We start from the raw sequence: 288358 nt of genomic DNA on the forward strand, positions 1-288358 counted from the left end.
GCTGCTAACCAAAGGGTCAGCAGTTCAAATCCTCCGGGTGCTCCTTGAAAACTCTATGCGGCAGTTCTACTCTGTCCTATAGGGTCGCTATGAGTTGGAATCGACTCAAGGGCACTGGGTTTTTAAATTCTTTTTTAATATATAAAAAATGTTAAAAACACATACACATCGTATGAACCCAGACAGAGCACTCCACCAGATTTATTTTACTCTATAGATGGTAGTTACACATCATTCTTACAATTTAAAATTGTTCTTCGTCTACTTTTATGTTTAAAGGAAAATTGGTAGTCTTTCATTACACTCAGAATAGACTGAAATACTAAAAAGCAAGAATCAATAGGTAGTATTTTGTGACAGGTTTCATTTGGAAAGCAGGAAAAAAGAATCCAAAGTAACTGTAAACATTCATGCCAATAGGATCAGGAGGATGAGCAGATAGATAAAGATACAGCGATGTGCCCATTCATTCCTTAAATCATCCATTCATTAATTTTTCCATTTAACACACCCTTACTGAACAATTTCTGTGGGCAATACATCGCATCAGTCACCGAAGAGGTTTCCTACCAGCTCCCTGTCAGTTACAACAAGTTTTGGACTACTTGTATAATATGAAACTGTTAAGTAATAATGGAAGGGAATATATGATTAGGCTTAAAAAAGAATTGACTAGTGCAGACATCAAGTACTAAGAGAATACCAAGATAGGATCAAAGTGGGTTGCAGTAATGTAACCGAGTTTTCTGGAAGACCGAATTTAAAGCCGTCCATGAATTCAATTTACAACCAACCTACTAAACACCTATTATGAGTGCTGCATGGGACTTGATGTGGTGAAGGATACACAAATGAACAGGATATGGACCCTAACAACAAGAACTTTACAAACTAGAACGGGGGACATTTACTTAATAATACCTAATGATTGTGCTTGCTTTGACTACTAACTTAAAGGTTTGCAGTTTGAACACAGTGTCACCATGGAAAAGGCAGCCAAGAAAACCCTACGATTCTACTCTGTAAGACATGAGGTTGCCATGAGTGAAACTGATTCGAGAGCAACAGGTTTGATTTGAAGTGGTTAAGTGTCTGAAGTAAAATATAAGGGAAGTGAAAAAAAAAAATTTTTTTTTTTCTCTTATCATTGGAGAGCCAATAAAGGAAGAAATGAAAAATAAGGAGGACGAGGAAGAGAAATCAGAACAGGTTTTCATAGAGCTGGTGATAAACCAATGGTAGGGAGAAATGCTTTTAAGGCACAAACAAACCCATGGAAGTGAAAAAGTGCCAGGTAATTAAACCATAGAAGAATTATTAGGACTTAGCCATTACTCATTTACTACACAGTGGAAGAAGAGGGCAGAGAAATGAAAAAGAAATGAGACTAAAAAAATAAGTGACAGAGAAATTCAATAGAGTAATAACTGGAGGCAGTTTGGATGAGGAAATGTATATCAAGTTGTTTTGTCTGTTCCAGTGAAGTAAAAAACAAAGTGGTATGTCAGAGATCAGGGGGAGAGGTCCACAGCTTATATCTGAAAAGAAGAAAGCCCAAGTAGATGTGGATATCAAGGCAATCAGTCTGCAGCATGTCCTCAGCAATTTTATGGAGTCAATTTAGCTCATATGACTACTGGTGACTACTTCTACTCACAACCTTGCTTGCTGAAAGCAAAGAAGGCTTGAAGCACTTACTGAGGAAGATCAAAGACTACAGCCTTCAGTATGGATTGCACCTCAATCTAAAGAAAACAAAAATCCTCATAACTGGACCAATAAGCAACATCATGATAAATGGAGGAAAGATTGAAGTTGTCAAGGATTTCATTTTGCTTAGATCCACAATCAATGCCCATGAAGGCAGCAGTCAGGAAATCAAATGACAGATTGCATTGGGCAAATCTGGTGCAAAGGACCTCTTTAAAGTTTTAAAAAACAAAAATGTCATTTTGAGGACTAAGGTATGCCTGATCCAAGCCATAATATTTTCAATCACCTCATATGCAGGCAAAAGCTGTACGTTGAATAAGGAAGAATGAAGAATTGATGCCTTCGAATTGTGGTGTTGGCAAAGAATATTGAATATACCACGAACTGCCAGAAGAACTAACAAGTCTGTCTTTGAAGAAATACAGCCAGATTGCTCCTTGGAAGCAAGGATGATGAGACTTCATCTCATGTACTTTGGACATGTTCTCAGGAGGGACAAATCCCTGGAGAAGGACACCATGCTTGGTAAAATAGAGGGTCAGTGAAAAAGAGGAAGACCCTTAAGGAGATGGATTGACACAGTGGCTGCAACAACAGGCTCAAACATAACAACGATTGTGAGGCTGGTGCAGGACTGGGCAGTGTATTGCTCTGTTGTATACAGTGTCACTATAGGTTGGAACCAACTTGACAGCACCTAACAACACCACTTCTGCTCTCTAGGGAATGATCCAGGAAATAGGCAAAGGGTGAGTAGGATAATTTTGAGGAACTAGCCAGAACGTATTTGTACATTCTTCAACCCTTCTCTTCCCTCCAGTAGCAGAGATACTTACAGTGGGTGTGAGTTAAAGTTAGGGAGGATGGCATTCTCACTAAAATGAGGATGCCCATTGATTAGGGAGCTGCTTGCATCTGATACATATAGCAGGTAAAAGAAAAAAAAGAAGTGACTACTTAAGGATATATTTTAGTTGCTTTTGGCCTCTTTAAGGAAAGAAACACTGACTATATTTATGTGTACCAAGGCACAACTCCTGATTTATTAGGAGTGTTAAACTCATGGGTAGAGACTAAGCTTTGACAAAATCATTTTTCCAAACTGTCATCTTAGTAACACTAATCAGTAAAGGGAATTTAAAATAGGTTTTTAATATTGTTTCATGACAATGAAAAAGGAAAGGCTAAAGATAACTTTCAAAGTCATATACAGTTAGGCATCATTAATCTACTTTCACGGAGGCAAGCCAAGCAATGACTAGCATCTTCATTCACTGTGTGCTCTGACTTCCAGGATGAATCCCATCTTGATTTATATCCCTAACTATCTCAGCCCCTATCAGATGTCCAAACTTTCCAGATCATTTATCATCATACAGATGCTCATTTCTATAGCATCTCATACTTCCCCATCTTTTCAAAACCTTTCACTGGTCCCCAGGGAACAATACAGCTGTCATCAGAGAGATTCTTATATTCAACTTACTACCTGGTGTCTACTAGACATTTCAAACTCAGCAGGACCAAAGTCTTGATCCACACTGCCACATGAACACACACACAAACTGTTTTGCTATCAAGCCTTCCTTATCTCCTTATCTTCCTTATCTCAGTAAATGACACCCTTAGATATTCAGCTCATTAACCAAAATCTAGGTTTTATCTTATATTCTTTCCTATTCTCATTCCTATAGCAGTTGGTTAGCTAGCTCAATATCCAGATTATATCCTAAAACTAACAATTTCTCACTACTTCCACTGCTACAATCATAGTCTAAGCCTTTCTCTCCTCTTACCTATATCATTGCAATAGCCATTTACCTCTGCCTCCTTTCTTGGTCCCTCAGGTCCATCCTCCACTTAGTAGTCAAAGTGATCTTTCTATAATGTCTGTCAGAATGTCTCACTCCCCTGTGGGCCAACCTCCAGCCCCCCATCTAGAATGAAACCCAAACTCCCTGTTTTACTTTCAAGCCTAGATCTTCACAAAGTAGCCACAATGATCGTTCAAACTGAAACTCCTGTGTCACCTCCTGTACACATGGACCTCACCAGATGGAATACACAGGAATCAAGTTGACGACAACTGAGATGAAGGAAAAGCTCAATATCATCAGTCAGAACAAGGCTAGGCCAACTGGGCAAAATACCACCAACTGCTCTCATGCAAGTTCAAGGTGAAATGGAAGAAAATTAGGACAATTTGACAAGAGCCAAAACACAAAGTAAGACCTTGACTTTTGAGACCATCTCAAGAATAGATTTGATGTGTTGAGCACTAATGACTGAAGACCAGACAAGTTGTGGAATGACATCAAGGACATCACACATGAAGAAAGCAAGAGGTCATTAAGAAGACAGGAAAGAAAGAAAAGACCAAAATGGATGAAACTCTGAAACTTGCTCTTGAAAGTCAAGTAGCTAAAGCGAAAGGAAGAAATGATGAAGTAAGAAAGCTGAATAGAAGATTTCAACATCTTCTTGAGAAGATAAACTATTTTAATGACATGTGCAAAGACCTGGAGATAGAAAACCAAAAGGGAAGAAAACACACAGCATTTTTCGAGTTGAAAGAACTGAAAAAAAAATTCAAGCCTCGAGTTGCAATATTGAAGGATTTTATGGGGAAAATATTAAACGACACAGGAAGCATCAAAAGAAGATGGAAGGAATACACATAATTGGTTGACATTCAACCGTTTCAGGAGGTAGCATATGATCAGGAATCCACTGGACTGAAGGAAAAATTCCAAGCTGCACTGAAGGCATTGGTGAAAAACAAACTTCAGGAATTGCTGGAATACCCACTGAGTTGTTTCAACAAATGGATGCACCACTAGAAGTGCTCACTTGTCTATGCCAAGAAATTTGGAAGACAGCTACCTGGCCAAACTACTGGAAGAGATTCATATTTGTGCCTATTCCAAAGAAAGGTGGTCAAACTGAATCTGGAAATTATCAATGTCCTTAATATCACATGCAAGTAAAATTTTGCTGAAGATCTTTCAAAAGCAGCTGCAGCAGTATATTAACAGGGAACTGCCAGAAATTCAGGCTGGATTCGGAAGAGAATGTGGAACCAGAGATACCATTGCTGTTGTCAGATGGATACTGGCTGAAAGCAGAGAATACCAGAAGGATGTTTACGTGTGTTTTATTGACTATGCAAAGACATTCAGCTGTGTGGATCATAACAAATTATGGATAACATTGTGAAGAATGGGAATTCCAGAACACTTAATTGTGCTTGTGAGGAACCTGTACACAGATCGAGGCAGTCATTCGAACAAAACAAGGGAATGCTGCATGGTTTAAAGTCAAGAAAGGTGTGCGCCAGGATTGTATCCTTTCACCATACTTATTCAATCTGTATGCAGAGCAAATAATCTGAGAAGCATGGACATGGATACGAAGAAGAACATGGCGTTAGGATCGGAGGAAGACTCATTAACAACCTGCGTTATGCAGATGACACAACCTTGGTTGCTGAAAGTGAAGAGGACTTGAAGCACTTACTGATGAAAATCAAAGACCATAGCCTTTAGTAAGGATTACGCCTCAACATAAAGAAAACAAAAAAATCCTCACAAGTGGACCAATAAGCAATATTATGATAAATGGAGAGAAGATCGAAGTTGTCAAGGATTTCATTTTACTTGGATTCACAATCAATGACCATGGAAGCAGTAGTCAAGAAATCAAGAGACACATTGCACTGGGCAACTCTGTTGCAAAAGCGTCTTTAAAGTGTTAAAAAGCAAAGATGTCATCTTGAAGACTAAGGTGTGCCTGACACAAGCCATGGTGTTTTCAGTCACCTCATATGCATGTAAAAGCTGGACAATGAATAAGGAAGGCTAAAAAAGAATTGATGCCTTTGAATTGTGATGTTGGCAAAGAATATTGAATATACCATGGACTGCCAAAAGAATGAACAAATCTGTCTTGGAAGAAGTACAACCAGAATGCTCCTTAGAAGCAAGGATGGCAAGACTACATCTCACATATTTTGGACATATTATCAGGAGGGATCAGTCCCTGGAGAAGGACATCATGCTTGGTAAAGTAGAGGGTCAGAGAAAAAGAGAAAGACCTTCAACAAGATGGACTGATATAGTGGCTGCAACTATGGACTCAAACATAACAACGATTGTGAGAATGGCGTAGGACCGGGCAGTGTTTCATTCTGTTTTACACAAGATGACTATAAGCCAGAACAACAACAACATGTCACCTCCTTAGAGTTCTCAAACGCTCCAGCTAAGGCAGCTCTGGAGTCACTGCCTACCATATTGCCTCATTTTATTCTCTTGCCTTCCTCTGATTGCCTTGTCTTTCCCTGAATATCAGCATCAGGGAAAGTTAATTATGATTTTAGCTCTAACACGAAGATGAAGGCTTGGCCAAGATCACTCTTGAGACCTGACAGGATCACATCTGATTGCCTTTCTCATTCACTAACCTCATTTATTTGGGGAAAGGGTATGTCTAAGTAAATCTCTATTGATGTTATTTTTAAAGGAAAAAAAAAAGAAACTGCATTGCATGAAGTCAACAGGAATACATTTTATTTGTAACAAAAATCTATGAAGATCTAATTACTCACTTGAATTGTGGTAAGCTTGATACAAAAGACTCCAACAGATTTGTTACTAAAGATAAGATTCATAATATATTAAGGTACAAAATCAAAGTTTTTGGCTGAGTTAATTAATTCAACCCATTGCTTTAGGTTCACAGCTCAGAGTCATGTACAATACGCAATTTCGATTTCCTATTAAGCCTTGAGTTAGAGAAGAGGAAACAGATGTGAACAATACGACATAGATATACATAATTTGTATGTTGTCATTTAGGTAATAACTCTGAAATAAGTTCACTGAAATGTTATTACAATGTCCTCTAGGCAGGCTAAAACCACAGAAAAATATTCATTACAGGAGAGAGAATTATAGAGATTGTATTAATGCTGGAAATGCCTCTGGGAGAAAGCATACAGATTCAAAATACCGTAAAGAATTATAAACACATCAAGGAAAATCATACTCTTCAAAACTGGAAATTAGGAAATTTCGTAATTTAACCGACTTGATTAAAGACAAAGAAAAATACTGGAATACAAAACCAGTGTGATTTTAGTGTGAAAGAGTATCTTTTCATTCTTCATTTTCACCAGTACGTTGAAATGTGGTCATTTCATAATCTGTGTATTAGGTGTTTTCACAACAGTAAGATTGTGTTTGTCATTATGACACCGGAGAATACTTCTACACAGACACCAAGGAATGTTTAAATAACAATGTTTGTCTAGAGGTCATGATTGTTCAAATAGGCAAAAAATAAATTCTCCTCAGACATTTGTTATTTTACATAATCCCTCAACTCTTTTGTTGTAAATTAATGCAGTTTACAGAGCATCGACAGTAACATGCTTTTTCTGAATAGAAGTAATCTCCTTGCCTTACTGAATATCCTGAAAACAGATTTAATTCAACCATTCAAAATTTTATACCTCCTTTTACTAATAATTCTCTGCTATCACCAAATATGATAATAATAGTCCCTCACGCGTAACACTTCTGACATTTTCATAAAGTGTTTCTCACAGAAAGAAAGATCTGTTTCCACATTGGTAAAAAATATTTAGATATTCCCGGAGCAATTCATCGTGTAAAATGGGAATTGGTTTCATTTCCCATTTATATTAAGAGTAATCCTCAAAGTGTCTTGCCAATTCACTGTGTTTCATTTTCTCTGTGAATAGTTCATCGAATACTCTCTTCTGCTTTGAAGTAAAGTAGTTTATCCAATCACCCACTGCTCCTGGAAAAATGGGAAATGAATCAGACAAGAACCAATTTAAATATATAGTATTCATAAAAGAAACCTGTCAGATTCATAATAAAATGCGGACATTTGTTATCTTTTGATGCTAAGATTATGAAGGATTATTTTCTTCATTTTCCTATCTGTACTTTCTAATATTTTCTGTAATTATTGTATATTAATTTGTGCAGTTTAAGAAGATATTTCTTAAAAAGAAAGGAAGATTAAAATATATAAATGTCAGGGGTTTTATGTAGCAAACAAAGAAATGTCCGACATGAACTTAATAGAAACACAGGGCAGACAAAGTGAACATAATGACGTTTCAATCATTTCCCTACTTTGTGCACCTCCGTAGCAGAAGCTGTGTTGATAACATAGCACAGGGCTGGGCAATTGATCTCATTTTAAGGAAATTTATTTGACAAAATTGATAATGGAGAACTGAAAACATAAACACCGAGTGACTTGCGTGAAGTCCTCACCTTCAATTTAAGGTGTTTGGGGATTGAAATAGGATCTATACTTCACACAGTCCACCAGCCTCTCTTGATCACAGAAGTCACTCTTCTCAGCCTCAGCCAAAGAGTCAAGCACTCAGGGCTGCCCTTCTTGCCTCCATTATGCACACTGTGCCAAACCCCAACCCTGGATGTTGGTCTTTTCCACTCCTGGCCCCAAGCTTCCTCCCTGTTGGTCTACATGCACTGGGAGCCAGTGATACATCATTTTATCCCTCAATTACAGACTGTCTTATATTGTTCTCTATTATCTTTTCTTTCCAATTAGATCATAAACTCGATCAGGTCAGGGACTATGATATATTGTTGGTGTGTAATCTGCAGCCTCTACTCCAGTGCTGACCATATAGTGAGTGCTCAACAAATACCAGTGGCTTCACTGAATGTCAGACAATGTCATCTACAGCAAAGAAACCTATTACAATGTAAGAATTTTTGTTGTTGTCGACTCTGGTTCCAAAAGTGATATATATATATAAAAAAAAAAAAAAAAAGACTGTTTAAGAAGCAGCAAGGTAGAATTCTCTGTTCTGGCAAAACACAAAGACAATGGAAACAATAGTACCAGAGAGAAAAATCCCAGTCAGGAAATGACATTGCTTCTAAAAGGTGCCAACTGAGACACAAAATCAACTTCATGCAGTTAAACCAACTGATGTGTGGAAGACACTTGGCCCAGCACCTGGCACTTAGAAAAAAGAAAAAAAAAAAAGCAATACTAATATTATTTACCAATATTCACTGGTCCTTCCTGGTTCTCCGTTTTGGCTTCTGGTGTCCAATTCACCTAAACCTCTATTGACTTCCTTCATTTAACCTGACTTTTGTTTGTTTGTCTGGTGCTATGGACTGAGTTTTTGTTCCCCAAAATAGTATTGAATTCTTGGCCTTTGTACTTGTGAATGTGATCCTATTTGGAAATAGAGTTTTCTTTTGTTATATTAATGAGGCCATTACCAGTGTAGAATGGATCCTAAATCTAATCACTTCTGAGTTATAAAAGACCAGCATAGACACAGAGACATAGGCAGGGGAGGACAGATGCCAAGAAATGCCAAGGAACACTAAGGAACTTCTGAGACCACTGACAAAGGACCTTCTAGTGTCCTGAACTGTGAGAAAATAAATTCCTATTCTTTAAAGCCACCCACATGTGGTATATTTTGTTACAGCAGCAGCACTAAGTAACTAAGACAACTGGCTTCTGCAACTTTCTCTTAACATTTTTTTATGAAAAAAAGTCTTTTCAAAAATAATGGAATAGCTGTGTATGTAAGTTACGGAAAATACATATAAGCAAAAGAAAATAAAAATCAAGGAAATACACTTGTCTAACACTGCTAAGAAGTTGGCTGGCATGTATTCATCCAGATGTTGTCCTTTGCAAAAAAACCAAAAACCTATTGCCACCAAGTCAATTCTGAGTCATAGAGTAGAACTGTCCCGTGGGGTTTCCAAGGAGCAGCTGGTGGATTTGAACTGCCAACCTTTTGGTTGCAGTCATAACTTTTAACCAGTATGCCACCAGGCTTTCCATATATGTTTTTGTTGCAAACATATGTGTACATACAAACTACATATTTATTAAAATGCCACAATTTTAACCTGCTTTTTTGGGGTACTTATTACATTTTAATCATTTTCGCGTGTTAATATTTATACACCTACAATAAAAATTGTGGTCGAGTAGAGTAAGAGTGGCTTCAGGTGCTGGTCTGCCATCTGCTAGTGTGTGACGTTGGTCACGTTACTAAGGAGCTGAGTGTTTCAATAAAATGTGGATAACATGAATACCATCCTCAAAAGTTCACTCTCAAGTTTAAAGACGATAAATGAAGGATTATGCCTGTCACATAGTAAGCACTAAATAAGTGCTAGTTATTGTTACTTTATAATTTCCATGACTCTCAAATAAAACCCCGTATGGACATGACTTAATGTATTTAACAGCTTCTGATTAGTGACCCATTGAAGTACACCCTAGGTTTTCATTGTTACAAGCAATATTGCAATATGCATCCTTGTCCATACATCTTTCCACACTCCTGCAACTATCCACGTAACTTAATTTGTATGGGCCCTCAGACTCTGGCACTTAGAGTGGGCTACTCTGGATGGCTGTTTGTCGCGTTGTCTCCGTGGTCACCAAAGTCACTTTCTATAATATTGGCTCTGTCGCTGACTTTACAAGTGAAATCTATGGGAAAGTGAGAATTATGTTGTTGAAACTTAGCTTAAAGACAACTGCAGGAACAGATTCTCCTTTGTAAAGTGAGGGATATCACACTGTGCCAAGGAGTCTAAATGAAAGACTTCAGTGATTGATTTGAAATGATTATTTGCAGAAAATGGATCCCTAACCCCTACCTCATCCAGCCAATGGAAGGAATAAAGTGAATGGGCTCTATGGAGAGCCACCTTTGTGTTCAGTTCTTCGTGTAGTACAGATTTACACACAGGCACTCATGATGACAAGTATCAGTCAGGATGTTTCCACTGTTACCCTCCTGTGCTTAGATAGAGCCAGCACATGGAAAATGCTTATTAGGTAGAATTTAAATACATTAGAATTAATGTTGTTAGCTACGATTATGCTGGTATCATCCTACCTGGGGATATTTGCTAGGGTCACTGGTGAGGCAGATGAGGATAAGAAGTATAAATAACTGATTATCTCGTTAATTGGAATCTCAAAGGGCAGTGGTAAATGATGTCAGCAGTAACACTGAACACCACTAAGCATTAGAACTTCCTCATTCCTCACCGTCCTCTTTACCATGGTCCCGCTCAATTTCTTTCTCGTTCTCACCCCTTTTCTTCCTTTGCCTTCCTTCATGCATTCTTTTCTAAATTCTATCTTCTTTTATCTTCTGTCCTCCACCCCACCTGATCCTTTTTCTGATTCTGCTTCTTTCTCAAACCCCCACCTCATCTTGCTCCTGTCCTCTACTCCCAAAGTCCTTGGAAGTGTGGTTTGGGTTGATGCTCCTCTTCTTTACCTCTCATCTGTTCAAACTCTTCCATCTGGCTTCTACCCCCACAACTTTGGAAACAGTGCTCTCAGAATTCAAATGACAAATGAATTGCTGTGCTTGACCCTGTTTTTTTTTTTTTTTTTTTTCAACTCTGACTGATCTCTTTTCCTGGCTTCTCTTGGATTGTTTTATTCCTATTGATAGACTAATTGTGTCTTTTGAAAAAGATAAGTTGAAGTTTTAACCCCTGGTACTGTGAACATGACCTTGTTTGGAAATAGGGTCTTTGACGATGTTATTAATTAAACTAACATGAGGTCATGTGATGGTAGGCTGGGTCCTAATCCCATCTGAGTGCTGTCCTAAAAGAGAAGAGCTATACAGAAACAGTCAGAATAAAGACGGCCATGTGAACATACATCTATAATCCAAGGAATGCCAAGAAATGCCTGGGGCTACCAGAAGCTGAAAGAGACAGGAAGGAAACTTCCCCTGGAGCTGACAGAAAGTATGGTTTGGCCAACATGTTGATTTGGACTTCTAGACTCCAGAACGGTGAGATAATGCATTTCTGTTCTTTAAAGCCACCCACTTTGTGGAACTTTGTTACAGTACCACTAAAAAACTAAGACACATCCCTTTCTTTACTTGTTGTTGTGTGCCAACTCATAGCAACCCCACGTGACAGAGTAGAACTACCCCATAGGCATTCTTTTTCTTTCTTTTTTTAATATAATTTTATTGTGTTTTTGGTGCAGGTTTACACAGCAGTTTAGGTTCCCATTCAACAATTTCTACACAAGTTGTTCAGTGACATTGGTCACATTCTTCACAATGCATGAACATTCTCATTATTTCCATTTTAGTTGTTCCGTTTCCATTCATCTAGTTTGCCTGCCCCCTTACAGTCTCATTTTTGTTTTAAAGTAATTGTTGACCGTTTGGTCTCATATTGGATACTTTTTTTTTAGTGATGCGTCTATGAAGCTTCTGTGACTTTGCCTTGCTCAAGTTGTGCTGACTTCCCCAATATTGTGTACTGTCTTATCCCACAGGGTTTTCTTGGCTGTAATCTTTACAACAGCAGATTGCCAGGTCTTTCTCCTGTGGCCAGCATATCAGTCAGCAAGCCTTGTGATTTGGCTCCTTTCTTTACTGTTGTTGTTGTGTGCTGTTGAGTGGAGTAGATTCCAACTCATAGTGACCCTATGGGACAGAGTAGAACCGCCGCATAAGGTTTCTCAGGCTAAAACCTTTACGGGAGCAGATCGCCAGATCTTTCTCCTGTGGAGCTGCTGGTTGGGTTAGTAGCCAAGGGCTTAACTGTTGTGCCACCAGGGCTCCTTCTTTCTTTACTAGTCCCTCTAATCCTGAACTATTTTACCTATTTCTACAATCTGCTAATGTCTCCAAAACTGACTTCTCAGCTCAGTTCTACCCAAAAGCAGTTCCACTGCCACTGCCCAAATTACAACCCTTAATATTTCTTTTTTTTATATTTTAATATTAAATTTTTAATATGTTTTTTAATATTTCTTACCTGGGTTGTTACAACTGGGTTATTTACTGGACTTTCTGTCTCTGCTTTCCCTCTGTAATCAGTTCTCATGCTGACATTATAATTTTATAGCACAGAGGCCTGTCCATGGCAAAAAAAAAACGCAAGTGCCTCCTTAAAACAACAAATAAACCAGGAGAAAAAGTTTCCCACCATATCTATCAAAGCTTTTGCTCCCTGGCCCCAGTCTTTCTTTTTTTACAGACACATGTTCCTCATTCTGCCTCACACATCGCCTACCGCTGTAAGCACATGAGACTACCTATCCTTTCTAGAAAATACCACCCAATTTCATGGTGGTTCTGGACTCTTCTTCTTGCTGTTAACTCTTGCTGGAATGTATTTCTTCCCTGACATTTTCCTGATAAAATCCTGCTCGTCCTTCCAGTCCCAGATCCAGTGGGATCGCCTCACCTCTCACTTCCGTTCACACTTCGCTAGAAAACAGCTCTCTGTCCTCTATCCATGCTGCCATTCAAATTCTGCTCACGTTATTAGTATAGTCTTTATCACCTTGTATTACTGTCTAGATTATGACCTTCCAAAGGACAGGCTGTGCCTTATTCAATTTTTCCATCCTAGTTCTTAGAATTAAGTTTATTAATAAATATTTGCTGAATTCTCACCTCCCTCTTAGCCCTGGTTTGGCAAATATAAGGAGATAGAAATGGAAAATGGAAAAATAACCTTTGCAAAGTTAAGACAGTATCAGTTCTCTATGAGTTGGCAAACCTTTGCTTTGTAAGGAATTATATTCAGTTGTACCAAAGAAGCAAAACGAAATGTGAGTTTTCATGTAAGAAATGTGAGTATATACATGCAGATAATTTTGCCTTTACAAGTGATACAAACACATTTTTCCCACAGATATGGATAAAAATTCACATAGGGTTCAAAACAACTCTATATCCAGATGAACCAAAACTCCAAGTAAAACCTGGGGGTTAGTGGGGAAGATTTATTCCTTTCTCTTCATGTTTCTGTGCAGAAAAAATGTCCGTAGATAACACTTCTAGCTTTTCTGCCCAGCTTACTCCTGAAGAGTGACTTATCTGATTAGTGAGTATAGGAGAGTACACTGTCCACAGTTTCCTTCTCTTTCCTGGAGAGATGCATGTACTGCACCATACTTTACACCATGCTCCCCAGTGGGGAAGAGGGCTGCATCTGATTGGCTGGGACTGGAAGGGTATGTTTCTCTAATTCAGGGATGATGTATTAGCAAATGCACTAGGCTATGGACCTAGGGTACATTCTTCAAATAGTTTATCATTTCCATGTGTTTAACTCTTACATCTATCTCTCAGTTGGTTCCTAACTGGACATGGAAATTTCAATATCGAGAAAGAATGCAATTCAGCAATTTCATTTAATAAACAGGCCCTGAAGCATTACAACACAAAAGCATTGTGCAAGATATGGAGCATCTGAAGGTGAGATGAGAGATTAAAAGTAGCACGAAGGAACCACTTGTAAATACAAACCTCAGACAAAGTACCACATCTCTTTATGGCTTACCTTTCCTAAACACCAGGTTCCTATTGGACGTGAGGGCACAGATGGTATGATTTACATCATAGTTTTCTCTGGCTGCATTATTTTTCATTTCACTGAATGATGTTTTCCAAGCAATCTTATTAATTTCACTGTCACTCACATGTATACCAAGGAAAGCAGTTATTTCCTTTATGGTTTTAGAAACATCCTGAGCAACACACAAATAAATAACAAATAGTATAATTTTTATCAAAACTTCAAATTCATTCTTTAAAATCTGCATAGAATTCATTTATTGATTTACTGTTTTAATTTAATGAGATTTAAATTTTGTTTGTTGAAAATTTGAGGACTTACTTTCTTCATTTCTTCATAGAATATTATTAGAACATTTTCATCATTTTTGTGATCTTCCCAGCTTAAAACATGATCAAACCAGGATCCATACACAACTAAAGAAAAATGAATTGTTGAATTAGTATGCAACCCTGAGTTTTTCTCACATTAGTCAAGTATTCAATATCAGGCACACGCATATTAAACTCTGGAGTAAAAGTTTTTTTAAGCATTTAATTTTTTATGATTGTTTCAGTTAAGTATAATACTGTGATGTGAATGAAGCTTGATGGCCACATTTCTTAATAAGGTTACTGATTTTTAAAATTATTTTTAGTAAATAGGAGAAATGGAAGCAGAAATACAGAGCACATGCTTTCTCAATAATTGTGTTCTAATAACTACTTTCATGGCGACCTCACGTGTGCAGAGTAGAGCTGCATTCATGGGGTTCTTAAGGTGGTGACCTTTTGGAAGCACATCTCCAGGCCTTCTTCCAAGGCATCTCTGGATGAGTTCAAATTCAGCCTCTGGTTACCCATGAGTCAGAATCAACTCAATACCAAGTGGTTTGGTTTTCAGTGTTTTGTTTAATAACTACTTTCAATCTTGGGAGAGAAAGGGAAACATGGACGATATACTATTTTATTCTTGTAGAGTGTCATGATTTTCATAAGTATAGGTTCTTACCATAAAAAGTTTATAAACTTCTGCCAAAAAAAAAAAAAAAAAAAAGATTCTGCTACTTGTCTTTCACTTTATCTTAGTTCAAGACTGAAAAGATACATTGTTACGGATTTATCTGTAATTGACATTATCTCTTTGTTGTCGCTGTCATTAAATGACAACCATAAAAAATCTCCAGGGCCAAAAGCAAAATATTATCATGCAAAATAAGCACTATAGCAGTGATAATTAAAAACACAAAGTGAATCACCTTTCCTCTTGTCACCATATGAAGTCAACTAACTTGAAAATATAAAGCATAAAACATAATCATTTAAAGTACTACATATATATCATTCTGTACGTGTCTTATCATACAAAGGCTAAACTCTAGTTAGTGTTCCAATCATAAAAAAGCTACTCTACTAGCAGCTTCCTGAAGAATTCCTGACCATTCACTTATTGAATAAACATTTATTAAGCCATTAATGTCTGCCAAACATTGTGCTTGGCATTTTGAACATTAAAGCTCTGAACATATTGAAATATAATTACCTCCAAACTAACTGCAATTTTTCATGACTTTAGCTTTTGAGGAAACAAAGGACAAGAACTAAGCATAACGTATTTTTAAAATAAGAATTTCACGGACTATAGTGGCGTCATAAAGAGTCAATCCAGTTTTCTACTCCATGGACACCCAGGGTCATATAACAAGAATTGATCCTTAGAAGAACAGCCCTAACACAGTCCTCATTATCAGAAATCTCGCTTTTATTTCAGTGACTTACACAATACCTTATCTTAAACCAAAAAAAACCCAAATCCAGTGCCATCGAGTCAATTCCGACTCATAGCGACCCTATAGGACAGAGCAGAACTGCCCCATAGAGTTTCCAAGGAGCGCCTGCCGGATTCAAACTGCCGACCCTTGGGTTAGCAGCCGAAGCACTTAACCACTACGCCACCAGGGTTTCCATACTTTATCCTAGAATTACCCAAATTACCACATCAGCGAAAAGGGGCTCTTCTTCTGAGAATGGCCAACCTGTTCCCAGGCACAAAAACATGGCAGAAGGGAAACTGATTTTCTCTCATACAAATTTAGAAAGTAAACTAGTCACTAGTGCCCAATACCATGCCCACAGTGGTAACCCACTCCCCTATTTCCCACCAGTAGCCACAGCCCAGTCTTCGTTGGCAGGAGGGAAGCTGATTTTCTCTCACACAAATTTAGAAAGTAAATTAGTCACTAGTGCCCAGTACCATGCCCACAGTGGTAACCCACTCCTCTATTTCCCACCAGTGGCCACAGCCCAGTCTTCATGGATGATGTCACTGCCTAAAGAGGCTATGGAAGCCCTTGGACCGTAGGGAAGCTCCTCCTGTGACGATGAGCCTGGGCAGGCATAGAGACCCAGTGTTAGGCCCTGTGGTTAGGCATAATTGACAATGCCATTATGGTTTTGCAGTAGGAAATTGCATCCCAAAGTGTCTCAACATGGACTTAAGGATGAATTTTTGGAGAATAGCCTGCTCATAATTTAAGAACCATTCTATTATTGACTAATTTATATCCTACCTTATTCCAAAAGAACTTAAACCAGCTAAAAGAATGCAAAGAAACTGGCTACAGTGCCTTCCCTACTAACACAGGAAAGTCTAATGTTTGTAATAGTTTAAGTCTATATCCTAACTGATATATTAGAATATGTCTAGAAAGGTGTTTTTAAACAGGGTTAGAGCGGCTAAGATGCATCAATTGGTCTCAATCCACCTGGATCAAAGGAGAATGAAGAACACCAAGGTCACAAGGCAATTACGAGCCCAAGAGACAGAAAGGACCACATAAACCAGAGACCACATCAGTCTGAGACCAGAAGAACTAGATGGTGCCCAGCTACAACCGATGACTGCCCTGACAGGGAACACAACAGAGAACCCCGAGGGAGCAGGAGAATAGTGGGATGCAGACCCCAAATTCTCATAAAAAGACCAGACTTAATGGTCTGACTGAGACTAGAAGGACCCCAGTAGTCATGGCCCCCAGACCTTCTGTTGGCCCAGGTCAGGAACCATTCCCAAAGCCAACTCTTTAGACAGGGATTGGACTGGACAATGGGTTGGAGAGGGATGCTGGTGAAGAGTGAGCTTCTTGGAGCAGGTAGACACTTAAGATTATGTTGGCATCTCCTGCCTGGAGGGGAGATGAGAGGGTAGAGGGGGGTTAGAAGCTGGTGAAATGGACATGAAAAGAGAGAGTGGAGGAAGGGAGCGGGCTGTCTCATTAGGGGGAGAGCAATTGGGAGTATGTAGCAAGGTGTATATAAGTTTTTGTGTGAGAGACTGACTTGATTTGTAAAGTTTCACTTAAAGCACAATAAAGATTTTTAAAAAAGGGTTAGGATAAAAAACATTCTGGATAATTTTTAAATCAGAATCCTCATAGGTCATTAGTATATCTGTAGTTTTAAAGAAAATGTGGCTTTCAAAATAGAGATTGGAACTCTTCTTTTCATGGGAAATAATTTAATCCATATCCTTCATCAAGTCACAGAACTATCTCACTTCTTGGTTTTAACACCTTTGTATGCCTTTCTTCTGCTATCCAAAAATACCCCTTCTTCGTAGGTACCCTTGAATAGAAGTTGTTCATTCTGGCCCAGTCCATGTGTTTTAGAGTCTAGAGAGTGAGTCAGAAATTTCACTGCTTCCTATAAGCTTCCAGAACTCTCCCTCCTATAGAATGTAGGGTTGTTTGTTTTTTGCTTGATTGTTTTTGTTTTCTTGAGACTTGTGTCCTTTATATATGCCACCCTTTCCTTCCTTGTCTGTCATAAATTGACCTTCTGCTCTCTCCCCTACCATCGCTGAAGTCTCAGTCCTTGCCATCAACTGGAAGGACTTTAATGACTAGCTTCTACAATGCGCTAGTCTGACCACTTTGGTCCTTTCTATCTTCACTTTATTCCCCTTGTGCACCATCTCAACAGTTTTCTTGCCAATACCATCAACTTCCTTGCCTTATTGTTTATTTCAATCACCTAACAAACTCCCAGTAATTGAGTCACAGTTTACCTTCTTTTCTTCCTTCCCCTTGCTGCTGAGTGCTGCTATAGAAATTTACACACTCTGTGTATTTATGCCACTGCAAATTCGTTTTTCCAACCTTAAGGGCCTTCAGCCTGCCTAGCAAACTGACTCATTCTGCTTTAGCACATTCTTTTATTCCACATTTTTTGAAAACAAATCTCTGCCTCTTATATCCAGTTATAATGAGCATCTTCATTTTTAGAAAGCCCTCTGAAGATATGATAATTGTGCAGAAAAGTAAAATCCTGGGATAAAGTAGCCTCAGAAAAAAGGAATACTAATATATGAATGGAGGGGGCAGGCTATGGGAAAAAAGAAAAAATAAGATCTAAAATACTAGTTTCCCAAAGATATTAATCTATCAACACATTTCCAGAACATAACTTATCGTTGCTGTTTAATTTGAAAACCAAAGACATATTTGTATACTCAGTGAAAGGCAAAATATTAATTAGATAATGTTACGTAAATTTGCAGCTATCGGCATCTCTTTATTGTACTGCCTTGTAGCATAACTCACGTCTAGTCTATGGCTTGGAATTGTGTACAGGATATCACAGTGATGCAATTATAAACTAATCTCTCTAGATAAATATCTACTGGCAACATTTCCACCCAAATATGAGGCTCTTTAAAAGTCTATATGTCTAGTGAAATAATAAGTGAGTATATTTTACTATTTCTGTAGTATATTTTAGCCATTACTTAATTGGAAACTCTAGATAATGCTATGAACTAGGTCATTTTTATTTTGTATTAGAAGTCTGGGCCTGAGAATGGTTATGCTGCTTGTTCAAAGACACACAGGGAATAAATTACAGTCAAGACTTGAGCCCAGGTTTTCTGCCTCCATAGCCTGCTCCTTCTATTACATCATGTTGTCATTTGCAATAAAAATAACTCTTCCCTCAAAAAGTCATTGAAGAATGTCCTTGAAACACACTCACATATGCATATACCCCTCCACACACACAGAACTATAACAAAAAGAAAAGCAACTATAAAGGAAAAAAGTAACTATAAAGAGTAAAAACTGAAGCCACTGCTTCTATGTGAATTAGGAAAAAATGCTTAAATACCATACAGTGACTATTTTTGGTGGTGATAGGGTTTGCCCAGGCTGATTACCCACAAATGTACTTACGAGTAAAATATCTTTATAACTAATAGTCTACTAATTTACCTACGAAGGTACCAGAGAATCACCTAACATATTTTTTTCAAATTACACTCCCAGATATCCTGCTACGAGTCCCAGTGATACGGTGGTAGCAAAGGCAGGTGGTCCATGGTGGACAGTTAGCATCTTTGGGTTCTGGCCTAGACTGGCCTTCTTGTGGTTTCATCCATAGGAAAATCATTTCTAGGACAAAAGCAGAACTAGGTCTGCTCTCCCCATGCTAGGCAGGCCATACCTACAATATGCTCTGCCTTCTGAGCACTGCACAGTAACAGAGATATGGCCAAGTTAGAGCTTGTGTGGTGATGGGGGTGGATGACAAGCCACGCTGTGTAATAATGGTAGACGAAAGCCACATATCCTGTCTTGAGGAAAAGCAGGCTCAAGATCTGTTTTTAAAAAATAATTTATGTATTTAATTTAAACTCTGCTTATTCCAAAAATGGAATTGAAGAGAAGGGAGGCATGCTAACTATCTTCAAATATTTAGAAGGCTATCGTGTGGAAGAGGGATTAAGGATCAGGAAGAGAGCTTCCTGCTGGACATGTCATGGCACAGAGGTAAGAGCAAAGATTTTGAAGCTAACACCTGAATTTAAATCTCCACTCTGCACCTTGTTAGCTCTGGGTCTGTGGACAGGTTACTTGGCCTCCTCGAGGTTCTCATTTTCCTCACCTGTAAAATAAGGATAGCATCCACCTCACGGTGTTTTAGCAAGGATGAAATGAGATAATGTTTGCATAGCACTTAGATAAGTGTTTGTATCACATGGCAGGCACACAGTAAACAGTAAGATTTTCTTTTCTTTTTTTTTTTTTTAAATATCTTAGCAGTTCCAAAATGAAATATGTTGCTTTGCAGGGTGTCGAATCTGTCCTTACGGTTAGGAAGCTTAGCCTACATAACTCTTGGGAATGTTGTAAGGATGATTCAAACATCAGGTGGATGTTTTGATCAGATAACCTTTAAGATACTTGCTGTTCCTGAAATTTTATGATTCTTCCATTTTATCACAGAATTTTATGATTCTGCCATTAGTTAAGGAGGAAAATAGAAAGAGGAAGTGAAAAGTGAAACAGTGTGAGTTTAGCACCCTCCTCTATAGAGAATACAGTAAAATAAAGCAAAAACTTGCTGCTGGTGGGTTACCAGTGTCCTCAGTTTAGGGTTACATTTGTTAAGGCCATTTTGCAATTAACAAGTTAAAACCTAACAGTTTGCAAATAAAATAGTGAAATTAGGAATTAAGAACTACTTTAAGCCTAATAAGAGATAGGGTCCTCTGAATACATACGATTTCTAACTCATGTCTCTTCTAAATTCTGCTTTGTATTGGTATATTATTATGGTTTAATGAAAATTTGGGAATTCAGAATAGGATTTGTTTTGTTTTCTCCAGTGCTTCAGACATGGCTGAGTCAGGAAGAAAGGAAAAATTCCCAAGGTCCTGAATGACAGCAGGACCAATGTGTGTGGATAATTTTTTCAGGATAAATTACTTTTTGTTAGTTTCTATAAAACCATGTGTCAAGATGGCTCATTCTATCACAGTTTGTTTATTTGAGGAACTTGGGTTTGTGTGCGTGTGTGTTTTTGTTTTATTTTCCAAGTGGGCACAAGTTATGTTTCAAGTGGCACAGTGGTTAAGAGCTACGGCTGCTAGCCAAAAGGTCAGCTGTTTGAATCCACCAGGCGCTCCTTGGAAATCCTATGGGGCAATTCAACTCTGTCCTATAGGGTCGCTTTGAGTCAGAATCAACTCAACAGCGATGGTTTTTTTTTTTTTAACAGGTGCAGGTTTCAGCCGTACCTTGCTGCACTCCCATCAGTGCATGGTTATCTCAATGAAAAGCCTAATCTTAACATGACAACTTCAACTCTAGGTGAAAAAGAGGCGCTTCATCAGAATTAATCTCCGTCTTGAATGCAGTTCAATAAATAATCGCTAATATGTGCTATCCATAAAAAAAAATATGTGCTACCCATAAGTGATAAAAAAGACTATGAAGAAGCAAAGTGAGGGAACATTTACTTAGAAGAAATAAAAGAACAGATTGCAATGTATTTCTGAAAATAGGCAGTAAGGATCCATTCAAACATTTGGTTTGAAAACTTTCATTTTGAGAGAAAAAGTTTACTGTACATTATGACTAATAAGCACTGGCATATTTACCATCTCCTCTTAGGAACAGCTCTAAAAACTCGGCCCATGTGGCAGTGGGGGGGAGATTTGGGTTATCCCTGTAGTAGTGGTACAAAGAAACAGCCGTGTCTTTTGGATTCCTAACAACATAAATGACCTGTTAAAAACAAAACAGAAGAATTTATTCCTGGATGGAAATAACCCCAATATAAAACATTCCTTAAAAGAAAGCAGCAACTAGCTTTACCTGTGCAAGCCATGATTTTTTTTTTTTTTTTGGCAGCTTCATCTGAATATTAAACAGACTTAGGCCAGTGCGTCTCAGCACTTAATGTACGTAAGAATCACCTGGGGATCTTGCTACACTGTAAATTCTGATTCAGGAGGTCCAGGACGAGGCCTGAAATTCTGCAGTTTTAACAAGGGCCCAGGCGATGCTGATGTTGCCAGTCCATCAACCACACATTTTTTTTTCTTTTTAATTTATATGCTAAATTTGGTCCTATGTTTTAGGAACATACATGGGAAAACCCTATTCATTTGTACACAAGATCATTCTTTTAATATCCATGTATTATAAGGTGTGATTTACATACAGTTTAGGGTTTCTTACAAATTTTCTATTCTTTATCTATTCTTGTTTATGGGAAAAACAATGTTTTGGAATTTCGTTTTTCTATAAATGAATCCCCCAAAGAGCAGGGAATCTAATACCCTCTAATTTAATCACTAAGAGTATAACTCCAATTCAATAAATAATTTTTTTAGTACAAAAAAAAAAAATTTTTTTTTTTTTTAGTATATACCAGGTGGAAACCCTGGTGGCGTAGTGGTTAAGTGCTATGGTTGCTAACCAAAGGTCACAGTTCAGATTCACCAGGTGTTCTCTGGAAACTCTGTGAGGCAGCTGTACTCTGTCCTATAGGATCGCTATGAGTCAGAATTGACTCGTTGGAAGAGTGTTTGGTTTTTGTATACCAGTTGGGGCCCTGATGGCTCCGTGGTTAAGAATTGGCTGCTAACCAACAGGTCAGCAGTTTGAATCCACCAGTCAATCCTTAGAAACATTATGGGTCAGTTCTACTCTGTCTTATAGGGTTGCTACTAGTTGAATCGACTCAAATGCAACAGGTTTTTGGTTTTGGGTGTAACAGGTTGGTTTGAACCCACAAGCCACTTTGTGAGAGAAAGATGTAGCAACCTGCTTCCATAAAGATTACAGCCTTCAGGTAACTACCCTATGGGGAAGTTCTACTCTGTACTATAGGGTCACTATGAGTCAGAATCACTTTGACAGCAATGAATTTTGTGTGTTTTGCTTTTTGTTCTGGTATACCAGGTAGTGCTCAGTGTTCCAGACACAAGGCATATAATGATGCACAAGACAAAAATGGTTCCAGCCCTGCCTCTCAAAACTTACAGTTACGTGAAGGGGTAAGATAATTAAACACATTTTTGATGATGTAGTGTTTGAAAAGTTATAATAGAAGTATAGAGTGCAGTAGGAACATAAGAAACAAAAGTGCTTTAGGCAACTTTTAACACCAGCCTACAGAGTACTGCATTGCTTTTTATAAAGTTCAAAATAAGGATTAATCTTCAAACAAATGACTTTAGTTTATCTCATAAATTATACTTTTCTTGCAGAAAAAATAAAATTGTATAACTGCATTAATATAAAATTCTTCCACCATGAAAATGGCTAAAATATTCATAAAGACAGAGCATGTAATGCTTCCAGAGAGTGGAAAAAGGAAAGTAAAAGAAAAAGTACAAAGCAAATTAGTTAGCTTTATCAATAGTCAGGAAACCCTGGTGGCCTAGTGGTTGAGAGCTACGCCTGCTAACAAAAAGGTCAGCAGTTCAGATTCACCAGGTGCTCCTTGAAAACTCCATGGGGCAGTTCTACTTTGCCCTATATGGTCGCTATGAGTTGGAATCGACTCGATGGCAATGGCTTTTTTTTATCGGTAGTTAGTGATGGGCTAACCCAGATCTCAAGCACAGATTCAGAACATACTGGAGGACGAGAGAAGAGAGGTCAAGACAACATTCCATACAAATACTGTACAACACAACCTGTCACTTTTTTGTGATTTTCTGTAGTGTCACTCTTCAGTGTGAGAACCTGGATGTGATAGGAGAATCTTAAATCATGGTCAACACTGCTTGAGTACCAGATGTTTTATTTGCTTTTTTATCAACACTCAGGGTTGATAAATTTTACTTAGGAAGAAAGTTTTTGCTGAGTCATTTTTAATATATAACTATCTTTCTGCATTGTGTTCATAGTCCAAGTATTGTGTGCGGCCCGCCTAAGCAGCACCTGTTCTCCTTAAATTGAGAGATGTGTGAAGGGCAAGGCCATGCCTCCCTGTTAAAGGAATGACTAGCCGCCTTTAACCTCCTTTACCATCTTTACCTCAAGAAAGAACTGGAGAATCACCCAGCACATCAGGTCTCCTCTAACTCCTTCCTGAGCTGACTCAGAATCCTAGGGCTCAGAGAGCACTATTTTAATAATCTATTGCTTTAACCAAAAAGTGATAAAATGGTAGAATTTTAAGCCTCAGCCATACAGTTGGAGAGAATTTATTTTAATAAAGAGGAGAGGTTTTTAAAACTTCAGAAAATCCCTAGAGCTACATGTAAGTGATTATCTACTGAGAAAGGCAATGTATCCCATTAATGCATGTTTTGTCAACAAAGGTTAAAAAAATGTATTCTAAGAAATCAGAATAAACAGTGGGAAAGATTGGGGGATATGAAGGAAGGTAAGAATAGTACTCTGTGGAAAAAAAAAAAAAATTAACCAAAATCATGAGTTGGAAAGCATAAATTTCATGTCAGAGAGTTTGGAAAAAAAGGAGAAAGAGGATTAGGAAGAAAATATAGGAGGCCAGGTAGAGTTGAGAGCTAGTAGGGAAAGATTGGGGGAGTAATTTAGAGTCTCACAGGCCCTGCTGAGGGCCAGGAAGGCTAGCCCAGCATCTCAGATCTCAGAGCTAAGCCATCGGTAACAACGTTCATCCTCTTGGGAGGCCCGGGACAACCGGAGAGCCTCAGTTCCCATTAAGGATCACACCTTCAAGGTGGTGATTAAGAAGCATCCTAGCCTTTCTGAGCTTCAGTTTCTTTGCTTATAAAAGAAAAAATACCTACCACTTGTGTCTTATTATAACGTATATAAGACACATAACTTAGTCTCTAGTAGCCATTTGTTTTCAGTGTTACTGCATTACCCTGCATAAGGGTCATTGAGTTTACCAGACCCTTTTTCTCTCCCAAATACCTCCCCCAGCCCTGTGTGTGTGTGTGTGTGTGTGTGTGTGTGTGTGTGTGTCTTAGAGACAGTCTGTTTCAAGTGAAAATGCTTGGTTGAGTGAAAGTGTAATCATGTTGTATGCCTTCTACTGTTCTGATAGATTTCCTAGGGATAGAGGCAAAACCCTATGACATTTTGCCTTTGGTTGATACAGTGGTTAAGAGATTGGCAGCTAACCAAAAGGTCAGCAGCTCGAATCCACCAATAGCTCCTTGGAAACTATATGGGGCAGTTCTACTTTGCCCTATAGGGTTGCTTTGAGTGGGAATTGACAGCAACACGTTTGGTTTTTTGGGGCTTTGACTGTGTTCACTTTTATTTGGGCAGAAGAGTAGAAGGTGTGTGTGGAGGCATTGTAGTTATGGACGTACAATTATAGGAAGATCTGCTTTGACAGGTAGGTTTTGTGTTTTTATTTTTAAAATATGGCTGACATTGAAAAGGCTTCATTACTAATTACTTGTAAGTATCGCATGTATCTTGCCTTTGCTTTTTAAATATTCTTTTTTTATTAAAATAAAATTTTAAAATGCTCCTTATAGGAACATTTTGTTCTGGCAAAATACAGACGTCTGTAAAGAAGATAAAATTTCAACCTAACACCATATCAGAGAAAACCACGTGGCATATTGGTATTTTTATACCTAGTCTTCTTTTTTTTTTTTTTAGTGTGTGTGTGTGTGTGTGTATGCAGCCCTGGTGGCACAGTGGTTAAGAGCTTGGCTGCTAACCAAGAGGTTGGCAGTTTGAATCTACCAGGCACTCCTTAGAAACCCTATGGGGCATGGGGCAGTTCTACTCTGTTCTATAGGGTCATTATGAGTCGGAATTGACTCGGTGGCAACAAGTTTGGTTTGGTTTTATGGGGCCCTGGACCAATTGGTGGTGTCATAGTGGTTAAGAACTCAGGCTGCTAACCAAAAGGTCGACAGTTGGAATCAACCAGCCGCTCCTTGGAAACCCTATGGTGCAGTTCTACTCTATCCTATAGGGTCACTATGAGTTGAAACTGACTCAGGGACAATGGGGTGTTTTTTTTTTAAGACATCAATGTTTTAAGTAAAAAGATTAAAACCAGGTCTAAAATAGAACAAAACATTGGCTAGTGTAATTCAGGTTGACATATCAGTATAATGTTTATATTTCTTTCAATGCTAAAAGATTATTAGCAATAATTTTTATGAGCTGGACACTGTGGTAACACCTATACCTACGAGATGGATGCTATTATTCAAATGATAGTATCGAATGAAGAAACCAAGGCTTAGGGAGAATCAGCAACTTTCCAAGCCACGCGGCTTGAACACACCAAAGCAAGTATCCAAGCCCAGCTTGTCTGACTCTAAGCCTCTGCCCTTAACTTACCTTGCACTGTTTTATTTTAATTTTCATTGGTAGCATGTCATAGCTCAAATGTGTTGGAATAACTCTTTGCTTAGACACCATTTTTAGCTCTTCAAACTTTGAAATGTCTCCGAATTCGATAGGAGATGTTAGAGTAAGTCTTGCATTGGGAATGTTCTCAATGACTTCTGCAATCCAGTGAGTACCTTCGACCAAATATAAAATAAAATGTGTTTTAATTAAATGACACTCTTGATGAAAGGGATAAAGAACATTCACATGAGGTTTTGAAAGCAATGAATGCATTGATTTTATTATAATTATTACCTCCTGACACCCATTTAAATCTGTCGAAACATTGCAGACACTAATTCATTTCTAATCCCATTTTAAAGAGTGTGAAGTGATATGAGAACTATACATGCTGTTTCTTGTGTTGAAATACTCTGCTACCACTTACTCCACCCCCTTCTCCTATTCACACAGTTCTTACTGGTCCTTCATGCTCATCAGCTTCCTCTTTTATCAACTGTCTTCTGACTCCCCAACCCCTGGCAGAGTTGCTCATTCACAGTGTACTCAGCACCTACTCTATTAGAAGGAACAGCAGAGTATAACAGTATTATTGCCACTGTTTGTGTTCATGCCTGTCATCCCATTTTTTCTTTGAACATAGAGACTGAATCTTATTTTTGTTTGTGTGCAAATACATAAGGCCTTGCCACTGCTCATCGCTGATGAGTCAATTCCAACTCATAATGACCCTATAGGACAGAGTAGAACTGCCCCATAAGGCTTCCATGGAGTGCCTGCGCAATTTGAACTGCCGACCTTTTGGTTAGCAGCTGTAGGTCTCAACCACTACACCACTGGGGTTTCCAAATACATAACAGATACGTAAAATATTTAAACAATAAACAAATACCATGTTCAAACATCATAAAGGATTCAAGTCAGCTACCATGGAGTCTAAATGGAATACCACTTTATGTTCACATAAAGCAAATGGTGAATATGCTTCAATGTTATAAACTGTTGAGCACAGAAGTAGAAGTTTGGGGGTGGGATATGTTTACCAATGTGAAAGTAATGTCCCCTATAGTTTAAAGCAGGCCTGGTGGCACAATGATTAAGAGCTAGGCTGCTAACCAAAAGGTCGGCAGTTCAACTCTATCAGCCACTCCTTGGAAACCCTATGGGGCAGTTCTACTCTGTCCTATAGGGTTACTCTGAGTCAGAACTGCCTCAACAACAACCGGTTTGGCTTAGTTTTTTGGCTTAGTCTCCCTTTAGCTCATTTTAATTTCAATGAGACACAATATTAAAATATACTCCTATAGAGTTTTATAGTTGAATATAGTTTAAATAGTGTTCTCATTTGCATCATATGTTTTGATATTAAGACTCTTAGATTACAGTGTTAATAAGTATAGGTTGTAAATATTCATAATCATAATAGTCATATTAATGTTCATAATAGTAATGATATTTGTATTATTTTAATAAAACATATTGATGAAATATTTTGATGAAGGAGAGAAAATATAAACTATGCTATTGCAGAGGCCTTCTGGCAGCTGGTGGTTTCACTGGCAAGGGCTGTAATTTATAAGCACCAATATGTACAGTGGAAGCCTTATAGATAGCTATTTATATGTGGTATGCTAGCCACCTGCTGCAAAACCCAGAAAGATATCATAAATTACTTTCTAAAGTAACATGTCAATTAAGGTAAGATATATTTATTCACAGAACAACCTATTGCATTTCACCTTTGCCCTGAGGTATTCTGGGAGCAATCATTTAGTTTCCATTTGCAGAATATTTTCCAAAATAAAAGATATATATATATATATATGGCTTATATTTATGCTTTAAAAGTACCTTGGGAGGTCTGGCCCTACATGAGCCCTGCATCTTTCAATAGGAGGCCCTCTTGTGCCTGACTTACAATCAGATGAGAGGACTACCACACAGACACAGCTCGAAGGGAGCTTAGCTCTGAGGAGCTGGACTCCTGCTAGCAGGTATATGCCCATTCACACATGTCTGCTATCCTGGAAATAGCAACAGAAAGTTGGATCTTATATACCCTGGACACCTCTAAAGGCAATATATAACTAATTTTGATTAAGGAGACCTGGTGGCACAATGGTTAAGCAACTCAGCTGCTAACCAAAAGGTCGGTGGTTGGAGCCCATCAGCAACTCCAAAGGAGAAAAAACCTGGTGATCTTTTTCTATAAAGATTCCCACACCCACTGCCATTGACTCGATTTCAACTCATACCAACCCTATAAGACAGAGTAGAACTGCCCCATAGGGTTTCCAAGGCTGTAAATCGTTAGGAAGCAGACTGCCACATCTTTCTCCCAAGGAGCAACTGGTGGGTTAGAATCACCAACCTTTCAGTTAGCAGCCAAGAGCTTAACCACTGCACCCCTAGGGCTCCTTCCATAAAGACTGCTGCCTTGGAAACTCTTTGGGACAGTTCTACTCTGTTCTACAGGGTCACTAAGAGTCAGAATCAACTGGACAGCACACAACAACAACAAAATTTTGATTATCTACAGAATGACTTAATTCATAATAAAAGTCCCTTCATGAGTGTATACTCATATCTAGAAATAACCTTTAAGTAAAGACCCTTTACCAATCAAAATATTTACGATTCTTATTAGCACTGAAAAAAAAAAAACCCATGTATATATAAATCAATCACTAAGTATAAATCAAATAAGTACTGTTTAGTTATTGTGCTTGGTGCAAAGCATAATGAGAATGCTACAATGTAGTATATGTCATACTTATTGTATACATATATATATATATCAATATTTGTATGTCTTTATCAATAAAATAGAAATAAGACCATAATAAAGCTTTAACTTTTCCAGCTGAATCATCTTAGGCACATTTTCTGGCTCTCCAATATCAAATACTTTCATTAAGATATTTAGGCTGCCTTAATTTCTGTGGAAAAATTCTGACAAATAAATGTTTCATAAAAATGATCATTATACATTACTTCTTATTATTTATATTTCTCTATATAAAAATGCATTAAAACAAACTTTACCAGATTTTGGGTAAGAAACCAGAAATACATCATCTTCTCTTGCATCAAAAGAATCCAGGGAATTAAGAAGTTCTTCTGAAGACATAGTGGAAAACAGAATCCCCTTGAATTTATGAAGAACACCTGAGCGGTTCTGCGATAACATTTTTAACCAAATCAATTAACAAGTATTTACTAAGCACTGATCTACACAAGGCACAGAATAAGTATGCTCCTGAATCTTAACTCTAGCTCAGTGGCAAAAGTTATCGCAGAATTACTGAGATTTCAACTAATGGAACATATTCATACCTTCTGCAATTCTTTACAAGGGTAATTTTTAAACCGCAACTGAGCCAAAGTCTACTGTGAAATGATGTTATCTGAATTTGCTGATAAACAACACATTATGAAATGTTTTCTTCAATTTGAGACTCAGAATACCTGGCATAGAAGAGTATCAAGCTATTAGAATGCAATCATTTATTAAGAGACTAAGATTAATCAAATCCTACGGACTTATTTAATAAGGGAAGGCTTTTAATGGCTATGATGGATTACATCTTTTTGGAAATTGTTGGAAAAATTAGACTTCTTCTTGAGGAAGTAGCTAGTATTACATTTCAGAAAAAGAGAAGGAATGGAGTAAGCAAATAGAAATATAATTTTTTCTATGAATTGGCCAATAAATCTGTGACTAAAATAAACCTTAGAGGAAGTACTTTAGAAAAGATAACACGGGAAGCAGGAAACCCAAGCAAGGTTTGATGTACACAGGAAGTTTTTGGTTGAAGCATGTAAACTCCTGTCTTAGTTATCTTTGGCTTTTGCCACTAATGTGCTGGGTTCAATTAGATATGGCACCAAAGTGCCCAATTACTTTGGAGAACCACAATTGGAACTTTTTTGTTTGCTTGTCGAACAATCTAAAGAAAAATCCACCAACAAGGTAGATATTGTATATATAAAGAAAGGATATATATAGATAGCTAGATAGATATAGACATACACACACATACATATATTCATACATACATTTCTCTCTATCTTACAGATACATATAAGATAGGTCTTATACATATATATAAGATAGAGAGATAGAAATTGATTTTTGAGGAATTGGCTTATGTGATTGTGGGGCTCGCAATCCAAAATCTGTAGGTCAGGCAACAGGCTTGAAATTCTGAGAGTCTCGCATCCCAAAATCTGTAAGTCAGGTGACAAGCTAAAGATTCTTGAGGACTTGTGTCCCAAAACTGATAGGCCAGGTGGTGGGGGAGTGAGAGGAATTTAGTATTTTAATAGAGCACAAAAAAAAAAAAAATAGAAGTTTACTGTTGGAGAAATGACTGAAGTAGAAAGAGATACATGACAGTAGCAGAAATGAAATTTATAATGATCAGATAAATAGGATATCCCAAAGAATCTAAAAACTATTGAATGAATACATAAATTTTAGCAAGTTTGTTAGAGTATAAGACAAATAAATGAAAATAAATTGTACTTCTGTATTCTAGCAACAAACTATTGAAAAATAAAATTGGTAAAATAGTACCACTTAGGACAACATTAAAAAAAAAATTCCATTGAATTCCTAGAAATAAATCTACTATGTGCAAAGCACTGAAAACTATAAAACATTACTGATGATAATTAAAAAAAAAAATTAAAGACGGCCTAAATAAATGAAGAAATATACCATGTCCATGGGTGAGAAGAATCAATATTATTAAAAAGTCAAATCCCCTGTTATAGAGCAATACGATCAATTCAGTTTTGATCAAAGTGCCAACAGGCTAGTGGAATAGCCAGGGAAATACGAAACAAGAACAAAGTTGTAAGATTTAGACTACCAGATTTCAAGATTTACCACAAAGCAACAGTGTAACTTGAACTCAAAGATATACATATAGACCAATGGACCAGAATAAAGAGCACAGAAAAAGACTCAAACATAAATGGTCTCTTGATTCATGACAAAGATGCAATTTAGTAAAGAAAGAATCATCTTTTAGTGAATGGTGCTGGTTCAAGTAGATCCATGGGGGAAAAAAACAAATCCTACTTCACATCACATACAAAGAAAAACTCAAGTTGGGTTATAAATTTTTTTTTTTTTTAATCTCTAGGATAAAACATAGGAGAATATCTTCACGACCTTTGGAAAGGAAAATTCTTCTTAAAATGATACACAAAAGCATTAACCATTAAAGAAAAAAACTACTGAATTTCATTAAATTAAGAGCCTCTGATGATTAAAAGGCATTATTAGAGAGCAAAATGGCAAGGCATGGACTGGGAGAAAATGTTGTAATACATATATCCTACAATGGACTCATTTCCAGACTTCTTGAAGAACTCCTACTGATCAATAAGAAAAAAAAAAAAATCCAACAACAACCACAACAAAGGAGCAGAGGACTTGAATAAGCATTTGAAAAAGTGCTTGACATCATTAGCCCTTAAAAAAACAAAAAAACCAAACCCATTGTGTCCAGACGATTCCAACACACAGCAACCCTACAGGGCAGAGTAGAACTGCCCCATATGGTTTCCACAGAGTGCCTGGTGAATTCAAACTGCTGACATTTTTTTTGGTTAGCAGCTGTAGCTCTTAATCATTATGCCACGAGGGTTTCCTCATTAATCCTTAGGGAAAGACAAATTAAAATTAACACTATAGGGAGATCCACTTCTGGAATGGCAGCTTGAGGAGCTTTGTGGATCTACTCCCTGGTAAAGCAACGCTAACTCGTGGAAATTGTAAAAATAAATAAATAACTACTTAAAGTCTCTAGGAATTGTTCTAAGAGCATACAGAAATTTAAAAAGCATTTTTTCAAGAGAATCTACTTAATCCCAGTAAGAACAGTGAGAGTCTGTTGCATTTGAGTCATGACCTGCTTCCTCCCACCACTACCCCCACCAGTTCAGTGTGGAAGCTGCACTCTGGGAAAGTGCAGCCAAACAGATGGGATTCCTTCTCCCTCTGGCTCCCAGGCAAAGGCTGTGGCACTTCCCTAGTAGGGATAGGTTACTAGTATTCCTTAGTCCCCCAGCTCTGTGTTAAGAGGATAAATTCCAGGCAAGTATATCTAAGAGGTCAAGGGCTCTCTTTTTTCTACCCAGCCCCAACTTATAGGGTTGAGGTTCTCCTCGCAGTGTGACAAGTGAAGAATACTGGGTTGTTGATCACCTTTGGCCCAGCTCATTTGTTAGCCAGCGGTTCAATATCAGGAGAGGCAAAGAAGACTACAGACTACCACTCCTGGCCAAAGTCTTGCTCATAAAACAGGAGTGTCACTCCAAAAGAAACAGACCATTGTCCCTGCCCCTAGCTCTGGAGCAGAGGCCAGAGATTTTGCCAGATGGAGATGCAAGGCATAAGAACAGAGATCTCTGAATCTCTCCCCAAAGGAACTGCCTTTATTTAAAATAGAATAAGGGAAAGTTCAAGGCCAAGGGTGCTTTTAAAAACTATGGAGGTGTTGGTGTTAAGCAATTAAAAGGAGGCTAGTAGCTCCAGGAGAGAAAAAAACTAAACCATAAGCCAGCTAGTTTATCAGAGAGAACAAGGGAAAGAGCTAAGACAAGATCTCTTGGGGTGAGAACAAAATGAAAAGATGGGCCACAAACATTACCTCTGCAAAATATAATTAAATCAGACTATGGAGCAATTGGAAACCCTGGTGGTGTAGTAGTTAATAGCTACAGCTGCTAACCAAAAGATGGCAGTTCAAATTCACCAGGTGCTCCTTAGAAACCCTAAGGGGCAGTTCTACTCTGTCCTTTAGGGTCACTATGAGTGGGAATCGACTTGACAATGATGGGTTTTGTTTTTTTATGAAGGAATTAATGCCCCAGAGCATATCCAAAACAATAGATCAAGAAGATGGTAATTAGTAGAGGGTAATAGCTGGGTGTGATACCAACAGAGGCAGAGAGTTTAACAGAAAGATCAGGAAAAGAGACAGTCAAAGAGCCCTGCTAAAAACACCATCACCCCAGAATGACTGTGCGTAGGCCCAAGGCTATGCCCTCCAAAAAACAACATCAAAGGCTTCACAGTCAGGGGAAATAGACCTTACTAAAATAGTCAAGGCAAATCACTAAGCAAATAAACAAGCAAACAACAACAAGCCCCAGAGAAGGAGTAGGAATATCCAGAGCCACTACAATATATTTTCTAAAATGGCCAATTGTCAACAAAGAATTTTGAGACATGCAAAGAAACAGGAAAGTGTGCTCCACACAGAACAAAATTCAAACAAAAGAATTGCCTGTGAAAGAGCCCCAAAATTGGACTTGACAGTGACTTGAAACCAGACATTATATTCAAAGAATTAAACCATGCCTAAAGCCAAAAAAAAAAAAAAAACCATTGCCATCAAGTTGTTTCTGACTCATAGCGACCCTATAGGACAGAGTGGAATTGCCCTATAGAGTTTCCAAGGAGCACCTGGTGGATTCGAACTGCCTTCCTTTTGGTTAGCAGCCAGACTCTTAAAGGCTATGCCACCAGGGTTTCCAAGCCATGCCTAAAGAAGCAAAAATTCAAAGCCAAACAAAATCCACTATCAAAGAGTCGACTGCAACTCATAGCAACCTATAGGAGAGAGTAGAACTGCCCCACAGGATTTCTGAGGCTATAAATCTTTTTTTTTTTTTAAATTTTTATTTTGCTTTAAGTGAAAGTTTACAAATCAAGTCAGTCTCTCACTCAAAAACTTACATACGCCTTGCTACGTACTCCCAATTGCTCTCCCCCTAATGAGACAGCCCTCCCTCCACTCTCTCTTTTCATGTCCATTTCACCAGCTTCTAACCCCCTCTACCCTCTCATCTCTCCTCCAGGCAGGAGATGTCAACATAGTCTTAAGTGTCCACCTGATCCAAGAAGCTCACTCCTCACCAGCATGCCTCTCCAACCCATCGTCCAGTCCAATCCCTGTCTGAAGAGGTGGCTTTGGGAATGGTTCCTGTCCTGGGCCAACAGACGACATGGGGGCCATGACCACTGGGGTCCCTCTAGTCTCAATCAGACCATTAAGTCTGGTCTTTTCATGAGAATTTGGGGTCTGCATCCCACTGTTCTCCTGGGCCCTCAGGGGTTCTCTGTTGTGTTCCCTGTCAGGGCAGTCATTGGTTGTAACCAGGCATCATCTAGTACTTCTGCTCTCTGGCTGATGTAGTCTCTGGTTTATGTGGTCCTGTCTCATGAGCTCGTAATTACCTTGTGTCCTTGGTGTTCTTCATTCTCCTTTGTTCTAGGTCCGTTGAGACCAATTTATGCATCTTAGATGGCTGCTTGCTAGCGTTTAAGATCCCAGCCACCACTCTTCAAAGTGGGATGCAGAATGTTTTCTTAACAGATTTTATTATGCCACTTGACTTAGATATCCCCTGAAACCATGGTCCCCAAGCCCCCGCCCCTGCTACACTGGCCTTCGAAGCATTCAGTTTATTCCAGAAACTTCTTTGCTTTTGTTTTAGTCCAGTTGTGCTGACCTCACCTGTATTGTGTGATGTCTTTCCCATCACCTAAAGTAGTTCTTAGCTACTAATTAGTGAATGCCCCTCTCTCACCCTCCCTCCCCCCTCTCGTAACCATCAAATAATATTTTCTTCTCTGTTTGGACTATTTCTCCAATTCTTATCATAGTGGTCTTATACAATATTTGCCCTTTTTGCAATTGATGAATTTCACTCAGCATAATGCCTTTCAGATTCCTCCATGTTATGAAATGTTTCACAGATTCATCACTGATCTCTATCAATGTGTTTTATTGCATTGTGTGAATATACCATAATTTATTTATCCATTCATCCATTGATGGGCACCTTGGTTGCTTCCATATTTTTTCTATTGTAAACAGTGCTGCAATGAACATGGGTGTGCATGTATCTATTCATATAAAGGCTCTTATTTCTCTAGGATATATTCAAAGGAGTGGGATTGCTGTATTGTATGCTAGTTCTATTTCTAGCTTTTTAAGGACGCGCCAAATCGATTTCCAAAGTGGTTGTACATTTTACATTCCCACCAGCAGTGTATAAGTGTTCCAATCTCTCCACAGCCTCTCTAGCATTTACTGTTTTGTGTTTTTTGGAGTTAGAGTGAGACGAAATTTCATTGTAGTTTTGATTTGCATTTCTCTAACGGCTAATGATCGTGAGCATTTCCTCATGTATCTGTTAGCTACCTGAATGTCTTCTTTAGTGAAGTGTCTGTTCATATCTTTTGCCCATTTTTTAATTGGGTTATTTGTCTTTTTGCATTTGAGTTTTTGCAGTAACACGTAGATTTTAGAGATCAGACACTGATCAGAAATGTTGTAGCTAAAAACTTTTTCCCAGTCTGTAGGTAATCTTTTTAATCTTTTGGTGAAGTCTTTGGATGAGCATAGGTGTTTGATTTTTAGGAGCTCCCATTTATCTTTTTTTTGTTTTTCATCTGCATTGTTAGTAATGTTTTGTGTACTGTTTATGCCATGGATTAGGGCTCCTAATGTTGTCCCTATTTTTTCTTCCATGATCTTTATTGTTTTAGATTTTATATTTCAGACTTTGATCCATTTTGAGCTTGTTTTTGTGCATGGAGTGAGGTATGGGTCTTGTTTCATTTTTTTGCAGATGGATATCCAGTTACACCAGCACCATTTGTTAAAAAGGCTGTCTTTTACCCATTTAACTGTTTTGGGGCCTTTGTCAAATATCAACTACTCATATGTGGATGGATTGATCCCTGGATTCTGAATTCTGTACCATTGGTCTATGTATCTGTTGTTGTACCAGTACCAGGCTGTTTTGACTACTGTGGCAGTATAATAGGTTCTAAAATCAGGTAGGGTAAGGTTCAAGGCTGTAAATCTTTATGGAAGCAGACTGTGACATCTTTTCTCCACAGAGCTGCTGGTGGTTTCAAACTGCCAAACTTTAATTAGCAGCCAAGCACTTTAACAACTGTGCCACCAGGGTTAAGGAAGATATAATTAGAATGTCTCATTAAATACAGGATACCAACAAAGAGAGATAAATTATAAAAAGAACCAAATGGAAATTCTGGAGTTGAAAAATATAATAGCTGAAATGAAAAACTCACCAGAGAGGCTCAATGATAGATTTGAACTGACTGAAGAACGAATCAGAGTTTGCAACTGGCTCAATAGAGATTATATAATATGAAGAATAGAGAGAGAAAAGAATGAAGAGAAGTGAGCAGAGCCTCAAAGAAATGTAGGACACCATTAAGTGCATCAGCTTACATACAGAAGGAGAGTAAAACAAATAAATAAATAAATAAATAAATGTATATATACATAGTGGAAGAAATAATGGCTGAAAACTTTCCAAATTTGATGAAAACACTAATCTAAACATCCAGGAAGCTCAATGGACTCAAGTAAAATAAAAGAGACCCATAAACAGACACATCATAATAAAAATGCTAAAAGTCAAAGACAAGGGCAAAATCTTGAAAGCACCAAGAGAAAAAGGATTCATCACAAACAAGGGAGGCCCAATAAGATTAATGACTGACTTCTCATCATAAAGAATGGAGGACAGAAGGCAGTGGAACGGCATATTCAAAGTGCTGAAAGATAAAAGCTGTTCATCAAGAATCTTTTTTCCAATAAAACTATATTTATAAAATGAAGGAGAAATAAAGGCATTCCCAGATTAACAGTAACTGAGAAAATTCATAGCCATACTCTTCAAGATAAGCCCCATTCTCCCTTGGGCTAAATAACAGAGTTCCTTGGGGTGATGTCTTTAAGATTCTAGAAGCCGTTTTGTCTAGCAGATTATGTCTAAGAAACATGCTTTAAGACTTTTAACAGCCTTATTGTCCACCTGATAGATCTATGAGGCACACATACCCTTTAATTTCTCTGAGGTATCAACGAGTCTTATTGCCATACCCATGACTTCATCTTTATCCTAACACCATGCTTTGTTGGCAGTACCATGGATTTGATCTTTGCCCTGAGGCCATTTCTTAGTTTGAGAACATTTGACTGGCTAGAAAGGCTGTCATGGACCCTCTCTATTTCCACCAAATTCTAACTAAAAACGGAACAGTTCCTTCTTTAGTTCAACTCTCTCTTCTTCTATTTTATAGGTACTAGAAAAAGTCAGTTACCATTTTCAATATTCTACCTGGAAATTTTAGCAGAGACACGTTTTCATTAAATCCCCTATTTTCCAGGTTAGCTCAGTGACAATCTTGTTAATTGTTCTTCTATACATAATTCGCATCCTGTTTTACCCAGCCTCCAATAACAGCTTCCTTATTGTCTTTCAAGAGATTGTTAACTGTCCCTTGAGGGCTGTCAAGCTTCTGCTTCCTGTCTATTGCCAAAGCCAATGTTACATGTTTTAAGTTTTTAATACAAAAATACCTTGCTTTTATGTTGTTATCTATTTGCTATATAACAAACCACCCCAAAATGCAATTTTAAAGAAACAATTTATTATTTCTCATTTGGAGTATTTCATGGCAATTGAGGATGGATTGATCTGAAGACTTGGCTTATCATCCAACATGGCTCACTCACATAGCTAACAGTTGATGTGAGCTGTTGACTGGGAGCTCATCTGGGCCTGCTTACCAGAAAACTTCTACACATACCCTGCGTGTCTTGTCAGAAAATGATAACTGGGTTCCCAGAAAGAGACTAAGATGGAAATCACAAGGCTTTTGATGATCTAGCCTAGAAAACCACAAAGAATTACTTCCAGTGATTCCATTGGTTACACAGGGCCACCAAGATTCAGTGTAGGAGGAGAAACTCTTAAAAGGAAAGAACACCAGGAAGTGTAGTGGATAAACAAATTGTGGTTTATTCATACGATGAAGTACCACTCAGCAACAAAAAAAGAATGAATTACCAAAACATAGAACATGTGAACCTCACAGACATTATGTTGGGTGAAAAAGCTTATTACAATAGAGTGTCTGCAGTCTGTGTATCAGATATTTATTGCTGCATAACAAACCACCCCAAAACTTAGTGGCTTAGAAGGATAACAACCATATTTTTCTTTGCTCATGATTCTGTGAGTTAGCAACTTGAACAGGGTGTGGGTGTGTTTCTTTTGTTAGTCTCATCCGGAATCAGCCAAAATTTATCAATCATCTGGCCTCTTCACTAGGGGCTGGTTGGTGTAGGGGGATCTCAGCTGGGCTGGCTCATTTCTACTTCATGTAACTTCATCCCTCAGAGAACTAGCCTGCATGTTTTATATGGAACCACTCTATTTCAAGTGGGCAAGAACAAGAACTCCAATGTATCTTAAAGCATAGGCTTGGGAGAGTACAATTTCACTTTCACTGCAATCTAGTGGAAAAGTGCTCAAGGGAGTTTTCTGGAGGTGCTATATATTTTTTCTATCTTGATCCTAGTGTAAAAAAAAAAAAAATGATCCTAGTATAAAAAGTCATTAAGTTGTACAATTAGCAAAACTGTATGCACTTTTCTATATGTAGGTTATACTTCAGTAAAATTGTTTTTAAAGGAAAGGGGAGAGTTTATAAGCCAGTAGGCCAGTTAAGGCACCTTTTCAAAAAGCTTGGATTGAACTGAATAGGAAATGCAAAGGTGTTTCAAGTATATGGCAGTGAAGAAGGAATGTCTAGGATTTGGCAACAGGATGTGGGAAATAAAATAACACATGAAGTTCATGATTGTTTACAGAAAAAATAAACTCAGTAAAGAGGTTGCTGTTCCCTCTCCCATGGTTTTGGTACCAGGGGAAGGTACAGTGGTGGTTTTGAATGCCAGGATAAAGCCCATTCCAGAACAGGAAATTTTAAGAAGCAAGAGTAATAACTGTTAGAAAAATTTCAGATAATAAGGACATTTTAGGGAAGGTTCATAGGCAACACGAGCAATGAAGTCACAAGCAGAGCTAGGTGTAGATGCCTATGCTACATGGTGGTATTAAGTTTTTTTGTTTTAATAGAATAAGTTTAGCTTTCTTTTGTAGAGTTTTCTATTGCAGCAACAGTTGTTCCAAAGCCAGAGCCAGAGTACCCTTCCAACACATTTTTATTGAGCAGTTCCATGGGCCAGATGTGATTCTGGCTACAGAAAATAGGCCTTGACCAAGACTGAAAGGCCTCTGCTTTCGTAAAGAAAGCTCTAATTCCAGGAGACAGATGATATTTAAAATAACAAGAAAGTATCAGGTAGTGATGTACAATACAAAAAACAAAACCACAGAGATACAATACAGAGTAACAGGGGAGCAACTTTAATTCAGGGAAAGCTTCTCTTATGAGGGGCTGCCTCCGTTGTCTACATCCAAGGGATGGTTTTTCTCCTCTAGCTTCTAAACATGGGCTGTTGCATGAGAAAGTGAAAAGAAAATAGCCTTGGGCCAAGGAGTATAGACTTTGAGGAGTTTGCTAAAAGAACTCTGGTACTGTCAAATTGTCCTCGTTGATAGGACACATGCTCAACTAAACACAGATTAGCCATGATTAAAATGCAGTATTGATGAGTGAAGATTTACTTTTTGTTTATTTCATTTTCTCTCACTGAGTGTTATCTAGCCCATGATATAAATTGAGAAAAGCACTTCAGAAATCATTGAGGGAATTTCTGGTCAAGATGGAATAACAGGAACCTGGCTTACTCTCCCACTTGAAACAACCAAAGACATCAGAAAAAACAAAACAAAACAGAAGAAACAATGGTTTTCACGATCTTGAACATCAGGCAGCAATAGCTTATCCTGCCAATACGGTCACACATCTTTCAGAATGGTTAAATTAAAAAGACTGACCATATCAAATTTTGGTGAGGATGTGGAGGAATCGGAGCTCTCCTAACTGCTAGTAGGAATGTAAAATTGTATAAACACTTTGTAAAACTTTTGGTAATTTCTTAAAAAGTTAAATACATATGTGCTAATGATCCAGCCTTCCCACTCTAAGGTATTAACACAAGAGAAATGAAAAAGTATATCCACACAAAGACTTGTCCATGAATATTTATAGCAAGATGATTTGTAATAGCCGAAAACTGGAAACAAGCCAAATGTCCATCTGCAAGTGAATGGATGAACGATTTATGGCTTATCCATACAATAAAATACAATTCACCAATAAAAAGGAATGAACAACTGATACATACAACTACATGAATGAATCTAAAAATTATTACGCTGGATGAAAAAAAGCCAGGCAACAAAGAGTGTGATCTTATTTATAAAAAAATTATAAAAAATGCAAGCTAGTCTATAATGACAGAATGCAGATCAGAGGTTACTTGGGACTGAGGGAAGCAGTGGAGAGAAACAGGAGGGAGGAAAGCAAAGGGGCAGGGGGAAACGGTTGAGTGTTATTGATATGCTCATTGTGTTGATTGTGGTGATGTTTCACAGGTGTATTGCACATTTCACAGGTGTGTTACGTATCACAGGTGTATTACATTTTAAATATGTGCATTATTGTATGTCAATTACACCTCAATTAAGCTGTTAAAATTATTGAGTAAAAATTTAAAATTTTCATAACCTAGCACTCTAAAAAATTACTGCAACACTCTCTGCTATTGAATGTGTGTGTGTGTTCCATACAAGATAGGTCTTGGGCATTGTTACTGTAATTATCTGAGGAATTACTTGCCTTTACAAATTTTTAGAAGTCTTTTTAAATTGGAAATTTGATTAATAATTTTTAATTAATAATGAAAACCTATTGGAAATATCATGTAATTATTTAGTGTCTTTCTTGCAAGAGTGATTTATTTTTTATGTTTCTCCTCCGAGGGGCTGAATATGCCATTATTTTCTCCACCTTCACTGCCTGCCACCTCCTCCCTCTCTGTCCTTTCAGTGACTCATTTCCTGTCAACCATAAAATCTACCTTATCAAAAATGCCAGTTGAATCGCAAGCATTACTGACTTTAAACATCAGGGCTTTATTACCTCGTTTAGATGTGAATTCAGGGACACACTTTATGCAGATGAGGTTCGGCTTTGAAAATTATTCTATACCAGACTGTGAGTGTTTCTTTTAAGTACTAAAGATTAATTGCTTTTCTTCTTTTGAGTCCCACACATGTTTTGGTTCATAGCTGCCAAGGAGCTTAGCTCTGAATAAGATGTATTGTAGGGATTGATTTGGGAGGGCTGATTAGATTGCCTGATCAAGTAGGTCTTTATTGCATCAGCTCAGTTTGTACACCATGCTCATACACAGGTACTCTCAAACGTTGCTAAAAATGGCACTAAGTGATGAGTTATCAAAGACGCAAAGTTTCACTTTTGTCTCATGAACTTTGAAAGAGATACCTATGACTCAGCAAAAAGTTAGGATGATAGGAGGTAAACTCTTTGAAAACATCATTGCTGCAATATGACACTGACAAATCAAGAACCCAAAGAGAAAAGAAAATTTGGTAATTTATAGCACTTTCTTCCCCCTCCCCCCTTATATAATCCTTACAACATTTTATTTTTTAGTATGAATTTATTTGGAAAAGTAAAATTAAACCTTCCCATCAGAGTTATTTTTTTTTTCCTTAACTGAACACTGATCTCAGTAGAAGCCACCATCAACCAATAACCAAATATGCATTATTTATAAGTGCACATGCAATATTCACCAAGACATTTACTGGCAAATTCATTGAGGTCATGAAGCAAGTCCTAATAAATAAAAAGGAATTGGAATCATGCAGAGTATATCCACTATCTGCCCTGGAACTAAATCAGAAATCAATATCAAAGCTAAAGTATGTTTTGGAAATTAAATGTCGCATTCCAAAATAACCCAGAGGTTAAAGAAAAAGTCACAAGGAAATTAGAAAGCAATTTGAATTAAATGAAAATGAAAGTTCAGAATACCAAAATTTGTGGAATGTAGCTAAAGCAGGGTTTAAAGGAAATATTTAGCTTTAAATAATTATATCAGAAAAAAAGGAAGGTTTATAATTAATTATGTAAACTTCTCTCTTATAAACCAAAAAAAGAAAAAGGTAACAGTAAACTAAGTGGAAGGAAGGTAATGATAATTATAAGAGTAGAAATCAATGCAACGGAAAAAATAAAACAAACAAAAATCAAAGCTTTTTTTTTTTTTTTTTTAATTAATTAATACATTTCTAGCTACACTGACCAAGGACAAAAAGAAATAAGACACAAAATACCAATACCAAGAATGAAAGGACATCATGACAGATCCTACAACATTTAAAGGATAAAAAGGAATGCTTGGAAGAAATGTATAAACTCCCTGAAAAACACAAATAGCCTAGTATTTATTAAAGAAATTGGTATTAGCATAACCCTTGTCTTAGTTATCTGTGCTGCTGAAACAGAAATACCATAAGTGGATGGCTGTAACAAACAGAAATTCATTCTCTCACAGTCTAAAAGGCTAGAAGGCTGAATTCAGAGTGCCAGCTCCAGGGGAAGGCTTTGTCTCTCTGTCGGCTCTGGAGGAAGGTCCTTGTCATCAATCTTCCCCTGGGTCTAGGAGTTTCTCAGTGCAGGGCCCCCAAGTCCAAAGGACATGCTCTGCTCCTGGCTCTTCTTTCTTGGTGGTAAGGAGGTCCCTATCCTCTCTACTCAACTCTCTCTTTTTCATCACAAAAGAGATGGACAACCTATAGATTGTGTCCTCCCTCATTAACATAACTGCCTCTAATACTGCCTCATTAACATCATGGTATTGTTTTTGTTAGATGCCATCAAGTTGGTTCTGACTCAGAGTAGAACTGCCTCATAGGGTTTCCAAGGAGCGGCTGGTGGATTTGAACTGCCAACTTTTTGGTTAGCACCAGAGCTCTTGACCACTATGCCACCAGGGCTCCTCATTAACATCACAGAGGTTAGGATTTACAACACACAGGGTGATCATATCAGGTCACAAAATGGTGGACAATCACACAATACTGGGAATCATGGCCTAGCCAAGTTGACACACATTTTTAGGGTACACAATTCAATCTGTAACATTCCACCCTTTGGTCCCCCAAAATTCATGTCTTTGCCACATGTAAAACACTTTCACCTCACTGTATCATGACAGGCACTATATAGACATTTCCATTACAAATGCGAGAAATAGAAGACAAGAAAGGAAGGAATAACAGGCATCAAGCAAGTAAAAAACCCTGCAGAACAATTTACATTAGCTCTCAAGGCTTGAAAATAATCTTCTTCTCTGAGACCATTTAGGCAATGGCCTTTCTCTCCTGACTCTGGGTTTTGGCCATGCTCTCTGGGTTCTAGGTGGAGGTACCTCAGCCCTGGGCTTCAGCTCTGCCTTCCAGGTCCAGTGGGACAGCAACTCTGCTCCCTCAACTTTGGGTGGTCTCATTCTCCTAGTCCAACTGACTGGTGAACCCACCCCCCTCAGCCCCAGCACTTCCTGTTCTTTTGTCCATTGGGCATAGCAGCCCTGCTCCCTCAGCTTTGGGCAGAAGATCTGGTCCTATCCCACTGGCACTTGTCAGTGGTAGTCCCACACTCCAGAACTGAGTTGGTGAAGGTCTGATTCTTTGAAACCTAGGAGGCTATGGCTCCATTCTTTGACACCCACAGACTGTGATTCTACCCTTTGAAACCCCAGAGGTTATGGCCCTATCCTTTGAGACTGAAGAAGCTCAGCTTCCTGTGCTCCTTATCTCTTCAGCTTCTGCTTCCTGATTCCTTGACCTCTTGGCCCCTCAGCCCCTCAGGCCACTTAGGCAGGCCCACCATCTGCCCTCCTTGGGCAAGTGCTCCAAAGCTCTTTAGTTCTACCAGTAAGTGCCCAGAGGCACCCCACTCTGCCAGGAAGCCTCCTGCCTGAAGGTACTCAGCTCTCTTGCTCCATAAGTCAGCTCCCATGCTATCTCATGTCAGTCTCTTAGTTCTGCTGCTGCTGCTCCATGCTGTCTGTGTTGTCTCCAGCATTACAGTTCTCTTCACTTCCTTCTGAGCCCTCACCAGAATTGTCTTTGATGTTCATAATTCCACCAATGGTTTCTTCAAGGCAATCTAGGCTTTCACTATTAGGCCCTTTGAAACTCTTTCAGCCTCTATGCACTCACAGTTTCAAAACCACTTTCATATTTTAGGTATCTGTTAGAGCAGCACCCCACTCTTGGTACTAAATTCTGTCTTAGTTACCTAGTGCTGCTATAACAGAAATACCACAAGTGGATGGCTTTAACAAACAGAAATTAATTCTCTCATAGTCTAGGAGCCTAGAAGTCTGAATTTAGGATGCCAGCTCGAGGGGAAGACTTTTGCTGTCTGTTGGTTATGGGGGAAGGCCCTTGTCATCAACCTTCCCCTGGTCTAGGATTTTCTCAGCACAGAAACACCAGGTCCAAAGGATACACTCTGCTCCCAGCACTTCTTTCGTAGTGGTATGAGGTTTCTCTCCTCCTCAATTCTCTCTTTTATATCTCAAAAGAAATTACACAAGATACAACTTAAACCTTTAGATTGTGTCCTGTGTCATTAACATTACTGCCTCTAATACTGTCTTATTAACATCATAGAGGTTAAGATTTAAAACACATAGGATAATCACCCCCAGTGCATCTGTCAGTTTGTCTTGCTGTGATGCTGGAAACTACACAGCTGGTATTTCAAATACCAGCAGGGTCACTCATGGTGGACAGGCTTCAACTGAGCTTCCAGACTAAGACAGACTAGTCTACTAGTCTACTTCAGGTGGTCTGCTTCTGAAAAAATTAGCCAGTGAAAATCTTATGAATAGCAGCGAAACATTGTCTTATATGGTGCCAGAAGATGAGCCCCTCAGGTTAGAAGACTCTCAAAAGACGACTGGGGAAGAGCTGCCTCCTCAAAGTAGAGACGACCTTAGTGATGTGGATGGAATAAAGCTTTCAAGACCTTCATTTGCTGATGTGGCATGACTCAAAATGAGAAGAAACGGCTGCAAATATCCATTAATAATAGGGATGTGGAATGTATAAAGTATGAACCTATGAGATTGGAAATCATCAAATATGAAATGGAATGCATAAACATCAGTATCCTAGTCAATAACGAGCTGAAATGGACTAGTATTGGCCATTTTGAATTGGACAATGATATGGTCTACTATTGTGGAAATGACAAACTAAAGAGGAGTGGCATTGCAGTCATCATCAAAAAGAACGTTTCAAGCTCTATCCTGAAGTACTACACTGTCACTGATAGGATAATATCCCTATGCTTACAAGGAAGACCAGTTAATAAGATTATTATTTAAAATTGCACACCAACCATTACAGCCAAAGATAAAGAAATTGAAGTTGTTTTTTTTTATAACAACTCTGCACTCTGAAATTGATGAAACATGCAATCAAGATGCATTGATAATTACTGGTGACTGGAATACAAAAGTTGGAAACAAAGACAAAGGAACAGTAGCTGGAAATATGGAAATATGGCCATGGTGATAGAAATGACACCAGGGACTGCAAGACCAATGACTTTTTGCAAGACCAATGACTTCTTCATTGCAAATACCTTTTTTTAACAACATAACAGCAACTATACATGTGGACATTGCCAGATGAAACACACAGGAATCAAATCAACTACATCTGTGGAAAGAGACGATGGAGAAGTTCAATATCATCAGTCAGAACAAGGCCAGGGGCCAACTGCCGAACAGACTGTCAATTGCTCACATGCAAGTTCGAGTTGAAGCTGAAGAAAATTAAAACAAGTCCATAAGAGCCAATGTTTGGCCTTGTGTGTAATCCCGCCTGAATTTAGAGACAATCTCAAAAATAAATTTGGCATATTGAACACTAATGACCAAAGAACAGATGAGTTTTGGAATGATATCAAGGATATCATACATGATGAAAGCAAGAGGTCATTAAAAAGACAGGAAAGAAACAAAAGACCAAAAGGGATGTCAGAAGAGACTCTGCAACATGCTCTTGAACGTAAAGTAGCTAAAGCAAAAGGAAGAAATGATGAAGTAAAAGAGCTGAACAGAGAATTTCAAAGGGGAGCTCAGAAAGACAAAGTAAGCATTATGATGAAATGTGCAAAGACCTGGAGTTTAAAAGAACAAAAGAAAGAAACGTGCTCGGTATTTCTCAAGCTGAAAGAACTACAGAAAAAAAATCAAGCCTTGAGTTGCAATATTGAAAGATTCTATGGGGGAAAATATTAAATGACATGGGAAGCATCAAAGAAGATGGAAAGAATACACGGGGTCACTTTATCAAAAAGAAATGGTCAATGTTCAACCATTTCAGGAGGTAGGATATGATTAAGAACAAATGGTCCTGAATTAAGAAGTCCAAGCTGCACTGAAGGCATTGCTGAAAAACAAGGCTCCAGGAATTGACAGAATACCAATTGAGATGTTTCAACAAATGAATGCAATGGTGGAAGTGCTCACTAGTCTCTGTCAAGAAATTTGGAAGACAGCTGCCTGGCCAACTGACTGGAAGAGATGCATGTTTATGCCCATTCCAGAGAAAGGTGATCCAATAGAATGTGGAATTATCAAACAATATTATTAATACCACACACAAGTATACTTTTGCTGAAGACCACTGAAAAGCTATTGCAGCAGTACATTGACAGGGAACTGCCAGAAATTCAAGCCAGGTTCAGAAGAGGATGTTGAACAAGGGATATCATTGCTGATGTCAAGTGGATCTTGACTGAAAGCAGAGAATATCAGAAGGGTGTTTACCTGTGCTTTATTGACTATGCAAAGGCATTCCACTGTGTGGATTATAACAAATTATCGACAACATTGCAAGGAATGAGAATTCCTGAACACTTAATCAGGAACATGTACATTTAAACCACTGTAGATACTAATACACTCCTCCTATAAAGTCTACAAAGTCTAGTGATGGCAAGGATGTGGACAGATTAGAACTCTCACACTCTGCTGGTGGGAATGTAAAATGGTACAATCATTTTTAAAAGCAGTTTGGTAATTTCTTATAAAGTTAGATACCACTTACCATAGGATCCAAGAATCTCAATTTTATGTATTTACCTAAGAAAAATGAAAACATATGTCCACACAAAGACTTGTTCATGAATGTTCATAGTAGCTTTATTCATAATAGTTAAAAACTGGAAATAATCCAAATGCCTGTCTACAGTAAAATGGATGAATGAATTATGGTATATTCATACCATGCGATACTATTCAGCAACAAGAAAAAAATACATTACTGACAGATGCAACAACATGGGTGAATTCCCAAAGTATGTAGAGTAACAGAAACCAGACAGAAATGTGTACATACCTTATGATTCCATTTATATGAAACGCTGGAAAACACAAATCTGATCAATAGTATCAGAAAGCAGAACATTGGCTGCCTGGGGCCAGGATTAGGGGAAGACTGACTGAAAGGGGGCACAAGGGAACTTTTTAGGGCGATGGACATAGTCTATATCTTTTTAAAAAAAAAAATGTGTATATTTGCCAAAATTCATCTCACTGTGCACTTAAAACACATTATATTGCTTTTGAAATCTACTTTAATGAATCTTTTTTTAACAACTATATCAAGGTATCATTTTTTGCTTATCACATCTGCGGTAAATTCAAAAGCTCAACAACACACTCTGTTGGTGAGGCTGTGAGAAGTGGGCATCCTTACATTACTTTGGGAATGCAAAATGGTTCAAACCCCATGTAGAGGTATCTGATGCCTCTTGATATTCATTTCTGAGAATATGTACTGTACCTGCCCAAAATGCATAATCTGAATCTAATCATGTGGAGACATCAGACAAATCCAAATCGAGGGGCATTAGATTGGTCTGAACTCTTTAAAAATGTCAATATCATTAAAGACAAAGAAAGGCAGAGGAATAGTTCCAGACAAAAGCAGACTAAAAAAAAAAGAGACATAAAAATTAAGTGTAATGTGTGACCCTAAATTGGATCCTGGGACGGGGAAAAAAAAAGTTAAAAAGGACATCAATGGGACAATTGGTAAAATTTCAATATGAAATGTAAATCATTATACCAACATTAAATTTCTGAATTTATTACTGTATTGTGGCTATGTAGGAAAATGTCCTTGTTGTTAGATGATGTATGTGGAAGTTTTTGGGAGTAAAGGATCATGTTTGCAGCTCACCCTCAAATGATTCAGCAATAATGATGACAACAATAGTATATATGAATAAAGAGAAATAAACAAATATAGGGAATATTAATGGTTGTTGACTCTAAGTAAAGGTTATATGGAAATAGTATTTTTTTAACTTTATAAATTTGATTTTTTTAAGTAAAAAATAATGAACCTCCAAATAGCTGTTCTCAAGCACCAAACCTGAGAAGAAGGGGTAGCAAAATGAGAATGCAAGAAATATTTTTGTCTTGGGCTCCTGGAACTGAGTGGACCTCGGATCTTGGGAAAAAAGACTTCAAAATGGATTCATAACTTTGTGTGGTCTGAGAGCGCAGAAAGCAAGACTAGAATATAGCCTGGGTGGCAAGTGGGCAAGAGGGCATATGTGTGGTGGTAAAGCAAATAGGTTAGAGGTTCTGCAGCCCTGCTCCTGCTTGGCCTATTTGCCTTCCTAATTTAGAGATCTATGAATATTCTCCTGCAATTTCTGCAACATGGAAAACGCACACAATAATATTAGCAAGGGGCATTGGTAGCCACGATAATCCCCAGGGAGGGAAAAAGTTCCAGAATTTACAGTAAAGCTGAAGTTAGCATTCTTTAGCCTAGAATGCCACTAGCAAGATTGAGACTACCAAAACCCAAGACCAAACCAGTTGCCGTCAACTTGATTCTAACTTGTGGCAACCCTATACGTTTCAGAGAAGAACTACCCTCCATAGGGTTTTCATGGTTGTGACCTTTCAGACTTTCCAAGGTGCCTCTGGGTATGTGTGAACCACCAAACGTTCAGTTAGGAGCCTGAGCCTTAACCATTTGCTCCACCCAGGGACTCCTGTAATAACCCAAGAAGGAAGATAGAGAAAGCAAATTTATGAAATAAAGAGAATGAGGGAGAGGGGAACTAGAGAAGAGAAGTTAGCAGGGCTTGTGATGTGGAATAAGCCTGTGATGTGGAATAAGGAACCTTGGCTGCTCCTCAAGGACACTTGTAAGAGGACGCTGCTTCTGTTCTTACCCTTCCCACTAACCTCAGTTGCTTACATTTTTTTCCAAGTCAAAGAAATTTGAATTGGTGATCTAGTCAAGAATTCATGACCCCTGTGAACTTTTATAATTCTTTAATCTGGTCTTCCAAAACTTGACTCATGCCTCCCTTTAGTTTAACTTTTACACATTTTTCTCCCTTACAAAATGCAAATCTACTGACTGAGCACAGAACATAGACATCTTTATCCTCCTCACAAAGTCCAGAATAGTGTCTAATAACTCATAGTCAATAAATATTTGTTACAGGAACAAATGTGAAAAAACAACATCAATGAAAACAAAAATCAGGTTATCAATATTTTCATTGGTCCACGTTGTGTGGTAGAGTTCGCTACTGTCCAAAAACAACTGTCAAAAAGGAGTCCAGATTATCAGGAATTTGAACTAGTTTTGAAGGGAATGATCTCCGACTCACTCCTTTAATTCAAGATGCATTTCCCAGGAGATGAGTTATTCACCTGGTAGGTGGTAGATTACAGGAGATTCATCCAATGACCACAGGACCAGTATCCCGTTCCTACTGCCTCCCTCCCCATACACACAAAGATTGGAATCTTCTTGATTTATATCTTGAGACCAATAAACACTGATTATCTTGTGATCTAACTTTTGATTGCATTGTTTATTATGGAAAAGTTTCCAAATATTGAGGCTGATTTTCAAATAAATCACTTGTGCTCTCTCTATATAAAAGAAGTAACAAAGGGCTTGCTTTTTTATATTTTCTGAATTTCAGAAAACTGAGTAATTTGTCTTAATATTATAAATGTTAAGCATGGGCTCAATTTCATCCCATGATATCATGATGTCAAGAATGATATCAACGAACTGACTATATATCCAAAAGAAGTTTTTAAGCAAAAATACAGTCTACGGCTTGTAATTACCCTCCTTTTAGGTTTAGAAAAAAAATCTTGAGTAATTAACGCCTTCAGAGTCTTAATATATGTTTTGGTATGCGTAAATTGAAACAAAGTTGAACAGCAGGACTCAGTAAAATCTAGATTTTTGACTTAATGATAGTTATTGAAACAAGTTTATTCTGTTTTCCTCATACGGTCTGAGAATAAGTTAGGGTAACCCACATTTATACAAGAGTCTTGCTTCCTCCCCCCTCCCCGCCCAAATGATTCAGCTCAACACTGGGCAGATTTTACATTAGGTAACAGAATTTCTTCTCCTAAAATAGCTGTAGCCCAAAAGGAAGTGTTATGTGAGAATGAAGTCAGAGAAATTCATAAGGAGTCTGCACAAACCATTTTGATGAATTTCTGAGGAGGAATGTATCAGAGAGGATGGACCAAGGTCACCTTTCCTGATGTCTCTCCTCTCTGAGAAACGGTCTGACAGATCTGGGCCACTAGACCCTGAGGGAAGTAGGAGTTGGAAGCAATTATCCAAATAATTCAGACAAGAAGGCATGCTTGAGCTTTTCAAAGTCACCCATATGAACCCAAAGGGAGTCTAAATGTTTTGAATTGTGTTAGGAATTTATTTATTAAAGTATCTCTAGGATACACAGACTGATACTGGCTCCTTACAAAAAGGAAATACTTTATCCCTGGGAAAAGTAGGTTCATTTACGTTAATCATATTAAACAAATGCTCAATTTTCATTCTATTTAATTTTGCCCAAAGGAGAGTGCCTTTTACCCACACAAGGTGTGCCAATAGTGTTCTGATGTTCTATTTATAGCATATATAATTCTGTGTTTCTAAAATAATTTCTTCACCAAGCAGCATGAGTTTTCACTGGGTAGAAAAAAAAATCTGTGGTTGATATGGATACAAAATAAAAGAGGAAGAAAAAAGGAAATAGCATTACCTATACACTTCTGGGAAATAAAAAGACTTCAAAAGCTATTTTAAAAAAATCATTTTATTCATAGTGTACATTTCCAAATTTTCTCCAAGTAAGGGAGGTAGAGAAATTGAGACTTACTGAACCTTCTCACTGCCAGCCTTAATTACAATGAACACACCAAAGAAAAAGATATGTTTTTACAGCAAACCTCCTGTTTAGATTCTGTGGAAAGAAACAACTCAGCAGGACCAACAGAGACAGATACTTTATTTTTTCAAGTTACACTATAAAAAAGTTCCAGTTATGTTTTCTCCCCCTTACCTGCCACATTTTACATGAAGCTCCGAAGAAAAAGAAGTGAGGAACATTGAAATCCCCATACCGCCTACCAGTGGGAGTTTGACTTAATTAGGACTAACCAATTCCGTATACACTTCCAAGATGATTTCAGTTTTATATTCTAATCTAAAAGCTTTTCCAACATTAGTACATTCATGGACTGGTAGTCAGGCTACGCTGTATGAGAAATAAGAGTATTTGAAGTTCCCTATTTTCCTCTTTCCTTCAGGCTCTACATATTTGCCCTTGAAAACACATTTTGCACATGTGTGGAATAATACATAAGTTGCAAAAAGAGTTAAAGAAATGAAAGAAAAGATTTTTTTTTTCAAAGCTTTTCAGACCAGCTCTGCTATAAGGTAACTACAGAATTCGAGCAACATTCCAGTCTTTTTAAAGATTCTGCAGGCTTTTCAATGGAGCTATCTTTACCTGTTTACTCCCCTCCCCTGTAGCGTCTCTATGATCTACCCCAGTGGCCATCAATCATTCTAAATGTAAATCCTATACAATATGAGGGGGGAGTCTATAGTAACCTACCAACAAGAAGGACCAAGAGATCGGTGCTTGAGACTGAATGAGAAACAATGGCAGATCGTTTCCTTGCTTCCATGAACACTATGATTCACTCGAGAAACAGTCTTAATCTATGAATCCCCCTGTAACTATCACCTACAGAGTTTCCTCCGAGAAGGTTCTACTATGTCAACAAATGATATTCACATACTGTTATCAGACATCTCCAAGGCCTATGTACTATTATTGTGCATTTATATAAAATAGTCACATTTGCTACATGTATGAGCTCTTGCTGATGATCAAGATACTACTTGGAACAGTCATGGTTACACCTCTTAAGTGACAGGAGTGAATGAAGCAAATACATAAGGAAGTGGGAGTCAAGCCAGAAAAAGTTAAGGCACCCTGTGCCATCAGCCCACCCAGTCAGCAGTCAACTCTTTTCCATAGGCATAAATAATGTAAGGTGTGTGTGTGTGTACTAAAACATAGGGGAGAAAACATGGGTAAGTCTGTTTAAACAATAAATAAAAGCAAAATCAGTTGCCTTTGAGTAGATTCCAACTCATGGGGACCTCATGTGTTACAGAGAATTGCTGCACCCCACCGGATTTTCAAGGCTGTAACCTTTCAAAAGGAGATCACCAGGCCTTTCTTCCAAGGTGCATCTGGGTGGATTCAAACTGCCAAGCTTTTGGTCAGGAGTCGAGTGCTTAACCATTTGCACCACCCAGGGGACTCCTGCTTATGTAAAAAATACTTCTTCTGAAAAATTTGTGGGGCAAGGGGACTAAAGCATTTTTCCTCTAACTATGAAACCCTGGGGATGTAATGGTTAAGTGCTATGGCTGCTCACCAAAACATTGGCAGTTCGAATCTGTCAGGAGCTCCTTGGAAACTCTATGGGGCAGTTCTACTGTTCTATAGGGTCGCTATGAGTTGGAATCGACTGGACAGCAAACAGCAACGGGTTTTTTTTTTTTTTTTTATAGATAGCATATGGTGACCATGTTTCAGAAGGGCAAGTTCAAGGTGACACTTACTACTATTGCTGACTCATCATGGCAGGAGATGTAAATAATAATCTTCTTGCGGAAGTATGTGCCAAAGTGCAGTTGAAAGAGGGATACAGAAATGGAAGCATTTACTTACATAGGTTCAAACACCAAGGAAAGGACGGCCTGGAGAAGGGCAGGAAGGGGAGGAGCCTATAGATGGTCAGGGTGCAAATGGGTAGACAGGTGCCACCCTTCTCTTCTCTAAGTGTTTCACCATCAGGATCTCACATTGCTTACTTGAACATCTCGTTGTTAACCATAATGACTGAATGACAATGTATTTTATTTAAAATTTTTTGGAAAAAAGGTTTCCTTTTTGGACTGCAATTCAAGGACAACAGCCCCTACCCTGTCTCTGATCGGTTACCTACTCTGGTCCCTTCTACCCTTGATCTTTTCTTTTTCTTTGAACCTCTTTTTTTTTTTTAATTACAATTCTCCATGTCCTTTGCTGTGCAAAGAACAGACATATCTGACTCCTGATTTTCTCTGCCCTAGATGAAATCACATCCCTTAGGTGCTTATTGATACTGGGTGAAACATACATTTCAAAAATGACAAGTAGCTGGAGCAAGCCTAACATAGAGGCAGAAAGAGACACGGTCGATATATTTAGACAATATCCTATAAAAGTCCCAGACAGTTCTGCATCATTGATAATATCCCACAGCTTCAACAAGAAAGCAAAACCAGAAAAAGATTTTTGCACACTATGGAGATCAATGGGAACACAGAGGAGGCAGGTCAATAAGCAACCATAAACAAAATATAATTCATCTTTTGTGCTTTAAAAAATTACAGTCATGGGCTTTCAAGGACATTGAGCAAATGCCCATAGGTATGTCACATTAATCATTCCTTAGCTGTTAAAAGAAATCAGAAATGCTGGCACCAGAAACAAGAAAATCAGGAGGGAAACAGAAGCATACATTTTTTTTTTTTCCCTCTTGCAATGAGGAGCAGAGATTGTGTTATGTTTGAATAAGTTTTTCATGTATGCAGTTATGTTCATCTTTCACCTCTAGGATATGAAATGTGTGTAAAAAGGTCAAAAGACAAGCCTAGGTAAAGCAGATAGTATCCATTTTCTTATGATTTATGACAGAAGGTTTACAGTAATTGTAGATTCATATAAGTCTCCTTCCACTGACAACATAGGGATTTTACAGTGTTCAACCTAAATATTGTGGCTTCATATTTAAGAGTTTATAAACAGACGAGCCTGAGTTTCCAAATTCCTTTGGGCTAGTCCCTAGGGCTTTCAAGGAGGGTATACAGGAACTGATGGAATATTTGATGTCTATCTAGCTTCAAGGACTCAGAAAATCCATCTGAATGGCAAAAGAGAAGCTCCACTTTCAGTTATTACTGGCAAGGCCATAACTAGGTTAAGATGACCAGTACTTTGTCACAAGACACCCCAGTTTAGAGAGCACGAGTTTAAACTGTTCTTCTCTTCCCCCACCCCCTAGCGTTTAAGTCAGTGTAAAATTTTAAGCTTCTCAGCAAATTTTCACAACACCTTTCTAGTCACAAGGCTACAAGGTCAACCCCAGAGCCAAGCCAGCTCCTCTGCCAGTAGACAGAGATAGATGGCGCTGGCAAGCCAAGGTCAAGAGCAGAGACCATTCTGATCTTTTACATGCTAAAGGCTTGGTGGTCTGCTCCTTTTCACTTGCCTCATCCTCTCCCCTGCCCTCTTCGCTGTAGATTCAAGTTGCCAAAACTGCCAGTTATATTTATTGCTGATTTGTAGAGGCAATACCTAGGCTTCAGGTGTCTTGGAGTTGTTAACTCATTCAGTTTCCATCCCTGATGTGTTCCCATCTAAATCATACTATCTGAGAGTCAATCTCTACCCTGTGAAGATGGAGAAATAAAAAGCACAGTGTAGCTCTGGATTCTTATTTCCCCACATACTGGTCTTCAAGCTCTGGCAAAAGACCTTATAGCTTTTGGTCTTTGGAACTCTACAAACATCAAGCACATTTTACCTGGTTATGGTGGAAAATAAACATTTCCTAAACATTTCAGGGGAATGGTGACATTTTTTCCCTTAGGTCCCCTCTAACATGGATTAGGCATTTAAAATTTTCAAAAAGTCAATACTCTTAAAAACAAAAATTAAATATAGGTACTTGGCTTTCAAAACAAAAGAAATAGGTGGTTTATATAAGAAAATTATTAAACTACCACAGTTACTGACAAGAAGAAACATTGCTGATATCTTTTTCCTTTCTGTATCATCCATCATCTTCCTAGAAAGGTTTTGCCTAATCTAAGAATATTTTTGGCAAAAAAAAAAACTCCCAGGATTTCTGCAGTCTATTTTACATGTAGATATTTAAGCCACATTGTCCAAATTGCTTCAGGTGCAAGCTATACCTTGCCTAAACAAAGTTTTTAGCCAAGAGAAGGGCATTAAACATCACAAAGCCCAACAGGGCATTGTCTAAATAATCCCTGTTAGGGATCGTTTACTTGCTTCCTTGTTAAAATAACTAAAGTGAACCATACAGAACCAAAACACAGTGACTCCTTTGTGTGAGGTTGCAGCTTACATGCACAATGTTGTGTAAACTTTTAGTAAAATACTCTATATAAGGCTTATGTGTCTAGAAGCCCTCTCCCATGTTAAAAAAAGAAAATCTTTCATGTTAAAAATTACTTTTGTTATGGAATGACATTTCTTCACCCATCTTAATTTTATTGACGCACAATTAAAATTAAACAAAAGTCATCCTTATTCATGGCCCTCAGAGTCAATGCAATTCTCAAATTGGGGTTAATACAAATTAAAAGTCATTTCAGGTTCCTGTTTTCAGTCTCTCCACTCTCTCTCATGCCCGCATGGGACAAGCTAATTTTTGTTACTAAAAATCAATTGAAAAATTAAGACTGATATGAAAGGGTGATGATGTCTTTCCTTGGCAGATATATCAAAAGTGATGAAATATTTTCTTACTGAACGTGTCTACCAAAATCTGAATATTTTCTGAGCTGAACCTTAAGGGTCAGTAATATTAAAATATACTTGACCAAATTTGGCAAAGTAAAAGGCCCAATCCTGAAGTTTCCAATTTCAGATAAAATAATATAATGAAAGCTTACAGTGCAATATCTTAATGGTAACAGAGTATTCCAGAGTACTCTACAAGAAAAAATGCTAGAGAAGTTCTCACTTACAAACACATATATTTCAATAAATATATAGATACAAAACTTCACACTACACATACACACACAGCTCTACGTTAAGATACATCTATGGAGTCCTGGCAGCATGGTGGTTAAGAACTATGGCAGCTAACCAAAAGGCCAGCAGTTTGAACCCACCAAACGCTCCTTGGAAACCCTATGGGGCAGTTTTACTCTGTCCTATAAGGTCGCTATAAGTTGAAATCGACTCGACAGCAACAGGTTTGGTTTTTGCTTTAGTTTTTTTTTTATCTAGCCAATGAAAAGGGCATACGTATGAGTCATCACTATAATGTCAAACTGTAATTACTCTTAAGATAACATTCTCATTAAATTGTAATCTTACAGGAGCATGTATGTGTATCCTTAAGTGAAGACACTGTAGAAGAATCAAAATCTCATTTTGGTATAATTCAGGTTTCTCAACCCCGGCACTACTGACGTTTTAGACTAGGCAACTCTTGGTTGCGAGGTGCTGCATTGTAGGATGTTTAGCAGGATCCCTGGCCTTCACTCACTATATACCAGTAGCACCCCCAGGGTCATGACAATCAAAAATGTCTCCAGACATTACCAATTGTCCCTGGGGTAGGGGAGATGCCACAATCACACCTATTTGTGAAGCATTTGTCTAGTCAAACATTGCTATTGTTGTCAGGTGCCTTCAAGTTGGTTCTGACTCATAGCGACCCTATAGGACAGAGTAGAACTGCCTTATAGGGTTTCCAAGGAGCGGATGGTGGATTTGAACTGCCAACCTTTTGGTTACCACCTGAGCTCTTAAACACTACACCACTAGGGCTGCCAAACATTATTAAAAAAAAAAAAAATTAGTTCTGGTCATTTCTATTTTACCTTTCAGAAGCCTCATAGAATGGTTTTGCACAAATTTATAAACTAACATTGCACAAATCAATTGCATAACTCTATCTCAGGAATTAAAATGTAAAATTTCCTGATATCATTTTCAATAGAATTCTGATGCATGGGCTCTCTGATGCTTATTAACTACATTTTTAACAATTGTAGCAAATAAAACATTAATTTGAATGACATATTTTAATGACTTTTGTACATGCTTTTTGTTAGCCCTTTTATATTTCTGATGGGGCGTAGAGATAAAAGTGCGTTCCCCATTCTAGGTAGCTATTAAACAACACCAGTTCAGAAGAGGAAATATATTCAGGATTGCACATACAGTACTACTTAAAGCTGATTTACATCACACTCTCATTACATTTGCACTACTATGTAAGATCAAAACAGCAAACTAGTACTGTACAGAATCAATATTCTGAAATTCTTATCTTTCTAAGTAGCAATATAATGTGTGTTATGTCAACCAGTCATATTTTAACTGCTAATTGTGGTAATAATTTCACTATTTAATCACATTTAGAAATTGCCTATGCCAACAATGTAGAAATTTTCCAAGGGGGCTTTTTTTAAATCTTGCTATCTTGTAAGTTAACCCACCAAAATATGTCACCTATTTTAACTTTATGGCATGGTAAACAAAAACAAACCCACTGCTGTAGAGTCAGTTCATTCCAATTCATACCGATCCTATAGGACAGAGTAGAATTGACCCATAAAGTTTCCAAGGAGCACCTGGTGGATTTGAACTGCTGACCTTTTGGTTAGCAGCTGCGGCTCTTAACCACTAAGCCACCAGGATTACTATGGTATCCTAAGTTTCTAATATCAAAACTGAAGCAGAATTTTTTGACACAGTTTAATAAAGGTAGTAAGTTCTAATGTCTCCTTTTAGCTTAAGGCATCCAAAGCACAAAAAAGAGAGGTTTCCTTTACATTTCCCTTACATGTAAACACATCCAGTGGCTTGTGAGCACTACAGTTTTCTTGCTGTGTGTCAGATTTGGTATAACAAGCTTTCTAAGTAGCCCTACTTGCTACTAGGGAAGAAACAGCTAATTCACATCCCTTTACTTGTATGAACCCTGCTGTCTGTGACCATGCTCAACACAGGGTCCATTCGTGATATACTTGGGAAGTCAGAATGAGTGAAACAAGTCTGCTCATTCTGGGTAATCACTTTGGGGTAAGATTTGCATCTAATACTGGTATGGATAATATGAGAAACACCCAGGAAGCTGGCTTATCTTATAACAATATGAAGTGGATAATATGTAACAAATTTGTGGCTCTCTAACATTGGTTACACATTTTTGCCATACAAGGCCACATGGATACAGCTGGTATAGTCACACAGGAACGAGTTTTGTTTAACTCTGTGTGTCTGCACGTGTGTCTGTGCATGGTGGTGAGTACACATGCATATGATCTTAGTGTGGCTACACTATGGTAGACACAAAAAAGGATGTGTCACTAAAGAGGCACACTAGCCCTGCAGCAGGGACTGGAAGGAAGGAGGGAACAGGAAAGCTGGTAATAGGGAACCCAGGTTTGGGAAGGAAGAGGGTTGACATGTTGTGGTGTTCTTAACCAATGTCATGGAACAATGTGTGTACTAACTGATGAGAAACTAGTTTGTTCTGTAAACCTTCATCTAAAGTTCAATAAAAAAAAAAAGAAAGAAAAAGGGATGTGTCTTATAGCCTGTCTTCCACCAAGACTAAAATTTACTTCATTGTGCTTTACTTCATCTCTAAACATTGCATTATGAAACAATCATGACAATTTTTAAAAAAATAAAGCACTCGCATTTGTAGTCTTTCTTTTTGTACTAAAATACTAATGACAATGCAAACAGGCTTATGTAATGTGGATCTAAAATTTGAGTTTATGGCCTAAATTTTGAGGAGGAGAGAAAGTGACTCTTTTTATCCAGGCTAACAGAATCAACACAGTCTAAAGTCAGCAATGCTTCACATTGTCTAAGCAGACTTGACAAAAAGGGAGGAAGCAATTCTTATTTCAAATTTTTTCAAACGAGGGGGAACTATACAACCTTGCTTGCTGAAAGTGAAGAGGACTTGAAGCACTTACTGATAAAGATCAAAGACTATAGCCTTTGGTATGGATTACACCTCAACATAAAAAAAAAAAATCCTCATGACTGGACCAACGAGCAACATCATAATAAACAGAAAATACTGAAGCTGTTGAGGATTTCAATTTACTTGGCTCCACAATCAACGCCCAAGGAAGCAGCAGTCGAGTAATCAAATGACATATTGCATTGGACAAATCTGCTGCAAAAGACCTCTTTAAAGTGTTAAAAAGCAAAGATGTCACTTTGAGGACTAAGGTGTATCTGACATAAGCCATGGTATTTTTGATGGTCTCATATGCATGCAAAAGCTAGACAATGAATAAGGAAGACTGAAGAATTGATGCCTTTGAATTATGATGTTGGGGAAGAATATTGAATATACCAGGGACTGCCAGAAGAATGAGCACACCTGTCTTGGAAGAAGTAAAGCCAGAATGCTCCTTATAAGCAAGGATGGTGAGGCTTTGTCTCACTTATTTTGGACACGTTATCAGGAGGGACCAGTCCCTGGAGAAGGACATCATCCTTGGTAAAGCAGAAGGTCAGGGAAAAGGAGGAAGACCCTCAAGGAGATGGATTGACACAGTGGCTGCAACAACGGGCCAAACATAGCAACGATTGTGAGGATGGTGCAGGACTGGGCAGTGTTTTTTCCTGTTGTACATAGGGTCACTATGAGTTGAAGCCAACTCGACAGCACCTAACAATACAACATAATTAACATAGACTTGGTTCAACAAATCACAATTATCAGCTGTAGCATTTGATATTCTTATTACTCAGCAAGGGATTTTTTTTTTTTAATCTACACCAGCACCCACCCACTGCCCCTAAATAGGGCAAAAATAAGTAATAATAATAAAAAAAACCCTCTATGGTTCTAAACCTGTAGGTTTTTTTGTTTGTTGGTTTGTTTTTGTATTAACCCAGTTTGTGTTGGTGATCAGCAACGCTTTTCCCCGGCATTGTCTTTATTCTATCTCAAGTAGCTCCTCAGCCTCAATAACTAGAGGTCCATCTTGTTTTTACACTGTATCTTCTACATTTGAACCGCATAAACATCATCATTTCATTAGCATTTTACAGCTGAAAATCCACAATGTGCTATAAAACATGTCGTGGGACGTTTCTTTTCTTATTTATCCTCTAAGCCAACATCAAAAGTAGAGCTTTCCTTCGGTTTTTGTTATCCTGCTTCTTTTTTTTTTTTTTTGGCTCTCCAAGTGGCCCACGCAAATCCATGAAGGAACTTGACCATTTTCTTTTGGAGTCACATAGAAAACCTAACAAAAATACCCTGGCTCAGTTCCTTCTTCTTCCATAGTTCCTAGGAAGTGGGTTGAAGTGAGGTGTTCTCACATGGATCTAGCTGCATTCTCAGTGCACCGATTTTATGAAGATACCAGAGTTGGAGAAATTCCTCTGGCATGGCATGGAAGCCAGAAAAGGGCAGGACGTTATCGTAATAGTGGTGGCTGATGGGCTGCTCTTGCATATTCACAGAGAAGGGCCAGAAGCCATAGATGGACACTTCTTCACACAGACCCAGGGCTGCACTCACCAAAAAGAGTCCTGTGGACAAGCGCTTGGCATGAATTCCCCTACTCTTCCAGAACTTTCCAATGCTACGCAGAAAGTTGGGGTTAGCAAAAAGCACTGTTTGATTGGCACCAACATCAGACAGTGTATAATAAACCCGGAGGGATGGCTCTGTTCCTGTCTTCATAGAAAAGGCAGGCATGTAGATGTAACTGTGGTTATAGATTTTCATGTTGTCCACAAATGTCTTTCTGGACCAAAGCAGGTTTTGAAACCTATGAAAGAGAAGAAGCTCAATTAAACCCAGATAAACCCACTCTTGTTCCTCCGATGGCCCTGATGGCTCAAATCATCTCAGCAAAAACTGGTAAAACACTTTCCTTGCATTCATAATTCTCCTTGAATTTACCAATTATCTGTCAACGAGTAGCCCAGTTTTCCCCCACCCCAAAGTTTTAAACTCAGGTTAACATTGTTTAAAGTATTTTGTCTGGATTAAAAGTGCACATTGTACAGTTTGTTGTTTTCCAGAATGTATTCCTCTGAAATGTAAAATCGTTTAATACTCATCAATACTCATCACAAAATTGTTGAGTAGAATTTTGATAAAAGCTACGTGTGCAATGTGGTATAAATGGTGGAATAGTTTCCTCATCTGCAAATCAAAGGAACCATTTGTAAAATACATCTTCCATTCAAATTCTATGATTCTATAATATTACATGGAAAAGAAAGACTTGTTACTATTACAAAATGATGTTGCAATTTGCCAGTATAGCTCTCTCCAAAGAATTCTACTTTTCTGTTCTTTCCATTTGGATTATACAGAAAGATAAGATCTCTGGTTCAAATGTAGTCAACTATAATGTATGGAATACCTTCTATGTGCCAGGCATTGAGAGTTAAAAACTAATGACTAATTTTGGACCCAGGAAATTCAAGTCCAATTGTGGAAACAAAATAAATATGAATGTGTACAACTGATATTTGTATAAAATACTATGGAATATAGATAAAAAATTATTAATTCTGCCTTTGGAGGAGGAGTGTCCAGATAGCTGGCCCATCACTGGGGAAACTCAGAATTCTTCTCAGCTCATACAGTGTTGACAGCCAGGTTTACAGTTCCCAAGCAGAATACTAAAACTGACTGGCCCAAGAGAAAAGACCTACAGATAATGACATTTGGGAGCTACCCAAGAGAAAGTCACCTTGCTGCCTTCTTAGCCAACAATGAAGCCTACCTATGGACAGCCCCAGTCCTGCACAGAACTTCCAATCGCTGAACAAGAGAGCCAATATAAGCAGACATTGAAGGAAAGCCTCCAGCTCAAGTGTCAGAGAATAAAACAGAACAAAGAAACTCAGAGGAAACCAAGACCATTCAAGAGGCAGAAGAAAGCCCTTAAAAATCTATAATTATATATAAAAGTTATATAAAAAGACAAAAACAGGCAAATGTAAAGACACCAAAGTTTATTAGTGATCACCAGGGGTGGGAGGGAGGTGAAGATAGGGGGTGGGGTAGAGTTATTGCTTATGGAGCACTGAGTTTTGGTTTACGGTGATGGAAAAATCACATTGATTATGAGAAAGGGATGCACAGCTGATTAATTGATGTCAATAAGTTATACAACTGTAAAAAGTTGAATTGGCAAATGTGTGACAGACATTTACATTAACAACAATAACAACAAAAGAGCGGCAACTGAGGCTGCTTATGTATGACTGAACACCTCATGGGATTTAGTTTCTTGGTTTGGAGGTTTAGGATCATGGTTTCATGGGACAACTCAGTTAACTGGCCTAGTAACATGTTTAGTGCTTCTGTTCTACCTCCTACTTTGTTGTGTTGTACCTGGGGTCTTAAAATCATGCAAAAAGCCATCCAAGATACAACAATTGGTCTCTATCCACCTGAATCAACAGAGGAAGAAGGAGAGTCAAGAATAGGAGGAGGAAATGGAATGTGTGGCTAATCGCCTACATGAACAACTGACTCTTTTGCCATGAGTCCAGAAGAACTAGATGGTACCTGACTACCAGTACTGAACATTTTGATCAAAGATTCTATAGAAGAATCCTGATCAAAAGGGGGAAAATGCAGAATAGAATTACAAATTCTCATAGAATCCAGATTTTCCAGAGCCATTGAGGCTGGATGAACCCTGAAAATATCACCCTGAGATAATCTTTAAACCTTAAACTAAACCAAAAATATCCCCTGCAGTCTTCTTTAAACTTCTTAATTATAAAGAATGTCTCCCTTGAACATTGTGCTGTTTTAAGAACTATCTATATGGAATCAAATTGACGACAGCAGACTCGAGAGATTAGATAGGAAACCTAGGGGGCAGTGAGCTTATATTAACCGGGGAGGAACAACTCAGAAAAGGAGGTCAAGAGTGGTTGTGCAATCTGAAGAATGCAACCAATGTCACTGAATTGAACATGGGGAAATTGTTGATTGGTATATGTTCCGCTATGAATATTCTCAATAACAAAAAATAAAATTAAATTAAAAAAAATCTATAGTTAGTTATTTAGAAATATGAATAGTTATTGCATCCATGAAATAAGACTGTGGTGGTGCCATCGAGTCGAAGACTAGATGCTCTAAAAAGTAAAAGAACACTCAGGTAATAACAAACAGCTGTTGGCAATTTAAGACTATAAGAACAGATGTATTCTGGTAAATGGAAGCTCCAGGAAAACAGCTACAACATAGGCCTAGAAAGCCTACAAACAGCTTCCAGAAAAAGACAGTTTGTAGAAGGATGTCTCATACAAAACAAAACAAACAAACAACAAAAGACGACTGATAGACTAATATGTTTGGCAGTAATGAGCATGGCTTCCAACTGGTTTGTTCCGGTTTGAACCTCTGCTGGGGATTTGCATTTCTAACAAGTTTCCTGCTGAGAATTTGCACTTCTACCCTAGATACACTCAATCAGAATCAACATTTTTAACAAGATCTCCAGGTGATCCTTATGTATAACTTCCTGGGAACTTGTTAGAGATGCAAGTTCTCAGCAGGGTTTTGAACCAGAATGAACGGGTTTGAAGCCCTGGTAGTGACAAGGTGTACAGCTCTAACGGGAGAGATGAATCAGTGACTGCTACACAGAAAGTACTTATTAGCATCAGGGAACAATGAAAACTTGGACAGGTTATAAAAATACTTGTGATATACTCTCTGTCTCAGTCAGGAACGATACGTATATAGACTAAGGTAAGCACTAAATGTTGATTTAATTGTGATATATCTGGATTGAGAAGTCAGGAGAGTGGGGAGGGGGGAGGGGAGATGAAGTAAGGCACACATGAAGCGAGCTAAATCTACATTTTCCAGAGGAGACCAAGACATCCATTGAAGTTTTTAAAATTGTAATTAATGACACTGCTTTAAAATGTAACAAGAAAAAATCAACTAAAGAAGTCAAAATAAATCGATTCTTGGAATATGACTCCGAGGAGTGGTGAGGTGTAAGAAGGGATTGCTGTTTTTCCTTTTAGGCTCTGTCATCTTCTCTGACTTTTTAAATGATGTACATGTATTATTTTGATAAAAATGTGTTGTTGCCCACCGCCACCGAGTCAATTTTGACTCATGCCAACCCCATGTATGCACAGTAGAACCGCTCCATAAGGTTTTCAATGGCTGGTTTTTTCAGAAGTAGATCACCAGGTCTGTCTTCTGGGACACCTCTGGGTGGATTTGATCCACCAACCTCTTGGCCAGTAGTTGAGCACTTAACCATTTATGTCACGCAGGGATTCCTTGATAAAAATAGATTTTAATTTTTTAAATTATAAAAAATTTACATTGCTTAAATGACAATATTATCAATATAATAGTCAAGAAACTTTACACACCTAATAAGATAGTTTCAAAGTATGTATATAACAAAAACTGATAAAACTACCAACAGACATTCACAAATCTAAAATCATAGTGAGCATCTGCAATAAAAAATTCATATTATTTTTAACCATTTAACCATCAATAAGAATTTCTAAAAATGACCACACATTATGTCAAAAAAGAAATACCATTGTATTATAACAATTATCATCATACGGACCACATCATCTGATCAAGAATGTAATAAAATGAGAAATCAACAACATAAAGATACACACAGTGCCAGGAAATTTAAAAAATTAAAAAAAAACATTGCAAGTATGTTTATATGGGAAAATTCATCAACATTTGCAGATAATATAATTATCTATCAAGAATATACATGAGAATGAACTGAAAAATGATTTATTAGAACCAATAGAAAACTTAGACAAGGTCAACTTTACAAAATATGTAGCTTCCCTATACAGCTGAAATATTGCATAAGAAAAATAGAACAGAGATTTCATTTGTAATAGCAACGAAGTCCCCAAATACTTTGAAATAAGCCAACCAATAAATAAGTGACATCTTTATGAAGACAAGATGTCTCCCCAAATAAAATCTGTAGGGTCAATGTAATCCCAATCAAAATACCAATATTATTTCAAAACAAAACTTGATAAGATGATTCTAAAATTCACATGGAAGATAAATCAGTATGCATATTCAAGACAATTTTGGTTAGAAAAAATAACAGAAGGAGATCCTGTCTTATCAAATGTCAAAACAGATTTTAAAGACACAGTAATTAAAACAGTATGGAATATGTTCAGGAACAGATGATGTTTGATAGAAAAGAAGAGAGTCCAGAAATAGATCTATGCATGTTTGAGGATTTGCCATATGATAAAAGTGACATTTCAAATTAGTTAAGTAAAAAATCAACTATTCCTTCAATTGTACTGGGACCACTGGCTAGCCAATAATAGAAATCAGGATAAATTCCTACCTCACACTGTTCAGAAAATTAAGTTCCAGGTAGAAAAAAGATATATTATAAATTTAGATTAGAAGAAAAATTTAGAAAATATCTTTAAGACTTGGGGATATGAAAGGCTTTGTTAAAGAAGGTACTAAAAGCAAAATTCATAAAAGAAAAGTTTGATAAACATAATTTCTTCAAAATCAAAAACTTCTGCAAGACAAAGGATGCTATAATTAAAGTTAAGAAACAAGCAATAAGCAAAAGTTGATATAAATTACTTGCAACATACGTAACAAACGATTAACATCCAGACTACAACACAAATCAATAACAAATGTTCAGACAATACAATTAAAAAATGGACGAATGTATAGAGCTGTTATGTCAGAGATGAGGAAATTCAAAGGGCCAATATCCATATTAAAATATGCCCAATCTCACTACAGCATTAAAGTTAAATTCATTTAACCAATTAAAAAAAACAGTAAGTTTTCCACACATCTGATTTGTAAAAATTAAGGAACTGGATAACCACAAATGTTAAAGTGTGGGAAACAGGTGCACTTCTGTGCTCTGATGGGAGTCTGAGTGGCTCCAGATAGCCTGGGGGTGATTTGGCATTTCGAACATGCACACCTATTGACTCAGCACTTCCAGTTTTCAGCAGGTGCCCTTGATATTTGCAGGGCTCACACTCTCAGTTCTCTTAGGTCTTGCCTCAAACAGCAGCTCCTCAGACAGGCCTTTCCCGACCACCTTCTCTCTCACTACCTACCCTTCCTTTGTTGTATTCCATCATAGAACCTATCACTGTGCAGCATTCATGTCTTTATTGTTTGTGTCTTCTTGAATATCCACAAGGAGAAGGACTTTGTTCACTGTTAAATCCACAACACCAAGAACAGTGCCTGGCACATGGCACCATGTAAATATCCACGAATGTTTGCTGACATGCACACAATTAGAAACAAGCTAAATGTCCATTACTAGCAGAAATGGCCAAACAAATTGTTATGGCTATACTATGGATATGCCACAATTCTTTCATTAACACAGATCCATTTATATTGAAATGGAAATATTTCCAAGACAAAATGTCATGTGAAAAAAAAAGAAGTTGTAGAATTACTACTATAATTTGTATAGCAGATTATCATATGTGTGTGTGAGCGTGCTTGTACGTGTGTGCATCATATAAGGTAAAGGTATATATTTTCTACGGGTACGTGTATGTACGTAAATGTATGGGAGAATGTTGAAAGGTTACATGTTAAGCTGAAAATAATGGTTCCCTCTGGGAAAGCAGTGGGTATAAGTCAAAGGAGACTTCAGCCTTATCTGTAATGTTTTCATTTTTAGAAGGTGGACATATTTATACACTAAAACCTGCAAAATCCAGAACCTGTGAAAGGCAGAAATCTATCAGAGAAGGAAAACTCAAATATTTTCCACTAAAAGGAGTAGTGGAAAAATTGTAGGCACCCTGTCAGAGGTGGAAAACTTGCGAGACCCGAGAAAACAAGGCAGTCCTGTTGAGTTCTGACTCTCACAGTTTTCACTGTACGTTACTTTTGTTAGTAAATATTTACTTTTAAAAAGGTCAGCTTCATTAGTAATCGCATAATTGCAAAGAAAAACAATTGTGAGGCTCAAGTTTACCCTTTCCAATAATAACAATAAATTAGCATTTTGGTGTAGTTGTTTTCAAGTTTTAATACCATTATAATGTTGTTTGTGCAGTATAAAATACATTTACAAAAAGAGTTCGCATAAATATTCAAGTTAATTTCTCTCCTCACCAAATTCCATTTCAAAAGTCCACTCCTTTTACATAGAATATTTGTTCTAATTACTTTCTCTCTAAAAAGTTTTATGTTAACACTTTTTTACTTACTTTCCGTTCAAATGCTTCGGCAGTTTTCCAGTGGGTTAACTCATTTCCTCATATTATTTACTTGCTTTTCTAATGTTTGTGGACAATTTGCCATGTTCAAAGTTGCTCAGTGTCATTTTTGTCACTTTATACAGCTATTTGTTTATCCAGCTGTGGCTTCCTTTCTCTCTGTCAATGAGTGTGTTTATTTTGTGTTGATTTATAGTACTTTCCTCCTTCTCCGTACCTTGTCATCCTATAGGTGTGTCTTTTCCACAGGAAAATATGCTATGAGATTGCAAACAGCACTCCATACCAAGATATTCCATTCATACATAATGCATAAGAAAATGTGCCCTAAGAATGCCAATTTGTAAAATATTTGCACAGTGGAGGTTCCAAACCTAGGCTGGGGAGATCGCTGAAAGAAATTTGGGACAGACCTTTCAGAGATGGATGTATTGGAACTGAGTTTTGAAAAATATGTAGAAGTTAGCTAGGCAAACAGCTGAGGGGGTAAAGCAATTCTTGCTTAACACATTATCTCATTTAATCTTACAGTAACTCTGTGAAGAAGGCATTAACCTTTTTCTGCTTTTAAGCAAACTGAGGACCAGAACAGTTAAGTATTCTAATGAGGCTTCACAGCAGTAATGTCATAGATCCCAGATTCCAGCTCAGCTCAGTGACTCTTGATTTAGTGTTTTTTCGATTTTACTGTGTATCTTTTCTCTGAGGGGACAAAGTGTCCCTCCTGTCTTGCATGAATTCATTCACTTGTTATCTAGGTTCCACCCCTTCCCACCTTCTCCAGGACCTGGTCCACAGTTACCCTTTTTATTGTCTCTATAGTCATCTACTTCCTCTCATTGGCCCTTCCCCCACTTGGGCTCTTGTTCAAATCTCCCTCATTTGAAAACAAACTAACAACAGACAATTTCCTCAAAAGGACATCTTTCTGCAGCTACTTCCCAACCTCTCTCCTTCCCATCACAGCCAAGTTCTGATTTCATGTCACTCACACTCTCTGGGAGATTTCATTCACTCTCATGACTTAAACCAGGACCTATGTAATAAAGTAGAAATGTCATTTTTAACAACAGACACCGGAGCTCCTTGTGGAGAGAAAATTCTCTTTGTTTAAGTGTGCACGGTGCTTTGGATGTTGAAGGTGAAATCCCAAGGAAATGTCCTTGGGGCAGAAACCAACATAAGTGATAACTAAACTCTCTTGTACACATAGTTAACAGGAGCTTGGCGGTGTGGAGAGCCAAAGGATCAGAGAAGGGAGAAAGAAGAACAACAACATCACTGGAGGCTAAATACTAGATGTAAAAACAAGGGGGACATTTTCATTGATCGCATGCTCAAAATATTTTTAAGAACAGAGAGGTCTAATATTCAATTTTTACATTCTTTGCTAAATATTCTGGAGAAATCAAGGAAAATAAGCTTTAGTCTTCTTCTTGGTATTCTGGAAAAATCAGGGAAAAGAAACTTTAATCCATGTTTGCACTGACATAGAGCAGAGAGGGGAGAGTAGCCACAGAAGGTGAAATATGAAGGAGACTGAGCCTTAAAACAGGTCATTGGAATAAACAATGATCGTAAATGTAAGCTGGTAGAAATTTCTCTAATATTGTGGAGAACATTGAACTCTATGCCAGATATTGCATAGTTTCTAAGTCAATTTGAAAAAAAATCTCAAGACTCAGAACAATCTCAAGTCACAACTGAGTTCATACTGATGACTCTATTCCAGCTCTCTAGCATTCCAAAATGACATGACAAACAGCCTAAAGTTAAGAATGTGAACTCTGAAGCCCTAACACCTAGGCTTGAATCTCCTCTCTGATACTTACTGAAAGTATATACTTCAGTTTCCTCATCTGTAAAACAGTGATATTAGTTGTATCTAGCTCACATGAATTAATACTTACAAAGTATTTAAAGCAGTATCTGTCCCATAGCCAATAAATCACTGGCCATTTCCATTTGAGTTCATACACTCCCTCAACAATTATTAATTGAGTACATATTATGTGCCATAATATGCAGTGCTGGAAGTGCTTACTTGTCTAGGCCAAGAAATTTGGAAGACAACTACCTGGCCGACTGACTGGAAGAGATCCATATTTATGCCTAGTCCCAAGGAAGGTGATTGAACCGAATGTGGAAATTATCTAACAATATCATTAATACCACATGCAAGCAAAATTTTGCTGAATATCATTCAAAAGTGGCTGCAGCAATATATCAACGGGGAACTGCCAGAAATTCAGGCTGGATTCAGAAGAGGACATGGAACCAGGGATATCATTGCTGATGTCAGATGAATCCTGGCTGAAAGCAGAGAATACCAGAAGGATGTTTACCTGTGTTTTATTGACTATGCTAAGGCGTTTGACTTTGTGGATCATAACAAATTATGGATAACATTGAGAAGAATGGGAATTCTGGAACACTTAATTGTGCTCATGAGGAATCTGTACATGGATCAAGAAGCAGTTGTTCGAACAGAACAAGTGGGTACTGCATGGTTTAAAGTCAGGAAAGGTGTGTGTCACCGTTGTATCCTTTCACCGTAGCTATTCAATCTGTATGCTGAGCAATTAATCCAAGAAGCTGGACTATATGAAGAAGAACGGGGCATCAGGATTGGAGGAAGACTCGTTAACAACCTGCGTTATGCAGATGACACAACGCTGTTTGCTGAAAGTGAAGAGGACTTGAAGCACTTGCTGATGAAGATCAAAGACCACAGCCTTCAGTATGGATTACATCTCAATATAAAGAAAACAAAAATCCTCACAACTGGACCAATAAACAACATCATGATAAACGGAGAAAAGATTGAGGTTGTGAAGGATTTCATTTTACTTGTATCCCCAGTCAATGCCCATGGAGGCAGCAGTCAAGATATCAAAGACACATTGCATAGGGCAGATCGGTTGCAAAAAACCTCTTTAAAGTATTGAAAAGCAAAGATGTTACCTTGAGAACTAAGGTGTGCCTGACCCAAGCCATGGTGTTTTCAATCGCCTCATACGCATGTGAAAGTTGAACAATGAATAAGGAAGACCGAAGAGGAACTGATGCCTTTGAATTGTGGTGTTGGAGAAGAATATTGAATATACTGTGGACTGCCAAAAGAATGAACAAATCTGTCTTGGAAGAAGTATAACCAGAATGCTCCTTAGAAGCAAGGATGGCAAGACCATATCTCACATACTTTGGGCATACTATCAGGAGGAATCGGTCCCTGGAGAAGGACATCAAGCCTGGTAAAATAGAGGGTCAGCAGAAAAGAGGAAGACTCTGAACAAGATGGACTGACACAGTGGCTGCAACAATGGGCTCAAGCATAGCAACAACTGTGAGGACGGCACAGGACTGGGCAGTGTTTTGTTCTGTGGTACACAGGGTCACTATGAGTCGGAACCAACTCAACGGAACATAACAACAACAACATCATGTGCCAGATATTGTTCTATACCTGAGGGATACAGCTGAGAACAATACACACAGTCTCTGCCCTCAAGGAGCTTTCATTTAAGTGAGAAAAGAGAAACAATGAACCAAAAAATGAACAATATATGGGAAGTGCCATGAAGAAAATAAAATGGAGTAATAGGAAAAGAGGGGGTGCGGTGTGTTGCCATTTTACTTAGGGTGACATTTTGATAGAGGTCTGACAAAAGTGAGAGAGTAAGTCCTGTGGAGATCCACGAGAAGCATCTCAACTTCATAATCTTCCCCCCAAAATCTATTCCAATAACCACATTCCTTTTCTGAATGAATGGTATACCACCCACCAGTGACTCAATCTGGGGTATATGCCTATACTCTTCCCTGTCCCACAGCTTCTATATCCGGTTAGTCACTAAATTCTACTTTTATAGTATCTCTTGAGTTTACCTTCCCATCTCTCTCTACCTATCACTTTTAGGTTGAACCACAATGAAATAGCAATTTTATAGGTCAAAAACGTTTCATATTGATATGTGCTCACCAAACCCATTTTGTTTTCTTCCAGGTTACACCAAAGGACTACTTCCCAGACGCCTTATGCTTAGCTGGAGCCATGTCAGTTCTGGACATAACTGATGCACAGCACCTCTAGGCTTGACCCCTAAAACTTCCCCATAATATTCAGTATTTGATCTACTCTTTCCTCTGTCAGCAACAACAGAATAAAGAGGATAGGGCTGAAGATACTATGGCCCTAGGGGAATGGTGGAATCATTGAATGGAAGAAGTTTCGGTCCATGAATGACAACAGAACACTTCCCCTTTTCCCCTTGTGCACTCTGAAATTGTACGTGAGTGAGAAAGAATCCTTTATTCTACTAAGCCATGCAGATTTGGTATAGTTTGTTACAGTAGTTAGCCCACCTTAACTAATGCATATCCTCAATGCCACAGTTTTATTTCAGGTCACCATGAATCCGCCATGAATCATTATAACAGCATCTAATACGTACTTGTCAATGCTCCCTGTAGTGCAATATATCACTTTTATGCGGCCTTTCTCACCATGGTCTTGTAACTCCCACCCAATTGATCGGGCGGGACTGTGTAAATAAGGTAACTGTGGCCTACCAAAGGGTTTGATCAGTTTTGTCATCCTACTAGTCTTAAAATGAGCCATACCAGAGGTGGGAAGAGGAGGATCTCACCACCACCAAGGAAGAAGAGCCAAGACCACAGCACATCCTTTGGACCCAGGATCCCTGTGCTGAAAAGCTCCTAGAATCAAGAGGCTGACAGAGACAGTGAGACAGAGAGAGAAAGAGAGCTGTAACACTGAAGATGGCAAGAGATGGTGACAGAGAAATGGCAGCAGGAGAGACGAACAGAAGTCGATGGAGTGAGCTTCTCGGCCCACAGAGTGAGAAAGCTGAGTGCCTTTAGGCAGGTGACTTGCTGGAGGAATAGGGTGCCTCCAGGCATTTGGTGGAGCTAGGTATGCTGACCTTGGAGCTAGAGCTGAGCACCTTAGGCTTGAGGCTTACTGGTGGAGTGGGGTGCCTCTGGGCACTTATCAGCAGAGCTAAAAGAGCTTTGTAACACATGCCCGAACAGGGCAGAGACCAAGAGGCTAGAAAGAGGAGTGCCTGTGGGCACGGCTGAGAAGAGGCTGTCCTGATGGAAGAATTGTATCCTGAGCATTCCTGAACCTGAATTGTTACCTGTTACTTCTCTGATAAAACCCATAATCTTGACTATTGTCTGAATTCTGTGTGGCCACTGCAAATGAATTATCTAATCCAGCAGAGAAGTAGAGAGTGCCATGGGAGGGATAGCTGGTGTCAGAATTGGTAGTCAGAATTGGTAATGATGGTGGAGAGAGGAGTCATGTCTAACCTCTGCCTCATAGGAATCAGCCTTGGGATATTGATCTTGATCCTCCTTCCCCCTTGTGAAGTTAGAGGAGGTCAGATGCTGCCATCACACCATTCATACACTCCTCAAGTCCCTGACCCAAAGCCTCATATGACCATGTTACTTCCCATCAAGGGGGAGTTCACCCATGGCTTTTCCTCATCCTCAGATAAATTCTAAGCAATCTGGATATTTGAGGCTTTTGTAATATACTTTCTGCCTATAATCCCTATACATCTCTATCCTCACTTCTTGCCACTGCCCATCAATGCTCTCAACTCTTGTCACATCTAACTTACTTGATGTTCTTCAAATGGGTCATGTTTACTAAGGTGCACCTCACCTAAGCCATGGTGTTTTCAATCGCCTTATATGCGTGCAAAAGCTAGATGATGAATAAGCAAGACCAAAGAAGAATTGATGCCTTTGAATTGTGACGTTTGCAAAGAATATCGAATATACCATGGACTGCCAAAAGAATGAAATTCTGGAAGAAGTACAACCAGAATGCTCCTTAGAAGCAAGGATGGCAACACTGTGTCTCACATACTTTGGACATGTTATCAGGAGAGATCAGTTCCTGGAGAAGGACGTCACGCTTGGTAAAGTAGAAGGTCAGTGAAGAAGAGGAAGACCCTGAACGAGATAGACTGACACAGTGGCTGCAACAGTGGGCTTTAGCCTAACAACTATTGTAAGGATGGCACATGACCAGGCAGTGTTTTGTTCTGTTGTGCATAGGGTTGCTATGAGTCAGATCCAATTCCATGGCACCTAACAATGATAACAACAATGACCCTGTAGGACAGAGTATAACTGCCCCATAGGGTTTCCAAGGCTGTAAATCTTTACAGAAACAGACTGCCACATCATTCTCCCCCAGAGAGGCTGGTGGATTCAAACTACCAACCTTTTGGTCAGCAGCCAAGCACTTAACCACTGCGCCACTAGGGCTCCTTTGGTTTGGTGTCAAAAAAAAAAAAACAAAACCCGAACCTGTTGCTGTTGAGTTGATAGAGACCCTATAGGACAGAGTGGAACTGCCCCATAGGGTTTCCAAGGAACAGCTGGTGGATTCAGCCTGCCGACCTTTTGCTTGGCAGCTGATCTCTTAACTACTGCACCACCAGTAGTGGTGGGCCAGTGTAAGCATCTAACAAATGCTTGTTGAATGAACAAATGCATAAAGGAATGGGTGAATTTCTAAGCATATTTTTATCTTTTTCAAAAAAATGCATTTGCTTAATTCCCAAATATGCTACAGGGAAATAGCACAAAATTTTTCTTCAGGAATACTAAGGGAAGATAAGACATACTTTTGATTGCCTTCACATTTGTCAAGCAGCATTTTCCATCACTGGTTTTTATGCAAACTGTTTCCCTGCCTTAAACCAGAAAATGGGTAATTAGGAATTGAATAGCACCTCAGATACAAATCTCTCATTAGACACTAGTTTCATTTACTTGCAAACAGAATATGGTAATTTCTGACAAACATCAAACTCCCTAAGAACCATACAAATATTTTTAATCTCAGGAACTATTTAGAAAATCTTATTTTTCCAGGATGAATAAAAGTGTGCATGCTCAACCGGACTGGACCAAAAGCAAAGAAGTTTCCTGAATAAACTGAATATTTTGAAGGTCAGCACAGCAAGGGCAGGGGTTTGGGGACTATGGCTTCAGGGGACATCTAAGTCAATTGGCAAAATAAATTCTATTAAGAAAACATTCTGCATCCCGCTTTGAAGTGTGGTGTCTGGGGTCGTAAATGCTAACAAGAAGCCATCTAAGAGGCATCAGTTGATCTCAATCCACCTGGATCAAAGGAGAATGAAGAACACCAAGGTCACAAGGTAATTATGAGCCCAAGAGACAGAAAGGGCCACATGAACTAGAGACTACATCATCCTGAGACCAAAAGAACTAGATGGTGCCCGGCCACAACCGATGACTGCCCTGACAGGGAGCACAGCAGAGAACCCCTGAGGGAGCAGGAGAACAGTGGGATGCAGACCCCAAATTCTCATAAAAAGACCAGACTTAATGGTCTAAGACTTGAAGAATCCCAGCAGTCATGGTCCCCAAACCTTCTGTTGGCCCAGGACAGGAACCATTCCCAAACCCAACTCAGCAGACATGGATTGGACTGGACAATGGGTTGGAGAGGGATGCTGATGAGGAGTGAGCTACTTATATCAGGTGGACACTTGAGACTATGTTGGCATCTCTTGTCTGGAGGGGAGATGGGAGGGTACAGGGGGTTAGAAACTGGCAAAACGGTTATGAAAGGAGAGACTGGAAGGAGGGAGCGGGCTGACTAATTAGGCAGAGAGTTAAGTGGGAGTATGTAGTAAGGTGTATATAAGTTTATATGTGAGAGACTAACTTGATTTGTAAACTTTCACTTAAAGCACAATAAAAATTATTAAAAAAAAAAAGTGTGCATGCTGTTTGACCATAGGTATTCTTCTTTTATGATTTCTCCCTCTTGTAATTCTCAGAATAGCAATTATATTTCCAAGTTTCAATGCAAAATAACAGCTATGATAAGCTTTAAAAACAGATATTAATTTTGAGATGTATAAAATTAAGCTAGGTGTATGCTCATCTATAGACTATCCCCATTTAAGTAAGAAGAAAAAATTGGCAACGTTAGCATAAAGCAATAATCTTGATTTTTTTTAAAAAGTGCACTTTCCGAAGCCCATTGATTTTGACATATTTGTATCTATAAATAATTTCTCAAATTGGACTTCAATGTAGCTTCCAATTATAGACAAGGTAGAATGGGAAGAGTCTATGTTTAATCTCCTCCACAGGCTAGCTGGGCAACCTTGAGCAAGTTACTTTGTCTCTTTGTGCCTCAATTTTCTCATCTGAAAAATGGAGGTAATACAGCACAAAGCTCATAGGGCTGCTGTGAGGACTAGATGAGTTGGTGTATACTGCACTTAAAATAGGACCCGGCACATACCAAGTATTATAATGTTTAGCTTTCATCCTCATCATCGTCATCATTCTTCTTCCCCTCTTTGCAATACCAAGTGATGAGAAACCTATTCTTAAAGAATTCTTAAGAAAGAAATAGTTTATCTCAAGAAGCATGCTTTAAATTGGCAGAGAAACCACTTGCTAAACTAAGCAGTGACAGGGTATGGCAGACACATGTTTATACAGGCATTATCGGAACACCGAAGTGAGAAAAAGGAAGATGTTTATTTGTCGTTTTTCATTACTTTGTGAAGATTTTTCTTTAAATACGACTGAGAATCGAAACCTTCAGTGAATACTCAGAAATAAAAATGGAGGAATAAGTGAAGGGGTCAGTGAAAATGGTGAATTTCTTGTCATTTGTCAGAGATTCATTTAGAGCAGAAAGAGAATGTTAAAGAATCTCTCTTGTATAATCAAAAAGAGAAAAGCTAAGTATAAGGAAAGTTTTATAAGAGAGAGAGAAAAAAAAAATTTGCTGTTGAGTCAATTCCACCTCATAGCCACCCTAGAGGTCACAGTAGAACTGCCCCATAGGGTTCCCAAGAAGCAGCTGGTGAATTTGAACTGCTGACCTTTTGGTTAGCAGCCAAACACTTAACCACTGTGCCACAAGGGCTTCATAAGAGAATAAGGTCCTTCTAAAAAATATCCTAAAATGCACCTTTATTTTATCACACAGAACTTCTCTATGGCCTCCATACTGTAATTTAAAGCAATTAAAGGAACTAGTTGCATTTGCATGAACAGTTTTAATACACAGCAATTTATTCTGGATATCACACTCATTTAATTAATAATGTGTTTATTATTTAATTACAAGTTTTCTACCAATAAAATCTCTGTCATGAATCTAAATTAAGCACAGTTATTTTCATTTTAAAAGCAGCCCTGGTGGCACAGTGGTTAAAACGCTTGGCTGCTAACTGAAAGGTCAGTGGTTTGAACCCACCCGCAGCTGCATGGGAGAATGATGTGGCAGTCTGCTTCCGTAAAGATTACAGCCTTGGAAACCCTATGGGGCAGTTCTACTCTGTCCTATAGGGTCACTATGAGTTGGAATCAACTCAATGGCAATGGGGTAATTTCCATTTTATTGTATTCCCGTAATAACCCAGTGCCGTAATTCCCGTAATAAGATTCTCTAATTCTTTTATTATTCTTCAGTTGGAAAGTTCGAAATAATTTGAATTTGTTTTGTGACATAAACTCAACTCAAGCCAAAAATCTGGGAAGGGTGTGAAGGCAGGGGTTCTTCTCGCCTCGGAATCAGGGGGATGTGTCAGCCGAAACTTAAGAGCCAGGACAAAGTTGAGGGTAAGGGCACTTGATAGCACTGCCGAGTCCTTTTATTAAATCTGAAGAAACAACGAGAGAGGACTTAATGTTCCACCCTGCTCTGCCCTTGGCTGGGTGACTTGGCGGGTTGAATACTGGCTATTACAAGAGAAAAGATACAGATACAGAAAAGATAACTTGGGGAGCCTCCTTGAGGAGAATTTTCTAAGACAAAATCATTATGAATTAATCATTTACAAAATCCAAATCCCTAAAACCACTAGAGAGTGTATTTGATAGTTGTGGAGAAGCAGATGAAACTACTTTGTTAGCACGTGCCAACTGTACCTTGCAAAGACTACTTTTGAAGGCTGCCACAAGACATATCAGGGTGTTTATGATCCATCTGCAAAGAATGCTCATTGCACATGGTAGGTGGTGCCTGTAGCAAGTAGTGAGACAATTGTTTTAAAAACAGAATCAACTCCTAGCCTGGATTTTCACAGGAATTTTCCTAATCCATTTTATGTATGATTGTTTGAGTACTAGAGTGTCATGCCACTCTGCAAACAGGCTCTGCTTCTGAATATCAAGACAGAATGCCAGTTTATGCACAATCACAACATGGCAGGTCTAAAAGTATGACTGAAAAGGTTTGCATGGGAATTAAGCTCTATATAAACTCTACAAAACAATTCTGGAAAAGCTTGGAATTTATATTTAACTAACCTCAAAAGCACTTATTCAGGAACGAAAGAGTCAACTCCAAGACCTGGTTTACGACTCACATGGTGGGACATTTACCATTCAAATACCACAATGAGCAGGTGGGATAGATTTATTTTTAAATAACATTTAATGATTTCTTCCTCTTCATAAAAGTGAAACATAGTAATTGTATAATTATCAAAAAATTAGGAAACAAAGGTAATAACAAAGAAATGTGTTTGGCATATAAAAGATGTGCAATAAACATATGTTGAATGACAGGTAGGTAGGTAGATAGATCATTCAATAGATAGATGGAAGGAAAAATAAAACAATAATCATCCATCAATTCTACCAACCAGTGTTGAACTCTATTAGCATATTGAATCTATCTTTCACTCACACACACAAGCACATACACAATCCTGTACCAGGACTGAAATTTACCATAGTTTTACACATATAACACGGGTGTTATGTTTTTGCAAACCGTGCAACCCCCCCGCCGTGCATTATTCTTATAAGTGGCACTACACCAATATTTTTACATGTTGTTCACTTCAGTTTCAATTTTTTTTCTGCCCAATGGATTAATGACACCAGGATAAAACTGATCTCATGGAAACTTCATATAAGGTAGGTATTTTCTTAAACCAAGTAAAACCAATGGTGAAGTGAATGGGCTTGTGGTGGAAATGAGACTCTGTGTTGAAACCAAAGAGTATGAATGCACAAACAGCTAGAAATTAGTAAGTAAGAAATGATCCTAGGCCTAAAACTATAAGAACAACATGCTATTTATATTTTATTGCTTTCATAAATCTTAAATGCAAACATAATTTTTGATAATCAATGTCTTTGCAATCAACAAATAAAAGTCACCGGAAGAAATTGTGTTTTCATCTTAAAATAGGCCATTCTAGTTTGCTTATTGATTATCATCATCAGTGGTTCTCATTCTCATGAAAAGGCCATTTCTTTCAAGAATTTAGAAATCCAGGTGAAACCCACCTGAAATCTGGGATTCTGCTTCATTTGCCAGAAGCTCTGTTTACTCTGAATTGTGACAGTAGAAACAGCTTGACTTTGCTCCCTTCGAGAAGAAACTTACTCTTCCAAGTTGCTTTCCAACTCAGGCCATTTTTCTTTGGGCCCACTACATGTGCATTTTCACAAATTTATTTTCTCCAGCATCCTTTTCTCCCTTCTCCACTCAGGAATGGATGACTCTCCAACCTCACACTGTCTCACTGCCATTCTGTCGCTTGTTTTTTCCGCCCTCACAATGGTTTTCGGTTTGAATTTGGTAGTGTAGGACTTGCATTTAATTCCTGCCGTGATCCTAAAGGGTTCTAAGATTTAGATTTATAAACTGAAAAAATGTGCACAATATAATCAATAACTGGCTGGTTCTAGTAAAAAAAAAAAGTTCTAGTAAAGAAACTGTAAAATTTAAATGTGAGGTGTACAAGAAGTAAAGGTCTTTTTATATGCTTGCAAGTATGTACCTAAGGTGACTTATGAACACTGATCAAAGACATTGGCGCTTGAATGACAGATAGGCCCATAAAATAAATATCATTTGTGAGTACTGTGCTCCGCTAAATAATCATCTAAATGAAACCAAATGGTAAACATTTCCCCTAGATCAAAGATGAGAAGGTAAGGGGGAACAGGGAAGCTAGGTTAAGGGAAATGAACAACCAGAGTGGAAATGAGAATGCTGATAATAGTGTGAAAAATGTAACCAATGTCACTGAATAATATGTGTAGAAACTGTTAAATGAGAACCTAATTTCCTGTGTAAACTTTCACCAAAAACATAATGAAATATTTTTTTAAAAAAGACTTTGGCACTAATAAGACATAATTAGACAGAAATATGCAGACCTAACATTGCTTAATGGTTTCACTTAAGATAATCTCATAAGGCTTTTGCATTCCATTATTGAGCCAAAAGCTATCATGTATCAGTTTTGCTGTTTACTCCTCCATTTAAAAAGCAGAGTCAGAAGATGACTGTGATAATTACATCAATGCAGACTGAATCGAGATTCCCACTGATACTTGCTAGATGCCATTTACGCAAGCGCAGGCTTTGCTTTGTTTATGCTTCCACGTGGTAGCACGTGATACATGGACAGGCTTCAGTAGATTCAAGGTTCTGACTGATGACTCAAAAGTGAGGGGGATATAATTATCAACTTAAATTAATAGAAACATGCACAGTTTCAATTGTTTATTTTTCGATTACCAGGGTACTACCAAACTTGATCCAGATTTCTTGATCATGGCTTATACACTTATTATACAAATATGATCAAAAGTAACACTTTCAGACTATTGAGTGAGGGTGAATGAGGTCGAAATTCACTTCTAGAAATGAGACGTGTGCAATATATGTATAGGCATGCTAAGCCAGAACTTGTTTATATAATTTTATCATTTCTGCATGTTATATGTGTACGTTATTTACGTGGACATACTACCTGTGAAAAAATATGATATTCTCTTTAACAAAAGATTGTGTGGCCACATCCTTGGTGAATATTTGAGGCCACATGTCCTTAGTTTGTACAACAGAACTTCCCAAATCTTTAAGTTCTATTTTCATTTTGCCCAGCTCATTTTTAAGTTCATCCCTTTCCTCTCCCATTTTACTATAAGCAGCAAGGAGAAACCATGTGGCCCCTTTAAGATCTTGCTTAGAAATCTCATCAAACAGATACCCAAGTTCATCACTTACAAGTTCTACCTTCCACCAACCTTTCGAACATAATTCAGACAAATTCTTTGCCACTGCATAAAAAGCATCGCTCTTCGTCCATTGTCCAATCATACGTTCGTCATTTTCTTTTAAAGCCTCACCAGAAGCACATTTAACATCCACATTTCTAGCAACATTCTGTTCCTGGTGCCATATATATTCTCTAAGATGACAGAGAATTTCTGTATAGCTCTCCTTTCTTCCTTCAGAGCCCTCACCATAATTGCCTTTGATGTCCTTAATTCTACCAATGGTCTCTTCAAGGCAATCTAGGCTTTTACTATTCAAAAAAACTCACTGCCCTTGAGTCAATTCCAACTCATAGTGACCTAACTATTAGGGACCTTAAACTCTTCCAGTCTCAAAACCACTTCCATACTGTAGGTACCTGTTACAGCAGCACCTCACTCCTGATACCGAATTCTGTATTAGTTATCTAGTGCTGCTATACCAGAAACATCCCAAGTGAATGGCTTTAACAAACAGAAATTTATTTTCTCACAGCTTATAAGGTTGAAATCTGAATTCAGAGTGCCAGCTCTAGGGAAAGGCTGTCTCTCTCTGTCAGCTCTAGAGGAAGGTCTTTCACGTCTTCAGCTTCTGCTTCCTGGTTCCTTGGCGATCTCCGTGCGTCTTGGCAACGATCTTGTCAACTCCGCTTCTTAGTTTGCTTGTTTAATCTCTTTTATATTTCAAAAGAGATTCACTCAAAATACACCTGACACTAATTCTGCTTCATTAAAATAACAAAGACAACCCATTCCCAAAAGGGATTATAACCACAGCACAGGGGTTAGCATTTACAACACATATTTACTGGGGACACAATTCAATCCATAACAGGCAATGATACTCAAAATATGGTTCTGGGATCAGCAGCATAACCTGGCAATTTATTAGATCAAGAAAATTATTGGAACTTGCCCCAGACTAACTGAACCAGAAACTTTGAAGGTGGATCCCAGCAATCTGTGTTTTAACAAATGCTCCAGGTGATTCCCATGGACACAAGCTGATATGGAGGTGGAGACCTCGTGACGCTGTGGTTAACAGCTACAGCTGCTAACCAAAAGGCTAGCAATTCAAATCCACCAGTCGCTCTTGGAAACGCTTTGGGGCAGTTCAACTCTGTCCTACAGGTTTACTAGTAATCAGAATTGACTTGCGGGCAATGGGTATAGAGGAATCCCTTCTGAGTTTAATTCGCATGACCTGATTATGATTATTGACTTCCATATCCTTCAAACACTTCTTAATCTCTTGTTTTCTGTGATACCTGAGAAATTCTGATGGGGCAATAGTTTACACTAGGCCTAAGGTGGCCAACTCTGATAACTATACAGAGAAAGCCTGTCATATGTATTCCACAGTTAAACTCTCAGGCCCTGGGGAATCATAAATTGAATTTTAATGGTTAAGTCGGCCTGCTCAAGGACAGTCTGCTCAGCCTGACCTTTTGCCAGCTGCCAGCTAATCCATTTACTTAAAAACTATGTAAACAAGACTTACTGTTCCCAAATGGTCTGTGTGTGTGTGTGTGTTTTTTTTTTTTCTCCCTTTTCTCTTACAATTTATTTATTTATTTTTGTCTTTGTTTCTTGACAAGTTTTTGGCTGTACCTCATGTGAGTAAATCTGAAAGCAGGTAACTAATTAAACATCTCGGAGTTATTCTTTGACACACCACAATCCCCTTTTTCCTCCTACTTGACTGGGTATTTCTTTTTAGTCTCCTGTGCCCATTTATCCTCCTCTGCTCAGTCTGTTAATATTGGAGTTCCCTAGAGCTTAGTACTAGCTCCTCAGCCATCCTCTACCTACACATTTTCTCTAGGTGATATTATTCAGGCCTAATGGCTTTTTTTTTTTTTTTAATGGCTTTAAAAAGAGCTCTGGTGGCACAATGGTTAAGTGCTTGCCTGCTAACCAAAAGGCTGGCCATTCAAACCCACCACCTGCTCCACAGGAGAAAATACCTGGCAATCTGCTCCTGTAAAGATTACAGCCTAGGAAACCCTATGGGGCAGTTCCACACTGTCCTACAGGATCATTATGAGTTGGAATCAACTCAACAGCACACAACAACAACAACAATGGCTTTAAATATTAATTTCTGAGGACTTATAGTTGTCTACTTGAAGTTCAGTATCTTCTCCCCACTATGGCAAACTACAGGATAAAAGGGGTAGGAAGATGGTTTCTGATGTTTATTTTTATTAATTAATTAAGATTGTTTATTTGCTGATGTTGTCATTTTATTTGACAATCACAGTATGGCTCCTCTACATTACTACCAGTATCTGTTTTATAGACTCTTAGTTAACACATCCATAAGCAGGGGTCATATGAGAGGACCATGATAAATAACAGAGTATCGTGGAATGGAGCTCTCCAACTGATGTGTTACAAATGGGTTATGGATGTGGGGAGATATCAGGCCTCAGAGTGGAAGCAGGACTAGGGGTGGTGAAGTTTAAGGCCTAGTCTCCTCTGGCAGACTTCCTCCATGTAAGCAGTACACTGTACAACTATTATCCTTTACTTTGAGTTCCATGAAGTAAAAAAGGATGTGAAGCACTGTTACAAGCAATTAGCTGGTATTATAGATTGAACTCTGTCTCCCAAAAACATGTATCAATTTGGCATGGTCATGATTCCCAGTATTGTGTGGTTATCCTCCATTTTGTGATCTGATGGACTTATCCTATGTGTTGTAAATCCTATCTCTATGATATTACTAAAGGCAGGATTACAGGTAGTTAAGTTAATGAGGCAAGACAGAATCTACAGGATTATGTTCTACCTTGAGTCAATCACTTTTGAGATATAAAAGAGAGAACTGAGCAGAGAGGAGAGGGACCTCATTACCACCAAGAAAGAAGAGATAGGAGCAAAGCATGTCCTTCTCCTAGACCTGGAGAAGACTGATGACAAGGACCTTCCTCCAGAGCTGACAGAGACAGAAAGTCTTCCCCTGGAGCTGGTTCACTGAACTCAGACTTCTAGCCTTCTAAACTTTAAGAGTTAAACTGTATTTGTTAAAGCCATCCACTTGTGGTATTTCTATTATAGAATCACTAGATAGCTAAGACAGACTTTGGTAACAGGAGTAGGGTGCTGCTCTAACAGATACCTAAAATGTGGAAGCAGTTTTGAAACTGTGAAGGGGTAGAGGCTGGAAGAGTTTTAAATTTCCTAATAATAAAAGCCTCGATTGCCTTGAGGAGATTGTTGGTGGAATTATGGACATCAAAGCCAATTCTGGTGAGGACTCAGAAGGAAATGAGGAGAGCTGTTACACTGGAGATGGTACAGATGGTGAAAAGCTGCAGCACAGAAACAGCAGCAGCAAAACCAGGAGACCAGGGCGAGACGGTGCTGGAGCCAACTCACAGAATAAAAGAGCTGAGTGCCTTCTTGCAGGAGGCTTCCTGGTAGAATGGGGTGCCTAAGGGCACTTATCAGTGGAGCTAGGCTTGCTGACCCACAGAGCAAGAGAGTGGAATGCCTTCCAGCCAAAGTTTACTGGCAGAGTGGGGTGCCTCCTGGCACTTACCTCATGGAGCTAAAGAGGTCTGGAACATTTGCCCCAGTGGGGCAGAGGTACGTGGTGAGGCCCAAATGGATGACAGGCCAAGAAACCAGGACACAGAAGCTGAAGAGAAAAGGAGCACACAAAGCAGAGCTGTCTCAGTCTCAAACGGTAGGGCCATGACCCCTGGGGTCTCAAAGTGTGGCACCATGGCCTCTGGGGTTTCAGAGGGTAGGACCACAGCCTTCTAGGTTTCAAAGAGTCAGATCTTCACCAACTCAGTTCTGGAGCGTGAGGCTGCTGTTCACGAGTGCCAGCAGGATGGGGCCAGATATGCTGCCCAAAGCTGAGGGGGCAGATCTGCCACACCCAAACAGCAGAAGAACAGGGCCTACTGGGGCTGAAGGAGTAAGGTCACAATTCCGATGGACTAGGAGAATGGGGCTGCCCAAAAACAAGGGAGCAAAATTACCATTCCAGTGGGCCTGGAAGGTGGAATCCGGGGAGTATGGCCAACACCCAGAGTCTGGAGGCCAGGGCCATTCCTTAAATGGTCTCAGAGATCAGAGGATTATTTTCAGGCCTTGAGAGCTAATGTAATGCATTCTGCTGACTTGCTTAGTGCCTCTTATCCCTTCTTTTCCTACAATTTCTCCCATTTGTAATGGAAAAGTCTAGCTTGTGCCTGTTCCACCACTGTGCTTTGGAAGCAGATAATCTGTATCTGAGGTTTCATAGATGAAGAGGCATTTTGCCCCAGCATGGATTTTGAACTTGGAGTTGATTTAAGACTTTTGGGATGATATGATGCAGTAAATGTGCTTTACATGTGACAAGGGTATGAATTTTGGGCTGCCAAAGGGTGGAATTTTATGATTGAATTGTGTCTCCCAAAAATGTGTGTCAGCTTGGCTAGGCCATGATTGTGTGGTTGTCTTTCATTTTGTGACCTGATGGAAATATCCTATGTGTTGTAAATCCTAACCTCGAAGATATTAATGAGGCAGGATTAGAGGCAGTTATGTTAATGAGGCAGGACACAATCTACAGGGTTAGGTTTTATCTTGAGTCAATCTCTTTTGAGGTATAAAAGAGAGAATTGAGCAGAGAGGAGTGGGACCTCATACCACTAAGAAAGAAGCGCTAGGAGTGGAGCGTGTTCTTTGGGCCCAGGGTCCCCACACTGAAAGCTCATAGACCAGGGGAAGATTGATAACAAGGACCTTCCTCCAGAACCAACAGAGAGAGAAAGTCTTCCCCTGGAACTGGTTCACTGAATTCAGACTTCTAGCCTCTTAGACTGTGGGAGAATAAATTTCTGTTTGTTAAAGCCATCCACTTGTGGTATTTCAGTTACAGTAGCACTATATAGGTAAGACAGCTGGGAACAATGATAGTATGAATAATATCACTATTCAAACACAGAGTCATTTGCTTTAGGGAACAAATCTGACCCCAGCAGAGAATGGATAAGGGGTCAGATTTAACATTTTTTATGACTGAATTCCTTTTATTAGATATTTAAAATTAGATACTAGATATCAATATGATATCTGTATTAGTGTCAGTCTTTTTCAACTTTTATTTGTTAATACGCCTTTACTTGTTAATACTCCTCCTTTTACACACAATTCACATGTAGAAAAGTCTAGCTTATTTTTCCCACTACAACTGCCCTCATCTTCTCTGGCGCTCCCATTCTCACTGATGGTGGAAGAAAGCCTGAAATTTGTCAGTTAAAAGTAATTCAGTGCCTTTCAATGTGAACAGTCTCTTAGGGTAAATATTCAACCTATTTAAAATAGAAAACTCCTTTCAGGCAGTCTTTTCTCCTCTTCTCCTTCCCGTATCCTCACAGCATTGGTGGGTCTTTATGCTGTCTCCCTGTAGTGTGGTTGATCTGGTCTGGTCTTTGGGGTCTAGCACTGGTGTGTGCTGAGGTGTAGCTGGTACCTCTGGTTCCTTTGGACACCAAGCTGACACCCACACAACAGATCATGCCCTCCTCTGTTGTCCCAGTATTTGGTGACTTCCTCTCACCAACTTTGGGCCTCTTCTGCTCCATCAGTACTTTTAGTTTTTTTATATCTTCTTACTGTAAATGTGAGAATGTCCTGATTCCCAAAGTATCACACGCAGGCTCTGGAAAACTGAAGGTATCATCTCAGGCCCATACCTGGGCACCTCCTCAGCTATTTTAATTTACCTCCCAGCCCCAAGGTGGATTCCACCTAGGTTGCCAATCTTCCTGGAGAGGCATGCAGTTCTTCCAGACATCTACCCTGCTCACCAACACTGCTACTACCCTAACTCTCCAATGTATACTATCACCTGGAAAAAAGGAGAGGGAGGGAGAGGAGAGATAGGGAAGAATGAGAAAGGAGATGAAGGAGAGGAGAATATGGGACAAAAAGAGACAAGAGGAAGGGTGGGTGAATAAAAACTATTGCTAATAACAAATGCATAGATAAAATCAGACAATTTAAAAATGTGTGTGATAATAGAGTTTGCGATACGAAGAAAACAAAATCACTCCCCTCTCTATCACTGATTCCATTATTTATCTGCCACATTGAACAAAGATGGAGAGGGAAATAGAAAATAGCAAAGAAGAGGAGGTGAGAAAGTATGTCTCACTTGCTCTCTTCAACCTCAAGGCCTAACTACAAATACACTTGTTTCATCTCACCTCTGAGTCTTCCAAATCATATATTGCAAACAGTGCCAAACAAACCTCAGTAGGCTGCAAAACAGTTGATTCAGTAGCTTAATAAAAACAGAACCTAAGAGTTAATTATGTTACAGTTGTGGAGACCAGAACATCTATTTTCATTTCATGTTGTGATTTAAGGGTTAGTGGATTACATCAGCTTTTAAAGGATACCATTTTCCCTGCTTACACCTCCATTAGATACAGGGCAAACAGCAATTTCTTCCATTTGACTCTGCTCTCCTGCACTGCCTGTACCGAAAACTATTTTGGGTAACAAATTTTATATATTAATTATACATAGCAGTCATTCTCCTACCTCTCTAAAATATGGCTAGTATCACCAACTTTTACCCACTGATCCAAAATGGAAAAGAAAATAACAATGTATGGCATATATTGGAATATTCTTTTTTTAAAAAAAAAAAATTTTTTTTTTCTTTTTAGCACATCCCATATTGCCAATGTGTTAGAATAAGAGACCAATATATTAAGGAAGACTTTGGGAAAAATGTTTGATTCAAAATGAATACCTCATGCTGTCTCACCTGCCTTTACTGATCATTTAGGTGTTAGTATATTTTCTTTCGTGGATCTAGACCTACAAAGAATGCTGAGGGGCTGAGTCCTGAGCCTAGTTTCCAGTACCTAGGAAGCATTCACTTAATGTTTCTGCTAAACTCAGGGGTGGATTAACCAGTAAGCAAGGTATGCACAGGCTTAATTGTGCTCACTTAATCTGTACTGCACAATTTCCCATCAAAAGATGTGGTGAAATTGCACACTACAGATTAGTAAGCAAACACAAATAAGCCCATGTGTACCTTGCTTAATGAGTAATCCATTAAGATTGATTGATGATCTTCTACTCTAGCCAGTATAGTGTCTGATGGCTAGAGTGTCATATGCAGACTTCAGTTCTTCGTTCAGTGATAGAGGAAAAAATGTTCCTCTCATCTTCACTCTAGAAACATGTTCCTGAAGCTTTTATACAGCTCAGCCTGCAAGGAATCATTGTCTTCCCTTGTCACTTCCGGTCCCTGGCCTTTTTGTGAAGCGTGGCTTCCAAGTGGATGAAGAAAGACAAGAACTGATGGAGAGAAGAAAAGGTATGACTCTAGCAAACTAAAAAAAGAGTTCATATGGCTTTGGAATTTTCTGTGTTTTTTTGCCAGTAGATAGAGTGGGGTTGTCATAGTCTTTTCCCATCTTCTTTCCAGCTTTCTGTGCTATTCTGGTTCAGCAGGCTTAGTTTGGTAGTACGACTCGACCCAATCTGCTCCTTGCTGCAGCTAGTGGAAATTCTCAGATTCTAGCATTTGAGTTTCTCTTGTCCTTACTTAATTTTCTTTCTCTCTTTTTTTTTTTGGTTCTTTTGTAGATTTTTATCTATCTATATATGGTGATTTTTAAAAAACATTGTGGTGAAAACATATACAAGAAAACATTTACCAATTTAACAATTTCTACATGTATAATTCAGTGATATTATGTTCTTCATGTTGTACAACTGTTATCAACATCCTTTTCTGAATTGTGGTGATTTAATTTGAAAGTTTGAAATTGAGGATTTTACCAGAATGGTAACATGTTAACCCAGTGACTTGCTGAAGACTCGCTTTATGTTAAAGACTCTGCTAGATACTGGGGATAAGAAGACAGAGTTCTTGTCTTTGGAGAGCTAAGCCCTGTAAGGGACAATAAGGAGAAGTCCCTGTAGTCAGAGGGCACTACATGTGTGCAGAGGTGCTGATGAGCATGGCCTCTGGGAATGGTGAGTGGTATCAAAGTTTGAGGCAAAGGGAGAGAGTGGTAAGGGCTGATAAGCTGAGATTCCATTTAGAATGTAAATGGGAGCCAATAAAGAATTTTCATTTTGGATTTTGGAAGACAAATCTGTTTGTACTAACAAAAAATGCACTGAAGGAAGATGTTAGGACATGATTTGAGTTCTGGCAAGGGATTACTGTGGCCTGAACAGAGGCAATGGCAGTAGAATTAATGAGACAGTAACAGAGTTAACGTATAATGTAAAAGCAATATTGACATGGCTTTGTGGTTGAGTGGATACAGATGATGACAGCAAGTAGGTCCAAGGATGACTTAAAGCAGAACCACTTCCGTGACTAAAGAGGAGGTACTAATAATTACGATGGGGACTTCAGGGACAGGGAAGATTTGAAGGGAAAGATAATTTGCTTTGGTAACATACTGAACGCAAGTTGCCTAGGGGATTTCTAAATGGAGATGGCCAGTATTCACACAGATGTCTGAAACACAAGAAAGAATCAAAACCTGGGATAGATCTGGACTAAGAGGTAGTTGCCACTGAGGGTGAAGGTCATGGATGCACCCCCAGTGGAAGGCAAAAAACAGTGAGGAAAGATGAGAGCTGACTGGCAACACTGGGGGAGCACCAACATTAAGGAAGTAGATAAAGGAAAATCTAACAAAAGAATCCAATAAGTAACAGGAAAGAGAAGTGTGTTGAGACTCAAGAGAGAGGGGAATTTCAAGAAAGCAAAAAGCAACAGTGTTAAGTACCAAGCCAAAAAAAAAAACCTATTGCTGTAGAGTTGATCCTGACTCATAGCCACCCTATAGGACAGAGTAGAGGCTGTAACCTTTATGGAGGCAGACTGCCACATCTTTCTCTCATGGAGTGGCTGCGAGGTTGGAACTGCAGACTTTTTGGTTAGCAGCCAAGTGCTTAACCACTGCGCCAACAGCAGAGTCTGAGTAATATAAGAGCTAATAACCACTAGTTTCAAATTTTTAGGGGTTTAAATCTCCATTATGGATATTTATTTAATAATAAGGATTGTGTTCTAACAAATAATAACTGAAAGCTCTTGGACAATAACACAAATGTATCTACTCAGAAAACTTTTCTATGGAAAGAGAATTTGTGTTATTGAAACTTCTTGCCTTCTGGGCTTTTTAGTGATATACGGTTCCTATCTAGCAAATATTTAAGAAATTCAGCCTCTGTTTCACAAGATTTGTTGGAGTGAGATGTAACCTGAGAAGGAGTCAGCCTTAAAAGAGCCTCTGGTCTTAAAGGCTAGCAACAGACTGAATCCTACCCTCCATGGGACTTTACAACCCAGAAAAGTAGAATCTGTTTCCCATTAGCTCTCCAGAAGCCATCATTAATCTTGTGGTAGCAGAGTCTGCCCTAGGAATGATTAGCCATATAAATGGTGTGATGTAAAGGTTCCTTCCCAATCTTTTGCCTAAAATACCTCCCCAGCCCAAACCCCCAAGATAGCCAAGATGTCTGCAATTCCTATAGTTAGAGAATGATTCTGTTTTGCTAAAGCACTTAGTTTCTTCCAGGTGGCTCCAGTTAAAATGTAAAAACCGAGAGGAGTAAAACATTAACCCATTATCAACCATTAATACTTTAACAAAGATTTGTTTAATGAATGACTTACTGTCACCTTGAGAAGAACACAGTAGGCACTGAGAAGACTTGAGCATTGGGCACGGCTTAGGGGACAAGGCTCTGTGCAATCACGGAATTATATGTCACTGAGAACTGAGAGGATGGATACTAAAATGAGGGCAAGAAGTAACGGAAAGCAGAGTTTCTCAGACTTTCTTTTAGCCCAGGTTCCTCTTCAATAAAGATTAAAATCTCTTGGGTTACTGCCTCTCCAGATTCTGATGTACTTCCCAGGAAGGGAAGGATCACAAATCTTCTGCAAATTCTAAACAACCAAAACCATGTTGCTGAGCTTGACTTTCTGGAGTACGGTTTGTGGAAATAATGTTGTTGTTGTTAGGTGCCATCAAGCCAGTTCCGACTCATAGTGACCCTGTGTACACCAGAACAAAACACTGCCCGGTCCTGCGCCATCCTCACAATCATTGTTATGCTTGAGCCCATTGTTGCAGCCAACTGTGTCAATCCATCTCGTTGTGGGTCTTCCTCTTTTTCGCTAACTTTCTACTTTACCAAGCATGATGTCCTTCTCCAGGGACTGATCCCTCCTGATAACACGTCCAAAGTATGTGAGACGCAGTCTCGCCATCCTTGCTTCTAAGGAACATTCTGGTTGTACCTCTTCCAAGACAGATTTGTTCATTCTCTTAGCAGTCCCTAGTATATTCAATATTCTTCTCCAACACCACAATTCAGAGGCGTAAATTCTTCTTCAGCCTTCCTTATTATCATCCAGCTTTCACATGCATATGAGGTGACTGAAAACACCACGCCTATGTCAGGTGCACCTTAGTCTTCAAGGTGACATCTTTGCTTTTCAACTCTTTAAAGAGGTGTGTTGCTGCAGATTTGCCCAATGCAATGCATCTTTTGATTTCTTGACTGCTGCTTCCATGGGTGTTAATTGTAGATCCAAGTAAAATGAAATCCTTAACAACTTCAATTTTTTCTCTGTTTATCATGATGTTGTTTATTGGTCCAGTTGTGAGGATTTTTGTTTTCTTTATGTTGAGGTGTAATCCATACTGAAGGCTGTGGTCTTTGATCTTCATTAGTAAGTACTTCAAGTCCTCTTCACTTTCATGTAAGTATTTAAATATATAACTATATTATAATACTGTGTGTGCTTTTCCAATGACCCATGTCCTGCTGGAGATCTTGACTTGCTATTCCAACTGCTCCACCAACACTATGCCCAACACTAACACCTTCGTTCCAAGAAAGGGAGAAGCAACAACTTTGATCAAATGAACTAGTATAAGCCTTCCTCCCCACCCCCTGCCACCACCACCCCGAGTTAAAGAGCATCACGGAAAATAATTCCTACAGGCTTAAATAAAAAATCAAAGCAGGAAAATCAGCCCAAGTGGGAAAAAAATGCCTGAGAAGAGTAAGGAAGCATGAAGGTTTAGATGGTCAAGTATATATTAATTCTTCTGTTTTGCAGTAATGCAATAGGGTTTTAAGCTTAGACTATGTTGTTGTGGTTTTGCACAATAAATCATTAGAAGAACTAGAATAAGGACCTCTTATCTGTGTGCTGATTGGTTTAAAAGTATTGGGAAAAACTGCCAGTTGGATTCAGCTATTGCTACAGGAAGAAGCTATCACAAGGGTGATGCTCATAGGAACCAAAAAGAGACAGAAACTCATAGACACCAGGGGGAAGCAGCAAGAACCTTCTTCCTTCTGTCTCTAGTAGACCTTACTGGAGACCCTCACAGGCAGCCATCTGACAAAGGAGAAATGTGATTAGTAGAGTCCTGTTCCAGCATTACAAAACAGAGTGTAGGAAAGTGGATTTGGAGATGAGAGGCAATAACTTAATAAATGGCATAAGTGCTAAAGATGGAAACAGAGAAACTTGTCCGAAGACTATTGCAAACGTTCAGAAAAGACATAATGGTGGCTTGGACCAGGGTGGTAGCAGTAGCAGTGGTGAAAAATGGTCAGAGTGCTTGAAAGTAGGTCCATCATAATTTGGCCATGGATTAATGTGAGGTGTAAGAGAAAGAGATAAAGCAAAGAAGCCTCCAAGGTTCTTTAACTGAACAATTGGGAAAATGGAGTTTCTATTTTCTGAGATGCAATAGATTGCATACCATGCAGGTTTTAGAGGAATTAGAAGGGGGGATTAGGAGTGCCGTACTGGTTACATTTGATATTCCTATTACATATTCAAATGAGGTAGATGAGCTGGCCGTTGAGCATATGAGTCTGGAGATAAAAGTATATACTGGATGCAAATACAAAAGTAGAAGCCATCAGAGTATAAATACTATTTCAAGCCATGAGACTTGAAGAAATACTATAGAGAAAGAAAAGGAGAGGTTAAGAGGATTGATTCCTAGGGAACTCCAATGTTTATAGGTTTAGGAGATGAGAAGAAATCAGCAGCAGACTCAAGGGACACTGGTGAAAAAATGGAATTTGAGTGAAGAAACAAAATTTTAGAAAAGGGAAGGACCAAATGTGTCAAGTGGTACTGATAAAAAAAAACACTGATAGGTCAAGTAAAATAAAAACTAACAATTGACCACTGCATTTAGCAATGTTGTTGTTGTTGTGTGCTGTCGAGCTGATTCCGACTCATAATGACCCTATAGGACATAGGAGAACCGTCTCATAGAGTTTCTAGGCTGAAATCATTATGGGAGTAGATCTCCAGGTCTTTTCTCCCGTGGAGCCTCTGGTAGGTTCAAGCCACCAACCCTCCAGTTAGCTGTTAGGCACACTTAACCATTGCACCAGCAGGGCTCCTTTATTTAGTAATATAGGGTTACGCAAATAATTTAAGAAAATTTTCCAAAACAGAAGGACATGAGCTTACAGATCAAAAAGGATTATTGAGTGCCAGAAAAATGGATGAAAATAGACTAATAACAATGGATATCATTGTGAAATTTCAAACTGCAGAACGCAAAGAGAAGACCGGCTTGGAGTGCAGGTTGTTGTTGTTAGTTGCCATCAAGCTGACTGCCATGTGTGCAGAGTAGAATTGTTCCATAGGATTTTCAAGGCTGTGACCTTTTGGAAGCACATTTCCAGGCCTGTATTCCAAGGCACATTTGGGTGTGTTCGAACCACCAACCTTTCAACTAACAGTCAAGTGCTTAGCTATCCATACCACCCAGAGACTCCTGAAAGGGGTGGGAACAGTAGAAATTCAAAAATCATACAAAAGGTCAGGAATCAGAATGGCTTCAGTTTTCTCAAAAGCAACACTGAAATCTAGAAAATATTGGGAAAACATTTTCAAATGCTAGGTGGTGCAAAAGGTTTACGCTTGACTTCTAACTGAAAGGTTGGTGGTTCAAATCCACCCAGCAGCACTTCGAAAGAAAGGCCTGGAGATCTACTTTGCTAAGATTTATTTAAAAAAAAAAAAAAATCAAACCAGTTGTCATGGAGTCGATTCTGGCTCATGGTGATCCCGTGTGTTTTAGAGTAGAACTGCACCCTACAGGGTTTGCATGGCCGTCATCTTTTGGGGGCAGATCACCAGGCCTTTCTTCCAAGGCACCTCTGGGCACCACTGGGTGGGTTCGAACCACCACCCTTTCAGTTAGTAGCAAGTGTTTAACTATTTGTACCACCCAGGGACTCCTCTGTAAGACTACAGCCATTGAAATCCCTAAGGAGTACAGGTCTACTCTGAAACACATGGGGTCACCATGAGTTGGAACTGACTCCATAGCAATGCGTTTGGTCTGGTTTTGGTTTAATTGAAGGTAATGAAAGCACAAAGGACAGAAATATTCCAATAGTCAAAAAAAAAAAAAAAAAAGTAGCAAGCACAGACTGTGGCTCAGAGGTGTGGTCAATTATAGAGAGAGTGGATGTCAACTCCACAGATGAAGGAGTCCTACACAAGACTATGGCTACAAAGCATATTAGGGAAGTGACTTGAAACAGAAGATAATTAACTGGCCTCATTTGCAACAAAGTAATTTCAAGAATTTAAAGAAGACCTCACAGTCAAAATAGCAGAAGATAATTCGACTGTAAAAATTGATTATAAAAACCAGTAAACCAGTTGCCGTTGATTCAACTCTGACTCATGGTGGACCCCATGTGTGTCAGAGTACAAATGTGTTCCACAGGGTTTTCAATGGCTGATATTTCAGAAGTAGATTGCCAGGCCTTTCTTCCTAGGTGCCTCTGGGTAGACTTGAACCTCCAACCTTTCAGTTAGCAGCCAAGTACATTAACCATTTGCATCCTTCAGGGACTCCATAAAAAGGGGGACAATGATAGAAGCAGAGAACCTGGAAAGGAGTGATCACCTTTATTCAGATAAGAAATGGTTAGGGTTTAAAGTTACCACTACAAGCAATTATTGTTGTGATGGGGTGCTTCTGTTTTAAATGGCTCAAAAAAAAAAACAGGAAATAGGAGATATTGTGAATTACATCTTATTAAAAGATCCCCTGTATCAACTTGTAGCCCTGTGGTCTTTTTTCTACTGGCTGATCATTTTTAAGTAACAGTCTTGTAGCTCACGGTCTCAGGCTGGGTTCTCTAGAGAAGCAAAACCAGTAAAGCATTTATACGCTTATTTATTAAATGTATAGAAAAAGAGATTTATACCAAGGAAATGGCTCATGAGGTTGTAGAGGCTGAAAAGTCCCAAGTCCGTGGGTCAGGCTTCTCCTGATGCACGCAGCCACAGGGGCTGGCAAAGCCAAGATCAGCAGGTCAGAGACCAAGGCTCTTGTTCACAGGCTGTGAAGATCGATGAACCTCAAAAGATTGGCAGGCAAGACCACAGGAAAGCTGCTAGCTCAAGTCCCAAGAACTGGAGATCAGATGAACAGGAGCCAGCTGCAGGATCCAGAAGGAGCAAAAGCCCCAAACCTTGCCAGAATATTCACTTATATTCAATGCAGGCCATATGCCCAAGGAAACTCCCTTTCAACTGATTGGCTACTCACAGCAGATCCCATTATGGAGGTGATCACGTAATATCAAATTCCATTATGGAAGTAATCACACCATCCTACGACTGTCAAGTCACTGAGGATCATGGCCCCGCCAAGTTGACACACAACCTTAACCGTTACACTCACTGTAATGTTATTTAACATTTATTTAGAACATTTTCTTTTGCCCTTTCACATCTTCTGTTATTATCAAAATCTTTGAAATAGTGGTATTACAAAACCTTAAGTCACTCTTTTTTTCTTTTACCTCCCCAGGAGTTTCACCCAATCATCTCTAAATCAATAAATTTCCCTTTCCCTTTTAAACGATAAGCTCATTATTGACCTGTCAGAGTTTTCTCTTCTCCCCTAGTGAGACTGGACAGAGTTGCGGTACCAACTATCAGCTCTGAGTGATATCCTCCCAACTACTTCCCCCTAAAAAGAAAAGAGAACTCGAAGAATTAATAAGCTAAAGGCCAGCTCTGCCACTTACTAGCTGACTGAAGAAAATCCCTTGTCTGTCACAATTTTTCTTCACCACAAAGTAAGAATACTGCTAAGACCTGCCTTTTTCATCCCTCTATGAGTAAGTTCTACAGACCCAATGGCGATGCATTACGTTGTTTTCTTTCTTTTATGTGTCAATCTTCACCCAAACATACATTATTTTATTCTCTATTTTTTTTTATTTCAGAGTAACTGGCAGATATTGTTTATTTAAAAGAAACTAGGATATTTTATAAATCTAAGATGCTAGCATATTGTTTACCAATGACAATGAAAAAAACACCGCTAATCAAACTATGACTTAATATTTTAACAATAGTGGTGTGAATAGTCCTGTGTTAGCCTCTTCTTTCTTTCTGTCTTTAATTTTCATTGTGGTGAAATATATGTAACAAACATGTCAAACATTTTTACCTATACAATTCAGTGGCATTAATTGCATTCACAAGGGGCCCTGGTGGCACAGTGGTTAAAGTGCTTGGCTGCTAACCAAAAGGTCAGTGGTTCAAATCCACCAGCCGCTCCATGGGTAAAAAGCTCTGGTAATCTGCTCCAGTAAAGATTACAGAAACGCTATTGGGCAGTTCTACTCTGTCTTGTATGGCCACTATGGGCCGGAATCAATTCAATAGCACAACAACAACAAATTACATTTGCCACATTGTGCAACCCTCACCACTATCCTTTCTGCCCTAGGCTTGTCTTGCTTTCACATTTCTTTCATCCAGTCTAAGGAACTGAGCGATTTCTCCTGCTTTCCCTTGCATTGTTTATCATGTGATATAGAGACAATCATTTTGCCCCATCTTAGTAACTACTTCTAAAGCAGTTTCAGCTGCTTGTGGATGTGTTCTTCCCTCTTTTTGTTGCTTTACCAAAAAAAAAAAAAAAAAACATAAAATTGCAGTCATTTCTCTGAAAGAATAATTTGCTCAATAATCAAATTTACACCCCACTGCTGTTTCAATGTGTTTCTACATGCAAAGTAGGTATTGAATCTTTTCTGAGATACCTTAAACGACAAAGACTCCATGTGTGTGGTACCAACAGTGCACAGAACTCAATCGAAATGGTAGCATAGGAGCAGCTATGATCTAAACCATCCTTGCAATGTCAAGCAATGACAGCTATGCCTAACTGGTCAATAGAGGCTGTAAAAGGCAGCTCAGTTTCATAAAGGTTAAAATTTGAAAAAGTATGCATCTCGTAATCAATAAAATATGGCAGTTTTTTCTTGTGGACACTCATTCCCTACCCTTCATTAGTACTTGCAATAATGTCTTTCAGTAATATTTTGCCTTCGTCAATAATTTATACTCTGACTGATTTTTAAGATACTTTCCTCCCTCCGTTGTTGCTGTGTGTGTGTTTGTGTGTGTGTGTGCGTGTGCATGTGAGAGAGAGACAGCAGGTGTGTACCATAAAGATCTAGATATGAAAGCAAACAGTATAAACCTAAGTTTAAAATGTATACCATGATTTATAGGTCAAATCAAACAATGAAGTTCTGATTTAAAAAAAAAATCTTCCTATTAAATAAATTAAAGCAATTTAACAATAGAAATTTATAGAGATGTGTTCTGATCATAACTTAAGTTGGAAAGCAAACCTTTATTCAATAAGAATACATGTGATTACTTTTTAAAAAAACGGCTGCTGTCTAGTCAATTCCGACTCACAGTGGCCCTGTAGGACAGAGCATAACCACCCTATAGGGTTTCCAAAGCTGTAAATCTTTATGGAAGCAAACTGCCATATCTTTCTCCTGAGGAGCAGCTGGTGGGTTCAAACCCCTGACCTTTTGGTTTGCAGCTGAGCACTTAACCACTGTGCCACCAGGGCTCCTTTAGCCAATATACAATCAGATACAGTTATGATTAGTTATTTTTGAGACTACATTCTATTTAATCCACGTGGTTCATATTCTCCAATAAAATTAATTGCAAATATACCTTTAATAATCAAGGAATTTTTAGAGACTGTAGAAATGTTCACATGCTGTACATAGTAGTAAATAATTACTCTTATACTTTTTCTTGAGGATAATTATGAAAGTTCATTAATAGCAGAACAACACAAAATCAGTGAAAACATAATCAACTCCATTAAATGGAATTATCACAGATGGAACCCTATGATTTTGCCCCAAGAAGCTCTTGGCACATATGGAGTTTGGTAAGATAATTAGCCACTTTCATACTTTACACTGAAGGTTGCCTCCCACAGTTAAACTGGGGCACGAATGCCTTTGCTGTAACAAAATATCTTTGTGAATTAAGAGGGTGTCTCTACATTCCAAAAAGGGCATGTAGTCAGTAAAAATGCAGCACTTCCCAGAATTTCAGTCTGCAAATTCCTAGAAGGGTTACGATATCAAGGTCCTCTCTGCCCCCTCCAAACCCAGACTCAGTGCCGTGGAGTCGATTCCAACTCATAGTGACTCTATAGCGACCCTATAGGACAGAGTAGAACTGCCCCATAGAGTTTCCAAGGAGTGCCTGGAGGATTCAAACTGCCGACCCTTTGGTTAGCAGCCACAGCACTTAACTACTACGCCACCAGGGTTTCCCTCTGCCCTCTACGAGTCATTGTTGCTCACATTCAGAGCACAAACCATCTTGGCAATCACAGATAACACACAGTTCCTTCACCATGTGCACACACACACACACATCATATATAAAGATACAAGGATATATTAGAAATCTGAAGAGCCAGAGAAGGGGAGAGATATCAAGGGGAAATAATCTTAGGACATAGACTTTCAAAAAAATAATTTATAATTGATTTTAGAAATTTCAGTTCTTTTGTGGCCTAAGGTTCACAAAGATTTCCCTTCTGCTGCTTCACTACCTGTTGGCTCCTCTCTCTTCTTTAGCCCTTCTCTCTTCTTCTGGCTGATCCCAATCATTCCACACTCTCCTATTACTCAGATCCAATCTTGTAACCAACACTCGGGCCCTTAAGCCTCTTCTCCATCCCCAGAAGTTAGCAAAGAAACCATTCTATACAAGCAGAGCACTTTTTAAATAAAACTCTGGTATCAATTGTTAAGTGGCATTGGTGATTCGGTGACAGAATCCTCACCTTCCATGCAGGAGACCTGGGTTCCATTCCCAGACTGTGCACCTCATATGCAGCCACCACCAGTCTGTCAGTAGAGGACTGCATGTTACTACGATGCTGAATGGGTTTCAGCAGAGCTTTCAGACTGAGAAGAATTAGAAAGGAAGGTCTGGTGATCTACTTCTAAAAATCAGCAATGAAACCCTATGGATTCTAAAAGGTCTGATCCCCAACTAATCCTAGGTATGGCACAGGACCAGGCAGTGTTCCATTTCACTGTGCTCAGGGTCATCATGAGTTGGGGAGCCATCTTAATGGCAGTTAACATCAATTGTTAAACTTTTTGCTACCGTGCTACATGTAGAGAGTAGTTAGGTAGCTTATATTAGGTCACACAGCCAATGCTGTCCTACTGGTTTCAAGAAATCTTTCTGCCACATTCTTCCTTCTGCTGAAACTGAAATTCACATTTAACAATCCCAAATAAATATCGTCCTTGGGAATATCATGAACTCCTTTTACGGGCAAAATGGCTGACTGAGTTTTCAAGACTACTGAAAAACTGAGAAACAAACTTTGCTATCTCTACTTTTACCTCATATTACCATGAAATGACTTAGTTTAGGTCAGTGAATTTTAACCTTTTATGAGTAAATGAACTCCTTGGAAAATCTGATGAAAAACGCACAAATAGGAAAATTTTGGATAAATTTCAGAAGGGGTTTAGAGCTCCCCTAAAGCATTTCCATGGGCCTGAAGTTCCGGGGGAAAGCCTGTTAATCGTGAGCTCCTTCATGTTGGAACCATGTCTCATTCAACTTTGTATTCTCTGCCCCAGAGTAGATTTCAGGAAATGTTTGCTGACTAATGCCTTTGCAATGCTGTTCCTGTGAGGCTCCCATTTTAACCTCCCTCTTCCCCATCAACTTCCAGATCCTCAACCTCTAATATGTATCCTTCTCTAAAATTTATTTGCTCAAAACTAATCTATGTAAAGAAGAATCTCTTTTCCAAAATCCACTTTCTCATAATTGTCCTTTTTCCACTCCCCCCTTCCCAAATAAAGTATACCTCCTACATTCCCAAATATTACAGTAGTGCAGGATGTAAAGACCTCCCAGCCACCAAAAAAAAAAAAAAAAAATCCATATACATTAGTCCACAGGGATTGTCCCCTGAGAAAAAGCAAAAAGAGCTTTACAGGAACTAAAAAAGGGGCTGTGCCTTATTTTATCCAGAGGACAAACTCTTGGCAAATCTCCAGACTTGATTTATATGTCAGAAATTATACTTCAGAATGGAGATCATTATATGGAGTTACATCTTAACACTTATTTGAATTGAAAATAAAGTCAGATTTTTTCTGACAGGGTAACTTAAAAAAACTAATTTAGCAAAGAGCACTGGCTTTGCCATGAGGACATGTAGCATCGAAAGAGCTAAATCTGCACTTCTGAGATATGCTACAACATATATTTAAAGCATATCGCAGTATACAATATTATATTATAGGTACTGGCAACAATTTAGCTTTATACCAAAAAAAGGAACAAATGTCAACTTAAAAATTATCCAAGAGATAATGATGAATTTTTAAAATAGGGTATTTGAATAAAAATGTTTGTAGACCAATGGGTTAGAGGTGGTATGTTGGTAAAGCTAATCCAATAAATGGACCCTTACTAGCATCCACCTACAAAACCCAGAAAACAATGAAATGAAGACAATAACAGTGGATTTGAAAATCCAAGTCTCTGTTGCCATATTAGAATAACCTCTCCTCTCCTAGGCCATAAAAAATATAATCAAAAGATAAAGGTGACTACAATGCCCTTTCCAATACCATGTCCCAGACATCCTAACTAATCCTTTTGTCCTAGCTGCTGTCGAGTAGAATGCCCTCTAGACAAACCGTTCTAACAAAGTAAGGCTGTAGCAAAGCTTTTTCTTGCTGATAATTTCTCTTACATATAGCAGTAAATACTGCCTTCTCTAACCTTACTTTCGCTATCATAATTATGTGTGCCTCTCATATATATTTAATTTTCATCAAACCTGCTTTATGATTTTACCAATTTTCTAAGTGTATTTTCTAGTGAAAATTCATAATTCTTTTAACTCTCAATGGAATAGTTTTGAGATCAAGGCTTTGAAGGGCAGTTATGAAAAGTAATGGTACTTAGCATTTCCACACCACTTCTTTGTCCAATGAGCTTAGTTTTAAGTTGCACAAAAGTATAAAATACTGCTGATGTCTTGGTCTTTCACAGCTTTGAAAGAAGACTACAAGATATGAACAAACTACCTAATGGGATAATTTCATAATATAGAAATATGTAATGCCTTCCTACTTTAATTTTATTCCACTTCAGTGTGCCATTACAGTTTAACACCATCATCTATATTTTCATCCCATATATAAATCTTTGCACTTTGTCAGCCACCCTGTTTGCATGTATTGCTAGCCACTTGAAGAAGATGCTAGAATGTACTATTCACTACTAGTGCTTCTTCTGCGAATTGCCTGTTTGTATTTTTTGCTTATTTTTTTCTTTTTTTAATATTTTCTTATTAACTTATAACAACTATTTATATTATGAATATTTAGTCTTTGATACATACGCAGCAAATATTTTCTCCCAGTCTGTCACATCATCTTTGACCTTAATGGGTGGTAGCCACCAAAGATGAAAAAATTGAAGATTTTTACCAACTTCTCCAGTCTAAAATTGATCGAACATGCAATCAGGATGTACTGGTAATTACTGGTGGTTGGAATGTGAAAGTTAGAAACAAAGAAGAAGGATCGGTAGTTGCAAACTACAGCTTTGGTAGAAATGATGCCAGAGATCGCATGATTGAATTTTGCAAGACCGATGGCTTCTTCATTGCAAATATCTTTCTTCACCAACATAAACAGCAACTATACAGTTGGACCTCGCCAGATGGAATATACAGGAATCAAACTGACTACATCTGTGGAAAGAGACCATGGAAAAGCTCAGTATCATCAGTCAGAACAAGGCAGGGGCCAACTGTGGATCAGACCATCAATTACTCAGATGCAAGTTCAAGGTAAAACCGAAGAAAATTAGAATAAGTCCACGAGAGCCAAAGAACACCCTGAATATATCCCACCTGAATTTAGAGAGCATCTCAAGGAGAGATTTGACATGTTGCACACTAATGATGAAAGACCCAGACGAGCTGTGGAATAACATCAAGGACATAATACATGGAGAAAGCAAGAGGTCATTAAAAAGACAGGAGAGGAAGAAAAGACCTAACTGGATGTCAGAAGAAACTCTGAAACTTGCTCTTGAACGTCAAGTAGCTAAAGCAAAAGGAAACAATGATGAAGTAAAAGAGCTGAACAGAAGATCTCAGAGGGTGGCTTGAGGAGAAAAAGTATTATGAAGACATGTGCAAAGACCTGGAGATAGAAAACCAAAAGGGAAACATACTCAGCATTTCTCAAGCTGAAAGAACTGAACAAAAAATTTAAGCCTCAAGTTGCAATACTGAAGGATTCTACGGGGAAAATATTAAACGACACAGGAAACATCAAAAGAAGATTGAAGGAATACACAGAATCACTACACCAAAACTAATTGGTCAATGTTCAACCATTTCAAGATGTAACATATGATCAGGAACCAATGGTACTGAAAGAAAAAGTCCAAGCTGCACTGAGGACATAGGCAAAAAACAAGGCTCAAGGAATTGACAGAATACCAACTGAGATGTTTCAACAAGTGGATGCAGTGCAGGAAGTGCTCACTGGTCTATGCCAAGAAATTTGGAACACAGCTACCTGGCCAACTGACTGGAAAAGATCCATACTTACACATATTCCCAAGAAAGGTGATCCAACTGAATGTGGAAATTATTGAACAATATCATTAATATCACATGCAAGCAAAATTTTGCTGAATATCATTCAAAAGCGGCTGCAGCAGTATATCAACAGGGAACTGCCAGAAATTCAAGCTTGATTTAGAAGAGGACATGGAACCAGGGATATCATCGTTGATGTCAGATGGATCCTGGCTGAAAGTAGAGAATACCAAAAAGATGTTTACCTGTATTTTATTGACTATGCTAACACATTTGATTGTGTGGGTCATAACAGGTTATGAATAACATTGTCAAGAATGGGAATTCCAGAACACTTATTTGTGCTCATGAGGAATCTGTACATGGATCAAGAGGCAGTCGTTCGAACAGAACAAGGGGATGCTGCACGGTTTAAAGTCAGGAAGGGTGTGTGTCAGGGTTGTAACCTTTCACCATACTTATTCAATCTGTGTGCTGAGCAAGTAATCCGAGAAGTTGACCTATATGAAGAAGAATGAGGCATCAGGACTGGAGGAAGACTCGTTAACAACCCGCGTTATAGAGAGGACACAACCTTGCTTGCTGAAAGTGAAGAGGACTTGAAGCACTTACTTATGAACATCAAAGACCACAGCCTTCAGTATGGATTACACCTCAACATTAAGAAAAAAAAAAAATCCTCACAACTGGACCAATAAGCAACATCATGAAAACGGAGAAGGTTGTGAAGGATTTCATTTTACTTCGATCCACAATTAACACCCACGGAAGCAGCAGTCAAGAAATCAAAAGATGCATTGCATTGGGCAAATCGGCTACAAGAGATCTTTTTTTTTTTTTATAATTTTTATTGTGCTTTAAGTGAAAGTTTACAAATCAAGTCAGTCTCTCACACAAAAACCCATATACACCTTGCTACACACTCCCAATTACTCTCCCCCTAATGAGACAGCCTGCTCTCTCCCTCCACTCTCTCTTTTTGTGTCCTTTTCACCAGTTTCTAACCCCCTCCACCCTCTCATCTCCACCAAGCAGGAGATGCCAACATAGTTTCAAGTGTCCACCTGATCCAAACTGCTCGCTCCTCACCAGCATCCCTCTCTAACCCATTGTCCAGTCCAATCCATGTCTGAAGAGTTGGCTTCAGGAATGGTTCCTGTCCTGGGGCAACAGAAGCTCTGGGGGCCATGACCACCGGGGTCCTTCCAGTCTCAGTCAAACCATTAAGTCTGGTCTCATGAGAATTTGGGGCCTGCATCCCACTGCTCTCCTGCTCCCTCAGGGGTTCTCTGTTGTGTTCCCTGTCAGGGCAGTCATAGGTTGTAGCCGGGCACCATCTAGTTCTTCTGGCCTCAGGATGATGTAGTCGCTGGTTCATGTGACCCTTTTTGTCTCTTGGGCTCGTAATCACCTTGTGTCTTTGGTGTTCTTCATTCTCCTTTGATCCAGGTAGGTTGAGACCAATTGATGCATCTTAGATGGCTGCTTGCTAGCGTTTAAGACCCCAGACACCACTCTTCAAAGTGGGATGCAGAATGTTTTCTTAATAGATTTTATTATGCCAATTGACTTAGATGTCCCCTGAAACCATGGTCCCCAGACCCCTGCCCCTGCTATACTGGCCTTTGAAGCATTCAGTTTATTCCAGAAACTTCTTTGCTTTTGGTTTAGTCCAATTGTGCTGACCTCCCCTGTATTGTGTGCTGTCTTTCCCTTCACCTAAAGTAGTTCTTATCTACTATCTAATTAGTGAATACCACTCTTCCACCCTCCCTCCCTCCCCTCTCTCGTAACCACAAAGGAATGTTTTCTTCTCAGTTTAAACTATCTCTCAAGTTCTTATAATAGTGGTTTTATACAATATTTGTCCTTTTGCAACTAATTTCACTCAGCATAATGCCTTCCAGGTTCCTCCATGTTATGAAATGTTTCAAAGATTCCTCACTGTTCTTTATTGATGTGTAATATTCCATTGTGTGAATATACCATAATTTATTTATCCATTCATCCATTGATGGGCACCTTGATTGCTTCCATCTTTTTGCTATTGTAAACAGTGCTGCAATAAACATGGGTGTGCATATATCTGTTTGTGTAAAGGCTTATTTCTCTAGGATATATTCCAAGGAGTGGGATTGCTGAATCATATGGTAGTTCTATTTCTAAATTTTTAAGGAAGCGCCAAATCGATTTCCAAAGTGGTTGTACCATTTGACATTCCCACCAGCAGTGTAGAAATGTTCCAATCTCTCCACAGCCTCTCCAACATTTATTATTTTGTGTTTTTTGGATTAATACCAGCCTTGTTGGAGTGAGATGAAATCTCATTGTAGTTTTGATCTGCATTTCTCTAATGGCTAATGATCATGAACATTTCCTCACATATCTGTTAGCTACCTGAATGTCTTCTTTAGCGAAGTGTCTATTCATATCTTTTGCCCATTTTTAATTCGGTTATTTGGCTTTTTGTAGTTGAGTTTTTGCAGTATCATGTAGATTTTAGAGATCAGGCGCTGATCAGAAATGTCATAGCTAAAAACTTTTTCCCACTCTGTAGGTAGTCTTTTTACTCTTTCGGTGAAGTCTTTGGATGAGCATAAGTGTTTGATTTTTAGGAGCTCCCAGCTATCTAGTTTTTCTTCTACGTCCTTTACAATGTTTTCTATGTTGTTTATGCCATGTATTAGGGCTCCTAACCTTGTCCCTATTTTTTCTTCCATGATTTTTATTGTTTTAGATTTTATATTTAGGTCTTTGACCCATTTTGAGTTAGTTTTTGTGCATGGAGTGAGGTATGGGTTTTGTTTCATTTTTTTGCAGATGGATATCCAGTTATGCCAGCACCATTTGTTAAAAAGACTGCCTTTTCCCCCATTTAACTGTTTTGGGGCCTTTGTCAAAAATCAACTACTCATATGTGAATGGATTTATGTCTGGATTCTCAATTCTGTTCCATTGGTCCATGTATCTGTTTTTGTACCAGTACCAGGCTGTTTTGACTACTGTGGTGGTATAATAGGTTCTAAAATCAGGTAAAGTAAGGCCTCCCACTTTGTTCTTCTTTTCAGTAATGCCTTATTTATCTGGGGCCTCTTTCCCTTCCATATGAAATTGGTGATTTGGTTCTCCATCTCATTAAAGAATTTCCTTGGGATTTGGATCGGAATTGCATTAAATGTATAAATGGCTTTTGGTAGAATAGACATTTTTATAATGTTAAGTCTTCCTATGCATGAACAAGGTATGTTCGTCCACTTATGTAAGTCTCTTTTGGTTTCTTGTAGAAGTGTACTGTAGTTTTTTTGTATAAGTCTTTTTCATCTCTGGTAAGATTTATTCCTAAGTATTTTATCTTCTTGGGGGCTACTGTAAGTGGCATTGATTTGGTGATTTCCTCCTTGATGTTCTTTCTGTTGGTGTAGAGGAATCCAACTGATTTTTGTATGTTTGTCTTGTATCCCGATACTCTGCTGAACTCAATCAGTTTCAGTAGTTTTCTACAGGATTCCTTAGGGTTTTCTGTGTATAAGATCATGTCATCTGCAAACAGAGATACTTTTACTTCTTCCTTGCCAATCTGGATGCCCTTTATTTCTTTATCTAGCCTAAATGCTCTGGCTAGAACTTCCAGCACAATGTTGAATAAGAGTGGTGATAAAGGGCATCCTTGTCTCATTCCTGATCTCAGTGGGAATGTTTTCGGGCTCTCTCCATTTAGGGTGATGTTGGCTGTTGGCTTTGTATAAATGCCCTTTATTATGTTGAGAAATTTTCCTTCTGTTCCTGTTTTGCTGAGAGTTTTTATCATGAATGAGTGTTCAACTTTGTCAAATGCCTTTTCTGCATCAATTGATAAAATCACGTGATTCTTGTCTTTTATTTTTCTGGTGGGTTACATTAATTGTTTTTCTAGTGTTGAACCATCCCTGCATACCTGGGTATGAATCTCACTTGGTCATGGTGAATTATTTTTTGATATGTTGTTGAATTTTATTGGCTAGAATTTTGTTGAGGATTTTTGCATCTACATTCATGAAGGATATAGGTCTATAATTTTCTTTTCTTGTGGTGTCTTTACCTGGTTTTGGTATCAGGGAAGAGATGTCTTTAAAGTGTTAAAAAGCAAAGATGTCACCTTGAGGGCTTAAGCGCACCTGACCCAAGCCATGGTGTTTTCAATTGCCTCATATGCATTTGAAAGCTGGACAATGAATAAGGAAGACTGAAGAAGAATTGACACCTTTGAATTGTGATGTTGGCAAAGAATATCGAATATACCATGGACTACCAAAGGAATGAACAAATCTGTCTTGGAAGATGTACAACCTGAATGCTATTTGGAAGTAAGGATGGTGAGACTGCGTCTTACGTTTTATCAGGAAGGATTGGTCCCTGAAGAAGGACATCATGCTTGGTAAAGAAGAGGGTCAGCGAAAAAGAAGACCCTCAATGAGGTGGACTGACACAGTGGCTGCAACAATGGGCTCAAGCATAGCAACAATTGTGAGAGTGGCACAGGACTGGGCAGTGTTTCATTCTATTGTGCATGGGGTCACTATGAGTCAGAACCAACTGGATGGCACCTAACAACAACAGTCTGTTACATATCTTTCAACTTATGTCCTATCAAAGTTTAGCATACTTTATGCAATAAAATTTGTAAGTCTCTTCCTTTATGGCCTCTTTTTTAAATAACATAAATGCAAATCACATAAAAAATGTGGTATCATTTTTCACCCATTAAGTTGATCAAAATTGAGAAGAGTAAAAGTACATGGTGTTGTTTTAAGTATGGGAAACAGGTAGTCTCATTCCTGGAGAGAGAGTAAATGGTACATTTGATTCCATTTCTAGATATCAATTTTTGGGAATACTTACTTTTGAACTCAAACAAGTAGTACAGTATTGTTTGTAAAGTGACACACTTGTGCTGTTCACTTGGACAGGACTTCCTCAGAAGACAAGTAGCTGAACCCAGAATGTCTTGCTATCTCATTCCTAATTTCTAGGTCCCTCTTTTCACAGAGATGGAGTCATTCTCTAGAATATAGTCCTTGGAGAAAGAGCTGCTAACTTCCTGATGGGGCTTCATCAAATAGAGGCTGACACCCAGCAAGCCTCAGAGCAGCTGCCAACATTTCTGGAATCTATACTACAGCAAGAATTTTCCATCTGTTTTCCCAAATCTGATTAAATATAATGTAATATACTGTAATGTAATATCATATACATTAGATACACATTCAAGAACATCTTGAAAATATTGCTATTTTAATGCATGCATATGCAGTAGATCGGTCAGTTCTTTGTTTTCACTTTTTATATTAATTCAGTCCACAGTTGCCAATCAGTGAGTTGGAACTGATGCCAACAAACTGGAAAGTAGTAGTAATGAGTAAGCAGGATATAGTGTTGCTTCTTAGAGCAAAACAATTGATTCTCATGTTATTTCTACCATGTCTAAGGGCAAGAAACAAAATCTCAGAGGAAGTGTGAAATGCTGTTTGGATTCCTATAATCTTGCCTAGTTTATTTACAATTCCCCCTTTCATCCTTCCTGCCTGTCCAGATGGTTTGCTTCTTTGTTTCCCAAACTGAATTATGTTCACTGCCTTTAAGATGATGAACACTTCACAAGCCCTCCTCTTTAGTTTCTCTCAAACAGAAGTCATAGACTCTTACCTTTGCCGAATTATGCTGGGATTAGCTGTCACAAGGTGACTTTTGGACCCAACATCTTTAGTGTACTCACTTGATAGCGGAGGAAGATTGCATCTACAAAAACAAGAACAAACGTTTTAGAATGATTTCCATGTTCTGTTTTTTTTTTTTAAATCAAGTCAGTAGGAACAGTATTAATTCTAGCTCAGTTCACAAATAACTGCTTTTACCACCCTCCCTTTCAATAGACATTTGATGACTAATTAACCATCAGTATCTGAAGATGCTGTCATAAAACTAACCCTACTTTAGAAGAAAGAAAATGTTAGCTAGAGAGGTTAATGATCTATGAAAGGAAAGAGACAGTAACTAGAGTGTATTTATTCCATTCAGAGTACCTTAGAGGTAGCAGGACAGGGAGTATTAGAATTGAAGCTACAGCTCAGAAGGGTCTGGTACACTAGAGGACACAGGTGTTCTCTGCATGCCCATAAATCTCAAGACACAGAAAGAAATTTTATTTGTTCATGTTTTTCTTTCTTTTCCCAAAATCTAAATTATAATAATATATTCCTACGCTACCACCTAAATCAAGGCAAGTTTCACTTTTGTGTGTATGCCCAGTGTATCGGTTGATTACTGGTGAAGGCATATGATTTGTGATCTAAAGTGTAATGATTTTCCACCACCCCAGTTCAACTAAGGGAAAGAGTACAGCTGATATTTTCCTGGTGATGGAAACAGCCCCCACCCCGTACCCCCTGTACCAATTGCTTTGCCTAGCCATAATGTCTTATGAACATTCACTACAAAAAATATGGCCATCATAAACTCAAGTTCCGTGCCTTTCTGGTTGTGTGACATTAGGCCTCAGCTTCTCCTTTACATAAAATGAGGATAATAACTTTCCCTCTCTTACAGGATGGCTGTAAGTATTAAAAATGACTATCCAAGGCAAAACAAGCAGTCTCTATTCACCTGGAACAATAGAGAAAGAAAGTCAGAAATAGGAGGATATAGAATGTGTGGCTAATTATGTCCATGACAACTGTCTCTTTTGCCATGAAACCCGAAGAACCAGATGGTGTCCAGCTAGTACTATTAGACATTTTGATCAAAGATTCCATAGAAGAATCCTGGTTAAAAGGGGAAAATGAAGAACAGAATTTCAAATTCTCATGGACTACAAAATTACTGGAGTCATAGAGGCTGGATGAACCCCTGAAACTACTGCCCTGAGATAATCTCTAAACCTTAAACCAAGAACATCCCCTAAAGTCTTCTTAAAGCTGAACAATAGTTTAGCTTAAGTAAAAAAGCATTATGCTCTTTTAAGAACTATATGGGATCAAATTGACAACAGCACCTTGAAAGTTTAGATAAGAGTTTATGTTTATGAGTTTATGTTAATGAAGGAGGAACAACTCAGTAAAGAAGAGTGAGAATGTTGGCACAACTTTAAGAATGAAATTAATGTCACTAAATTGTACAAGTAGAAACTGTTGAATTGTTGTATGTTTTGCTGTGTATATTCTCAACAAGAACAAAATTAAGAAATTTTAGAAAAAAAAAATAAGCAATGTATGAAAAGTTCCTACCACAATGCCTATTGTTGTTGTTAGGTGCCATAGTGTCACTTTCAACTCATAGCGACCTTATGTACAAGAGAACGAAACACTGCTTGGTCCTGCACCATCCTCATGATCTTTGTTATGCTTGAGCCCATTGTTACAGTCACTGTGTCAATCCATCTCATTGAGGGTCTTCCTCTTTTCCGTTGACCCTCTAATTTACCAAGCATAAATGTCCTTTTCCAGGGACTGGTTCCTCCTGATTACATGTCCAAAGTAGGTGAGACAAGTCTCGCCATCCTCGCTTCTAAGGAGTATTGTGGCTGTACCTCTTTCAAGACAGATTTGTTCGTTCTTTTGGTAGTTCCTGGTATATTCAATATTCTTTACCAACATCATAATTCAAATGTGTAATTCTTCTTCAGCCTTCCTTATTCATTGCCCAGCTTTCACATGCATATGAGGTGATTAAAAACACCATGGCTTGGGTCAGGCGAACCTTAGTCGTTAAAGTGACATCTTTGCTTTTTAACACTTTAAAGAGTTCTTTTGCAGCAGATTTGCCCAATGCAATGCACCTTTTGATTTCTTGACTGCTGTTTGCATGCATGCTGATTGTGGATTCAAATAAAATGAAATCTTTGACAACTTCAGTGTTTTCTCCGTTTATCGTGATGTTGCTTTTTCATCCAGTTGTGAGGATTTTTGTTTTCTTTAAATTGAGGTGTAATCCACACTGAAGGCTGTGGTCTTTGATCTTCATCAGTAAGTGCTTCAAGTCCTCTTCACTTTCAGCAACAAGGTTGCATCATCTGCATAATGGAGGGTTAATGAGTCTTCCTCCAATCCTGATTCCCCGTTCTTCTTCTTACAGTCCAACTTCTTGGATTAGTTGCTCAGTATACAGATTGAAGAAGTATAGTGAAAGGATACAACACCGATACACACCTTTCCTGACTTTAAACCACGTAGTATCTCCTCGTTCTGTTGAACGACTGCTTCTTGATCTATGTTCAGATTCCTCATGAGCACAATGAAGTGTTTTAGAATTCCCATTCTTTACAATATTATCCATAATTTGTTATGATCCACACAGTCAAATGCCTTTGCATAGTCAAAAAAAAAAAAAAAAACACACAGGTAAATATCTTTCTAGTATTATCTGTTTTCAGCTAGGATCCACCTGACACCAGCAATCATATCCCTGGTTCCACATTCTATTCTGAATCTGGCTTGGAATTTTGGCAGTTCCCTGTCAATGTACTACTGCAATCACTTTTGAATGATCCTCAGCGAAATTTTACTTGCCTGTGATATTAATGATATTGTTCGATAGTTTCCACACTCGGTTGGATCACTTTTCTTGGGAATAGGCATAAATATGGATCTCTTCCAGTCGATTGGTCAAGTAGCTATCTTCCAAATTTCTTGGCACAGACATGTGAGCACTTCCAGCACTGCATCCATTTGTTGAAACATCTGAATTGGTATTCCATCACTGGGCTTGGGCAATTCCAAGAGCCTTGTTTTTCACCAATGTCTTCAGTGTAACTTGAACTTCCTTCAGTACCATTGTTTCTTGATCATATGCTACCTCCTGAAATGGTTGAACACCAATCAATTGTTTTTGGTACAGTGACTCTGGGTATTCTTTCCATTTGTTTTGATGATTCCTGCATCTTTCAGCATTTTGCCCATAGAATCCTTCTCTATTGCAACTAGAGGCTTTAATTTTTTCTTTAGTTCTTTCAGTATGAGAAATACCGAGCATGTTCTTCCCTTTTGGTTTTCTAACTCCAGGCTTTTGCACATTTCATAGAGTCATCCTTTGAAACCTTCTGTTCAGCTCTTTTACTTCATCATTTCTTCAGTTTGCTTTAACTATTCGACATTCAAGAGCAAGTTTCAGTCTCTTCTGACATTTATTTTGTTTTTTTTTTTTTTTTCTTTCTTGTCTATTTAATTATCTCTTGCTTTCTTCATCTATGATGTCCTTGATGTCATTCCACAACTCGTCTGGTCTTTGGTCATTAGTTTTCAGTGTGTCACATCTATCCTTGAGATGGTCTCTAAATTCAGGTGGGATATACTCAAGGTTGTGCAATGCCTAGCAAATAGTAAAAGCCTGAAGAATCACATTCAAAAATCATATAACTAAGTATATACTTATGATTTATAAGAACTACAAATGAATCTGTAATTCCTGTTTTTTATTTCCATTAGGCTTTTTTTTTTTCACTGTGTCTTAATGTCTCCTCTCCACCTGTATCTCTAACTTGACTTCTACCACATCTGGGATCACTGACTTGTTTTTACTTCAGCAAGCCAATGCATTGTTTATTTAGTTAAAGATATCTTACAGGTATTGAGGTCTCTGCTAGTTCCTCAACTACTAAATTTCCCCTACAAATTATTCCCCGTACCCCACTGCCATCGAGTCAATTCCGACTCACAGCAACCCTATAGGACAGAGTAGAACTGCCCCACAGAGTTTCCAAGGAGCTCCTGGTGGATTCAGACTGCTGACATTTTTGGTTAGCAGCCCTAGCTGTTAATCACTACACCACCAGGGTTTCCAAAGTATCCCCAGGGGTTGAATTGTCCATGCACCCGAACAGCTAACTAACTCAAGTTCCCTGATTTTTTCACATATTTACCCTGTGGCTCCTACCGCATCAGGGCATCTGACATAGGAACTCACCGCAGTTATTTTAGAATCTTCCTTTCATTTGTTTTTTTAGTACTAAGACACCAGAAACCCACCAGCCGCTCCACAGAAGAAAGTTGTGACAGTCTATTTCGGTAAAGATTTATAGCCTTGGAAACCCTACGAGCAGTTCTACTCTGTCCTATAGGGCCACTATGAGTCAGAATCGACTTGATGACAGTGGGTGTGGTTTTTTGATTTTATAAGACACCAGTTCTCCTGGCAGCTAAAATTAGTCAGCTAGTCAGTGACTTTTGCTAAATGCCAATCAAGAACACAACATAGTTGACATTGTGGGAAGTTCAGGGAAAGCCCAAGTCGAAGAGCCTGCTCTTCAAGTTTCTACAGTCTAGCAGTCACATCATGTCCCATAGGGGATCCTGGTGAGACAGGGTGCTTATGCATTAACCAGGGCCATCCAACAGGGGCGCTGATTGTGGTCTTGTGACCGAAGTGATCTTTGCAAAGATGAAAAAGTTTCCCGGGATAAAACACATGCTAGAATTTGGACATCTGCTTATTAAAGAAGCTTTTATCTTGATGGCCCTTGGTAACATTTGATAATCAGCCACGTTATGTTAAAACTGGAAATGCCGAATATTGCTAGGTAGTGCTGTCAACCTGTTTTTCCATTATTAAATGAAACAAGTCAGTTTTCATGAGTAAACACCTTGTTTTTCTGTGTGTTCCTTGTGGGCAGATCAGTATCTCATATGTCTGTCTCTCTTCATAACTCCTACAACAGAGCAAAAGCTCAAGAAAAATTTGCAAGCACTGATTGCCATATACTACAACAGAAATGCTTAAAACAACAGGGATAATACTTTACAAATGCATTTCTGGAAACTGACAACATAAAAAAAAAAGTAAATACCTGCCTTAAGTTCTTCTAGGTAAACTTTCTCTTCAAGACCAAATACCTGTGACACTTCCCTGTAGGTCTTTTCTCAGAAAAAGCACACTATAATTTTAGCTCCTCAACTCCTAAACTGATAATTACATGGATTCATGTAAAAGGCACATGTAATGCAGTCGAATTGTTTCTGATAATGTATAATTGTGTAAAATTGTTTGAAACTTTGCGTTATAGCTTGTTGGCACAATTAACAGACATTAATGGTTAAAGCGTCTTAGTAGCTGTGCTCATGATCTTAAAGGAAATGGAAAAACAGAATTTACAAGAAGGGAATATCCTTTGAATTGGGCAGTGAGGTGGGTGTGAAATGGGATTGGTGGAAAGGAATCTAGAAACAGAAAAATCATACATTTAAAATTTTACTTCTATTTGAATATGTAAAGCATGCCCACGAGAATAATTCAAATGGTACCAAAATGACGTTGCCCATACCGTGTCCCTGAGGACCCAGTTCCTCTCCAAGGTGCAACCACTGTTACTTCTTTCATGAGGACTTTTCAGATACATTCTGTTCAACAACATAGCTTTTTAAAGTGTTGCTTTTGGTTAGGGTGCAAACATGAACTTTGAAAAATGTGAAATTGATTTTAAGCATTAAAAAATGTAAGCGTTTAAAAAAGTCTAAACAAAGAAAGTGATGGCATGGTTATAACCTCGTCCTAGATATTTTGGAGTCTAACCTGGCATATCATTGTGTACAGGAAAGGCTCTTTGGGAGTCTCCGCTCTCACTATATCTGGCCATGCACCCTAGGCTCAGGCATACCACCTACTTTCTAATCACAATTACTCACCAAATGTTTAATTTTGAAGATACAAATACTACCTCAGTTTTCTAGAGGTGGCCACAAAATGTGAATAAGCAACCATTTATAAATAAATCCATAAATGTTCAAATAATAACAGTAGTATAAACAACTACTGCTTCCATATTGCAAACCATAAGTAAGGATTTTTTTTAAAAACTCAAATGTGTTATGAAATGGTGCTATTCTTGAAATTAAGTCAAAGGCACACGCATGCATAGCCCTAATTACGATGGTATCTTCTTTGAATTCTTCTCAATCCTCACCTCCGCCATCAGTCTATAAGCATTAAGTTTAATATTGTGCTGGACGCTCTATTCACAGGTACTCATTAATTCCAAACTTGAATATTATCTCAACACCAGATTGTATACAATGCAAACTTAAAACCACACCCATTGCCGTCGAGTCAATTCCAACTCATAGCGACCATATAGGACAGAGCAGAACTGCGCCATAGAGTTTCCAAGGAGCGCCTGGTGGATTCGAACTGCCTTTTGGTTAGCAGCCATAGCACTTAACCACTACACCAAAGGGTTTCCAATGCAAACTTAGTCTTGTTTATTTGCAATAAATATTGTCCCCCTGGATAACCTCCTCAGATGCTTAAGCCTAGTCTTCTACACGTTAGGTTTAAAAATACTTATTTTCCTAAATGTAGAGGAGTCCTGGGGGCACGGTGGTTAAGCACTTGGCTGCTAACCAAAAGGCTGTCTGTTTGAACCCACCAGCCGCTTTGTGGGAGAAAGATGTGGCAGTCTGCTTCTGTAAAGATTTATAGCCTTGGAAATCCTATGGGGCAGTTCCACTCTGTCCTATAGGGTCACTGAGTCTGAATCAACTCGATAGCAGTTGGTTTGTTTTTTTCATTTTCGTAAATGTAGTGACATACATACATGTTGTTGGTAGGTGCTGTTGAGTCAGTTCCGATTCATGGCAAACCTACGTGTTGCAAAACAGAATTGCTCCATAGGGTTTCCAAGGCTGTGACCTTTTTGGAGCAGATCCTGCACCTGTCTTTTCAGGCAACTCTGGGTGGGTTTGAACCATCAGCCTTTTGGTTAGTAGTTGAGCACAAAACTGTTTGTACCACCCAGGGACTTCACACACACACACACACATTCAGAAATAATATAACAATACATTCCTTGTACTGCCTCCTACACTTTATTAAAATCACTTGATAGTTAAATCCCTTAACTTCTCTGAATCTGTAAGTACAGTATTATTCTTCCTTTCTTTCTTACACAGTTTTTAGGAAGAAAAATTAAACTTATGTACAAAAGTAATTTAAACTAAAACACACTAAATGTGTTACAATTATGTAGTGCTCACAGAAAGGCTTGCAGAATTGTCTCCTCCAACCTCCTCATATAGATTAGAAAGCCCTGGCAATCTGCTTCCAAAAGGTCACAGCCTTGAAAACCTTAAGAGGCACAGTTCTACTCTGTAACACTTGGGGTCACCGTGAGTCAGTATCAACTTGATGGCAACTGGCTTTTTGGTTTCTGGTATGGCTTATATGCATCTCCAGCCCTATCTCATACCACCCTCTTCATTGCTCATGACATGTAACAACACTCAGTTTCTTTCCTACATTACAGTGTTGGAAATGGTTGGTCCTCTGCCTGAACTGAAAAGGAGAGAAGGCATAGCCCAGGCATCACTATTCCTCAGAAGTTTCTCCAAATCTCCATCATCTATTTCTGAGTTATCCTTATCATAGCACTAGCATACCTCTAGTTCATAAGTCTACGATGGAATTGGTCAACATTCCATTTCTAGACCCTGCTTAAGGCCTGATACATGGCAAGTACTCAATAAATGGATGCTGTATTGACTTGAATTCAAAAAACTATGTTTTGATTTTCTGTCTTTTCCTATTGTTTGTATATATAACAACAACAAAAAATCAACGGAGAAGAAAACACAGTCCTAAAAAAATCTATGTTAATTCACCTCTGTGAAGAAAAGGTAGGTAAAGAAGATTCTCCACTCAGCCGCAGACTTCATCCAGTGAGAGAGAATGTCTTTCAGGGATCCCAACTCTCAACCTCTGAGAGGTAACCTGGCTCTCCGAAAAATCCATGGCCTCCTGGGAAACCCTTTCAAGTACAGTCTTTACTGTCCCCTACCCAGGAATGGATTAACTATAAGCAAGGTACGCATGGGCTTACTGTGTTTACTTACTAATCTGTAGTGCACGATCTCACATGGATTTCACTTCTGTGGTGAAATTGTGCACTACAGATGAGTAGGTAAACACAAGTAAGCCTGTGCGTACCTTGCTTATTGTGTAATCCGTCCATGCCTCCCCCCACCATTATCTCAGAGATGGTTTAGTGTTCTCTTAGCTAGCTTTGCCACTTCTAGACAATTATTTGTTTGTCCTTAAAAGTGAATACAAAACACAGCCCCCTCCCCCTTTGGTCTGTTTTATGCCCTCTGGGTGCTGTCATCCTGGGGCTTCCTGGCCACTGAGCCTTTTGGCACCTGGTTCATAACCATCCCCATTTCAGAGGACCCCCACAGCCTAGCCTCAAAGTTCCTTCACTTTCTCAGTAACAGATGTCTTTATTTTTTTTTAGCACATCTGATCACCACCCCAGGTAGGCTCAAGCTCTGAAATCGTATGCTCCAGTGGACTATTTTGTGACTTTAGCTTATTATTCCACCTCACCCTCATCTTTACCACACCCCCCCTCCCCAGGCTCTAAATGACCCATCATTTGGTCCCTTCTTTTCTCCATCATACCTCTTGGATTCCGAGGTATGTCACTTCACATATTCTCTTTCCAGAACCTTCTGTGTTGCCATTCCCTATTCTTCTTCCCTCTCACCCAGCTAATCCCAAACTGTATCAATCTAATCATTCGCTGTCTTTTCTTCTACCTGACTGCTAAGCACATCTGTTCCAAATTGCCCATCAGGGCAGGCTGGTGCCACTACAATTTGATGATCTCTAACCCACGCTGGCAGTCCCTGAGTACTGCAAACGGTTCACACACTCAGCCAACAACTGAAAGGCTGGAGGTTCAAGTCCACCCAGAGGCTCATTGGAAGAAAGCCCGGGTGGCCTACTTCCAAAATACCAGCCCTTGGAAACCCTAGGGAGCATAGTTCTACTCTGAGACACATGGGGTTGCCATGAGTTAGAGTTGACGCACCAGCAACTGGTTACCTTGGGCTGGAAATGTCTCAGCGATTCCCTTCCATGCCCCTGCAGGGGTCTTTCCTGTCTGTCACTGAACTGATGTATGCGGTATCAGTCTGCTCAGTCCCCCTATCAAGCTTTGCTGGGAATTTACTCTCCCTTGCAATTCTCCCACTCTTGCAAAGATCACGTCCCTCTTCAAATTATCTTTGCTATGTTCAAATATTTTTGTAAAATATTAAGAAAAGGATGGAGAATGAAATGAATAAATTAAAATTTTATTCACAGGAGTTAGCTTTAATTAAAGAACAATTTAAAGTGTTTTAATTATTCGACTGTATAATCGAAAATAAAATCCAAGTTCTTCCACTTTTCCCTGCTGTCTTTACCCACAGCTGACTGAGTTTCTAACTCTGTCTGAGGAAAACTACCACTGAACCTTTCTTGCCTTTGCACTTTCCTGGGACATGATCTCTGGCTCCCCTTACCCCCCTCCTAAGCTCACTTGTATATGGGCTTGAAGGGAAGCTAAAGAACATGGCACAGCTGATTAATCACAAGTGACTGGTTTTGAAAGGCCCCAGGGCTTAGGGGAGGGGTGGAGAAATGGAGAGAACGCAGAGGCCGCGCTGTGGGTGCTCTCTCTTACCGCATGACAAAATTTGCTTCATCTATTTGACGGCCACAGCCACTCTTCTTCAGAATCCCACCATTTCCCACCACCGCACATTTCTTCAATGGCAGCTGGAATGGGGTTGCCTAGCAACAGAAAACAAGGCGGGTTTTCACTGAAGAGAACACACAACCACTCACAAAATCATTGTTTACAACAGACCCTTTGGAGCAACTTGATTGAAGACTAGGCAGAGTGAAAAGAGAGTATGTGGAAAGAAAGATGCCAAGAAGTTTATAAGGAAAAAAACCACTGTTCCTTTGGAAAAAAAAAAAAAATCACTCTCTGAAATATACTTAAATATAACGATATTTTTTCTGTTCCAAATTGGCCATGCACATAGTAGATGGTGTCTGTTTGCTACAAAAAATAGAAAAATCCAAGCCAAACATAGGATTATTTTTAAAGGCATTAAACTGAGAACAAACTCAAATAAATTCTATCCCCCATTTGAATGTAACTCATTCATTCATACAATCAGCCATTCACACAACAGATGATTCTGAGCGCTTGCTACGCTAAGTGTTGAGGATACAAAGATACAGAGGTCTCAGGTCTCAGGATTCACAATTTGGGATGTGTGCAGAGAGAGGGGTGAGAGAATGTGAACATACATACTTATATAACGAACTCTAATTTTTTTTTTTTTTAATATAACGCTGAAGTTGCTAGAGAAGAGGTATGTCCCAAATGCTATGAGGAATCCCATGGTGGAGGGAAGAGGCATGTCTGCCAAGTAGACTCAGGGAATTTTCCCACTTGAGATGATTCTTAACGGCTGAGTTGGATTTTGCCAGGCAGAGAAAGCAGCATTAACAAAGGCTCAGAAGGGAGACAGCAAACACTGTGTTCATGAGCAAATGAACTCTCTAGGTGGGTCTGTTTAGAACTTAGGAGACACTAAGAGGCAAGTGACTTGTGCCAAGCCAGACAGCATGACTTTCTTTCTCCAAACACTGAACAGGATGGCAAAAAAAAAAAAAATGTTCAGTGTACCTGAGCGTTCCCTGAGATGCTATTTATAGCAACAGGGTATGTGAAAACCCAGCAATGGCCTCTGCAAGTGAAATGCATCATTCAGCCTCTTCTAGCTGGGTCAGCAAGAACCTCCAGGTACAGAATTTTCTGCATGCTGAAACAATGCACAGTGGCTGGAATTTCTAGGGGGAAAGACCTTCCATATATGACCTTATATATATTACATATACATAACTGGTAAAGAAAAATATTATACCCATCTTAAGTAGGCTAGCCTGGATGACACTCGATCAAATAATATGGGTTATAAGAAAAGAATAAGCAGAATTGATACATAAATATATAGTATAAAGGACCCCCCCAGGTGTGAAATAATTAAACCGGGAAAAAAAATTTTTCCAGAAGCCTCTGTCTTCAACGGTAGCCAGGTAGACACTTGACGCAGCACAAGGATAGTATTTCACTTCCTTGATGTCCAGTATGTAACAGGGACAGCTAGGGTTTGAAAATATTGTTAAGAGAGACACAGCATTTAAAGTGTGATATCTAAACATTTGCCAGCAGAAATTTGACAGCTCTCTGCACTAACACAACAGGGACCAGGGGTGTGAAGAGGAGGGTTAGGCATGGAGCAGCATTGGCACACCCAGAACGAAATAAGGTATCTATCTCAATCACTCCTGACAGAAGGGTATGGAATTAACACTAGAAATAGACTGGTTAGATCTATACTTTGTCAGCTGTAGGTTTAAGTATGTATGCTCAATTAGCTGTTCATTCATTCCACAAGTATTTACTAAATGCCTACTATGTGCCAGGCACTGTCCTGGGTGATGGGACACAAGTGAAAACCCCGTTCCCACAGTGCTTACATTCTAGTGGTGGAAACAGGTAATAAACAAAGGTAAATGAGTAAAATGTACAGCGTGTCAGAAGGTAACATAAAGCATCATCATGAGAGGATCAGAAAATGCTGTGGGAGAGGAACTGCAATTTTTAACAGGGTGGTCAGGGCTCAAAGGAGATACTCAAATCCTGAAGGTGATGAGGGAATGGGCCATACAGATACCTGTGGCAACTGCCAGGGCAAAGGCCTTGAGGAGGGAACATGCTTGAGATGTCCAAGAAAGAGGAAGGAGCCCATGTGTCTGGAGACAAGTGAGCAAGGAAGAGGAGAGGAGATTAGGGAGTTAACTGGTGGGGAAGCTGGGGGACAAAATCTGTAGGGCCTTGTGGGTATTGTAAAAATTTTGGTTTTTACTCTAAGAAGCAACACCATGCAGGATTAAGCAGAGGAGTAGCATTAAGACATATTTTGGAAGAATCACTCATTTGGCTATAGGATGTCAAGGGCAGAAAAAGAGGGGCCAGTTAAGAGTCCTCTATAAGAATCCTGGCTGGGGATGCTAGTGGCTTAGACTAGGGTGATAACAGTGGTGATATAAAAGGTAGGCCCGTTCTGGAGATATTTTGGAGGGAACACTGACTGGATTTGCTGATGCAATGGAAGTAGGGTAAGAGAAAAAGAGGGGAATCAAGGACGACATCAAAGATTTTGGCCTTAACAACTGGAGAGATGAGCTTGCCATTAAGTTCACTGGAAGATTAAAGGAGGCGCAGGTTTGGGGGGAAATATAAATATCAATTTTAGATATATCAAGTGTTAAGATGGCATTAGAGATCTAAGTAGCAATGTCATGTAGGCAACTGATTATATGAGGCTGTAGTCAGGGAACTGGTCTGGCCTGAAGATGAAAGTTGGAGTGAGCAGCATGCGGCAGGTTATTTAAGTCATGAGTATAGACAGTGAATGTGTATCGATAGAAGAGACAGGAAGTCCAAGGACTGAATCTTGGGGCACTCCAACAAGAATCAGGGGACTGAGGACAATTCAGTAAACAAGACTAAGAAAAGCGGCCAATGAAATGGAAGAAAAAAACAGCAAAGTGTGGTGTCCTGGGAGCCAAGTAAAAAAATGTGTCTCAAGAAGAAAGATGAAACGGCAAATGTTCTGAGATACACACACACAAACACACACACACAAATATATTTCATTCTGTTGTACATAGGGTCACTATGAGTCAGAACCAACTCGACAGCACTTAACAACTATATATACATATGTATACATATATATATACACACATCCAAAACAAAAAAAAGTTTTGGAATACACATATATATATATACATATATACATACCATAATTAAAAAAAAAAAAAAAGGGAAAAAACTGCATCAAATGCTGCTGATAGATTAAGTCAAGTAACAGCTGAAATTTGCCACGGAAGTTAGCAAGATGGAGGCCACTGGTGACCTTGACAAAGACAGATTTGGTTCAGTAATGAGAACAGAAGACTGATCTGAATTTGGTGAATTCTACATGTATATTTTCATATTTACTGGGTTTACTTGTATATAGTTTATGTGCAAAGTATGGATTCACTCATCTTCCACTAATATTTCGTTGTCTTCATAAAAGCCAATGGAAAACACCCCTGAAGTTTTGTTAAAGAGAGGTTCTTGAACCGGATGGACTGGTAATTCCAAGTTTCCAGGCAAAAATCTGGACTCAGTAGATCTGGGAAGCAGCAGTAACAGCATCACAGACCTGGTTACAAACGCTACCTCCTAACTCCCTGCTTGAGGGATTGTGGGGCAAGCTGTCAAACTTTTTGTCTTTAAAAGGGAGATACTACTATTGTAGAGGATTACATGTGAAATGAGATAATGCATGTGAAGTATCTAGCCAAGCCACTGACATGATGGTCAACTCATCTTCACTCCCTTCATTCATTCCTTTCCTCCTAGCAGTGTTTGCTGATTTTTTAAGTCATGAAATGCCTAGATTTCATGGGGCTCTTGTGGAACACAGTAAAACAGTGATTTATCTGACTCCATCTTAACAACTAGGAATAATTTTATTAGCAGAAAGTTTAAATATTATATTCATGCGTTATAAATTCCAAACACACACTTTCATGCTATTTCTGATTTTTTTTTTCTAATAGCATGGGCTTGCTACTTCATCTTGTCAACTTCTAGCCCTCACATAAGCAATTTCTTTGCGACAAATATTTATGGAATGCCTGAAGCACTGATAATATATCATCGAACAATAATAGCACATCAAAGTTTTACAAAAAATATCTAGAAGGAAAAACTTGATAAAATACTATGAAAAAAAAATTAGCAAATTGAGGTAAAACTACGATTCCTTTATCTTTAGATACAATATCTTTAATTGGCAATGGTCAATGATTTCCAGAATTATGTATGAGTAAAGTGTGGTTTTCTTTTGGGTATACTGAATATAAAAAAATTTAGTCATTCATCTTCCCACGAATATTATAAATTTGGTTTAATTAGTTTTAATTAGCTCTGTGGTACATAGGGTCGCTATGAGTCGGAACCAACTCGATGGCACCTAACAACATGTTTTGACAAGGAAGAAGCAAGGCCATGTTTAGATTATGGCACCGTATCCTTCCTTTTCAAATGTATCTCCTTTCACCATGCAAGAAAATGTCTACTGGATCTGAGGATACAGTATTCCATAGCACTCCTCTTGCCACTCTTAAAAAATACTATTCTAAATGAAAGGGTGGACTAAACAAATTAATTATAGGGATGAGCTTAAAATATTTCTAAACTTCTATTCTGCCACTAACTTATCCTATAGATTTCTGTACAAATGATTTCACCTATCTTTGTTCCACCTGTTAATGACCATCTTTTTAATGGCATGCACCTTGCTTCCTCTCAAAGAAGAAGCCAGGATCAAGCAATAAACCCCAGTAATCAAACAGCTTTTCACAATACGTAGCTCACAACACCACCATTATATTAACCATCTGGATTCAGATTCTGATTTGCCAGGCCCCTCAATCTCTCAGTGCCTCGCTAGAAGTTGGGCATAATAACCATCTCTGATGGTTAATTTTATGTGTCAACTTGGCTAGGCTGTGGTTGCCAGTGGTTTGGCCAAACACTAGTCTAGTTGATGTTCTATAATGTCATCAACTGTAATATAATAAAAAAATCAGTTGAAAAAGGAGTTTCCTTAGGGTACATTCTGCCTTCCAGACTATAAATAGATGTTTTCACAGAACTCACTCTCTGTATTCATTCTGCACTGTTTCCATTGCCTGACCTACAGATCTTGGGATGTACGCCAGTAGGAGACACCAACCTGCCACCTGACCTATGGATTTTGGACTCACCAGCCCTCACAACAGAGTGAGCCAGTCCCATGAAGTAAATCAATCAATCTCTATATAGATAGGTAGGTAGGTAGATAGGTATAGACATAGACAGACAGAAATAAGTTACAAATATATTTGTGTGTGTACCTATATCTACATATATATGTATAACTAGTTCTGTTTCTCTAGAGAACCCTAAGACACCATCTCAACTATCTCCCAGTAGGGTTATGAGAATGAAAACAAGTGAAATGTTGAATGTCATCAGTAAACTCAGAAGTCCTACATTCATTTATTACTACACTACTATATACTAAAATAACTAAATTCCCTGAGGGGGGAGAATCACCATTATATTGCTAAATCACTATAATATGTAACCTAACTTTGTGCAAGATATTTCTATTTTCAAAGATTTATGTAGATTTTGAGCAAAATAATAATTTTTGATCGTTGGTCTTTTGTGAATATATCCACTACTTCTATCCATCAGTGAATTTAAAAATGGACATTTTTGCATGACTCATTGCAGGTATCATAACTTTTTTGTTCACCATTCTGTATCCAGACTAAGCACAGGTTAAGTGTGGAACAATTTGTTCAATAATTTAATTATTTAATTGGGAGATATTTGCAGAGCATCTGATCTGTTCTCAACATTGCCTGACCTAAAGTGCCCAAATGGATATATAATTTAACCTCTGAGCTTAAAGAACAAACATACGCTCCACCACTCTCATATATAATATATAATAAATATAATATAATATATAAATATAGTACATAATAAAGCCAATAAAGCCATTTGAAATCTTGTTTCTTATTGTTAGCTCTTCTACAGTCTGTACCACCTGTGCTCTGATACCTCACTTCCTTTCTTTTCAGCAACTCATTGGTAGGCACATATCACGGGTCAGGTGCTGCTCTGGGTGCTGAGAATGTAATGGTGAACCAAATAGATACATCGCATCCCCAACGGAACTTATAGTCTATCGGGAAATACAGAGTTTACCTAATTCAAATGTGCAGTGTGCTATGAGGTTAACCCAATCCACTGCCGTCGGGTCAATTTCAACTCATAACGACCCTATAAGACAGAGCAGAACTGTCCCATAGGGTTTCCAAGGCATCTTTACAGAAGCAGGCTGCCTCATTTTCTCCCACTGAGTGGCTGGTGGGTTCGAACTGCGAACCTTTTGGTTTGAGCAGCCAAGCACTTTAACCACTTTGCAAACACTGTTCCTTGTTATGAGACTAGGGAAGACCTTTCTGAAATCTGCAGGTTTTAGGCATATGAAAATAGGTGAGGTTTCTGGTCTGTTAGATAATCTTAGTAAGGTTTTAAAAAGGTAAATAAACTTAGGGTCATGTTTTGAGGCTTGAATGAAGGTGCAAGACTTGTTAATGGCTAGAAGACTTTTCTCAGAAACAATCTAGGAGTGCCAACTGTGAAAATACCCCCAAGCTGACAATATGACTTCTGGAAGAATGCTATTAAAGTACCGAAGAATTTAAACCCAGTTTTTTGTGCCTTATATATAAAGAACACCATAATATCCCAGAAGGGCTTTTAGAATTAAGTGAAAGAAGAATCATTTATCAGAAAATCATTTCTAAAGCCCACAATCTCACCTCTTTCCCTCCCACATGGGCAATCCACACAAGACAAAGCCATAAGAGCCAGTGAGCTGAGACCCCTTTCCAATGCAGTCTTAATCGGAGGCGTAAGGAGATCTTGCCATGCCTACTCATCTTCCGTCCAACTGAAATAACTAGATATATTGAATCCACCCCTATGGGCACTACCTCTGTGAGTAACTGGGTTAACCATTATAAATCATGAATTGTTTTAGAGTTTGAGCCTGCCTTGGGGGCAGAAGGCAGGGCAGAATAGTAAGGGGGTGAGAAAAGTCACCTTTAAAACAAGTCAACAATTTAAAAATTAACATTGTGCACTGATGTAAAATCAAAATCTAAGAATGAAAACTGTCCTGTTAAACCACTAAGGAGCAGGACATGAGGTTAGGGGACAGCCTGTAATGTTTCTTACTTCCGGACTGTAATTATAACTCGTTGCTGCGGAAGTCTATTCCTACTCATAGAGACCCTACAGGACAGAGTAAAACTGCTCCTATACTGGTTGCCATCGAGTCAATTCCAACTCATAGCAGCCCTCCCCTACAAAACAAAACAAAAAACAGCTAACCTTAAATCTAGGCTTCTTGGGAGCAACAGGAAACCAAAAGGTTTGGAATTCCAGAAGCAATTCAGTATGATTCTATCAATAACCCATTGCCCTCAAGTCAATTCGGACTGATGGCAACCCCGTGTGTTACAGAGTACAGCTGCTCCATAGGGTTTTCGTGGCCATAATCTATGGAAGCAGACCGCCAGGGTTTTCTTCTGAGGTTCCACTGGTGGCTTTGCACTGTCAACTTTTAGGTTAGTAGTCCAGTGCAAATCATTTGCCACAGCTGATTCTAATAATAGTGGAGCTCTACTAGATATGACTTAAGCCCTGAACAGACAGGAGGAGGCTTTGAGGCTCCAGGATTTATGAGAATTGTGTGATCAATCAAGTAAGCAGACCAGTGCTCAATTAAATATCTTTAATTTCAAGAATTTATCAAAGCAACAAACTTGTATTTTTTAATGTTCTCTTTCTTTTGAAGATGGCAACACAACTCCATTGTTTTTAATTTAATATAAAATATAAGATATACCACATTATTATTGCAATAACTCTTACCATACTAGTTCCTGTTTTGCTGCAGCCTATATTAGTTGACTCGCTGCTATTATAGGAAGAGGGGGCAGGTGTCACAAATATTCCTGAATAAACATTGTTTCATTCTTTCAAAAGATTCGACTGTTCTAGCTAAATGTTGCTGATTTTGTTGTAAATGTATTTTTATGCAGAAACGCTTAGGCAAAAGAGCTGACACTTTTATTTTCACACTTAGCAACACAAAGGAAACTTGCATTTTTTTTTTCTTTCTCTCTCTCTCTACTCCCCTCCATACTCTTTCTCTTTGATAGTAAGGGGGGACAAGTCTTCCCTTTCATGCAGTTTGTGCCACGATTCAGGATACGGATCAATGTCATTGTTAGATGTGCGTCTCAAATCTTATTAGAAAAGCAGAGATTTTGATTTGCAAACCTTCAGAGTGGCCTGAAAGGCTGTCACTATATGCCAGCTGCTATCAGTCACTATGCCAAAACATATGTTTGCCCTTATTGATGAAAATCTCAAGTTCTTTGTCCATAAGAGCAACAACTCACACATCTAATTACACTCCAACCCGTTCATTTCATTGTACCCTCACCACGTATCCACATGGACTCCCACACATAATTATGCTTCACCCACACACATAATTTAATTTTTTGCCCATATGTTAATTATATCCTCAACCCAGGCATCTAAATACACCCCCTGCCACACATCTAATTACATCCCCCCCTTATGAATATAATTACACCATCCAGACACCCATCTAATTATGCCCTCCTCAACATATTTAATTGCACTACCCTGCTTGAGGACCTAGTTACACTCTATCCAGTGCATCAATTAAGCCCCCAACCCTCTAACAATATTTTTCAGTTGCCCGCCTCTTTATCACTATACCCCAGTCACTTTGTTACTTCAACCCAGGGTTGGCAATTTCCCACCAGCAAATTCCTAGTAAGCATGGTATCCAGCTAAACAGACAAAATAATGGTAAAATGGAGCTGAATTAAGAGCAGCTCTGTCCTTACCAATAGGTAAGTTAATGCGTATTTGTTTTTAAGTCATTTATCTAGCCCCTTGGAAGTTTAAATTAAAATTTCAGCTGTTTTATTTTGTGTGTGTAAGCATTTTTATGATTCAAATATCTAGTAGTTAATTCATTTCATAGAAAAATGCTTCTCGTTACAGATATTTAATTATCAAACCATTAAAAAAAATTACCCAAAGCTTTGCCTGGGGATATATATTTATAAGTACTAATTATAGAATATTTGCACATCCCTACCAGTCAAGGAAGCTTAACTGATCTTCAATTCTATGAAACCAAATTTCCAGAAAGCTGCTGCTAAAGTTTGTATTTCTTATTCCGCTAATAAAATTTTGACTTAAAAAATTCTAATTCAGTGTTGTGCTTTCTACACAGGATGCATATCTCTGGAAACTGAATGATGTGAATATTAGATACTGGATATATTAGATTAGATATATTCAATACATTGGATATTATTTCCCGTTAGAAAAGTTAGACTCAAGTCATTATAAAAAAAAAAATATTTAAGCATCCCCAGGGGCATTTTGCATTTTTTACATATGATCTGTTTTCCTGGGTACAATTCCTGGAAGCCAAATAGCGGTTCATATGACTGTTCAGCAGATTTATTAAACATTTTCTAATCAATTCCCAGAAAATTGAAACTTGTTACTGACACTGCTTCTGAGCATGAGTCCTGAATACAAAAATAATGATGAAGGTTGTGCCTCATTTCAAACTGAAAAAACCAAACCCACTGTCGTCGACTCGATTCCGACTCATAGCAACCCTACAGAACAGAGTAGAACTGCCCCATAGGGCTTCCAAGGCTGTAAATCTTGACAAAAGCAGGCTGCCAAATCTTTCTCTTGCAGAGCCACTGGTGGGTTCAAACTGCTGACCTTTTGGTTAGCAGCCAAGCTCTTTGACCACTGTGCCACCAGGGCCACATTTCAAAAGTATTCAAAACTGGTTTTCTGTTTGTTTTTCACGATGGAAAGGAAAGGAAAAATGAATGGCATGCACAACATTTCAAAGGTAATAGCCAGTGTTCTTAGTAGTGGAGCAGAAAACAAAAGCAGCAACAGCCAGAACTGAGCCTGATGCTACTTAAAGACCTTGCATTCGCAGCTCCTTGGTTGGAAGTACAAACACAGACAGTGCATCGTCACATTTGTGAGCCTCCTACCTGCATCCCAATTCTGGCTTTGCCGGTCCCCCTCAGACCACTAGCAAGTCATTTAACCTCAGTGCTGTAGTCTTCTCATTTGTAATAGTGGTACCCACATGATAGCGTTGTTGTGAGGACTGAATAAATTTGACTGGCAATAAAATAGCTGTAAGTTTTATTTTAAATGGACTAATATTTCCTAAACAACCTTGTATTCATTTTTGCTTCTCTCTCTCCTAAAATCTCCTGAACACCTACCTCTACAGAGGCAGTAGTATTCTTCCCTCTTTCTACCCTTGGTGTTAAGTGTCAGGAAATGGTTTATTATTATTAGTTGGCTTCTAGATCTTGTCCATCAATCCGTCCTTCACTCTCATATCCTAGTTATTCTACAACAAAGGTTGATGCAAGTTGCTCTCCTATTAAAAAAATGTACCACACTTCCCCTTGCCCACAGACAGAAATATATGAGGTCTTCACACCTTCATTGTGGCACCAGGGCCCACCAACGCTCCAAACTTCCTGTGCAGTCTTCTTTTCTATCACATCATCTATCCACATAATCAATATTCTCTCCACACCATTTTACTCATCTATGTTTCCCAAAACCTAGTCTGAATTTTTTTGTCTCCCTGCCTTTGTTCAGGCTGCAACAATGCCTTTTCCACCTCCCCTTCTACTTTCCCTATTCCATTATCTACCTACTGAGTTACATTTCTTCCTCAAGATCTGTGAAGTGTCTGCAGGTATTGTGTCCAGTTAGATCCCCAAGAAGAATTAGACCAGAGGCAAATTAGAATTAATTTATTCTCAGTGAGTCATGAGAATTATGTATTAAAGCTGTGCAGGGGGTTGTAAATAAATGTGGACTTAAATCAAATCATCTCATCAATACCTGCAGAGATATTCAAATTTATTATTGCGGCTGTTTTGTATGTTTTGTATTTTTTTCCAAACTAGGCTGCATGCAGAGAAACTCCATTAAAAAAACAAACAAAAAAAAGAGAAGCAGAAAATGTTGTTCAAGATAAGGCGTGGGGGTGCCCCTCCCTGACTTCTTGGCCTCTCCCTTACTTCTAAGAAGTGACACCTAGAATCACCAAGGAAATTGAGGGTGCAGAAAACAACTAATCTAACACAACTCCACTTGTTCAGAAATGAAGAACTACAAATACCAAGTAAATTTCAATTAAGGACATTTGGTAAGTATTTGGTGCCAACCAACCACACATCAGGGACTATACAAGATGTCGGGCAAAACCTGACTCTAGCTCAGTGTTTCTTCCACTAAAACTCAGTGTAAATTAAGACATCCGTTTTCTTTTCAACTATAACGAGTGTGTAATTACTGAAAAATGCACAAACTGCTAAATAGTTAATCCAATTTAACTGATTAGGCACCTGAGCTAGTAAAGCCAGGATCGATTGCCTAATAATCAACAATTATTTGCATTAAAAAAAAAAAAAAAGCAGGCCTAGGATGGATTATTTCATACAAAATCATTTTATTTCATTAAAAAGCAGAGGGTATTCTCTTTAGGATAGCTGGCTCCTGTTACTTCATTTCCCAAGCTTTATAAAAAAGTATGAGTCAGCCTGTCCTGAAAAAAAAAGGAAAAGAAGCTATTTCCATAGCGTCCCTTTCCTGCCAGCATGCCCCCTTAATTATCTCCTAGGACTCCCCCATACAAACCTCAAATCCTTGATTTCTGTAGCCTCTACATTCACTATTCACATGCCTACCTGCGCTTATTTACTCTCCTTGCTTGGGTCATCTTCTTCCCTGTTTTCATAGCACAGCCTCACCACATTAGAATCACCCAGAATTTGATACCAGAAGAGTGCAATGCTGCTCTAACAGATACCTAAAATGTGGAAGCAGTTTTGAAATTGTGAATGGATAGGAGGCTGGAAGGGTTTTAAAGTACCTACTAGTAAAAGCCTAGATTGCCTGAAGAGATTGTTGGTGAAATCGTGCACATCAAAGACAATTCTAGTGAGGACTCAGAAGGAAGTGAGGAGAGCTGTAATGCTGGAGACAGCGTAGATGAAGCAGCAGCAGAGAAACACGGCAGTAGAACCAGGAGACCAGTGCTAGATAGTGCTGAAGCCAACCGATGGAGTAAGAGAGCTGAGTGTCTTTGCAAGGAGGCTTCCTGGTGAAGTGGGATGCCTCTGGGCACTTATCGGTTGAGCTAGGCTTGCTGACCCATGGAGCAAGAGAGCTGAGTACCTTCTGGTGGAAGTTAACCAGTGGAGTGGGGTGCCTCCAGGCACTTATCAGTGGATCTAAAGAGCTTTGGAACACTTGCTCCAGTAGGGCAGACATGGGTAGTAAGCTCCAAGGGGCTGAGAGGCCAAAGAACCAGGAAGTAGAAGCTGAAGAGACAAGAAACATAGGAAGCAGAGCTGCCTTGGCCTCAAAGGGTACAGCCACAACCTCTTGGGGTCTCAAAGTGTCATGGATTGAACTGTGTCCCCCCAAAATATCTGTCAACTTAGCTGGGCCATGTGTCCCAGTATTGTGTGATTGTCCACCATTTTATGTGATTTCCCTATGTGTTGTAAATCCTACCACTATGATGAAATGAGATGGATTAATGGCCATTATATTGATGAGATCTACAGGGTTAGATAGTGTCTTAAGCCAATCTCTTTGAGATATAAAAGAGAGAAGCAAGCAGAGAGACAGGAAGGCCTCATACCACCAAGAAAGCAGCACAGGGAACAGAGCGAGTCCTTTGGACCTGAGTTTCCTGAGCTGAGATCTTCCCAGACCAAGGGAAGACTGATAACGAGGACCTTCCTCCAGAGCCAAAAGAAACAGAAAGTCTTCCCCTGGAGCCTGTGCCCTGAATTCAGACTTCTAGCCTACTGGACTGTGAAAGAATAAATTTCTCTTTATTAAAGCCATCCACTTGAGGTATTTCTGTTATAGCAGCACTAGGTGACTAATACACAAAGTGTGGAGCCCTGGCCTCTGGGGTTCCAAAGGGTGGGGCCACAGCCTACTGGGTTTCAAAGAACCAGATCTTCATCAACTCTGTTCTGGACTGCAGCACTGCCATTCACAAGTGCCAGCGGGACAGACTAGGTCTGCTGCCCAAAGCTGAGTGGGTGGGGCTGCATGCCCAAGGGGCAGATTAATGGGGTCTACCAGGGCCAAGGGAGTAGGGTCGCCACTCAGACTAGGAGAATGGAGCCGCCCAAAGCCAAGAAAGCAGAGTTGCCATTCCAGTGGGCCTGGAAGGCAGAGCTGCAGCCCAGGGCCGAGAGGCCTTCATCCAGAATCGAGACAGTGTGGCCAACACTCAGAGTCTGGAGGGTAGGGCCATTGCCTAAATGGTCTCAGAGAACAGAGGATTATTTTAAGCCTTGAAGCTAATGTAATGTGTTCTCCTGACTTGCTTGGTACTTGTTATCCCTTCTATCCCTCCAATTTCTCCCATTTGTATTGGAAGTATCTAGCTTGTGCCTGTTCCACCATTGTACTTTGGAAGCAGATAACTTCTATGCTGAATTTCACAAATGAAGAATTTTTGGATTTTGGACTTCATGTTGATTTAAGACTTTCAGGATGGTATGATGGGGTGAATGTGTTTTACATGTGGCAAGACATGAACTTTTGTGGGCCAAAGGGTGTAATGTTACAGATTGAATTGTGTCCCCCAAAAATGTATGTCAAATTGGCTAGGCCATGATTCCTTGTATTGTGTGACTGTCCACCATTTTGTCATCTGATGTGATTTTCATATGTTATAAATCCTACCTCTCTGATGTTAATGAGGCAGGATTAGAGGCAGTTATGTTAATAAGGCAGGACTCAACATACAAGATTAGGATGTATCTGAGTCAATCAGTTTTGAGATATAAAAGAGAGAAAAAGCAGAGACAGAGCGAGACCTCCTACAACCAGGAAAGAAATGCTGGGAGCAAGCATGTCCTTTGGACGTGGGGTCCCTACACTGAGAAGCTCCTAGATCAGGAAGATTGAAGATAAGGACCTTCCCCCAGAACTTACGTAGAGAGAAAGCATCACCCTGGAGTTGGCATTCAGACTTCTAGCCTCCTAGGCTGTGCGAGAATAAATTTCTCTTTGTTAAAGGTATCCACTTGTGGTATTTCTGTTACAGCAGCACTATACAACTAAGACAGCCTGGAATGCATGTTTAAAAGGCATATTCTTGGTCCCACTTCAGCCGTTCTGAAATAGAATCTCTGGGTAGAAGTCAGAAATACAAAGTTGCCCTAGATAATGCACAATTCTTGTGCAAAACAAAGTTTATGACCCACCAAATCCTGCCAACTCTCAGATACAACCTAAGGTCTCCTCAGAACATTCCCTGATCAATTTCATCGTCTGGGATCAGCACCCACAATCCTGTCTGCCCCCACAGAAGTACCTATAATACTTACTGTCAGTTTTGCTAACCAGATATTCTCAACACTTAGTATTTGGTACCAATTTGCTAGCTATTGTTTTGTGTATACACCCATCCTCCACAAGTAAATCTCTCAAGGGTATGAACCATGTCTTGTAACTCTTAATGTCTCGGAATCTACCAGGATAGGTTCAGAAAATGTTTTAATCAGTTCGTTGATTTATCCATTCCGAATCCATCTAGAGGAATGTCAGGAATATATCTGAGTCAATGGAACAAATCTGTTAACATTTTCAGACCACTGGTATAAAGGTTAAGAAAATTGTTAAATGGCACACAGCTGATCTAAGAGTCTGGCTCAGGAGTTTCAAACTCAGATGCCTACAGAAGCCTGGTGGGTAATATAAATAAGTGGAAGGAACACAATAGGGAGTGCTGGGAGCTGGTAAACAGAGGGCACATGGCCAAACAAAAAGAATCAGGAACTGCTTACATCCTACCTATGGCCATGGGTTGCAGATATTCTGATTACTTTTTCCAAGTGAGACTAAAAACCCAGATTTTTATGTGAAATCTCCTAGTTTTTAAATATTGGCAATATTGTTCAAACGATTTTTTTCTTTTTTTTTACAGTAAAGGCTGAACAAAATGCATTTGAAGCCCTGATTTGCCTTGGGGTAGCCAGTTTGTGTTTTCTACTCTAGAACCCAGGTAGGGCCCTGGCAAACTTATGTTTATTTAAAGAGTAGGAGGTTAGAGATATGTGTAATCTTAAATTATTCAGCAAGATGTAGGGAAGAACATGTTATAGGGAACTTTTTCCCAAAGAGTGGGAAAGATTCACTTTTTTTTGCCAGGCCCAAATGAAAGGTCCTTTTCTATGGTGGTTAGTGAACATTTTGGTTTCTCTGAGCAACCCAAAGGGTTTTTGAAAAGTCTCCCTAATTTCTGATCAAAATAACATTAAGTAATATTCAGATATTACCCATAGTGATTTCTCAGTCTTCTGCCTCTGAGACTGCTCTTCTAAAACAGTCGTCGTCTGTTTTCTAACCAAAATAGGATCAACTTGTCCATAGCGTTGTAACTTGCTTTTTTTATTTAACAGTACCTTATGGATATCTTTCCATCATTTTTTTTAATGCCAGCATAGTATTCCACTGTGTCAAACCATTGTCATCAAGTGGATTCCGACTCATAGCGACCCTATAAGACAGAGTAGAACTGCCCCATAGGGTTTCCAAGGAACACCTGGTGGATTCAAACGGCCAACCTTTTGATTAACAGCCAAACTCTTACCAGTACGCCACCCAGGGTTTCCATTCCATTGTGTACAGGTTCATAATTTAACCAATCCCTTACTGTTGAATATTCTAGGTTGTTCTTAATTTTTTACTATGATAAACAATACTGCTATAAACATCTTTGAATCGTGGTTGATTCTGGAATGTTGATGGGGTGGGTTAGCCCACATGATTCTTTCCTCTAATATGCACAATAAAATTTGCTAAATTTTATGTGAAGCCCATGAAAGAGGCACTTCAAGACTTCTTTTAACTATATTGCCCTCCCTAACATATTCCACATAAAATCCCTCATGCTGTCCCTGGCCTGACATATGTAATTGTGCACTTGTCCAATGACTTCCCTAAGATAAATACTTAGGCATGGAATTGCTAGTCAGATGATAAGCACGTATTTAAGGCTTTTGGTACACATCGCCAAATAACTCACCAGAAAAATTGTAACAGGTACACTGGTACAAGTGCGCTTGAGAGCACCTATTTCTCAACCTCCTTATCTTGCTACCTTGAAACAATTTGTGTCCTATTAATAAAAGTTAGCAACGGGGTAATATTTATCCATTTCCATAAGAAAAACAGAATGTGAATCTCCTTACATACAGTAAAACCTGTGAAATCCAGAAACTGTGTAAGGCAGAAAAGTAAAACCTGTCAGAAAAGGAAAACTCAAATATTTTCCGCTAAAAGAGAGTGAAAGAAAAGTGGTAAGATCGCACCCTGTCAAAGGCAGAAAACTGGCAAGACCTAGAAAAACGAGGCAGTTCTGTTGAGTTCGGCTTTCACAGGTTTAACTGTACTATTACAGCTGTTTCACACACACCAGGGAAGAGACTTTATTATGTTGTCAACCATTCTATGGTGTATTACTTAATCTGGGAGAAAAGGCAGTGCAGCTTAAATAGTTAAATGCACAAACTTTGGCTTCAGCAGGCCTGAGTTCAAATTCTTGTTGGAATTACAGATTAGAACCAGTTTCCAGCTGTGAGAGCCTGAGTGGGTCACTTAGCATCCCTCAGACTCAGTTTCTACATGTAAAAGCAGGGCTTTGGACCAGTTCATTCCAGTTCAACCCCCGCTAAGAATCTGCATTTCCATCCCAGACATACTGAATCAGAATCTACATTTTAAGAAGATCCCTCAGGTCATTCTTATGGAATCTTGTTAAAATGTAGATTCTGATTCAGTATATCTGAGGTAGAAATGCAAATTCTCAGCAAAAAAAATCACCTGAGATCTTGTTAAAATGTAGATTCTGATTCAGTATACCTGGGATGGAAATGAAAATTCTCAGCAGGGGTTTGAACCAGAATGAACCAGTTCGAAGCCCTGGTAAAACAGAGACGAATAATACCAGTCTATATTTTTATATGTCAGGATTACCAAATAATGAGCGCAAAACATTTAGCATAGAGCCTAGCACATAGGAAATTCTTAACAAACTACAGCCACAGAGCATGTCCTTAAAACCAAATCCAATTATAGAAGTATAGTAACCCATTCTTGAGTGAGTTTTCTGTAACTGATTTGAATATCATGAATATTTTCTATACATTTTAACTAAAATGTCCCATTTTTAAGAAATTCAATTTATTTAAATGAATTTATTGTTTTTAATTTAAAATTAAAATGCTGACTTAAAAATTTGTTCAATATAATTTTTCTTCTAAGTAGATACATTTGAATTAAGAAAATTTTGGGAGTTGTGTTTTCTATTTATTGCTTTATTTGTATATATGCTGGCCATGGAGTCATATGTAGTATATGAAAACATATTTTAAATTTTATTAAAATGTGTCTTTTTTCTGAGTTAGTGGACTCTCATAAAATGGAGGAACTTGAATCAGGCCTGAGGCAATGGAACAGTGTATTCCATCTTGTGACAAGCAGAAGAAGAGGAAGGGGCCCAAAGAAACAAATGTTGAAAGATGAGCAAGAGAACCAGCTGTAAATGTTTGCAAAACACTGCTTACTTCATTGTTCTATCTCTTATGCAAACTGTTCTAATGTTTAATGTTGAAATGAGGTAGTTAAAATGTTTATCAAGAATGCTTGTGCAGCTTGTTCCAGGAAGGATGTATGTTTAAAATAAGATTACTGTTATTAGGAAGGACGGTGATCATGTGCTCACCTTGTGACTGTGGTCACATGTCCCCTCCCCATTTTACCATATAAAAGACCTACCCCTTTTCCACTAAGGTGGGACACTTTGTAATCCTGCTTTGCACTGTGTTCCCCAGCCTGGCTGTTTCTATTCCCTGAATAAATCTCTTCGCTTTCATTTTTAATGGACTATGAGTTTTGTTCAATGCTACATCTCTGGTGTCAGAGAAGTGGGATCCGAAGGTGCCTTGCCAGCATCGACCCCTCCAGAAGTCGAGGACCCAAGCTCAGGTACCAGCAAGAGCCATTTGGGTTCTTTGTCTCCATGAAGTCCTGGGAGTTGCTGCAGGCAAATAACCTCCTGGATTTGACATCTGCTTTTTTTCTTGAATTGATGCTCTCTGATTTTTATTTGGGGATCTGGTATCTATGTATTTGTCTGTCTTTTTGTTCAATGTAAATTTGGATACTCTGGCCAAGACGTTGGTTCATGTTTGTAACTTGATTATTGCCTAGGAATTTCAGAATCTATAAGCTGCAAAAACATGGACATGAGTTCAAGCAAATAAAATCCCTTAGGGCACTCAACCATCAATGGAAATTCTCCTGTGACAGGATAAACTGGTTCAGGAGAAGGGTCAGAAGCATTAGGCTGTCCTCTGGTCTCAAGACAATGCCCCTTTAATATGGCAAACATTGGTATAAGCAAAACACATTGTCCAAACCCTACAGCAATCCCTTTAAGGTATTTGTTTGACTCTGAGAAACCAAAAGTAATGATCGAGTTTGGATTTTGTTGTCACACGTTTGTTCTGTCCGTCAGATAATAGTATGGAGAATGCCAAGTCCAAGAGCAACTCAAGGCCCCCTTCCAGGACCCCTGCCCACTACATGAATAAGCACAATGGTCCTCTGACCTGTACATATTTATCTTGGTGGCATAATATTACTAAGGATAGTTTGAAAAATCAATGGCCACTTTGGGGATCTATTGGTCTTTGTAAACTAGCTTTTCTGTGCTGAAAGCTAGAAGATAAAGGCACCCAGATTAAACAACCTCAATGGGATGCCTTTTTGATTGGTATTTAGAGGTCTACAAAAGACATTAGGACAGCAAAACAGCTTCCCTGCAGGACGCAATTTCGAAGTTAAAGGAGAACAAGGAATTGCAATGTCAGAGCTCTGCCCTTACTTTTTCCGGTCCTCTGCGAGCTACTGTTCCTCTATATCCTTCTTTGCCTTCTTATTCTTCTGAAAACCCTCTGGCTGAGCTCCCTTTTTATCCAAAACAAATATGAACCACCTTTGCCTAACAAGTCATTGCCAGAACGCCTTTTTAAATCCACCCTAGTATGGCTGAAGATACCACTCATATCACTTTCACTCCTTGGACACAGTCCAAACTGCTTAGTATTGTAAAAGATTTTCCAAAACTATGTGAGGACCCCTATAAATCTGCTAAAGAATTTAAGATCCTTGTTTGAGGCTTACCAGCCTGGACTCACTGATTTATACCCACTAGTCCTATGATAATCAGGCAGAGGGAGGTCCCTCTAAATTTGAAAATGAAAGAACTGTTACAAGCCATAAAGAAACAAGTAATGGTAGGCTCACAGGACTGAGAAAATTTAGACTCCCATATAACAGCTTTCTGAGTCCCCAACACTGAGGACACCCAGTACAAAGAGAAAAAAAGTAAAAAGCCTTTCAAGACAGACTTGTATTGAGCAGCCTTGAAGAGACTTTAGAGGTTCCCTCTAGAATGTGCTGATAACTGTCCCTGCCAAGATGACTGAGTAGCAACATAGTTGCAGCTGTAATGGTAAGAAAAAATAGAAAAACTAAATGAGGGGGACTGCTTCTGTGTTACCAGGCAACCAGACTAACCAGTACTGCTTGCACTTGAAATAGTGGAGGTGTGGCTCCACAAATGATTGAGGGATCTGCCAATTTGGCCCAGATCTTCTGATTTTCAGAAAAAAATTAAATTGAGGAAATTAAGGGAAGCAACCTTGCAGACAAGGCAGCTAAAAAAGCTGCTTCTCAGATTACTCTTGCCCCTATGATGAATAAGAAAAAGGTTTCCCAAATTTGTCTATTAATGATTCTAATTTTCATGACTTAAGTTTAAAAAAACTTTCAAAACATCAACAATTAGCTCAAACAGAGGAAACTGGAACATGAGAAGAGGCTAAATGACTTACCAAGAGAATAATAAAAATTAAAAGGAATTTAGTTATTTCTTGTCTTTCAAAATACCTATGCCAACTTAAACATATGTAAACAAATTGAGACTGATTCTTTCTTGATAATGAACACACTGCTCCAGAGATTTTGAAATGACCCCCCCCCCCACCCAAGTGAAAACCTTTTTAAGACAAGAGAAAATTTGAATAGGAATATACACTATTTAGACAAACTTAAACAATAATTATGTTTTGCAGTATATAGGCTTAATTTCCAAGATTTTTAGGTAACTTACTGATATTGAGTTAATAAAAAATAGACACCCATTATAATTGAAGTTTATAGGCTCTTATATTTTATGCCACAGAGAAAGGAAATACATATATATATATATGAGTCTAGTAATAAATGTGTTCATCTTTAACAAGGACAAGAAATTTGAAAGGTTCATTAAAAGAGAATTATTTGATATAGTCAAAGTTATTTGCTGCAGCTGAAAGTTCGCTGGGATAATTTATGAGAATTTTTTTTTTAAAGCTTTAATGTCAAATAACAAAGAATTGGGTTTCTCACTGTTAAGATAAAAATTTCTTTAATTCCTAGGTTGAAGAACTAATTTTATTCTTTACGCAATCTGTCTCAAAGGCAAGAGTTCAACAGAATAAATTCCTGAATTGAAAACTAAGCCACATGGCTTTGAAAGAAGCTAAGATTTTTATTTTTAAGATCAGTAGTTAAATAACTCAAACATTGTTTCTCAATGACCTATGATAAACTTCTGAAAATTTTGAAATTTCACGGAAAACCACCCTCAAAACTAAGCTGAAAGTTTTAGCATGGCCTGAAAAGCAAGAGGGAAAATCAAAAGGGAAGGTAAATAATAATTCTCTTTAAGAGGGAAAAAGAGAATACTTTTGTCTTAAAGTAGAATGTCTGGTTATGCCAGGATATGAAAGATAATAAAAACTAAACTTGATGATATGTAGTAAGTTATAGAAAGCTTGATGGGAAGTGAACTTATTTGCCTTAGTTTATTATACCTGCAAACGATGAATATGAAAATAAACAAAATGTTTTGACAATTCAGAGAGAACTGGAGACAGAAAGACAAAAGTGAGATTTGAAATAAAGGAGGAACTATGTAAGTAGCAGAGGGACTAAGTAGGAAGAAGGTCTATGTAAGTGAAGAAAAGATGAAACATACCTCAAGCACGAGTTAAAAAAGAGAGTTAAATAATTAAAGAGCCATAAAAGTATTAGGATCATAGTCAGAGGGCAATAGAGTGGACTACAAATTTAAGGATAATCAAAAATTTTAAAAATTCAATAATTTATGAAAATCAGGACTCAGATTCTGCCTCAGAAAATGAAGGAAATATCTAAGATATGAAATTAAAGCCTAATGAGGTTAGCCTTGCTACAGCAGGTTCAGATTGTTTCTGACATGAAACTCAGAATGACCATGAGCAGTGTGATTACTAAAGACAACAGTCGTAGAAATGAGAGATAATATAATTAAAGTACTTTTTCAATGCACTGTCCCATTCTGTTACGGCAAAATATGGACATATTTTAAGCTTTCATGTTGGTACTTGCATATTTTAGAGAAACATGTTCATACATTGCAGACTCTAGACTTCAAATTATTCTGTTAGTTGACTCTTTTATATAAAGTTTACACCTTGGCACCTTGGTCAGACAGCAGAAATGAGAAAACATTTTTTCAACATCTCTGTGGCCAGAAGCAGACGACATCTGAAGTAGACAGCTGATCCCAATGTTGCAGATCAAGATGTCATGCATCCTGCTGAAATTTTTGGACTTTGCTTTATAATTGTAGCTATTCTTATTTTATTAGCCTTGCTCCATTACTGTGGCCTCATTCCTTGGTAATTTTCTTCATAATGAAGATCTATTTTTTTTTTTTTTTTTAGGTTCTATGATTTTTCTTTTTGTGACCTCTTCTAAAGTTTGGACTGAAAATGCATTTGTTAAATTAGCTCAATCAGTAGCTAGGGCTGGAAATTTCATTGAATGCTGGATCTGTCATCCCTCCCTACAATCTAGGCATGAGCATTCAGATAGATTAGTCTTTCCTGCATTGAATTATAGTCACATACGTGATGCTATTATTAACCCCAACTTCACCTCTTAACAGGCTATACATATTAGATTATGGCATCCTCATGAGTTCCTGACCTATCCCCTTGTAGCCTGTCTTAATCTAACCTGTGTTTGGTCAACCCTGATGAATGTACCAGCCCCCCTGAATGATGAACTACTTTCATTGGCAAAGCCCAATATTATTCTGAATTAATAGACAATTGCCTCAACAACAATCGAGCTTAATAAATCTGCTCTAAACTCAGGAAACACCTGGATTTTGGAAACTTACTCGTAGTGATTCACTCACTGAAGATTGGTTTGAGAGAGCTAACTAAAGTATTCTCTTTCCTGACAAACAAACTGGAACAGGGATGTTATGCGCCCCATAACAATATGAGTTTTTATGTGGAGGATCACCCTACTTCAGTAAACATCTTGTTGACTCCTGTATCTGGGCTCTATCACGTTTGAATGGATGGGACATATGGGATCAATGCATCTTGGGCACCCTTGGGTCTCATTAAATATATATTCATATAATGCTAGTTTAGACTGTATTATTGAGTTAAAATTTATATTGGTTCATAGAAAACCAAAAAGAGAAATCCTATGGGGCATTCTACTCTGTCCTGTAGGGTCACTATGAATTGGAGTCAACTCGACAGCAGTAGGTTTGGTTTTTTGGTTTAGTCGAAAGGAAGTTAAGAAATTTTTGTAGGGGTTGTAAGCATTTTCTATTCACTGCTTTATTTGTACATGTGCTGGCTATGGAATCATATGTAGTAAATAGAAATACATTTTAAACTTTATTAAGATGTGTCTTTTTTCTGAGTTAGTAGACTCTCATAAAATGGAGGCATTTGAGTCAGTCCTGAGACAACGGAACAGTGCATGCCATCTTGTGACACGCAGAAGCATGGAGGAGGAGGTCCAAGGAAATGAATGTTGAAAGATGAGCAAGAAAACCAGTTTCAGATGTTTGCAAAAAACTTCCTGCTTTGCTGCTCTATCTCTTATACTAACTGTTCTAATGATTAATGTTGAAACTAGTTAAAATGTTTAACAAGAATGCTTGCATAGAGAGGCCATCTAAGATACAACTAGTGGTCTCTTCCTGTCTGGAGTAAAGGAGTGTGAAAACACTCAAAGCCTCAAGGGAGCAATTAGTCGAAAGGACGAACAGACCACATGCACCACAACCTTCACGTCCCCAAGACCAGAATAACTAGATGGTGCCCAGCTACCACTACCAACTGCTCTGACCAGGATCACAGTAGAGGGTCCTGGACAGAGTGGGAGAAAAGTGCAGAACAAAAGAGTCAAATTTATAAAAAAGGATCAAACTTACTGGTCTGACAGAGACTGGAAGAACTCCTGAAACTATGGCCCTAAGACATCCCTCTGACTTGGAACTGCAGCCATTCCCAGAAACTACCTTCCAGCCTATAGTATAAACAATAACACCTGAAAAGAACAAGCTCCGTAGAATAAACAAGTATACAAAACCAAAAAGGCAACATTTGCCCAAAAGTAAAGACAGGAAGGGGTAGGAAAACCAGATGAAACGGAATGGGCAGAAATGGAGAGAGGGCTGACACAGTGTGGGGGTTGCAACTGATGTCATGGAACATTTTGTGTACAATTTGTTGGATAAAAAAATAAACTAAAAAACACACTAAAATATTAAAAAAAAAAGAATGAGAAGTTTGTTCCAGGAAGACTGTATGTTTAAAATAAGATTACTAATGTTAAGAAGGACAGTGATCATGTGCCCAGCTTGTGACTGTGGTCATGTACCCCCCCCCCCATTTTACCATATAAAAGACCTACCCCTTTCCCACGAAATTGGAACACTTTGTAATCCCATATTGCACTGTGTTCCCCAGCCTGGCTTTTTCTATTCCCTGAATAAATCTCTTTGCCTTCACTTTTAACAGATTGTTTTTTGAGTTTTGTTCAATGCTACGATGTTTCCTATTTATTTGGCCATATTCATTTGCATCCACTCATCACTGCCATCCCTTCTTCTTACAATTGAAGCAGTCTTTAACATGAAGCAGAATAGTTCCATGATGTCTGCATATCCCATAGATACTCAGATTTTCTTATTTGCAGTTACCAGTAACATTCTCAAATGAAGCTTTGGTTGTTTTCTAGCAGTGGCTTTGATGGACCATTTGGCTCACATCTCCCTTAACTGACTCAGTGAGAAAAAATTTGCATTGACATGGCAATTTTCAAGAATGATTTCCTTCCAATTGCACTCAACATAATGCCAAGCCCAAAAGAAAGGTTAGCAATAGAACATTCTGCTTTGGCCAATTTAATCCTCAGCACTTCTCAAGCACATTTCATTGGAGAAAACTTGGCAAACAGATGGAACATTAACATATATAAACTCTATACTTGTAAGTGTAACATAATACATAAATTATTTGTCATTTGTTCCGTAAATGCCCAAGCCATGGAAATGGTACCAAAATTGACTTGATGGCAACAGGTTTGGGGGTTTTTTGGTTTATAATGGCTAAAAGTACAAATAATAAAAGTCAGAGATTCTGCCACTTACTGAATGTGTGACCTTGAGACAGTTGCTGAATTTCTCCTAGCCTCAGCTTCCTCATCTTTAAAATGGGGGCATGGGGAGAAAAAAAAGAAACTACCTCCATACAGTTATTAAGAAAACTAAATAAGATGATACTTATAAAAAGTACCAAGTCTGGCACTTAGATATCATTCAGTAAATATTAGCTATTAATCCTTAAAACATGAACGTTCCAATAACCATATTATTCTGGCCTCTCCCTTATTTTATGTAATTTTCCAGTGACCTCTTCCCCACACCTGTCTTTCCTGTCCCTTTATGCTCTGCCCTCCTCCAGTGTTCTTCTTACAGCTTCTCTCAACCATGTGGAAAAGTGAAAGGGAATTTCTATACACCACGATTCTCATGGTTTAATATACCCTATAATATGAAACCTATGTTTCTTCCAGGCACTCTCTTTACAAAGGCATACATAACCTATGGCATTTTATTGCCACTATTTTTATTAATATAATAGTTTAACTTTTTCTCCCAAGTTTTCCTAGCCCTCACTTCATCCACCTCACATTTTATCAGTCCTTACCAGTAACTGTTTACTTCCCTAAACCCAAATCTTCATCTTCTAAATCTGTCCTTGCTTTTATGTGTTCATGATGCAAAAGGTCAGTAATGAAATTATAAAATGCCTTAAGAATTTAATGACTGACTGCACTTTTTAATTTCTGAACTATTATGTTCTTCCTTCTGAATATTGCAGAACATGTAACTACTTCTTTAATAAGGGCCATTTCATTGAAATGTGATCACAACCTGAAAAAGAATCTTAGGGGATTATTTAATTTATGTCTTCTATTAACTTCCAGAAAAGTCACTAAAAGTTTCCAAGTCGAAGGATGATTGCTGTAACTGCTCACATTACACACGCAGTCTGAGACATTTTTCTGTTTGGAGTTCCATGGGGTTAAAAAATTATTACTGTCTCTGGCAAGAGGTTGTTTAGGAGATGTATCAACTGGCTTGTTTCCTAAACATAACAGCTCCACATTGCGACACAGACTAAAAGATGATTTCCTCCAACAATAGAGCCAGGATAACTTGAAAACAAGCTGGGAGGCAGTATGTTAATTTAGAAGATGGTAGTATTATAATGGCTATGATTTGAAAATACAAGTCCCACTCATTCATTTTGTGGGAAAATTGGTGCAGGGATATCTGATGATTAAAAGACTGATGAAAAGAAGGAGAACTACGCTTGGCCTCAACACAGGGGCCTGGCGCCTGGGGGTACCAGCTTGTGGCAGGGAAGGGACCCAAGAGTCACATCTGCTTTTCTGCTCCATCATCGCCGTCTGGCATTTAGCTCTGGCTGCGGAGCAGGCAAAGGCTGACCAAGCTGACATCTCTGACTGTGATTTTAATTCTTCAGCAAGAGCAGCAATATCTCCATTGTGGTGTCTTATAAGATTGATATCATTGTAACACCTGAGACCCTGTGTAGATATATAGCCACGTAAAGGCAACACACAGCCACAGTAACAAAAGGCCCTCACTGTAACCCTGTTTGACTATCTCCACAGTCTTCTAGAGGCTTCATTCTGAGACAGATATTCTGAGGTTTCCCATGCTTACTGCTTCCAACATGGGAATTTTCATCTCCACTCTCTGATGATAAACTCCGAATCTCTAAGTTTTACCAAAGCAGAGGTTGTGGGGTCTCTAAGGATCACAATTTGTGGTTGCATATAGCAAAACCAAGAAGTTCAATTCATTCATTCATTCCACTAAAATTTATTGACTATTATAATTAGGATAAAGCCCAGAGCGCTAACAGCATGACTGTCAACCTTTCCTTCCTTGCTGTTGTCTGCATGGGACTGACCCTGGGCCCTTCCAGCACAGGCAAGACATTATTCCAGCCGAATAAACTGATGACATTTAAGTGCAAAGGTTTTGGAAGAGTAGCCATCATTCTATTGTTTATTCAACACATTTCCATTTACTACCTGCTATACTACGTGCCAATCCCTGTCTAGGTGCTGCCTTCAATGGGTTCACAGTCTAGTGATCAACAGAGACATATATATAAATTAAGAGAAGCAGATTTTTTAATCGCCATGGCAAGGCAGTAGAGAATTGAGAGAGGGAACTGGGAAACTTTTACAGAAACAAAGATGTTTTAGCTGGACCTTGAAGGATAAACAAGAATTCATGAGACAGACAAGTTAAGGAAAGGCATTCCAGGCAGAGAGAAAAGCATGTGCAAAAGTGATTTAAAAAATGAAAAGCACAGCTTGTTTTGAAAGATGCCAGTCACTTGGAAATTATGGAGTATAATGAGGAGCATGGGGAAAGGAGGTGGATGATAGTTGATAAGCTTATGTTAGTTGATATCCTCAAATCTTGAAGGTCTTGTATGCCACCTTACGAAGTCTAAACTTTTTCCTATAGGTGGTAAGCAATAATGGTTAACTCATTCAGGACTGCTCCACTGCAGGCTGTCCAGAAAAGAAAGTGGCCTCAGGTGAAACTCCATGGAAACCAGCTGTGATCTAATGCATAAGGCCCCCAATCCTGGTCAACAGCAATGTTTGGATCCACGCACCCACTTCATGCCATGAAGGGGCTAGCTCTTACCTAACCGTGAGCTGATGTGGTGAATCCCTGTCTAGCTATGTCATACAACCTCAACTGCAAGGCCTGTACCTTAGCCCACAGTCATGGCCACAGGGGGCTTTCCATCACCTACAAATGCTGAGCTGGTACTACTGAAGAAGAAGGACAAAGTGGGAGGCCTCACACTACCTAATTTTGGAATCTATTATGCCTCTACTGTAGTCAAAACAGCCTGGTACTGGTACAACAACAGGTATATGGACCAATGCAGCAGAATTGAGGATCCAGACATAAATTCACCCACCTATTTTTTTTTTTTTTTATGAGCAGCCGATATTTGACAAAGGCCCAAAGTCTGTTAACTGAGGAAAAGACAGTCTCTTTTAACAAATGGTGCTGACATAACTGGATATCCATCTGCAAAAAATGAAACAAGACCCATACCTCAGACCACACACAAAAACTAACTCAAAATGGATCAAAGACCTAAATGTAAAATCTAAAACCATAAAGATCATAGAAGAAAAAATAGGGTCAATGCTAGGAGCCCTAATACGTGGCATAAACAGAACATTACTAACAATGCACAAACACCAGAAGAGAAACCAGACAACAGGGAGCTCCTAAAAATCAAATACTCGTGCTTATCAAAACACTTCATCAATAGAGTAAAAAGACAACCTACAGGCTGGGGAAAAATTTTTGGCTACGACAAACCTGATCAGCATCTAACCTCTAAAATCTACAACATACTGCAAAACCTCAACAACAAAAAGACAAATAACCCAATTAAAAAATGAGCAAAAGATATGAACAGGCACTTCACCAAAGAAGACATCCAGGCAGCTAACAGATACATGAAGAAATGCTCACGATCATTAGCCATTAGAGAAATGCAAATCAAAACTACAATGAGATACCATTTCACTCATCTCATTAAGGCTGGCATTAATCCAAACAACACAAAATAATAAATGTTGGAGAGGTTGTAGAGAGGCTGGAACTCTTATATGTTGCTGGTGGGAATGCAAAGTGTTACAATCACTTTGGAAATCGATTTGGCCCTTCCTTAAAAAGCTAGAAATAGAATTACCATATGATCCAGCAATCCCACTCCTTGGAATGTACCCTAGAGAAATAAGAGCAGCCACACAAATAGATATATGCACACCCATGTTCACTGCAGCACTGTTCACCATAGCAAAAAGATGGAAAGAACCTAGATGCCCATCAACTGACCAATGGATAAACAAAGTATGGTTGTCATGGATTGAATTATGTCTCCCCCCAAAAATATCAACTTGGTTAGGCCATGATTCCCAGTATTCTGTGGTTGTCCTCTATTTTGTGATTGTAATTTTATGTTAAAAGGATTGTAACACCACGCTTACCCAGGTCACATCCCTGATCCAATGTAAAGGGAGCTTCCCAGGGGTGTGGCCTATACCACCTATTATATCTCAAGAGATAAAAAAGAAGGGGAAGCAAGCAGAGCACATCCAGCACATCCTTTGGATCCCAGGTCCCTGCACCTGAGAAGCTCTTCGACCAGGGGAAGATTGAGGACAAGGATCTTCCTCCAGAGCCAAAAAAGAGAGAAAGCCTTCCTCTGGAGCGGACACCCTGAATTTGGACTTGTAATCTACTAGGCTGTGAGAGAATAAATTCTCTTTCTTAAAGCCATCCACTTGTGGCATTTCTGTTATAGCAGTACTAGATAACTAGTATTCACATTGTATATTCACACAAAGGAATACTACAAAACAATAAAGAAAAACGAAGAATCTGCGAAACATCTCATAACACAGATGAATCTAGAAGGCATTACGCTGAGTGAAATTAGTCAGTCGCAAAAGGACAAATATTGTATGACACCACTATTATAAGAACTCAAGAAATGGTTTAAACACAGAAAAAAAAACATTCTTTGGTGGTTATGGGGGTGGGGAGTGAAGGAGCGGGGTAGTCACTAACTAGATAGTAGATAAGAATTATCTTAGGTGAAGGGAAGGACAACACACAATACAGGGGAAACCAGCACAACTGGACTAAACCCAAAGCTAACTACTTTTCTGAATACAACCAAACACTCTGAGGAACTGAGTAGCAGCGGCAAGGGTCTGGGGACCATGGTTTCAGAGGACATCGAGGTCAACTGGCATAACGAAGTTTATTAAGAAAATGTTCTGCATCCCACTTCGGTAAGCGGCGCCTGGGGTCTTAAAAGCTAACAAGTGTCCATCTAAGATGCATCACTTGGTCCCAACCCACCTGGAGCAAAAGGGAATGAAGAACACCAAGGACTCAAGGAAAATATGAGCCCAAGAGACAGAAAGGGCCACATCAGCCTGAGACTGGAAGAACTAGATGGTGCCCAGCTACCACCAAAGACCGCCCTGACAGGGAACACAACAGACAGTCCTTAATGGAGGAGGAGAAAAGTGGGGTGCAGAACTCAAATTCTAATAAAAAGGCCAGACAGTGGTCTGATTGAGACTGGAGGGACCCCGGAAGACACGGCCCCTGGACTTTCTGTTAGCCCAGAACTGAAACCATTACTGAAGCCAACTCTTCAGACAAAGACTAGACTGGGCTCTAAGATGTAAAATAATGCTCTTAAAGACAATGCTTCTTAGATACATGAGACTAATTGGGCAGCTCCTGTCCAGAGGCGAAATAAGAAGGCAAAAAGGGACAAGACCTGGTTGAATGGACATAGGAAATCTGGGGTGGAAAGGAGGAGTGTGCTGTCACATTATAGGGAGAACAACTAGGGTCACATAACAAGGTATGTATATATTTTTGTATGAGAAACTGACTTGAACTGCAAACTTTCACTTAAGGCACAAAAAAGGTAAAAAGGTAAGGTAAAAGAAAAAAAGTGCTGAGCTGGTAAGACATGGCTGAAGACAAGGTTCTGCCATATCACAGAACTATTATATTAAGTGGTGTTCCTGGCTAGCACAGACAGTTAAGCACTCAGATACTAATCAAAAGGCTGGCAGTTCAAATCCACCTAGAGGCACCTTGGAAGAAAGGTCTGGCTATCTATTTCCAAAAGATCACAGCCATTATAAGCCCTATGGAGTGTAATGCTACTCTGCAACACTATGATTCAGAACTATGTAACAACTGGTTTGATTTTTGTATTATATCACAGTTCCTGAATCACAACAGAAGAGGGTCGGTACACCTCTATTTAAAAAAAAAAAAAAAAATCCATTGCCATTGAGTCTATTCCAACTCATAGCAACCCTATGAGACAGCTAAAAACCCCAGTCCAATGTCAGAGTGCCTCTCCTAGAGTCCGACATCTGACTCCACCAATCTCTGTGTTCTGTCGTATAGTGAAAGGGCAACATGGTGTCTTCTAACTGCTATCTGTTCCTCTCTGTGAGTTTTTTCCAGTGAACACTGCTCCAGCAGTCTTGCTGAGTTGCTGCTTGGTCATTTGCCCTTGTTTGCGTGACAGGTGGTGAGGAGTGACTTATGAGAAGTTACACCAACAGATTCACATTTTATAAAGATAATTTTGGCAGCAGGGTGGCAGATGTTGTAGGAAGGCAAGTTCATAGTAGTAAAACTGGTTAGAAAGTTCTTGAATTAGTCCAGAAAACACGATAAAACTTGAACTAATAGTGGCAGTGAGGTAAGAAAAGAGCAGATGGATTTAAGAGATATTTACAAAGCAAAACTGGATTTGGAGAATGTGTAGTATGGAGGACAGATTCTAACATAAGACTCACGGGTCCGGCTCACATGGCTGAGTATATATAGCATCATTAGACAGGAAATAGAAGAAAAAAATCAAGTTGGTTCCAGGAAGTTTAATTGTGAACATGTTAAAGGTGAGAAACCTATGGGACATTCAAGAGAGTACCTGAAGGGAGCAGAGACTGGGTCTGCTTTTTCTCCCCATTATTTGCCAAGCAACTAGCATAGTGCCTCAATAAATAGTGGCTCAGTACTAGTGGCTCAATAAATACTTGATGAATAAATGGTTGAAAGCTTATTTTACATAGAATCATCAAATTTTGGGGAATGCACAGTCTTGCTGACAGCAGGCAATATTCAGTTAGATGACAACTGAATTTCTGATGCATCAGATCCCTACTCTGAATTTAATTTCAGTTATTTTATTTTGCAGACTGTGGATTTGTACTAATTTTTACCACTCATTGCATTTTCCTGAGTCCAAAAATATCACGGCCTTTGGGTTTGAAAAAGCCATCCAATATTCCCGGTCTCATACATCTGGAAGCGGCTGCAAACTGTAATTCCAGTTCTTACTGGCCTTACGTGTATGGTTGTATGGTCAAAGTCTATGTTAAGCTAGAAAAAACAATTAGGAAATTTTTTATAAATTATGACTCCAGAATTAACAACATTTTGTGACTATGCTATCCTCTGAATATAAGATTAGACTGAAAATGCACATAAATCAGGGTAGACCAAACGCTGGGAAGAGGAAAATTTAAACAAAATAATCAGATGACGTATATTTCATGAGGAGCTGTTGGGCAGTGCTTTATTAACAGCAGACCATGTCAGATAAAAAGATTATTAAAGGAATTTAATTTGCATTTACCTTTCCCTCTTACCTTTTTTTCTTTTTTTTTTAGCAGAGTTAAAACTTTGAAAGTTCTGAATCTGCATAGATGAGAAAAAAATCAAGGAAAACCCTCTGCAAAATAGCATTCAGATGATAAAATGTTCTCTTATCCTCAAAAAGCACTTCGTTACATTTAAAGTCAGAAAATCTTGACCCCATAGCCCATCTATCCTAAATTTCTACACTACAATTATCACTCACCTAGTTTTCTGGCAAACTGCTAGGATAATTTCTTCATTTACAATTTGCCCAAATTCTTCCCTTCACTTAATTTCTGCTTCCTTTGTGCTGTCTGCCTCCACAGAGCTAGACATAGGAGAGAGTAAAAACTCACATTTTTGTTTGAAAAGTTCTAGTTTTTATTGGGCCTAATTTTCAGCCCCTGTATACATCCTGAAGCCACATCTGGGACCACTACCACTTCAAACTGAGACCTGGAGCCAGAAAACCAAACCTGTTGCCACTGAGTCAATTCCAACTCAGAGCAACCCTACAGGACAGAGTAGAATTGCTCCATAGAGTTTCCAAGGATTGGCTGGTGGATTCAAACTGCCGGCCTTTTGGTTAGTTGCCTTAGCTTTCAACCACTGCTCCATCAGGACTCTGAGTCCTCAGGCATATGACTTAATCTTGGCCTTTGGGGAATGTTTTGGGGAGTAGTAACCCAATACTGCATTATAAAGAAACGTGCAAAGACTTGGAGTTAGAAAACAGAAAGAGAAGACCATCCTCGGCATCTCTCAAGCTCAAAGAACTGAAGAAAACATTCAAGCCTCGAGTTGAAATTTTGAAGAATTCTATGGGCAAAACATTCAACAACGCAGAAACCATCAAAAGAAAATGCAAGGAATATACATAGTCGCTGTACCAATAAGAATTGGTCGATGTTCACCCATTTCAGGACATAGCATATGATGAAGAACTGGTGGTACTGAAGGAAGAAGTCTAAGCTGCACTGAAGGCACTGGTGAAAAATAAGGCTTCAGGAATTGACAGAATACCAACTGAGATGTTTCAACAAATGGATACAATGCTGGAAGCACTCATTCATCTATACCAAGAAATTTGGAAGTCAGCGACCTGGCCAACTGACTGGAAGAGATTCATATTTGTGTCCATTCCAAAGAAAGGTGATCCAAAAGAATGTGGAAATTATCAAACAGTACCATTAAAATCACATGCAAGTAAAATTTTGCTGAAGAAATTCAAAAACGGTTGCAGCAGTACATTGACAGGGAACTGCCAGAAATTCAAGCTGGATTCACAAGAGGACATGGGACCAGGGATATCATTGCTGATGTCAGATGAATTTTGGTTGAAAGCAGAGAATACCAGAAAAATGTTTACCAGTGTTTTATTGACTATGCAAAGACATTCGACTGTGTAAATCGTAAGAGATTATGGGCAACATTGTGAAGAATGGGAATTCCAGAACACTTAATTGCGCTCATGTGGAACCTGTATATACACCAAGAGGCACAGCCATTTGAACAGAACAAGTGGATACTGCATGGTTTAAAGTCAGGAAAGGTGTGCGTCAGGGTTGTAGCCTTTCACCATACTTATTCAATCTGTATGCTGAGCAAATAATCCAAGAAGCTGGACTATATGAAGAAGAACGTAGCCCCAGGAATGGAGGATGACTCATTAAAGACCTTCAATATGCAGATGACACAAGCTTGCTTGGTGAAAGTGAAGAGGACTTGAAGCACTTACTGATGAAGATCAAAGACTACAGTCTTCAGTTTGGATTACACCTCAACATAAAGAAAACAAAACTCCTCACAATTGGACCAATAAGCAACATCATGATAATGGAGAAAAGATTGAGGTTATCAAGGATTTAATTTTACTTGGATCTGCAATCAATGCTCACAGAAGCAGCAGTCAAAAAATCAAATGACGTATTGCATTGGGCAAATCTGATGCAAAAGACCTTTTTAAAATGTTAAAAGCAGAGATGTCGCCTTGAGGACTAAGGTGCGCCTGACCCAAACCATGGTATTTTCAATCGTTTTTATATGCATGAGAAAGCTGGACAACGAATAAGAAAGACTGAAGAAGAATTGATGCATTTGAATTATGGTGTTGGGGAAGAATACTGAATATGCCATGGACTTTCAGAATAAAGAACAAATCTGTCTTAGAAGAAGTACAGCCAGAATGCTCCTTAGAAGGGAGGATGTCAAGATTTCATCTCATGTACTTTGGACATGTTGCCAAGAAAGACCAGTCCCTGTAGAAGGAAATCATGCTTGGTAAAGTAGAGGGTCAGTGAAAAAGAGGAAAACCTTCAGTGAGATGGATTGACACTGTGGCTGTAACAACAGGCTCGAACATAGCAATGATTGAGGTGATGGCACAGGACCAGGCAATGTTTCATTCTGTTGCACACACAGTCACTATGAGTTGAAACTGACTTGATGGCATCTAACAACAACAACCCAGTGCTGTGGGATTCACCATCAAGTTATACCTGTGTTTTTCTGGCCCTGGCTTTGAGTATAGTTCTGGTAACTTGGCTGCTGTCTTATTTTCAAAACACAATCCCAGGTTGTTCTTCACAATTTTGTTTCCCAACTCACACCCAGTTGCAGTAACTGTGTTGCAGCTCTGCTCTCAAGAACTGTCCTCGGCTTTGACCCCAACCCTGGGGACACCCACCTTGTTTACTTGAGTCTCTGACTTGACAAAATGCTCAATTCAAAGCCTCAAGCAGGCTGAGGCCCTGTCTTTTTCTGGTCAGTACCTCTTGGAAGCTGCTCATTGCCAAAACCTTCCAGCCTAAAGGCTGGGAACTTGGCATCAATTACTGTTTTATCTGGATCTGTAGGTGTACCTCCACCCTCCCTCTTTTTTCATTTCTGAGGTTTTCACACTACTGGCACATAACATTACTGCTTGTTATCTTCAGGATACTGCCAACAGTTACCTATGGTTAGTCTCTAAATACCCCTTTCTGGCTACTGGGTGGACTTCCTTTCAGCACCCACAGCTACATTCACTCCCTTGTCCTTTCCCCACCCAACCCTTGCCCCTTCCTGATGGGGAAGTCTAGCTTTAGAACCAGTTCCTCCATCTACCCAGAGGTCCTGAACCCTACAGATAACATGGTTCTAGCTAGTCAGGCCATGAGTGATGATAAGAATACTGCCCCATCTGGCATGTGATCTAATAATTTACAGGCACCTTAGCAAAAGAAAGATAGTGAATTGATTTGAACAGATATGAAGCTCAGCTGTTAACCAAAAGGTCAGCAGTTTGAACCTACCATCCTACTCCCAGGAGAAAGATATGGCAGTCTGCTTTCATGAAGATTACACCCTTGGAAACCCTATGGAACGTTTCTACCCTGTCCTATAGTGTTACTGTGAGTCGGAATTGACTCGACGGCAATGAGCTTTTTAAACATTAAGAAAACACTCTCTGTACTCACTTGTATCTCTTTATTTCCTGATCACATTAATTAAGCCCGAGAAAATTCAGTGTTGATATGATACCTCTCTCTAAGTTAATCAAATGTAGCTTTATGCATTTAAGAAACCCCTAATAGAGTTAAGAAATGCAAATGAGCACATTAATAGCAGAAATAAAACAGACCTCCTGGTATGCAAACAAATGCTCAAAACTAAACCAAAACGACATGGAAATTCCTTTCTACACCTGGACCTTTGCCAGTAAGTAGAACCAGTGTAATGGAACTAGTTGAAGAAAAAAAGATATACTAGCTTTTTCTGCAGGAAAACACCCTGTCATGTTACCAAACTTAAGAAGAAAATGTTATCTGTAACATTTACACCTTCTGAGAAATGTTATGGTTCCCGTCAGACCTAACTGGTGAGATTTGACTCAGTAGTAATTGGTGTGAGGCATTCTTTTCAATAGTTCCCAGAAAGTTAGAAGCCTGAGCCTAATCAGTCTTTGTACTGAATTTTACACACTGTCAAATCCTTTAGAAAGGTGTATATCATGGCAGTATAGACCATTTCTTACATTTCTTTTTCATTTTGTTCTTAACCATAGACAACCTGTGAACTCTCATTTGAGAAAGGTCTTAATGTTTAATTATCTCCACATTTTTACAACAAGACATCTTATAGTTTATCTTAGGCTACTCTGTTGGGTAACTCCATTGTACTGCCTCACTTATAATCATTTTGGTTTCTTTTGCCTACAAAGAAAACAGATATTTGGAGGTACTGGGATGATCCAGGTCCCTGGTAGCGCAAACAGTCTGCACTCATCTACTAGCCTACTGACTGGCAGTTGAAACCCACTCCACACCGCAGAAAAAAGCCTTGCTTCCATGAAGATTATACCCAAGATAACCCTATGGAGTTATTCTACTCTATAACACATGGGGTCACCGTGAGTCAGAAAAGATGGCAACAAGTTTTTGTTTTTTAAGGGATGATCTACTTGCCTCATCTCTCATTTGCAAAGCAATTGTATGAAGAGTGGATATTAACCCGTTTTTCAGATTCATAATCTTAATTCACTGAAAATTAATAATTCATTTCACATTGCACTTTCAGTTTTTCTTGATTATTGTCCAGTTATAAAGACACAAATATAGAACTGGCAGTGTCTGTAGCACTTTCCATTACTACTTTATATTTCCCTAAATCTCAGACTCAACAGATTTATTTCTGCTCACCATTCGTTGGCCTGGAAAACTGGTTTTCATCCATTTTCTAGTTGCTGGTTTCACCAAAATGCCAAGGAAATGCTTGAAGCCATAAATTCTTAAGCAGAAAACAGTAATAATATTGTTTGCATAATGCATTCATTACAAAGCATTTTCCTACCCATAATCTCATTTAACTTTGTTTCTCATAATACTGAACTATGAAAACCAAGTATTATTAGTCCTGATTTGAAAATTATAAAATTAAGGTTGCAAATGATGATATAACTTGTCTGGGATCATAAATGGCATCAAAGATAGAGCAAGATCTAGAATCCATATTTTTAGACTCCATTTGCCTGTATATTTCTCTAAGCTTGGCATTCAGTCAATAATCATAGGGTAAATTACCAAAATTATTTAATAGTAGTGGTACCATGTTCTGGATTTTCATAATAAAGAAACAGTGCACAAGAAATAATTTTGCTTCTCCCTGAGAACTTGGTTTTGTCTCTTATAAAAATGAAAATAATGTAGCTAGTCTCATATCCCCTTTCAAAGTGGACCACTAGGGAGTTCAAAGCCAAAAACAGGGGAACTACAGTAACTGTATAGGTTCCCAGGACCTGTACAGTCACTTTCTCTTTTAATTTCCAAACAGCTGCAAAATAAATTTTCCATTTCTTCTAAGGGTATTCTTACAAGGGAAGTGAAAAACCTGTAAAACTGTTTTAAAGCGACTGATAAAAAACGTACAACTAATTCACAAGAACCTACCCACCTCCTAAGGTAAAACAATATAAGCTTCGAAATTAGGCAGGCCTTGTTTCTCATCTCGGACCTTGCACCTACCAGTTCTGGAACTTTAAATACGTTATTTAACCCTTGTTTGTCAATAATAACAACCATACAGAGTTAGAGTAAGAATACAGTGAGATAATACTTAAAGAAGTTAAAACAGATACTATACTTTAGCACATGCCTGGAGGTGAAATGCTGAACTTCCCAGCCTCTCTTGCACCTAGACATTGCCAAGTGACTCAGTTCTGACCAAGGAGACAGATGCAGGAGTCTGCCAGTATTTCCTCTTCTGTTCCCTCATTCCTCCTGCTGGGATCAAGGACTGAAACTAAGCGGTTCTTTGGCCATCAGCTAAGGATGGTCAAGCGGTATGTAGTGAAGAATTAACCTTACCAAAGAGGTCTGGCCTTTTCTCTAAACTACTAGAAGGTAATCTCTAGATCCTTGGAATGGCCTGCCAAAAAGGAGCGTGTTTGTTTGCCTGGGGGATTTGAGCACCAGACAGTCTAACAATGTGATTTATGACAGGGAATTTGAGCCATGCCATACCATTTCCAATCTCCAGAGGAACTGGAAAGCGAAGATATTACGTGGACCTGTAGAAGACGCTAGAGACTAAAGACCAAAGGTCAGCCTCACAGGGAGTATGTGATCGAGCCACAGTAAAATTCTGGACACCAAAGGCTCAGGTGGGCTTCCTGGGTTGGCAGTACTCTGAGTATTGTCACACATTAAGGAGGTAACTTAATGTGTGACAATCCACGGGGAGAGGACAGCCAGAAGCTCCACATTTAGGCTCCTTCCAGACCTCATGCTGTGTGTTTCTTCCTTTGTCTGATTTTAATTTTTATCTTTTCACTGTAATATAACTGTAATCATAGGTATAGGGCTTTCCTTAGTTCTGTGAGTCATTCTTGAAAATTACTGACCTTAAGAGCGGCTGTGGGAACCCCTGAATTTGTAGCCAGCTGACCTGAAATGAGAGTTGTCCTGGAAATGCCAGAATTTGTGGCTCGTGTCTGAAGCGAGGACAGTCTTGTAGGAACTGTGCCCTCTGACTGTGCAGTTCGGCTAACCTTACTGAAAGCAGGAAGAAAGGTGCCTGTGTAGTCATCATCCAGCCCTGAGCTGCCCAGCCCTAATTCTTTACTATACCAGTTGCCATCAGGTTGATTCCGACTCATGGCAACCTCATGTATGTCAGAGTGGAACTGTGCTCCACAGAGTTTTCTATGGCTGATTTTTTCGAAAGTAGACTGCCAGATTTTTGCTCTGAGGTGCCTCTGAGTAGACGTGAACTGCCTACCTTTTGGTTAGCAGTTGAGTGTGTTAACTGTTTGCACCACCTGGGGACTCCTTACTAGTTGGGATCAGTAAGCACCTACTTGTTCACACCACTGTATCAGGTTCCTGCTATAAAAGAGACTAACGAGAGATTAACATAAACCTAACAACACAGACTTGGCAAGGATCTGCACCCGCCAGACATTAGTCCCCTTAGTTTCCTTCCAGTTGAAAAGGGATGTGTTTGGGAAAGTGATCACAATAATATTTATAAGAGAAAAGGCAAGCTGCCAAGTGCTGTAGATGATATAGTATGGTTCAAAGTCGATTAGCAGAAAAAAAAATGCTGTGAGACTCCAGGATATCCAGAAGTCCTGAGAATTCTAATAAACACATTATTGAAAAAGAAAAAAAAATTAAGTATTTGCATTTTAACAAGGCCATTTGAGAAGATGGCTTCCAAGTATCTTTCTGGGTTTCTCACAGGCCAAGGGCACTATGAGTCCTGGCCAAGTGGAACAAGACAGGGAGCCTGTGCCAGAGGGAAGGAGCTGAAGGTGGAGTACAGTGATGATGCTTTGTGATTCTTTATATAAAGCCTTGGGTGAATATTCTGGGGGAAAATGATTGGTTGAGGTTTGTGATTTTTATCACATGACTATTCAGCACAATGTAATAGAATGATGTGCTGACCATGTTTTTATTACACCAAAAAGATATAATCTTCAGATCATATCACCACAGTTGTGGTTTCTCACATTCCTGCCACTCCATCGCTCATTTCCAAGCATATTTTAGGTCGGAACAGAGTTTATTCAAAAATACCTACAACCCTGGACCATGAAGACTTGAAAGGGACATTCCTTGGCTAAGCAGGAAGAAGTTGGTCCCAACCTAACAGATGGTGGTATTCTCAAAGTGAGAACACTTACCATCACACTTTCGCCTCTAAAAGACACACACACATAGACACACACATCGCACATCCTCCAACTTGTGTGAGTGTTATGCTATCTTTCATGCCTACTAATATCCAATGAATATATCACCATAGTATGTTTACAGAGCCATTTGGAAATGGCTGCCTCAAAATATCCTGCTTGGTCTCCTACAGTTCAAGCAAGGGCACTGCAATGGTTCAGCCTACGTGGGATATAGAAAGGGAACCCCTTGGCAGACAAGAGTACCAGGAAATAAATATCTACACTGAATGGGAAGCACTGCACTAGGCAGAAAAGTGAGAAACTGTATTTGCCCCTCCAGAGCACATAAGGTGGTGAGGAAATGAGGGATAAGGACTTGTAGATTACTGTAATATGTAGGTACGTAGTTACACACATGTCTGTAACATGAGGCAAAATTAAATGAATATGGCTTAAAAGCTACAGCAAATTGTGGGAGTTCCAAAAAAGCAGCAACTAATTGTGATTAAGGAGAATTAATGAGGCATCACAAAGTACACAGTGTCTCAACAGTACTATCCTGGGTGTCTGCAGCCCTGATCGGAATCTGTTAACATTCCGTAACACACAGATCATCTCCCTTCTTGAATTTCATCTTGGAAAAAATAAAAACAAACAAACAAAAAAAAGTGGGTAAAAGTAGACAAAGGAATAAGAGCAATGATGACGGTTAACATATATTGACGATTTAGGACAAAAGTCTAAAGGTAGAGATGTATAAGCTGAGCTGCAGGATACGGGATTGGTTGGTCGTTATTTTACTACAACTCAGGGAAAGGAGAAGTGCTTGGTTCACACGGGCAACATCAAACCTAGCCTACTCACCTGCCCTCCGACCTAATCTGCACACACTATGTCCTTCCCAAGGAACATGAATTAAGTGGCATTTTAGCTTCCTGGTAACAAACTAGAAACAAAAACCCGAAAAACCAAACCCACTGCCATCAAGTCAACTCCCACTCATAGTGACCCAATAGGACAGAGTAGAACTGCCCCATAGAGTTTCCAAGCAGCGCCTGGCGGATTTGAACTGCCGACCTCTTGGTTAGTAGCCGTAGCACTTAACCACTACGCCAGCAGGGTTTCCAAGCTAGATACATTCATTAGGAAATAAACAATGGAGTGAGGGGAAGAAAATACATCATCCTTTTTGTGATGCAAACTGCTTTTCCAGAATTTCTATGGATTAATTAGCTGTTTCAGAATCTCAGCAGAAAAATACATAAACAGCTTTTTAAAAAAAATCTACTCACTGAATTTGTTCAGTCCTTTGTAAAGACTATGCATACACACGATAATGCAATGACTTCCAGTGCCTGAGAAAAAAAGCATTTTTCTTGATTAGTCAGAATGGTTTCTAGGTCTTGGTACTGGGCACAAACAGGTGCAGAATTCATTTGCATACACTTTGAAGAGAAAAAGTTTCCTACTAGTCTACTGCTGCAACTGACAGATAAGATGTGAGGCTAGTTTATATTTCTTTAATCATCTCTTTTATTCAAATCTATTTTCTAGAACAAAATTAGAAGTTAGTTGGTATGACTGAACTCTCTCATCTAAAAAAAGCCTATTTTGGATCTCTTTTCAGTTTTTTTTCTATCTGATAAGCTGTTAAGGGAGAATGTTTCCTTATCTCTTTACTGCATAGTTGATTGATAATCACTTTTTATATATGGGGTATATCGTAGGTTGGCAGGCTCAACCTCTTTTCCACTCTTTCTAGCTTCCTCCTGAAGGTAGATAGTTAAGAACTACCTCTCCTGGACTTATTTGCAGCAACAGCTCTTGAAGCAAATTAATCCTCACCCAGTAGATGCACTTGAGGGAGATTTGGAAGGAGGAGATGAGGTGGAACCTATCTTCTGCTCCTGTTCTGTGAGAGGTGGTTCTGTCGGAGCAATGGCCGCTGGGGTTTCCTGATTCCTAGACCACAGTTATGACAGTAGGTTCTTGAGCTCAATTAAGAGGAGCTACCTCTTAATTCCCACTTCTCCACCTTTCCAATGATTTTTTTAAGGCCCTAATTCCCTATATGAAATATGTTTTCTGCCAAAAAATACCTAGGATGATTTCTGTTCCTTACCTTAAAAACCCTGAATAATACAATTATATCCTTCATTCCTCGGTCTGAGGATACAACGTATGAACCAGGACAACATTAATACCTAACGTTTACATAATGCTTGGTACTTTACAAAGTATGTTGACATGCATTATCTAATTTAATCCTTACCACAATTCTCTGAGGCAGCTAGGACAGGGGCTGCTCTCTCCGTTTTACAGATGCAAAAGCTGAGTCTCAGGAGAGTTAAGCAACTTCTCTAAGGCCTTTAGTTAGCAAAAGATGAAGACAAATTCAACGCCACATTTTATGACCCTTAGTAATTTTTTTTTTGGAACTAGGAAGCCTCCCAAGGGCAAATGAAAGCGAAAGCACGTGAATGCTGACAATGTATTAAGCCTCCTATTTCCTACTTAACACTCAAAATATTATCATTATACTCGAAAACCATTAAATTACAGTTAAAAAGCTAGGGATGAGTCATCAAATATAGGCTATTTTATAGTGTGTGACTTTGGATCTGGTAGAGCTTATGCCTCAGCTTTCTAGGACCCCTCCTTTAAAGGCTCTTTTGCTCTTAATACAGACATATGAACAGTTCAATTCTACTTTCTATCTCTGACCCTGGATTCTGCTGCAGCATAATGATCTTCCCAAACCCAGAGTGGTTAGAAGGCTTGGGGAGGCCAAGGTTCACTTCTCATTTTTCTCTTTAACAGCAATTTCACCTAAGATTCCCCTCTCTCCCTAACTAGGGCTCCCTGGAATAAAGATTTCCTTTTCTCCTACTCGCTGCCCAGACACATTTTACAATATTTGATTTCAATGCTCAGGAAACCAAGAAGGAAAAACATAAAGTAAGCAAAACTTGATTTAGACCACTTCAAACGTGGTCAGCTTGAATTCTTTCCTCCATATCCCCCACTCCTCCACTTCATAGCAGTAGTCTAATCACGGGGTTAATGTTCAAGAGGGGCAAGAGGCAGACTTCTGACCATATGCTCCCCACTCCCTGAGAGCAACATCAGTCCAAAGGAAACATTCCAACATAGAATATCTTTGAGATCATTTCGCAGTCAGCCTCAAAACACTAGAATTCCACAATTCCCTGACCATTCTTTGCCTCCCTCAGTCTCATATGACTCAAATCAAAAGGGCTAGAAAAACTGTAACTCTATAATATTCTACTTCCACCCTTGCAATTGAAACATCATGTGATTTTCTTCACACAAAAAATGACAGATACAAAGAAAAATGTTTAAAATGAAGATGGAAGAAGATGAAAACAAGTAGTTCAGATTAGTAAGGCAAACTCAATAATCCCTTTCTATGAAAAAAAAAATTTTTTTTTTGAGATATCAAAAAAGATAAGAAATTATACTGAAAGGCACCAAGCTTTATACTAACCTGGGGGAAGAGAGAATAAGTTGAGTTGTCAATGGTGAATGAGTATAAAAACTCCCCATCATACCACATGCTCTTCCCCATGGGGGAATTCATTTTAGTCATAGCAAAGAGATGGGCGGGGTCACAGCAGTCTTCCATTTGTTTCCTAGGAGAGAAAACAGAGAGAGAGAAAAGAACAGCGGGTTAAGTGAGCAAGGGATTCATTCACTTGTCATTCCCACAGAGATGTGCCGCCTTACCTCAGTGCCAGCTCCCTGAACCATCAGCATCTCCAGGGTGATTAGACTACTATTAATTCACTCTGCCAGCCAACACAAGGCATGACTAGAATATTTCATAATAATAAAAAAAAAAGAGTTTAAGAAAATCATATCAGCTCTCAGATGCAGCTGAAATATATCAGAAGGCAAAAATCGTGATTATAATTGCAGAGCTATTGATTGAGTTAAACATTCAGGTCCAGAAAAGCCTTGGATAGTTTATTTGGGAGACTGTTGAGCTACTCAGTTGCATCATAAATGCACTCTTTCACCTGACCTAACAATTAAGTGGTTAAGTTCAGTAAAGAAGGACTTTACATGAGCTGTTTGGAACAGGAAATGCACCGAGTAGCCCCAAAGAAAGTGCACTCCCCAAAACTGAAGACAAGATAAGAGAACAACTACTCTGAAACCCATTTGAAATGAGTGATGTGATTTCAGACACTGGCAAAGCAACACGCATTCTAACTGTTAGATCTTGTGGACCTTTTTGGTTCTCATTTGATCTGACCTCCCAGTTTTTTTTTTGTTTTGTTTTTTTTACCCAGTAGCATCTGATTTGAGAAAAATCTCTCCTTACTCCCTTAATGTCCAAATACCTGTGTTTCCTGGGTCGCCTCATCTTGTAGGCTGGCTCACAGGCTACTAATCCTCTGTTTGCCCCCCAAATGTAAACCCTGCCACTGCTCTACAGGGCAATCTTTATTCCTTTAATAAAAAAATCAGAGCCCCAATGCTCAACTACTAGCCAAAAGGCTGGCAGTTCAAACTCACCTAGAGGTGCCTCTGAAGGTAGGCCTGGAGATCTGCTTCCAAAAGGTCACAGCCTTGAGACCCCTAAGGAGCAGTTCTGCTCTGTACACATAGGGCTGCCATGAGTCAGAATATACTCAACGACAATTAACAGGAACAATTTAAAAATCTGTCAGAAGCCAATTTCATTTACTGGAGCTTTCACAAAAGAAAAGAAGACTAAGAAAAATGGTTGACATAAGCCACTATAAATGGCTCCCACACAGATGCACTGACAACCTCCAAGAGAGCCAGGCAGTCATGCTTTCTCAAACATCTTTACCTACCCACAGCATAGATGCTGGGAGCTGGAAGGTGGCAGTAGAGTGGGAGTAAAATGAAAACAAACCAATTGCTGTCAGGCCGGCTCTAACTCATGGTGACCCATGTGTGTCAGAGTAGTGCTGTGTGCCATAGGGTTTTCAATGGCTGATTTTTTGGAAATTGATCGCCAAGATTATTTTCCAAGACTCCTCTGGGTGGACTTAAACCTTCATCCTTCTGGTTAGCAGCCAAGTTCATCAATCAATTGCACCACCCAGGAACTCAACGGTGGAAGTTTCTGGCTTCAAATCCTGACTCTGCCACTTATTAGCTCTAAGAACTGGGAAAGTTACTGTGCTTCAGAACTGACCTTAGAGACTATTTTATGAGAATTCACTGAGAATGTACAGGTACAACACTTAATAAAAGTTCAATAAATATTAGGTATTGTCATTATTATCATAATGTAGTCAAAACCTTATTGTAGAAATGAATAAACCGAGTTAGTGGGGCTGCAGCTTCAGAGGCCAAGGAGGTCAGGGGCCAGCCCCCTCATCCCTAGGTTGGTGGTGTTCTTCTGCCATCCTGAACTTTCTCTTGTGCTCTTTGATATCTTGGTTGGCCTATCCTTCACAAAGATTTCAATAGAAAGAAGGACAGGGAAGAATGGCTCAGGAAAAATGTCTTCATCTTATTAAAGTGGCAAGAATTAGTGTCACTGCTCTGACAGGGATCACAATAGAGGGTCCCAGACAGAGCTGAAGAAAAATGTAGAACAAAATTCTAACTCAAAAAGAAAGACCAGACTTGCTGGCCTGACAAAGACTGGAGAAGCTCTGAGAGTATGGTCCCTGGACACCCTTTCAGCTCAGTAATGAAGTCACTCCGGAGGTTCACCCTTCAGCCAAAGATTGGACAGGCCCATAATACAAAACAAGACTAAAGGGGCGGAGGCGGAGCCAAGATGGCGGACTAGGCAGACGCTACCTCGGATCCCTCTTAAAACAAAGACACGGAAAAACAAGTGAATCGATCACATACATAACAATCTACGAACCCTGAACAACAAACACAGATTTAGAGACGGAGAACGAACTAATACGGGGAAGCAGCGATTGTTTCCAGAGCCTGGAGCCAGCATACCAGTCAGGTACGGCACAAGCACAGAGACCTGCTCCACCCCCCTGAACTAACCCCGGGAGGGGGACTAGCCGGTTCCACGGGCGGCGTGGGACGCAGCCGTTAGGAGAAGTCCCCGGGAGGCAGTGACTGATCTTGGAGCAGAAAGAGCAGCATCCGAGCCGGGGAACCGTCCCACAGGGATTTGGACTGCACGCAGGTACGCCATAAACACGGAGAGTTGCTCCACCCCCTGAACTAACCCCGGGAAGGTGACCATCCGGGTCGCGCGGGCGGCGTGGGACGCAGCCGGTAGGAGAAGTCCCCGGGAGGCAGCGACTGGTATTGGAGCGGGGAGAACAGCGTTCCAGCCGGGACACTCCGTCGCGGCACAAGCACGGGGAGCTACTCCACCAATCTGAACTAACCCCGGGAGGGGGCCCACCTGGTTCACGGGGGCGGCACGGCCACGCGGCTGGAGGGACGAGAAGTCCCCGGGAGGCAGCGACTGATTTTGGAGTCGAGAGTGCACCGTCCCAGTAGGGGAGCCTTGACGCTGGGCGTGGGGCTGGAAGCGGAGGATCTGACCGTGACTCCAGCGGGCCAGACCCCCCGGGGGCAATCTCCACACAGACAGCACACATAGGCGACGCGCCCGCGGGAATCTCAGATATAATGGTCATTCCAAGCAAGACAAGCAACTCTGGCTATATTCTGAGGTGCTACTCTCCTATCTCTCTGTTCCCTCCCCCACCCTCCCCAGGCGGCTTCATTAACATCTGAATAGCCTGAGCCAGAGGGAGAACTCTGATAGGGATCTGACTGCAGTTTTTTTTAGCGGATTTTCTGGAAAAACTAGTTTCCCAGTGATGGCTCGGAGACAACAATCCATATCAAACCACTTAAAGAAGCAGACCGTGACAGCTTCTCCAACTCCCCAAACAAAAGAATCAAAATCTTTCCCAAATGAAGATACAATTTTGGAATTATCAGATACAGAATATAAAAAACTAATTTACAGAATGCTTAATGATATCACAAATGAAATTAGGATATCTGCAGAAAAAGCCAAGGAACACACTGATAAAACTGTTGAAGAACTCAAAAAGATTATTCAAGAACATACTGGAAAAATTAATAAGTTGCAAGAATCCATAGAGAGACAACATGTAGAAATCCAAAAGATTAACAATAAAATAACAGAATTAGACAACACACTAGGAAGTCAGAGGAGCAGACTCGAGCAATTAGAATGCAGACTGGGACATCTGGAGGACCAGGGAATCAACACCAACATAGCTGAAAAAAAATCAGATAAAAGAATTAAAAAAAATGAAGAAACCCTAAGAATTATGTGGGACTCTATCAAGAAGGATAACCTGCGGGTGATTGGAGTCCCAGAACAGGGAGGGGGGACAGAAAACACAGAGAAAATAGTTGAAGAACTTCTGACAGAAAACTTCCCTGACATCATGAAAGACGAAAGGATATCTATCCAAGATGCTCATCGAACCCCATTTAAGAATGATCCAAAAAGAAAAACACCAAGACATATTATCATCAAACTCACCAAAACCAAAGATAAACAGAAAATTTTAAAAGCAGCCAGGGAGAAAAGAAAGGTTTCCTTCAAGGGAGAATCAATAAGAATATGTTCTGACTACTCAGCAGAAACCATGCAGGCAAGAAGGGAATGGGACGACATATACAGAACACTGAAGGAGAAAAACTGCCAACCAAGGATCATATATCCAGCAAAACTCTCTCTGAAATATGAAGGCGAAATTAAGATATTTACAGACAAACACAAGTTTAGAGAATTTGCAAAAACCAAACCAAAGCTACAAGAAATACTAAAGGATATTGTTTGGTCAGAGAACCAATAATATCAGATATCAGCACAACACAAGGTCACAAAACAGAACGTCCTGATATCAACTCAAATAGGGAAATCACAAAAACAAACAAATTAAGATTAATTAAAAAAAAAAATACACATAACAGGGAATCATGGAAGTCAATAGGTAAAAGATCACAATAATCAAAAAGAGGGACTAAATACAGGAGGCATTGAACTTCCATATGGAGAGTGATACAAGGCGATATAGAACAATACAAGTTAGGTTTTTACTTAGAAAAATAGGGGTATATAATGAGGTAACCACAAAAAGGTATAACAACTCTATAACTCAAGACAAAAACCAAGAAAAACGTAACGACTCAACTAACATAAAGTCAAACACTATGAAAGTGAGGATCTCACAATTTACTAAGAAAAACGCCTCAGCACAAAAAAGTATGTGGAAAAATGAAATTGTCAACAACACACATAAAAAGGCATCAAAATGACAGCACTAAAAACTTATTTATCTATAATTACCCTGAATGTAAATGGACTAAATGCACCAATAAAGAGACAGAGAGTCACAGACTGGATAAAGAAACACGATCCATCTATATGCTGCCTACAAGAGACACACCTTAGACTTAGAGACACAAACAAACTAAAACTCAAAGGATGGAAAAAAGTATATCAAGCAAACAATAAGCAAAAAAGAAGAGGAGTAGCAATATTAATTTCTGACAAAATAGACTTTAGACTTAAATCCACCACAAAGGATAAAGAAGGACACTATATAATGATAAAAGGGACAATTGATCAGGAAGACATAACCATATTAAATATTTACGCACCCAATGACAGGGCTGCAAGATATATAAATCAAATTTTAACAGAACTGAAAAGCGAGATAGATACCTCCACAATTATAGTAGGAGACTTCAACACACCCCTTTCGGAGAAGGACAGGACATCCAGTAAGAAGCTCAACAGAGACACGGAAGATCTAATTACAACAATCAACCAACTTGACCTCATTGACTTATACAGAACTCTCCACCCAACTGCTGCAAAATATACTTTTTTTTCTAGCGCACATGGAACATTCTCTAGAATAGACCACATATTAGGTCATAAAACAAACCTTTGCAGAGTCCAAAACATCGAAATATTACAAAGCATCTTCTCAGACCACAAGGCAATAAAACTAGAGATCAATAACAGAAGAACGAGGGAAAAGAAATCAAATACTTGGAAAATGAACAATACCCTCCTGAAAAAAGACTGGGTTATAGAAGACATCAAGGAGGGAATAAGGAAATTCATAGAAAGCAACGAGAATGAAAATACTTCCTATCAAAACCTCTGGGACACAGCAAAAGCAGTGCTCAGAGGTCAATTTATATCAATAAATGCACACATACAAAAAGAAGAAAGAGCCAAAATCAGAGAACTGTCCCTACAACTTGAACAAATAGAAAGTGAGCAACAAAAGAATCCATCAGGCACCAGAAGAAAACAAATAATAAAAATTAGAGCTGAACTAAATGAATTAGAGAACAGAAAAACAATTGAAAGAATTAACAAAGCCAAAAGCTGGTTCTTTGAAAAAATTAACAAAATTGATAAACCATTGGCTAGACTGACTAAAGAAATACAGGAAAGGAAACAAATAACCCGAATAAGAAATGAGAAGGACCACATCACAACAGAACCAAATGAAATTAAAAGAATCATTTCAGATTATTATGAAAAATTGTACTCTAACAAATTTGAAAACCTAGAAGAAATGGATGAATTCCTTGAAAAACACTACCTACCTAAACTAACACATTCAGAAGCAGAACAACTAAATAGACCCATAACAAAAAAAGAGATTGAAACGGTAATCAAAAAACTCCCAACAAAAAAAAGTCCTGGCCCGGACGGCTTCACTGCAGAGTTCTACCAAATTTTCAGAGAAGAGTTAACACCACTACTACTAAAGGTATTCCAAAGCATAGAAAATGACGGAATACTACCCAACTCATTCTATGAAGCCACCATCTCCCTGATACCAAAACCAGGTAAAGACATTACAAAAAAAGAAAATTATAGACCTATATCCCTCATGAACATTGATGCAAAAATCCTCAACAAAATTCTAGCCAATAGAATCCAACAACACATCAAAAAAATAATTCACCCTGATCAAGTGGGATTTATACCAGGTATGCAAGGCTGGTTTAATATCAGAAAAACCATTAATGTAATCCATCACATAAATAAAACAAAAGACAAAAACCACATGATCTTATCAATTGATGCAGAAAAGGCATTTGACAAAGTCCAACACCCATTTATGATAAAAACTCTTACCAAAATAGGAATTGAAGGAAAATTCCTCAACATAATAAAGGGCATCTATGCAAAGCCAACAGCCAATATCACTCTAAATGGAGAGAACCTGAAAGCATTTCCCTTGAGAACGGGAACCAGACAAGGATGCCCTTTATCACCGCTCTTATTCAACATCGTGTTGGAAGTCTTAGCCAGGGCAATCAGGCTAGACAAAGAAATAAAAGGTATCCGGATTGGCAAGGAAGAAGTAAAGTTATCACTATTTGCAGATGACATGATTATATACACAGAAAACCCTAAGGAATCCTCCAGAAAACTACTGAAACTAATAGAAGAGTTTGGCAGAGTCTCAGGTTATAAAATAAACATACAAAAATCACTTGGATTCCTCTACATCAACAAAAAGAACACCGAAGAGGAAATAACCAAATCAATACCATTCACGGTAGCCCCCAAGAAGATAAGATACTTAGGAATAAATCTTACCAAGGATGTAAAAGACCTATACAAAGAAAACTACAAAGCTCTACTACAAGAAATTCAAAAGGACATACTTAAGTGGAAAAACATACCTTGCTCATGGATAGGAAGACTTAACATAGTAAAAATGTCTATTCTACCAAAAGCCATCTATACATTTAACGCACTTCCGATCCAAATTCCAATGTCATATTTTAAGGGGATAGAGAAACAAATCACCAATTTCATATGGAAGGGAAAGAAGCCTCGGATAAGCAAAGCATTACTGAAAAAGAAGAAGAAAGTGGGAGGCCTCACCTTACCTGACTTCAGAACCTATTATACAGCCACAGTAGTCAAAACAGCCTGGTATTGGTACAACAACAGACACATAGACCAATGGAACAGAATTGAGAACCCAGACATAGATCCATCCACGTATGAGCAGCTGATATTTGACAAAGGACCAGTGTCAATTAACTGGGGAAAAGACAGCCTTTTTAACAAATGGTGCTGGCATAACTGGATATCCATTTGCAAAAAAAAATGAAACAGGACCCATACCTCACACCATGCACAAAAACTAACTCCAAGTGGATCAAAGACCTAAACATAAAGACTAAAACGATAAAGATCATGGAAGAAAAAATTGGGACAACCCTAGGAGCCCTAATACAAGGTATAAACAGAATACAAAACATTACCAAAAATGATGAAGAGAAACCCGATAACTGGGAGCTCCTAAAAATCAAACACCTATGCTCATCTAAAGACTTCACCAAAAGAGTAAAAAGACCACCTACAGATTGGGAAAGAATTTTCAGCTATGACATCTCCGACCAGCGCCTGATCTCTAAAATCTACATGATTCTGTCAAAACTCAACCACAAAAAGACAAACAACCCAATCAAGAAGTGGGCAAAGGATATGAACACACATTTCTCTAAAGAAGATATTCAGGCAGCCAACAGATACATGAGAAAATGCTCTCGATCATTAGCCATTAGAGAAATGCAAATTAAAACTACGATGAGATTCCATCTCACACCAGCAAGGCTGGCATTAATCCAAAAAACACAAAATAATAAATGTTGGAGAGGCTGCGGAGAGATTGGAACTCTCATACACTGCTGGTGGGAATGTAAAATGGTACAACCACTTTGGAAATCTATCTGGCGTTATCTTAAACAGTTAGAAATAGAACTACCATACAACCCAGAAATCCCACTCCTCGGAATACACCCTAGAGAAACAAGAGCCTTCACACAAACAGATATATGCACACCCATGTTTATTGCAGCTCTGTTTACAATAGCAAAAAGTTGGAAGCAACCAAGGTGTCCATCAACGGATGAATGGGTAAATAAATTGTGGTATATTCACACAATGGAATACTACGCATCGATAAAGAACAGTGACGAATCTCTGAAACATTTCATAACATGGAGGAACCTGGAAGGCATTATGCTGAGCAAAATGAGTCAGAGGCAAAAGGACAAATACTGTATAAGACCACTATTATAAGATCTTGAGAAATAGTAAACCTGAGAAGAACACATACTTTTGTGGTTACGAGGGGGGGAGGGAGGGAGGGTGGGAGAGGGTTTTTTTATTGATTAATCAGTAGATAAGAACTGCTTTAGGTGAAGGGAAAGACAACACTCAATACATGGAAGGTCAGCTCAATTGGACTGGACCAAAAGCAAAGAAGTTTCCGGGATAAAATGAATGTTTCAAAGCTCAGCGGAGCAAGCGCGGGGGTCTGGGGAACATGGTTTGCGGGGACTTCTAAGTCAATTGGCAAAATAATTCTATTATGAAATCATTCTGCATCCCACTTTGAAATGTGGCGTCTGGGGTCTTAAATGCTAACAAGCAGCCATCTAAGATGCAGCAATTGGTCTCAACCCACCTGGAGCAAAGGAAAATGAAGAACACCAAGCCCACATGACAACTAAGAGCCCAAGAGACAGAAAGGGCCACATGAACCAGAGACCTACATCATCCTGAGACCAGAAGAACTAGTTGGTGCCCGGCCACAATCGATGACTGCCCTGACAGGGAGCTCAGCAGAGGACCCCTGAGGGAGCAGGAGAGCAGTGGGATGCAGACCCCAAATTCTCATAAGAAGACCAAACTTAATGGTCTGACTGAGACTGGAGGAATCCCGGCGGTCATGCTCTCCAGACCTTCTTTTGACACAGGACAGGAACCATCCCTGAAGACAACTCATCAGACATGAAAGGGACTGGTCAGCGGGTGGGAGAGAGACGCTGATGAAGAGTGAGCTAATTATATCAGGTGTACACTTGAGATTGTGTTGGCAACTCTTGTCTGGAGGGGGGATGGGAGGATAGAGAGAGAGGGAAGCCGGCAAAATTGTCAAGAAAGGAGAGACTGAAAGGGCTGACTCAAGACGGGGAGAGTAAGTGGGAGTAGGGAGTGAGATGTATGTAAACTTATATGTGACAGACTGATTGGATTTGTAAATGTTCACTTGAAGCTTAATAAAAGTTATTATAAAAAAAAAAAAAAAGACTAAAGGGGCACACCAGCCCCTGGGGCAAAGACTAGAAGGCAGGAGGGGACAGGAAAGCTGGTAATAGGGAACCCAAGGTTGAGAAACGGAGAGTGTTGACATGTCATGGGGTTTTTAACCAATGCCATAAAACAATGTGTGTACTGTTTAATTAGAAACTAGTTTGTTCTGTAAAGCTTCATCCGAAGTACAACAAAGAAATTTAAAAAAAAGAATTAGTGTCACTTCTTGCTCCTACACCAGCATCCCATTTCTTATCAGCTGCACCGCTCTTTCCTTTCCTCCTCCACTTTTGTTAATTCTTATCAAAGTTGCACCACCCGAAAGGCTGCTTGATCACCAGAAGTAAAGTTTTATAGGAAACTGTCTACATTTTGTCAAAAGAGCATCCTAGACACTATACTTAATAAACATAAAACAGAACTAGACATAATTTAGAATTATGATGGGTATGATAATTTTTGAGACCCTATCACATATCTCTGGGGACATTGATGGTTCAATGGTAGAATTCTTGCCTAACATTCATGCACAGCCATCACTCACGGGTCAGTGGAGGCTTCTGTATTGCTATATGCTAAACGGGTTTCAGCAGTTTCCAGACTAAGAAGTCAGGAAGAAAGGCCTAGCAATCTATTTCTGAAAATCAGCCAGTGAAAACCCTATGTGTCACAACTGTCCTATCCACAACTGATCATGGGGATGGTGCAGGACTGGTAGCGTTTCATCCCATCGTGCATGGGCTCGCCATGAGTCGGGGGCCAACTCAATGGCAGCTAACAACTAACTAACAACATTACATATCTGGTGATACCATATGCCTTTTAATTCTTACAGCAACCCTAAGAGATATTGTTGTTATTATCTTTACTCCCAATTCACAACTGAGGAAATAGGCCTAGAGTTGTTGCAGGACTTGTCAGGTCACACAGCCAGTGGGTAGCAGAGCAGAATTTGAAACCAGCTCTCCCAGGCTAGCACAGTGGTCAGGCGCTTGGGTGCTAACTGAACGTCAGCAGTTTGAACACATTAGCCGTTCTGCAGGAGAAAGATGTGGCTATCTGCTTCTGTAAAGATTGTTGTTGTTGTTAGGTGCCATAGAATTGGTTCCAATTCAGAGTAATCCTGTGTACAACAGAGCAAAACACTGCCTGGTCCTACACCATTCTTTGTATTATTGTTATACTTCAGCCCACTGTTGCAGCCACTGTGTCAATCCATCTCATTGAGGGTCTTCCTCTTTTTCACTGACCCTTCACTTTACCAGGGATGTCCTTCTCCAGGGACTTGTCCCTCCTGATAACATGTCCAAAGTCTTGCCATCCTCGCTTCTAAGGAGCATTCTGGCTGTACTTCATCTAAGACAGATTTGTTCATTCAAATTATAGCCTTGGAAACCCTATGGGACAGTTCTACTAGAATCAATTCAACGGCACACAACAACAACAGGCTTTGTCTAGATTTTGTCCTGTCTTCGTGCTGCCTGCTCAGAGCCCTTTTGATTCAGCTCTCTTTTGATGCCCTGAAGAGATGTTCTGTAAACACTGACCAAGGGCCTGCAATGCACCAGGTGATTTCATAAGTATTATTTCACTTAATTATCACAGTAACCTGGAGTTGGAGAGGTTTAAGATTCTTTGTGCAGTAACTTATCTAGGGTCACATAGCTAGTGAAGTGGTGGGGCACAGCTTTGCTCCCATCTTCTTACTTCGTGTCTGGTACTTCACTGCTTTCCAGACCATAGCTGTCACCTTCAAACCAAGCTAACCATACCATTCGGTACAAAGTGCTACTGGAAATTCAGAAGAAAAATCTGTCACAGCCATATAATCACACCTTACTTTGTCTAGTATAAGGAGCCTTGGTGGCATAGTAGTTAAGTATCTGGTTGCTAACCAAAAGTTTGGTGGTTTGAACCCACCAGCTGCTCCACAGGAGAAAGATGTGACAGTCTGCTTCCATAAAGATTACTGCCTTGGAAACCCTATGGGGCACTTCTACTCTGTCCTATTGGGTCACTGTGAGTTGGAATCAACTTGACGGCAATAGGTTTGATTTTAGGTTTTTGTCTAGTATCTGGCAGCTTACAAAGCACTTTCACATTTATTTCCTCTCTTCATCCTCAAACAAACATAAGAGGAAAATAGAGTCAGTTACATTTTCTTGAACTTGTAGAGGAGGAAACTGAAGCTCAGGCCTAAAGACTGGCCCAAGTTCATTCAGTTAATAAATGTTTGCTCAATCTCACAACATGGATGAATCTGGAGGGCATTATGCTGAGTGAAATAAGTCAGTCACAAAAGTCCAAATATTGCATGAGACCAGTATGATAAAAACTCATGAAAAGGTTTATAACAAAAAGGAACAATTTCTGATGGTTACAAAGAAGAGGAGAGGCAAGAGGGAAAAATACTAACTGGACAACAGATAAGTGGTAACTTTAGTGAAGAGTAAGACAGCACACAATACTGGAGAAGGCAGCATAACTTGTCCAAGGCAAGGTCATGGAAGCTCCACAGACACATCCAAACTTCCTGAGAGATCAGATTACTGGGCTGAGGGCTGTGGGGACCATGGTCTTGGAGAACATCTAGCTCAACTGGCATAACACAGTTTATAAAGAAAATACTTTACATTCTACTTTGGTGAGTAGCATCTGGGGTCTTAAAAGCTTGTGAGTGGCCATCTAAGATACTCTACTGGTCTCAGCCCATTGGGAGCAAGGAAGAATGAAGAAAACTAAAAACAGAAAGATTAGTCCAAAGGACTAATGGACCACAACTCCCACAGCCTCCACCAGACTGAGTCCAGCACAACTAGATGGTGCCTGGCTACCACCACTGACAGCTCTGACAGGGATCACAATACAGGGTCCCAAACAGAGCTGGAAAAAAATGTAGAACAAAATTCTAACTCACAAAAAAGGACTAGACTTACTAGTCTGGCAGAGACTGGAGAAACCCTGAAAGTATGGCCCCCAGACACACTTACACTGCAGTAATGAAGTCACTCCTGAGGTTCATCCTTCAGCCAAAGATTAGACAGGCCCATAAAACAAAATGAGACTAAAGGGGCATACCAGCCCAGAGGCAAGGATGAGAAGGTGGGAAGGGACAAGAAAGCTGGTAATGGAAAACCTAAGGTCGAGAAGAGGAGAGCGTTAACATGTCATGGGTTTGGTAACCAATGTCACAAAACAATATGTGTATTAATTGTTTAATGAGAAACTAGCTTGCTCTGTAAACCTTCATCTAAAGTATAATAAAAAAAATTAAAAATAAATAAATATTTGATCAATTATTGGGAAAATCTGTATTAGATGATATGCAGTCAAATTCACACATCTTCCTTTGACATTACTGTGTTGAAAGACAATTGTACCATTAGAATGGGAAACCAAATACTATACAGAAACTGGACATTGTCACAGATGTGCAAATATTTTTTAAAAACCAACAGTTACAATAAATTCATAGTAATCATATCACCATTTCAAATTTAGGGATTTTTTTATATTGTAAACTTTCAAATCTTTTCCTCCATCCAGAATGCCTCCCCACTCTCCTTTTGCCATTGTCATCCCTGAAAGCTGGTCAAAGAGAGACCGCAGTGTGAAGGTGTGCACACTCCCTGTACCTGAACCAGGCCCACACTAGCTCATCAGCTATATTGGCAGCAGAAGCAAAAACAACAGTAGTCCTAGTACTACCAATAGTGTAATAGGTGACCAGGATATAAAATTGAATTATAAATTTATAAATTATATAAAATTATAAATTAGACCTGCCTTCCATTTTTTTTTTTTCCAAAAAAATTATCAGAAGGGGCAAACAACAAGCAAATGACTAATTGTGTATGGGGGAGGGCATTACCATGCCACAACGGAAATGTGCATAGGTACTTGTGGCTGCCCAGACAGAGGAGGGCATCCAAGTCAGACCCAGGGCTCTAGGAAGGGTGCCTGCCCTGAGCTTCCAGGCAAGGAGTTGCTGACAGCGAGAGTATGGAGGCAAGTCACTGAAGGCAGACAGGCTGCGGTGAAAGGCAGCAAGACACAATCCTTCATCAGCATTGTTGCTATTGTTAGTTGCCATCGAGTTGATTCTGACTCATGGCAACTCCATGTGTGCAGACTAGAACTGCCCCCCAGGGTTTTCAAGGCTGTGACCTCTCCAAAGCAGATCATCAGGCCTGTCTTCCGAGGTGCTTCTGGGTAGGTTGAAACCACCAACCTTTTGGCTAATAGTTGAGCGCTTTAGCATTGCATCACCCAGGGACTCCTTTCATTGGAATGCACAACACAAATATGAAGATCTGTGATCTCTAAGAAACTGTTTAGAGTTGAATAATAAACTCATCTCCAACCACGCAATAATCTCTCAAACCTTCAAAATGTTCTCTCCTGGAGAAAAAAAACATACATTAGCTTTTAGAATTTTTAGCAAATTTAGTTGCCACCCACTTTCTCATACTTTGCACTGATGCTGCTTATTATCTGCTTCTCTTTTGTGGCAAACAATAGAATGATCAGGATCAAAAAGCAAAATGAAACCCATTTTCATATTCGAGTTTAATTGTGTAGATCATTGAAGTTCAGCCAAGTGTTAGTTGAGTACTGGAATTAAAATGTAAATGCTTTTTATTATTTGAATTCATCCTTCAACAGTCGTCATATCTAAGGACGTTATCATTGTATCATGAGGCTAAATACTTATGAGGCCTGGGAGTCACTTGCTAAAAACTCACGCAGGTTCTCATCCCCTCCTAATGAGGCCATGGAAGCAGGTAAGCCACAGGGGCTTCATCCGCTAGTTATGTCTATAGGTCAGGAAAACTGAACGTGCAAATAAGGGTGAAAAGCAAGCCACTCAATTAATAATATTACGTATCAGATGACTCTTCCAGAGTCTCTTTCAGATGCCGTGTTCGACACTTTGGTTGCCAGACACGAAGAAGATTGGGAGGTTGCCACTCCAATGATGGACATTCTTACACGCCTTCCCAGGAATGATTGAATTTGAGGCAGTCAAGGTGGACAAGAGTTTGACCTCAGTCTCAGTATTTGGCCAAAATCTGCTGTCAAACTTTAGCTTTGGACTCAGCTTTTAGAAAGCTAAATAGTCAAGTAGCCTTATAGCTGACTTAATGCCATTTCTGGCATCCTTGAACATGTATATGCCAAGTGATCTTCTGACCAAGTAAGTCACCTTCATAGCTAAGCAAGGTATCAATGACAGCAACACTAACAGAGAGTGCTATTAGGGTTTGTTATTCACAACTGAATATGCAATTTAAAATTCTGATAAGTAACCTAGAGGTAAATGAAGTGAAAATCTCTATGTGCTTTATATGTTAAAATTCTATCAGTCAGGTCAAGTACAAATGCAGATTTATTATTGCAAAATGAAAATTCTGCAACAATAAATTTATTGTGAATGCTGTGAGTTTTATATACAAAAAAATACGAGGAACTATTGACTAGAGGGGAGAACAAATTGTCTGTTAAAAGGGATATTAAGGGAAACTTGTTTGCTAGATAACTTTAGAAAAAAACGCTGTATCATCTGTCATCGAATTTGAAATAACAATGCAGGAAAGAATAACAGAGTTGTTCTTCAGACAGGGATTGGACTGGACTATAAGATAGAAGATGATACTAGTGAGGAGTGAGCCTCTTGGACCAAGTAGACACATATTTAGGTCTTTAATCCATTTTGAATTAGATTTCGTGTATGGTGTGAGGTAAGGGTCAAGTTTTATTTTTTTACAGATGGACATCCAGTTTTGCCAGAGCCGTTTTTTAAAAAAGACAGAGTTTTCCCCATTTAACGGACTTTGGCCCTTTGTCAAATATCAGGCTGCTGTAGGTAAATGGATTTACATCTGGGTTCTTGGTTCTATTTCGTTGGTCAATATGTTGTTGTTGTACCAGTACCAGGCTGTTTTCACTACTGTAGCTGTATAGTAGGTTCTAAGGTCCGGCAATGCAAGGCCTCCTGCTTTGTTCTTCTTCACTGATGCTTTACTTATCTGGGGTCTCTTTCCTTTCCATACGAAGTTAATGATTAGCTTTTTCATCTCATTAAAGAATGCTGTTGTTATTGGATCAAGATTGCATTGTATTTATAGAATGCTTCAGGTAGAATCGAGATTTTCACAATGTTGAATCTATCTATCCATCAGCATGGTGTGTTTTTCCATTTATGTAGGTCTCTTTTGGTTTCTTGCAGTAGTGTTTTGTAGTTTTCTTTGTTTTTTCTTTTGGTTTCTTGCAGTAGTGTTTTGTAGTTTTCTTTGTATAGGTCTTTTATATCCCTGGTTAGATTTATTCTTAGGTATTTTATTTTTTTAGGGGCTATTATAAATACTATTGCCTTTCCTGATTTCCTTTTCATAGTTCTTTTTATTGATGTGTGGGAATCCAACTGATTTTTGTATGTTTACCTCGTACCTTGCTAGTCTGCTAAACCTTTCTATTAGTTCCAGTAGTTTCCTTGTGAAGTCTTCAGGGTTCTCCATGTAGGGATAGTTTTACTTCTTCCTTACCAATTTGGATGCCCTTTATTTCTTTTTATTGCCTTACTGCTCTAGCTAGAACTCCCAGCACAATGTTAAATAGGAGTGGCAATAAAGGGCATCCTTGTCTTGTTCCCATTCTCAAGGGGAATGTTTTCAGCCTCTCTCCATTAAGAATGATGTTGGCTGTTGGTTTTGTATATATGCCCTTTATTATGTTGAGGAATTTCCCTTCTATTCCTATTTTATTGAGAATTTTTATCAGGAATGGATGTTGGACTTTATCAAATGGCTTTTCTGCATTGATTGAAATGATCATGTGATTCTTTTATTTTAGTTATATTGTGGGTTATACTGACTGATTTTCTAATGTTGAACCATCCTTGCATACCTGGTATGAATCCCACTTGGTTGGGGTGTATTGTTGTTTTTATATGATGCTGAATTTACTGGCTAGAATTTTATTGAGAATTTTTCCATCTATATTTATGAGAGACATTGGTATGTAATTTTTTTTTTTTTTTTTTTTTTTTTTTGTGCTGTCTTTGCCTGGTTTTGATATCAGGGTTATGCTGGCTTCATAGAATGTATTCAGGAGTATCCCTTCCTTTTCAATGTTCCAAAATAGTTTGAGTAGTACTGGTGCAAGCTCTTCTCTAAATGTTTGGTAGAATTCTCCAGTGAAGCTGTCTGAGCTAGGGCTCTTTTTTCCCAGGAGTTTTTTTGTTTGTTTTGTTTTTATTATCTTTCCAGTATCTTCTGTTGTTATGGGTCTGCTCAGATTTTCAACCTCAGTTTGTGTTAGTTTGGGTAGGTGGGGTGTTCCTAGAAATTTGCCAGTTTCCTCTAGGTTTTCAAATTTGTTGGAGTATAGTTTTTCATAGTATTCTGTTATGATCCTTTTTATATCAGTTGGGTCTGTTGTAATGTCCCCCACTTCACTTCTTATTTGAGTTATTTGCATCCTCTCCTGTTTTTCTTTTGCCAATTTGGCCAATGGTTTGTAGATTTTGTTGATCCTTTCAAAGAACCAACTTTTGGTTTTGTGGATTCTTTCTACTACTTTTTCTATTCTCTATTCATCTGTTTCTGCTCTGATCTTTATTATTTCCTTTCTTCCGGTGGCTATGCACTTCCTTTTCTGTTCTCTTTCTATTTGTTCAAGTTGTAGGGCTAACATTTTGATTTTGTCCCTTTCTTCTTTTTTGATGTGTGCATCTATTGTTATAAACTGGCCTCTGAGCATTGCCTTTGCTGTCTTCCAAAGGTCTTAGTATGATGTGTTTTCATTCTAGAAATTTTTTTATTCCATCTTTGATTTCTTCTCTTACCCAGTGGTTTTCAAGCAAGGTGTTATTCAGTTTCCATATTTTTTTTTTTTCCTTGCTCTTCCTGTAATTAATTTCTACTTTTACCGCATTGTGATCAGAGAAGATACTTGGTATTATCTCAGTGTTTTGGATTTTGTAGAGGGTTGTTTTGTGGCCTAAAATGTGGTCTATTCTAGAGAATGTTCCATGTGCGCTGGAAAAAAATGTATACATTGCTGCTGCTGGGTGCAGTGCTCGATATATGTCTATGAGGTTAAGATGGTTGACTGTAACCTTTAGGTCTTCTGTATCTTTGACGGCCACACTGAGTCATGCTGTTTGGCCAGGAACCTCCGCTCCATATCTCTATGTTTTCGCCATTTTCCATCAGTTTCTTCTTTTCTGTGGCTTCCAATTTAATACTTTATCTCTTCATTTAAGGTTCAGGGTCCCGGGATTGATGTCTGTACCTGTTTTACTTTGTTTTTAGGGTCTTTGTTGTAGCGAGATGGCTTAGTGTGTCTGACTGGTCCACCATCTTTGCTCCATCTCCCTATTTAATTCCATTTAGATAATTAGTTCTTCCCCAAAAAAGTCCTAGCTGAGAATTCTTCATATCTTGTTATAAGGATTTAATAGTCAAATGTCAACTTTGCCCCCCAAAAATTTTCATGAGAAAGAAAAACCCTTAAAGCAACATCAGTGAGAATTCATCTTTGATCCAGACATAATAAAGAATTCCTCATATCCCTCTTCCCTGTATTATTTTTCTCCAAGGCACTTAACACTTTGTATGCTATGTATTTTATTTATAGTCTTGTTTAGTGTCTGTCTCCCTAAGTCCCAGAATATAAAGTCGATGAGGACAGGGACTTCTTGGCCTTTGTTTACTGCTTTATTCCTAACTCATGGAATAGGTGTTTAATAAATGCTAACTTAGTGAATAACTAACAAATAGGGAAGGAAGGAGAAAGTGCTAGGGAAACAAGAGAAGCTGTTTGGTCTCACTAATCAAAATTCAAATGTAAGAAGCTAATTCCATAGTAGTTCCTGTCTATAGAGGCTAAAATGTAAACAAATGCTTGTCAAAATAATTGCTATAGAGTGGCAAACATTTTCAGTAGAAGAAGATCCAGAATTTTTGAGATTTGGTAAGCAGTGAATTCAAAGTTCCTTACCCTGGGCACCTAAATATCAGTCCAGTTAAAGGAAGCATCTCTTTAGCATTGCAAACATCCAATATAGGAACCACAGGAGCAGTTCACCAGCTGATAAATTATTTTTTCCTCCACCATAATGTCACACTTTTATAATCTGACTTCTAAAATGTTTGGTAAAGTTTCAGAATCAATCCTGTCTGCCAACTACTCTTTCTATTCTAGTGATTTCTGACTTCAGTCAATTAATGATTTTAACATTTGGCATTTGGCCAAAATGTGTATCTAATGCATTTCCTCTAGACAGCTAAATCAATAGTTCTTATTGTAAGCTGTCCTCAATAGAGTTCCTAAAATTTCTTTTAGACTCTTATATGTTGACTTCTTGGATTAATATCACAGAAACTTAGATTCATTACTAAATATGTGCTCAGGTCCCAGTATCAGATCCCAATATCAGGGAATGCTTTTGAGATGAAGTGAAACATCTATATGCATGTGTGTGTGTGTGTGTGTGTGTGTGTGTGTGCACATGCAATTAGTACATTATATATCCTCCATAAATATTAATTTCATTACCCTATAATTTCATTAATACCCCCCCCAAAAAATTTCATTAATACCCAGGGAACATAAAATTCTGCTTGCTTGGCACAATCCTAGTTTATAGCTGTTTCTCACCATAATTACTAATAATTACCCCTTACATTCTCAAACATGTCCTTGTTTAGATAATAAATTTTCTGTCTGCCCTATTAAGAGTAGAAGCTAAAAAGCTGGCATCCAATAAAAGACAGGCTTTCTTTAAATGAAGACTCTTATAGGCTAGAGAGGGACCAGGGAAAAGTTTCTTATTCTAAATAACTAAATGGCAGATTTCACAGATCAGGGAAGGTCAGCTTTGGGCTGTCTTCATTTATTTATTTATTTTCGTGGCTGTTACTTAAAGAAATATTTGTCTTTAAATCATCAGTTTTGAAGCAAATTTAAATGTCAGGAGTCACTCTTAACTGAGGGCACAGAATCTAGGATAAGAACTGGCAGAAGTCCTCTGAGGTGAATGAGTAGCAGGGCCCTGCCCATGGCAGAAGAGTGGGAGCAAGTGGTGACAGCCCTGTCTCTGGGGTAAGGGCAGAGCCTGCTCTACACAATGTGGTCCCCTATAATTGCTCTCATAAAGGGCTCCTAAAGGAAGCCCCGGTGGTGCAACAGGTGAGAGCTCGGCTGCTAACTCGAAGCTTGGTAGTTCAAACTCACCCAGCAGCTCTGTGGGAGAAAGACCTAGCAATCTGCTCCCATAAAGATTACAGCCAAGAAAACCCTATGGGCAGTTCTGTTCTGTCACATAGGGTCTCTATGAGTCAAAAACGGCAGAAGCACACAACAACAACAACATAATGGCTTAGATAACTGGCCAAAGAGATTCAAAATACACAGTGGGCATAGGGTGTAAATTGGTATTCATCTTGTTTTCTGTAAAAAATCTCTTTCAAAATAAGTGTGTAGCAGAGAAGTACTTTTGCTAGATTATCGCTTAAAATAATGTTTTCTACAGATTCTTTTTTTTCTTACAGATGTAAGAAAAACTCTTCTAAAAGATTAATCTTCTGAATAATTTGCCAGAACTACAAACATAAAGGAAAAACAGTTTTTATTGACTACTTAAGACACCAAGTAATCTTGTATTTAGCTGTATTTTATTCTTCTCATTTAAAATGACTGCATAATAAAGGAAAAGTGTTCCAAAGAAAGGCAGATTAGTGTCGGGTCTAATTTGCATTTCTCTAGAATAGGCAAAGCAAATGGAAAGGAGAAAATTTTGGAGCACAAATATTTCAAGATTGATCTGTTTCCCCCAATACAATGTGCAATGTACTTAACAAATATACATTATTTGAATTACAGAATATAAATTTTTTCAGGAAGGATTTCAATGAACACTTAACATTCAGTCTTCCTACTTACACTTACTGATCTATATAGTTAGAAAGACTACAATACTGTCATTTGACAATGGCCTGTTTGCTTTTTTGGTAACTGGCAGTGACTGGGCTCCTTTGGACAGCACTCATTCATTCGGTTATTCAACAAATATTTATTGCACATTTGCTATGTGTGACCTACTGCCAATCTACTTCTAAAAATTAGCCAGTGAAAACCTCATGGATCACAAGAAAACATAGTCCAAAATAATGCTGGAACATGAGCCCTCTAGGTTGGAAGGCACTCACAACAGCCCAACAATGGACTCAATCATGAAGGTGGCACAGGACCAGACGACATTTAATTCTTTTATTGCTAAAGGTCTCCATGAGTTAGAGCCAACTTGATGGCAAATAACAACAATAACATCTATGTGCCTGGTGCTATTCTAGATATTGGAGAGAGAACAATGAATAAAGCAGATGAAATTAAAAAAAAAAAAAATCCCTTCTCTCTTAAATCTAATGGGAAACCAAACAAAGACAAACAAGAAAAATAAGTTATATGGGTGAGCTGAAGAAGGAAGGGGGTGTAATTTTCAGCAGAGTGGCTAAGGAGGCCCTTACTGGGTACATGGCATTTGAGTAAAGACCAGAAAGAGATGAAGGAGTCAGTCATGTAGATACCTGGGAAAGGATATTTCAGGCAGATCAAATAGCAAATGCAAAAGGCTTAAGGCTGGAGTATCTGGTAGGCTCAAAGCACATCAAGAAGACCAATGTAGCTAGAGCAGCGAGCAGGAGAGGTGAGGAGGCTGTCAGGTAGAGAGGATCATGTAGGGCCTCATATGAATGGCTTTTACTCTGAGATAAATGAGAAGAGCCTGCCCTTACCACCAACTTTCTTGTAACATCATCCACACGCCCTCAGAAATAAATAATCCATCTCCGAAATCACAGAAAGACATTTAATGTGGAGGTAACACACCAAAACAGAAACTTCATAAAATCTCCCTGTGAATGTATGCCTCTCTTTCGGACAGAATCCTGCCATTTCCAGTAACCATCCCTTTCTTCCTCCCCTCTCCCTCCCCCAGAGCCTACAGTACCTCCGTGATATTTCTGTCTTTTTCAGAACAATTTCACTCTATTTGGGTCGCCAATTTTGATTCCTCTCGTAATCATTTAACACCACATTTACTTCTGAGAAAAACTATTATACAAACTTTTTTTTTTTGGAGAATGGAGGGATCAAAAGTCAAAGAAAAATTTTTTTGTCATATGTGTTTTATCTTTATCAATAAAATTATCTCTCTTTTAGTTTATTGAAAGGATCATCCCAAAATGGTTAAATGATTATATATCAAATTTTGCTAGTATGTCTAAAATGGTCTGAAACTTAAAATACGGGCCTGGGGAAATACAACAAACTCACTATTGGAGGCTTGGGTAGGAGCAAAGGGAGGGGGCAAGTGCAATCACTCAGAGAATTGGGCAGTCATCCATGAGAATAGTGGAGAATGAGGTCCAGATCAGAAGCACCAGCCCTTCACACGTAAACCTTCACATTCCCCTGAGATTCAAACTTTGTGCCCAAATGGCAGATGCACCAAATAGCAGGCGCCGACTTACAACTGAGCTGTTTCTCCAATGTGCAACTTTACAGAGCAGAGTGGAGTGTAGCAAATATTTCTTTATTTAGTAAGGTCAATGACCCTCCTAAAGAGCACTGGCCAGACATTAAGTATTAAATGCACGCAGTCTGTTCAGAAACACGCTTCCTTTGTTGTTCTAATAACACCTAGGTCTGAGATTATTTCTGTGAGAGACGGAAAAAGCTAGTGGAAGGCAAAACAAATGAAAAAGAGCAGAAAGAGAAAGCAACAGCATTATAGACTTTCCAAATTATACAGATTTTTCTAAAATAGGGAACAAAACCAACGACCATTAAGACAACCAGGGGAATGGTCAATTTTAGGGGCTGAAGTCCAGGAGTCAATTTCCTTGGCCTCATCCCAGCTTCATGCTGGTTAGATGTACCTGGTAAACTCCAGTAGCACTTGTCCTGAAACCTTTCCAGGCCGTAATTGTTCCTTTCAGGATTTATAGCACACGATTCTGGTATTTCTAAGAGTAATTGCTCCAGTTTTTCAACAGATTCAACATTATTTTTTGTGAAAAATTCTGACTTTTACAATGACCCATTTCCATAAGATGGCATTCTGTATAAGAACACATATCAAGGATTCTCAATTTCCTTAAAAGAATATTAACTTTGTCACCTCCTTACCTAAAACATATGAGTTTGTCTTTACTCAGAACAGAATATCAGCATTTCAGGTTGTAAACAATTTTATTTGACTAGCATCTAGTTCCATTCAAGGCACGCTTGAAGGCACTCTCATCTGGGAGAGACAAAGGGATGTGTTGGCTGACTTTTCTCCTAGGAGCTATTCTTTATATTCTTTTTTCTACATCAAGTCAAATCACAAGCAAGTCAGCTATTTGCATTATATAAAAGTACCTCTATTTACAAGTGTCACAGATGTGAACAAAGCTGTTCTCCAGGTAAAACATGTCAACTCAGCTTATCACCAACATATTGTGAAAACAGTCACAGGCAGGCATTTTCATCTCATCCATCCAGCATCCCTTACCTTGTTGCTATGTTCACTACTTTTGTACTTAATTTTGAATTGTTTTGTGAGTATCATTGACCCCATCATGAAAGAAAAGTGCAGCGGTATTGACAGAGTTGAAAGCAATAGTTAAGGAGAAGCACAGGATTGGGAATGAAAACAAAAGTAGAGATGATTAAAAAAAAAAAAAAACTGAAAGCATTGAGAAAATAAAGGATATTATAATTGTAGATAGAATGAATCATTTGAAAAACAAAGAGTGAATAAAGAAACAGTAATTGGCACAAAAGCAAAGGAAAATAATAGATGAAATGGAAATGCTTTGAGTTTGTGGATAAAGGATAAGCAAAGGCTTAAAACTAGAAACCAGATAAACCTATGAGGAACTCGCTGCTTAGAGATGAACAAGTCTACATCCTACTGGGAGGAGTACAAAAACCTTTCAGTTTATTGATGAAGAATAGGCGTAAGTGCCAAATGCCCTTTAAAAAAAAAAATTAGCCTAAGGATAATTCAGAGTAATTGCAGGGCATTATTAAAACCTTAAAAGAGCAGATGGCTCAAGTACTGGTGATGCAACTGTGTAACAAGCCACGGATGCTTCTTTACGTTGAAGGTCCGCTGAAGCTACACTTCAGAGGGGCTAGAGGCAAATGTTTCTGAAGGACATGCTAAGGTGTCCCTCACAACATCTGAGATGATCCAGGAAAGCGTTACTTATTCTAAATCCTCCCACAGCAGACAATGCTTAATCATTTTGGAAAAAAATGTACCTGGTAAATCAAGGAGCAGAAGAACATGCTTTCAAAGGACAGATTCACGTTCTATTTGGTGAAAGTGTTTTGGAGGATGCAAGATGAAAATGCTCTTGGTAATTTTGGACTTAAAAACAATTTTTGGAAACCTAACCTATGAAAAAGTCAAGAAGTCTCTGAATTAACTACGAGTCGGAATCGACTCAACGGAAACGGGTTTGGTTATCACTTTATTTGTTGTTTTCTGCAGCAATGCTTTCACCAAGTTACATTACAGTGTTCTGCTTTTATTAACAGTCTGCATAATAGTACATCAAGAATGAAGTTCAATTTTCTGTAAAGTTGAAGATAACGTCTATTATGTATCTATGATCTTATTTAACTACACGATAAATTCTTCCTTGAATTCAGCATCAGGAGAGTCGTTTTGGCCCATTAAGTGCTTCTATGGTCTGTATCCTCAGGAAATTAAAAATTAAATCTAGTACAGCTATAAAACTACCTCATTCTCAGTTCCCTGTACTTTTATCCCTCTGCTCTTTATTAATGGTTGCTTTAATTTTTAAAAAAAAATTAATGTACTACATTTAAATATTTTATAAATCCACAATTTTAAAAATCTTCATTTAAAAATTTTTTAAAACTACATATTAGAGAAATGTTGTTGATAGGTACCGTCGAGTCAGTTCTGACTTACAGCAACCCTATACACAACAGAACAAAACACTGCTCAGTCCTGCACCACCCTCATAATCATTGTTATGCTTGAGCCCACTCTTGCAGCCACTGTGTCAATCCATCTCACTGAAGGTCTTCCTCTTTTTTACGGAGCCTCTATTTTACCAAGCATGATGTCCTTCTCCATGGACTGTCCAAAGTATGTGAGACAAAGTCTCACCATCCTCACTTCTAATGAGCATTTTGGCAGTACTTCTTCCAAGACAGATTTGTTCATTCTTCTGGCAGTCCATAGTATGTTCAGTATTCTTCACCAAATCAAAGAAATGGGCAAAACAAAAATCACAGATAATCTGTCCACACAGAGATAACCACAATTAATAGGTTGTTGTGCATGCTTTTTATCCTACATACTAACTCATTTGTTTCTTTTGTCACCAAATATTCAACAAACATTTATTGAGCACCTAGTATGTGTCAGATACTGTTCTAGGAATGGAAGGTACAGCTGCAAACAAAGCTCAGGGCTTGCTCTCTTGAAATGGGAATTTCATCTGTTTCCAGTTTATTGATGCTACAGACAATTCTGTAATACATATCCTCATATTTAGATGTGTGAACACATTCATGATTACATTCCCAGGATAAATTTTTAGAAGTAGACTTCCTGATCAAAAGGTATATATTAATAGGGTTCCTTCTGCTTTAAAAAAAATGTTACATCATCTTGGATATTTTTATTAATTTTCATTTTTGTCAAAGTAAAATATATAGAGTTTAAACTACTATAAAGTAATAGAAACAAGAGTTCCCTCTCATATTCCCTACCCTCATGCCTAGATCCAAAAAGGCAACAGTTTTCATATTTCTAAATTATCATTCTTATAGTGTTATCTTTCATTTTCAATCTTATATATAATCTATTGACTTACTACTGTGGAAGGTGAAGATATTACTTCCTAACCCTACCCTAAACAGACATGCGCAGAACTTCTCTTCATTCCACATTCCCTACAGAAATACATAAAAATTTTCAGTTAAAGCAGTATTATAACAGTATGAGCACCTAGGTATCATTGTATTTCCTTTATTGCAGGCCTTTTTTAAAATTTGCTTTTCCTGGGGTTAGTTGTTGCCTAATGTTTTTCATTTGCTTCATTTATCATGTTGTTGTTGTTAGGTGCCGTCGAGTTGGTTCCGACTCATAGTGACCCTATGCACAACAGAACGAAACACTGCTTGGTCCTGCGCCATCCTTACAATCGTTGTTATGCTTGAGCTCACTGTTGCAGCCACTGTGTCAATCCACCTCGTTGAGGGTCTTCCTCTTTTCCACTGACCCTGTACTCTGCCAAGCATGATGTCCTTCTCCAGGGACTGATCCCTCCTGACAACATGTCCAAAGTATGTAAGACGCAGTCTCGCCATCCTTGCCTCTAAGGAGCATTCTGGTTGTACTTCTTCTAAGACAGATTTGTTCGTTCTTTTGGCAGTCCATGGTATATTCAATATTCTTTGCCAACACCACAACTCAAAGGCGTCAACTCTTCTTCGGTCTTCCTTATTCATTGTCCAGCTTTCAGATGCATATGATGTGATTGAAAACATCATGGCTTGGGTCAGGCACACCTTAGTCTTCAGGGCAACATCTTTGCTCTTCAACACTTTGAAGAGGTCCTTTGCAGCAGATATGCCCAATGCAATGCGATTTTTGATTTCTTGACTGCTGCTTCCATGGCTGTTGATTGTGGATCCAAGTCAAATGAAATCCTTGACAACTTCAGTCTTTTCTCCATTTGTCATGATATTGCTCATTGGTCCAGTTGTGAGGATTTTTGTTAAAAAAAAAAAAAAAATTTTTTTTTTATGTTGAGGTGTAATCCATACTGAAGGCTGTGGTCTTCATTAGTAAGTGCTTCAAGTCCTCTTCACTTTCAGCAAGCAAGGTTGTGTCATCTGCATAACGCAGGTTGTTAATGAGTCTTCCTCCAATCCTGATGCCCTGTTCTTCTTCATATAGTCCAGCTTCTCAGATTATTTGTTCAGCATACAGATTAAATAGGTATGGTGAAAGAATACAACCCTGACGCACGCCTTTCCTGACTTTAAACCAATCAGTATCCCCTTGTTCTGTCCGAACAACTGCCTCTTGATCTATGTAAAGTTTCCTCATGAGCACAATTAAGTGTTCTGGAATTCCCATTCTTTGCAGTGTTATCCATAGTTTGTTATGATCCACACAGTAAAATGCCTTTGCACATTTGTACTCTTCAATAATTCACCTTCTAACCCTACAAAGAAACTAACATTTTTTAATATGGTTAAACACATCAGAGAATCAAATCAACCAAAAGCTTTTTTTTTTTTTTTTCCTTTGGAAATATCTCTCCTGGAGCCTTCTGTCCTCCTGCTCTAATCTGGGATGCTGGCACTCTAGCTTTGGTGAACATCTCTTATTTTGGGAGTTGGCTTCACCTCTTTTCGGTACCGCATTACCCAGTTTCTTTTATCTATGTTTTATCTTTCTTAGTATTCCCCCATTTTGGTGTGGCATATGCTATATTTCCTTCTGGATAAAATGTACAATCAAAGTATGTTTTTTGAGCCTTCGAATGCTGAAAACACTTCCTAGTTTGACTGCATATAAAATTCTAGATTACAAATAATTTTCCTTAGACTTTTAAGACATTACTCCATTGCTTTCTAGCTGCTAGTATTTCTGCTGAGATAGCTGACGTCATCCTTATATCCAATCATTTGATCATAGTCATTTGTCTTCTCTGAAAGTTTTTAAGATCTTAACTTAGAGATTCTGAAATTTCACGAAGATATGCCTTGCACAGGGTTTTTTGCATTCTTTGTGCTGGGCACTTGGTGATCCCTTCCAACCAGGAAATTCAGGTCTTTCCATTCTGGAAACAGCCTTCCATTACTTCCTTAATAATTTTTGCCTTTCCTCTTTTTTATAGTTCTCTTTATGGAACTCCTGTTATTCAAACTTCTCTTCTTTTTCCCATTTTTCACCTCTTTTCTTTTCTACTTTTTGTAGTGATTTCCTAAGCTTTATTTTGAACATCTATCTATTGAAAATTTAATTCTTAATAGCAAAAAAACTCCTTCTATCTTACAAAAATTCTGTCTTCATAGATTTCTATTCTTTGTGAATGCAATATATTTTCTTTGTTAAAATCATAACTATATCACTTATTACATATGTCTGTATTGCCTATTTCTTGTGTGTGTGTTTTCAATTGGTCTGTTTTGGTCCGCGTCTTTCATGTTAGAAGCTTTCAAGAAATATTTAGTGATCCATAGCTGTCCATTTACATTTAGTAACACGGCACTAAATACCGGACTGGAAGCTCTTTATGCTTGGGTGGTAACTACCAACTACTGGGTCCTGTAGGGTCCTTATGAGTCAGAATTGACTCGACAGCAGTGGCTAGTGGTGGGCTTCTTCACAGGGTGCTCCAGTAGGGACCCAGCCACTTCACTGGGGAACCTCCAAATGTCACTGTCCACAGTCTTTCCTCTTAGACTACCAGTAGTCATTTTCTCCAGAGGGGAAAGCTTCAATTTTTTAGTGGGAAGAGAGATTTTAGTCTAATTGCTAATTTTCTGGGAGCAAAGTGAAAAGGGGGACTGAGGTTTCACTTTTCAGTATGCAGCCTTTCACTTAATCCTCCTGTTTTCAGCTGATATATCAAGTCTAGAGTCTTTCTTGTTCATCGTTAGTCTTCTAACAGATGAGCAGGAGGGCAACTCATTGATTCAGTGGGTAAGGGAAGATATGGAACACGTCCAAGCAATTCTTCTGTTTCTAGTATCAGCGGACTGTCAGCTCAAATTCCTGAATCTTTCTGAAATTCTGTAGCATAAACTGGCTTCCTTCTTGTTGGCTTCCCCAGTGCAAGCAATTGTTTAGTATTTCTGTACTCTCCTAGTCAGGTATCATTTGGCCATCTGCTTTTCACCTTTTGGAATTTTATTGACACTTTTTCTGCTATTATCTCCTCTTCCATTCTCTTCATACATACAAATTTATACCTATTTATATTCCTCTCATCATTTTTTTAGCCTTTCAGGGGGATCAGAAAACCAGAAGCCAAGAAGTACTATCCAGTTCAACTTCTTTATCTGTAATTTCCAGTAATGCTTTCTGCTTTTAAAACATATGTGTGTAAAAATTTGCTGAAAAGCTACCAAGAAATTTTTTTTTGATGGTACTTGCTTTGGACAATGGACATAATATATTAGAGGATATAAGCCCACTGCCATTTAGTTGATTCTGACTCATAGTGACCCTATAGAACAGAGTAGAACCACTCCATTGAGTTTCCAAAGAGCAATTGGTGGATTAAAACTGCCGACCTTTTTCGTTAGGAGCTGAACTCTTAACCACTGTACCACCAGGGATCTATCAGGGAACATAGGAATTTTTATTTTTATTTTATATATTTCTATACCATTTTAGTACTGTGAGTTTGTTTTACTTTTTTATTTTAAGTATGAATAATTTTAAGAGTTATTAACCAATGATACTTTTTAATCAATGCTTATTATAGAAAATTTGGAAAAATAGAGAAAAGGATGAAGAAGAAATTAAAAGTGAAAAAATAATACCCAATGCTACTAATGCCTTTCTTCCTGTGCTTCTGATGTTATATTCTCAGGCTTTCTTCTAAGTTGACATACACTTACCAATCAATTACCCTTGCTCTCTAGCATCTTCAAAGTCTCCTTTTTAGCTAGGACCTTAACTTTGCCCATAAAAATATTTGTATCTGTCCTAAGCTAAAGAAAAATGCCTCACCCGAACAGCTAAAGCAATGTTGAAAAAGAAGAACAAAGTACGAGGACTCACACTTCTTTATTTTAAAACCTGCTGTACAGCTATGAAGAAAATAATGAAGTTGTCAAGGATTTCATTTTACTTAGATCCACAATCAATGCCTATGGAAGCAGCAGTCAAGAAATCAAACAACGTATTGCATTGGGCAAATCTGCTGCAAAAGATCTCTTTAAAGTATTGAAAAGGAAAGCTATCACTTTGAGGACTAAAGTGTACCTGATCCAAGCCATGACATTTTCAGTCACATCATATGCACGCAAAAGCGGAACACTGAGTAAGGATGACTGAAGAAGAATTGATGCCTCTGAATTATGGTGCTGGCAAAGAATACTGAATATACCATGGACTGGCAGAAGAACAAACAAGTCTGATTTGGAATAAGTACAGCCAGAGTGCTCCTTGGAAGCGAGGATGGCAAGGCTTGGTCTCACACACTTTGAACGTCTTATTAGGAGGTACCAGTCCCTGGAGATGGGCATCATGCAAAAAAGAGGAAGACTCTTAACAAGATGGATTGACACAGTGACTACAACAAGGGGTCAAACATAGCACTGATTGTAAGGATGATGCAACAAGAAAAAGACAACTCAATCAAGACAGATAAAGGTTCTGTTGTACACACGGCTGCTGTGAGTTGGAACAAACTCAATGGCACCTAACAACAAGAACAACAGCTAATCAAAACAGCCTGGTACTGGTATAACAAAAGACACATAGGCCAACGGAATGGAATTGAGAGTCCATAAATACACCCACATATCTATGGTAAACTTATTTTTGATAACAGTGCTAAGTCCATTTGATGGAGAATGACCGAAAAAAAAAAAATCCACTGCCTTAGAGTCGATTCCAACTCATAGCAACCCCACAGAGTTTCCAAGGCTGTAAAATTCTATGAAAGCAGGCTGCCAAATCTTTTTCCCATGGAGCTGCTAGGGAAAGAATAGTCTCTTAAATAAATGGTGCTGGGAAAGCTGGATTTCTACATGTAGAAAAATGAAACAGGATCCATGCCTCACACCATATAAGAAAACAAATTCAAAATGGATTCAAGACCTAAATGTGAAATCTAAAACCACAAAATTCCCAGAAGAAAAACCAGGGCAACATAGTTAGGCCTACCTTTTAATAATGGATTATCTAATATAATAACAAAAACATAAACAGCAAAAGAAAAAATAAATAAATGGGACCTCATAAAAATAAAAAACTTTTGTTCATCAAAAGACTTTACCAAAAAAGTGAAAAGACAAGCTACCAACTGGGAGAATACCTTTGGAAACCATACATCCAACAAGACCCTAATAACCAAAATATATATAAGACTTAGACAATTTAACAACAAAAAGACAAATAACCCAATCATAAAACAGATAATGGTCGTGAATAGACATTTCACCAAAGAGGGTATTCAAATGACCACCAAACACATGAAAAGATGCTCAGTGTCACAGACCATCAGAGAAATGCAAATCAAAACCACAACGAGATAACATTTCACTCCCACTAGGATGGCTAAGATTAAAAAAAGAAAGAAAGAAAACAATAAATGGTGGAGAGGATGTGGGGAAATTTGAACACTTACCCATTGCTGGTGGGAATGCAATATGGTACAGCAGCCGTGGAAAACAGTGTGGCCTTTCCTCAAAAAACTAAAAATAAAGCTACTGTATGACTCAGCAATTCCACTCCAAGGTATATACCCAAAAGACTTGAAAACAGAGACTTTTACACCAATATTCACTGCAGTACTATTCACAATGGCCAAAAGGTAAAACAATCCAAATGCCCATCAACAGATGAATGGGTAAACAAAATGTGGTACATACATACAATGAAATATTACTCAACCAGTAGGAGAAATGAAGTCTATGGATAGGGCTGGAAGAGACAATGTTGAGTGAAAAGTCAATCACAAAAGGACAAACACTGTATGACCTCACTTATATAAAAAGACAACAAAAGATTAATATACAGAAAACAAAGTTTATTAGTGGTTACCAGGGGCAGGGGGTAGGGGGAAGAGGGGCTTAACGGTGATGAAAATATAGATTTGATTAAGGTAGGGCTGCACAGGCAATTATTTAATTATTGTCAATAAGTTGTACACCTGTAAAAAGTAGAACTAGCAGAAGTTGTGTGATAGACATATTTACAACATTGACCAAAAAAAAAGAGAGCTGCTGAGGCTGAATGTGTACAACCAAAAATCTTACAGAATTTTGTTTCTTGGGTTGGAGGTTCAGGGTCACAGTTTCATGGGACACCCCAGTTAATTGGCCTAATAACATGTTTAGTGCCTCTGTTCTATCTCCTAGTTTGATGTATAGTGCTTGGGGTCTTAAAACTTGGCAAGAGACCATCCAAGGCACAACAATTCATCTCTATTTGCCTGGAATAACTAAGGAAGAAGGAATAGGAGGAGTATATGGAATGTGTGGCTAACTGCCTTCATGAACAACTGCCTCCTTTGCCATGAGACCAGAAGAACTGGATGGCTACACTGAACATTTTGATCAAAGATTCCATAGAATAATCCTTATCAAAAGGGGAAAAATGCAGAAGAGAATTTCAAATTTTCATGGACTCCAGATTTTCTGGAGCCGTGAAGGTTGGATAAACCCCTGAAAACATTGCCCTGAGATAATCTTTAAACCTTAAATCAGAAACATCCCCTGAAGTCTTCTTGAAACCAAACAATAGTTTAGCTTAACTAGTAAAAATATTTGCCTTGAGCATTATGCTCTTTTAAGAACTATCTATATGGGAACAAATTGACAATAGCAACTCGAAAGATTAAATAGGAACCTTAGGGGTCACTGAATTTATGTTAATGGGGAAGGGACAACTCAGAAAAGGAGGATGCGAATGGTTACACAACCCAAAGAATATAAGCAATGTCACTAAATGGTACATGAAGAAACTGCAGAATAGGTGTATGTTTTGCTGTGTATATTTTCAACAACAATGGAATAAATAAAACTATATAAAAAGAAAAGAAAAATGTCTCATATATGCCACTACATCAAGATATAACAAAATCTCTCTGAGGAATTTCACAAACCAAATGTCTCGAAACTCTGCCTCTATTTCCTCATCGCCCTTTCACCTCCTTTCAGCACCTGCCTTTATTGAAACTGTACTCTGGAAGGCGTTTCAATGACATTCGAATACCAAATCAAATCAAATGGCCTTTCCTCATTTCTTATTCATCATGACCACTCTGGAATTTGACACTGTTGACCAACCCCTTACTTCTTATAAGCATTTCCACCCTTAGCAGACAAGAAAGTATATCATCTTGCCTAACCACCTCCTTCTGATTGCTTTTTCTCTCTTTCCTGATAAAACAGCATTTCCTCCTCCTATCACCTAAATATGGTTGTAATCCAAGGCTCAAACTTTGCATCTCAACATTTCTTATTCTACTCAGAATGAAGGGCTGAGTCACAGCCACATTCCTTATTCTCACACCAAGAGAACTTGAGAACTAATAATATCTCCAAGGGAGATAAAGAAAAGAACAGACCTAGAAGGGACCATCAGAAAAGGTCTCTAGTTGGGTGGCAGGGTTGGTCAATGGAAAAAAGAGGACTCATGTGAATAAGAGGAAGGAATTGAGAAAAAGATTCAGTTCTTATTATACATACTACACTATGCAGGTTCTTTCATACATATCCCATTTAGTTCTCAATACAATCCTGTGAGTTAGGTACTTATATTTTTCTTCACAGGAATTAAGTAGTGGGACAAAACCACGCAGCTATGATCCAGGTCATCTGATGAGGAAGGCGCCATCGTGTAATGGAGAGAACAGAGGCTTTGGAGTCACGCAGCTTTCACTCTGCTACTTATTGTTGCAGGCCTTCGGTCAAATCACTTAACTCTCTGAATCTCAGCGTTCTCATTTATTGAAACGAGAACACAATTAGTTGATAAAGGAGTATAAATAAGGTGCATGAAACACCTAGTACATAGCAAGACTCAAAAGAAGTTGTGGTTATTATTATTTTGACCCTATAAATACAGGTTGTTTTTGCAATATCACAAAAGAAAGCCATGGGAGCCAAAGGAAGAAAAAGAGGAGCTGACCAACCTAATGTTTCTTCCAGAGCATACTGCCAAGCTCACACCGAAGCCTGGGCCTCTAATTGGCTGCACAACTTTAGAGACCTCAGCAATCCTCTATCCACAGGGGGCAGATCTGTGAAAAAAGGCAAAGGGCTGGTCTTCTCTCTGTGACTGCACAACAGTCAGTGAAAAAACTAGGGACATCATCTTGTGAGCTGGCAAAGTAACTGACCCAGCAACCTGTACTGCCCAGAAACATATGAGCCCAAAGGGAAGCGTTCACATCACCACTGAATCTTAGGAGAAGCTGTGGCTACACTTTCGGCATAAGTTGTTTTCCTAATTTTTTTAAAGCAAGGAAATGCTTATATATTTGAAAGGAACATTAACAACAAAAGAGGGCAAAACACCATAAGCCTCTATGGATTTAGAAACAGCTGACTAAAAAAATGTGAATCTCCACTCCACTGACGTTATAGCATATGCTACATTTTTTTTTTTTTTTTACCATGGAAATAAATTAAAATGTGATAATCAACATGGTAAACCACAGCTGAGAAGGACTGAAAGAAAAACACAAGCTGACCAGAAGAGCTGAGAAAAGCACTGCAGTCCGTGGAAGTATTTCAGACAGCAGCTGCAGACTGTTCCCAGACGCTCCGATAATGGACAGCATAATTAGTTTTCCTTGACAAAGAAAAATAGAAGAACCAATGAGGTCAAAACTCATAAATTCAATTCAGTGAGTGTTTGTGTTTGTTTGAATAAATCCAATGTTCTTGAAACTGGGAGTCACAAAAGATATAGAAGACACAGGCAAAGAGCATGAGAGGTACCCAAGTATTCACTGACTCATTCATTCATTCATTCATTTATCTACTGAGTATTTATTATGAACTGAGTCTGTGCCAAAAACTATGCACTAAATTTTGGGAATGAAGATGAATAGGATTCAATCTCTGTCCTCAAGAATCTTATGGTCTTAACGACAAGAATAAGAAAACAACCCAGCACAATTTATCAGCACCATGGAAAAGGTTACACAGGTTGGCACAAAGAAGAGATAACTGGAGGGCTGGGGTGTAGAGGAATGGGATGGGGTGGGGTGGGATAGACCAGGCAGAGAGAGACAGAAGATTCTCTAAGGCCAAAAGGTATAGAGTGAGTATTTATTCAGACAAGCAAGAGGCTGGAGGCTTGAAAAACATAAGAGAATTCTTGATGGGGAAACAGCATGTACAAGGGCACAAAGATTCCAAACACCCGGCCACAGGCCAGTGACAGTCCATGACAATTTTTTCAACACTCTGGCAAAATGAGGGAAATATAGGCAATGAGTGAAGTTTTCATATTTGACTTTAATTAGTGCCCTTTATTCTGAGAGTATGTCCTTCCTAATTTTTGATGTTAAAATATAAAGTCTGTAATGAAATGGCCCAAGAAAACCAGACCCAGTGCTGCCGAGTCGATTCCGACTCATAGCGACCCTGTAGGACAGAGTAGAACTGTACCATAGAGTTCCCAAGGAGTGCCTGGTAGATTTGACCTGCTGACCCTTTGGCTAGCAGTTGTAACACTTAGCCACTACACCATCAGGGGATTCCAATGAAATGGCAGTATTTTATAATTTCCTTAATTGCCAAAATACAAAATTATAAATACTGTCCATTTATTTATGTTTATAATTTTCTAATCCATAAAATCCAAAATTTGGGAAACTCCAAGCACAACGCATTAAAAGAGCCACAAGTACCTGGCATGATTAGAAGACAGAGTACACACGCGAAATAAACATACAATAGAGTTTATACAGGAGATTAAATCCAGAAAGTAGGTAGGGATCAGATCATGAAGGGCTTTATACATCTGACTAAGAAGTTTAGTCTCTATCCTCTAGGCAAAGACAAAGGAGCGGAGAGGGCAGTGACTATCTAAAAGGAATTGGAGAGTGTGATGGTGTGAAGTCACTTACTCTCTTTGGCGCCCATTTATAAATTGCTGATGCTGGTAACACCCTACCTACCAAGGCTTATGGGTGCTTAAATCAAAATGAGTTCATGAAATACTCCATAAACTCTAGCATATACTCCAAAAGTATAGAGTTTTCATTAAGATCCTCCCTGTCCTCTAAATAAATACATAAACTAACCAGTTTTTAAATCTCTCCTCTTGGCCCTTTTTCCTGGACCACTTTTGGTCAGGACAGTGAGCCAACAGTGTTAGGACATGAAGTGACAAAAACAAAGGCACTTCTCGAGCTCTACGAGAAAAATGGCAGGTCTTTCCATAGACTTTGATTTTTATTTATGATGGAGGACCACCTATTAACAACCTACTAAGTTAAGGTGGGTAAGTTAATTTTGAAGAGAGGAAAATTTACTATTCAAAAACTAGAATTACCCCATTTCGAGAGTTTACCAAGGATACTAATTCAACACCGGACAAAGACGCCTGGCTGCCGTGCAACATTTGGCAATCTAACAATGCTTCCTTTGTGCCTGAACACATGCACAGTTTTGAAGTTCCCACAATTGTCAGAAAAGACATGTTCTATCAGTGCATCATCAGTGTGGCTGGGAACTGGCTATTATTTTCCAAGGCTGCTGCTCTTGTTTGTAAATATAAATTACTACATTCACTGCTGGATTAACCAAAAGGCAGACTATGTTTGTATTTGGTGTGCCAACAAACTACAAGCACTACAGAAATGATAAAAATAACAAATTTGTTTAAAGTAATTTGATATTTAAAATTCCTAAAAAGCACTGAAGTAGTCATTATGGGAAAATTCAAATTTTTGCTAAACCAAGTCCACCAATATTCTTGTCAATGCTTAAACCCCACTGCCGTCGAGTCGATTACGACTCATAGAGACTCATTGAACAACTCTATAGGGTTTCCAAGGAGTGGCTGGGGGATTCAAACTGCCAACCTTTTGGTTAGCAGCCAAGCTCTTAACCCCTGAGCCACCAGAGCCCCGGTCAATGCTTAGGGCCTCTAAATGTTTTGATAGGATCTTTTGATTAATTAGCAAGAAATTTTAATTTCTTCTGACTTACTGGATTAACCCTATGGTGTGTAGAGATGAGTATCTGCAGTGACGATATTTTAAGCTTCTGATTCTCGAGCAACTTTATTTGACACATGTCTGTAATATTTCCAGTTCAAACATGATAGTTCATGATTAGCAGGCTCCAAAGGCAAGCTGTCCTGAGTTTGAATTGTGACTCTATCACTATGTATGAAACCTTGGGTATCTTCCTTAACCTCTTTAAGCCTTGTTTTTCTCAACTGAAAAATAGAATAAAACAGTACCTGCCACATAGGTTAGTAGAGAAAACTAAATAAGATCATGCATATAAATCCCTTTGCATGGAAACCGTCATGTTTCTCACCAAAAGGTAGTTGTTGCTATTATTTCTGAGTTCATTTTTCACCATAAAGTAAAAAAATAGGTGAGATAGAAGGGCAAGAAAGCCCAGTGCACTAGAGCCACCAAATAAAACACACTTGAGTTCTGCCAAAAGAGAAAGAAGAAAAGCAGAGCAAATGTTGGAGGGGGTTACTTCCACACATAAACCATTAGGGAAAGAAAATGAGATAATATCCAAGGGAGCTTAAAACGAGAAGCAAGAGAATTCCAGCCTGTGCCAAAGTGCTTGGTTAACCACTTTTCCACAAATGTCACCCTATTTCAGTGAACCAAGACAATTAAGCCAGATACCCTGATGTTCAACAACAAAAAAGAATCACTGGAATGTATACTTAATTGTACTAATATAGATGGATTTATTTATAAGCCTAATTTGCTGATTTTTTATAGTGAGTGCTTTAACTTCTCACGCAGGTGCTATTATACCTGGAATATGCTAGGAATGCCCATGGAGCCAAGGGCATGTTTTGCCAGCAGGAAGGTATCCCGGGCCATATGGACTGACCAGTCAATGGTCAGAGACCTGGCACCAGCAGACATGCTCTATTTACACCTTGGTATTTGCTTGTAAGGCAAATTTAGCATTTTCATTGTTTTTAAATATCTATTGAAATTTCTTGTTTGTTTTATTTGCTCCACATATGTGTCTGTATGCTTAGGTATGTTGCAGGGCAAGGAGTGAACTTGTAATAAGTGCTGTGTGGTCCTTGAAGCACTGAGTAGGTTTATCTGAGGAGGGAAAAAGGAAGAGAATAAAGTCAGGGAGGTATCCTCTCCCATCATGTAGACCCCTGGTAGCTCAATCCCACCAAGTACAAAAACTGCCACTGCACAGTGGGCCAGAACAGAGGAACTGACAAAGTAGCTATGTGGAACTGGTCAGCTTCCCATTCGAGGATGCTAGCCCTCGTATTAATTTCTGGTCATCAAACAGCTCTCAAATACAGTTATCTCATATTATCAAAATAGGTTAACAAAGAGAGAAAAGTAAGACACAATCAGTATATCTCCTAAAACAGATCGTTAACCTTCTCTATCGACGCCATCATCGTGACAGCTTTAACTTTCCACTCATCAGAGCATGTACTAGGAGGATCACTTCCAGACAATTCAACACACACCCATGTAACAACTATGGAAATGCATCGAGAATCCTATCTAACAGCTGAAAAAAATTTTTAAAGAACAAAAAGGGAAATGATAACTGGCTCAATTGACAGAGAAACCACTCTTCTAGCCCACATGCCATGACTCGGGACAGGAGTGCCTAATGTCAAAGTTGCCTTTTAGCCTGGTTTTGAACATTAGCACTTGAGACTCAAACCTTATTTATTGTGCGTCCTCTTTCTCTTTCATCTACTCTACCAAATTATTTCCTAAATCTGGAGGTTTCCTTCTGCATCTCTTATATCTGCCCATTCTATGCTATTCTTGTCTGCACTCTAGAAGAGGCTCTCAGCAAGACTGTCTCTTACTCACCCACTGCCTCCATATTTGCCTGTCCCGACACTATTGCCAGATTCATGCTACTAATCACAGTCATTACAGTTGTCAAGGATTTCATTTTACTTGGATCCATAATCAACACCCTGAAAGCAGCAGTCAAGAAATCAAAAGATGGATTGCATTGGGCAAATCTGCTGAAAAGAACTCTTTAAAGTATAAAAGGTAAAGATGTCACCTTGAAGACGAAGGTGTGCCTGACCCAAGCCATGGTGTTTTCAATCACCACTCATATGCACGCAAAAGCTGGATAAGTAAGTAAGTAAGACCAAAGAAGTTAAGTAAGAACTGATACCTTTGAATTGTGGTATTGACGAAGAATACTGAATATACCATGGACTGCCAAAAGAACAAACAAATCTGTCATGGAAGAAGTACAACCGGAATGCTCCTTAGAAATAAGGATGGTGAGGCTACATCTCACATACTTTGGACATATTATCAGGAGGGATCAGTCCCTGGAGAGGGACATCATGCTTGGTAAATAGAGGGTCAGTGAAAAAGAGGAAGATTCTCAACAATAGGGACTGACACAGTGGCTGCTACAATGGGATCAAAATAACAATTGTGAGGATGGTGCAGGAGTCAGCAGTGTTTCCTTCTGTTATACATAGAGTCGCTGTGAGTTGGAACTGACTTGACAGCACCTAACAACAACAACAATCACAGTCATCACATTACTTCTAAACTGAAAAACTTACCATGGCTCTCAAACTCCTATCAAACCTCTTCCTAACTGCCCAAGATATTCTCCCATTTCTTACACTCACACAATTCTGCTCAAATCAACCGTTCAGCACAGATTCTCAACCAAAAACCATTTTCCATGCCCTTTCCTAGGCTCAGAACATGTTCTTATGATTTCTCTGCCAATTCCAATCCCACTCATCCTTCAGGAGTGAGTTTAGCACTTTCCTACTCCCAAGTACTATTACTTCACTCTCTGACTCCCTGGTTACAAGATCCTGAAGGGCAGTGATTATGCCTTAGGCTTTTTTGTATCCCCCCTCAAAGCCGCCATCATAGCAGGAACTCAAAGATGATTTGTTAAATAAAAGAAAATGTGCTAAGCAGAGCTGTAAGTTCTATCACATGAAAGTACTGTAATAAGTTTCTATTTTTATCATTCTTCCTACTCCTTATCTATTCCCATCCCAATCACCTATCACAGAACTATGCTTCACTAGCAAAGGACCTGATCTAGACCAGCCGATCTTTCCCCTAAGATCCATGCAGCATTCCCACTGCTAAGGAAAATGTATTAAAATTAACACAAACCAATTTTTAAAACCCACAGCCTTCTCTTCTGAACAGAACTTCCATTCTGCCTCTTGCTTTCCATTTCCCCACAGATATCTAAACTATTTTCCTCCACTCTTGAGCTCCCTACTAAAGTAATGACATTTCCAGAAACTAGATTGATTTACGCATCTCACAGTGAGTTGCATTTCCTGTCAAACTGACGACCTTATAGTAGCAAAGAGCATGAGGAGAATATTCCGCAAAAGATCTTGAAGTGGTCTTTAAGATGAAGGACTGGTGAACAATCCAGGAAAGACAAGAAACAACAAATTCTGGAGCCACATTCTTCCCCCACCACCCCCCCCTCCAAAAAAAAAATTGTCCTCACAGATAATGCTGTATGGTGGAGACAGCTGCTCTTAAAGTCAGAAGTCCATTGTGCCTTGCTTCCAGTCACCATAATGGCTTATCTAGATGTTTATTACATCAACTGTAGATTTCTACCACAGCCATTGAAAGAGAATGCATTCTCGGATAAGGTTTAGTGATTAGATTTATACTACTCATAAACGATAATCAGAGAGAGTGAGCTCAGAAGCAAGCAACCTTTCAAAATAATTTTAGAAGTCTATAAAACATGGTCAGAGGATTCTGAGTTTGAATTCTGGCTCAGTCACTCACTACCACTCTTGGGCTCACTTTCTTCACACATCAGTAACTTGTCCAAGGTCATGGAGCAAGAAATGGATGAGGGGAAAGATTCAACTGAAGAGAGAACAAGAGAGAGAGATGGGGGGAGGGAGTGAGGAGATATAAAGAAAGAAACCCAATACTGAATTCATTGAAGAAACACTACAAGCATGCCCATTAAAAAAAAAAAAAAAATGTCCATTAAGAAACACAAAACATGAGGACTAAATGTTAGAAAAGTACATTAAAAAATTACCACTATTTATAAAATATGTGCGTATATCTGGAGAACTCAAGAGAGTGAACTGAAAAAAATGCAATATGGTTAGAAATTTAAGTAAGGTGGCTGGCCGTAAATAAAAATTAATAGCTTTCTTAATATATAAACAATAATTATTTAGAAATTATGAGAAACAAAAAGCTACTCAGCATAATAACAGTAGCATAAAATATATAAAATATCTAGAAATATTCTTAATAAGAAATATGCAGAACCTGTGAGAGAAAACTAGAAACGTCTGCTCAGGGAAATAAAATAAGGAACGAATATATGAGGAAACATCTTATTCTTACAGAGAGTGTCCATTTTCCATTAATACATATATTCAATGCAATTCCATAAACACCTCAATAGGAATCTTTTTAACTCAAAAAATAAACCTCGATTTTACCTAAACAAACAGAGAGAATAGCGAAGAAAATTCTGACAAAAAACAGTGACTGACCATATCAGGTATCAACAATTACTTTAAAGCTACAATAACGAAACATTATAGCTATTGGATAATACTAGAGCAAAAAAAAAAAAAAAAACCTATGGGAGAAAATTGAGATTTTAAAAAAGACACACATATTAGGATTATCTAAAAAAAAAAAAATTTTTTTTTTAACAGAGATACAGAGCCCTGGTGGCTCAGTGGTTAAGTGCTATGGCTGCTAACCAAAAGGTCGGCAGTTTGAATCCATCAGCCACTCCTTGGAAACCCTATGGGACAGTTATACTCTGTCCCATAGATCACTATGAGTCTAAATCAACTCAACAGGCAACGGGTTTGGTTTGGTTTTGGGTTTAATACAGATAAGCTCTGCATTAAAATCAGTGAGTGATTCTAGAATATTTAGGGGAAATTTAATCTTTAGCTCACTCTTCACACTAAAATAAATCATTTATAGATTGATCTATAATTTAAATGCAAAAAGTTAAATCATAAAAAAAAAAAAACATGAAATCATTGTCTAGATAGTAGACGCTTCTTATTTTTGGTGATGGGAAAAGATGGGAAAGGTAACATCAAATATGGGTGAAGCATGCACAGCTCGACCAAGGTAAATGATGCCACTAAGCTGTATACAGGCAAAAGGATGTTTTGGTAAATGCTATGTCATATGGCATGGTGGTTAAGTGCTACAGCTGCTAATCAAAAGGTTGGTAGCTCAAATCCACCAGGCACTTCTTGGAAACTCCATGGGGCAGTTCTACTCTGCGCTATAGGGTCGCTATGAATTGGAATCCACTCGACAACCACGGATTTGGTTTGTTTGGTTTTTTTTTTATGTCATATACAATTTTGCAACAACCACCAAAAGATATATGTGTATATATATACGTGTATATATGTGTGTATGAGTATATATACATATATGTCTGGCTGGCTGTTCCTCTCCTGCTTCTCACAGCTGTACAGGTTTTACTTCTGCTGACCGTACAATAGCTTGTATCATTCCATGGCCTCCGTCTCACAAAGGGGAGCTAAGCAAGTGGACTGTGACAGCTAGATAGCTGGGAGGGCAAATCTGCCTAAAGCTAAGCCACTGGGATGAATCAGAGATGTTAGAGGGGTAAAAGAAAGAGAAACCTTCCTCACCCACAGTTTGAGTTCACTGCTTTATTTGCAAGATCTTTGAGGACTGATCTGTATAAACTGCCCTGTTGTTGTTTTTAGGTGCCATCGAGTGGTTCCGACTCATAGCGACCCTATGCACAACAGAATGAAACACTGCCTGGTCCTGCGCCATCCTTACAATCATTGTTATGCTTGAGCTCATTGTTGCAGCCACTGTGTCAATCCACCTTGTTGAGGGTCTTCTTCTTTTCCGCTGACCCTGTACTCTGCCAAACATGATGTCCTCCACGGACTGATTCCTCCTGACAACATGTCCAAAGTATGTAAGACGCAGTCTCGCCATCCTTGCCTCTAAGGAGCATTCTGGCCACACTTCTTCCAAGACAGATTTGTTCATTCTTCTGGCAGTCCATGGTATATTCAATATTCTTTGCCAACACCACAATTCAAAGGCGTCAACTCTTCTTCGGTCTTCCTTATTCATTGTCCAGCTTTCAGATGCATATGATGTGATTGAAAATACCATGGCTTGGGTCAGGCACACCTTAGTCTTCAGGGCGACATCTTTGCTCTTCAACACTTTGAAGAGGTCCTTTGCAGCACATTTGCCCAATGCAATGCATCTTTTGATTTCTCGACTGCTGCTTCCATGGGTGTTGGTTGTGGATCCAAGTCAAATGAAAACCTTGACAACTTCAGTCTTTTCTCCATTTATCATGATATTGCTCATTGGCCCAGTTGTGAGGATTTTTGTTTTCTTTATGTTGAGGTGTAATCCATACTGAAGGCTGTGGTCTTTGATCTTCATTACTAAGTGCTTCAAGTCCTCTTCATTTTCAGCAAGCAAGGTTGTGTCATCTGCATAAAACAGGTTGTTAACGAGTCTTCCTCCAATCCTGATGCCCTGTTCTTCTTCATATAGTCCAGCTTCTTGTATTATTTGTTCAGCATACAGATTAAATAGGTACAGTGAAAGAATACAACCCTGACGCACACCTTTCCTGACTTTAAACCAATCAGTATCCCCTTGTTCTGTCCGAACAACTGCCCCTTGATCTATGTACAGGTTCCCCATGAGCACAATTTAGTGTTCTGGAGCTCCCATTCTTTGCAGTGTTATCCATAGTTTGTCATGATCCACACAGTTGAATGCCTTTGCATAGTCAATAAAACACAGGTAAACATCCTTCTGGTATTCTCTGCTTTCAGCCAGGATCCATCTGACATCAGCGATGATATCCCTGGTTCCACGTCCTCTTCTGAAACCAGCCTGAATTTCTGGCAGTTCCCTGTCGATATACTGCTGCAGCCGCTTTTGAATGATCTTCAGCAAAATTTTGCTTGTGTATGATATTGTTCTATAATTTCCACATTCATTTGGATCACCTTTCTTGGCAATAGGCATAAATACGGATCTCTTCCAGTTAGTTTGCCAGGAAGCTGTCTTCCATATTTCTTGGCATAGACGAGTGAGAACCTCCAGTGCTGCATCTGTTTGTTGAAACATCTCAATTGATATTCCATCAATTCCTGGAGCCTTGTTTTTCGCCAATGTCTTCAGAGCGGCTTGAACTTCTTCCTTCAGTACCATCGGTTCCTGATCATATACCACCTCTTGAAATGGTTGAATATCGACTAATTCTTTTTGGTATAATGACTCTGTGTATTCCTTCCATCTTCTTTTGATGCTTCCTGCATCTTTTAATATTTTCCCCATGGAATCCTTCACTATTGCAACTCGAGGCTTGAATTTTTTCTTCAGTTCTTTCAGCTTGAGAAACACTGAGCATGTTCTTCCCTTTTGGTTTTCCATCTCCAGCTCTTTGCCCATGTGATTATAATACTTTACTTTGTCTTCTCGAGAGGCCCTTTGAAATCTTCTGTTCAGTTCTTTGACTTCATCAATTCTTCCTTTTGCTTTAGCTGCTCAATGCTCAAGAGCAAGTTTCAGAGTCTCCTCTGACATCCATCTTGGTCTTTTCTTTCTTTCCTGTCTTTTCAGTGACCTCTTGCTTTCTTCATGGATGATGTCCTTGATGTCATTCCACAACTCATCTGGTCTTCAGTCACTAGTGTATAAACTGCCCTAGATATTAAAAAAAATAATAATGGAGAAATATAGGAAGTATATTCACAGGCTGAAATTCTACCATTTGAGATTCATTCCTTTATGCTAACACTCACAATGTAAAGGGTATCAGGCTTTGACTTGAAGCCCTGAATGTGAATGTTGGTCTTATTGCAAAAGGGAAGTCCAACATAGTGAGGAAGTCTGTGAGCCCCAGGGTCAGAAAGACCATTTACTAGCTGTGAAACCCCGGGAAAGTTCATTAAGCAATTCATACTTCAGTTTCTCAAACAATAAAATAGGACTATCTTATAGGGCTGCTATGATGATGTTAACATACATAAAGTACTTGAAAGAGTTTTGATACACAGTAAGCATTCATTAAATGTTAGCTCGCAACACCATGTACAATCTAAATGGCCTTGAGCAAGTAATCACTCACAGCCTGTTCCCTTGCCTGTAAAATAAGGATAATAATATCTCCCTCACAGAGTATTTGTGAATATGTAAATATCACTGAGTAAAGTGCTTAAAACAGTGCCTGGCATCTGGCAGACACAAAATAAATAACTATATTACTAAATATATCATTATTATTGTCTGAAAAATGGAGCTGAATTTTTAAATCTAGGGTTATATTGTGCAAAAAAAAGCATCTACAACAGTGCTTGCACATAATTGGTGCTCAATAAACGTTAATTAAATCTGAACTTAATTTTCCATATTGCCTCTATTTTAAAAATCCAAAGAGAGTATTTTGGACTGCTTATGAATTATAGAACTTGAAATCTGAAACACTTGAAGCCATCTTCTTACTTCTTCATGGTTCTTTCCCTTTGTGACAGGACGTTCTAGTGAGATTTTGTGCAGAAATTGTGGTTTATGTGCAAAGCTGGGGCACAGGTACTGCGTGCCACATTCTGAGTTGAGAGAGTCACTGAATGTGTGGCCAGGCCTCAGGGCAGCTTATGGAAGGGTCTGTTTAGCAATCCGCGCCCCGCCCCCCCCCGCCACGACCACACCCTTATTCCTGACCATCATGCAGGGAGAACTGGGAGTGGGAGAAACCTGTGGGGGAGAGGGGATTCTTCCCAACCCTATAAAAAGGAGAGGGCCCAAGAGAGTCAAGATTGAGCTATCTAGCCAGAGACAGATCATTCCCCAGTTTGAGTCTGCTCAGCCAAGCCCCTTGACCAGGAAGAAAAGGAAATGAGAAAGGTATGCCAATAGGAAAATGATTCTGACTGGGGAAGCCACAGGTCTGGACATTCATGGTAAGTCCCTTAAATGAGGAGTGGGGATGGTGAGGCTTGGAAGCCTCGTTTGTGACTGTGCAGACAAACCTTAATCACCTTCTCAAAATGAAACTGAGCTGACTCAGTTGAGCATTTCCATATGCGTAGCATCCCCGGAAACAATGTACAATGACAGGGTTTTGTGACAGTACAAAACTTGATCCAGGAGATCAGTGTAACAACATACAGGTTTTTCCTCTTATCTGGGAATTATGGCAAGACCCAAAACTGAGGCCAACATTTGCTAAGTACTCCATCTTCTAAGTTCTGAAAGCTACCAGTAGTCAGGGACAGCTATCTCTCTAAAAGGGTTGCAGAGAGCTGCCAAACCAGAGAGACAGTCCCATCCCCACCTGCACCACCACCCCGCCATTTCTTCATCAGGGGTGCTGCATTTTTGTGGTGAAGCTGTATCACCTCCCCACCCCCAAGTGGAGGGGAGGCAAGTGCCTTCTCTCCCTGCTGGCAGGGAAGAAGACGGGGGTGAGGGACGCTCCAAAAAAGTCACTTGTGAAGACTGAGAGAACCAGCAATAAAGAGAAATGGGCATTTCATCCTTGGATTGTTTGTGCTCTGTTCCTGTGAGATCTAGAAAGGGAAAGAGAATTGGAGAGAGATGGTGAGGCTGAGAGGGAGTGAGCCTTGAAGATCGCTTTGGTGTGGCAAGGAACAGGGAGCTCCCTGTAGTCGGAGCAGACCTCACAAGAGATAGCTGTGTCTATCGGTACTCCACCTAAGGAGGCCGTCTGCCAGGCAAAGGAACCAGAATTGTTTGCCACTTAGAGGATGTGAACAGCATGTCAGAGTTCACCTGGGAAGCAGCAATCATCAACAGAGAGAGGACTATGAATTCACCATTCACCTCCTCCTTGCCCAACACAGAAGGAGCAGCTTCTAGAAGGGGTGAGGTGGGATAAGGGGCACACATCAGAGAATGACTGTGCATTTCACATTTCTCATTCCAAGCTGTTGGAGCTCCAGGTGGAGCCTGAGCAGGAAGAGGTGGTAGAGAGAAGAGCTTTAACTGCTCTTTAAAATAAACAAAGTTGAGCTAAATACCAGGATGAGACTGTTCCAAGAATCAAAGTGGATGACAACTGATGAAATCTGGCCAAGTTGTTCACAGAGCCATCAGAGGCCATAGGAGGGGTGCAGGGGGCTAAGAGGTAGTTTTGACACAGCACAGTTGGAGCATTTATTAGAAAAAATAAAAATGACTTCATGTTTGTACCCCAAAATGGTGCTCCTCAGTTCACAGCTTACCAAAAAACCAAAACCAAATCCAGTGCCGTCAAGTCGATTCCGACTCATAGCGACCCTATAGGACATAGTAGAACTGCCCCATAGAGTGTCCAAGGAGCCCCTGCTGGATTTGAACTGCTGACCCTTTGGTTAGCAGCCATAGTACTTAACTACTACACCACCAGGGTTTCCATTACAAATTTCCATTTCCCATCCCTACTCTTCCTTTCAAGCTTCCTCTCCTTTTCTTTACTATGGCAGGGTGGTTCCTTGAGATCAGTTGCTTACAAAGTGAGCAATCCCCATCCAAACCAGCCTGCCTCTCTGTCTCTTTGATTCTGCCAGTAATTGGGCTTTGCTTTCCCCAATGGATTCATGTATCTTTTAGCAATGTTTTAAAGTGCTTTCCCTCTGTAACATTTTATGTGCTGCATAACTTAGGAAGAGTCAAAAGCTATTATACCACAAAACTAGATGGATAGGGAGCACAGTTAGGGAAACTTCCTAGATGTATCCAAACTCATGGAGCTGAGTTACCGGGTTTGAAGGCTCAGGGCCACAGTATCAGGAGACATCTAGGTTAACCGGTGTAACATAGCTCATAAAGATAATGTTCTACATCCCAGGTTGCAAGTGGCATCTGGGATCTTAGAAGTTTGTGAGTGGCCATCTAAGATACCCAAATATGGGTCTCTTCTCATCTGAAATAAAGGAGAGTGAAGGAAACCAAGGACTCAAGGAAAAAAATTAGTCTACAGGGCTAGTGGCCCACGAGAACCACAGCATCTTCTAGCCTGAGACCAGAAGAACCACATAGTGCCCAGCTACCACTACAGACTGTTCTGACTAGGTACACAATAGAAGGTCCTGTTAGAATGGGAGAAAAATGTAGAACAAAATTCAAATTCCTAAAAAAGGCCAGACTTAGTGTACTGATAGAGACTAGGGGAACCCTTTGAACCTGGAACTGAAGCTACTCCCGGTGGTCACCTTTAATCAAAATAAGAGATTGGCTTATAAAATAAACCATATCACCCAGGAATACTGTACTCCCTTAAATTAACCAACCATATGAGACCAAACTGTCAACATTTACCCTAAAAAAAAGATGAGAAGCTAAGAAAAACCAGGGAGGCTAGATTAATGGAAACTGAACAAACAGAATGGAAATAATGAGAATATTAACACATTGTGAAAAATGTAATCAATGTCATGGAACAAGTTGTATAAAGATTGTTAAATGGGAACCTAACGTGCTAAGCAAACTTTCACCTAAAACACAATAATAAAAAAAAAAAAACTGGATGGAAGTCTCTGGCCTCAAAATCACAATGAAGGCCAAAACTTGAATGGACCTGAAGGAGAGATTTTTGGCCCTTTCTGGACTGTAGCAAATACAGATATAGACACTGAAGCTCTGAAAGTCATGTTAAGCCTACACTTGAAAGAGAGAGCTTTTAGCAAGTAAGCATAATATCACTGGTCCTTTTATAATGGATACTGTGTGCATATATGTTCTACAAGGAAAAGCCTATGTCCTCTTGGCATCCCACTCCACTCTCGGCACCGAGCATAGTGCCTGGCACACAAAGACACTGGATAGGTATTTTTTGAACAAACCAATGAAGGGATGCATTATGGCTGAATTAGCAGTGAATATTTTATAGTATTAAAAAAAAAAAAAAAAGTTGATGTTGAGCCGATTCCGACTCATAGCTACCCCAGATGACTGGAAACCCTGGTGGCATAGTTGTTAAGAGCTACACCTGCTAACCAAAAGGTCGGCAGTTCAAATTCACCAGGTGCTCCTTAGACACTCTATAGGGCAGTTCTACTCTGTCCTATAGGGTCACTGTGAGTCGAAATAGACTCAACGGTGATGGGGTTTTTATTTATAGTATAGAATCTTAATATTAGAAAGTAAATGAAACCACCCCTAGTAGGTATTTGGATATCTGAGACAATTTAAGGTCTTCATTCATCCAACAAATACTTATTAGATACTTAGCACTAACAAGGGCCTGTGGTTAAGGATCTGAGACAAGACAAAGGAAAACAAGACTCAATTTGTACAAGTCTTTTACAAGTTTGGCCATAGCTTGAGTTTCCTAGGGCTGCTGTGACAAACTAACACAAACTGAGTGGCTTAAAACAACATAAATATATTCTCTCACGGTTCAGGAGGCCAGAAGTCTGAAATCAAAGTGGCAGTAGAGCCATGCTCCCTCTGAGGGCTCTAAGGAAGTATCCTTCCTTGCCTCTTCCTAGTTTCTGGTGGCTTCCAGCAATCCTTGGCTTTCTCCGACTTACGGCTATTACCAGTCCAGTCTCTGCCTCCGCTGTCACATGGCCTTCCACCTTTTGCATCTGTTCTTGTCTCTCTATAGCCTTCTTATAAGGTCACCAGCCATCAGAGTTAGGGCCCAACCTAATGTCACAGGTATTTCAAGTACCAGCGGGATCACCCATGGTGTACAGGTATCTATGACTTCCAGACTAAGACATACTAGGAAGAAATGCCTGGCAATCGTCTGAAAATTAGCAAAGGAAAACATTATGGATCACAACAGAACATTTGCCAACTCACTTGGTCATCAGGCGTAATCAGCTGTTAGAAGAGGACATCATGTTTGGTGAAATAGAGGGCGAATAAGGATGTGGGGAGACCCTTGGTGAGATGGTTTGGCCTAATGGCTGCAATGATGGACTCAAACATGCTGGTGATTGTGAGGATGATGCAGGACAACATTTTATTCTGTTGTACATAAGGTCACCGTGAGTCACAGTCGACTTGAAGGCGGCTAACAACAACTAATCCTCATCTTAATTAATTGTATCTGTATGACCTCATCTTAATTAATTGTATCTGCAAAGAGCCTATTTCCAAATAAGGCCACTTTCCGTGTTTCTGGGCAGACGAGGATTCCGGGGGCAGGGACAGTATTCAACCTATGAGAGTCCTGAAGCACCAAGGCAACAGTGTGTGTGGACACGTCACACAGGTGCAAGGCAGCACAGAGGACAAGTGGTAAAGATGATACAGGCCAATGTCACCATGATCACTAACACTCAACCTCCAAAGACCCAAGACAACACATATCATCATAGGACTGTTGTGTCAATTTATCCCTTCACCCTCCACCCAAGAGAATATAATGTGCTTTAGGATTAAGCCCAACACTTTTAACTTTAGTAAATAGGAAAGCTACTCTTAAGGCTACATAGTTAAAAAACACAATGCTTCTGTTTTCTTTTTCCTTGAAATCTACCTTATAATGACTCAAAGGTTCATTTTCCTTTTTAAATTACTACTTTATTTCATTGCTAAACTCGTTGCTGTTGAGTCCATTCCAACTCATAGCAACTGTATGGGACAGAGTAGAATTGCCCTATAAGGTTGCCAAGGAGCTGCTGATGGATTCCAAATGCCGATCTTTTGATTAGCAGCTGAATGCCTAACCACTGCTGTACCAGGGCTCCATTGCTAAATCCTAGAAAATGATCTAAATGGTCCTATAAAAGCACTGCTTTTTAAATGTGGATGAAACATCTATTTGATGGACAGGGTAATCATGACAGATAAAGACCAATGTCCCACTGCACTAAATGTTATCTCCACGTGCACTAGCTGAGCCTCCACAATGCTTAATGAGGGGAGACTCTGCTAGCGTACAAGTCCAGTTGTATCAGAATCATTCTTAGGTCCTCTTGAAAATCCACCCGAGGAGAAGTCCATTATTTAATGTTAACAAATCATTGCATGCTTGCTACTGATGCAATTGGTTCACTATCCATACCAAACAGAACAGCCCCAAATCTGCCACCAGCCAAAATCAAAGACTTTCATGAACAACCAAAGAAGCCAATTATAAAAATTTGTGTTGGAAAAAAATATTATCAAGAAACTACTTCTAGAAATCTATAGACTAAGGGAGAAAACAGATGAGTGTTTAAGATGTACACACCAGAATGTTCATCACATGGCATTATTTATAAAGGTAAAAAGCTGCAACAACACGAATATCCAATAATAGTGGATTAGTTAAATAAATCGTTATCTATCCAAACAATGGGAAAAACTTATAGCCATTAAAAAGGGATGATATGGATCCACACATATTGTTACTGGAAAAACATTTGAAATGCACTGTCAAATTCATTTTGTTTACTTTATACACATACATACATACACACACACACACACACGCACACACACAGATGCACTGAATAGTTGAATGGTATGGAAAAATATATACCAAAATATTAGCAATGTGTGTCTCTAGATGATTAAATGTCAATGACTTTTACAAACGAAAATATTGTTGTTTTCATAATTTAAATGCCAACTTCAAGAAACTGGAAAGAACTCTTTAGAGAGGCTTTTTGATTTCCTAAGCTCAGATACTGCCAACTATGTGTGAAGACACAGTTAAAGAAAAAAAATCGAACATGTAAATTTGCAGCAGCATGGATATCCTTTTTAAGAAAGTAATTTGTTCCAATATAGTAACATTTACCAAAAAAAAAAAAAAAAACTCCCAATGAATAATTTATTTCCAAAATAAAAATCATAAAGCTATTTTATCACAAGTTTGGAAATTAAAATTATTTAATTATATTAGAAAATGCTAGAGGTACAATGTTGAGTGAATATAAGTCTATAATTAAATAATATACAAAATGCCTACCTTTTAGTAATGCACACCCATAGAGACAAATAGGCAAGAAAGACACAGAGTTCCAATGAATACTGCTTAGTGATGGGATTATAAGTGGTTTTTTTTTCTCCTTTTTATAAGATTTTAAATCTTTCTGCAATAAATATGTTACCCACAAAATCAGATAACACACACTATAAACTTTAAAAATACGCATACTGTGCCATACCTGTTGCCAATGAGTTGATTCCGACTCATAGCAACCCTACAGACAGAGCAGAACTGTCCCATATGGTTTCCGGGGCGTGCCAGGTGGATTTGAACTGCCGACCTCTTGGTTAGCAGTCATAGCTCTTAACCACTATACCACCAGGGTTTCCAAAAATAAGCATGGGGGATATAAAGTCATGTATATATTTGCTTATCAATAACTGAAACAAGCACTTTGCTTTTTAAAAAAAGAAAAAAAAAACTTATTACATTCACTCGGAAATCTCTGGTAGCTCTCTCTGTTACTTAAGCCCTGAATAACAGGGAATGTGTAGCTCTGACTTTGTTTCAGCTTCCTCCTGGCACCTAATTAAAGGAGTGACACAGCTCTTTATAGTCTTGGCTTCTTTCCTCTCACGCAATGCCATAGCAAGGAGACAGTCCAAGGGAAAGGAAAGGGGGGGAAATCAATCGCTTCCAATCAGCATAATTATCCCAAGCAGACAAACTACAGCCTTTGGAACACCATGTTGATCAGTCTCTTACTGATTTAACTAATGACACTAAACTGTAAAATTTATAAAATCCAGGACTGTGTCTTGCATTCACCACAGTATCCCCAGTGACTAACTGGCACGTAACAGGCACTCGGTAAACATAGTTGAATGAGTCAATGAACAGTCCAGGTGCTCTGCTCTCTTCCTTAAAATTCTGCAGGACTCATTACAGCATCCTTAGTGCTAACTCCATGGAGGAAGAGGGTGTGTCATAAGGTCATATTTCACTGTGAGATATTCCTTTTCTGAAGGTATAAGAGAAAAAGGATGTATTCTAGGACAAAGCTTTTCTCCTCATCATAGCTTAATAATCAGCAATTCTTCAGCATTTAATCCTTTCAAACCTTAGCCACTCACAGCTAAGCTTCAGAAAGGCCAAGTAAATTGTTCAAGGCTACAAATAAACCACAGATGACCTGAACCAGGTACTCTGGGACTCCAAAGTCCAGACTCTTCCCAAGTCGGAATGAGTTTCTTGTCATCTCACCCAGCCAGGCGAGGATGGCTACGGATTCTACATCCCAACTCATCCAAATAAGTCCTCTGCCTGCAACAAGGAAGCTGGGAACAGCTTTGAGCCAGCACACCCTGCCCAGATATGCACTGAGTGCCTGGGCTCCTGATATGACATAAGGCCCTGCCTGATCTGGCCTCTGCCTCCCTCTCCAGTCTCTTCTCACTTTCCTCCATGCCTGCTACTCTTGCTCTAGTCACATCAAGTTGCTTTCGTCTGCCACCACCTTCCTCGATCTCTTTCCATGCCATTTCCTCCATTTAAATACAATCCTCTTCCTTCAAACTCTCCTCCTTTTTATCACCCTTCAGGTCTCAGCTTAGACATCACCTTCTTCAGGAAGCCCGCCGTGGTCTCCTAAGTCTGAGTTAAGCTCCATTCCCTTATGCTCTCCTAGCACTTTATGTTCTTGCCTTCCATGCCGGAAACTTGGGTTCCATTCCTGGCTGATGCACCTCATACATAGCCACTGCCCTTCTGTCAGTGGAGGTTTGCATGCTGCTATGAAGCCGAACAGGCTTCCACAAAGCTTCCAGACTAAGATAAACTAGAAAGAAAGGCTTGGTGATCTACTTCTGAAATTAGCCAGTGAAAACCTTATGGATCACTACAATCTAATCCTCAACCGATCTTGGGAATGGCACAGACCGGGTAGCTTCTCCTTGCGTTGTGCATGGGGTTGCCGTAAGTCAGGGGCCAGCTCTAAGGTAACTAACGACAACATCACTGTATTTACATTCTATCGTTGTTGTTTGTCTCTCCCACTGGATTCTAAATTGGGAGAAAGCAGGGATCATGCCTATCTTGCTCAGCTCTGTATCCTCAGCCCCGATGACAGTACCTGGCACATAGAGGGCTCTCAAAAAACAAATATCTACGGAACAAATGAATGGATGTGTGAAGAATTTTAACCGCACCTCATCAATTAACACCATTCTCCAAGGAACCCGAAGATTCCCCTCAGTAAGTGCACAGACCGGAGACCCAGGGCTTGGGTTCTAATCCCTGCTGTACCTCTTACCATAAAACCTTGACCTAGTTACTTGACTTCCTAGTGCCTCCATTTGTAAAATGAAGATAATAGTGGTATCCATCTTGGAAGGTTGTTATGAGGATTAAATGAGCTAATAAAGTGCTTCTAAGAATAGTTTCTAGAACGTAGGAAGTATCATATAAAAAAAAAATCATATAAGCATCTGTTTTTGTTGCTGTTATTAAAATTTTGTTTCCGGTATATTTATTCATCAAGATTCCATTAGACTATAGATCTGATGTTTGAAATAAATGTATTTTGTATTTTTGCCTTTTTTTTTTTTAAACAATAATGCTTTTACTGTTTGTTTCAGGGCATTAAAAGAGCAAAAATAGCCATTTTTTGTTTGGTTAGCATGAAATCCTCACAATTTGATGACCGTTACTAGTAGAGCTGTTGGGAGACAAATCCCATTTTAATTGTTTGTTCCAAGTCTGCCTTCACTGGTACACTGTGTGCCCCATGGAGACAGGCCCATTCTCTTCACCTAGCACCAAAAAACCCATTGCCATTGTGCCAATTCTGATCCAAAGTGACCCTATAGGGCAGAGTAGAACTGCCCCATAGGATTTCCAAGGCTGTAATCTTTATGGAAGCAGACTGCCACATCTTTCTCCCGCAGAGCCACTGGTGGGTTAGAACCACCAACCTCTCTTTGCAACTGAGTGCTTAACCATTGCACCACCAAGGCTCCTTTCACCTAGCACAGTGCTTATCATATAAAGGGCCCTCAATGCATATCAACTGAATTTAAAAAAATGATGAAAGTAACACTGAAAGTTTAAAATGTGAGGCACTGTTCTCAGAGCATTACATTTATTATCTCACTTAACTGTCACCACAAACCTATGAAGTGGATACTCATGTTTACTCAATTTTCAGATGACAAAATAAAGGCATATGAATATAATGTAATTTTCCCAGGGTCACACAGCTACTGATAGAGCCAAGCTCAAATGAAAAGCTGAAAAGTGTAGTCTTTTACTAGAAATCTATTAACTCCAACATGAGAGACTGCATTAACGATACATAGTTAGCATCACTTCCAAGATGATTCACAACTTCAAAAAAAAAAAAAACTGGCCGTACCCTAACATAACACATATAAATTTATTCAGTTGATCCAACTAGTTTCCGAAAACACTCTTCTCCAAAATGAAGACTAATAGGCTCCCAAGCTGCAAAACAAACACCTGAATATTGATTGTACAGGGCAAACCAAAGGACAATAACCAACTCCATTTACGGGGCAGAAGACAAGAGTACAAATGAAGGCCCCACATACCATAGATTTAAATACTGAAAAATTATACATCAAATCAACAAACAGGTACATAAAATATGTTCTAACCTCCTATCCTCCTCCCTGGACAAATATACCTATATAACAACCTGGAATGCCACATGCAAATGTAGAATTCTTCAGGGATTTTGATATCGGAACATGGCAAAACAAAGACAGCCCACCTCATGTGCACATGTGGGGATCCCAGTCCCATATCCAAGCTCCTTCCACAACCTTCCCCTCCCACAAAGCTGTCCCTTGGCCACTCTTTGGGGTGAGGCAACCCACCCTCAGGAAGACAGCTGGGGAAATGCCCCATACAGGCCGACTGTAGAAGTGGGCTTGGGACATTTGGGCAGAGAATTTCAGGATCTGTGGGGGCCCTATAGACACCCTGCCCCATTTGGGGGTGGGGGACTATAGTAGGACCAGGGCGGGGCACAGAACAGGGACACCTGTTGCCAGGCTCTGAGGAGGAGACTGATGAGAGCATTAAACAGCTCTCTCACAGAAGCTTTCAGTAAAGAGTTTCTTACAGTCAACAGCCTAAAATGCACCCCCTTTCCCAACTCTTTCAAAACCAAGTACAGCTCATCTATCAAAGTATAATTCATTCGCTCTTCTTTCAGGAAGCCTTCCCCAACTACATGAGCCCACAGAGACACCTTGCTTCTCTAAGTACTCAAAACGTTTATAGCCTGTAATTTTCTAATTTAGCTCTTAATTGCATGATATTTTCTGGGTGTTTTTAATCCTGTTAACTAAGTTGATTTTGTTTCTTTAGAGCAGTGGTTCTCAACCGGGGCAACTTTGCCCCCCGCCCCCAACGGGACATTTCAATAAATATGGACACATTTTTGGCTGTCGCGTTTAGTACGTAGAGGCCAGAGATGCTACTAAATGTCCCACAATGCACAGGACAGCCCCCAAAACAAAGAATTACCCAGCCCAAAATATCAGTAGAGCTGAGGCTGGAAATTCTACTCTGGGGTGGATAGAGGATATGCACTTACTCCTTGCAGTCCCCTACCCTGCCACGCAGAATGCTGGACACAAGGGAGGCGTTCATTAAATGTTTGTTGATTGACGGGCTCTCTGGTCTCACACTGTTCTAAAACTTCCATTCACTCAGTAACTCAACATTAGCGTTTCAGCTGTAGGAATGCAAAGGCAAAGACAGATAAACCAGTGATTTCAATACAATTTGAGAAATGTACCTGTCACTACCAGCTTATTTTCTTGAGCACCAAAAGGTATTAAACCGTCTTTTTCCTAAACTACCTTTGAAGTGAAATCTACAAGTCACCCACTTAAAAACACCCAACTTATATTCCATACATGGTTGCGCCTACCACTCGCCCCCTCCACTCCCAATACCCTGCTGCTGCCACCAGGGCAGCTGGGAAGACACCTGAAGCTTCTGACATCCTGTGGGTTCAGAAATAGGGAAAGGGAGATGCCCCACAGTGAGTACACAGGAGTTTCAAAACAACTACTTTGGATATGTCCCTCCCAGGCCCATAGGGAACAGTGAGGAACAGTAATGTGCATCTCTGCTGATAGGTGACACACAACTAGTACCCTTGGACACTTGATGTTCATCCATTTCTCATGACCCACACCTTCAACACATTCAGAGATTACGGCCTGGCTTCCACTGACCTCCCAGCCTACCTGTGTACTATTGGCTGCTGTGGGCACAACTTAATAATTTCTTAATACATACATGAAAGGGACACCAGTCACCTCCATGACTCCCTGCCTTGGATTTTACTGCTCTCTCTGCCTGGACTATCCTTCTACCTTAATCTCTTACCACTATCCCTTCTTACCATCCTACAAGGACTACAGCAAATACTACCTCCTCTTTGAAGCCTTCTCTGATTTCCCTCCTTCCAGCATATTAAAGATCATCTTCTCTGAACTTCCCCAGCCCTTTGCTTATGCTTCTATTGTTATAATAACATATATTATACACAGCTATGTGGCAAGCATCATTCTAGATGCTGTCTGTGTTGTATCACGTAATTCTCACTATTCACTTGTAAAACATTATTACAGACCCCATTTTACAAACAGGGAAACTTAAGGCCTAAGAGTTGAACTACCAATGATCACACAGCTAAAAATGATACAGCCAGAATTCCAGCCATGATCTATCTGACAACTCTCAAGTCCATCAGCTTTTCACCTTGCTACATTGTCTCTCTTTTGAGGCCCTATGTCAACTTGTTGTTGTTGTTGTTGTGTGCCATCAAGTCAATGTCAAGTTACTTCATTGTACACGAATTTGTCTCTCCTATGAGATTATTGTTAATTCCTTGCTGGCAGAGACCAGGGTGTGTTCATCTTTGTAAGTGTGGAAAAGGGCATGTTCTACAAGGTTGTTGTGAGGACAAAATGAGATAATACATACAAAGCACTTAGCATAGTGCCAGGCAGATACTAAGCACCTGGTAATTTGTTGTTCTTGTCGCCATGTCAGGTACCAAGAATAACACCTGGCACATAATTTCCGAGCTGAGGTTCATTATTTCTGAGAAACAAAAAACACAAAAAAAACAAACCCACTGCCATTGAGTCAATTCCAACTCATAGCGACCCTATGGAACAGGGTAGAACTGCCACACAGAGCTTCCAAGGAGCACCTGGCGGATTCAAACTACCAACCTCTTGGTTAGGGGCCGCAGCACTTAACCACTACGTCACCAGGGTTTCCCTGAAATCTGATAGGAGAAACCAACACACCTTTAGTTTGATATTTTCCCACACTACCTGACTAGTCAATCAGAAGCAACAAGAGTTAAGGAAGCTTCTAAGACCTTAGGAAACCTTCCTTTTTAATTCAAAAATCTTGCAGCATTGTTACTTTCTCGCTGCCCTCTCCTACAGTGGCTTGCCAAGGTTCCCTTCTGAGAAATCAGTACACAGCAGGTTCTGAGCAGCTACAAAAAGAAGGAAATTGCAAAAGTAAATGAAAGTAAATGGCAAAATAAAATCTCAAATTCTGGTACTTGTAAATACGGTCAGAAGCTTTCTTTTTTTCTGCATACCGTTTAACAATGCTTTACGTCACTGTAGTTTTTGTCAGTGCCACCAAGTAGGAGGAAAGCTCCTTCAGGCCAGGCAATCCGTCTGTCCAGTCCATTGCTATCCCCCAGGGCCTAACACATGCATGGCACATAGCATTACTCATGAAGTATTGGTTGATTGATTGCAAATATATGGATGTATATATACATACATATTTACACTTACATAGGACGTCATTCCATGATTTATGAATAAATGTGCACATATCCCCACACATAAATCCACGTTGTACATTTGTGTACATATATTTATATTTGTACAGAAGGCCCTTCAGGCTAGAGAAACAGAGATCCCTCTCATGCCAGTCATGTCTCCTTAACGTGAGCTTCTGGCTAACATGTCTGATACTTAACAAACATGTATTACTACACGCATACTAACAACCCAGATGTTAAAAAACAACAGTTTTTACTAAATGTGCAGAATGGAAAAAAAAAATTTTTTTTTGACATAACAAACCATGAAACTTTTATTGTCTTTTAAAACTTCTTATTCCTGTTTTTTGACATAAGTACAGATGTGTGTGTAGCAAGGAGGGATCGTTCATGTTTCTCTGCAACTTTAGCAAGTAAGAGGTTCTAAATTCTTATGGGCTGACCAGAATGTCCTTATTTAAATTGTAACATATACAGGAAATTATGATTTATAGCAATCTTAATAACAACCATTTATTGGGTGAAGGAGGTGCCAGATACTTGGCATCAGTTATTGTATTTAAACCTTAAAACAATCCTGCAAGGTAGATGTTATTACCCCTGTTTTAAAAATAAGGGAAGCTAAGACTCAAAGAGGTAAGAGTAACTTTCCAAAGATACTCTGTTGCTTAGATAGAAGCCACACAGTCTAAAATTTCAGCATTCTATTCTGAAGCCCAAACTTCTTTCAGTAGGCAATGGTGCCTCTTGATGCAGTTTTACAGACATTAACTTTGACGTATACATGTTTAGGCGGTGTTTATAGTGTATGTATTTTAGTAAGTAATTCTCTGCACATAGAGACTAGACCAAACGTCAGCCAAAGTGAAGATCACTCTGGGCTACAGACAGCAAAGAGCAAATGTGTCTCAGAAACGATCAGCCCGTGTTTCTAATAACATGAAGCATTTTCCACTTGATTGTGTCCTCCAGAACAAACTCTAGTCTCTAACAGAGTTTCATTATTCTGCCTCCTATACAAAAAAAAAAAAAAAAAAAAAAAGGACTCTTTCATTGCAAACCAATGGGAAGTTCTTGACTCATTTCCTTATATTACTTGAAATGAATGTGCTTTCTGTCTTTAGAGAAAAGAATTGCGGATGCTATGCCTTTTTGGGAGCTTTTGAATTCCATAATCAATGCTGTGAAGGCGAGAAAATTAACCCTTATGTACTTCTAAGGGGAGTGGGGTTATTTTTAAATATAATACTAGTCGTTTAAAAAAAGAAAGAAAGAGAAGATAAGCCATCCCTCCCAGTTTAAAAGAGAATTCAGCTGCCTTCTTCAGAAAGAACTGGCTGTTCTCTCTTTCAGTCTCGTCACTATGAGGGTATGGGGGGTGCGGACCACACCAGGTGATACTGTTAGAGGGAGTGATACCAAATTAACTGTCTATAAAACTTCCATGCTGTGTTTCAGCAGAAATTTATTCGTTTATGAAACTATCACTGTAGTTACAACAAAAAAAATTTCATAAGCCCAGCTTACAGGTATTAATATATCTACAAGGCTAAAATTCTATGCTAATTTACTTGTTGAACCTTCTAATGTGCTCTGGACAGAGCTGTCATTATTATCCGGTTACAATGCTGCTTTGAATCACATGGTTTCGTCCGCGGGAGCTACAAGCACGGTGTTTTCATTGCTGCCAGTGTTTTTATAGTTGCTGGTTTTGCCAAATTTTCTGGTGTTTTAGCTACAATATTGTGGTAAGTAGTATTTGTGAACCTATAGCAATAACTTTTTTTGCGAATGAAGTAGTAACTAAAAGATGGAGAAAAATCAAAAAAGACTTCTGCTCAGTTACTAATACTGTTGTTAACTAATAATATAATTCAATGTAGAAAGATTTTATACAATTTTGCTCTCGTATTCATATAATCTCAGAAATATTACATTTAAGCAATTTACGACTATATTTATCATGTGTTATTCTATGACTAAAATGGATAATAAGCTTACATGTATAACAATTATTGATTGTATAACTCTTTGGTAACTAAATAGAGAAACTGACAGTTTAAAACATAAAGTGAGGAAATGTTATGTTTCCTGATATATGTTTAGACATATAACTTAAATCTTAAATTCACTTTGTTTTTTTAATCTCTTTTAAATTTTCTTTAAAAACATCACTGTCTTGCAAATACATATCTGATTTTAATGACATTTCCAGGGTTTAAGTTTGAATTATGGTTTCAAAAAATACTGACACATTAAAAAGTGAGTTGGCGAAAGGCATTGACTTTGATGAAGTCATTCATAAGTTAGCAGTTTTGAAGGCCAGGAAAGTGAAGTTCTGATTTAGGCAAGCTGTTCACTAAGTGCTGAAATGCTTGTGTATTTGTTCCTGTTTATTTTTATGGTACTATTTATGAATATATTTCCATATGCATGTGTCTACCACTTCTACATTATTTGTGCCATTATTGATTATGCAATCCTAATCCATGAATGTATCTCATGTAACGGCCAAGTTTAACATTAAAATGAACATAATGTCGATGTAGTTCTTAAACTTTTACTTCAAATTCTATTGTTTTCTTACCAAATTTTCACTTTAACCACATGAAACTACATAAATGTAAATACATGTAGGCTGTGGGTATGATACTGTAATTTAAAGATGTAATTTTAATTTTGCTAGTTGTTTATGTCACTACTATGGCCATTATATTCAGTGATACGTGGAATTAAGATTCACGAGAAACATTAGTAAAAAAACCATTACTAAGGATTCTGCTATATGAAGTCCATGGGGGGCGAGGTGGGGTGGGAAGAAGGGGTGATGCTATGAGTTACTGCACTGGGTGACAACAAGCCACTGTCTCTTTGACTATCTTTCCAGGTGCAGGCTTGATAAGGGGAAGGAAGCCATATGTTTAAAAAGTTTTTTTTTTTTTTTAATATATAGATGTTTCTGAACATTTATATTAACAGTGGGGAAGAACATCAAAGTTGGCTCTCACCTGCCCATACACTGCTTGGAAAGAGCCTACCCAGAGCAGAGGAAAGCACTCCCCATCGAGACTACAATCACAGCAAGGTGCAAGGCAGCATCTTTGGCATCAAGGGATGGGGGGGAGGGGCAGCTCCCAGTGATGGAAGTACCAGTCCCCTCAACATGCCAAGGGAAGTAAATAAGAAGGGGAAGCGGATCTGCCCTCCCTCCAATCTAACTGCACAATCTCTGCTGCCAGGCACTTACTTTTAGACACTTAAAGGGAAATTCCCAGAAACGAGGGGAAACTATGACCTCTGAGTGAACCTCAAGAGTTCTCATTTCTAACCCAGTTTTTGCTTTTTGCCTGTTTACTAATTTCAAGACCCTACCTAAAAGCACATCTTCCATTCTCCGGAAGGCGTCTACAGCCTAAGCCAAGGGAAAGAGCTGGGGGCTTTAGGTGTTGAAAATTCCAGCTCCTAAGCTTCAAAGGCGCATGACCTTGGGCAAGTAACTTAAGCTTCCAAAGACTTAGTTTATGGTCGGTAAAAAGGGGATGATATGTTACTGGAAAGTTTTTGAGACTTCAAGAAACAAGAAAACGCATGTTACCCGGCTCCTAGTAGGACGTCGTCGCTAAGTACTGTGTGTATGCTGTGGGTACACTGCGCAAAGCCGCGGGACCCCGGCTGGGTGTCCACTTTGTGATTTCGCTGCCCAAGCCTTGTCCATCACCTCCCTCATTAGTGATTAATGATACTAACCGTTCGCCTAACCTCAGGACGCCTCTTACCTACTTCTAGCTCTTTATGGCTTCAAACGTCTGCAGAGCCCAATAAATGAATTCTCTTTAAGTGCAAAGGACGAAGTTATCCTCCGTGCTCCTTCCTACCGGTTACTGATAAATCGTTAAACACAACTAGAGCTTGGGAAGAAATGCATACAGTCTTTACAAGTGCAAAGCGGAAGTCTCCACATCTCTTGGGGTGAGGAGCGGGTAAGAAAACCTGACTAAAGTCTCCAGGTTGGGGATGGTTGGGAAAGGGAGTAAAACAAGAAGGACTGCGTGGAAGGGACGCCTCCTTGTCCTCGGCTCGCTGGGGAGAAAAGGACGTGAGAGGGGAAAGCCATGGAAAGCAGAGGTACCTGAAGACTCTGGCCGCCGTCTGGTTCCTCCTCCACGCCGTGCCCTGTTGCAGCACCCCCTGCACGATCTCCTTCTCGTTGGGCAGCCGATAGACCGGGAAGATATAGAGCCAACAGAGGACCACAACGCAGAGGGCACTGGCGCCCACGGGCAGCCGGGTCCGCGGGAATTTCCATGCCAATTTTTTTATAGCCATGGCCCCTCTGGACGCGTGTAGCCGCACCCGCCCGCAGGGGCTCATCGCAGACCCGGGATGCCGGGGAGGGGCGAGGGCCAGAGCCTCAGCACACTTGGCAAAGTGGCAACGGAGGGTCTCCCCACCGACGGCCCCCCATGCACACACACCTTCTGCTTTCTTGCTTGCACACGCACTCACGCTTCTCGGTCCCCACGGCCCCAAAGGTCAGCGTAAGGATTTTTAAAACGCAACTTTTTCAAGGATTTCTTTCCAGGCGAAGTGGCCGGGAAGGCAAGTCACGAGCTATGGCCATGGTCGCTTCCCCTGCAGAAGGAGAGCGCTGGAGTCTTGGAAAGCCCGGAGAGTGGCGGCGGCGAGTCGCTCTTGCAGGTTCTGCAGCATCACGGTCGCCCTCAGCGTGGGTCCGGGGAGAGGCTCGGTTCCCTCCCAGACATTTGGCCGCGACGTCCCTTCTGAGAGATGCTCCTTCGCCCTTCCCCGCCTCCCGCGCTGCTGTGCCGCCAGGCACCCCCCAGACGCGCTCTCTGCGCCGCGCCAAGTCCTTGGAAATTTCCACCGCGGCCCGGGACCGCTATCCTACTCCGGGCTTCTCTGCCTCGCCCGCCAAGACCCTCGTTCCCCACCCCTCCCGGAGAATAAAAGAACTCGCTCTCATCAGTTAATTCAGCGGCGCGCCGCAGCCTTCCGCTGCGCCCCGGACTTCGCAGACAAACGCCCGGGGATTGGTGGAAATCAAGGTCTCCCCTTCCCTCCCCCACTAGCAAAATTGCCTCCTTCGACCCGTTTAGATCAGCGACGCTCAGCTAGAGCGCGCACCTCTCTCTCCTGCCCTTGTTCTATAGGGATAGAAGCAAACAATAAAAAATAATACCCCCCACCCGAAAAAAAGATAATAAATGCCTGAGTGTGGCAGAGACTGGCTGATATCCCGACCCTTCCACACGCACCCGGCGTGCCCTGGCTGTCACCCTGTCACCCTCACCCTCGTCTTTCTCTAACTGGTTTATTAACAACCCGCAGTGAGGCGCGAGGAGGTCGGCGGAGATGTATTCCCTCCAGGGCCCCCACCACCATTGGCTGGTCCAATAGCCGCGGCTCCAGGCGACACCCATGTGCGCGCGCGCGCGCGCACACACACACAGGCACACACGGAGGCACAACGACGCGCACATGGACGCACGCGCGCGCACGGGGAGATGCGCGCACACCGGAGTCCTCCGCCCCTCTTCCGCCCTGCAGGGAAAGGCGCTGCTGCAGCCAGATGTTCACGCAGCTGGTGCCCAAGCACACAGACCCCGGGACGCAACAATGCTTTGGAGGCGCGTTCGCCGCCTGCGCCTTTTAGATTAAAGGATCGTTTGTTTTGAGACGCCTTTCGCGCTCTCTTGAACAAGCTTTTAGCAATCCCGACCTTGGAAAGGAGCCACGCGCTTAGACCTGCGGAGCGGAGGGAGCCACTGTTAGCCATTTCTGTTCGCCCCTGCGCCCGACCCATAGTTCGGGTACCTCCTAGTGGTTGCCTATTCTATTTACTTAAAAATTTCGTCAAGCATAAAGAGCGCAAGGACAAAGAAGAAACCCGGTAGCCGTCACCGTGTCAGCTTATTAATCACCAAACCAAAATACAAGGAAAATATAAGGCCCTAACTCCATTTGCTCAGTCGACAAGGCTGCAGCGCCGGGGCAACCTACACTGACTGCTGTATGACCTAGTACTACCCAGCATTTTTCTTCACTGAGAGGTGGACCTCGAGAATTGGTTGGGTAGTTACTCACCAAATACGAAGTAGGACATGAAACAACCACTATGGTCTCATTCTCCCAACACCACTATGTTCTCTTAGGAGAATAACCAACTGCCCTCCACCTGCAGGCATGCCTCAGAAATCTCTACCCTAAGCAGGTAAATAAGTAGAGATAGGGAAAACCCTGAACCCCAAAGTTACATCTCACCGTTGTGGAACCTAATAAAGATTCTTTATAATGAATACCACCTGATGTCCTACAAAGTAACCAGCTAACCCTCTTCTGTTCCTGGGGAGGAAGGGATATATTTTCTGTAGTTGCCAAAACTGTGGATAAATCATCTGCTGCCTTTATCCCTATAATTTAAGTAAAACACAAACCATCCTAGATATCTGTTTCCTTCCCGAACTCCAGAGAATATTATGGATTAAATGACAAATACGTAAACCAGTAAACAAAAATAGGGCTCATTGCACTTATGAAGAGGCTATGTAATGTTTCCCCATTTAGTATTATAAAAATGCTTCAAAGTCTTGCTTTAAGTCAAGAGACTTCTGTAGTGCAATGTGTTTTTCCTTCTGAAAAACTAAGATTATTTTACCCCTGTTGGCTCTTGCCCTATCCTACAATCCAACCTTAAACCCATTGCCGTTGAGTGGACTCAGACTCATAGCGACAACCCAACCTTATTTCCTGCTTTTTCTTCAGTCAGACCATTCCCCTCCCCCTTCCAAGTCACACGGGGCCAATTCTGTGACTGTGTTATGGTCCATGTTCTCCTTGCATGGGGTGCATTTTTTTTCTCCCTCCTATACAAATCAGCTTTTCATTCCAGGCCCAAACCAAGCAGCTAGGAATTTCTTATTCAATGTGTTCCCAGAGTGCCTAAAACAACACACTTCATGTAGTAGGAACTCAATAAGTGTTTGTAGTTTCTGCTCCTATTGCCTTTGACCTGCTCTGAATGCCTGTAGTATTTGCTGGCTTTAACAAATGATTGAACTCTTAGACTTGTTGCATTGTGATGATAGGATTTTTCATATGTAAATTTGTCTCCCTAACTGAGCAGTAAGAGTATCGGGTCTCATTTGTCAAATGAAAGAGCCTGTGCTTTTGATCCAAATTAGGACTCTATGTAGCATGTCCATGTGCCTGGGGAAGAGCAGCAACAATATTTTACATTTTCCTCCAGGTACCAAGTAGGCTTGAAAACATACATACTCAACAAATAAATACTGCTTGATTGTTGCTTCATATTTACTCAGGCTGTTGTTAAGGCAGCATTGTTTAAGGAAAAGGCTGTTGTTAAGGCAGCATTGTTTAAGGAAAAGGCTAAACCCCCAAGTTATAATGCTTTGGATAAAATATTTTACCTGATATTGACCCATTTGTTTATATAATTTTAAGAGGTGGCTTAGGTGTTTATACTTCTGAGTCTGACTACACTTAGAGGACACAGACAGGGTTTGCTAAAAGACTAAAATCACTTTTAAAACTCTGTAAATGTTTATCGGAGTCCTAGTGACACAGTGGTTAAGAGCTCGCCTGCTAACCAAAAGGTTGGGGGTTCGAACCCACCCAGCAGCTCTGCGCAAGACCTGGTAATCTGCTTCTACAAAGGTTCAGCCTAGCAAACCCTATGGGGCACTTCTACTCTGTCACATAGGGTTGCTATGAGTTGTAACAACTCAACAGAGCCCAACAACAATACAAATATCTGTTAGAAAAATACAGAAAATCCAGTAGAACGAGCTCTACCTTTGGTGTTAGACAAACCTGGCTCAAATTCCATCTCTGCCCCTTACTAGCTATGCGATCTTAGTCAGTTACATAAACTCTGAACTTTTTTCCCCATCTTTAAAATAATGACAATATCCACTTTATTGTTATGAAAACATACAACTAACTAAATGATATACATGCAATGCAAGGCTCTGCAATTTTACTAGTGTACCCAATCTTCTTTTAGAAGAGCAATGTGACAGTAGAGGACAGAGTAATTTACCATATTTAGTCTTATCCCACCAAGATAAAAGACAATATGATGACATAAATGCCTCCTCATTAAGTACTGTATTGTCACTACCATTCACCAGCTCATAAAATGTCTTCCAGGCACCGAAGGTTAGTCCCTTAGTGAAAAGCTATTACTTGTCTTGACAATCTACTGACCTGGTAAATGCAATGTGCAAAATTACTTTATGCCATAGGTGAACTTGATGGGGGCTCTTTGTGACACCAGAGAATATAGTGGAAGCCAGTATAAAAGATGGAAACACTACAGAATTAGTGGAGAAGAGGGGGAAAAGGGCACCTCTCAATGAGAAGTACAGAGAGAGCAAGATAAAGAAAGGTGATCACAATGAATGGGACACAAGCAATTTGCAAGCTAGCTTACTCACTAATATGTAACTATCAATAGTTACGCAGAAGTCTCTCATTAAAAGACTAAATAGAATTATCAATGATTTGAGATTAAAAAAAAAAATTCACAAAGGTCATCCTTCCTTTAGCCCCTGCTCAAGGTCTTGTCAGAATGATTTGGAACGAAGAGACAACAGCATAAAAACACAACCTTTTTTACAAGCAGTTACAACACAAAGGCAAACAAGACTACAGACTGAGAAAGCCTACAGATGTAGTTTATCTAAATAGATGCGCATGCTTACCTCCACTCTCATCTGCAACCTGACTAAAGGGACAGTAAAGGGGTAAAAAAGTCATTTAAACTCACAAAAACAAGAGAAAAAGATAGGATGCAAAAGCAGGCAAAACATGTCAAAACAGCTTGCCAGCAGAAAAGCAACTGAACCAGTGACAACTGACTTACCAGACTGGGAAAAGCTCTGGGCCTTCAAGCGTGTGTGTGTGTGTGTGTGTGTGTGTGTGTGTGTGTGTGTGTTGACATGATGGGGGTGAGAGGATGAATAGAAGCCAACAAGAGTCAATCTCAAGCTCTAGAAAGGCTCAGATATTAGAGGCACCTGGCACTTCTGGAGGTGGAGGTGTTGGATGGGGCTGATAATGAGAGATCTGTTCAGAAGTCTTTAAAAGGAGCAGTAAAACCCCTAGATTTTGTCCCCCAGTGTGGCTTAAAACAGGAGACAATCTCTCTAGAGACATTGACCGACACAAAAAAAGACTACTGATTCTGAATGTGAGGGAGGTCTCCAATTAAACAGCCACTTTTTCCCTCCCTAACACCCTATGGTGAAGCTGGATAAGCTCTACTCACACAAACAGAGTTTCCTCGCATCTTTGCATCTTTGTAAAGCCTATGAGTGGAGAAAAAAAGCAAGAGAATATCCTAAAAACCACCTCACTTTCCCCCTAAAAAGCCCATATGCAAAAGAAAAAGAAATCATAATGTCATTACACTTCTCGAAAACAGTATTGGAAACTAGAAGAAAATCTAGCTAGGCCATCAAAGTTTTTTGGAAGAATTATTCCTAATCTGGAATCCTCTACCCAGTCAAAATATGTCTCAAATATGAAGATAGAATAAAGACATTATCAAACATGCAAAATCTTAAAAACTTTACCCCCGCAATCTTTCCAGGAAGATACCAGAGATACCCCATTAAAATAAAAGATTTCTCAAGAAAGAGGAAGATAGGGATTCAGAAAACCAGGGCTTTCATGCAAAAGACAAAGAGGATTGCCAGGGAAACAGCTGTGCCTCAGATCTAAAGAGTAACCAATAACTTCTGGTTTCAGCTCAGACATGTAAAGAGCTTGGAAGTTGTCACTCTCATCCTTACAAGAAAAAAGCTTAACAAATTGAATATCCACAACTTTTCTTGGGCACATCGAGAACTGAGGTCACAGGCCAAACTTCCACCCGGAAATCTGGTGTAACAGGTGAATCCAGAGGACAACAGCCAAGGTCTGCCTACCTGGAGCAGAAGCTGTGGGGCTATAATGTCAACGGAACACTTACGTGGTAGTGTGGGTATAGGTGCAGACTGGGAGATGGAAGGCAATGTGACGGAAGTAGAGGCCGTGGGCATTTGGGCCACTTCCTCCTCGTGTAACTTACTTGTGTCTTTAGGTCCTGCTTGGGCCTGATCTTCCTTTTAATGATAGGGTGCTGCTGTGCACGTCCAACTTTAAGGCTCTGTGGGTCAGACAACACCCAGTCCATGATGGGCAGCTCAGGCCACATGGTGACTTGGTGTCCCATGGTTAAGTGTTCAATCTCTACTAAAGCTCAGTAATAAGCCAAAAGCTGTTTCTTAAAAGGAGAACAGTTGTCTGCAGAGGACGGCAAGGCTTTGCTCCAAAATCCTTAGGGTTTGATTCACTGGTGGCAGCCTGCTAAACTCCAAGCAGCATCCCTATCTGCCACTGATACTTCAGCCCCGTTGGATCAGCTGAATCATATGCCCTAAGTGGCAGAGGGGCTTGCACAGCAGCCTGAACTGTTGCAGAACCTTATCTTGCTCTGGGCCTCGCTCAAAACTAGCAGCTTTTCAAATCACTTGATAAATAGGCTGAAATAGCATACCCAAATGAGGGATACGTTGCCTCCAAAATCCAAAGCAGCCGACCATGCTTTGTGCCTCCATTTCAGTTGTGGGAGGGGCCAGATGCAATAACTTACCCTTCACTTTAGAAGAAATATCTCAACATGTCCCACACCACTGGGCCCCTAGAAATTTCACTTAGATAGAAGGCACCGAATTTTTGTTGAATTTCCTATCCTCTAGCTCACAAATGTTTTACCAATAAATCTAGAGTCGTTGATACTTCTTCCTTGCTAGATCCAATCAGCATAATGTCATCAATGTAATGGACCAGTGTGACGTCTTATAGAAGGGAAAGGTAATCAATGTCCCTTCAGACTAAATTATGGCTTAAAGCTGGAGAGCTGATATACCCCTGATATAGGACAGTGAGAGTGTATTGCTGGCTTGCCAGCTAAGGCAAACTGCTTCTGGATGTTGTTTGAAACAGGTGTGATCATTAAGGCCGTGTGTCAATTTGGCTGGCTGTGATTATCAGTGGTTTGGCAGTTATGTTGTAATTTGGCAGTCATATAATGAAGAAACCTCTTACATGGTGAGATCTGATGTAATGTGACCACCTCCATGATGGGATGTACTGTGATTAGCCAATCAGTTGAAAGGGAGTTTCCTTGGGGGTGTGGACTTCATCCAATATAGGTGGACTTTCTGGCAAGTGTCTTAGGCTTTTGCTCGCTCTGGATCCTGCAGCTGGCTCCTTTTCATCTGACCTCCAGTTCTTGGAACTTGGACTAGCAGCTTACCTGCTGATCTTGGGATTTGTCGGCCTCCACAGTCTGTGACCCAGAGGCCTGTTGTCTGACCAGCCAGTCTTGGGTTCACCAGCCCTTGCAGCTACGTGAGTCAGGAGAAGCCTCCAGCCTAACCCACGGACCTGGAACTTTCCAATCTCTGCAACCCTGTGAGCAATTTCCTTGATATAAATCTTTCTCTCTCTCTCTCTCACTCTCTCTCTCTCTATATATATTTATACATACACATCTTTGCTTTTCAACACAGTATTGAAAAGTGTTGAAAAGCAAAGATGTCACCTTGAAGACTAAGGTGAACCTGAACCAAGCCATGGTATTTTCAATCACATCATATGCATGTGAAAGCTGGGCAATGAATAAAGAAGACCAAAGAATTGATGCCTTTAAATTGTGGTGTTGGCGAAGGATATTGAATATACCATGCACTGCCAAAAGAATAAATCTCTCTTGGAAGAAGTATAACCAGAATGCTCCTTGGAAGCAAGTATGGCGAGACTGCCTCTTACATACTTTGGACATGTTGTCAGAAGGGATGAGTCCCTGGAGAAGGACATCATTCTTGGCAAAGTACAGGGTCAGCGGAAAAGAGGAAGACCCTCAACGAGGTGGATTGACACAGTGGCTGCAACAATGAGCTGAAGCATAACAATGATTGTAAGGATGGCGCAGGACCAGGCAGTGTTTCGTTCTGTTGTGCATAGGGTCACTATGAGTTGAAAGCAACTCAACAGCACCTAACAACAACAACAACATATATATGCATATGCATATATGTGTGTATATATATATATTTATATATACACACACACATATATATAGATAGATACTTCACTAGCTTTGCTTCTCTAGAGAACCCAGCCTAAGACAACAGGTATAGAGAAAACAGCATTAGCCAGATCAATAGCTGCATACCAGGTACCAGGAGATATATTAATTTGCTCGAGCAATGAAACCGCATCTGCAACAGCAGCTGCAATTGGAGTCACCACCTGGATAAGTTTTTCGTAGTCCACTGTCATTCTCCAAGATCCATCTGTTTTTTTTGCACAGGCCAGGTAGGCAAGCTGAATGAGGATGTGGTGAAAATTGCTACCCCGGCATCCTTCAAGTCCTCGATGGTGGCAGTAATCTTTGCAATCCCTCCAGGAATGTGGTATTGCTTTTGGTTTACTATTTTCCTAGGTAGGGGCCATTTTAATGGCTTCCACTTGGCTTTTCCTACCATAATAGCCCATACTCCACTTGTCAGGGATCCAATGTGGGGGTTCTTCCAGTTGCTAAGTATATCTATCCCAATTATGCATTCTGGAACTGGGAAAAATCAGGGACCCACTAGACCCACTGTGAGATGACATTGAGCTAAGATTCCATTAATAACCTGGCTTCCATATGCCCCCACTCTGACTTGTGGGCTCCAGTGGATCTTCCAGACTACGACAGTCTAGGAAGAAGGACCTGGCAATCTACTTCTGAAAAACTGACCAGTGAAAACCTTATAAATAGCAGTGGAACATTATTTGATACAGTGCTATGAGATGAGCCTATCTGGTTGGAAGACACGCAAAATGCTACAGGGGAAAAGTTGCCTCTTCAAAGTAGAGTTGGCCTTAATGACATGGATGGAGTCAAGCTTTCAGGACCTTTACTTACTGATATGGTACGACTCAGAATGAGAAGAAACACCTGCAAACATCCACTAATAATCAGAATGTGGAATGTATGACATATGCATCTAGGAAAATTGGAAGTCATCAGAAATGAAATGGAATGCATAAAGATTGATAACCTAGGCATTAGTGAGCTGAAATGGACTAGTATTGTCCGTTTTGAATCAGATAATCATATGGTCTAGTATGCTGGGAATGACAGGTTGAAGGGGAACAGCATCACATTCATCACCAAAACAAACATTTCAAGATCTATCCTGACGTACAGCATTGTCAGTGATGGGATGATAGCCATATACCTACAAGGAAGAAGAGTTAATACAACTATTCATATTTATGCAAAAATCACTAATGCCAAAGATAAAGAAATTAAAGATTTTTACTAATTTCTGCAGCCTGATATTGATTAAATGTACAATCGAGATGCATTGATATAGACTGGACTACAAGGCATAAAATGATACTGGTGAGAAGTGTGCTTCTTAGCTCAAGTAGGCACATGAGACTATGTGGCCAGCTCCTGTCCAAAGGTGAGATGAGGAGGCAGAGGGGGACAGGAGCTGGTTGAATGGACATGGGAAATACAGGGTGGAGAGGAGGAGTGTGCTGTCACATTGTAGGGTGAGCAGTTAGGGTCACATAAAAATGTGCGTGTAAGTTTTTGTATGAGAAACTGACTTGAATTGTAATCTTTCACTTAAAGCACAATAAAAAAAGAAAAGAAAAAAGATGCATTGATAATTACTGGTGATTGGAATGTGAAAGTTGGAAACAAAGAAAGATCAGTAGTTGGAAAATATCAGCTTGGTGATAGAAATGCCACTGGATATCACATGATAGAACTTTGCAAGACCAGTGACTTCTTCACTGCAAATACCTTTTTTCAACTACATAAACGATGACTATACATGTGGACATTGCCAGATGGAACACACAGAAATCAAATCAACAACATCTGTGGAAAGAGACAATGGAGAAGCTCAATATCATCAGTCAGAACAAGGCCAGAGTCTGGCTTTGGAACAGATGATCAAATTGCTCATTATGCAAGTTCAATTTGAAGCTGAAGAAAATTAGAACAAGTCCATAAAAGATAAAGTACGACCTTGATCATATCCCACCTGAATTTAAAGATCATCTCTAGAATAGATTTGACACATTGAACACTAATGACTGAAGACCAGACAAGTTGTGGGATGACATCAAGGACATCATACATGAAGAAAGGAAAAGGTCATTAAACAGACAAGAAAGAAACAAAAGACCAAAATAGATGTCAGAAGAGACTCTGACTCTTGGACATAGAGTAGCTAAAGCAAATGGAAAAAAATGAAGTAAAATTGCTGAATAGAATATTTCAAAGGGCGGCTCAGAAAGACAAAGTAAAGTATTATAATGCAGTGTGCAAAGACCTGGAGTTAGAAAACCAAAAGGGAAGAACACATTCGGCATTTCTCAAGCTGAAAGAACTGCAGAAAAAATTCAAGCCTTGAGTTTCAATACTGGAAGTCTATGGCAAAATATTGAATGACACAGGAAACATCAGAAGAAGTTGGAAGGAATACACAGTCACTGAACCAAAAAGAACTGGTTGACATTCAACCATTTCAGGAGGTAGCATATGATCAGGAACCAGTGGTATTAAAGGAAGAAATCCAAGCTGCACTGAAGGCATTGATGAAAAACAGTGCTCCAGGAACTGACGGAATACCAATTGAGATACCTATAAATAAGTGTCTAAAATCCATAAACCTAGTCACAACAATCTCACCACCCTTACTCCCAGCCTTATATCTCTATACAAACAATTGTCTTCAACCAACTCTCTGGCTTTTGTGCTCCCGCTTCATTCATGTGAGTCCCTTCATTTGAAACTCTGTCCCACTTTCTCTTCCTGTGGAAGCTTTACCCATCTTCAAAATCTCATCCTTATCGTGAATGTTTATTTTCCCCACAACATTCCATACTATAGCCATTTCTCCCCTTGTGATGTTATGCCGATGTCTATAAACCTCTTTTGGTCATGAATTAAGAATTAATGTCATGGATTGAACGGTGTCCCCAAAAATATGTGTCAACCTGGTTAGGCCATGATTCCCAGTATTGTGTGGTTGTCCTCCATTTTGTAATTGTAATTTTATGTTGAAGAGGATTAGGGTGGAATTGTAACACTCTTACTAAGGTCATATCCCTGATCTAACACAATGAGGGTGTCCCTGGGGTGTGGCCTGCACCACCTTTTATCTTACAAGAGATAAAAGGAAAGGGAAGCAAGCAGAGAGTGAGGACCTCATACCACCAAGAAAGCAGTGCCAGGAGCAGAGTGTATCCTTTGGACCTGGGGTTCCTGCATGGAGAAGTTCCTAGTCCAGGGGAAGACTGATAACAAGAACCATCTTTTAGAGCAGACATAGAAAGACTTCCCCTGGAGCTGATGCCCTCGATTTGGACTTCTAGCCTACTAGACTGTGAGAAAATAAATTTCTCTTTGTTAAAACCATCCACTTGTAGTATTTGTTATAGCAGCACTAGATGACTAAGACACAGGCCATGGCCATTTCTCCCCTTGTGATGTCATGCCAATATCTATAAACCTCTTTCAGTTGTGAATTAAGAACTAATGAAACACAGTTTGAATTTTCATTTTGTTTTCTGATGATTATACACAGTTGCTATTTTTTTATAAGTCAGTACCGACTGGACAGCGATGAGTTTTTTTAATATTAGATTTACATCACTTGCCTTCTCAGGTTTTAAACTACTTAAGCGCAGGCACTGATCAAATACAAATATTTAGTAGCCCCCTTTCAAGAGCCAAGCCAGGTATAAAGATACACTAATGAAAAAGATAGGCTAATAGCGCACTCTACCTACATTCACATCTGGCATTGTCAAAACAGCAAAGTAGACCCTGACACACAAGGCAGGCAGCATGAAGCCCAGTTGCCTTAACAGGCTGTCATCTCGGTTCACAGCAATATATGAAATCAGTTACAGATGCCAAATCCTTAATATATACTGCTGTTCAAAGATAGGCTTCCTTTAAAGGTTACAAAAGAATCAATATGATAAATACAACCAGCATAACACAACCCAAATAACAATTGCAATCCATTTTTATTAAAGCAAGTCATCAAAGGGTAATAATTAATGTTTTTTCTTCAAATCTCCCAAGTAGTCTTTGGGTGAATCTTATAGTACGGCTTCAATTCAGTTCTCCTTTTTGAGAGAAAACAAATCTCAGGGCTTTGACTAACACTGGCCATGAATCAACATCCCATCTGAGAGAAACTGCTAAAAGTAGTATTCTCTTGCTCTAAGATGTTCTCTGGAAAAAAGTGATGCTACTCTTTCCTAGCATCATTACCCAGTTACGTGCTCCATTCTCATTGGCCACAATTTCTACTTGTTTCCATTTATCACCCAGTTTCAGTCTCTAGGAGTGGTAGTCTCTGCCCAACCCCCAGGGCAGGTAGCAGAAAGTCTTACCAGAGTTTCCTCTTTTGTCCATGTCTAGGAAAGAAGTGTTGGGTTAGAAAGATTATGGATGATGGAACTACTTCTACCACTAGGCAGTGAGACAGCATTTCCAGTCAGGCCTAGTTTAGCCATATGAGATGAAGTTGCTATCCAGCTCATTGTTCCTTTAAAAATAAGGTGAGACACGTCCAGAGGAAATAAAAGAGTGTCCTAAGCACTGTCTCCCTCTTTCAGACACACAAGGACATTCCAGAACCAGGATATCTAGATGTAAAAAAATCTTGTGAGATAGGAAGAGTACAGAATTATCGTGATTACATTAAAAGGGAACTGCCAGAAATACAAGTCAGATTCAGAAGACGATGTGGAACAAGGGATATCATTGTTGATATTAGATGGATCCTGGCTGAAAACAGATAATACCAGAAAGATGTTTACCTGTGCTTTATTGACTATGCAAAGGTATTCAACTGTGTGGATCATAACAAATTATGGATAACACTGTGAAGAATGGGAATTACGGAACACTTAATTGTACTCACGAGGAACCTGTACATAGACCAAGAGGCAGTCGTTCGAACAGAATAAGTGAATACTACATGGTTTAAAATCAGGAAAGGAGTGTGTCAGGGTTGTATCCTTTCACCATACTTATTCAATCTGTATGCTGAGCAAATAATCTGAGAAGCTGGGCTATATAAAGAAGAATGCAGCATCAGGATTGGAGGAAGACTCAGTAACAACCTGCAATATGCAGATGACACAACCTTGCTTGCTGAAAGTGAAGAGGGCTTGAAGCACTTATTGATGAATATCAAAGACTACAGCCTTAAGAATGGATTACACCTCAAAATAAGGAAAACAAAAATCCTGGACCAACAAGCAATATCTTGATAAATGGACAAAAGATTGATGTTGTCAAGGATTTCATTTTACTTGGATCCACAGTCAACACCCATGGAAGCAGTAGCCAAAAAATCAAATGATGTATTGCATTGGACAAATCTGCTGCAAAGACTTCTTTAAAGTGTTCAAATGCAAAGACATCATTTTGAGAACCCAAGCCGTGGTATTTTTAATTGCCTCATATGCATGCAAAAGCTGAACAACAAATAAGACTGAAGAAGAATTGATGCCTTTGAATTACGGTGTTGGCAAAGAATATTCAATATACAACAGAACTGCCAGAAGAACAAACAAAGCTGTCTTGGAAGAAGTACAGTCTGAGTGGTCTTTGGAAGCAAGGATGGAGAAACTTTGTGTCAAGTACTTTGGACATATTAGGAGGGACCAATCCCTAAGGAAGGACATAATGCTTGGTAAGGCAGAAGGTCAGCAAAAGAGAGGAAGACCCTCAGCAAGATGGACTGACACAGTGGCTCCCACGGTGGCTCAAGCAGAGCAACAATTGTGAGGATGGTGCAGGACCAGGCAGCGTTTCACTCTCTTGTACACAAGGTCGTTATGAGTTGGAACTGACTCCATGGCACCTAATAACAATAACACGTCAACTCTGACTCCTTTCCCACCTCCATATTCCAGACACGTGTCTGAAGATTTCCGCCCTTTTACTACCCACATATCCAGATGAAAATCCTATTTACCCACATGAGTCCGCCATTCTTTCCTGATCTATCATCCCCCAGGTTTATTAATAGGTGTTTTAATTGGCCACTCCAGTTCTCAACCAAACTGCTACTCTGTGTGTGGTTAAAGACATAAAGCCATGCAATAGTACACTCTTTAGCTCATTTTTGTACATTGACAGCAGTAAGATGCATAACTTGGCCCAGTGAAATATGGTCTTGGGGACTAATTGATGCACAATCTGCTGTTCCATACCTTACATGGTATTTTCAGCCATTGTTTGAGTCACGGAGTAAGTGTAGACCAAAGGAGATTTTATGTCTATTCCAGGCAGGACCCATTTGTAGCTACTAGTCAGGGTCCTGTGCAACCAATTGCCCACTAAATGCTGGGTCTTAAACTCAGGAAATCTTACTCAAAGCCACTTTCAGGTGATTCCTTTCTGCTTGGCATTTTGTACAGTCTTTTGCCTTATTAGCAGCTTCACAAAGAGGCAAAGGAATACATTGTTATTTCTCCCAATATTTTATCACTTGAGCATCTTTACGTGGCTTAGTTCATATAGCTAAGTAGCTACTTTCAGGATCTGGAGGCCAGCTTCTACATTCCAGTCCACTTTCGCACCACCAATTTAGTTTTTCTGGTTGTCACCTACATAAACCAAAAACCAAACCTGTCAATTCAATTCCAACTCATAGTGATCCTATAGGAGTAGAACTTCCCCACAGGGTTTCCAAGGCTGTGATCTTTATGAAGCAGATTGCCACATCTTTCTCCCCATGGGGCACCTGGTGGGTTCTAACTGCTGACCTTCCAGTTATAACGGCCAAGAACTTTAACCACTGCACCACCAGAGATCCTGGCACCTACATAACCAAAACACACCAAAAACCCATTGCCATTAGGTGAACTGTAACTCATAGCGAGCCTATAGGACAGATTACAGCTGCCCCATAGGGTTTCCATGGCAGCTGGTGGATTTGAACTGCTGACGTTTAGTAGCAAACCGTTTAAACCACTGTGCCACCAGGGCTCCAGCACCTACATAACCCAAACCCGTTGCCTTCAAGTGGATTCCAACTCACAGCGACCCTACTTTAATTCACCATTGGAATTCCTACAGAGACTCTCATAATTGCATTCTCCATTTAAAAAAAAAAAAAAAAAGTGTTGCCTGATGATATATCAAGGCCTTAACCCAGATCAGATTCTTCCTGTACTACACACTATTCTATATACTGCCTTCTCTTTCAACTATTGTTGCAAACTTACCCTTGCCTGATTCAAGCAAGGTTTTAAGAGTCATTGGTTGAATGAGGGTAGACTTCAAGATGACATCTCATCCCCAATTTGGGAACTTCCATCATTAAGCCAGGCAACTCACTTTGCTTTAACAAGAAGGGAAACCTATGATCTGAATCACTCAGCACTAGGAGTTGGTAAATTTGCAGTTTCCCTGTCAGTCCTAAGGGCAAGGTGGCAGTATATTTATGGACACGAGGGCCACCGCCAGTGGGGTGCTCCTATATATACCATTCCATTTTATCAATGAACCACTCCATTCTTAGAAGAATGAATCTGATGTTACTCATGGCGCAAAGGAACTTGTGGATCTTAGATTTACTTTTAAATCCCTGACTGGTGAAATTGATCTTCATGAAAGCTCTGTAAGAGCCCCTTAATTGTCTCTCAAAGGAGCCATATCTGGTCTCTGCATTCAGTGACTTTTAATCCAAAATTCCAGTAGTTGCTGCTTGGTTGGGTGGGAGACAGGAGGTAGTGACTTCTGCAAGAGGCGCCAATCTGCATGTATCTAGATAGCAAAAACTTACAAAACTATCAAAACAGTACTGTTTGGGGTTACAGCCCTCTGCAAGTCTCTCACAGCCTGTTTTTATTTAGAAATCCATTCAAATTGAGGTTTTATTTCTTGTCACTTGATGTATTGGGGCTAACAAGATGCCAAGGCTCAGTGCATGCATCCTCCAAACCTTAAATGCCCCACAAACTTTTGTAACTTCTTATTAGCCGGGCCTGCTAAATACATTGGAGCCCTGGTGGTACAGAGGTTAAGAGCTATGGCTGCTAACCAAAAAGTCAGCATGGATTACACCTCCAGTATCCAATAATTCTATCACCCCAAATTCACCAGCTGCTCCTTGGAAACCCTATGGGGCAGTTCTACTCTGTCCTACAGGATCATTATGAGTTGGAATTGACTCAACGACAATGCTTGTTTGTTTGTTTATTAAACACATTATCTTATTCCTCACTTCTGTAGAATGTCTCACATGACCCTCAATCCAAGTTATTCTCAAGTGTTTAACTTATTTGACTGGACCCTGTATTTTAGCCAGACTGATTAACCGTCTTCAACCAGGCATATGTACCATTACCATTCTCAAATCTCCCTGGGCTTCTTCCTTTGAGAAGGAAACTCTCATTCTAAGATTAACGTAATATATCAGTTTGCATTGGACCGTGATGAAGTATAAAACTTACCTCAGCAGGTTGTCAAAATGCACTGGAGAATTCAGCTACTCTAAGGAGAGGATGCTGAATGAGTATCTGTCATCTCCATGAAAAAGGGAATTGTGCCTGACCTCCTTCTCATATTGGGACAGAAGAGAAAGCATTAACCAAGACCACCACAGCACAAAGTCATCATTAGTCTACTGGACTTGCTGAACGGCTTTAACCATGTCTTACAAACCAAAAAAACCAAACCCAATGCCATCGGGTCAATTCTGACTCATAGCGACCCTATAGAACAGAGTAGAACTGCCCCCATAGAGTTTCCAAGGAGTGCCTGGCAGATTCAAACTGCTGACCCTTTGGTTAGCAGCCATGGCACTTAAAAATTAACAGTGAAACTACTTGATTCAGGCCACAAAAGACAACAGTTTTCATGAGTCACTCACTTTTTTCACAGGCCAGAGAGAATGGTTATAAAGTAGGGATTTAGTACCCCGGCTTCTATTTTATTTTTAAATTAAAGATAAAATTTCTTGTTATCCTCCTGGAATTTGGTCCTACTTCATATTCACTATGGAAGAGGGTTTGGGTAATTCTCAAAATATTTATTTAGTGTGACCAATTACAATGAGGCAAAAGGGTAGACTTGACAGCAACCGCAAAGCCCCCCAGTCGCAATCACATTTATTCCAATTATGCGCTCAGGTATAAGTAATGTCACTTCAGGTTTTTGTTCGAGTTTTTCCCCCTTTGCAATCAGTGTTTTCACCATAACCATAGTAAAATTACAACATTACCACACTCCCAAAGACTCAGTTTTGGTCCTCTGATATTTTCCTTCTAATATATAGCAAGTATTACAGTAATTGTTCTCCAGTATCCAATAATTCCATCACCCTCAGTGGGATTCAAGTCAATCATCTTTTCTTTCACCACCTTAACAGATGGAGGAAATTCAGCACCCTGCTCTGACACATTTTTTTTTCCATACCCCTTTAGCATCATCAGATTTAAATTCAGCCAAACAGGGCTAAATAGAATGAATTTGACAAGATCCTTTAGGCAGGGTGGTCACCTATGTTGAAGTAGTTTTTCTTCCATTCAGGAAGCAATAATGTGCAAAGTTGACACATTTTTCTCATCTGTAAGGCACAAATATGTGAGATTTGTTGTTGTTGTTGTTGTTGTTAGGTGCCCTTGAGTCAATTCTAACCCATAGTGACCCTGTGTACCACAGAACGAAACACTGCCTGGTCCCGTGCCATGCTCACAATCATTGTTATGCTGGAGCCCATTGTTGCAGCCACTGTGTCAATCCATCTTGTTGAGGGTCTTCCTCTTTTCTGCTGGCCATGTACTTTACCAAGCATGATGTCCTTCTCCAGGGACTGATCCCTCCTGACAACATTTCCAAAGTATTTAAGATGCAGTCTCACCATCCTTGCTTCTAATGAGCATTCTGGTTGTATTTCTTCCAAGACAGATTTGTTCTGTCATGTGAGATTTATGCAATAGCAATTTGGTCACAACGTCCTATACGATCTCTTCACATAACAAGAGGTTTATATAAGGAGTCCAAGCATAAGGGGCTCCCTATATCACAGTGTCTCTAATTGTTTGAGTGAGAGGCATGTCTTTTGGGGTAGCTTATTGCTGATTATCATATAACCAATTTATTGCTGATTATCATATAACCAATCTAGGGTTGATTCCTTCTTCACAAGGAATATTCTATTTTTCTGAAGGCAAGAGTGTTTGGAAGTTGCTTTTCTCAGCATACAATCGGCATATTTCTATCTTCACCCATTTCAAAAGGAGTGGCACTATTATATTTAAATTATGGGGATTATTTTACGCTGGATATGCAAGCAACTGAAAATCCACAATCTTCTCAAGCAGTTCCTTCCTTGCAGCTAAGTCTACCACATTACGCTCCCTTTGATCATTTAACCCGAGTCAAAGATAGCACACATTCACTGAGAAGTTGCCAGTATTTTTCAGCAATGTGGCCCAAATCTTTGCCATGATATTCTTCAGTTTCCGTGGTCCCCTGTCTGTTAGCTTCTAGTGACTGTATGATTTTTCTAGTAACCAGTGGTCAAAGAAATTTAACATCATGAGCGAAAATGGCCCCACACAGTCTTTGGTTTATAAGTAGCTGCTTTTCTTTTTTTTTGAATACTTGCCTCAATTTTATGTGGTCTCGCTTTTTTTCCCCTCCCCATCCCCCAATTCCCACCAGTGATTTAATTTTCACTAAAGCAGTTTGTTGCAACCAGGAGATTGTATTTCTGGCTATTTACCCATCATTGTATCTCTCCTCAATTCATTTTGCCAATTCTGCATGAGTCAAAGCTTTATTATCTAAACTCCGTTGAGAGAATTTGTCCCTGCCACAGAACTTTTAGTACTTCAAACCTGGGGAGAGTTGGCAACCACCTTGGCTTCAAAGTTTAGTTAGATTTCCATGCTGGCCAAGATGGAGAAAATTCGCTACAGCCTACCTCTCCTACTGGTTACAACTCTGAACAACCATCTGAGAGCTTTGAAAGGCAAACAATAGTAGGCACTGGGTAGAAAAGTCAAAACTTGGAGAATAATCAGTATGGCAGTGAGTTTTCTGGGTTTTTTCCCTTTTATCTCTCAACTTTGACCCATGGGTGGCCCATTGCACAGTAGGCACAAATAACAAAATCGCAAAAACAAAGTATCTTATTTTTTCCTACCACAGGACTGGAAAAACTAGCCCCTGTGAGATGAAGAGTGGAAAGAATCCCCATTTTCTTATTATTTTTTGTCTCCTGGGCCTGACCTAGAAACAGCCTCAGTTGTAGAGCTGTTGCACTGTCATCAGTAAGGGCATGTAAAAGCCTAAGAGAAAAACCCATCTCTCTGGCTGGAGGAACAGGGCAAAGAAAACCCTGTGGTACAAAATAGAGGGGGGAAAAAAATCCCTTGTTTTTCTCTTTCTTTTCTCTCACTGCTTTACCCTGAGGGTAACAGCAATTCACTTCGGATAACTGTGAAGGGGGAGGAGAACAAAAACTCTGAAAGAACCCCACATTTCTGGCTGAAAAAGCAGAAAAATGGATCACTAAGTGCCAGAGAGTTACTGAAAATTCTGCTAAGAGGAGAGCTGGAGAAGGGGATCTACTAATTCTTTGTATGCACTCACCAACATTCACCCTGGGCTGCACAAATTTGAAAAAGACCCCAGGAAGGATAGGAAAGGATCTAAGAACTCAACTACCGTATAAATCACTGCCCAAGTCCCAGACTAAACTGAGTGGTGCATGCATGGACAGAGGTAACCAGCACAGCAAAGGCTGTGAGAACTGCATTGACATTGGTGCCACCACCCACAGAAAGGGAGACAGAACTTGAAGTCTGACCCTAACCAGATGAGTTGTGTGGGTCCTTTTTTTTTTTTTCATTTTACAATAATTATATTTTTAAAAAATGCCTGTAGCTTCTCGACAGTACAGAGAGTTCCCAGGTACCTTTCCCCCAGTAGGTGCATTTTAACAACTCCAGTATAATATACAAGGAAATTGATGTTGGTATAATATGCATTTGCCATTGTATCACTGTTAGATTCCTGTAACCACCACTACAATCAAGTACAGAGCTATTCTATCACCACAAATACCTCCTTTATGCTACCCCTTTCTAGTCTTACCTACTCCCTCCTTACCACTATTCCTAACCTCTCCAACCACTAATCTGTTTTCCACCCCTATAATTTTGTCGTTTTGAGAATGTTGTATTAATGGAATCATACAGTATGTGATTTTTTGTGATTAGCTTTTTTTTACTCAGCATAATGCCCTTGAGATCCGCCCAACTTTTTGTGTGTATCAGCTCACTCCTTTTAATTGCTGAATAGTATTCCGTGATATGAATATACCACTGTTTGTTTAGCCATTCATTAATTGAGGGACACTTGGTTATTTCCAGTTTTTTGCTATTACAAATAAAGCTTCTATAAAGATTCATATGCAGATTTCTTTGGATGTAAATTTTGATTTTTCTGGGATAAATGCCCCCGGTAACAATCACTGGGTTGTATAATAAGGTTATATTTACTTTTTAAAATGACTGTTTAACTATTTTCCAGAGCAGTTATACCATTTTATATTCCCAACGGCAATGTGTAAGAGTTATAGTTTCTCCATATCCTCACCAGCATTTGGTATTTGCACTGTTTTTTATTTTTAGCTGTTCTAAAATAGCTAATCATGGCCTGAATTTGCATTTTCTTAATGGCCAATGAGGCTAAACATCTTTTGCTTGTGTGTGTGCTTTAAGTGAAAGTTTACAATTCAAGTCAGTATTTCATACAAAAACTTATACACACATTGTTATGTGATCCCAGATGCTCTCCCCACAATGTGACAGCACACTTCCTCCCTCCACCCTGTACTTCCCATGTCCAGTCAGCCAGTGTCTGTCCCCCATTGCCCTCTCATCTCACCTCCAGACAGGAGCTGCCCACATCGTCTCATGTGTCTACTTGTGCTAAGAAGTACACTCCTCACCAGTATCATTTTATATAATATAGTCCAGTCTAATCTTTGTTTGAAGAGTTGGCTTCCAGAATGGTTTTAGTTTTGGGCTAACAGAGAGTCCAGGAGCCATGACCTCTGGGGTGCTTCCAGTATTAGTCAGACCATTAAGTCTGGTTTTTTTACTAGAATTTGAGGTCTGCACCCCACTTTTCTCCTGCTCTGTCAGGGACTCTCTGTTGTGTTCCCTGTCACGGCAGTTATTGGTGGTAGCCAGGCACCATCTAGTTTTTCTGGTCTCAGGCTGATGGAGTCTCTGGTTTATGTGGCTCTTTCTTTCCCTTGGGCTCTTATTTTCCTTGTGTCTTTGGTGTTCTTCATTCTCCTTTGCTCCAGGTGGATTGAGACTGATTGATGCATCTTAGATGGCCACTTGCTAGCTTTTAAGACCCCAGACTCCACTCACCACAGTAGGATACAGAATGGAGGCTAAATATCTTTTAATGTGCTTTTCTGCTAATGGTTCTTCACGTTCTTTGCCCATTTTCTAATCGAACTGTTTTTAAGTTTTGAGAGTGCTTTATATATTCTATACACTAGTCCTTCGTCAAATATGCAGTTTGTAAATATCCTGCTCTGTAGCTTGTCTTTTCATCCTCTTAACAGGATCTTTTGCAGAGCAAAAGTTTTTGTTGCTTTCATTTTGATGAAATTTAATCTAGCAACTTTTCTTTTTTATAGATTGTGTTTTTGGTGCCAGGTCTAAGAGCACTTTGTTTTGTCCTAGATTCCAAATATTTTCTATGTCTTTTTTTTTTTTTTAAGTTTTATAGTTTTAAGTTTTTATGTTAAATCCATGATCCATTTTGAGTTAATTTTTGTATAGGGTGTGAGACAGGGGTTAGGACTGGAGTGGAGATTGATTGCAAAGGGATAGCGTGAGTGAAATTTTGGGGGTGATGAAATAATTCTGTCTTGATTGTGGTGATTGTGATTATGTGACTCTGTACATGTATGCTTCACAACTCATGAAACTGTACCCTGAAAAGAATAGATTTTACTCTGTAAAATTAAAAAATAATAATAAAAATAAATTAAAATCTAATCTTGTTGTATCCTCTCTCCATGCACTTTTTACTACCCCAGAGTGTTTTTGCCTTGTGCCTAGCAACAATTCTATTGCTGTGTTAAAAGGGGAAACAATCAGAAGTCTCGTCATATAAAGTTTGATTCTGCATGGGATTATTTGCAGTGAAAAAGTCAGCCTACACAGATCCCTAAGAAGACATAACAACAGCATTAAAAATTTGGAGGTGATAAAATTTTAAAAATTATGGCAATTCTCTCATCCTTGTAAAAACTCAGAGGAAAACCATGGCAGGCTATTTGATAAACTATTAAGAGATGAGGAAACTGACACAAAAAGAATAAATGGAGAAAAAAGAGAAAGTGCAGGGAAGGATGAAAAGAAGAAGTAGAGTTGGAAGAGGTAGACTAGGAAAGGCAAGACAGGATAAAGGGAAACAAATATGATAGAAAAATAGTGGGCATATGAGATTTTTATATCCTTTTTATGCAGAATATATTTCCCATGGTTGTAGATATAAAGCAAAAACAAAGTCAATTGGGCACTAAATGTTACTTATTCTTGGTAAATTGAATTAACTTTCTCACACAATGAAAAAAATTACTAAAATCTCTGTTGGAGTTCTTTTTACTCATGAAAATACTGTCAATTGTTTTCCCTTAGTGCTGCATAAGAAATATCACTGCCTATGTAAGAAAACAATATTGTCTAAATGTTTTCTGATTAGTACCTCTAATGTCAGTTCTCATATCCTTTAAAAGTAGGAAAACTACTTGTCCATATGTTAAATCAAAAACAGCATTGAGATCAATTTATAAGATTACCATAAAGCTATCAATAAACTACGTGATGATTTGACATTCACAACAGCATAATGTGGCATGAGTATCTTCATGCCATAAGGAAATAACATCTTTCGTTAAAATAAGATGCCAAACCTTTTGGATCATATTTTTTAAAATTCCAATGAAAATACATAGAAAGACAAATTGGCAACAGCACTAAAAACTAAAGCTAAGAGAAGATGATATATCAAACTCTGAAAAGAATTTCTACTATATGAATTATCAATTAGGATGAATTAAGAATAGTCTTCAGCTATACACCATATTTTGCTTAGGAGACCTGGTGGTGCAATAATTGCTTGGCTGCTACCTGAAGGTTGGTGGTTTGAACATATCCAGGAGCTCTGCAGGAGAAAGACCCTGGAGATCTACTTGCATAAAGATTACAGTTTAGGAAACCCTATTTTTTTTTTTATGGGACAGTTCTACTCTGTCACATTGAATTGGGAACCTAGAAAGCAGTTCTACTTTTTCACACTGGGTCTCTGTAAGTCGGAATCAACTCAATGGCACCTAACAACAGCAATAACAAGTCATGGCAGAATCTTCTTCTTGTGGGAATTCCCAATGAGCATACTTAGAATGAATATCTTAATTTTTGCCTTCCCAGACTCTGATTCCCCTTCTTCTGGTACTAGCACACTGGAAGCCAACCCTCCTTCAGTCTCTGTCCATGTAACTCAGGTGAAGGTGACTTTACCCTCTTCCACAATTTAACATATGACCTAAGCATGGCCAATCAGAGCACTGTAGCTGCCTTATCAGAGTGACTGGTTCAAGAATGGGCACTTTACAAAACGCAGGTCAATCAGAGCCAATAAGATTCTATTTTAGGACTTTCTTGAAATTGTTGGAAAAGATCTTTTCCTGCTGAACTTAAAAATTTAAATTAGCAGGACATAAAGCAAAAGATGTTGGCCTCTATATTGCTACCACATGGAAAGAGTTGAGAATGAAACCAACATAGAGGAAAGCAGAGCTGAGAGATACACGTAGAGACTTAGTCCTAGCGACTTCATGTAAATCTCTGGTTCTATAGGTATATTTCTGTAGATCTGCCTTTGGACTTTACAATTATTTGAGCCAATAAGTTTATTCTTTTTTATTAGATCATGTAACGGTTAAGGTTGTGTGTCAGCATGGATGGGCCATGATTCTCAGTGGTTTGGCAGTTATGATGTAGTTTGACAATTATGTAATGATGTAACTTGGCAGCTATGTAATGATGTAGTCATACTTCTTTTTGCAATCTAATGTAGTCATCCACCTTTGTGATTTGATGTAAGCAGTTGATTAGTTGAAAAGGGAATTTCCTTGGGGGTGTGGCCTGCATCCAATATTCATAAGGATGTCTGGGCAAAGTTCATTTGCTCCGGATCCTGTATCTGGCTCGTCATCATCTGACCTCCAGTTCTTGAGACTTGACCCAGCAGCCTGCCGTCTAACCTGCCGATCTTTGGTTCAACAGCCCCTGTGGCTATGTGAGTCAGAAGAAGCCTTCGGCCTGACACCTGACCCATGGACTTGGGACTTGCCTGCCTCTACAACTGCATGAGCCATTTCCCTGAGATAAATCTCTTTATCTATCAATCGTTCTGTCTACATTTTACACACACACACACACACATATATATTCATTTCACTGGTTTTGCTTCTCTAGAGAACTCAGTGTAAGACAGACCATTTGGGTTAGGCTTCTGTCAAATGCAATAGGAAGCATTCCAGTTAATAAAACTCATAAACTTCTCTTTCTCTGCCTTTATAATTCAAGTTCCTGCAAAAACAGCAATAAAGAGTGAATGGCCAGGAGATATGATATTGTTGTGTTGTTGTTGTTGTTGTTAGATGCCATCAATTTTGTTCCAAAGAAACACTGCCCAGTCCTGCACCATCCTCACAATCGTTGCTATGTTTGAGATAATCATTGCAGCCACTGGGTTAATCCACCTTCATTGAGGGTCTTCCTCTCTTTTGTTGACCCTCTACTTTACCAAGGATGATGTCCTTCTCCAGGGACTAGTCCCTCCTGATAATATGTCCAAAGTACGTGAAACAAAGTCTTGCCATCCTCACTTCTAAGGAGTTTTCTGGCTGTACTTCTTTCAAGACAGATTTGTTTGTTCTTCTGGCACTCCATGGTGTATTTGTTATTGTTCACCAATGCCATAATTCAAAGGCATCAACTCTTCTTCAGTATTCCTTATTCATTGTCCAGCTTTCTCATGCATATGAGGTGATTGAACATACCATGGCTTGGGTCAGGTGCACCTTAGTCCTCAAAGTGACATCTTTGCTTTTTAACACTTTAAAGAGGTCTGTAGGACAGAGTACAACTGCCTCATAGGGTTTCCAAGGGTGTAATCTTTTTTTTAATCTTTACAGAAGCAGACTGCCACATCTTTCTCCGGTGGAGTGGCTGGTGGGTTTGAACTGGCAACCTTTCAGTTAGCAACCATGCAACCAGAGCTCCTTACTCCAAATCCAGAGTCATTAAAAAAAGAACTCATTCAACTGAAGAAAAAAAGAAGAGCTTCCTCCTTGGGTAGAGGGAGGAGGGGGAGACATGAGCAAAGTCATAAGACAAAACAAACAAGGGGAAACTAATCTCACAGGTAAGGGGTGAATATCCCTAATGAAGGGAGTCCTTAGAAATTGATTTTAAAAATATGTATACCAGTAGACACAATTCACAAAAAAGAAACAAATCACCACTAAATATGTGAAAAGATTGTCAACTAATTAATAGGAAATGCAAATTAAAATACACTTATATACCAATTTTCACTTAGTAGAAAAAATACAGATATTTTATAACACTCTCTAAGCATGGCTGTGGGAGAAAAGGACTGATATACTGCTGGAAAGAGCATTGATTTGTATTAACTTTTGTTATACAAATTTTTTTTTTTGTGGATCCAAGTAAAATTAAATTTTGACAACTTCAACCTTTTCTCCGTTTATTATGATGCTGCTTATTGGTCCAATTATGAGAAATTTTTTTTCCTTATGTTGAGGTATAACCCATACTGAAGGCTGTCATCTTTGATTTCATCAGTAAGTGCTTCAAGTCCCCTTCAATTTCAGCAAGCAAAGTTATGTCATCTGCATATTGCAGGTTGTTAATGAGTCTTCTTTCAATCCTGATGCCCATTCTTCTTCATATAGTGTACTGTCTCGGATTATTTGCTCAGCACACAGATTGGATAAGTATGGTAAAAGGATACACCCCTACGCACACCTTTCCTGACTTTAAACCACATCGTATCCCCTTGTTCTGTTCGAACAACTGCCTCTGGTCTAGGTACAATTTCCTCATAAGCATAATTAAGTTTTCTGGAATTGTCCTTCCTCAAAGTGTAGCCATAATTTGTCATGATCCACACAGTCAAATGCCTTTGAATAGTCAATAAAACATAGGCAAATATCTTTCTGATATTCTCTGCTTTCAGCCAAGACCCATCTGACAGTAGCAATGATATCTCTTGTTCCACATCCTTTTCTGAATCCCGCTTGAATTTCCAGCAGTTCTCTGTCAATGTACTGTTGCAACCGCTTTTGAATTATCTTCAGCAAAATTTTATTTGCATGTGATGTTAATGATATTGTTTGATTTTTTCCACTTTCTGTTGGGTCACCTTTCTTTGGAATGGGCAGGAATACATAAATAGATCTCTTTCAGTCAATTGGCCAAGTAGTTATCTTCCAAATTTCTTGACATAAACAAGTGAGCACCTCCAGAAGTGCATCCATTTGTTCAAACATCTCAACTGGTATTCTGACAATGCTTTTTGCTAATGCCCTCACCTCAGTGCAGCTTGGACTTCTTCCTTCAATACCATCAGGCTTTGATCACATTCTACCTCCCAAAATGGTTGAACATCAACCAATTCTTTTTGGTACAGTGACTCTGTGTATTCTTTCCATCTTTCTTTGATGTTTCCTGCATCATTCAATATTTTGCCCATAGAATTTTTCAATATTGAAACTCGAGACTTGAATTTTTTCTTCAGTTTTTTCAGCTTGAGAAATGCTAAGCATATTCTTCTCTTTTGGTTTTCTGACTCCAGGTTTTTGCATATTTCATTAAAATATTTTACTTTTTCTTCTCAAGCCACTCTTTGAAATCTTCTACTTAGTTCTTTTATTTCATCAGTTCTTCCTTTTGTTTTAGCTGCTTTATGTTCAAGAGTGAGTTTCAGAGTCTATTCTGATGTCCATTTTGGTCTTTTCTTTCTTTCATGTCTTGTAATGACCTTTTGCTTTCTTCATGTATGATGTCCTTGATGTCATCCCAGAGCTCGTCTTGTCTTTGGTCATTAGTTTTCCATGTGTCAAATCTATCCTCAGGATGGTCTCTAAATTCGGGTGGGATATACTCATGGTTATATTTTGCCTCTCATGAACTTGTTTTAATTTTCTTCAGCCTCAACTTGCACTTGCACATGAGCAATTGATGGTCTGTTCCACATTCAGTCCTTGGCCTTATTCTGACTGATACTGAGCTTCACCGTCTCTTTCCACTGGTACAGTTGATTTGATTTCGATGTGTTCCACCTGGCAATGTCCAAGTGTATAGTCGTCATTTATGTTGTTGAAAAAAGGTATTTCCAGTGACAAAGTCATTGGTCTTGCAAAATCCTATCATGTGATTTCAGATGTCATTTCTATTACCAAGGTGATAGTTTCCAACTACCGATCCTTCTTCTTTGTTTCCAGCTTTCACATTCCAATTGCCAGTAATTATCAATGTATCTTGATTGCATATTTGATCAATTTCAGACTTAGGAAATTGGTAAAAATCTTCAATTTCTTCATCTTTGGCATTAGTGGTTGTGTGTAAATTTGAATAATAGTTGTAATAATTGGTCTTCTTTGCAGGCGTATAGATATTATTCTAACACTGACAGTGTTGTACTTCAGAATAGATTTTGAAATGTTCTTTTTGACAATGAATGCAACTTCATTCCTCTTCAATTTGTCATTCCCGGCATAGTAGACCATGTGATTGTCTGATTCAAAATGGTCAACACCAGTCCATTTCAGCTCACTGATGCCTGGGTTATCAATCTTCATGCGTCCCATTTCATTTTTCATGACTCACAATGTTCCTATATTCATACTTCATACATTCAATGTTCCAATTATTAATGGATGTTTTCAGCTGTTTCTTTTCATTTGAGTGGTATCACATCAGCAAATAAAAGTCCCGAAAGCTTGACTCCATATCATTAAGATCAACTCTACATTGAGGTGGCAGCTCTTCCCCACTAGTAATTTGAGTGCCTTCTAACCTGAGAGGCTCATCGTCCAGCTTTATATCAGGCAATGTTCCACTGCTATTCATAAAGTTTTCACTGGCCAATTTTTCCAAAGTAGACTGCTAGATTCTTCTTCCTAATCTGTCTTAGTCTGGAAGCTCTGCTAAACCTGTCCTCTGTGGTTGATCCTGCTGGTATTTGAAATACTGTTGGCATGGTTCCAGTATCACAGGAACACACCAGCCACAGTACAACAAGCTGACAGGCAAACTGTGGGAACATGTAGTAGTTAGTCCCAAAAGTTAGTAGGAAAAGAGACAAAAAGAATATGAAGAACAGTGCATGCAAGATGTATAGGATGTTGTTCATAAACTGAATACTATACTTTTTTGTAACTTAGTCAAAATTTGATGGTCTAAACAGGGACTATCCCATTTTGTAGATATTAAAAAATGACTAAATAATTCAGACCTGCTAATTTCTATAAAAAAAGCTAGTGGTTTTGCACATTAGCCTTATCTTTAAGTTTAAATTTGTGAGCTCAGGAGGCTATTAGCACAAAAGTAAATAATGAGAATACATATAAATTCTTTACCTTACCTATCGACTAATAAGTAGGTTTGGGTGTAATAAGCCCTTATTAATTAGAAGTCAACAGAAAAATATATGTATGTACGTATATGTCGTTAGTTTCCATCCAGTTTGCACCCAACTCATGGCGACCTTGTATATAACAGAATGAAACATTGCCTGGTCCTGTAAAATATTCATGATCATTAGTATGTTTGAATACATTGTTGCAGCCACTGTGTGTTTTGAGCACCTTACAACTAGCAAGGGGGCTCATCAACTAGCAATATGTTGGAAAATATTCTGCTGTGACCCATAGTTTTCACTGGCTAATTTTCAGAAATAGATCACCAGGCCTTTCTTCCTAGTCTGCCTTAGTCTGGAAACTCCACTGAACTCGTCCACTACAACCTTTCTGTTATTTGAAATACGACTGGCATAGCTTCCAGCATCATAGCTACAAAAAAGCCAAACTGTTAGCATGCCAAACAGTTGGGTGATGAGCATGTATGCAGTATATATATCTTCTGGAACACATAGAGGAAGAATATAACTGTGAAAATACTATAAGAAAAAATTAAAAATAGTTGGAAATGGGGAACCCAAGGCTGAGAAGGGGAAAGTGCTAACATGTAGCAGGGCAGGCAACCAATGTCACAAAACAATATGTGTCTTAATTGTCCAATGAGAAACCAGTTTGCTCTGTAAACCTTCACCTAAAGCACAATTTGAAAAAAGAGAAAAAAATCAATAGACATTTATTAAACATCTTCAAAAATTTGAAAGTACACGGCCTCTCTTATGTTTAAAAAAAAAAAACCCTTTGCTGTCGAGTCGATTTCGACTCATAGCCACCCTATAGGACAGAGTAGAACTGCCCCATAGAGCTTCCAAAGAGTGCCTGGCAGATTCAAACTGCTGACCCTTTGGTTAGCAGCCATAGCTCTTAACCACTAGGCCACCAGGGTTTCCTCTCTGATGTAGGGAACTATAAAAGACAACCGGCTTAAGTAAAGACGGGAAGTAAAAGTACCCAGCTGAAAAAGGGCAAGAAGGTAAGTAAACGGAAAATCCAGTAAAAGGGTTCATGTCTTCATTTGTAGGAAAGTAAAAGAATAAGCCATCTCAGTAAATGGTGGAATGATATCGAAAAAATTACTTTACCTATGTCTAATAAAAGCTTATAGGAAACTAGTTGGTAAAATAGGAAACAAGCTCACCTGCTAAGGATGAAGAGGGTTTTGGGTCATGAGAGAAGTTTGAGGAGGGAAGAGAAAGTGTGAAACATTCATCTAGAGGAGTAAAGAAAGAGCAGACTGGGGATATGGAAGATTGCCTGGTAGCATCAGTGCCCACTGTGGGGAGTACATGAGTTATTTGAAAGATGTTGTGAGATTTCCCCACTGTTTTATATTCTGTTTGGTTTGGGTATTTTTTTTTTTTTTCTGTTCATTTATGGATAAGACCTTGCATAAAATTTGTGTACAGCTTGGTTTAATGATGACTTTGGGTCTGCATGTCTTAAAATGCAGGCAGTCTTTCTCTACATAAAACTCACACCCATAATTTTATGCTCTGATATTATGAAATGTTTATGTGAGTCATTGATCCCTAAAATTACACTCTGTTCTCACATTGCTGACATCAACACTTAACACAGAAGATTTATACATACACTTCTTTGGAACTTCTCCCTAAAATTCAGCAGTTCCTGTCCATGTCAGATAACCAGAGAACAGCATATCTGTAAATCTGAGTGCAGTCTATTTTGTGCTACACTTGGTGCCATTCTGGTCTCTCTAATGGCTTCAGTTTTGTGTTGAGAAGCAGGACTGTAAAATTCAAGCAGTGATAGTAGTAGAATCTCTCTAACTTCAGGGGAGATAATGACCAGGATCAGCCCAACGCTGATCCCTAAGAGGTGGGTACCAGTTATACCTCCACTCTCCAACTTTTTTACCGATTTTGACACCAGCCATCCCTCCAAGGCACTCTCTACTTCTTTTTTGGGTTCTATAGTCTGTTGCAATGGTGACAGACCTCACAGACCGTACTTACACTTAAGTGCACTTTATTAAGGAACAGGGTACAACTTGGGATCAGGATCAACAGGCTACAACTCAGGAATCAGGATCAGGAAGCAAGTAGGCAAAGTCTCCCTTCTTCAGTGCAGGACAGCTCTCTCAATTCCTTTCGACCATCATGGCTTGCTCTCCGCCCCCTGAGGACAATCTCTTCTCTACCCCTGAGGACAGGCTCCTCTCAGCCCCTCAGGACAGGCTCCTCCTGGTGTTGCCATCTGTCGCCTCCTGCTCTGTCACTAGGCTCCTTCCAGGCCTGTTGCCACTGGCTCTGCTGCTAGACCCCTTTTGGACCTGTCACTGTCTTCAGTGTTATAGCCCTCAACCCATGTAACAGCTCTTTTTGGAGGTTCCCTGCCTCCTCTGTCTCTCTCTGCTTCTTCTCTCTTCCTTTTGCTTCTTCTGCTGCTTCACTTCCTGCTTCTTTCTGTCTGAAAAGCTCTGTGGGTCAGACTACATAGATACAGATATATATACACAACTCCTTGTCAATTTCAAGGTATGGCCCCTCCCAGTGGGGGGCCACAAACTGACCAATCCCCTCTCTGTAGGCCACAGACACTTCATTTGCATAGTTGGCAAGTAAAAAATTACTTTACCTATGTCTAATAAGAGCTTATAGGAAACTAGTTGGTAAAATAGGAAACAAGCTCACCTGCTAAGGATGAAGAGGGTTCACTTCATTTGTATATTTTGTACTCACTTCATTTGCATGGGTGGATGAACCAATCCCTGCAAGTTGCATACCACCCATACGCCAGGCTACAGCCCAGAACCAGACAAAGTCAAGTTGTTTACAGTTACCAAGGAAATGTTAATCAACCTGGAAAAAAGTAACAAACCCTCTAGGGTAGAAACTAGGGCAAAGGTTAACTCCTCAAGGCTTGCGGGGGGGGGAAAACTCTGAAAATGTTTTTCCAAAGAACCAAGGCAAAAGACCACATAAAGGAATTCATTTCACCACAAGGACATTCTACCCCCAATCAGCAATCCCTAAGTAAGATAAACTTTGTAAAATGTTTCTACTTGGGTTTGACTAGTGGAGGGATTCACCCTGCAACAGCATACATTTAGATTATGGTGTATCTACTGCATTTTTACCCAAATACTGTGTACTTTCTAAGTTTGTTTGCCAACCATGCCCACCCCCCAGGAGGTATTTCCATAGCGTGCTATGCTAATTACAGCAATATATAAAAAAATTGGTACAGCCACGCTTATAAAAATACCTCTGGGGGAGGAGGGCACAGTTGGCAAATAAATGTAGAAGGCATGAGTTATTTGCTTTAAAAATACAGTATATCAATGGTTTTCACATGGAGACTTTGCCTTCCAGGACACATCTAGCAATGTCTGGAGACAATTTTGGTTGTGACATCTGAAGTGTGGATTCTACTGGCATCTAGCGGGTAGAGACCACGGATGCTGCTAAATATCCTACAATGCACAGGACAGCCCCCTTCAACAAGAATTATCTGGTTCAAAATATCAACAGTGCTGAGGTTGAGAAATCCTGATCAATATATTTTCAACATCTACATCCTTAACTGTACCTATTTTTTAATCAAGTGCTTGTTTGGTGTTTCCAGTAGTTTTTGTAGTTTTGGATATTTGGAGTTTTCTCATAAGCAAGCTGGATTTTGGATAAGAAACTAGCAAACTCATTGGAGGCTTATGAAGACATTTTCACTAATATTGATCATTTGGAGTCAATTTCTGACTCAAGCTGCAGAGACCTGGTTTATGTAGCCTGTTAGGTTTGCTTTTTAATGCTGTCAAATCACATCTGATTCTGTAATGTTTTTAAAACACATACGTGTAGGTCACTATCATGTAATGCTTTTACATTGTTATGATGTTTTTTACTGCTTCTAAACACCTATCTATAAGTCACTTATAATGTGAAGTTAGACATAGAACTTTTCTGAACTTAGAAATAGAAACATATGTATTTTTATAATGATCTTTAACCATTAACTATAAGTCAGAAAGTTGTCCTAACCTTGAAAATAAAATAATAGAAGTAAGTGAAGTAGGTCATAAATAGCTTCTTTAAATTGGTCTGTGCACCTGCACTCTGTGATAAGGGAATATAACATTAATCAAATCTCTGTCACTAAGCAATTCCCATAATTTTTAATTAATTAACTCGACCTTGAAACATGTAATAAACAAGAATATAAACATGTCATACAACAATTCCCTAAATGGCAATAAAACATAATTAACAAAACATAAATATGTCACACAACTATGCTTCAACTGGCAATAAAACATACCAATTACAGTCGGACATGACAGCACACAGGGTGTATAAACTTAAGAATTTCCTCTCATTTTTGAAGAAGAAGACAGAAGTAAAAGATCTCTCTGACTCTCTGAAGACTGAGAAGCCTGCTGCGACACTGTTCACCACAACCGACCTCAGACCCTAGCTGCACAGGATCTCCTCTGATTTTGAGGGGCAGTCAAGTCTCCTCCCCAAGACCACGTGTTAAAGGCAAAAGCCTGGAGTCTAAAGATTTAAATTTTAACATTTAAACTAATGTTGTAGTTGTTAATTCTGGTTCTCCAATGTTAAATGAATGCCTTGAGGTCTTATTAGCATGCCTTGCCATGACTACCTTACAATAAACTAAACAAGTTTATGCATGACAAACCGAAGCAACTCTTTATTTATCGTTAAGATAAAATCCTCCAGGACATAGCCACACTGAAGATGGACAGACCTTCCATCTAGGAATGGAAACTTTCACAGTTCTGAGAATTGCCCTCCTGGCCTCCACTAAAACCAAAAAACCAAACCTGTTGCCATCGAGTCAATTCTGACTCATACTGACCCTATAGGACAGAGTAGAACTGCTCCATAGAGTTTCCAAGGAGCACCTGCCTGGTGGATTCAAACTGCCAACATTTTGGTTAGCAGCCATAGGACTTAGCCACTATGCCACCAGGGTTTCCAGGTCTCCACTAGGAAAGTAATAATATTGCTGGAGCACTTATTAAAAAGTAACAATGAAAAGCTAAAATAACAAAAGGAAACTAGCTTTTAAGCATTAGATAACAGCATAATTATACTTCCAAATACTGGATAAATGGTACTTTTTTGCCTGGCACAACAGTAAATTAATAAATTGAATTTACTCTTAAATGAGTCTTTTAGACTCAGGCAATATTGTTCATCTCTGAGAGGCACTGGAGGGTATAAGGCTTATGTCCACCACCCTGGTAAGTGCACAAACAATTTATAATATAAAATAAATCAGAAAACACTCTACTTTTTCTTTAAAACTGAGAAAGTCTAAATGATTAAAACCTAATAATGACCACCTCCAAACAAATAATTAAGTGCCTGGGAATCAAATAAAAAAAAAATAGGGATAATCCTGACAAAACCTAGGCCAAACCCATTGCCATGAGGTCTATTCCGACTCATAGCCACCCCAGGCGATGGAACATTTTTTCAAAGATTTCCATTGCTGGACCAGGGCTGTCCGGGTTTCTGGACCATCGTTTCTATTGAAAACAACTATAAATGCTTAAACGATTTTTATGTTTTTATATTATATTAATGCCACCAAAAAGAAGACAAGATGGTAAGCAATTCTTAGGTCTAAATCTAGTTGAAGGCCAGAACCCAGATAAGGAAACACACCTGTGCAGCTAACTTTGCCCTGAGGACATTTACTGAACCTGAAGAACTTGTGCTTGCATTTTCACTGCCTCAGGGGATGTATGGCCACCACTGGGGAAGTAAGAAGGAGCTAGGCACTCACAGATCTGTGTCTTCCTGAGCATAGAAAGGCTGCATCGCCTAATCCTACCTATGGTTAAGGAGCCCTGGTGGTGCAACGGTTAAGGGCTCAGCTGCTAACCAAAAGGATGGCAGTTCAAATCTACCCAATGGCTCCAGGAGAAAGACATGGCCATCTGCTTTCATAAAGACTACAGCAAGAAAACCCTATGGGGTAATTCTACTCTGTCACATGGGCTCACTATGAGTTGGAATAGACTCAATGGCACCACCACCAACAATAATCTATAGTTAACAACAATCTAGAGTTAGACTGGGGACACATGGCTAGATTGAGTTAATAGAATAGGGCAGAATTTCCAGGCCTGGCCCTTAAAATAATCTAAAAGATGCTTAACTTCCTCTTGACCACACATGCAGCTAAAATTGAGGGAATTCTTGAAAGAGGCCTCAAAGGAAACCAACCTAGAAAAGCCCCTGACCTATGTCTAAATGTGACATGAGCTAAAAAACAGAATTTTTTAGGCCACCAAGATTTTGGCCATGGCAGGTTGTAGCATTATGCTGATAAATTCAGGAGACTAACAAGAGGCCTCCCCCATAAGCTGGGGGACTCCAACAGATTATACCATTATCGTAAAAAAGTGATGCATCCCACTTTTTAGGTCCAAACCTAGGAAGCACATGCAAGGAAGGTCACCTTAGTTGAACAGAAAAGGGGCGTGGTAAGGAAGAAACTGTCCCTAACAAACTGTAAACACAAGTGAGTTTACACATGGATTATCAATCAGATCAAGTTCACATTTCCTGGATTGTCCAAAAAATACTAAAAAAAAAAAAAAAAAAAAAAACATCGGATTGAGAATTTGAAGTTCTCTAAGGCGGTAGTATTCCCTGAAGTCTAGCAAATGCAAATATAAATTCTTTCTAGAGGAATTCATCTTCATCCTAGGCATCAAAAAAACTTCCAAAAATAATTTTCTAGGGAAATTATATGGGTGGATCATGCTGCAAATTTACTGTGGACAGCAGGAAATAAGGCAGCATGAGCAAAAAGTGCAGCTATAACAACTAACAGAAACTGACATGAAAAGTGATGATATATTGGAATTATGAGAAATAGAATTCGATAATTGCCATGCCTAAAAATAAAAGAGTGGTTCAAAAACATCTGCAGTAACCAGAAAATTATAGAGAATGACCAGCAAATATGAAAAGAGTGTAAACAGAACTTTTAGAATTGAAAGATGTAATACTAAATTTCATGAATATAAGTTGCACTTATTTTCTTATTATTATATCCTGGAAATTGGGAAACTGCTTACAATGTATAGCAATATAGATTGGAAATTCACAAAAAGCATAAATTAAACAAAATATCCCTAAATAATCAGTAATTCAAAGAAAAATTACAAGAAAAATTAGAAATTTTTTTTTTTTAGTAAATGGAAAGGATAATTCAAAATGCCCAAATTTGTGGAATGCAACTAAAAAAGTGTTTAGAAATTTCTAGCTGTAAACAGCACATTAAAAAGGAAGAAAGATCTCAAATCAATAACTAACCTTACACCCTCAGAAACTAGAAAAAGAAGAGTAAATGAAACTGAAAACAAGCAGAAGGAAGGAAATAATAAATATCTGGATAGAAATAAATGAATTAAAGAATAGAAAAACAATCGAGAAAATCAATGAAAGCAGAAGTTTATTCTTTGAAAAGATCAACAAATTGGACACACCTTTAGCTAGACCCACGAAGGAAAAAAAAAAGCAAAAACTGAGGATACTATAATCAAGAATGAGAGGACATCACTATTGAACTTAGAGAAATAAAAAGAATTCTATGACCAATTGTATGCCAACAGATTAGACAATCTAAATGAAAGAGAGAAATCTTAGCAAAGCAGAAACTACTAAAAACTGACTCACAAAAAAATAGAAAATCTGAGTAGACCTATAGCAAGTAAAAATATTTATTTAGTCACCAAACACTTCTCACACACAAACACACAAAAGGCAAGTCCAGATGGTTCACCGGTGAATTCTACCAAACAACCAAATGGGAATTAACACCAATCGTTCAAAAACTCTTCTGGAGGCGGGGCCAAGATGGCGGACTAGGTGGACGCTACCGCTGATCCTTCTTGCAACAAAGACTTGGAAAAACAAGTGAATCGATCACATACCTAACAATCTACGAACTCTGAACACCAAACACAGATTTAGAGACGGAGAACGAACAAATACAGGGAGACAGCGATTGTTTTCAGAGCCAGGAGCCAGCGCACCAGGCAGGTGACCTTCAGAGCCCGATTTGGGGCAGAGCCCAGGGGGGCAGACGGCACAGACAAGGGGCCCAGCCCTAGCCCCGAACTCATCCCGGGAGCGAGCCCAGCCGGTTGGCGCGGGCCGCGTGGCGGCGCAGCCGGTGGGAGAAGTCCCCAGGAGGCAGTGACTGGTCTTGGCACGGGGAGAGCAGCGTCCCAGCCGGGGAGCCGCCCCGCCGGGAGTTTGGCGGGAAGCGGGCGGGGCACGAGCATGGGGACCAGCTACATTTCCCTAAATTGACCCCAGGGGGGGCCCACTTGTTCGTGCGGGAGGCGCCCACCCAGTTCGCGAGAGCAGTGCGGCGCGCCGGAGGGAGAAGTCCCTGGGAGGAAGCGACTGGTCTTGGAGCGGGGAGAGCAGCATCCCAGCCGGGGAGCCGTCCCGCCGGGATTTTGGCGGCGCAGGCGGGGCGTGAGCGCGGGGACCACCTACATTTCCCTGAATTGACCCCGGGGGTGGTCCAGTCGTTCGTGCGGGAGGCGCCCACCCAGTTCACGTGAGCGGCATGGTGCGCCGGAGGGAGAGGTCCCTGGGAGGCAGTGGCTGGTCTTGGAGCAGGGAGAGCGGCGTCCCAGCTGGGACGCGCAGTCGCACTCGGTTTGCGGGAGCGGCACGCAACGCGGCTGGAGGGACAGGGAGCCCCCGGAGGCAGCGACTGATTTTGGAGACGGGAGTGCACTGTCCCAGTAGGGGAGCCTTAACCTTGGGGGTGGGGCTGACAATGGAGGATCTGGCCGTGACGCCAGCGGGCCAGACCCCCCGGGGGGTAATCTCCACACACCCAGTACGTATAGGCGACGCGCCCCACGGAAATCTCAGATATAAGAGTCATTCCAAGTAAGACAAAAAACTCTGGCTATATTCTGAGGTGCTACACTCCTAGCTCTCTGACCCCTTCCCCACCCTCCCCAGGCGGCTCCATTAACATCCGAAAAGCCTGAGCCAGAGGGAGAACTCTGATAGGGATCTGACTGCATTTTTTTTTAGCGGATTTTCTGGAAAAACTAGTTTCCCAGTGATGGCTCGGAGACAACAATCCATATCAAACCACTTAAAGAAGCAGACCATGACAGCTTCTCCAACCCCCCAAAACAAAAGAATCAAAATATTTCCCAAGTGAAGATACAATCCTGGAATTATCAGATACAGAATATAAAAAACTAATTTACAGAATGCTTCAAGACATCACAAATGAAATTAGGCTAACTGCAGAAAAAGCCAAGGAACACACTGATAAAACTGTTGAAGAACTCAAAAAGATTATTCAAGAACATAGTGGAAAAATTAATAAGTTGCAAGAATCCATAGACAGACAGCATGTAGAAATCCAAAAGATTAACAATAAAATAACAGAATTAGACAACACACTAGGAAGTCAGAGGAGCAGACTCGAGCAATTAGAATGTAGACTGGGACATCTGGAGGACCAGAGAATCAACACCAACATAGCTGGAAAAAAATCAGATAAAAGAATTAAAAAAAATGAAGAAACCCTAAGAATCATGTGGGACTCTATCAAGAAGGATAACTTGCGAGTGATTGGAGTCCCAGAACAGGGAGGGGGGACAGAAAACACAGAGAAAATAGTTGAAGAAATCCTGACACAAAACTTCCCTGACATCATGAAAGACGAAAGGATATCTATCCAAGAGGCTCATCGAACACCATTTAAGATTGATCCAAAAAGAAAAACACCAAGACATATTGTCATCAAACTCGCCAAAACCAAAGATAAACAGAAAATTTTAAAAGCAGCCAGGGAGAAAAGAAAGGTTTCCTTCAAGGGAGAATCAATAAGAATAAGTTCAGACTACTCAGCAGAAACCATGCAGGCAAGAAGGGAATGGGACGACATATACAGAGCACTGAAGGAGAAAAACTGCCAACCAAGGATCAAATATCCAGCAAAACTCTCTCTGAAATATGAAGGAGAAATTAAGATATTTACAGATAAATACAAGTTTAGAGAATTTGCAAAAACCAAACCAAGGCTACAAGAAATGCTAAAGGAGATTGTTTGGTCAGATGACCAATAATATCAGATACCAGCACAATACAAGGTCACAAAACAGAACGTCCTGATATCAACTCAAATAGGGAAAGCACAAAAACAAACAAATTAAGATTAATTCTAAAAAATAAATAAATAAACAAAATAATACACATAACAGGGAATCATGGAAGTCAATAGGTAAAAGATCACAATAATCAAAAAGAGGGACTAAATATAGGAGACATTGAACTGCCAGATGGAGAGTGATACAAGGCGATATAGAACGATACAAGTTAGGTTTTTACTTAGAAAAATAGGGGTAAATAATAAGGTAACCACAAAAAGGAATATCAATTCCATAACTCAAGAAAAAAGCCAAGAAAAACGTAACGACTCAACTAACATAAAGTTAAACATTATGAAAATGAGGATCTCACAATCTACTAAGAAAAACGTCTCAGCACAAAAAAGTATGTGGAAAAATGAAAAGGCCAACAACACACATGAAAAGGCATCAAAATGACAGCACTAAAAACTTATTTATCTATAATTACGCTGAATGTAAATGGACTAAATGCACCAATAAAGAGACAGAGAGTCACGGACTGGATAAAGAAACACGGTCCATCTATATGCTGCCTACAAGAGACACACCTTAGACTTAGAGACACAAACAAACTAAAACTCAAAGGATGGAAAAAAATATATCAAGCAAACAATAAGCAAAAAAGAAGAGGAGTAGCAATATTAATTTCTGACAAAATAGACTTTAGACTTAAATCCACCACAAAGGATAAAGAAGGACACTATATAATGATAAAAGGGACAATTGATCAGGAAGACATAACCATATTAAATATTTATGCACCCAATGACAGGGCTGCAAGATACATAAATCAAATTTTAACAGAATTGAAAAATGAGATAGACACCTCCACATTTATAGTAGGAGACTTCAACACACCACTTTCGGAGAAGGACAGGACATCCAGTAAGAAGCTCAATAGAGACACGGAAGACCTACTTACAACAATCAACCAACTTGACCTCATTGACTTATACAGAACTCTCCACCCAACTGCTGCAAAATATACTTTTTTTTCTAGCGCACATGGAACATTCTCTAGAATAGACCACATATTAGGGCATAAAACAAATCTTTCCAGAATCCAAAACATCGAAATATTACAAAGCATCTTCTCAGACCACAAGGCAATGAAACTAGAAATCAGTAACAGAAAAACTAGGGAAAAGAAATCAAATACTTGGAAAATGAACAATACCCTCCTGAAAAAAGACTGGGTTATAGAAGACATCAAGGAGGAAATAAGGAAATTCTTAGAAAGCAACGAGAATGAAAATACTTCCTATCAAAACCTCTGGGACACAGCAAAAGCAGTGCTCAGAGGCCAATTTATATCGATAAATGCACACATACAAAAAGAAGAAAGAGCCAAAATCAGAGAACTGTCCCGACAACTTAAACAAATAGAAACTGAGCAACAAAAGAACCCATCAGGCACCAGAAGAAAACAAATAATAAAAATTAGAGCTGAACTAAATGAATTAGAGAACAGAAAAACAATTGAAAGAATTAACAAAGCCAAAAGCTGGTTCTTGGAAAAAATTAACAGAATTGATAAACCATTGGCTAGACTGACTAAAGAAAAACAGGAAAGGAAACAAATAACCCGAATAAGAAACGAGAAGGACCACATCACAACAGAGCCAAATGAAATTAAAAGAATCACTTCAGATTACTACGAAAAATTGTACTCTAACAAATTTGAAAACCTAGAAGAAATGCATGAATTCTTGGAAAAATACTACCTACCTAAACTAACACATTCAGAAGTAGAACAACTAAATAGACCCATAACAAAAAAAGAGATTGAAACGGTAATCAAAAAACTTCCAACAAAAAAAGTCCTGGCCCGGACGGCTTCACTGCAGAGTTCTACCAAACCTTCAGAGAAGACTTAACACCACTACTACTGAAGGTATATCAAAGCATAGAAAAAGACGGAATACTACCCCACTCATTCTATGAAGCTACCATCTCCCTGATACCAAAACCAGGTAAAAACATTACAAAAAAAGAAAATTATAGACCTATATCCCTCATGAACATAGATGCAAAAATCCTCAACAAAATTCTAGCCAATAGAATCCAACAACACATCAAAAAAATAATTCACCCTGGTCAAGTGGGATTTATACCAGATATGCAAGGCTGGTTTAATATCAGAAAAACCATTAATGTAATCCATCACATAAATAAAACAAAAGATAAAAACCACATGATCTTATCAATAGATGCAGAAAAGGCATTTGACAAAGTTCAACACCCACTTATGATAAAAACTCTTACCAAAATAGGAATTGAAGGAAAATTCCTCAACATAATAAAGGGCATCTATGCAAAGCCAACAGCCAATATCACTCTAAATGGAGAGAACCTGAAAGCATTTCCCTTGAGAACGGGAACCAGACAAGGATGCCCTTTATCACCGCTCTTATTCAACATCGTACTTGAAGTCCTAGCCAGAGCAATTAGGCTAGACAAAGAAATAAAAGGTATCCGGATTGGCAAGGAGGAAGTAAAGCTATCACTATTTGCAGATGACATGATCGTATACATGGAAAACCCTAAGGAATCCTCCAGAAATCTACTGAAACTAATAGAAGAGTTTGGCAGAGTCTCAGGTTATAAAATAAACATACAAAAATCACTTGGATTCCTCTACATCAACAAAAAGAACACCGAAGAGGAAATAACCAAATCAATACCATTCACAGTAGCCCCCAAGAAGATAAAATACTTAGGAATAAATCTTACCAAGGATGTAAAAGACCTATACAAAGAAAACTACAAAGCTCTGCTACAAGAAATTCAAAAGGACATACTTAAGTGGAAAAACATACCCTCCTCATGGATAGGAAGACTTAACATAGTAAAAATGTCTATTCTACCAAAAGCCATCTATACATATAACACACTTCCAATCCAAATTCCAATGTCATATTTTAAGGGGATAGAGAAACAAATCACCAATTTCATATGGAAGGGAAAGAACCCCCGGATAAGCAAAGCATTACTGAAAAAGAAGAAGAAAGTGGGAGGCCTCACTCTACCTGATTTCAGAACCTATTATACAGCTACAGTAGTCAAAACAGCCTGGTACTGGTACAACAACAGGCACATAGACCAATGGAACAGAATTGAGAACCCAGATATAAATCCATCCACGTATGAGCAGCTGATATTCGACAAGTTTCACAAGTCATCAGTTATACCAGATGGTGGTGGAAAACATAATAGACAACATAAATCTGCTGGGAAAATAAATACCAACAAATCATCTCAGAAAATAGCATCTACCCACATCCTGATATGGACAGTCACTGGTTTTGCAACAGCAGGCACCGGTCTTCCAAGTTGGTTAGATAGTTATAATTTAAATCATCAAGAAACTCAAAACAAGAAATCCCTATTTTTATAAAATGTTTAAAATTCCAGAACGTTAGATTCTAGGAGGAAAAGAATAAACTAAACTTCAGTATTTGAACAGAATCATAACTCAGCGTGGGTGCAGAGTCAGAGTGCAGCCCTCAGGGGACCCTCATGGAAGTGGAAAATTGATAAAGGAGATGCTTGTTACCATGGTAGGGACATAGAATTTTTGACAAGTTTGCTCTTTTTACTAGATAATGGTGATATTTACCAATAATAGGGTCAAAATTTTGTGTTTAATCTCCCAGTGGGCCAATTTTTTTTTTTTGTTTGTTTTCAGGCTACATAGTGCAGTTTGCCCTTAAACAGGACTAAAAAAAAGGGCCAGTGGCTATGTATGAATCTATCTCTCTTACTGGAAAACTTCTCAAATAGCTTATTCTGCGGGTGGTAGGTCAGTAGAATCATCTTTAAAATCATTATGAACAAGGAAGACAGTTGTGACTCAAATCAGCAGTGCAAACTGTAAATAATCATTACAAGCAATTAACATTTGGTTTTGTTTTTGATATGAAATAAAATATTTTTATATCAAGGTCTCATGTGGGACCTAGTACCAACTTAATTCACACTGCTTCTCACAGAAAACTCTTTTCTTTTGAATTTTCCTAGTTTAGCATTAAAAACATCTCACCATAGTAGATCAGAGAGGAGAAATAAATTCAAATGATCTTGCTAGCTTGCCCTTAATGTTACCAAGACCCATATTGTTAGCTCTTTTCCATAACACTTATCATTACAACATTTTAGGCACTAGACTTTTCCATTATAAATGAAAGACATACTATGTCAGTATTTACGTATTATGTTTAGCCATGACCCATTAACCTTGAAGATCTTTACCAGTGTGTCAGGATTGCTACAAATCAAACTTTTCAAATGTAGGTGTTTAAATTTTAAAAATACCAATGAATCTTATAAAATTGAAACCTTAATACTTGAATTCTAGACAATGCATTAGAGGGAAAAAAAATTACCTTAGAAAGAATGGATACTTTCTTTAGTCTAAAAATTCAGTCCCTGGATGCTTATCACCTGTAGAGAAAATGCAGTCTAAGCAGGAAGAAAAGAAGGAATTATAGCAAGGTTTCTGGGATGAGCAAGAAAGGTTCTGCCTAAGTGAACCCATGCATCAGGCAAGTTAGGTTAACTGCTATAACAACCTGAGACTTCAGTGGCTTTAATGCAGTAAAGATTTATTTCCTGCCCAACTCACCATGGTCCCTGAATATTGCTACAAGTTCTAGCTGAGTATGACAAGAAATGTAAGAGACTGGCCATTCTTTACCAGAACCATTCTCAGGGTTGCACTTGCAGTGAGCAGTCTTGAAAAACGAGGTAATGTCTCCTCCTGAACAATGAGCAACTTGTGTCTGCTTACTACAAAAGTAGTGAATCCCCAAAGTTTAGTGTCTTCTCATAGTGCAGCCCACATTTCTCATGTGACCTGTGTTGTCCCTATGATACTTGGAGGGCAAGGGAAATTGACACAAACAAATATGAAGCTCTGGCTACTACTTTTGCCACGAATAATAAAGCCCTTTGTCTCTGCCCCAGGAGTTTTTTGTCTTCTGCCAGAATCCATAAAACAGTAATAAGCTAACGTGGTATGTTGTGAGTAGGGTAAAATCCCAGACCCCTCATGATTCTTAGGTGGTAGTGGTTGAGGCTCTGCTCTGCATTCAACAACCCAGGCATATTGCATCTAATGGCTCTTCCAGCCTGCAAGTCCTTCCCTGGATCTTCTGCATATCACTGGCAGGCGAAGGAGGGATTGACGTGGACTGCATTGAGTATTCTAGAGGCCAGGTCTAAAAGGGGCACACATCACTTCCATCCATACTCCTTTGGCTAGAATGTGCCATTTGGGCCCATTTAATTACAGAGAAGGCTAAGAAATGTAATCTAACTGTGTGTCCAGGAGAAAAAAGAAACAGGGTGTAGGGAACGTATAGCAATATCTCTGCCACAGTACATGACACTGGAGTGATCATGGAAAATAAAAAACTATTTTTTTGGAACTGGTACTCAGTGGAAGCTAGTTCCTGGACCAAATAAGATTAACAAATGCTTCTGGCATTTGGGTTCTTGTGGAGAAATAAACATTTATACAGTACTCTCAGATGAGAAAAAAATAAGAAAGGAGGTGTAGTGTTCTTTTTTTTTCTGTTGTATTTCTCATCTTGATTTGAGACTCCTATCCTATCCCCATGATGGCTAGCGGTTAGAATGGAATTAGACTTTCCAATTAAACATAACTAGGCTCTTTTAGTTTTCAAAAGTCATTTCGGGTTAGCTAGGGTTAACTGAGAAAATAGCTAAGTCATTCAGAGTGACTCCACTATCAGAAGGAAATGATGTTTGGGTTGGTAGTAAGGAGAAAAGGATCTTAGGATCTGGGAATGGGTCCTGGGCTCTGTGAGGCTATTTCATGTCCTGCCTGGACACTGGACATCCTACTGGCATCTACCACTGAAGATTTTTCTCCTGCCTAATTGGTTCCTTGCCTGGGTTCCTGTTTGTTGACTGCCTTGGCCTTGGTTGGGTGGAGAAGGAGCTAATGCTCTCCTCTGTGGAGAGAATCCACTTGGTCAGCCATTCTAATCTGCCACCTGGAATGCACTCTACTGGTTTTTCAAGTCTCCAAGGAGACTTGAAATCCCAACCTGTGCCCAGGGAAACAAGGAGAAAGCCCCACTTCTTCCATATATCCTCAGTGATGCTTAGCTATCTTTAACACTTCATTCTGAAGGTTTGGCCTGAAGGAGGAAGGTGGAGTCGCAGATCTGATCACGTCTTTATTTTCTTTCCTCTTCTCCATTTACCTCCGGGTATCTTGCATTCCTTCCTAAGAAAATGGCAGCCTCCCTTAAGTCACATTCTGTATTCTCCCACTACACGTGAATTCAGGGACAGATTACCCAATAAGCAAGGTAAGCATGGGCTTCCTTGTGCTTACTTACTAATCTGTAGTCCACATTTTCGCCTGTTTTCACCACATCAAAGATCAAAGACATGGTGAAACCCATGTGAGACTGTGTACTAAACCAAAAAACCAAACCATTGTTGTTGAGTCGATTCCGACTCATAGCGACCCTATAGGACAGAGTAGAACTTCCCAATAGAGTTTCCAAGGAGCACCTCATGGATTTAAACCACCAACTTTTTGGTTAGCAGCTGTAGCACTTAACCACTACGCCACCAGTGTTTCCGAGACTGTATACTAAAAAAAAAAAAAACAGATCAGTAAATAAACACAAGTAAGCATGCCTTGCTTACTGCTTAATCCGCCCCTGCGTGGCCTATAGTAAAAATTGAAGTTCAGACCCCTATTCTTTAAGGAGTTTGGAAATACAGAAATCATATTCTCTCTCAATAAACTTTACCTCTCAAAATCTTGCTTTTATTACGGACCCAAATGCATCAGTGTGGTAAATCATCCATCTGCCCTTCCTCTGAAGCTCTGACCCACCAGTTCGGTAGGCAGAGTGTACAAGGACATCATGATTTAAGGGGAAAGAAAAATACATCACTTTAATATTTTAAAGATGTACCTGTTAAACTCTCACCACTGAAGGAAAACTGCTCTGAATATTGATAATGTTTACTTTCCATCCATGTTCTTCTAGCATCATTTGAAACAAAATTGCCTTGTTGTATTTGGGAGTGTCATAACATTCTTCTCTGGGACAAGGCTAACGCCTTGGATGACATTCAAATACAGTTACCACACAATCCAATAATTACTCTGCCACTTTTTGGCAGATCAGTGCTGAGTAGTATCCATTGTCTCAGAGCCGCACTGGGAATTTTAATGTGGCCATTCTATGTTAAAAAAGAGAGAGAGTGAGATCCCCTGCCTTATTTAAATTGTAACTTATTTTGTCAGTATTACAACTAAAAGGGCAAACTTCCTTGTTTACCAGTACTAATTTTTCAATGGAAACCCTGGTTGCATAGTGGTTAAGTACTATGGCTGCTAACCAAAAAGTTGGCAGTTGGATTCCACCAGGCACGCCTTGGAAATGGGATTTCTGAAGTAAGTCTGCTCCTTGTCCTGGAGGTCTGGCTTTAAAAATCAGGAAAACTAAAAACTGTCCCAAGTAGAATATTAGAAAGTAGTATCTGGTACATAATAAGTGTAAAATAAATGTTAGCTATTTTTGCTGTCATTTGTTCAGGTGGAGGTAAAGAATAACAAAGATGGAGCTGGTATCTTACCTTCTATTAAGACCAGAGCCACAATAGATGATCCTGGTTAGAATGGGAGAAAAATGGATAACAAAATCCAAGTTCTTCAAAATAGCCAGACTAACTGGACCACTGAGACCAGAGGAGAAACGACCACCTGGAGACTGTATTTAAACCTTGAACCAAAGCTATGCTCTGAAGTCACCTTTTAACAGAAATAAGAGTGACAAACAAAATAAAGGTATTACCCATTATACTGGTGCTCTAATAAAAAAAAAAAAAAAAATCTGTAGGAGTCCAAAAAGTCAGCATTTAATCCAAAGCAAAGATAGGAAGATAAGGGGGCCAGGAAACTAGAGTACTGGAAGTGGAACACAATGAGAACGTTGAGAGAATGTAGAAAATGTAATTAATATCATTGATTAAAATATATATATATTTCAGTGTATTTCTTCTGGATTCATCCTTAGGAAAACTACTCATTCACTCTAATCTCTTTAAGACATTCAAGTACCTGTTATGGATTGAATCATGTCACCCAAAAATGTGTGCCATCTTGGCTAGGCCCTCATCCCCAGTATTGTGTAGTTATCCATCACTTTGTGATCTGATGTGATTATCCTGTGAGTAGTAAATCCTAACCTCTATGATGCTAATGAGGCAGAATTACAGGCAGTTACATTAATGAGGCAGGGCTCTTATCTCCAGGGTTAGGTTGCATCTTGAGTCAATCTCTTTTGAGATATAAAAGAAGGATCTAATACCACCAAGAAAGAAGAGTCAGGAGTGGGGCATGTCTTTTGGACCGGGGTCCCTCCCGTAAGAAGCTCTTAGACCAGGGGAAGATTCATGACAGGGACCTTCCCCCCGAGCCTACAGAAAGAGAAAGACTTCTCCTGGAGCTGGCACCCTGAATTTGAACTTCTATCCTCCTAGACGGTGAGTGAATAAATTTGTTTGTTAAAGTCATCCACTTACGGTATTTCTATTACAGCAGCAATAGATAACAAAGACATCCTCTTTTAACTGATTGCATTTTCCTTATAGCTGCTCATCAGTCAGTTGAAGGCAATTATTATATGCTCTTTAGCATTCTCTACTCCACTCTAGATAGTTCTACAACCCTAAACCACATCTCATATATTTTAATAACAGATAGTGGCTTATAAAATTTATACCTTAAGGATACAGTCCACAAAGTTAATGCTTATAATGCTGAATAGATCAGTTCCTGGAGAAGAACATCATGCTTGGTAAAGTAGAGGGCCAGCGAAAAAGAGGAAGACCCTCAACACGATGGATTAGACACAGTGGCTGCAACAGTGGGCTCAAGCATAACAGCAGCTGTGGGCATGGTGCAGGAACAGGAAGTTTTGTTCTATTGTACGTACACAGGGTCGCTATGAGTCAGAACCAACTCAATGGCACCTAACAACAGCAGCAATGCTGAATAAGCCAGGAATTGTATAAATCAAAGGGTTAATAAATAATAAAAACTAAGGAAGTTAATGTCAATCTAACCAGTTTGATCCCTTCCAAAAAAAATACAAAAGAATACATATTTTACATGTCTAAATAACATGAGAGCCCTGGTGGCACAATGGTGAACAGTTCAGCTGCTAATCAAAAGGTTGGCAGTTCGAATCCACCAGCCACTCCTTGGAAACCCTATGGGGCAGTTCTACTCTGTCCTATAGGGTCACTATGAGTTGGAATTAACTTGACAGCAGCGGGTTTTAAAGAACATGAAGCAACTATATTCTAATAAATATTTATTTTCTCATATAAATGAAAGGTAGCTTTTATGTGAAATGTAATGATACCCAATTAGGCAGAATTTTAGAAACTAGCAATTTAAAGTCCCCAACTCCTTTTCTAGGTGAACCCAGATATTCAATTTAGTGCATATTTTTTTTTTTGTTCAAGGAAGAGACTTGAAAGCTCCACCTCTCACTTGTTTCCGTAGTGATGCTGTGTGGCAGTGACAGAAGTAATAAAAAAATAGCAGCATGAAAATGGGTCTCCCAATAGATTGATCAGTTCTTCAGTTCCTCTTCACTTGGCCTTTGGACACATGCCTATGTCCTTTTAGACTAAGTAAACTTTAAGGTTTCTTACAAATTTCAATAGAGAATGTGAGAGAAATACATGAAAGCCTACTAATTTGGCCAAGCGGATGCGTGAGCAATTACTCTGCCTACTATGAGACGTATATCTGTTAGGAAGAATCGGTTCCATAGAAACCAAGAGGAACGAGGCTTTCAAACGGAGGGAAATGATAAACAGTGTTTAGCACTTCTGAGCTCTGAATATGACTGCTTAAATTTTTAACAGTGGCGTGTCTAGGGTATTGCACTGTCCCCGTGTACCTGGTGCCACTAAACAGTTTCTATTAACCCAGTATGACTCTACCTCCTTCCTCAACCAGGGTAACGTGTTCGTTAAAAGATTAACAAGCTTGGCTTGTATTTTTGAGCTGATACTATTGTAAAGTTATCTGAAAGAGGGGTGTCAGATGTTTGGACAGGGGCACAATTTCAGTGCTAGCCATTGGTGCCATTTTCCATAGATACACCCCTGTCCATACCAGGTTAATAGAAACTGCTCAATGATGTCATGTGACCAGGGCAGGTGCAATTCCTGCCATACCTGTTATACCCTAGTTACACCAATAAAAGATGCTTTTTAGTCATGTCTTGAACCTATGATTCAGGGCATCAATCTTGAGAAGCAATTTCAGTGGAAAGATCAGGGTAGAAGTCAGATTTTAGTGGATAGAAAGTGAGGATGTAAGTACTATATACCACTTTATAAAGAAGTTAGTTTGACAAAGGAAGGACTAGTAGCAAAACATAGATATAGAGAAATGTGGGAACAAGTTCATATGTTGAGATCAAGATCAAGAGGAGACAGAAATGTTGAAAATAAAGGAAAGATGGACTAGATGCTGGAGGGAATATTAGGAGGGGATTGTATAGATGCAACCTATAACTCAAGTGCAGGGATTAGCTGTAAACTGGGATCAGTTTACAGCTCTGAAACTTGTTCAGCACCACGGCAACATGCAAGCCTCTGCTGTGCTTTAGGTGCATTGGCCAGGAATCGAACTTGGGTCTCCCAAATGGAAGTTGAGAATTCTACCACTGAACCACCAATGCCCCCATCAAAGATTAAGGCTTGGTAATAAGGCTTTTTGATAGCTGTCCCAATATACTGTTCGATATTTGGCAGGAAACCCAGAACTGGAAAAAAGACTCTAGACTAGACCAGTACCAGTTCCCTTGCTCTGGATCCCTTGGATTGATTAGGGTTTATCAGTAGTTCCTAGGTAAGGAGTGGCCATGAACTTACATCACAACACTCTTTGTATCCATTATGGCTAATTGTCTACCATGACAGGCACATGCAGCTGCTCTTAGCAAATCTGTTTTTGAAATCATTATGAAAATATAACTTAAAAGAAAAAGGTATTATGATGTTTAGAAACTAAGGTTGGATAAATTCTATCCACTGTTCTGTTAAGTTTTTTTTTTTTTACTATATCTCTCTCATCCTTTACTTTCCACCCTAATAAACCAAAAAAAAAAAAAAAAAAAACCATTGCAGTCAAGTCGATTCCAACTCATGGCAACCCTATAGGACAAAGTAGAACTGCCCCATAGAGTTTCCAAGGATCAGCTGATGGATTCAAACTGCCAACCTTTTGGCTGGGAGCCAAGCTCTTAACCACCATGCCACCAGGGCTGCACTCGGATAGTCTAGCCAAATGTGTCTGACCAAATACTGTTGCCTCACACACGACAGGTTCTTGGTCTTTGTGTTTTTGGCTTATGTTATTGCCCCTACTTGCAGTGCTTTGCTACGATTACACACACAAACCTGAACTATTTTCCCCAAACTCATTGCCGTTGAGTCGATTCTGACTCATAGCAACCCTACAGTGTTCCCCAATTCCCACCTGCCCACCTCCAGACATGTGTATTCTATCACTTTTTAAATGCTGTATATTTTTCTCTGAGGCACTAACACATTCTACATTTGATTCTGATAATTTGGGCACTTACTTGTCTCATTCATTTTGTATTTCCAAACTTGCCTAACCCAGTGTCTTGAACACAGTCAATATATGTTTATACAACACGAGTATTTTAGTCCAGTGGTTCTCAACAATTTTGGGTTACAAACCTCTTTAAAAATCTAATTAAAGCTTCTCGGGGCGGGGAGGGGGGGGAAGAAAGCAACTTAAAAGTTCCACTACATTTCCTGATGTTCCCAGATCTTTTTCCCATCACCACCACTTCTCTAACTCTGTGAACTCTTTGCTAAGGATTTCTAACTTACTCAAATCTCCTTATGTTGATAATGAAAAGTTGAAACACTCGGAAGTCAAGCAACTTCTCCTAGGCTAACTGAAAAGGTAAGATGAGAGCTTAAGGTTTACGATTTATGGGCTAGAATTCTTTCTACGTGGATGCTTTAATCTTGACCTGGTGATCTGCTTCTGAAAGGTCACAGCCTTGAAAACTCTATGAAGCAGTTCTACTCTGCACACATCGGGTTGTCATGAGTCAGAATCAACCCAAAGGAAACTAACAACAACATCTGAACCAAAGATTTTGGGAAATCAAGAGGTTAATGACTGCAGGAGTCTACCTGTGCTCTTCAGACGACACCCATTATCAAACATTAATCCAGCTGGTTTTATCTTGTAGTAGGAAGTGAGGTATGACCAGGGACAGATTAAGGCATGTTAGAGCCCTAAACAAGGATAATCTTGTGGTGCTCCCTCCTCTGCTGACTGATACATTCGAATGGGATATGTGAGTTATATGTATAAAGTGTATGGGTTTTTCTTTTGGGGGGGGGGATATATATGTATATACCAAAAAACCCACTGCTGTTGAATTGATTCCAGCTCATAGCGACCCTACAGGACATAGTAGAACTGCCCTGTAAGATTTCCAAGGCTGTGATTTTTACAGAAGCAGACTCCCTTGGAGCTGCTAGTGGGTTCGAACTGCCAAACTTTTGGTTAGCAGGCGAATGCTTTAACCACTGCACCATCAGGACTCCTATATGATACACACACACACACACACACATACATATATATATTTGCCCTGGTAGCTTAGTGGTTAAAAGTCAGCTGTTAACCAAAAGTTAGCAGTTCAAATCCACCCGCCGCTCCTTGGAAACCCTATGGGACAGTTCTACTCTGTCCTATAGGGTGCTATGAGGCGAAACTGACTTGACAGCAATGCATTTATGTGTGCGCATGTGTCTTCGCTATCTTTAAGGTAACTTCTTTATAAATGCAACTATAATATTAGCAATTGAACGCAAAAGTGATGTGCCATTTTAGCAGAATGAAACGAATTGGGTTATAAAATTTTTAGCGGATGTAGAGTACTAAGAGTTTTACTATGTACCACATTTTCTACAAAAAGAATATTCCATATATTCTACAACAAAGAAAATGAGTCAATGAACTTAGTTGCTTCAACAATCAATGTAAAATTCTTTTATGATCTTGAAACACAATGAAATACTTTCACCAATTATGCTTAAACAACTCATACTTCAGTTTTGATGTTTGTTTCATAACAAATGCTATAATTATAAATAAACGATGAAAAGATGTCATAAAAGAAAATTCAATGACCAGAAAACAAATATTATGACAAATTACTATCTTTTACTTTTAGATAAATCTTTCATCTCTAACATGTTATAATTAAAAATATTTCTTTCTATTCTTTGGTCTTACAAAATCTTCAGTGATTTCATCACAAATAAGCTGCCAAACTATATCTACTTCCATACATAATAAGGGTAATGAATTGAGCCTTTCTTGAATTGTATGCTGAGGGTTTTTGAGTCTCCTGAGGGATGAAAATGAGCATTCTATAGTGAAGTTTGTGATCATTAAAGTTAGGAATATGAGCAAACCAATTTCAACATTGGAAAATACGCATTGTATTTTATTTTCTATTATGGAATCATACATGCCTACATGATTAAAATTTCTCTCCTGAATCTGTAAACCTAGTTCTCTTGTAAGGATGAAATTGTCACACTTCTCCATAAAGGTTTATATTTAAGCAGTTGATTTTTTTCTACTCTTAAGTTACTCTATGCACTTTTTGCTGCCTCTACTCACTGATGGGCAGTTCTTAAAACATATTTATATGTTATAAGCCTGCATAAAGTTCTTGAATGCCTTCATGCATTCTTCATCAGGTATATCTACATTGTTTAAGAAGGAAAATCTACTTGAAAGAGCATCATACACCTTCCTCCTTCTTTTTATGCAAGATTCAAGTGTATCAATGATGGTGTAGTATGTGGTTACGTGAAATTGATGTCTGGCATTCAATGATACTTCCGGAGCACTTCCATCATTTATCTGTTTCTTTCGAATGCTTCTGAGATGGTGAACTGCTTGATAATCAGTATTCGGCAGTATTTATTCTGTTGTGTTTTCAAAAGTTTCATGATCTCCTCTTAAGTTATTTAAATATGCTGTTAACGACTGGTAAAGATCTGTGCATGTCTTTAAATTGACTTCTGAATCTTGGAGACCTTGACTCGTCTGATAAAAATGCTGCTATATATTATTCCACATAACCAATGTAAATGCATACCCTAGTGTTTGCATTTTGTTGGCGATGTCTTCAGCTTTTCTTTTGGTATCTCCTTTTTGTGTCTGGTCTTCAGCAGTATTTTCTAAGGCATCTAGAATCTGGGTGTATGATTCCAGGATTGCACTCATTGCTGAAGCATGTGCTTCCCAATGTGTATTAGGAAGACATTTTTAATGCTCAAGTGTTGCCTAAATATGTTTTAAGAACTGCCCATCAGTGAGTAGAGGCAGCAAAAAGTGCGTAGAGTAACTTAAGAGTAGAAAAAAAATCAACTGCTTCCAAACAACAATCTACTGTGCTACAACCTACAAGATTAAGGAATATGCAGCACACTGTATGAAAATGACATATTTATTATATTCTAAAATTTTCTGTTGCATGCCTTTATAATACCCTGACATATGCATAGCAATGCAATAGGACTGGCCGCCAAACTTTAGAAAAATCAGTTTCGCAAACTCCACATAAACAGTGAAGGATTTGCAGCTTCTTCACTGGTATGAGTTTTCAAAATAGTAAATGTGATAAATCGCTCAACAGGTTTTTCATCTTTTGGAGATATGTATCTTAAAACAATGCTTAGCTGATCTATATGGAAAATATCAGGAGAGGAATCTACAAACTGAAATACCAAACTATACTTATTTCACTGAAAATAGTTGATCAAACTTTATTAGTAAGTTTATTAATTCTTCACGTTGTTTTAGACATATATGATGTGTTGACCTTTCCTGTGTTACCATATTTTGAGATGTGTTGTTGTTAGGTGCAGTTGAGCCCGCTCTGACACATAGTGACCCTATGTACAACAGAACAAACCACTACCTGGTCCTGTGCCATCCTCACAATCACTTTTATGATTGAGCCCATTGTTGCAGCCACGGTGTCAATCCATCTTTTCGAGGGTCTTCCTCTTTTTTGACGACCTTGCACTTTACCAAGCATGGTATCTTTCTCCAGGGACTGATCACACCTGATAACATGTCCAAAGTATGTGAGACGAGTCTCTCCATCCTTGCTTCTAAGGTGCATTTTGGTTATACTTATTCCAAGACAGATTTGTTTGCTCTTTTGGCAGTCCATGGTATAGTCAATATTCTCCACCAACACCATAATTCAAAGGCATCAGTTCTTTTTTTGGTCTTCCTTATTCATTGTCCAGCTTTCAAATGCATATAAGGCAATTGAAAACATCATGGCTTGGGTCAGGCATGTCTTAGTCCTCAAGGTGACATCTTTGCTTTTCAACACTTTAAAGAGGTTTTTTGCAGTAGGTTTGTCCAGTGCAACATATCATTTAATTTCTTGACTGCTGCTTCTATCGGCTTTGATTATGGATTCAAGTAAAATGAAATCCTTGACAACATCAGTCTTTTCTCTGTTTATCATGATGTTGCTTATTGGTCCGGTTGTGAGGATTTTTGTTTTCTTTACATTGAGGTGTAATCCATACTGAAGGCTGTAATCTTTGATCTTCATCAGTGTTTCAAGTCCTCGTCACTTTCAGCAAGCAAGGTTGTATCACCTGTATGATGCTGGTTGTTATTGAGTCTTCCTCCAAACCTGATGCCCCATTCTTCTTCATATAGTCCAATTTCTTGGTTTATTTGCTCAGCATACAGATTGAATAAGTGTGGTGAAAGGATACAACCCTGACACACACTTTTTCTGATTTTAAACCACTCAGCATTCCCTTGTTCTGTTTGAACAACTGCCTTTTGATCTATGTACAGATTCCTCTTGAGCACAATTAAGTGTTCTGAAATTCCCATTGTTCACATATTATTCATAATTTCTTATGACCCACACAGTCAAATGTCTTTGCATAGTCAATAAAACACAGGTAAACATCTTTGCGGTATTCTCTGCTTTCAGCCAGGATCCATCTGACATCAGCGATGATATCTCTTGTTCCACATCCTCTTCTGATCTGGTTTGAATTTTGAGATGAGACCTGCTAAAAATGTATCAATCTGAGCAACAATTTCAATTAAACAAAACAAAAAAAAATTCATTTCATGGGGACCCAAACACTTCATTTCTTCCTCAAAAAGATAGTCCACCTTCTGTGAGTGTTATGACAGCAACAACATGTTGCAAAACAGCTTTCCAATACTGGCATTCTTCATTAATTTGTGTTCCCGGTTCATGAGTAAAGCCAAAACCATGTCTTCAGCTTAAATATGACAACATATAATCTCTGTGAATTGAACAGTTTTCATGTTTATCAGTCATATTCAAGGTGCACCAATCGCTAAATCCATCCATAGCAAATCAAGAATTAATGATTTAGGAGTGAATAGTTTGCAAACAAAACAATATAAGAGCTGACTGATGGAGACTACAGTAGCCACGCCCTCTTAGAATTTTCACCATTAGCTTTGCACCCTAGAAATATATTCTAGCTACAAAATCTTGTTTATTTAGCCTCCGCCAGACTGAGTCCAGCACAACTAGATGGTGCCCGGCTTCCACCACTGACTGCTCTGACAGGGATCACAATAGAGGATCCTGGACAGAGCTGGAGAAAAACGTAGAACAAAATTCTAACTCACAAAAAAAGGACCAAACTTACTGGCCTGACAGGAACTGGAGAAACGCCAAGAGTATGCCCCACAGACACCCTTTTAACTCTGTACTGAAGTCTCTCCTGAGGGTCACCTGTCAGCCAAAGATTACACAGGCCCATAAAACGAACAATAACACACAGAGCTCAATCATGTATATGAGACTAAATGGGCATGCCAGTCAAGGGGCAAGGATGAGAAGGCAGGAGGGGACAGGAAAGCTGGACCAATGAAATATGGGGAACCCAAGTTCAAGAAAAAACATCTGAAGAATTAATAAGCTTACTAAGTGATAAAATTCAGTTAACTATTTTCAGTGAAATAAGTATAGCTTGATATTTCAGTTTGTAGATTCCTCTCCTGATATTTTCTGTATAGATCAGCTAAGCATTGTTTTAAGATACATCAAGGGGTTGGAAACCAATGCAACAAAATAATATGCGTGTTAATTGTTTAATAAGAAACTAATTTGCTCTGAAAACCTTCATCTAAAGCAATATATATACACACATATATATGTATGAATCATGATTTTATTCTTATGATGTAAGTTAAATTATAGTTTGTGGTATACAAAGTCTAATTAAAAGGCGGCAAAAAAATATTTTTTTTATTTTTAGTGCAAAAATATCAGAGTATATATTAACTTTGTAAATTTTAATTAATTGCTACAGTGAAATTGGTGTCGAAATTAATAAAGGAAACTTTAAAATCCAAAAAACAAACCTTGTTTGTTTACCGTCCAGGAATTTTCAACACAAGTTTCAAATGTTGCACCGTGATATTGACAATCACTTAGCACTCTTTTGATCTAATAATTTACATCATTAAAAGAAAGCTTATTCCACAAAGCAGGATCTGTATTTCTGTTCTTTATGGTGTCTACAGATGCAACAATTTCAGTTTCTAAAATAGTTTCGCTTTTCATACCATTATTAAGTTGTTTTTTTGTTTGTTTTGTTTTTTTTAACTACAGTAAGGACTGGATGCAGAATTTGAGGCAAATTCTTTTATATTTGTATCACTATTAGTAATTTCAGCACTAGTGGTACTAGTACTATGATTTGTACCCAAGAAACTCGAGTTTTCAGTGGGGAAGTCTTTTCTGATTCATCACATTTTAAAAAGGAAGTTAATTTTGGAATTGTCTTTAAGGATTCACAAATATTTTTCTTTTTATCTTCTTCAAGCTTTCATTTTTGCTTTCCACTTGGTTGTTGCTATTTCATTTTACCTGGATATAAAATTATGCAACTTTTTAAAATTGGTTCTACCCGTAGCAAATAAATTTCAATGGTTGAAATAAATAAAATTTATAAAATAAAATTTCCATTCAAATTTGGACATTAATGCAAAACTTATATTTGAAAATTAGTAAGTAAAAAATTTGATTTGGAACATATAATTTTGTTCTTCAGGTCTGAAATAGTCAAAAGAAATAGTACTTAGAAAGCAGTCAGAAATTTCATTCATCATACGGTGTTTGTTGATGGGCCCTCTGCAGAGCTCCGCAAAGTGCTTTTCATTTTGAAATAATACTTAAAAACTTGCTCACTCACTTTCCGTCTTTTGATGTTTCGTCTTCACAGTTCACTGGACTGCTGCTTATAGCTGATGGGAAAAAGAGCGATCACAAAGACCATGATACAAATATAAGGGTCTGCTCAATCTGAAGAGGAATTTTGGTTTGCTTTTTGTGTGTGTGTGCAGGACCAGATGCATCACGATCACAAGACTATATTGCCCATGGCACATTCTTATGTGGTCGGCAAGAGAGAACTGAATGTGAAATGAAAAGGAAAATATAATTGTTATCGAATACAAAATTGATAATGGTATCAATTTCATTTAGTGCGCTGCCATTTCCCTTTAATTGCAGTGCTCACTTTTTCTTGTGTCCTGTCTGCTTGACATCTATGGGTCTTTGGTTTGGACAAATGGTGTCCCTGTTCTGTTGGTGCCCTAAGCACATCCTTACCTTACTTATTGGGTAATCTGTCCCCTAGTATGGCGACTACTTTTCTCTCAGTTTGTCATATTGTGGTAGCTTGCATGTTGCTACGATGCTGGAAATTATGCCACTGGTATTTCAAATACCAGCAGGGTAACCCATGGTGGACAGGTTTCAGTAGAGCTGCTAGACTAACACAGAACTAGGAGGAAGGACACTGTGATCTACTTCTGAGAAACTGGTCAATGAAAACCTTAGGGATAGCAGTGGAACATTGTCTGATATAGTACTGAAAGATGAGTCTTTCAAGTTGGAAGACACCGAAAATATGATTGGGGAAGAGCTGCCACCTCAAAGTGGATGGAGTCAAGCTTTCAGGACCTTCATTTACACCACATGAGCACGACTCAAAATAAGAAGAAACATCCATTAATAATCAGAACATGGAATGTTCAAGGTATGAATCTAGGAAAATAGGAAGTCACCACAAATGAAATGCAACACATAAAGATCAATATCCTTGGCATTAGTGAGCTGAAATGCACTGGTATTGGCCATTTTGAAACAGACAATCGTATAGTCTACTTTGCTGGGAATAACAAATTGAAGGGGAATGGCTTCACATTCTTTGTCAAAAACAACATTTCAAGATCTGTGCTGAAGTACAACACTGGCACTGATAGGATAATATCCATACACCTACAAGGAAGACCAGTTAATATGACTATTATTCAAATTTACCTACCAACCACTAATGCCAAAAAAGAAGAAATTAAAGATTTTTACCAACTTCTGCAGTCTGAAATTGATAAACATACAGTCAAGATGCATTGATAATTATTGGTTATTGTAATGTGAAAGTTGGAAACAAACGAGAAGGATGAGCAGTTGGAAAACATGGCCTTGGTGATAGAAACAACATCAGAGATCACATGTTAGGATTTTCCAAGACCAACGACTTATTCACGGCAAATACGTTTTTTCAACAACATAAACAGTGACTTTAAACAGTGACTATGCACATGGACCTCACCAGATGGAACACACAGAAATCAAATCAACTGCGTCGGTGGAAAGAGATGGGGGAAAAGTTCAATATCATCAGTCAGAACAAGGCCAGGGGCCAACTGTGGAACAAACCATAAATTGTTCATATGTAAGTTCAAGTTGAAGATGAAGAAAATTAGAACAAGTCCACGAGAGCCAAAGTATTACCTAGAGAATATTCCACCTGAATTTAGAGACCATCTCAAAAATAGATTTGACTCAAGACCAGATGAGTTGTGGAATGACATCAAAGACATCATACATGAAGAAAGCAAGAGGTCATTAAAAAGACAGGAAAGAAAGAAAAGACCAAAATGGATGTCAGAAGAGACTCTGAAACACTCTCTTGAACTTAGGGTAAGTAAAACAGCTGGAAGAAACAATAAAGTAAAAGAGCTGAACGGCAGAATTCAAAGGGTGGCTTGAGAACACAAAGTAATATAATGAAATGTGCAAAGACCTGGAGTTAGAAAATCCAAAGGGAAGAACATGCTCAGCATTTCTCAAGTTGAAAGAACTGAAGAAAATATTCAAGCCTCCAGTTGCAATATTGAAAAATTCAATGGGCAAAATGTTGAATGATGCAGGAAACATCAAAAGAAGATGGAAGGAATACACAATCACCAAGAAATTGGACTAAATGAAGAAGAACACAGCATCAGGATTGGACGAAGGCTCAAAAACAATCTGCATTATGCAGGTGACACAACTTTGCTTGCTGAGAATGAAGAGGACTTGAAGCACTTACTAATGAAGATCAAAGACTACAGCCTTCAGTATGGATTACACCTCAACATAAAGAAAACAAAAATCCTCACAACTGGACCAATGAGCAACATCATGATAAACAGGGAAAAGACTGAAGTTGTCAAGGATTTCATTTTACTTGATTGGATCCACAATCAACACCCATGGAAGCAGCAGTGAAGAAATTAAATGATGTGTTGCATTGGACAAATCTAATGCAAAAGGCCTCTTTAAAGTGTTGAAAAACAAAGATGTCACCTTGAGGGCTAAGATGTGCCTGACCCAATCCATGGTATTTTCAGTTGCCTTACGTGCATCTGAAAGCTGGACAATGAATAACGAAAACTGAAGAAGAATTGATGCATTTGAATTATGGTGTTGTCGAAGAATATTGAATATACCATGGACTGCCAAAAGAACAAATCTGTCTTGGAAGAAGAATAACTAGAATGCTCCTTAGAAGCGAGGATGGCAAGACTTCATCTCACATACTTTGGACATGTTATCAGGAGGGACCAGTCCCTGAAGAATGACATCATGCTTGGTAAAGTAAAGGGCCCGTGAAAAAGAGGAAAACCCTCAACAAATGGACTGACTGCTACAAGGGGCTCAAACATAGCAATGACTGTGAGGTGGCCCAGTACCATGCAGTGTTTCGTTCTGTTGTACATGCGGTTACAATAATCAGAACCAACTTGATGGCACCTAAAAACAACAGGTAAGGCCATTAGTTTCAACATGTTGGGGTGCAGTATCTTGAATTTTTTTTTATCTCAAGTACTGTCCCATTTTCATATCCTCTGGAAGAGTCTTTCAAACGCTGTACACTGGTTTCTCCAGAAATACAAGGACTAAGTCTTAACATTCATATTTGGAGGAACTGACACTTTCAAGTTAACAACCCTTATATGGTGAACTTAAAGACAAAGGTTCCTAATCTTAAAGAAAGCTAACTGTACCATGTTATTCTTTAGCTTGTGGCAAGACTAAATTTGTTAGTCTCTCTTAGCTTAGTATACCATACGAGCCTTGATTCTAACCACCACTTTCTAGGAAATAAGAATCATACTTGCGTTCTTTTCCATGCTTTGATCTAAAGTCTTGGTCTCTTTCTTCTATGCCCTTCAAGTAGTATTCCAAAAATACACCAAACTTGGGTTTTATGGAAATAGGATGTTTTCTGTAGTAGCTTTTATCTTGGCTTTAAAAACATATATTTTAATAAAAATATTGACTTAAATTCATATAGTCATCTAAGTTACTCCTGGCTGAGGAGTTATTTGATCTGATTAGACAGGTTTTCTCTAATTGTTTAGAGGAACTGGAATTTTAGAAAGTCTTCACTTTCTGTATTTCTTTTGTTTTCTTACCAGAGACATTTTTAATCAAAATACTTAGGTTCTCTAGTGTTCTGTGCTGTAGAAATACAAATATTTGTGTCTCTGTGACCCAACGTTAATTATGATTTTAAAAAATACGTTGAATATATTTTGTTGCCTCTTATTTTTTCCCAATTACTTTTTTTTAGCTTTTTTATTGGAGTAAAATATATATATAAAAAACATAAAATTTGCCATTTTAACCATTTTTTAAGTGTACAGTTCAGTGGTATTAATTACATTCACACTTTTGTGCAATTATCAACACTACTTCCAGAACTTTTGCATCACCCTAAACATAAACTATATAACTATTAAGCAATAACTCCCCTAAATCCTCTTCCCCCAGTTCCTGGTAACCACTGCTTTCATCTGGGGCAGTTCTACTTTGTTCTATATATAGGGTTGTTATGAATCAAAATCAACTCGACGGCAACAGGTTGGAAACCTTGGTGGCGTAGTGGTTAAGTGCTATAGCTGCTAATGTTGGAATCCACCAGGCGATCTTTGGAAACTCCGCGGGGAAGTTCTACTCTACCTTATAGGGTCTCTATGAGTCTCTATGAGTCGGAATTGACTTGACAGCAATGGGTTTGGTTTTTGGTTTTTAAAGGAGTTGAATGTTTGGCTTTTTGAGTAATCACCAAACTTTTCCACAGCAACTGCATCAAATTACCTTATCACCAGGAGGTCCAGTTTCTCCACATCCTTGCCAACACTTTTGATAATAGCCATCCTGGTAGGTGTGAAGTACTATATCATTGTGGCTTTAATGTACATTTCCCTGATGACTAATAAAAAAAAAACAAACTGTTGCCGTTGAGTCAATTACACTCATAGCGACCCTACAGGACAGAGCATAACTGCCCCATAGAGTTCCCAAGGAGCGCCTGGTGGATTCAAACTACTAACCTTTTGGTTAGCAGCTATAGTTCTTACCTACCTTGTCACCAGGGTTTCTCTGTCCTACAGGGTCACTATGAGTCAGAATCAACTCGGGCATGGGTTAATGACTAATGACGTTGAACATCTTTTCATGTGCTATTGGCCATCTGTATATATCCTTTGGTAAAATGTCTATTCAAATTCTTTATCCATTTTTAAATTGGGTTGTCTTCTTGTTGTTTAGTTGTACAAGTTCTTTATATATTCAGGATATTAAACCCTTATTACTAGATGTATGATTTTTAAATAATTTCTCCCGTTCTATAGGTTGTCATTTCGCAGTTTTGATAACATTTTTTGATGGATGAAAGTTTTTCATTTTGATAAAGTCCAGTTTATCTATTTTTTCCTTTTTTTGCTTGTGTTTTTAGTATCATATCCAAGAATTCATTGCCAAATTCAAGGTCAGGAAAATTACTCCCATTTTCTTCTAAGAGTTCCATGATTTTAGCTCTCATGTTTAGTTTATTTATTTATTTATTTAATCCAACTTCATTCTTTTGCATGTAGATATTCCGTTGTCCCACCACTATTTGTTGAGGATACTGTTCCATTTCATCTAATTTGCTGGCACAGAATTGTTCATAGTATTCTCTTGTAATCTTTTTTTTTTCCTCTGAGATTGATAGTGATGTCCCCATTTTCATTTGGGATTTTAGTTATTTGTGTCCTCTCTTTCTCTCTCTTTGTTTTTGTTGTGTGTGTGTGTGTGTGTGTGTGTGTGTTTTGTCAATGTAGCTAAAGATATGTCAGTTTTGTTGATCTTTCCAAGAAATAACTTTTGGGTTCAGTGATTCTATCATTTTTTAATTTTCTATTTCATTGATCTCTGCTCTAATTTTTATTATTTCTTTCTTCTGCTACCTTTGTGTAAGTGTGCTGTTCTTCTAGTTCCTCAAAATGTAAAGTTATTAATTTGAGATTTTTCTCCTTTTTTAATATAGGCATTAATGGCTATAAATTTCCCTTTGATCATGACTTTTGTTGCATCCTGTAAGTTTGGGTACGTTGTATTTTTGTTTTTATTCATCTCCAAGTACTTTCTGATTTCTTAGTGTTGTTTAAATTCCACATATTTGAGAGTTTTCTTTATCTTCTTGATTTTTTAGCTCATTCCAGGGGGGTGAAAGAGAAGATACTTTGTATGATTTCAATCTTCTAAAATTTATTGAGTCTTGTTTTGTGACCTAATGTATAGTCTATCCTGATAATGTTCTTTGTGCCCTGGAGAAGAATGGCTATTCTGCTGTTGTTGGGTAGAGTATTCAGTGTACGTATGGCAGGTCTAGTTAGTGTATAGTGTTTTTCAGGTCCTCTAATTCCTTAATGATCTTCTATTAGATGTTCTGTCTATTATTGGAAGTGGTGTATTGAAATCTTCAACGATTATTGTAAAGCTCTCTATTTCTCTGTTCAATTCTGTCAATGTTTTCTTCATAGGTTTTGGAACTTTGTTGTTTTTGTTTAAGCCAAGATATGTTAAATGTATGTTTAATATGTTTTAAATTGTTATATCTTCTTGATGAATGGACCCTTTTATCAATATATAATATCTTTCTTTGTCTCTTGCAGCAGTGTTTGACTTAAAGTCTATTTTGTCTGATATTAGAATAGCCACTCCCACTTTCTGTTGGTTACTATTTAGATGGGTTATCTTTTTCCATAGCTTCATTTTCAATCTATTTGGGTTTTTTATCTAAAATAAGTCTCTTGTTGATAACTTATAGTTGGATCATGTCTTTTTTTTTTAATCCATTTTCCCAGGCTCTGCCTTTTATTTAGAGAGTTTAATCCACTTAAAGTAATTACAGATAAGAAAAGACATACTTCTCCCATCTTTCTGTTTGTTGTATGTCTTACACCTTTTTTGTCCCTCATTTCATCCATTACCACCTTCATTTGTGTTTAGTTGATTTTTTGTAGTGAACTATTTTGATTCCCTTCTCATCTCCCTTTGTCTCTATCGTTCAGATGATTTCTTTGTGGTTATCATGGGATTTCATTTAATGCGCTAAATTTATGACAATCTGGTTGAAATTGTTACCAACTTAACCTAAATAGCATACAAAAATTCTGCATCTATGTTGTTGTCACAAATTAAATCTTTATGCATTGTGTGTCCAATAACATAAATTTATAATTGTTTATGCATTTGCTTTTTAAATCCTGTAAGGAATAAAAAGTGAAGTTACAAACCAAAAATACAGTGATATTGGCATTTATATTTTCCCATGTAGGTGCCTCCACTAGAGATATTTATTTCTTCATTATGCTTTAAGTTACTGTCTAGTGTTCTTTCATTTCAACCCAAAGCATTTCCAGTAGAACAGACCTTGTGGTGGTGAACTCCTTCAGTTTTTGTTTATCTAGGAATGTCTTAATTTCCTTTTCATTTTTTAAGGATGGTGTTGCTGGGTATAGAATTCTTGGTTGACAGCTTTATTCTTTCATACTTTAAACGTGTCATCGCATTGTCGTCCGGTCTCTATGGTTTCTTATGAGAAATTGTCTATTAATCTTATTGAGGATATCTTTTACATGATGAGTTGCTTTTCTCCCGCTGCTGTCAAGATTCTCCCTTTGTCTTTGCTTTAGATAGTTTGATTATAATGGGTCTCAGTGTCAGTCTCTTGGAGTTTATTATTAAATTTCTTGAATTAGGAGATTCATGTCTTTCACCAAATCTGAAAAGTTTCCAGCCATTATTTCTTCAAATATTATTTCTGCCCTTTTCTCTTTCTCCTCTCCTTCCAGGACTCACATAATGCATGTGCTGGTCTGCTTGATG

The 288358-nt window shown here is 39.1% G+C and overlaps 2 protein-coding genes and 1 non-coding gene across 3 annotated transcripts; all 3 read right to left on the reverse strand.

The window, feature by feature from the left end:
* Positions 1-7417: 7417 nt before the first annotated feature.
* LOC126076272 (sulfotransferase 6B1-like) lies at positions 7418-29401 on the reverse strand. The gene is made up of 6 exons (XM_049884843.1): positions 29257-29401; positions 26200-26384; positions 21540-21666; positions 14448-14542; positions 14112-14298; positions 7418-7536 (listed from the first exon to the last, which is right to left on the reverse strand). The coding sequence occupies exons 1-6, from the start codon at positions 29399-29401 to the stop codon at positions 7418-7420; spliced, it is 858 nt and encodes a 285-aa protein (XP_049740800.1).
* Positions 29402-57287: 27886 nt separating this feature from the next.
* ST8SIA1 (ST8 alpha-N-acetyl-neuraminide alpha-2,8-sialyltransferase 1) lies at positions 57288-224988 on the reverse strand. The gene is made up of 5 exons (XM_049882619.1): positions 223735-224988; positions 161270-161414; positions 118136-118245; positions 108355-108447; positions 57288-61083 (listed from the first exon to the last, which is right to left on the reverse strand). Exons 1-5 carry the CDS (start codon positions 223974-223976, stop codon positions 60597-60599), a joined length of 1077 nt encoding a protein of 358 aa, XP_049738576.1. The 5' UTR covers positions 223977-224988; the 3' UTR covers positions 57288-60596.
* Positions 224989-273377: 48389 nt separating this feature from the next.
* TRNAG-UCC (transfer RNA glycine (anticodon UCC)) lies at positions 273378-273448 on the reverse strand. Its single transcript has one exon. It is a non-coding gene; the product is annotated as a tRNA-Gly (tRNA).
* Positions 273449-288358: the final 14910 nt, after the last annotated feature.

This window comes from Elephas maximus, chromosome 4 (assembly GCF_024166365.1).
Source record: "Elephas maximus indicus isolate mEleMax1 chromosome 4, mEleMax1 primary haplotype, whole genome shotgun sequence".
Taxonomy (NCBI): Eukaryota; Metazoa; Chordata; class Mammalia; order Proboscidea; family Elephantidae; genus Elephas; species Elephas maximus.

Coding starts and splice junctions, on each gene's coding strand:
- LOC126076272 (XM_049884843.1), bottom strand. CDS start 29,401: ATGTTATCGCAGAACCGCTCAGGTGTTCTTCATAAATTCAAGGGGATT. Junction 14,543..21,539: donor GCTGTTCCTAAGAGGAGATG/GTAAATATGCCA, acceptor ATTTTTCTTTAG/TTGTGTATGGATCCTGGTTT. Junction 14,299..14,447: donor TCTATGAAGAAATGAAGAAA/GTAAGTCCTCAA, acceptor TGTGTTGCTCAG/GATGTTTCTAAAACCATAAA.
- ST8SIA1 (XM_049882619.1), bottom strand. CDS start 223,976: ATGAGCCCCTGCGGGCGGGTGCGGCTACACGCGTCCAGAGGGGCCATG. Junction 108,448..118,135: donor GAAGCAAATTTTGTCATGCG/GTAAGAGAGAGC, acceptor TTGTTTTTGTAG/ATGCAATCTTCCTCCGCTAT. Junction 61,084..108,354: donor CCCAGCATAATTCGGCAAAG/GTAAGAGTCTAT, acceptor TCTCTTTCATAG/GTTTCAAAACCTGCTTTGGT.